Source organism: Pelodiscus sinensis, chromosome 6, assembly GCF_052426305.1.
Source record: "Pelodiscus sinensis isolate ZL-2025 chromosome 6, ASM5242630v1, whole genome shotgun sequence".
NCBI classification, from domain to species: Eukaryota; Metazoa; Chordata; order Testudines; family Trionychidae; genus Pelodiscus; species Pelodiscus sinensis.
The window spans coordinates 51,085,867-51,374,224 of NC_143057.1; the positions used below are offsets into that span (position 1 = coordinate 51,085,867).

The 288,358-nt window shown below is 40.2% G+C and overlaps 1 protein-coding gene and 1 long non-coding RNA gene across 2 annotated transcripts; one reads left to right on the forward strand and one right to left on the reverse strand.

Moving 5' to 3' along the window:
- Nucleotides 1-1,181: 1,181 nt before the first annotated feature.
- ADAMTS19 (ADAM metallopeptidase with thrombospondin type 1 motif 19) lies at nucleotides 1,182-223,739 on the reverse strand. Its single transcript, XM_014577964.3, has 23 exons — nucleotides 222,674-223,739; nucleotides 220,874-221,481; nucleotides 169,645-169,810; nucleotides 166,092-166,264; nucleotides 163,966-164,049; nucleotides 161,637-161,794; nucleotides 139,239-139,282; nucleotides 106,947-107,052; nucleotides 80,340-80,480; nucleotides 78,667-78,817; nucleotides 68,681-68,782; nucleotides 64,413-64,543; nucleotides 62,047-62,216; nucleotides 56,307-56,434; nucleotides 53,493-53,613; nucleotides 50,899-50,979; nucleotides 42,349-42,506; nucleotides 40,948-41,101; nucleotides 31,954-32,089; nucleotides 28,562-28,766; nucleotides 25,750-25,902; nucleotides 6,909-7,086; nucleotides 1,182-2,411 (listed from the first exon to the last, which is right to left on the reverse strand). Exons 1-23 carry the CDS (start codon nucleotides 222,756-222,758, stop codon nucleotides 2,260-2,262), a joined length of 3,585 nt encoding a protein of 1,194 aa, XP_014433450.3. The 5' UTR covers nucleotides 222,759-223,739; the 3' UTR covers nucleotides 1,182-2,259.
- Nucleotides 223,740-265,341: 41,602 nt separating this feature from the next.
- Nucleotides 265,342-267,824, forward strand: LOC142829864 (uncharacterized). Its single transcript, XR_012904741.2, has 3 exons — nucleotides 265,342-266,089; nucleotides 266,189-266,289; nucleotides 267,397-267,824. It is a non-coding gene; the product is annotated as an uncharacterized LOC142829864 (long non-coding RNA).
- The last annotated feature ends 20,534 nt before the right edge of the window (nucleotides 267,825-288,358 follow it).

A 288,358-nucleotide genomic window follows, 5' to 3' on the forward strand; every position in this document is an offset into this window, starting at 1 on the left:
GAGTAAATTCTGTTGTGACTATCTAGTGGTAGAAGATTACAACTGCCTCACTGTGTACACCTGGAAGTTGCTTCCAGCTATCAGTCAGATTTCTGAGGTATAGCAGTGTTGTTTAAGGCAACAGCACAGTTTGAAATAATCGTATCTGGGCTCACAAATCCAGCACATTCTTTTAAAAAAACCTTCAACCTGTTTTTTAAAATAAAATGGTAAAAGGATCTGTATTTTTTTATTTAAACAGAAGAATTTAAATAAAATGCATCAACAAAATATACATTACTTGTTTTTAAATTCATTCAGAGAAGAAAATACAAAGCATGACCACTATGTGAACACATAAGGACTTCCAAGGTGAAGACTGCACATATATCAAGTATTACAGCCACTGAAGAAATGAAAGCTGAAACTGAAGTTTCAGCTAAGCTTAGATTATAACCCTTGATTTCACTCATATTTAGAAAATATTTTCATTTGCCTCTGAAATTTTCCATCCTTGGGGTACGTCTAGACTATATGGCTCCGTCAACGGAGCGATGTAGATGAGGCAGGACGACAAGGGAAATAAAGCAGCAATTTAAATAATCGCCGTTTCATTTAAATAAAAATGGCCACCGCGCTGTGCTGATCAGCTGTTTGTCGGCACAGCGCGGTAGTCTAGACGGGGGTCTGCCGACCCCAGAGCCCTTTGTCGGCAGATCCTGTAAGTGACAAACAGCTGATCGGCACAGCGCAGTGGCCATTTTGATTTAAATGAAGTGGCGATTATTTAAATCGCAGCTTCATTTCCCTTTGTCGTCCTGCCTCATCTACATGGCTCCGTCGATGGAGCCATGTAGTCTAGACACACCCTTGGTGTCAGCCCAAAGGTAATTTTTTTTATGCATCCCTGACTGCCTACGAACAGCAGCTTCAACCACTCCCATGGCCAAAACATTCCTCCTACAGCTAGTTTGCAATGGGGTTTTCAGGAGACAGCCTGTAGCTGTCTTCCTCTCCCTTGAACTGTGGGACTTCTCCCCATCAAGTCTATGGGTTTTAGAGTCCCTTTATGTTGTTCAGTCCCAATTACTTGCAGTATACAGGCAGGGATGGGGATGATGACATAAGCTCTTCTCTCTCCCTCTGTCTGAAACAAGCCCAGCAATATTTCAGATGTACAAAACAGCAAAAATAGAAATAAAGAGGTTTTATTTTTTTATTGAAAATGTAAAAGTCATGTGAATCATGTACAATATTTTCTCATAAGGAAAATGTTAGCTGTTTTGCAATGTTTCACAAAACTGTAAAACATTTTTTGTATAAAGACTTTCATAAAACAAGGATGAAACTAAAACAGTATCACAAACCTATCTTTTAAGTCCTCAGTGGAAAAGGTTTAACAGATTATGCATACAAGTGTCAGGAGCAAGGACTCTTGCATTTGTAGAACTGAAAAGAGGGCAGACAAAGGCATAAAGAGGCATGGGTCTTTTGTTGAAAACATTTAAAATCAAGTGACATGTTAAAACAGTACAGACATGTGGTTTCATAGGATGGAACAAATTCTAGAACTTGTGTTTCTCTAAACTACCTCAAACAGTGCAACAGTGATTCAGTGTAAATCTCTACAGTGTTTCATTGATTCAATACTTGTGTTCAAGTATGTGTTCATGAGCACAATCGAAATCTCTACTTTGCTATTTTGATTTTTTTGTTTATCATAGGTTATATGCTACAGTAGATTCTCTCCTACAGTATGTCTCTAACTCAAAGAGAAACTGCTTTCACAATACATTCTGTAATAGCCTGTTCAACAATGTTAGCTTAGTCACCTCAACATCTGTTGCAAAATAAACAAGGTCATTCTGACTCTGAATGCCAAAAAATTAAAATAAAAAAAATTGGCTTTATTTCCAAACACAGCAAACCTATTCAGCTAAATTAAAATAAATTCAAGATAACACAATGGGGTTTTTTTCGCAACAGAGAGATGACCCTATTGCAAATAAACATTTAAAATACTATTTTTAAAAAAAATTCTGATACCTGTATATGTATCCAAAATTGTTCATATAAAAATTATGAAAACCTCAGAAGATAAAACATGAAGGATTTGTAACCAAAACAATAAAGCATGTCTGGCAGGCAAAAAATAAATTAATTTGATTAAATTATATGTAATCTGATAATATTTGGTCTGAAGAAGCGCGTGTGTGTGTATGTGTGTGTGTATAAATAATGAGATTGCAAAGAGCTGAGAGCCAGCCAGCCTGCCAGAGGTCAACTCTTTTGTTGCATTTTTTGCGCATAAAAGTCCCTGCATGTCTCACAGCAACGTTGATACCACCTCATGTCCTGACAGAGGTTCTTCTCTCGTATCACTCTGCAGTATACAGGCCACTGGTCTCCCAGACACTTGAATGTTAAAGCAGCTGTGAAACAACATACAAAAAGCACAGCTATTCATCTATACACACAAATAGTTCATTGTATAACTAAGCCAGAGTATAATGTTCCTTCATTTTATTATTACCTATTACTAAATTTGCTAGTACAGAATCAAGTAGCAGAGGTGTCCTTAAGATATCTAAGGGCTTCTGACACAAGTGACTCCCTGCTAGTGACTCCATTGTGTTGGGAACCAAGAGCTAGATTGAGTAAAAGAAGCTACAGGGGTCACTGATATGGAAGTGGCCAGCAGGCATGGAAAGAGAACACTGGGACACATCAGAGGAAGGCAGAAATGAGGAAAGGAAGCTCCAAGGGCATGGAAGCTCTGTCAATGGGAAAGGATGGGTGAGGTGAAGCTAGTTTACTTTTCAACACAAGGAAAAATATCCTAATGTGGTGACACGCTTCCAATATTTTAACAGATAGAATTTTTGAGGACCAGCTAAGTAGACTCCACAGTTTCCCTGGGACAGATGCCACACACTTACAGGGTGGCACAATTTCAAGCTAACAATTGCAAAAGCATAAACAAATACCTTTTATCTAGAAAAATTGATACTGCAATACATTAGTAATGACTATCGGTGGGGCGAGGGGGGGGGGAAGAGAGAGAGAGATTTCAGGAATAACACATTATACTTGTCTATACATATCATAATTACTGCAATCTCCTTCTCTGTGGCTTGGAAAACTGCAACCTTGCCCTCTCAGCTCCACTCTAAATGGTGTTGCTAAGATTATCTTCCCGCTTATCGCTGAGCATACCATCCTCTTTGAGTCCCCGCTTCTCTACTGTGTCAAACCCAAGCTTCTCTTCCTTATGTTTAGGACCCTTCATGACTTAGCCCCACCTTACCACAATGTATTAATGACTCTGACTACCGCCTTCAGTCTGCCAATGTTCCCACCATTCAAAACCCTTCTACTTCAAAAACTTTTGCACTTACTCCCTTATGGCTGTTTATGCACATCCCATCAATATAATATCTAAAAAGCTGCTAGCCCATTTGCCTTAAAAACCCCCTCCTTGAGACTCCATGATGTCTTTACAACTCTATCAGCAGATAATGATCAGGCAGGCAGTGAGCTCTAAGTAGTACTTACCATACAAAACATGCTCAAAGCACCGTTGCCTCACCCACCCTTACTCCTTGCTCGTTTGTTCTGTCCACCTGTTCTGTCCAGCATGTTGTAACTAAGACTGTAAGCTTCATGGGGCACAATCTGACCTTTCACTTCCCATCTATATAATGCCTCACATAATGAGACCCTGATCCCTAATTGGGGTCTATAGTAAGATGGCCAGTTACTGCGCATCCCTCAAGGACAGGGGCCACTTTGCAGGCCCTCCCATTCCTCAGGGACTCTTTAGAGTCCAGGCTGCAGACTGACCACAGAAGCCTATACAGCAATGAAACAGACCCACAGCCTGCAGCTGGCATGGCCGAGGTGCCTGGCATGGGCCAGCTGTGGCTTTTTCATTGTTGTGTAGACATTCGCACAGAGCTCTCCCTTTGTCCCTGTCTGCTCCACCTTTCTGCCTGGAGCTCTGGGCCAGACTTCATTTTGTTAGCCACACCTGCAGCTTCATGCTGATATTTTCAAAGAATTCCCTGATCCAACCCAGAAGTACCTCTTTAGTGATGAGGGTCAGCTAGCCTCAGCCCTCCAACCCTTAAGGGGCAAGCCACTCTCTTACAGGGCCTCCAAGCACTATTAAAATACAAATATATAATACATATAATCAAATGTGCAAATAATATTAGAACAGAAAAATAATTTGGTATTAGAGATGGATTAGATATTCCTGGAGGTGACAAGGTTAGGCTCAGATGAGATAAGAGCTGTGCAACTCACATTCCCCTGCAGGCGTGGGGGAGAACAGAAACTAAAACAGATGTCAAAAGACGTATCTGAAGAAGCATCAGTGTATATACTGCCTGGTAAAAATATATCTGGAATCCCAAATGGCAGGTCTACATAAGGCAAGCATTATTGCCTCTATGTGTCTGGGGGAATTGGCTCTGACACCTATTAGATAAGGTTGACTTTGAGGTTGCGAGCATCAGAGCTATCCCTTATCTCCTCAGATAACTCAGCTTTAGAGGCCTCACTCCCTCCCGTTGGTCCTTCAAATACATTACATTCATTTTAAATTTTAAATCAACATGAAATTTCTACATTGTGTATTTATGTAAGCAGAACTTTGTGGCTTGTCTCAGAATTGAGACAGGGAAATGCCTCTGTCTCACTGAGTGGACAATGTTTTCTGATGCTGGCAGGTTTCCAACCTTTTTTATACGGTGGATCGGCAAACCCATTCACAAGCTTTTGGTGAATGGATAATATTTTATTTGCATATTTGCATATTCATTTATTGCAAATAAAATGTTCCTGGTCTCCCAAAAGCCCCAGCCCACAGATCCGCCGCAAATAGCCAGCTTCAGTTCCAGCAGTTGCCATGCGGCAGGTTGTTCATGGCAGCTCTGGGGGCCGGAGCTGCAGGGCCAGCCCATAACATTTTGTACCTGAGGCAGGGAGCTCAAATGACCCCTCGCTGCACCAGCAGCAGACACAATTTTCTACACTCTGGGTCCTAGTGGCGCCCCCCGCCTTCCCCCCCCCACACACATACACAGTCTGGCACCTGAGGCGGACGCCTCAGTTCACCTCATGGTGAGGCCAGCCCTACGGAGCTGGGGTACGCTCCAACTCCCTGAGCCCACCCAGCGCCAGCCACCCATTCCAAACACATCAGCTCCAGATCCCTGACTCTTAGAGCCCTCCACCACCAGACCCCCCCATGCTAGCCTCCTGTTTCCAGATGCCCATTGCACCCAATCCCCAGAACCTTTCCCAGTGCCAGCCCCCAGTCCTCAATTTTAGCCCCTTTCCCAGAGTCTCCCAGTGCTAGCTCCCCACCCTGGATACCGCAGTGCCCCCTAGTGTCAGCCTCCCCCACCTCTTAGATTCCCCTCACCTCCAGAGCCTCCCCAGCACTAGGCCTGTCGCCGGTGCCCTCAGTGCCTGCCCCACTCTCACCTAGCCCTGCGCTACCTCCCAACTGCCAGCTGAGCAGTGCTGCCCATGTTGCAACTTCTCCAAGGCTTCCGTGTTGAGCTCTGCGCGGCCCTCCCACCATGCAGCAAACTGCTCTTCCATGTCTGGGAGGAGACCTTGCCCCTACCCGGCACTGGTTGGTTGACAGGAGGGGCAGGACATGCCTCTCCCAACAGGTGCAGTGAGAGGGGAGACTTTGGGTAGTACACCCGGGCCCTGGCCTCCGGAGCCACCGCAGCCCAGCAGCTAGCAGTTCTCGGCCTCGCGTGGTTGTTGGGAACCCCTGAGTTGGGCAATTGTCGGGCAAACAAAGACAGATAAAAGATGAAGGACAGCTTTGCCCTTATGAAATATTATATAAGCAGGTCTTTAATCCACAGCTGTCATCTTAGTCATCAAGCAAGCTGAGTCAGTGGCAACAATATGATTTAAGGGTTCCAATTTCAAAGGGGAATTCCCTTCATTAGCTCAAAGGGAGGATTACAGAAAGGCTGAAACATTAGATTTGCTTTCCATGAAGGAATAATTTATTTGACAGGAGGGTTTACTCTAACAAGAGCTCTTAAAAAAATCTTCTGGAAAGTGTGTACTGGCCTATTGCAAATCTTTGAATATATCCCAAAGATGTTCAAAGCTCAGACTGATATTCTGAGGAGTTGATAGTAAGAACCTCATTAAAACTCCATTAGGGATTTTACTTGGAGGATAACTGGTAGGGTTAACAGATCTCTCTCTACACCAGTAGAAGAATTTATTCCATACTTTCTAATAGGAAACAGAATTGAGAAACTTTCAAAAGGTCCCAGTGAGTTTGTTTCAGACCCCTTTATGTTGAAGACTTAATCTCTGCTGCCCAATATAATCAGGGGCAGACCTAGTGATCTGCATAAAAGACTGGCAAAAAGAACCATTTGTACAAACTCCTTAAAACAGTGTTCTTGGTCTTTTAAGGACCATGAGACTGTTGTTTGGAAAACTTTAGTAAATTAAACTTTATATATTTTCTCAACCCTAGAAAAATATGTGGTGCAATTAATCAGAAAAAATAGTTTGTTTTAAGCACATTTCTAACACCAATAAAAATGTATTTACATGTTGATGTTGAGTAACAATAGTAGGATGGAATTCCATACCACATCCCATTTATGGACACCTAAATGTTTTCCAAACATTTATGAATTAAGCTTCATAAACCCACTACAAAGTATTTTATCTGCTATTTATATACAGGGAAAGCTACAGAGGTATTAAAAACTAACATGCCTAAAGTGACAAATCATTTTACAGGAGATATAAGGATGTGATCTATATCTCCTAAATCCCAGCCGTGGTATTTTTAATCACAGGATCCTTGTTTTACTTCATAAGGAAAGACATACAAAGATAACTTTTGCACTGTCAATTGTTTTTCTGCTTACCTAACCTGGGCGATGTGATTGTGTTTACATTAATTTTCTCATTGCAGGGTTGAAGATGGCAAGGTCTGTATGCTGCAGGCTTTTCTGAAGAAAAACATTCATTGCCATGCCTTCCTGTGATCTTGTGCATGCACTGAATTACTCGGGACTGCATTCCTTTGCCACAGGTAATGGAACACTGCAACAGAAAGAAGAAAGGCATGTTTCAGTATTCTGTATTTTTTCTGTAAAAATTTGGAGTGAAATCCTGACCTAAATCAATGGAAGTTTTGGTATCAGAGGAGGGTGGGATTTCAGGCAGAGTCATAGTTTCATGAATTAAAATTTAATACAAGCAAACTAGAAAATATGATTACATCTAATACTTACAGCAGCATTTCTCAATCTACGGATTATACTCCCCCCCCCCAATCAAAAGGATATGAAATCTTGCCAGGGTGGGATATTGGTTCCATCTACCTGTTATAGTCAGGAACACACACATCCTGAAGCACCACCAGTGAAAAAAGCAAAGCAAAGGAAGCCTCTCAACTCCAAGGCCCGCTCTTCCATCCTTATTTTTGAATTTACCCTCAGGCAACAGAACAGTGATGAGTGGAGCAACAGAATATGCTCAGAGAGATTAAAGAAAGGGAAAAGCAGAGGACGGAGCGACTGCCACATTCCCAATCCCACTGCTAAATTCGTCCTCTCACTGAGAAGAGGAGATGCTGATTCTTTTTAAGTCTCTTTTCTGGTTTCTCTTCGTGTTTTCTTCAAGCACTGAGATTAAAATGCTTCTTCTTAGCTCCTGCAAGAGTCTAGGCACCTCGCAAATCTTTTTATTTTGTCCCACACCCAAGGGATTCATGCAAGGGGAAAGGGTAGAGAGAAACAGAGAAAAGGAGAGAGAAAGAGAGATGAGAGGAGATTCTGTGGGAAGATGCTCAGGAAAAAGGAAGACTCAGAAGCAAAGGAGAGACCTAGAATAGCATGAACAAGAAAATAATCTTGGAAAACGATCCCTCAGTCTCAGAGGCCTTTGGGGAAAAGCCCATTCTCCCAACCTGAGACACATTCTTTCCAGTAACCATGCTACACAACCACATCATAAACATCCAGGAACCCAGCTCTGCAATCAGCCGTGGTACCAGCTCTACCCACATATCTATACAAGCAAATTTATTACTGGAGCCAAAAACATAAACTATCAAATCAGAGGATCATTCAACTGCACATCCAGCAATTCGATCTACGCCATCAAATGCCAGCAATGCCCCACTGCTATTGATTCTTTCCAAGAATCTGGGACAGTCCGTATGGGAAAGAATCAACGGACACAAATCAGATATACATAAAGGGAACATACAGAAACCTGTTGGAGAGCACTTCAATCTACCCAATCACTCTTTAAAAGATCATCAGTAGCTGTCTTATCACAAACTAATTCTACAAGTCAAATACACAGAGAGGTGTTGGAATTCCTATTCATCCACAAGTTCAATTCTCATGCTAATGGCCTCAATAGAAATGAGGGATGGCTCGGACATTAGCAACCTAACATTCAATGAAGGTGCAAACAGCTCTTTATCTGTGTAAATTTCTCGCTATTACTATCCTTTGATCCTTATCTGCTTCTTTCAAATGTTTATAGATTGTAAGTTCTGCCTACTTTTTGTTTTTCCCTTTGATATTTTCATACCCTCTGCTCCTTGTTTCCCACCTCTCCCTCCTCTTTTTTTCCTCCTTCCCCTGTCTCCCTTTTCCACTATTTATTTTGGGTCTGCACATCCTAAATGTAAAACTCCGGTCATCTGAAGAAGTGGGCTGTGACCACAAAAGCTCATGATACCATATGTTTTGTTAGTCTATAAAGTGCTACCAGACCATTTTGTTAAATTTATCCTGTAGAGACTAACTCAGCTACCCCCGGAAGCTTAAGAAAATAATGAAAATGGGAAATCACAATAAATAAAATTAAAAAAAAGATATAAAAGAGTAAAGCAATCATCACCAGTGCTCTGCATGAAGGTAATTTCATGTTAGCAAAAGAAACTATATTTTAAGATTGTACAGTTACTTTGTTATAGTTATAGTTGGTAAATTGGTTATCGTTATAGAGTTTAAGATCAGAAAGGACCACCAGATGTCCTACCCTGGCCTGTATATTTGAAGTCAGCAACCAATTAAACAACAACTCTTATTGGGCCTGGGCAACGGTTGAAGATAGGAAACACAACCACAGCAAAGAGGGTCTGAACAGTAGTTCTCTCTGGGATGTGCACCAGAAGTATGTAATACATTGGGTGTAATTAAAAGCAAGAATAGATGATTCCTAGCACAGATAGGCAGCAGACAGACATTATTCAGCATGGTGCACTGTGATTATTATGACCCCAAACCTGAACACATCCTTTAGCTAAGTGCTGGCCAGATTAAGTAAAAATTATGTAATACAGCACAGATTTTTCAGGTTGATAAGCTGTGGAAATGTTGATTTGCCATCTCATCAATGTCCCTAATTGATTGTGTTCAGTTGAGTTAGACTGACATTATATTAGTGTAGACCCCTTTCTATAGTTGAGAAGAAATATTGTGCCAACTGGCAGTGGAGTTGGGGAACTTTCTCAAAACACTTCTTTTAGGCCAGGTTCACACTAGCCCTGGAAGGCCAGCTTAAGGTGCGTAACTCCAGCTATGTAGAGTATGTAGCTGGAGTCACCTTACCTTAAGCTGAGCTTGTTGGCATCCACACAGCAGGAGGCCAATAGGAGCAAACACTTCTGTTGACTTCCTTTATTCTTTGCAACTGTGAGGAGTACAAGCGCTGACTAGAGCTGCCCTCAGCATTCAATTTACAGGTCTAAATAGAACCTGCTAAATTGAATGCCAGCACGTTGATCTCCACTGTGGCAAGTGTAGAAGTGCCCCCAATCTCCAGAGAAAGTGCAGAGAAAACCATTCAGGCTTTAGAATCCATAGCAGCTAAACAATAATATAGGTGTAATCTTAACAAAATGACAAGATGCATCAAATGTATTATATTACACAATCAAACTTGCACAAAGAACTGACTGTGCAGTCAGAACCTAATCAGTCTTGCCATCTTACTGTTGTCAAGGTGTGTGGTGTCAGAAAAAACAGTATAGTAACAGTAGCTTTCTCTTTCCATAAAAATGATTGTGACATAAAATCCTAAAGGATGAACCAGGACAGTATCTCACAGAGGCACATGAAATCTAATACAAACTTGTGAAACACACCCTTCCTCCTTTGTTAACTTTGTACTCACAGAATCTCATGAGACATACTTACATTAAATATCCTGTCGCATATGTGCCATTGTTTTAAGTGTAATTTTTCTGAAAAACAATGATACAGCATTGACATTTGTCCCTCTCTGCTAGAGCTAGATCCTGAAGCTTTATTAAATGTATTGTAAGAGAAAAGCACTTGATACGTTTCTCTTGCACACTGATGCAAGGGGCTCTGGCATTTGGGGCTTATACAGATAAAAAATGAACATGACTTGTGCAACATTTTTATTTAAATTTTAATTTCTTGAACAAGATACTGTACGTTTTGGATACCTTGTTTAACATGCCCTGAAACGTATCTTCTAACTAGAGTTTAGCTATTGATCCCTATGTTAATAATGACTAAAAGTCCTTGTGATTTTATATTTGATAAAATGTCAATCAACTTCAAGATTTAAGTCTTTAAAAGTTTGCCAGCCATCAGAGGAAGGGTTTCTCTTTCATGCATGTTAGTGGAACAAGAAGTAAGATGTTTGGGATGGCAGAACAAAAAAACCCCAACCAAACTTTGTCTCAGTTTTATAAGAATGCTTATTTTCAAAATCGTGATTTAGAAAACTTTGTGTTCAAATACTTTGCATTTGTCTTAAAAGGTGCAACAAGAAAGATGTTGACTGTGGTATCTCTCTGAACACAGAGTAGAAGCCCAGGGCCCATCAAAATCTCTGAGTTGTGAATCTATATTACAAACAGTGACCCTTGGTATTCGCTAATTCTTCCAGTTTCTTCTCCCAATCTAATGCAAAACTGAGCCCTCAATAAGCTAGGGGCTCAGCTAGACCTCACCTTTCATATCACATTTCCCTTGTATACATTGATCATTAATAATCTGCATTTACGTAGTGTTATCTATCCCAGGAGACCAACAGACCTTACAAAAAATAAATTTTAGCCACACATTACCCTTGTAAAATAACTAAATATTACCATTGCATTTTATAGATGAGGAAACCGAGGCATAAAGGGATTAAAAATTATTTGTCTAAAGTGACCTCTCCCTCGTCGCTGATCCCACAATCTGCCCACCTGGTATTGACCTGTCCCATCACCAGTGGTCCCCCTGTTGAAGAAGTTCCTGACTGTGCACAGACAATCTCTATGCAGCAAACCAATATCGCGGAGGCCTCTGTGAGAGCTTTTTGTGCAACTGCAGCACAACACAGATGATGATGCACATTATCAATTAATGCCCACTGACTAGGTTCAGCTGTGGTGTAGAAGAACTACATCATGTCACTGAATCATCACTTGGCTAGATGATGATGCACACACTAAATAATAAATCAGAGAGGTTCAAACTGATGCAAGTGCAACCCCATAGATGTGCAATTATCAATTTTAGGCAGCAATTCAGGTGTCTTATTAAAATTGTATGGTATTTTTCTGTATTTAAAAATATAAAATGATCTTCAAATTACAGCATAATATAGTTTCCTACTTATGACTATCAATATCTTCCAGGCTAATATATTTGGCAATAAGAAAATCTATGCAATCAAAATCACTAATGAAAAATAATTAACATAATTATACATAAAACAGCCCTACTACCACCAATTCCTGAGTAAAGTATTGAGGCTCAACAGGTGTCTTTTGTAGATCCTAATTTAATTTCAACCTACTCTTCATTACTATGTACTGGGGAATACTCACTTATGGGGTTTTTTCCCCAAAAAAAGAATGGAATACTGCACACACTACAGTTCATTTTTCTGGTGTTCTAGTTATTTCTGACTTCTAACTGTTCAGGTGACCTACATTTTGAGGCCATGTAGCTGATTAGCAAAAATTCCCATAGGACAACTGTGTTTGTCAGTTTAGACTAAATGTTCTAATATTCAGCCAGAGGGTTTTTTTATGTGGCTGTTAATCTGGCAATTTTGGACACAGTCCTAAAGGTCCTGTAAAACTGTTCAAGCTGCAAGTCGTGTAAAACATTCCTGTTAAAGCCTCTACAAAAAAATCCTGGATAAATATAATTAAAAGCTATATTTAAAGGTTTTTTCTACATGAAAACTACATATTCTATATGAATACTGGCCTACCTTTGAACTTCTTTTAAACATAATTTCAGGGACTGAAATCTAGCCGTTAAATATAACAATCCTTACACTTGGCATGAACAAGGATTACCCGAGATTCCTTCTTTCTGTTCCCTGCCAAAGATATATATTTTTGGAGAGAATACATATTCCCATGGCCAACAGCTGAGAAAGGTGCTGTAATGCCTTAGTGGTTTCCAGCTGGCTTCAGTGAAAAATAGGAATTCCTAAATTAAGGGGAAAATTGTAACTGGCAGTCAGTAATGGTCAAAATGTGTATCTCGGCCAAAATAATAGCAATCATTGTAGGATCTGATAAAATCTACAATAAGAAGCGCCAATCTGTGACAATGTTAACAGAATTAACTTGGACAATTTGTCTTCAAGAATAAATAGATTGCTCAAAAAGGCGTTTTACAAGTCTAAGTAACATTCAAAGTGGAGAGAGATGTTCTTATAAGGAAACTCAATGATGAGTTCTACTGGAAATTACTAGCACAGCATTCCTAATCATTTATGTATAGGTTTGTCAGTTCCAGCATTCAAGCAGTTTCAATCTTTTAATAAAGTGAGTGTGAAACAAGCATATTTGGTAACAGTGCTCATAAGATTTGAATGGTTTGAAATATTTTTGTTTACTTTGCATTATTAATACAGTTTAGTTTTGAGAGCTGGTATTAGATCATGCAGTGTACTTGTTTGTATAAATGGTTTTGTTTAAATAAGGTTAACAATATGCACAAAAGTTGTTCATCAAGCTAGCCAGATTTTGCTGTTTATGTCCCAAAACTAGATCTGCTTTATTTGTACAGACATTTGTGTATCAATTAATCACAAGAAAGGAGGAAGAATGGATCCAAATAAATGACTCAGAGTTCCTTCATGCCTCAACTGAAGGAATATCTTTGCCACAATCAGTTATAACACACCCATCACCTGAAGATGTCAAACACTTACATTAAGTTTAGCTCAGAAAACCCTTTTTTGTCCCCCTTCCTATTTTTAACCATTTTTATGTGGATATTTTCTTGTTTCCCTTCCCTTTCCGGTATCCCTTTTCACTGTTTCCTGTTTTTCTTTAGTACAAGATGACTGCTTCAGAGAATTGTTTTCTTTACTGTAGCCAGACTTTGGGCTCCATCTTATATTAGCAAATTATGCTATAAATGTAGCCTATCATGGAATAACCCTCAGCCTCTGTTTTTGAGAGACTGAACCTGGGCCCCATTCGTGTTAGTATTCCCATGGAGAAAAGCTGTCATAGTTGTTTGTGGATAAAAAGTTGACCTTTAAAACAGACAAGCACTATTCCATTAAGGGCTTTAAATATTAGGAGCAGTACTTGGAACTGTCTTTGGTACCAAGTAGAGACCCAGTGGAGAGTATGACATGTTTGTTAAGTGTTTCTTGCTCAAGAGCCATGCTGCAGTATTCTGCATAAACCAAAGCTACAGTGTAACTTTATTCAGTCCGAAACAGAGTGAATTACAACAAAGGGGGGAAATAAACAAACAAAAATCCCCATAGAAGTGAATCAGCTCTTACAGTGGCTAGCCTATTCATAAGCACAGCAGTAGCAGTGACAATAGCAGGTATTCAAGCAGATGATGATGCACTAACAGTTACTACTATATGCAACTGACTTGCTGCCTTTAAAAAGCCTTTCAAACGCCTTTTAAACCCCTTCTGTCAGGAGACAGAACCTCATGAGATTCAGAGAATGCTTTTGGCCCTGATGTTTCCCAAGATGATGGCAGATGATGACACAGATTCCTTCCACCTAACTTTTGAGAAAGTAGCAACAGCATCACAATGGCCCCCAGAGCACTGGGCTAGCTGTCCTTCTGAGGGGGGAAGGTCAAGCAGCATACCAAGGTCTTGGTGAAATAGCTGCCAAAGACTATAAACTGATGAAGTTGTATTGGATTGATTAGGCATAACCTACCATCAGCAATTCTAGAATGAGAGGTATTAGCCCAAGACCAGCCCTCAAATGGTTCCCAGAGGCTGAAGGGCTTCTGCTGGTGCTGATTAAAGCTGGAAAATTGGATGAGAACTCATGCTGTGGAACTGTTAATACTCAAGCAACTCCTACTGGCAGGTTGAGATTAGATCTGAAGTCACCAACTGGAAAAGCTGTCAGAAGCTACATGCTTCATGGATGACTACTTGACAGTCAAGTTGCTGAGGACCTAATGAAGAGGAATCATAGACCATTCTGAACAGCAAGAAGTAGAAATGCACATTCAGCGACAGAAGGAAATTAGGATAGGTGAGTTCCAAAAAGGCATAAGCACATGTCTGGGCATCAAAAAGAACCCACTGTCTGTGACTCTCTTAAGGTCTTCTCAGATAACAAAAGGATACCCCCAAACATGCAACAGGACCTTTGACACCCACCTGCCGAGGCACAGGACCACCCTAAATCTTCACAGAAAGGGTATATCCACACTAGCTCATTAGTTCGAGCTAGATGGGTAATGAGGGCAAGCGGAGTTGCAAATGAAGCCCGGGATTTAAATATCCCGGGCTCCATTTGCATGTTCCCGGGCACTGCCATTTTTAAATCCCCCTTAGTCCGAACTCCGTACCCGCAGCTACATGCGGCATGGACTAGGTAGTTCGAATTAAAAATCCTGATTTGAACTACCGTTACTCCTCATTCCACAAGGTGTAATGGTAGTTCGAATTAGGATCTTTAATTCGAACTACCTAGTCCGTGCCGCGTGTAGCCACGGTCACGGAGTTTGGACTAAGGGGGATTTAAAAATGGTGGCGCCCGGGAACATGCAAATGAAGCCCGAGATATTTAAATCCCGGGCTTCATTTGCAACTCCACTTGCCTTCATTACCCTACCTAGCTCGAACTTACAAGCTAGTGTAGCTGTAACCAAAGATATCAACCAAAGCAGTGGGCGGTAACATGGTGAGTGCTTTTGCTCATATACATAAGCAGAAAATGGGGCGTGGAGAAGGGGCCCAGGAAAACAGTTCTAGCCAGTCAACGACAAGGAAACTCTGGCCCTTGTAGACTCTTGTTGCATTCAGACGTTCATCTGAGAACTAGGGAAAACAGAGTGACTACTTACAACAAGAGAAATGTGCATACAGTGCATCCACAGCTACTTTAGCCACTGTCCATGCATCACAGTTTAACACTGATGTGTGGTACAAGAGCCCCATGTGCCCATTCCTCCAGACCTATCTTTTCTGGTAATACCAGGATGAGATTCACTGTGCTTTTCTGAGTTTCTTTTCAAGGACCCTAAGCAATTTTTCTATGGACAAGAAATCTTGGCAGGAGAAGTATATATAAAGAAAGGACAAGACATGAAGGAAACCATTGCAGCCATAGGTAGAGCAGATCACTCAGACCCAGGAACTAGCCAATCAGAGAAGAGGACAAATTCAACACAAGATTAGTTAGAGACCCCCTTTGCAATAGTAAGGGTATGTCTACACTACAGAGTTCTGTCGGAAACACTACAGCTGTTTTTCCGACAAACTTTGAGGAACGTCCACATTGCAATTGCGTTCTTTTGCAAGAAAATGGAAAGAAAAGGGGGGATTTTCCAGCACTGGTAAACCTCATTCTATAAGGAAGAAGCCTTCTTGCAAAAGAGCTCTTTCAGAAAAAGGCGTGTGTGGACGGGGAAGAGGGAATTATTTCAGAAGAAGAGGAAAGAGGTAAAAGCACAGGTGCCTTGGTGGCCACTCCATCCATAGCAATCACACCTTACATGCAAGAGAGTGTCCATTCAGTCTGGATGCTCTCTTTCAAAAAAGCAGACTGCTTTTTCAATGCACTTTTGCAGTATGGACGCTCTCTTTCGGAAGAAGTTATTTCGGAAGATCTCTTCCAAAAGAAGCTTTCTCCAAAAGAAGCCTGTAGTCTAGATGTAGCCTAAAATCCTAAAATGCTGAGTAAAATCTTCAGATGCTAAGTCTTTTCAGATGTTTGATTAGAACAAAAACTGACCAGACCTTGGGTTGTGTACTTGAGCAGATGGCTGTGATTAATAGTGAGGAAGTAGACCCCCAGGGATTATGACACTATCCACATGTTGCCTTCAGGTCACATCTTTTATGCTAGGCAGATTAAGACCAGCAAATGAAGGAGGTGCAAACAGAATGCCTGGTGCTCACGGTATACCGCTGCAAACTCTGTTACTTGGCACATGCTATACCTTGTAAAGGTCATTGGAAGAGGGGGGAATATAGCCATGTAGCTAAAATTTATTTCAGTGCTTGTATAAGACTATAATAATAAGCCATATGCAATGTAATGTGCCTCAGTATACCCTGCCAGCCATCAGTGTGAATGAATGAATGCATATGCTTTTTACTTTGTAGTCCCAATAAATGCCTTTTTCCCTAAAAAGATCCTGAGGTCCAGAATTCTGGCACTTTTTTTTAGCTCAGTATCCACAAAGAGAAAAAAGATTTCTGTGACTTCTTCCCTCAATACCAACTGATGGCTTACAAAGGTACCCTGGGGCTCTGCCAGACATGCCTCAGCACTGCTGTTGCTAATTAGACTGGGAGCTTGAGGTTTCAAGGGAGCAACAATTTGCTGTCAGACTGCCAGAGGAACCAGCATTAGGCTGTCTCTGAGATCGTTAAAGCCTCCAGAGTACTAGGGAAAATGATGGGGACAAAAGCCCTAAGGACCAAGGGCTTTATTTTGGTCTTATATGTTTATAGCCTGCATTTTTGTTGATTTAATTTAGACCACCACTGCCTGGGCCAAGGACTGACCCAGGTTATTCAAACTCAGACTTTGTCCAAGGTAGTATTCTTGGTGTCTGAAAAATACCCTCTTTTGCCTCACAAACTAGTATCTGCCAAAGTTCTGAGGAACACAGTATAATGAATGAATACAATGGTTATTTAAATTACAGAACTGAATCATTCAACATACTATGTATTAACCAAATTAAATACACCTCATTCTGAGAGATACTTTGTGTGATGGAAAAATATAGACCCTAGCTGTTGACAACATTTAACTGATAATTTGTATTGGAAGAAATCCTTTGGCTCACTGGGATTATTAACTAGATCTCTGATGCTAATACAGCACTAAAACAAAAACTATCATATTCCAAAAAAATGACAGTCCAATAAATAACTATCAGGACATCTGTACAGAATACATTAAGTTCATTGGATGTTTCTCTAACATATTCATCTTAAGATAAATCTTAAAGATAAATTGTAATAAATATCTTCACATGCATATCCACTAAAGAGTAGAGTTTCTGCTGCTTCTTCTACACTGGGATCATACAGGCATTTCTACTGAGATCAGTAACAAAGTCTAATCACAACTATCAAAGTCAATTTTAAAAAGTGACAAACTATCGTAGAGAAAACATAAGACAGACTACATAGGATAATTTCAAGATATAGTTAAATACAGTATGTGGATCTAGCAGATTGGAAGGGACAGTTGAAAATGTGTAAAATGGCCCTGTAATAAAAAAAAATTATATATATGATGATAAGGTCTGATATATGCTATTTACATGTTGAAATAAAGATACATTTTTAAACCTCTACAGAACATTTTTATAATTTCTAAATTACTATTCAGTATCTTACTTTACTGGAAGCAAATAAATAATCCAGTTTCATCATGTATTCTCAATTCTGCCCCTATTCTTTGCGTGATCTCATCATGCATTGACATTGCTTCAGTTGTCATCTTTATACTGATGACAGTACCCTTTTTACTCCTGCCCTGTTTACCCAGATGCTACTTTGTATTTCATCTGTCTCCCTTACATGACCAAAGTGAACTCATAGTTAGTTGCAAAGATCATTCTTGTTATCTGTTCTGACCAAGTCACCCCTTCAAATTTCTCCATTCGCTATCTCTTTTGCATTACATCAATTTCAAGTACCTCTTGTAACCTTTGTACTCTTCTGCCTCTTTGTACTTATCTGCTCTCCTTCCTTTTTGGATTGCCCTGCCTCTTCTGTTCAATGAGTATGTTTGTTTTTACCACCTACTTGCCCACTTCTCCCATGGCTATCTATGCACCTTCTTTAATGCTGTCCCCACACACATGGAATGCCCTTCTCAAACTGATTTATAGTCAGTGTCCTGTCATCCTTCAAATCACTTTGATGCCCCCTTTGATGAAGCCTAAAAGAAAGAACAGGAAGAGTCAGAGTCAACTGCACTTACGGGTTTTTTCACTACTTTTAAAAACGATATGAAATATATGCAAAGGGTATATATATATATATATATGATTGACTGCTCCTCTTCCACTCTTAGTACGTCACTTGCCATCTTAGATTATAAACCCCTCAGTACAGAGACCATGTCTTCCTGTGTGTTTGTACAGTTTGGAGCACAATGGGCTTCCCATCCAGGCTGGAACCTTGGTACTTTTTCACCACAAAAATGCATGAGAATAAAACCCATTCTCTGTACAGACACAACAGTTTTGACAGAGCAATGGCCAATTGCTATTTTTGGATACTACTTTGTCATTCCCATTGTCATTTCACTGAGAAGACTTCTACAGTTTGGATCTCTCTGTAGGCACCCTTTGGACCTGACCAGTCCCAAAAGAGGGAATTTGACAAACCAGAGGAGGTCCCCTGCTACCTGTTCCCCAGAGCACCTTCCCAGCCACCACCACCCCGCAAGGCTGCTGCAGCCCCAGCAGCCTGGACTGTTCCAGTCCCAGCCCCACTATTGGGGCTGCCGCATCCCTGGCCCCAATACCAGGGCTGCTGTGTCTCCGGCCCCAGCCCCGCTACCGAGGCTGCTGCGACTGCCACATCTCCAGTCCTGGTCCCACTACTGGGGCTGTCACGGCTCCCGTTACTCCAGCCCTAGCCCCGCTATTGGGGCTGCTGTGACTCTGTCCTTGATACTAGGGCTGCCATGGCCCCTGTTATACTACTGGGGCTCTGTTACTAGTCCCAGTCCCAGCCTCGCAGGCTCCGATCTGCCAGCCCTCTTGCCAATGGGGCTCCTAGCTAAGACTCCCTGGTCCAGGACCACCGGTGGTCCTGCTGGACCACGGATGTTGCAAGATGAGGGAGTCCTGGTTTTGGGAGGTCCAACCTGTAGTGATAGTAGAAAACTACATGGCAACCCCCTGCGTTAGTTTACTAAGAGGGGACTATTAAAATATTTCACTTATTTGTAATTCTATGCACATATAACATGAAACTGGCAAACACTTTTAAAATCCTATCTAGTTTACACTTTTAACAACCTATATATATATATATATATTGCAATCCGACATGACACTATGTTTGTCCCAGGCATAAATTAACAAAGAAGAAAGCTTTGTCTAAAACAAATTAGGCTAATGTTACAGGATAAGTTGAAAATGAGCAAACAACTCCCACTTTCATTTGATTATATGGATAATTTGTGACTTATTTGCTTATTCATCATTTCTGAAAACAAAGACATACCTCATTTGTTGGCAACAAAGCTGTGTGATTCAGTTAACTTAAAAGTTATTAAAGTGATGCAAGGGCTATTTTGACTTCTATTATTTCACAAGAGTCACATAATATCTTTCTTCATAAATCTAGTAACAATGTCATATTTTGATATGTGGCCAGTACTGTTCTGTTCCCAGAATTTAAAAGAGCTAATAATTCTGGATTAGGAACGAAATAACTAAACAGGGCTAATCATTTTCTCAGTACAACTAATCTCTTAAATAATATTAAAAGCTTTGTATATTTTAATTGGAGGAAACTAAATTATTTGCATCTATCTGATATGGAAGCACTCTGCATAGTTTAAAGGTTCAATTGCTAGGGTTTTTGAACAGGTGACAAAAGCAAAGAAATTCTTTCATTCTTCCCCCTCTGTGGCAAAAACTGTTTCACAAACCAAGTATGAAGGTCATAGATGTCAAGTCTGTGTGGTTTTTGACTGTACAAAGGTTTAAAAATTAAAAGACAATTGGACAAATCTGGCCCAATTTACAAGGCTGTAGAAGATGTAGTATCCCTACATTGCTGTGTAAACTGATTGCATGATGGGAGTGGGGCCAGAGATGTCAGCCTTGATTGCCTACTTGTCTGCTTCTTATGGGAGCAGGAGGTTCGTGCATACCCCTCTAAGAAGGCTTTACTGATCCTAATCATCTCTCTCCTTCCAGTTCAGTCCATGGGGGTTGCAGTACAAGTCTACCTGGGCCAGTGTAGCAGGGAGATACGGCAATTCCTGGTTTCTTCAATTTTATTCTAGATACTGGGGAGATCACCTGGTGATTCATTTCCCTCAGGGAAGGCATGGAACAAAGAGACTATCTGTGGTTCAATGAGCCCTATAAATTTTGCACTACTGACAAAAATGTTTTGGACCTCTCAACTGGGTTATTCTATCTGCTCAGTCTTTCCTCAGCCAGTTCTTAGCTGAGATTGAATTTGTTCTCACTTGGATTTCCAGAAGGCACTACGCATACACTGTAATACATATCTGTTGAAACAGACTGAATCATGGACTTCTTATGGGGGGAAGTGGTTGCAGCTGCATGACTACATAAAACTCAAATGCAGTTTGTGAGAGCTTGACCATGAATTCCTTTTTTCCTTTCTTCTTTCTGATAGCTTTTGAGAAAACCACCATCCTTCCTCTTTGTCCAACACAACCATTCTATTTCCCAATGTTGTTGCTTTTTCCTCATCAATATTACTAGATCCATTTTTTTCTCTCCATTCCTATAATGAAATCTCCAGTTTATACCCTCATCATATCCCTTTTTTATTATCATCGCAGTACCCTGTCTATTCTTTCAAACCACTGCCGCAACATTCATCTTCCTTGCCCATTGGTTTGATCACAGAATTCCCTTTGATTGCCTCCACTGGATTCTATAGACTATTGTAACAAACTTAAGTTTCTTGTCACTACTTTCAAAACTCTACAAAACTTTATCCCTCTCTATTTATCCTCTCTTGTCAAACTTGTTCTTCCTCTCTGCAAGCCATCCTCTCATCAGCTTCCTACACAGTCAGTCTTTCATGCAGCTCAAAAATGTGAGTTTTTTCCTTTAAACTGACACATAATTCACTCTTATTACAAAGGTGGGTACACAGCTCAAAATGATGTTAGCTGTTAAAACAGCACTGTACTGAGCAACTTTGCTAATTGTTAGAGTATGTCTAGATTGCAGCTAGGAGATGTAATTCCCAGCATGGCTAGATAAGACTTCTGCTAGTTCTCTTCAAATTAGCATGCTAGAAATAGCAGTTGTGGCATGAGGTGGCTCAGGCTTGCCACCTGAATCCAAGCCCAGCTGATTTCCTGAGTCTTGACCTTGGATAGAATCATATAGGAAGCAATGTCCACACTGCTATTTTTAGTGCACTAGCTAGAGGAGACCTAGTAAGGTGAGCTTGTCTGCCTGTGTTGGCAATCAGACATCCCAGTTGCAATGTTAACATAACCTAAGAACTGTTATGAAAGTAAATTCAGCATAAACTCTAGATTATACTGGAGACCTTTAAATCCAAAAGTCAGAATTTTAGTATAACTGTTGTGTTCACAGACCTTAGTGGAGTAGTTCGTTTTGCCCAGTTGCTCCTTTATCTTGTTGGTGTTATTGTTAAAATGATGAAAACAGTAATAATGATTTGATCTTTGTGTGTTCTTCTAAATTTAATTAAATTTCATCACCACATATAATCATCATCATCTTAAGTAAAACCCCCAGTTCAATTAAAAAATTATGCTTTAGGAGTTCAAGAGGAGCAGCAAAAGCCAGTAAGGATCCTCCTCTTTCAGTGTGTGAGAAGTGTAATTTAAATTTCTCTAGCCAAGTCTTGGCATAAACTGGGGGAGAATTTGGCTCTGCTCAAAGGAATAGCTTTCTGTGAATGTCAAGAATGATCCTAAAGAGCAAAAACAGCGAACACAAGGGGCTACACTGAATCCTCTGATTCAGAAACTAACAACAGTGAGCAAAGATTAATGTTTATCTGAGCTTTCCATTTGTTTCCTTCTTTGCAGACACATTAATATGCATGCCATGACTTCATGTTGCTATGTATTCTAGCAATGGAACAGTACAACAATAGGAAAAAATTAGGAAATCCAAGTCTTATTTTAAACTGATTTCTCTGGAGAGACATTAAAATCAGGACCTATATGCTAAATAATATACTTCAGATCATATTGGGAGTTCCATTAAAACAACACTAAATGGATGCTAGATAAAACATGGATTACGTGAAACTGATTTGAACATTAACAAATGCTGTGGTAAAGATATCTTAGAACAATCTGGGAGGCTCAACTTACTTATGGGCATTTTGGTAGTGTAAATAAATGAAACGTGTTTAAGATGAGATGCCCAAGCAGTGGGGGAAAGGGTGTATAAGGGTGCATATACACTGCACCTTTATTTTGGAAAAAAGGCCATTATTCCGGAAAAACAATACTAACATTCACACAGCAATTGTGTTATTTTGAAAGAAAATAGAAATAACGGACGCCTTTTCCTAATGTTGGTAAACCTCATTGCATGAGGAATAACTCCTCTCCTGAAAAAGCTTTGTCAGAAGAGGGTGAGTATGGATGTGGAACAGGGAGTTTTGTGGAAAAAAGAGGCCTGTAGGAAATTCTACAGGTGCCCTGCAGGCCACATGGTCCACACTCATTAGGATTCTATAGTTCCTGTTCCCCACAGCCTCCAGCCACAGCACAGCTAACAGTGTGTGACATCTGGCCACCATATTCAATCCCCAGGCCCCCCAAGAGCCCAGGAAGCACACAACGGATTCCCAGGAGCCTGTTAGGGGCTGCAAGATATGTGCTGTCCTGATCTGGGGCGAAGATCCTGGCCCTCATTGAGGTGTCAAGCAAGGAGGATAACCTTCAGGATTTCCACTCCAGATGGCACAGTGCCAACATATATAGCCAGATAGCCGATAGCCTGGCCACCAAGGGCCCAGACCCAGACCCAGGAGCGGGTCCGGTGCGAAGTTAAAGAGCTCCGGCAGGCATACGCCAGAGTGAGGGAGCACAGCTCATGCTCTGAAGCAGAACCCCACTCCTGCTCCTATTTTGAAGACCTGCACTGCATCCAGGGGGTCGTTGCAGACCCTTACCCACCCCTGGTGTTGGCTTCGGGACTCTCCAATGCATCCACATCATTTTTGTAGTGGGGGGCCCAGAACTGGACACAATACTCCAGATGTGGCCTCACCAGAGCCGAATAAAGGGGAATAATCACATCTTTGGATCTGCTGGAAATGCTCCTCCTAATGCAACCTAATATGCCATTAGTCTACATGGGCACACATTTGACTCATATCCAGCTTCTCATCCACTGTAATCCCCAGGTCCTTTTCTGCAAAACTACTACTTAGCTGGTTGGTCCCCAGCCTGTAACAATGCTTGGGATTCTTCTGTCCCAAATGAAAGACTGCACTTGTCCTTGTTGAACCTCATCAGATTTCTTGTGGCCCAATCCTCCAATTTGTCTAAGTCACTCTGGACCCTATCTCTGCCCTCGAGTCTATCTACCTCTCCCCCTAGCTTAGTGTCATCTGCAAACTTGCTGAGGTTGCAATCCTCATCTAGGTCATTAATAAAGATATCGAACAAAACTGGTCCTAGAACTGAACCTTGGAGCACTCCACTAGAAACTGACCACCATCCTGACATCGAGCTGTTTATCACTACCCTCTGGGCCCAACCTTCTAGTCAGCTTTCTAGCCATCTTGCTGTCCATTTATCCAGTCCACATTCCCTTAACTTGCTGGCAGGAATATTGTGGGAGACGGTATCAAAAGCCTTGCTAAAGTCAAGGTATATCACATCCACTGACTTTCCCACAGAGCCAGTTACCTCATCATAGAAGCTAATCAGATTGGTTAGGCATAACTTGCCCTTTGTGAATCCATGCTGACTATTCCTAATCACTATCCCCTCTTCCAAGTGCCTCAAAATGGATTCCTTAAGGATCCCTTCCATGATTTTTCCAGGGACGGAGGTAAGACTGACCGGCCTATAGTTCCCTGGATCATCCTTCTTTCCTTTTTTGAAGATGGGCACTACATATGCCCTTTTCCAATCATCCGGGATCTCTCCCGATCTCCATGATTTTTCAAAGATAATGGCCAAAAGCTTCTCAATGACATTTGCCAACTCTCTCAGTACCCTCGGATGAATTAAGTCCGGACCCATGGATTTGTGTACATTTAGCTTTTCTAAATAATTCCTAACCTGTTCTTTACCCACCAAGGACTGTCCATCTTCATCCCATCTTGCGTCACTTAGCGCATTGGTCTGGGAGCTGACCTTGTCCGTGAAGACAGAGGCAAAGAAAGCATTGAGTACTTCAGCTTTTCCCACATCATCTGTTACTAGGTTACCTCCTTCATCCAGTAGGGGCCCCACACCCTCTCTGATCACCTTCTTGCTAACATGCCTGTAGAAACCTTTCTTGTTATCCTTCACATCCTTTGCCAGTCGCAATTCCATTTGCGCTTTCGTCTTCCTGATAACCCGCCAGCATTCTTGAGTTATACACTTATACCAATCCCTGGTCATTTGTTCATGTTTCCACTTTTTGTAAGCTCCCTTTTTGTGCTTAAGTTCACAAGAATTTCCCCTGTAAGCCAATCCGGTCTCCTACCATGTCTGCTTCTCTTGCTACACACTGGAATGGTTTCTTTCTGTGCCTTCAATAAGACTTCTTTAAAATACTGCCAGCTGTCCTGGACTCCTTTCCCCTTCATGTTAGCATCCCAGGGGATTCTGCCTATCAGGTCTCTGAGGGAGTCAAAGTCTACTTTTCTGAAGTTCAAGGTGTTTATTTTACTACTCTCTTTTCTTCCCTTGATCAGGATCTTGAAATCTACCATCTCATGATCACTGCTTCCGAGGTTGTCACCCACCTCAACTTCCCCTGTTAGTTCCTCCCTGTTTGTGAGCAGAAGGTCAAGCTGCACACGGCCCGATAGCATCAGCAGGCTGACAAGTCAGGCGGTGGCAAGAAAATATTAATAGATCCTCAGGAAAACTGAATATACAAAGGGCACAAACTAGAGGGAACTACTGCTTTGCTTGGAAGTGTCTCGACAGAACAAAGATAGGAAATTTCAGAAATTTTTATACTTTTTTCCTTTTCTGGTGTCTTTGCACATACTGCTTCACTTTTCTTATATTTGTGGCTCATCTTGTTGAAAACAAAGTATTTCCTATCGGCATTACCAACTTCTGTTGATCTGAGCTAAAGCAATATTGTACAATTACACTTGTGCTACCTGATACAGGCTACTTATTTTACAATTTTCACTTGAACCTACAAATGCCTAGTATAGCTACTTTCTACTTAAAGTCTACTCTTTTGTCACAATTTGACTATATTGATCCATTTTATTTGTAGCTGATTGTTTCTTGATTTGGGATATTGCTGCATCTTTGATAAAACATTCCAGTAAATCCTGTTGGGAAAATATATAGTTTTTGTTCTGCTATATGGCATTAGTGTCATATCCAACCTTAGACCAGTCTCCCATTCTCCAGACATAGCATGTGGAATAGTCCTCACAATCTTCTACTTCTTTAGGTTTTGTGGACAAAACACACTTCTTTCGGGGATTAGTGCACCTCACAGTCCGATGTCGTACTCCTTTGCCACATTTCACAGAGCACTGTTGGATATAGAAAGATGTAATTTACATTTGTATAAGGTACACAAAAAAATGCTGATATTAACTCTAGTGATCTCTGAAGCCTCTAGTTTCCATTATCTAACTTTCTGGTAAAGAATGTTAGACTAAGCAAAGCTTGCAATGATACCAAGTACTACATGGGTGAATGTAACTGCTGCTATTTCACATAAGAAATAAATACCCTTTATCTCTGGAATATAATTGTTTCCTTCCTTCCTCTATCCAACTGGTACCAAAAAAGGAATACCAGAAGACTGATATTTATATTTATATGAGCATTTATTTATATGAACATCTGATTCTTTCAAGGCAGAAGATGTTCAGAGTGTAGTGAATGACATGGGAGTGTCTATCTTGAATTATCAATTAATATTTTGGGATCACCAATGACCATATATTGGACTAACAAACTCAAAGAATTCCTAACTTTCAGTCACTAATTATTTTGGTGTTGGAACAGTTAAACTGTGAATCATCATCTTTTTTTTTTTTTTTTTGTAACAGAGAAAAATGTGCTTTTTCTTGCTTTTCTCTACTTCAAAATTGTTTTCCTGAAACTCAAAAATTCACTTTCAGGCAGACAGCAAGCCTAAAAATTCCATCCTGATAAGTGAGTTTTAGAAAATTATGATTAGTTGACTATAAAAAATTGTCAACGTTATAGTCACATTTTTAGGCAACCTTAACTCGAAGGGTATGTCTACAGTGCCACCCTAGTTCGAACTAAGGTGGCTAATGTAGTCATTTGAACTTGCAAATTAAGCCCAGGATTTAAATATCCCGGGCTTTATTTGTATGTTCCCAGGCGCCGCCATTTTTAAATGCCTCGTAGTTCGAACTCCCTGCCCGTGGCTACACGCGTCACGGAGTAGGTAGTTTGAATTAAAGCTCCTAATTCGAACTACTGTTATTCCTCATTCCACAAAGATTAATGGTAGGCTATATCCACACAGCAGTGTTATTTCGGAATAACGAACGTTATTCCAAAATAATATAGTCCGTGTCTACACAACATGCAGTTATTTTGACATAATGTTGATATAATGTTGAACTGGAGGACTTCTTACTTCAACTCCTGTAACCCTCATTTTACGAGGAGAAAGGGAAGTCAGCGGAAGAATTCTCTAACTCAGACTGCCTGCTATGCACCAAAAGCCGAAATAAGCTATTTTGACTTAAGCTACAAAATTCACATAGCTCAAGTTGCATAGCTCATTCGGCTTTAGCCCTGCTGGGTAGACACGCCCTTAGATATACATAAAACAAAACAAGTAGCTAAATAGGAAACAACATGAAATAAAACAGCTCCGCAGTAATTCTAAATACTTTTCACAAGTGTAAGACAATACTCCTTGTGTGGTGCTGGCAGCCGTGGGGAACTCACTGCAGCTGCCAGGAGCCATGGGGAACTCACTATGGCTCCTGATAGCTACAGGGAGCTCACCACATCTTCTGGGAGCTGACCGGAACACTGAGCTCCTGACAGTTGTGGTGAGTTACCCGCAGCTCCGGTCAGCCTCAGGGAACTCACTCCGGCGGAGAAGGAGCCATGGTGAGTTCCCTGTGGCTCCTGCCATCTTCCTAGTTTGGGAGGACAGGAGACAGGTGTGCAGAACCACGAAAAGTGATTCCATGAATCACAAGGGTCTCCTGTATATGCAGATTTAGTTTGGTTCAGTGGCTCTCAGCACCCCACTATAAAAAAATCTTCTAGCGTCCTTGCCACCCACGCACCAGATCACTAGCTCTCACACCTTCACCTCTTTTACCACCTCATTTGCCAGATCTCCTTCTTGTTCTTACATCTCTGAAAACAGGCATATCTGCCACCTCCTTGCAAACACAGGATGGCTACCACCTCACTTCCCCAGCCTCAGATTTCCCTCTTGTGGGCCTGTGGAGCTGTTCCAGAGGTGGAGGCTGAGGTTTACAACTAGGCCTGTGTCTATACTCAGGCTACATCTATACTGCAGGCTTTTTGCGCAAGAACAAGTGTTCTTGCGCAAAAACTTGCAGAGTGTCTACACTGCTCGCACGTTCTTGCGCAAGTAATTTACAGTACAGTGTTGGAAAACAGGGCTTCTTCCAGAAGAGTTAGTCCTCTCTCCACGAGGAATAAGCCCTCTTGAGCAAGAGCTGCTCCACAAGAAGGCAGTGTAGACAGGCAACATGAATTTCTTGCGCAAGAAAGCCCAATGGCTAAAATGGCCATCAGAGCTTTCTTGCACATGAGAGCGTCCACACTGCCATGGATGCTCTTGCACAAAAACACATATCTTGTGCAAAAGCACATGGCAGTGTGGACACGCTCTTGTGGAATACCTTTTGCACAAGAACTCTTGCGCAAAACAGTTCTTGAACAAGAAGCCTGCAGTATAGGTGTAGCCTCAGAGTCTGGAGCTACTATCAGTTTGCACCACAGGCCGAATGGAAACAACTTCTGAACACATGAAGCACTCAGCATTGCCCTACACTTTAAATGGAGGGGCTAAATCTTGGTGCGTAAAACACATTTTACCTGTAAAAGTTATAGATAACATTTTCTAGAGATTTTGTTGGAAACCATATAATAGGTATGGGAAGCTCTAAGTGTTAAGAAAGAAACAACAGTAAATAGCAACTAATGCATACACTGCACCTCAGACCATACTCCAGCTTCCCACACAGTCATACAGTCCTGGCCTTCACAGCGCTGGGCAGAAGCAGGTTTTGGCCCAAGGCAATCTCTTTCCCTAGCTCTTATCAAGGTTCCATTTCTGAGCTGCTGCGTACAAGCCACTTGTCTATTCTGGGTTCCTTTTCCACATGTCCTTGAACAAGGAGTCCATTCGGTCATCATCCATCTACAAAAAAACATAAGTAATGGAATAATAGATATCAAGGATGGAAAAGACTGATTAGGTCATCTTGTCCTTTTCCCTGTCAACAGGATTGTTCCCTAAAGTATATTTTGTGTGCTCTGTCTATTTTAAATAACTCTTGATATGACTATCACATTTAGATGGTGATAAATTCAACTCAACTCAGTGAACTTTTAAAAATGTATTCTTACATTTTGGTTAAAATTTTCTTTCCAATCCCACCAATTATATCTAATTATTCAGAGTCCTTTATATAACAAAAGCTTTTCCCCTCTCCTTCCCTTATCATTCTAATAAAAATATAATTGAATGTAATGGATGAAAAGCAGGAAGTTTACTTACCAGTAACTGTTGTTCTCTGAATATTTCCCCTTGCAGATCCACACTATAGAAACCATATTCCCTGCCACACAAACCATGGAACCCTTTGAAAACAGTGAACTGTTAGAGGTGTATGTGTGTGCACAATTGTGCCTCAGACTCACTATTTCGGTGCTGAGGGTATACAAGTCCCTTCCCTTATGTGTCCATCTCTAATGCCAGATACACAGTTTAAATTTCTGAACGGGAGCAAGAAAGGTTCAATGTGGATCTGAAGAGATAACATATTTGGAGAGCAATAGTTGCTAGTAAGTAACTTTTCCAGAATGTTCCAGTGCTCAGGATGATTTCTGTGCCTCCCTCAAAAGTCAAAGCTTGCCAGAGAGTTTTGCCCTTTGAAGCAAATTGCAGGTGGATCCCAGGTGTCTGAAACTGACAGTATTTAGAAAATCAAAGCTTAGAGAGGATATTCCAAAACAACAAGTAAGTCCTGTAGCACCTTCGAGACTAACAACAAATATATATATAGTAACTTGTGCTTTCATGGGCAAAACCCACTTCCTCAATAGACATTCCAGCTTTCTGTTATGCTAACTGTGAGCAAACATCACATTTAAAGATTTTAATTTGTTTTCCTTTATAATTAGTTCCAAAGGCTCGATGTCCCTATTACAAGCTTGTTTTGAGAGACATATAAATAGGCATTTTTAAAAATTTGGCAGGTGTCAATAAAAAATAACTAGTAATGCCAGGTAATGTTTAGAGAATTTCCTAAACACATGGGAATGAAATTCCACCATCAGTGAAAGAATGTTTGTTTTTTAATTTTTTAAATACAAAATGTTTGGCCACTTTGAATTCAGGTCTATGAGATTCTAGATTGTGCCAGATGGCACCACCTTCTAGATTGTGCCAGATGGCACCACCAGCTTCCCTAGGACTGGCAATGGCATTAGCTAAAGGTAGGATGGTGGGAAGAGTCCAAGTGGCTTAATGGCTAGTGCTATGTCTACACTACGGGGTTCTTCTGGGATACCAGAGGTATCCCAGAAAAGCCCCACTGCATCCAGGGAATGTGTCTGTTCTTCCGGGTTTGTTTGTTTGTTTGTTTGTTTGTTTGTTTGTTTGTTTGTTTGTTTGTTTGTTTGTGCGGAAGAGCAGATGTACTCTTTTGGAAGCCCTGTCTGCCTCCTCCCACGAGGAAGAAGGGCTCTTCTGAAAGAGGAGGTATTTCCAGAATTTGGCTCAGTGTAGACATGCCGAATTTGGGAAAAGCTTCTTCCAAAAAAACTATCAGAGCATGATTTGCGTACCTTTTTCCAATACATCACTGTAGTGTAGACATAGCCTAAGGCATCAACCTCTGGAGCCTGGGATTATGGGCTGGAGTCCTACCTGTGCCTTTGCTTTCCCCTTCCCACCCTGGGCAGCAATCTCTAGCTTCCCCAGGGTTGGAGACGGCATCACCTGAAGGTAGGGATGTGAGTCACCAGTGTCCCCATGACTGGAGCTGGTATCAGCTGAAGGTAGGTATTGTGGTTACAGCTTTATATTCTATTTAAATTTTGTGACACCTCTGCTGCTTGTAAAAACAGTACAACACGTACAAATAATTATAATTGATAGGATATCTGAAAATTAGCAGATTTCTCCCATTACTATCCCTCCGCCACTACTGGGCCATTTTTTAAAACACGTTTTAAACCTGAAATAAAAACAATCCCTCTATAAAGGTGAAATTCTCCAGCCTATGTCATGCAGGAGATGATCATACTGGTGCCTTCTGATGTTACATGTATATTTTTTTACTTCATTGTTCTAAGAAAACTGATGGGCTTTTTTTTTTTTTTTTTTTTTTTTACAATTTGTATGCAAGTTTCTTTAAAATATTTTACTAGTAACTTAATTTATTTTCCTCTGTCCTTTGTCTAATTTAAAAACACCATTCCCCTTATGTCCATATAATTTTGACCCTGGTCTTGCCAATTTGATACATACAAAATGCCGATTGATGTTAATAGGAATTTTGCCTCTGTAAGGACTATGCCACTCCTCAGTATTAATTACCCACAATCATGTAAGTCTGGTAACACCACTGATTGAATCTGATTATAAAATACCACCTGATACCTTTCCATCTGAATTTCCCTTCTCTGTTGAAACATAGCAACCACTCCTATCTGCACGCTTGCTGTAAGTCCAGAGTACTTAACAGTACTGCATCAAGAACTCAGAAAAAGAATGGTACTCTCTGAAGTTTAACAAAAGCAGTTTTTCAGACAGAATGCTTACTGTAGTCACTTGGTGTGGTGGCTGTAGAACTACACATTTCCCATAGAAAATCCCCACCATGCACAAGAAATGAGCCACCTATTACACTCAGAGTGGCCACCTACATCTGCTATGTGTCCAGCCAGCTCTGCTGACTGGTGAAAAGGTAAGGGCATGACTCTACCTCCTCCACAACAACTTAGCCAACTGGAGCATTTATAGACAGTAGAACCTGTGCTCAGAATGCAGGAGCTAAAGTTGTGGTCAACTGGGGTTCAAATTTAGGAAAAATGGCTAATTGTGCCTTTTCTACCTCTTACACACAGAGTATTAATCAACAGACATGGATCATGTTCATGCTTCAAGGGAATTAGGAAATCAATAAAAGAAAAATAGAAAAAAATGAAGTATTTACTTCCTAGTTTAACAAATGTTTAGCATGAGCTAGTAAGGACTATGATGCCAATTAAACAAAACTATTAAGCGCATGCTCAACTTTAACCATATGCTTAAATGCATTCCCAGATTTCCACCACTTAACATTAATTCAAATTTAGTTTAATTGAATCACTATCACCTTGTCTGGCACGGTTGTTCATTGCACTTTCGGACCTGTGGCTCAGGCTTTGTTAAATATTTGCATTTCTTATTGTCCACAATACTGATATTCTTATTCATAATCTTTGTGCAAGATACTGTTGTCTTTCTTTCTCCTAATAAAACATAAAGCAAACATACATGGAAAAATGGGAAATATCCAATTTTGTTAAAAAAAAGCTATGTCGAGTCACAGGTAACTCTGATAAAACTAACATCTTTATGTGTCATGTGGGTGAAAGAAGTGAAATAAAATATAGTAAGCTATTCTCAGTTAGTTTTCTATAAATATGTACATTATACAAGTTTTAGTTTCACATGTGAAAATGTACAGACCATTGACTAGAAAAGTAAATATTTTATGAAAAAAAACCCATAAACTGAATTCATCCCACGGCTTTGAAAAATGTAGCATGCCAGTTCTACATTTTAGAATGCCAATTATGGAAACCAACAATATCAGAAATAATTAAAGGTGGAGGAATCTGGTTGGCTATGAAGGAAGTAGTGATTAATTTCACAGAAAAAAATGTTAACTATAGAGACATTTGCATAAATCAAATGTATTTTATATGCACCTACACACCAATGCATTCTTTTCCACCCAGACATGTACCTGTACCTCTACCACAGCTACTGTATTCCACAATCTTATCTTTGAACCTATGTGAGGCCAATCTTCCCAACCACTTTACAGCCTTCCCTACACACTAAACAAGCACACCAGACATTCACAACTAATGGTATAGGGAGCAAGTAAATTTACTGATTTTAACGCAGGTGGGGACTGTTGCGATAGTCCAGCATGATCTCCTGCATAACATACACACAACAGAATTTCACCTACTGATTCCTGGAATGAGCCCAATAGCTTGCCATGAAAGAAGAACATATATTTTGCAAAGCTATCTAGACCTCAATTGAAGACACTAGATAATGGAGAATTTACTGCATCCCTTGTTAATCTTTTCCAATGGTGAGGTACAGCTAATTTGAAGCTGATTTAAATTAGCACTTTTATAATCTGGTAAAAGGGTTCCAGCAGGAGGAAGGCAGAGGTAAGGCTGTGGTGTATAGCAGTGACAAAGAATGTGCCTCTAGAAGCAGGAATAAAGGGTGTGCATAAATATTTTTGTTATACATAATTTGTGTGTAGCCACCTTAAGTGATTTACATTTTTCTGTGTGTCCATGTATGTGTATATACATGCATATACACTTGTGTGTACATAAATAAATCAAATTTGAATGTGATTATCTTAATTATTTTACAGTTTTTTAAAATGTATGTGTGTCCAAATATGTGGGTATGCACATGTACACACGCACAAAATATATATATATATATATATATATTTTGCAAAATAGATTGTTACACACACTACATATCTAAATATATATGCACAAGAATTTATTGAATGTTGCTTGGGTCCTTAATGCAAAGAAGTTTTGTTTTCCTTCATTTGAATCATTGCTCAGGGGTGGAGCTGGGATGAAGAGTTCAGTGTGTAGGCTGCCTTGAGGGAAGAGGATAACCTCAGACCTCCCCCACTACAGCAGTTGGGGCCAGGTGAGAAGTGCCTGCCTATGACCAGGAGAGGGGTGCATGTTCCCCAGCTGGGGTACAGAAAGACACACACACACACACACACACACACACACACACACACACACACACACACACACACACACACACACACACACACACACACACACACACACACACACACAGACAAACTCTCTGAAATATACAGTAGATAGCTGTCCCTTACTCCACCTCTGCCTCTGCTGACTCAATGGGGTTATAGCTCTCCTGGTCCCCATCTCTGGCCCCTTGTTGCCTCTCTGTGGGCAGTGTGCAGTACAACTGTCCCTCCTGCCAGACTCCTCCATTTCCATTTTATAAGAAACAACCAAATTCCAGGTATATCCCATTATTCTGGCACAACCAAGCCCTAACCGTGCTTTCATTTATGGTAAGAGGAAGCTGCATACCAAATTTGATGGTCCTAGCACTTACCGTTTAGGAGAATTTCTTGAACAAATGGCTCACAGATGGATGGATGGACAGACAGACAGAAAGACACACATTTCTAAAGTATACAGTAAGATAAAACCACACATGTTCTTTGATATTTGTTTTCTATTATACATTTTATACAGTATTTAAATAAATACGATAATAAACTGTTTATTTCTGTTAATTAAAATTTTGACAACAGCTTAAACTCAAATCTTTCCACATCACGTAGTGTGTAACATTTTAAATTATGTCATTTCTATATATGACAACAGACAATCAATAGCACAGTTGCAATGAATGTTTCTTTTGTCAAAAATAAATAATCAGGAGACTGTAATTTACATCATTTGCATTAAAATATCATAAAAAGAAGAATTTTAGGTTACCTAAACTAATTTAAATACTGTCACAAGCTTCTTCCAATTACAACATAAAAAGATGATAAACAGACATTATAATGAAACACTTTGCTAAATGTTTATCCGAGTTGTCATGTAGAATGAATGACAAGGATTAATGTTACATTTGAGCTTTTCTTCGAAAATGAGAAACATTAGAATTGGTACACTTATGAGAGTGCATGATAAATGGAAATACTGGAATAATAATAAAAGTACAGCAGGAAGTCATTACAAGTGTTAATATCTAAAATGAATCTGAGGAGTGGCACTAATTAGAAATGGAGATGCTGCTTATAGCAAGTACAGAATGCTTACAGAGGAGAATTTTCTTACCAAACCACAAACATACATATCCATGGAAACCGGTCTGTAGAGAATTAAGGATTGTTCACAAAGTCAAAGTAGTTGGGACAGTGAGTTCTTTAGACTAGTATGATGAATAAATGGTATGTTTCCAGATTCTACTATTTGAGTCAATATGAGAAGCACAGTAATTATCAAGATTAGGATTAGACAGATGTGACCATTTCAGGAAAGTAGTGGAAACTTGTAAGCATCAAATAAAGGAGTGGGTGGGCAGGGGATATTCATAACAGGAGTCTATGGATATATCAAGAAGATAAATATGAAGGTTGAAGATTAATTCCTTTTGCTGGTACATGGCGGCATAATTAGGAGTTACAAAATTAAATGTTTAAAAGGAAATTTGGATTGTATATTAAAATAACCATCTGACAATATTTCTGTTGGTGACAGAGAGAAGCTGTAAAGCCATATGGAACTCTTCTACAGATCTGGGGAAATTATCCCAGCATAACAGTAAAATGCAAGGTGGAAAAGATTGTTTAACATAATAAGTTAGCGCACATTATAAGAGATCACTGAAGGTAGAGTGGCCCAATAACATCTCTGCAGTCACAGGACAAAAAAGGGCATTAAAGCGTTACGAATTTTGTAATCTACTATATATTTGAAAGCGTTTGTCTGTCTGTTCATCCGTCTGTCTGTTCAAGAACTCCTTCTAAGCAGTCCACGAGGAGTAACAGTAGTTCGAACCAGGAAGCCTAGTTCGAACTACCTAGTTCATGCCGGGTGTAGCCGCGCGGCACGGGGTTCGAACCAGCTGGGATTTAAAAATGGCGGCGCCCGGCTTATGCAAATGAAGCCTGGGAAATTCAAATCCCGGGCTTCATTTGCAATTGCGGTATGCCTACATTACCCTCCTATTTCGAAATAGGAGGGTAGTGTAGACATACCCTCTGAGATAAGGGAAAACACTGGGTAAATCTACTAATTCATAAATCCAATGTCTCTGTTCAGTCCAATATTTTTAGTGTCTAGCACAGTTGTGAATTTAAGCTCCCAGGATCATCTTTTGAAAGTGCAGGTTTCCTTTGAGGATGAGAACTGATAAGTCAGATACAGAGTGAAAAGTGTGCAGAGAGCTATCCAAGTGAAATGAATTGTCAAGGAGATATACCATGTGGTATACATACTTTGGTAATGGATGCCTTAGTAGCTAAGGGTATGTCTACACTGCCACCCTAGTTCGAACTAGGGGGCTAATGTAGTCATTCGAAGTTGCAAATGAAGCCCGGGATTTAAATATCCCGGGCTTCATTTGCATCTCACCAGGCGCCGCCATTTTTAAATGTCCGCTAGTGCGGACTCCGTGCTGCGCGGCTACACGCGACATGGACTAGGTAGTTCGGACTAGGCTTCCTAGTCCGAACTACTGTTACTCCTCGTGAAACGGGGAAGCCTAGTCCGAACTACCTAGTCCATGTCGCGTGTAGCCGCGCAGCACGGAGTCCGCACTAGCAGACATTTAAAAATGGCGGTGCCCGGCTTTATGCAAATGAAGCCCGGGAAATTCAAATCCCAGGCTTCATTTGCAACTCTGGTTGCCTACATTACCACCCTAGTTCGAACTAGGGTGGTAGTGTAGACATTCCCGTATAGAGTCACAGTCAATGTAGTGTGGATACCACCTGTTACTGACTTTCAGGAGCCATCCTGGAATGTGCAACATTGACACTACAATTGATACAGGTGTTCTTTGTGAGGATGTGCACCATGGACGCAAGGAGGCAAGTATGCAGACATACAAGTGATTTAACAGCTGTGGTGGATGTATGCTGATGTAAAATAGATTAACATAATTTTGTAGTGTAGTTATGGCCTTACGGTATAATTTTTAAAAGTGCTCAAGGCAGAAGTGTCTTACATTTTTAGGAGACTAAGTCTACTAAAAGTCAATGGAACTTAGGCTCCTTCGGTTTAAATTCACAAGAGAATTTAGGTGCCTAAACCCAAAACTTAGGCACCTAATTCTGGATTTAAAAACCAACGTCCCAATTTTAGGCTCCACTATGATTATCACAACTGCATCTGAACCCTATAGGCACATGTGACAGGGAGTCACTGCCCCGCACTCGGGACCCCCCAGCCTCTGGGCTGCTCGCGACATGGGCAGCCGAATACCAGCGCTGTGCCAACTGCTTGCTCGCTGCCGAGCAGGCTCACTGCAGCCAAACGCCTTCTGGCACAACAGCAAGAGAGAGGGAGGAGGAGGTACCTAGACGGTGTGTGCTGATGTCAGGGACAGACACACGCCAGGAGATGGGGGTAGGGACACATCGCAGAAGGACTGACATCAGAGGAGGCAACAAGGGGTGGCGGGAGATTTAAAGCAGGGAGGACAAGCACCAGGAGGGGAGAGGTAAGAGGAACCAAGAGGGAGAAAGGAGCTGGACTACTGAACTGGGAGGAGGGAAGGGACGAGAGCTGTGGAGAGTCTAGACAGGGAGAGGGGAAAGAAACCCTGCCCAACTCCCCCCCGCAGCAGTAATTACGCTCCGGTGTTGGGGAAACCAGAGACGCCACACCGGTGAACCCACAGGGTGGGGAAAGGAAGCAGCCCAGGGTAGGGCAACGGATAGAAGCCTGAGGGCTGACGTGTTGCGGTGAGAAGCCCCGTCATCCAGACAGGACTACAACTAGGTCCCTGTCCTTAGGGCCCTAGGCTGGGGCCCATGAGTGAGGGCGAGCCAGGGCCCCCATTTCCCCACTGTAACCAGAGAAAATAACTGGATGGCCGGTCTCTGAACTGTTGTTTCCGGCAGCGGAGAGAGAACTGAGTGCTGCTAACTGAGCCAAAGACTGGTAAAAAGACTCAAGGGACACTGGTCTGGGGTGAGGTGGAGGGACGTGAGTGGCTAGACAAAAAGGGGATTAATAAATTGGCCAGGACCCACCTGGCCACAGCACACAAACTCATTCTGTGCCTAAGTTTCTGAAGTAAAAAGTTTCCTTGGAGCTTGTGTTCTGTTTAACCTCCAGCATGATATACAAAGCAGGGAAGATAGGCATTTTCCCATCTAACTTGCATGCAAAACCCAATAAGGTAGGTGTACTTTCCAGCATGGTACTATTGTTCAACTTCTGAGGAGTGAGCAATTTTTACAGATTTTCAATTTTCTTCCATATTTGTAATTGGTTTTAACTCACATTTTTATGACCATTGGAAATGTACATCTCTCAGTTTATTAACATTGTGTCAGAGTTTTCCTATCTGCTGATACAACTTTTTGTTTCATGCTTTGACATTTGCAGGACTGATGCCAACTCTTGCCTAAGCTGCAGGCATTAGTTAAGACTCATAAACTCATAGCTGACCAGAACAAGCTACCTATATCTTAGTTTTACTCAAACAGATATTAGTCTTATAAGACTCTATAAAATGCTAGTATTAATCTCACCTATATATCTCTCACAATATAAGGTCATAAATAAGTGTTCACTTTGTAACTGTAAACCACCTCAGGCAGGAGAGAAACATTACAAAGTGTGAAATACTAGTTAGCGGCAGGAGGTGTTATCTCCTGCTCAACAAAACAAGGTCCATAAAAACCACACAAATCATTGTGGAACATCAGAGATGTCCTCCCCTTCTGCCCCCATCCCTTGTTTTCTCCCAAAGACCCATGAATAGGAAACATTGATGTAAACTTGTCCCATCATCTTGAACTCAAAGGAATAAAAATCCCTGACAAGAAGAAACTGCATATTTTATTGCTGTTTGGAATCTGTAGGGAAAAAGACTCTAAACTGAAGCCAGAGATCCCCAGGATTTGCCTGAAAGACACTTTGAATAGACATCTCAACATTTCTGTCACTCTTAGGATTTAGATCAAGGGAGGGGAACCTAATGCCTGGCTTGCCAGGATCTTGCCCTCACGGCTTGGTGCTCCTTCCCAGCACTGGGGAGCCTACACACTGGCACTCCAGCCCCCTTCTCCCCACCCTTGCTGCCCTCTGCAGAGCTGGAGTTCACAAAATCTACTAGCCTGGGCCTCCAAGAAAAATGTGGGGAGTATCTTTCGCCTTCTCAGCTGGGGGCCTCATTAGTGAGGGTTTGGGTTTTTTCCCCCTCATTTGTGTGTGGTCCCCAATTGATTTTTCTGTGGGTCAGTGGCTCCCAACCCAAAAAAGTTTCCCCACCCCAGTTTAGATGGTAACGCATTTGTGTGTGTGTATGTTTATTTGCTTTAATGTGTAAATAACTCTTATTCCTTTTTCTTAGTTAATAAACCTTTCAGTAGTTTATTACAGGATTGGCTACAGGCATTGTCTTTGATATAGGATCTAGGGTACCAAATGATCTTGGGTAAGCGACTGGTAGGGTGACCAGACATCCTAATTTTATAGGGACAATCCTGATAGTCACAGCTTTGTTTTATATAGACACCTATTCTCCCCCACCTTCCATACTAATTTTTCATACTTACTATCTGGTCACCTTAGTGATTGGTCTCTTGGGACTGGAAGCAAACTGATGTGGTGTCATTTTTGGTGTACGTGATTAATACCACTAAGTCCAGTTTTTCTGAATGACAAGATAGACTGGAAAGTCGAAGAGAGTTGTCCATGACTCCATGGTAAAACAATTAAAGTGATCTAAGAGCAGGCCCGCCAACAGGGGGGAGCAAAGAAGCAATTGCCTTTGGGCCCAGCGATACAAAAGGGCTTGGAGCTCCCAGCCACTGGCGTCACTGCTGGGGCAGTAATGGTGGACACAGTCTAGGGCCAGAGCACTGCGTGGCACACACTGGGCAGCACTATGGACTGGCTGGGGGAGGCACAACACTCTCTGTGTGGCACTGAGGACTGCCTAGCCCCAGCCCTGCCCCTTCTGAGGCCCCGTCCCTTCTGGGATTGTGGAGCAGAGTGCCTCCTCTTTACCCAGGGCCTGCTGAGGCTGTTAGCTCAGTTGTCTAAGAGTTCACATTTCTTACAGGCTTCATCATCATCAACAACAACCCTGGGCTCAATGCACATTGGTGTCTGATGCCTCCCTCACTATTTCCTTCCATCCTTCCCTATCCAGTGCGGAGGGGCTTAGTTTCTGCAGACTAGCTCCGCACCAATCTACTATATCACCTACCCATTCTCTGTGGGGTCTGCCTATCCTATTTGGACCATCCATTATGCCGAATACCAAAGTCTTAACTTTTCGCTCATTGTTCATTCTGCAGAGATGCCTGAGTAGCTGTAAATTCCATTGTAAACCTTCTGCAGTAGGTTCTCTTTCGGCTGTATCTTCCTATATAATTCCTTGTTGGTGACCTTCTGCATCCATCCTATTCTCAGGATCTCTCTATAACAACTCCTCTTGAATGCCAATATCCTTCTCTTCGATTCTATCATTATCACCCATGTTCCACATCCATACAACATGCTGCTAAATACACACATTTTCAAGATGCTCAGCTTCGTTCCTAAGCTAATCGCTTTACTTTTCCAGATCTTATCCATTGCCTTCAAACTCACTCTTGCTTTCACTATTCTAGTTGCTATATTCCTTCTTACAGTCTAGATCATATGTCATGTTGCTCCTCAAATACGTGAACTTCTCTTCATTCTCTATTTTGATCCCATCTACACTGATCTTCCTTGGAGAAATCTAACTATAGAACATACCACCAGTTTGCGTGGTCTGACCTATTGTTGACTGTCTGCCCTGAAGTACACACTAATGGCTGTGAGCCACTTTTGACTGTGTGGCACCAGTAATTTTAGATTGTTATCAAGACAAACTACTAATTATATAGATTGGATTGGAAATTTTGGGTGCAGATTTTTTTCAGAATTACTTAGGATGCTTTAAATATATTTTTTCTGATAAATTATGTTCACTGATTCTGAATATTTAGTAACCGAATAAAGCATACATGTGTGCCTTGTGCACATGATTACTTTTAAATAATTTTGTACTGAATTAATTTTGTTTAACCATATATCCTCTCCCCTCTGTCCTTTATGACTATTTAGTTAAGTGTAAACTTTTATAATAAAGATTATCATTATTGTTTTTAGAAAACTGAGAAGCAAGGAGATGAAAAATATTCATTTTCACCTTTCCATGAGTGCTCTACTCTCTCTGTATATATATACACAGTATTATTAAACTCTCTTAAAACTAACATTTAACTGAACAAATAGTAATCCAAGAATATACAATATATATTATAGCTGTAAAAATAATTTACCTCCTCCGCATACAGCATCGCAGTCCTCCCAACCTGAGTGTGTCCACATAAAAAGAGGTTCGGGGGCTTTTGAGCTCTGATTCTCAGGAAGAGGGTCCAGTGGAATAGTGTATTCATAATGCAGACCGTAATTCTGATCATGAAAAAGCAGCACCTGCAACATACGCAGAATGGAGATTCATTTCTGACAAACATTGCTGAAGTCAAATTATGAACCAAGGAGGCAACTGCTCATGTGCACTTTCTTTGCTGGTACAGATCTGCATTTGGTCTTAGAGGAACCCATCATAGTCTGCTTGAGTATAAATTTTATGCTGCTGTAATCTATAGAAAGGGAAGGACAGGGTATTTAAGCAGAATAAATAAAGGGATATGCACAACACTCAGTAGGATATGACCAAAAATTCAGGCTGACTTTCTCAGATTAGAATTTTCAGTAAGAAGGGGTCATTGGATAGTTTAGAAACTGATCATTTTAAAGCAAATGTACTGTTAACTCACTATTCAATGTATTGCCACTTAAAAACCATAACATTTTTTTCTCCAAATGTGTTTAATTTTTACTATAAGGATTTTCACTAACAGCGCTGCAACGGACGAAGACACAATACGGTCAATATGAAGTTATTACTACTTACAAACCATTAAAATTTGGCCTAAATCCTTTCTCAAAAAGGAAGATGTGTCTTAGTTAATCTAGAGATGTGTTCATGTTTATGATTCCAGGAAAACTTTAGTATGTTATCTGCAATAGTAATAAAGAAAGAATCTATAGCAGAAGTATAATGTAGCTTATTCTGGATCATTGAATGAAGGTGATTTTTAGAAATTTGCCTCACAAATTTGTATTTCATGGTCACAGACAAACATTTTGAAAACTTCTGTCCCACTAGAATGGTGAGTAGATGTGATCAAATAAGATCTGATTCTAGCTAACTGTGTGGTAAAAGATGAATTTACAACTTCAGGATTCTTATGAAAGATTACTAGATGATGTTACTTTAGAAGACAGTGAGGTTATAAGGTTTATATTTTATTTTTGGAGGGAGATAATTCCTCAGATTCTTTAATCTGGAGGATTTTAAAATGTTCATTATTGTCCCATAATCACCCTGAGAATCACAAAACTCTCTCTTCTAGTTCTATCACCATTACTATAAACGTCACATCTCTTTCATTTCAGTAGGTGATTGCCACAACCCACTGCTTCTCTAATGTGAAGTCTCCTTTAATGTTTGCCATACAAAATAATTCATCTCCATTATGGCTTCTAGCTATTCCAGATTAGGAGAAATGGCCATGCTATTTTGATTTCTAAAAAATTCCAGGAACATAAAATACCAACCTCACCACCATGATTTATTATATAAAACAGGAAAAACTTAATCTATATTATCATACCAAAAGATGTAAAGGTGATGTTGTGGGACCTTTGGCAGAGATTTTCTCCCAGAGACCTCTCCGAACATAATGGACAGTAGTCCCAGCAATATTGAATGTTCCTGAATGTTCTATCTTCCAGTCACTATTAATGGACTGTTTTCCAGCATCTCGAAGAGCTATGGAAATATTAGAAAAGGATATGAAAGAACTTTAAAGTAATAACACAGGGTTGGGGGCTTGTGGTATCTTCATATTGTGCTCTCAGTATAATTTTACAAGTTGGTGGAATCACCGGATCTAATTCACGAAGCTATTGGTCATTCACAACCTGCATAAATAAACTTCAACAACTGCACATTCTAGATTCATTTTCTGGCAAGAAAACATGACAAAAAACATGTGTCTACCATTACTTGGATTCTTCTAAAGTTAGGACAGCTTTATTGGCCTGATTACAAGGACTGAAGGCCTGTAGCACGATTCAGTAATTTGATGAAAACACAGGCTAGTATGGTCTATTCAAGTTCTTTGCCCCCAATAAGGTAATTTTCATGAACAGACAGGACCTAAGGAATAAGGGAGACAAATGGAATGCTTCAGTGCTTTCAAATCCTTTGCATTAACTAGTAGACTGTATTGTTTACTAACTGAAAATGTGGAAATACTGCAGTTGTCCCAGACAAGCTAAATTTATGCACTATATTTCTGAGGTTTTTTAAAATGACTCCTATAAACAGACATAATTTGATGTTTTAAGTTAGGAATAAAATTTTAGGGAGAGTTCTTTCCCCCTTTCAGCCTAATTATACCAAATGAGATACATTTCAAGGACCCAGGTTTAAATGATTTTGCATCATTTTTGATACATGAATTCAGTATTATTTTCCTCCAGCGAAGAGTCTGAAATTCATGAAAGAATCAGGCTCTTGAACAGTCATGTGAAGTAAAGTATACTCAAAGTATTCTTGTAGGTAAGAAGTTCTACACATTCCCCATTGAAATTGGATGTTTGGCTTCAGAATTATGTGAAAGAACCTCAACAAGCTTAGTTTGTACCCAGCATTTCTTTTAGAGTTGTACATTAATATGAATCATTCCTGATGATCAACTTTTCTCCTATTTATATTTATACTGTTATGTTATGTTTCTATGGGAAACAATGGCAATAGGACTATCGACTGGCAGGAATTCAATTGCATTATCCACCAATAATGTGTGCCACTACAGCATTGTACAGTAAATAGCAAAACTATAAAATCCACTAATGCTGTAAAATATTCCTGAACTAAAAATATCCAGTGATTTTTATAAGTTTCAAAAATTGGCCTTTTAGGTTTAACAATTCAACAATTTAAAGTTTATTAAGTTCCATTTAGTAGTTGACAGTAAGAGCCAAATCCTTTCCCCGGATCACAACCGAAGTAAGTGGGCTATAAACTGGGGAGGTCTGCAAGGTCTGAGAAAGTAAACTGGAATGGAATTCCTCTCCCTGATCAAAAACGGAGTTTCTATGCAGCCATATGACTGTAACAGGCTCTTCAGATTTAGTACCCAATCCACCCTAGAAGAGAGGGGGTTTGACTGCTGTTCTAAATAAATAAATAAATAATCAATCAATCTAGTAACATAAATGTAAATCCACCTGGCGTACCCCGTCCCTTCTCCAAAACATTCTATGTAAGGCACATGAGGTGGGCAGAGGGTACAAAACCCTGAATAGACTTCCCTTGAAAAAGAACCATGCTGCTTCTTTTTGCATTCTTGTCACATTTTGTGGGCCCATACTTGAGCTGCAGAATTTGACTGAAAGGAAGGAATTCCTGTGATTAAAGCTTAAGACTAAGCATCAGAAGATCTAGGTTCTATTCTAATGTAACAATGTAAGTATTATTTCTATTTAAACATACTTTACCAACCCCATTTTTCAATTTTTCATTATCCAACAACGGGACATACAAAGATGTTAAAAGTAATATATTCTGTACTCTGCTAATGGTAAATAATGAATGTCACAATTTAATTGATAAATATCTTTGTGTGAAGTAATTTATGATATTATATTACTTTTATAGAGAGATATTATAAGTTGAATGATCCAAAATTCCTATAATCTCACAAATAATTGACGGTGAACTTTGATGATATGTCTCTGTAGGAAATTCTCCTGTTAGCGGCTTCAACTTTATTTCAAATTTATTTCAAGCCACTGTTTTGAACATAAGGAAATCAAAGAAGAATGGTTATCAAGACCACACAACCTCTTTGTAATATTTTGATTAGGTATTTGGCAGAATGCACAGTGTCAAAAAGAGAATCTCTCTTTCCCAAATGAAGAATTGTAAAAACATATTAACCGTGCTCACAAAATCACATATTCTAATAATAAAATATTTATTAAAAAACTGTGCAGGGTAGTAGTTGTAAGTGCCTGAGAAATATTTCCAATAAGATGTGGAATTAAAGTATAATAAAGAGTAAATAATATAATATGGAAGTAATGATATTTAATAGGAATGGTGCAGAAAACAAAAACGACAGTTCATATTGATCATCCAGTTTTCCTAAAACTGGAGGGAATATGCTTCTGTTTTCCCCTTTTAAAATACAAATAAAGAATTTAGATATTTGTGATTCAATATTTATTAATGTCTGTTTTGGTATAAATGATGTGATTCCAAATATATATCCTGAATTGTGTGTGAGTATTATATACATTCATCTGTGTGAAGAACAAGCCTTGGGGAGGGCTTTTCTGTTTTTTTAAGCAATAACAACAAGAGCACTGGGCATTTCCTTAGGATTTCTGATGGATAGGAAGGAGATGATGGCATGTCAGGCAGTTAACTTCAACAAGTCATTAATCACCAGGAAACGACCTATGCCAAGGTCATAAAGGTTACTGTAAAATGAAACCGAGGATGACAGGTGTTGGAATTTTTGTGGCTGATATAACTTTAACTAACTTATATACAGGGGAGCTAACAGACTTGCTGGGTCCCTGGGCAAAGAGGGAGGGATACTCCTGAAAGGGTCGTGGGCCTCAGACAGAAGGGGTGGGGTCTCGGGTGGAAGAGGAGGGGTAGAGCCCGCCAGACCTCAGCACTACTTGCAGCATGCCACACAGTGCACTTCCTTGCCCCATGGCAGCTCTGAGAGTTGCTCCGAGTCCATCATGTAGCACTGTGGTGGTAATTCAAAGGGCCTGGTCTCTGGCCACTGCTGCCTCTTTTGAATCACCAGGCCCCAGGATAACTTCCCTCCTTCTCCCCTTCCCGCCATGCACTGGCAGGCCTGCTTATATAAAACAGTCTACGTGTATTCTCTCTCAACAGTTTCTGCAGATAATAAGGTTAAAGAATTAAGCAACTCCTCTTAATTTCAGTAAATTCCACTCATAGCCTAAATTACTTCAGCCCAAAAATTGGCCTACACATCAATTCAAGAGACCATCACTATTCAGCAAAGCATATGCTTACATCTAATTGAATCAGTAGGACTAAAGCATGTGATTAAGTTAAATATATACTCAAATGCGTTGTGTTCATTTTTTTTAATTGTATCCTTTGGTATATATGGCTGTGACTATTTTCTTCCACTATTTGATCTGAGGAAGTGGGTCTGGCCCACGAAAGCTCATCATCTAATAAACCATCTTGTTAGTCTTTAAAGTGCTACATTGTCCTGCATTTTGCTTCAGCTACACCAGACTAACACGGCTACATTTCTATCACTAATCAAACTAAGTGATTAGACAACAAAATGGCAAATGAAATTTAATGTTGATAAATGTAAAATAATGCACATTGGAAAAAATAATTCCAACTATACATACAATATGATGGGGACTAATTTGGGTACAACTACTCAAGAGAGAGATCTTGGAGTCATTGTGGATAATTCTCTGAAAACATCCACTCAGTGTGCAGCAGCAGTCAAAAAAGCAAATAAAATGTTAGGAATCATTTAAAAAGGGATAAAGAATTAGACAGAGAATATCTTATTGCCTCTATATAAAACCACAGTATGACCACATCTTGAATACTGCACACAGATGTGGTCACCTCATCTCAAAAAAAGATAGACTGGCATTGTAAAAGGTTCAGAAAAGGGTAACAAAAATGATTAGGGGTTTGGAATGGGTCCCATATGAAGAGAGATTAAAAAGTCTTGGTTTCAACTATAGTTTCAACTAACTTGCCAGGTACTGACGTTAGATTTACCAGTGCGTAATTGCCAGGATCACCTCTAGAGCCCTTTTTAAATATTGGCGTCACATTAGCTATCTCCCAGTCTTTAGAATTTAGAAAAAAAGGAGACTAAGGGGCGGTATAATAGAGGTCTGTAAAATCATGACAGGTGTGGAAAAAGTGAATAAGGAAAAGTTATTTACTTATTCCCACAATGTAAGAACTAGGGGTCACCAAATGAAATTAATAGGTAGCAGGTTTAAAACAAACAAAAGGAGTTTTTCTTCACTTAGGGCACAGTCAACCTCTGGAACTCCTTGCCAGAGGATGTGGTGAAGGCTAGGACTTTAACAGGGTTCAAAAAAGAGCTAGATAGATTTGTGGAGGTTAGGTCCATCAATGGCTGTTAGCCAGGATGGGTAGGAATGGTGTCTCTAGCCTCTGTTTGTGTGGAAATGGGTGGCAGGGGAGGGATCACATGAGGATTACCTGTTGCGTTCCCTCCCTCCCTCTGGGGCATCTGGTATTGGCCACTGTCAGCAGGTAGGATACTGTGCTTGCTAGACCATTGGTCTGACCCAGTATGGCTGTTCTTATGTTCTTATATTAAAGAACATATTATTATTTTGTACTGACATAAAATTAACTCCAATGTTTACCATATTATATGAACCTTTAAGCATGGAGAAGTGGGAGGGATTTAAACAATTAAGCAAAACTGTACACATTCTTGTTGATAAAGACCAGATCCTTTACTGATGTAAACTGACTTCAGGTGAGATACATTTAAACAAGTTAAGGATTTAGCCCATAAGATTTAAAAGCATTGTCAGAGATGATCCTTAAAACTGTGTGTGCTTTCACAGGCTACATACAAGGACCATATGACAGATTTTTTTTCCCCCAGGAAGCATATTCCATAATCGAAACCACGTGTAGCACAATTATGTCTTATACGCCTCAAAATGTAACTAGTAATTAGAAATGTGTGTAGCAATAAATTCTCAGGACTCCAAAAGGTTAACGTCTTTGAAAGACGTTGACTCTGTATCTGAGAAGTCACAAGTAATCCACTTCTGTGCTACAAAATAAAATAACCATATATTTTTCCTTCTAACATCTGTTTAGCAGGATATCAGAAGGTAAGAAGATTATAGTCAGACTATAAAAAAAAACAATTCTTCAGTTATATTCCATTATCCATTCTTATTACATTATTACAGCAATGTCGTTATATAACAATATCACAGAAATGAAATTTTTACTGTAAAAGTCTAATATACTCTTTATGAAAACATGCTGTAAACAGCCTTTTTACCTCCAATTAATGAGTTTTTTAAACAAAAGATAAGTGTAATACCAGTCAGTTAAATTTGAAAATTGAGGAAAGGACTAAGTACAGCATTTGTGCACAACAATTCAGCCAATACATGAAACACTGAACTTCTAACTTGTTCTTGTGGTATAGATTGTAAAGAAGAGAAAATTAATCAAATCTTATGGAAACAGTTTAACATGATGAGAAATAATACATATGTAAACCTACTCAGATAGAAATCTCAAATTCCTTCTTGAATACTGCATTTTAGTTTTAAATTAGTTGGATTTCAGTTTTGCAGGAAATGTTATATTTAGGGCTGACAAGCTAGCATATGGATCTTTAGCAGGTAACAAAGATTCTGTAACTTTTCTAAGTCTGTGTAGAACCTAGTTTTATCTTGACCTGTGGCTTGGAAGTGGATGTGTTTGCAGCTAGAGTGCATGCCTGTCTACAGTATCTATGAACTCAAAATTAGAGGCTATTTTCTGAAAAATTGGACCTGAATATGTAAAGTTGACACACTTTGTTGTTAGGGCCAGAAATTAAGAGACTAAAGCATTCAACATTGTAAAAATAGCACAAAGAAACTTATAAAACTAAAAAACAGAAACACAAGAGAATAGTTAATTTTTATTGGATTTGTGATAGGGAATGCAGAGTACAGACAAGGAGACAACAATGTGCATTAAAACTGCCATTTTTTAGTCATCAAGTTTTCTGCAAAATGATCTTTTTGAGCTGAATGTTTTCATGCTTGGTCTCAATCTTTGGAATTCTATTTCATTCTGTCAAGCTCTTAAACTGCTCTCATCACAGTTGAAAACAAGGAACTTAAGGAAAGTTAAAAGGAAATTCCTCAATTGAGAAAGAACATGATTTTCACTTGAACAATATTGTTCAAAACTTTTTCCTGCTCCTCAGTAATTAAAAATAGGTGAAATGCTTTTCACATAAAACATTAGCTGGACCTCAATGAGGCTGAGTTGTTTTGTTACATTCTTAAAAAAAAGCAGAAGTAACATGTCAAATGATTAAGAACTAGCAACAAACCATGATAAGGAATTCAGTTCCAAAGACTTGTATCATGTCTAAGGAGCCCCTTCTGATACTTTGTGACATTATGTAGTAACATGTAAAAGTTATATACTTCCTGTTGAACTTAACTAAAGTATTGGTTAGAGGCGCTGGAGTACTTCTTGCAAAAGAGTTTGATTCCTCTAAGTCAAGTGGAAGCATAGAGTTCACTTTCAAGCCCCAATTATTCTGTTTTGGACCAGGGTATCTCAGGAGGGTATGGCCCAGATTTTTACAGCTATTTAGGTGATTCTAGACTCAGTGAGCATATGGGCTGCTCGATACTAAAAAGTTACATCAACCCAGCTACACAGCTCAGGGGTCGCCCTAAGCAATGTAGCCATGCCTATCTCGATCCTGGTGTAGACAGCACTATGTAAATGGGATGCTTCTGTCAATGAATCTACTCCCTTTCAGGGAGGTAAATATTCTATGGAGAGGAAAGAAGCCCTCCTATCATGGTAGCATTTTAAGTGCAGACATAGCCTAAATTCCATCTACTGTCAATAACATTTTTGCACCTAAATACCTACATCCTTTTTGAAAATGATATTTATGCTTCTGAGTCAGTTTGCATTGCATTGTCAATACCTTAATAAATATGGGCCTATGTCCCTATTCCCTATTTGTACATAGGGTGCGAACTTCCACTTCCCACAAGAAAATGTTGGCAGAGAAAACAGTTCCAGAGGGGATAGGTGGATACAATTGTACCGGAGTCCTGACCATTAAAGCTGAAAACTTCTGTGATTTTCACTTAGCTTTGGGCATAGGGGAAAGGTCAAAGAGCAAGGGAGCAAGGGGAATTTTTCTTTGGGTGTTGCAATCAATAGCAGGCTTTTGAGGTAGGGAAGCAGCAAGGAGTGTTGTAATTGCTTCTTGTCCCTGCTTGCTTAGCTGTAATAGTTTCTGGAGCTTCTGCTTAGCTGTTACTCCTCCAGCCTGAGCAACTTAAGAGGGTTAGTGCAGAATTTTGCCCAAGGAATTCAAAATGCAGAAAGACTAGAATGGAAAATATAACATTCTTACAATAATCATACCTCTTTGGTATTGCACAGGTGTTTCTTTTAATTGCTAATTAGAAATGAATAGATATATACTTTAATGTAAATATAGCAATAAAGGCTAGCTAAACAGTGTTGTAATTTTTTATCTTAAATCTGAACAGCATCCTTGTCCCTAATTATTAGTGTGTGCTATCATAAGCTTACACAAGATTAGATAAATTAGACGATGAAGCTGAATGGTTCATATAAAATACACACTGAGAAAGTAAATACACTCTAGTTGGAAAAGAAACATCCATTCCTGCACAGATATTACTAAATATCTAAGGTATTTTTGGTTTGCAACTTGCATTATTTAAAATAAATAAATAAATATTACTCTTTCATGGACAAAAACACGTGAAAATTTACCACTAAAACTGAAGTTATCAGTTTGAGATTCTGTTGTATGAGCAGACATAATTTCACACAAAAAAAGTCATCAGTGCATTTATACAATAATGAACCTTTAAGATACCTTAACAGAGCAGGAGCAGCTATAACGATAACTTAAAATCAAACCTTTGAACTCAGGAGCTGCTATTATTAAGATTTATTATTTTAATTTTGTTTTATTTTCCATGAAAATAGTGAGATTAATCATTTAAAACCTTTCCTTTTAAAAGGTTCATTATGCTGATACAAAGATCAAACCAGGGACTTTTCATTTTATTGCACTATTCATTCTTACTGGTTCTGTTTCTCGGTTTAAATTAAACACAAAACAGAACAGCAACAATTGTAATTTTTTCAGGAATCTATTAAAAAGCATACACACAATTGTCATTTCCCTGAGGCAAAGCTCCTTTAAAGTGTCTTTCCACAGAATTCGCTTTCTTTTCAAATCCTGTTTGCTTCATTTCTACCATACTAGTCATGCATACCAGCAATATGGTATTTTTTTGCTGTGGGTACAAACAGGAAATGAAATTAACTATACCTAAGTAGCTGTGAGCTGGTTTTTCTTCCACGACTTTGATTCTTCTTGCTCCTGCAGGTATCACCAAAGCTTCCACATAGCCTAAGCATGAGATCAAATGTCATGAGTCAAATACAAAACTATGAAACAGCAGATTTTGCATTTTTTGTTTTTAATCTATTCTATTTTTATTTTTAATCTAATATTACATTGCATTTCCAGTAAGCCCTGTCATAAACAGCCTTTACAAGATAAACTTTCACTCTGAAAGTGCAAAAATAAGGTAATGTAAAGGGTATGTTCCACAGTCATTGCAAATGACTGCCATGAGAGATGCCCATATACAGCCAAAATATCAAAGCTGCTGAGTTCTCATTGATTTCATTGGCCAGCAAGTTATTACTTTTGCATGAGCCTTATTTTAAAGTGAGTATTTTCCTACATTGTCTGGGAATTATGGATACTCTACATCTCATGGAATCAGGCTCATAAATAAGGAGAAAATATATTCCTTTGTGTGTTTAAATGGCACTCCCAAATGAATAAAAATACTTCAATGATAAATTGCACAATGCTTATTTTCTCTCCATGACATGAGATAAGGAGATGGGTCAGCTAGGTTTCTTGACAGTCCCATTAACAGTTCTGAAACATTGAAAACACAATGTGTACATACAATTATCTGTGTTTATGTGTACAATGATGTACAGCCAACTGAACATGACATAATAAAATAGCTATTCCTTCAAGAAGTTATGGGGGGCAGAAACCACACAGATGAAGATGGCTCAAGACAAACTGAGGGCTCTATCATTATGGGATCCTGAAGCCCATGATAGAATTCCAACGTTATATGGCATGTATAATTTTCATGTTCCACTTTTAAAAAAATAATAAAACATACATAGAATGTGCATTCAGGGTCTCTTTTCTTCCTTAACCACACTCAATAACCATACTTATTCCAACATAATTTGAGCTTTCAGTTGTACTTATCAATAACTTTGTAAACTTTTAAGCTATTTTTTCAGTTAATAAGAAATTTGGGTTTGTTAAAATGTTGCCAAATCAGCTGCTTTAATTTTATAAAATGGTTAAAAAGCAGTGTAGAAAACTAGTTATAAGTGCAAAGCTATATCCAATCAAAAATTGTATTTATGAACCCAGACTTTAAAAACTCCTAGACAAACTTCATAGAATGGATAGTAACATGTGACCTATAAATGTAGTTGCAACATGAAATTATATTACTGAGTAGTTGACATGAAACTAGTATTATATTTTTAAAAAATCCTTAAAACTTCATTAAAATTTCTCTGAACAATTTAAATTCCAGGTTCTGAAGTCAGAAACTATCTCCACCATATAGCCATGCTTAAAAGTTGATTAGTACCACTCCATTGCATTACCTATAATCCTGCAATATATCTGGATATTTATTTCTGTTATAAAAGGTATGTTGACAGATTTTGACTGATATGATCAGTCACCTTTTCTGTAGCTTTGTAGATTCAAACTTTGATCTATAACTGAAACTTAGCCTCTCTTTTTTTAGATGTTCCTAGTTTTCAGACTTCTTTGAGTTTCAGTTTCCCCAGAGCTACATTACCTTCAGCATCAGAAAGTGCTAAATTCAAACAGCTGAAGGCTGTGTCCAATTGTCTTTTCTAAAGTACTACTTAGTTTAGTCTGGACTGCACTGAAGTCCTTTGATTTTTTTTCAAACATATACTGTCTGGTTTTCATTATCCTATCTTGTGCTAAATGATCTATTCATTATCTTGAAATTTTGCAAATTTCTTTAGAAGGTTCAGAAATCATAACTAAACACATACATTTCACAGCTGAAATAATGGTTTATTAAATGGGTTCAGATAATAGATTATTCTAAATGTGTTTGCTTCAGATGCAGCAAAACAATCTTATGGCTTTAAGGCCCCAATTCTCCAAAAAACTTATGTGCATAAGGAATACCATTCACTTCAATCGGAAGAGTAACACGAGAGTAAAATCAGGGCTTTAGCTGCAAAAATACTTCAAAAATGTAATTCAGATTTATTATATTATTAATAATAATTTTATACTCATTCTATGACATTGTATAAGAAATTTTCTTTGAATATTTTTCCTTAATATTCTTTATTTCCTCTGGTTTAAAGACCTTGATGTGGATGATGTAATCTGTGTAAGCATTTATTCTCAAGAACAGTAAACAAATGCAGGTACTGTGTGTAAAAAATCTGAAGTAGTATTTACTAAATATTTGTTTCAATCTGTCAAAAACAGCTTCTTTTATGAAAGAGTGTGCTTGATACTGAGGGAATACATTATTTTATACAGCTGAAGCCAATACAAATCAGATAATTCTTGCTCTATTATAAATTAATAAATACATAACAGAGCATCATTTTACAAATTTCTTCATTAGAAAATGTTCATGTCAATTCTCTGCTCAGATCTCAACTATTGCAAATCATCATCAAACAACTATCAGTTATTGTCTTCCTCACCTCTCTGAATGTAGGCAACTAACTGTTAAAGAAAAATGAAGCATTTGACACCCCTTTTCATCAAAACAATTCATGTTTTGTTACATAAAATATAACCATATATACCTGCTCCTCTGGTATGGTTAAAATCGCCTTTAATAACTTTGCATGATTTTCCATTACCATTGCAGACACCACAATGATCCTCGCGTGCCAGAGATCCTAATATTCCATCACAGCCAAATTTCTGTGGAGAAAAATAAAAGTATCCTTGTAAATAAGGGTTGGATTGTGCATTTTAGACCGGTGCATAACTGTCCCAACACAGGGAAAACATCACAAGGTATCACTTGCCTTCCCCTTTGGAAACGTAGAATCAGCGATTAGGGGTAAAGAGACCTCAGGAGATCATCTAGTCCAATCCCCTGCTAAAAGCAGGATCAACCCCCACTAAATCATCCCAACTTGGCCTTTGTCAAGCCTGGTCTTAAAAAACTCTCAGCATAGAGATTCCACCACCTCCTTAGGTAATCCATTCCAGTTCTTCACCACCCTACTAGTTTTCCTTAACATCCAGTTTAGACTTCCCCCACTGCAACTTGAAACCACTGCTTCTTTTTCTGTCATCTACTACTATTGAGAACAGCCTAGCTCCATTGTTTTTGGAATCCCTTTCAGGTAGTCGAAAGATGCTATCAAATCCCACCTCATTTGGAAGGTACAAGCAGCTTATTAACAAGCCCTAGCCCCACTTATGTGGCTGGCCAGTTCTGTTGGCTCATGTATATAGGTGGAGCCATGTCCCAGCCCCCTCCTTGTCCTTTTGTGGCACTGTGCCCTTTCCCTTTTGTGGCACTGTGCACTCCTGAAAGTGCTAGGGACAGCACAATCTCTATGTTTACCTGATCACAGGATTAGTAGCTTTATGTGGCACTTACATTGACTGCAAATGAGGAAGCTTCTTTGGGTTCCTCTTTATATACCACCCATATAAGGGCCAGGTGCAATCTGATGCCAAATCATTTACTGTGCTAGTTTACTGCATTAGAAGAAATATGAGTGCCTGGAACTTGTTTTATATACTTGGAAATTTAACCCTTACTGATGTTTTATTGAAGGTTTATCAACACAAATATTTAGCTTAAACCAAGAAACATTTATGCTAGCACTTCACAAATTAATCTGCTATGCTTTTTTCGATTCATAAATTCCATTGCTAATGTGATAACAAAAACCAGATTTCACTGAATAATGGAAGTAGTTCTTACACAAAGAGACTAGAAATTCTCGTGTAATCAGAATTAGCTGTACAAGTACACTTGCCCAAGGAAACCAACAAAACTTCCATGCATTCTCCTAAATCTTCGAGGCAAAATCAGAAAAACTAGAAAATAAAATAATTCCATAAAAAGAGAAATGACTGTGAAGTAAAAATCTGTTCATGTTCAAGCACATGGGGACTGTTGCTGCATTTCTCCATTATACTAGGGATGTTAAGAAGTGTGTAATCTAGTAACCACGTAGCCAAAAAATATTGTATCGGTTACATTGTTAGCCACTGCGGCTCTGCATTGAAAGGAGTCAGTGGGCAGGCGGGCAGGCTCAGCCCTGGTTCGTGCCAGGTCCTGGCAGCTACCCCCGACGTGGCTCTGCATTGGAAGGAGATTTGGAGCAGGCGAGCAGGCATGCTCCTAAGCTCCTTTTAATGCAGAGCCATAGTGGGGGTAGTTGCCAGACTGAGCTTGCTTGCCTGCCCGCTCCCGAGCTCCTGTGAATGCAGAGCCGCAGCGGGGGTAGCTGCCAAACCCGGCACAAGCCAGGACTGAGCCAGCCTGCCAGATAGCCCACTAAAAAATGTATTCGTAGAGCTACAGCGGGGGGCGGGAGGGTAGGGGCTGCATGTATCCAGTAACATTAACCAATAAACATCCACTTTAATCACTTAACCGGATAGATACATTATGACATTCCTACATTATATTTATTTTAAATTAAAGAGAGAAAAGTAACATTAAGATTTTCAGATGGGAGTCCCATGCTTATTTCCCCTACCACATTGTCTAGACTAAGATGACACAGGCATATTTAAAGTATATACATTAAAATAATTTGAATTAGCATATCAGCTGGTAAAGATGAAATCTACACAATAAAATATAACTTGCCCCATTTACAAGAGGGTTTTATAATGTGCTGAATAAAAACTTTCTCTAATACTTCAAAAAAAATCTTTGTTACCTTACCTAGGTATAGCCTGATATGACATAAAGTTTAAAGGATGCCTATGCAAAGATCTTATCCATTGCAGTAAAGACAATGACTGAGTTGTGTAGGGCTATCCACAGATTGTATTTTCAATAATTAATTAGAAAGGAGTAAAAAAGAAACCCATGAGACTTGAAAGAAGTGCATAGGATGAAGGGACATCAAATGAGACAAAAAAGAGCAGTTAGAGAGATACAAACTTCCATGTACAAATTGAAACTTGAAGGCAACTTAAGGCATATAGTTTTAGCAGCATGCATAGAGTTAGTAGTATTAAGCTTCCATTATACATGATCAATGCCCCTGGGTTTATCGTGAGCTATAGTTCTGAATTTCTGGAGGTTAAGGCTGAATTAAATACTCATGCACACTCGCCATCAGCGTTTCCCATGCTTCTGAAAGATGTGTTCCTCTTCAGGAAAATAAAGTCAATCATCCATTGCCTCATCCTCATTCAGTGTTTTTAATCATTTGAATTCTGTACTGCCTTACCCTAACCCCAGCCAGTCCTTCAGGTGCTACTTCACATAATGTAATAAATGAATTTAAAATATTACATTTTATATGTAGATAAAATTTGTGACCCACCTCTTGACATTACTTTTGCAATATTCTACCAGTATTAGCACACATGCACGGTATATTAAAAGTTGTCTCTGAAAAAATGATTTTTACCTGGCATCTACCATTTGCACAGATATCTAACCCATGCTGACCACAAGAAGTCCCATCCATCACCTTTTCCGATAGAAGAATTGGCTGATCCGTTCCAACAGGGGAACAATATAATGCACAAGGCTTTTCTATAACAGAAATTGGTGAAAAATATACCAATTAGTGAAACTGATTAAATAAACATAAAATTCTTCCAAACCAATGCTTTTGGTGGGGACATCCAGATTTCTACATTACATTATTCAACATGAATTATGTCTAAAGCTTATTTCATTTTACTTAAGGCAAATTAATAAAAGATACTGAATCATCTACAGCTCTTTTTCCTGTTAGAAAATAATAGTATTAAAAACTTCACCCTACACAATATTCATGTGATGCTCACTGCTACAATTAGAAGAATATGAACATTTTAGCTGTCTACTATCTTGGTTGTCACTTCATCTCCAAAAGAGGGAGTATTTGATAGCAGCCTCATTCTACTACCATCACTCATTTGGTTGAAAAAAAAAAAACTTAGTGCATTCTGGATTTTTTTAATTATGCAGGTCAGAAAACCATTTATTTTAAAGAAAGGGCAATAGTTCCAAAAGAACCAAGAACACATGCATTTACAAAGAAACAAAAACACTTTCCTTCTGTCAGAAAAAGCCAGGAGCTTACTGCTTTTACATTTACTTTATGAATTTCATTGCATGAATAATTATGGAAATTGGTTAATTCTAAAAAGCTAAAACATGATCTTACCAAAAGGCTGCTTTTCACAAACACAGGAGCTTTACAAATAATGCAGTTCACGCTATTGTTGCCAAAGCAATCAAAGATAAAGAGATTTTAAAACTTGTCACTGGTGAAATGGAACACAGAATTAAACAACATGATCATAATTTTGGTTACAATTAGCTTCTCAATTTTACTCCCAAACTCATTGCAGATATTTTTTACAAATATAATTACAAGTCTGGCAGGGGTCTGGGTCTGCCCTTGGTTGGGAGCTGCCCCCTGTGGCCCTGGAACAGGCCTGCCACAGCTCCTTTATTTTCATGCACACCTGCTCCTGGCTTCACATGTTGCCTTTGGTGGCCAGGCTGGCAGCCATCTGTCTGTAGATGGCCACGTTCCTCTGTCTAGAGCAGAGATCATGGATGTCAGAGGATTCCCCCCAAATCTCAATCAGGTCCATGATCTCCGCACTGGACCAGGAACGCACCCGCCTTTTCCGGCCCCTGGCAGGCTCCTGGGAGCTTACAGACTGCTCCTGGGGAGTGGTGCAGGGCTGGCTGGCACTGGCTGCCTCTCTCATACTGAGGCAACTGGGTCAGGGACAGAGACTACTGGCTCTGGGCTAGCAAGCCTGGAGCCAGTACAGGCACAGTGGCCAAACAGACTCTATCCCTTTAAGGGCTCCGGGGAGGGTGGGGATGGAGAGGAGTTTTCCTGGTTGTAGCCAGAGAGGCCACCAGGGCACCCTGGGAATGGCTGGAGGCCCCCTATTTTGAAATAAGTGTCTATACAGAACTTATCTCGAAATAGCAATTTCGAAATTAGTGTTATTCCTCATGGAATGAGGTTTACCAATTTCAAAATAAGCCCTCTGCTATTTTGAATTAATTTGTAAATAGCAGTGGGCTTGTGTAGACTCTAGTGAAGTTATTTCAAAATAACTTTGCTTTGTAGACATACCCTAAGTGAGGTACCAATCAGCAGAAATGTAGCAGAATAAAACCCTTTTATATATGTTAATTTTATAAAACAATACTTTCAACGTCATGGGAGGCAGGAGTTGCAGAGACTACTGCAGCCCTGAAGCTTCATGGCAGATGAAGCCGCAAAGGTTAAGAGAATGTGGCTCTGGCAGTTCCACTGAGGCAATGAATTCCAGAACCAAAGAGGCTCCACTGAATAATATCTATCCTTGGTACTTACATGGTGCTCATTAAAGATTGTGAGACTCTCACACTCAGATACTACAGAAACGTGTTGATTCTCACTACACTCTGTAAAGTAGGGCTATTATCTCCATTTTATACATGGAGATCTGTGGCAGAGCGAGACTCAGTGGCTTGTTGAGGTCACACAGTAAGGGTAAGGGTACGTCTAGACTACCGCGTTTTGTCGACGGAAGTTTTGTTGACAGATACTGTCGACAAAACTTCCGTCGACAAAGAGCGTCCAGACACATTGAGTTCTGTCGACAAAGCAAGCTGCTTTGTCGACAGAACTCCGTAGTCTGGATGCAATGTTACAGGCAATAACACCTTCTGTCGACAGAGTTCTGTCGACAGAAGGTGTTATGCCTCGTAAAATGAGGTTTACCAGCGTCGACAAAACTGCTGAGTTCTGTTGACATTATGTTGACAGAACTCAGCGGTAGTGTAGACGCTGGTATAGTTTTGTCGACAAAAGTCCACTTTTGTCGACAAAACTAGGTAGTCTAGACACACCCTAAGTCTAGACTACATGACTCCGTCAACGAAGCTATGTAGATGAGGTTTCTAGACATAGGGAATGAAGCAGCGATTTAAATAATTGCTGCTTCGTTTACATAAAAATGGCTGTCGCGCTGTCCCGATCAGTTATTTGGCGGCACAGCGCGGTAGTCTGGACGTTCCGCAGCTGACAGGGAAGCCCTTGTCAATCGCCCCGTTATGCCTCGCGGAATAAGGTTTACCGGGGTGGTCGACAACGGCTTCACTTGTCGAATGCCGCCAAACAGCTTATTAGCACAGCGCGGCAGCCATTTTGATGTAAATGAGGCAGCGATTATTTAAATCGTTGCTTCATTTCCCTTTTTTGAGAACACTAACTTACATAGCTCCATCTACAGAGCCATATAGTTTAGACGTACCCCAAGATTGTGGCAGAGGTGGAAATTGAATTCACATCTCCAAACATTTAAATTTAGGATTACCAGCAAGTGTGACCCCAGTGAACATTATCTGCTGTGATGGGACAATTAAAGATAAGCCACATGGAATGTTACAGATCAAGAGCCAATTCCATGAATTATATTTAGATGATCAAATAACAACTTTCCACTTACTGAAACGTGTACCATACTTATATTTAAAGATTAAACTGCCATCCAGTCACAGTGGGTGGCTGGTTGGACAGGAGTGGCAGAGACTCCCTTTTGTTGCCCAGGTGGAATGCCCCTCCCTCAATCTGTGGCCTCAGCCAGCGTGGCTACATTCAGCTATACTGTGCTTCTATTAACTAGTGGATCACATATAAATGTTAATTTCTTTGATTCCTCTAGTAAATATATAAAAATCTTTCTAAAATAATCTGTGGTTCATCTAGTAAGAAACACTGGTAATGGAAGTAAACTTAAATTACATTTGAAGATTCAGTGTTTAATTAAAACTGATATTACTGAGCATCTTGCCGATAGTGGCACTCATTCAGATATTTCTTTGTGTGGAGGATGGATTTTTAGTCCCTCCTCCTGGTAGAGACCTCATTCTCATCCATGCTTGTTCTCCCCAACACTCTGCATCTCGCTCATCCAGAGGTTTGCCTTATCTCTTACTTCCACAGTGCATACGCTTGTATTGCCAGGACTCAAGTCCTCGGGGGACTCCCCTGCACTCCGCAATACAGGAGAACCTTCTCGTGTGTCAAGCTGCATTCCAGAACCAATACCATTTGGCCCAGCTGCCCCATGGTCTGGATGGATTCAAGCCACATTTGAGTGGAGTTGTAATCATATATGCTAGTCTCCACTACCTCTGATTAAAATTTGCTATTCTTCTGTTTGCACAGAAAAGCTGCTGGGTCAGATTTCAGTGGCACTGCAACCACTCAGCTTGAATGATGCTCCAGACTGCTCCAGAAACAGCTGTACTGATTTACTACAGGGCTACTGGTTAAAAAAGATTAGGCCATACCTCCAGCTGTGCAGCCTATAGAACTTTGGGCAACTATGAAAACTAGGGGAGGGCATTCACTTCTTCCTCTGGTCCCCAACTGGCACGACTGCAGATGACGAGTTGACAGGATTTGTGACCCCACCAGCAAGGTCAATTTTGACTTTGAAATGACCAGTATCATAACTGCCACTGGGAGAGGGTGTACCAGGATTTCCCAGCCTCCGCTGCAGATATTGCTGCTCTGATATCAGGGTTGAGTACCAACAAGACTTAGTCTTCCAGTGGCTCGAGGCTGCAGCCAATCAGCAACTACCAAGTTAGTTATGACGCATCAACTGCTTCTTCTAAGGGGGATGCTGAAACAGATTAGGAGCTCCTCAGTGCTAAGCCAAAGCCTTGGACATGGGCCTACCTATCAGACTGTATCTTCAGTTAAGCAGTCTGACAAACTGATTATTTTTCTTGTGAGGTTTAAAGGCCCAAATAGATAAATTTTGAGTTCAACCTCACCTAACTGGCAAAGGGCTACCAAAAGGTTCACTGCATGAGATGCTTTGCTCTTGGCAAGCTTTAACAGTCACCTTTGAACAAACAATTAATCAGAATGACTTTGAATGTGTGACCTCAGAACTTCAGTACTTAGAAAATCAAACAGGCTATTAACCTACAGGTGCATGATTCTTTCTGACATGGATGAAGGCTGTTAATATGAATGATTCTGACATTTTCTTTTAAGGGTGCATTATAAATTGCAATAAAGCATTTCTAAGCATTGCATTAGTAAGTCATATCTTTGGCTGTATCAACAGTTGAATATTTTTAAAATGGTTTTGTAACTTAATTCCTCAAGTTACTTACTTTGAAGAAAATACAATATGATAACATTGAAAGGAAATTCAGTAGTAATAATAGCTATCATCCACACTCCTCACTCAGGGTATGTCTACACTCGACCCCTCATTCGAACTAAGGAGGCAAATGAAGCATACTGAAGTTGCTAATGAAGCGCGGGATTTAAATATTCAGCGCTTGATTAGCATATTTGCGGCCAGTTGTCATTTTAAAAAGCCAGTAGCCCGAATTAACTTGCCGCGTGTAGACGCAGTAGTCTGATCCAAAACTCATCCCTTGAATTAACTGTTACTCCTCATTGCACGAGCCACAGGGAAAGTGCAAGCTCTTTAAATGGCAGTTGAAAGAGCTCCCATGGCTCCGTCTCCCAGGCAACGTGCTAAGGGGCGAGGCCTGGAACAACCTTGCAGGCCAGATCGAAGCCCTAGGTTGGTTGGATTTGGCCTGCTGAGTGTCTTTTGTCCACCCTTGGATTAACCAGTTACCACTAAGCATCGCCAGTTACCTGTTTACATCCCTAATAAGAAACTCACCCAGATTCAAAATATGCATTAAATATGGGATTCTGCCAAATCCATATTGGGTATGGATATCTAAAGTTTATACATGCTAAAGCTTCTCCATTTCTCTAAGATCAATACCAGCTACTGTATCTTCACTCTCTCTTCAATGCATGTTTAACTATGGCATGCAAGTTTTATCATCTTGGTGATGTTCCTCAATAAATGTGTGCTTTTGAAAATCTACATACTATTTCTTTTTGCATTTGCTCTATTGATGTTTAATTTTATGGCAGATGGGAAGGTCAAATTCAATATAAAGATGAGACAAGAGACAAAAACCTCTAGACATACATAAAACTGCCATCACTATGGTAGATGAGCAATAAAATTAAAAGATTCAATATGCAACTTACGTTAAAGCTTCAACCTGATGAATTATAATCATCTTTTTTTACACTGCTTTCTAAATGGACATAGTATAAGTATACTAAAAGTACTATAGTTTACTTTTACCTTCATCTATAACAGCTTGCCACGGGAATATATGCTTCTGATATGAAGGTCTGACAGCAAAAGCCTGGCACTGCCAGTCCCTGAATGTAGGCATTCCAGCAGGACAAGAAGGATTCTCACAAATTTTGTATTGTACTCTGGGTCCATGACAATCTCCTTCAGGACCTGGCCTAGAGAAGATGGAACAGCCATGTCTTTTATTTGTTAATGACATTTTTGCCAAACTCTTAAAACACTTCATTCAGTCTATATAAAAAGCTGTTTTAACAAAGAGACCTCTTTTGATGAAGTATATTGTTTACCTTAAAACACATTAAAAATCACCAGCTACAAAACCAAACTTAAAATACTATATGGCTTCTCTTTTTCATCAATCTCTTAAGAAAGATTCACAAATTCCATTTTTTCATTTATACCTGGGAACAGATGAAAGAGAAGTTCAGCACAGGTTTTCAAGACTGGTTATTATAGCCATCCAGTTGCTTTTTTCAATATACTTTAGGTGATTTTTTTTTTTTAGCTCTGACTAAAGCAAAGCTGAACTAAATCATCAATGAATGGGCACAACACGTGCAAGTACTTCAAATTTATAACTTTCTGTAATTTGCTAGTGCACTGTTACAGTTTTGCAGTTCAATTCCCCTTCTCCACAACTGCAAAAACTGGAGAGCATGGAAATATTGGGAACTCTTACCTGGAAAATTAGTGAAAATGAAATTAAGACATCGCTACATACTGGAAATGGTTTATAGGCATCTTATAATACAGCTAGAAGTGATATTCACATGGGAGGATGCTAGGGAAGACATGCACACAGCAAAAAAGGCTTTTCAGTCAGAACATCTTGCTCAGTACTCCCATTTCCATGTTTTCCTCATCTTCCTTTTTACAAATTCCTCTGTTCATTTTTCTCACTATCCTTTCTGACCTCTTTTTTAAATTTTGTCTCTGGTATGTTTCTCTCTTTTTTCCCCATCTTCTTTCTTCTTCCCAATTATGTTCCCCCTTCCTGTATAGCTACTCCCCTCCCAACTTTCTCTCTTTTTTCCTGCAAAGGAAAAAATGGGATCGAGCAACTGAGGGGGGATAGTATTTTTTAAACCATCTACAGTAAACTTCTGATAATCTGGCACCTTTAGGACCCAGGGGGTGCCGGATTATCAGATATGCCGGACTATCAGAAGGGGGGGGGCTATGAGGGGTCTGGAGTGTGGTGGGGGATGCCACCCCAGAGCCCTCATAGCCCCCCCTTCCGATAGTCCGGCTCTGCCCCAGGCATCCCCGATTCAGCTGCTGCTGGTCAGTTTCAGGAGCAGCTGAATCCGGGACGCCTGCGGCAGAGCAGCTGGGGTGCTGCCGGGTTGGTCCTGTAGCGCTGCTCCTCAGGGCTGCAGGATCAACCTGGCAGCACCCCCGCTGCTCTGCCCCAGGTGTCCCTGAGTCAGCCGCTGCTGAAACTGATCAGCGGCTGACTCCGGGAAGCCCGGGGCAGAGCTGCTCTGCCCTGGGCTTCCCGGAATCAGCTGCTGGTCAGTTTCAGCAGCGGCTGAATAGGGACACCTAGGGCGCAGCTGGGGTGCTGCCAGTTGGTCCCGCAGCCCCGAGGGGCAGCGCTACAGGACAAACCCGGCAGCACCCCAGCTGCTCTGCCCCTGGCTTCCTCGATTCAGCTGCTGGTCAGTTACAGCAGCGACCGAATCGGGGAAGCCAGGCGCAGAACAGCTCCAATTGTCCGGCTGCTAAGCACTTCCGAGTTCCCGATGGTGCTGGACCATCAGGAGTGCCGGAGCATTGGATGCCGGACTAATGGAGTTTTACTGTATTTAGAGTTCTCAGGTGAAATCCTGGCTCCAATGAAGTCAGTGGTTAAGCACTCCTTGCCTTCAATGTGTCAAATTTTGTTTGTTTGTTTTTGTTTAGACCTATTTAACTTAAGTGTTTGTAAAAAATATTTAGAGGAGAGACCTCTGTGAAAAGTTTAACCATCAGTCCACTTGAGGGTAAGGTAATTCCCATTCCATTGCTCATCTCCTTCAACAACTCCTCCAGCAAAAAAATTGTTTAAAAAACAAATAAATAAAATTAAATTGTAAGCTATGTCCTTGTAGAAACAGTTGAAACTATGAACAAATGACAAGATTACATGAATAATTTCCTACTGTTTCCTAGCAAGACCAATCATGTAACCCATTTTTTAAAAAAGAATGTTGAACTTCCCAATCCCTACAAATCTCCTGTATTCAGTATTTATAGGGAAAGAAAAATTGTATACATGTAGCACAGCTGCATATGGACCAGGCTTTACTGCAATTAAACCCTACTGAGAAATACCAAAGAACAAAAAAAGAAAACTGAACTCTTTTTACCCAGTGCATTTGCGCTGTCGACTGCTGATTCCAGTGTTGCAAGTTCTGCTGCAAGTGCTCCACGGGCTCCATTCCCCTTCCAAATTTTCAGGAAAAGATGCCCTACTGGTACATTCTCCAGCCTTACACCACTATGACAAAAGTCAACTATCACGTGAATAAGTCAATGCACATCCAAAATAACTCATTGCTCTCTACTTGTAGTACAGTATAAGCAGGGCTCACTGAACACACTCTTAAAACCACCAAATCAAAGAAAATGTTGGGTATTTAGGTCCTGTTCCAGTTCTCCTTAAAATTAATAGAATTTTTCCATCAATATCCTTGGTGGTTTCACTTGGACCTTGTTGTATAAAGCACACCATTCTGGACTTTTTTATTTCTCTACTATTCAACTGCTCCAAAAAAACACTGAAGTGAGGAGGATGAAAGTAAATGCAGCTGAAAGATAATGTCTATATCAATATAAGATAGAGTTCTGGACTTCATGTGTACATTCACATTTATCTCTGGCATTTATAATGAAAACTCTATGTAATGTAGCACACAAATTTTAATGTAAATGGCACTTTATTAATAATGCCCTTCCGAGCTTTCAGAATATTTTGGATGAAATCCTTGCTTTATTAAAGTAAATAGAAGTTTGCCATTTCACCCATTGTATTTCTATATGTATTTATCATTTGCCAGAACAGGACAACTACAATTCTCTTTCATTTATCTACTTTGTAATATGCTGTATAACAATAAATCATCTGTTAGATTTAGCTTTCAATTTAAGTTTTCTAAGTGGTGTTCACATGCCATGGTGATAAGCACAGTGCAAGTGTGTGTGTGTGTGTGTGCGCGTGTGTGTGTGCGCACACACACAATTTTATAGTGTAGATAAATGGAATATATCTCCAACATACACACTAAAAATACATCACATACTCATTTGTAATGTGCCTATAACAATGGCACTAGGGCACCAATGGCAAAACTAAAATTCAAAGCAAAAATTTTCAGAAACAGAGGACTTTGTGGCTGGTAAGCCCTCCTCTGTCCCCTGCCTCTTCTCCTCCCTCTCCCCCTCCACCAAAAACAGGCTGGTTAGCCCTCCTCTGTCCCCTGCCTCTTCCCTCCCTCCCCCCTCCATCTCCCAGAAGCAGAGGGGCAGGAAAGAAGGGCTAGAGCTGAGAGTTCAGTTGGGCCCTAGCCACTGAAGGAGCTAGACACCTTCCATGAGCTCCCAAGGTGAGAGGCTAGCATGCACCTCCAGGAAGCGGAGGACAGGCCAGGACCACTGATGATTCTAGACTCAGAGCAACTGCAAGCCCTGATGGAGGCTTCGTTCCACAACCTGATCCAGTACAAGCTGGTTCCAAGCCAAGCTTGCCCAAAGGGTGAATTGGAAAGTAACCCAGGAGTAGGCAGCCCTGGTCTAGCTGAAGCAAAGTCAGTGAACTGAGTCAGCGTGTTGCAGTCAGGATTCCTGGTGGCAGCTGGGGCTGTCACTGTTATGGTCCTGGGCTGGGATGCAGTAGAGGGCAGTATCCCCATTTCAGGGCAGAATGCCTGTGTATGTCGTCTCTCCGCCAGAGCTAGGAGACCTAACTGCTGCCTACCCTGAACAGTTTACTGCCCATTCTGAACTAGGATCTGGCCATATGGAGTGCTTGTTCAGCCTAAACATTGAGTTAACACTGAGAGCACCAGACAGAAAGGCTGTTTGCACTCAGTGTCCTTGCTCAGTGCTACCACAGCACCCAGCATCTCAGAGGAACAATTTCTGGGAATGTCTTGCTCAGTGCCTGAATCCTGCTCAGTACCCAGGATTTAGCTGCAAAATGCTAACAAATCTCTCCTAAGTACATGAGATGTGTGATTTTTAGAGGTTCATAGGTTGGCCAAATTTGAGACTATTTTGATGAGGATGGCAATAGCATATACAGTAAAACTCCAATAGTCCAGCATCCAATTGTACGGCACTCCCAATAGTCTGGCATCAAAATGGCAAGAGCCTAGTGAGTGAGCTTCAGCAAAAACAAGTCACAACACAGCAGCAGCAGCTGCTGAACCAAACAAAAAGGGTAAAAAAGGGTTAAAAAAATAAAACATTACAGTATACTGTATCCAGTATGTACAATAAAAAGGGTTAAAACACTTTATATATAGTATATACTGGATACAGTATATATATATAACCAATTTATAGTACCTCCTGATAGTCCAGCATATCTGATAATCCGGCACCACCTAGGTCCCAAAGGTTCCAGATTATCGGAAGTCTACTGTACTTGGCACTAGTGAACATGCCCCGCCCCACCGACAAATTTAAACTCTATGCTTCTAAGAACAGAGGCACTACCATGTCTCAATGAAATGGTTTTAACAAATACAAAACAATGCATTTTCTGAATTTTGTTCTCAGAACAGGCTAAGACATTTTTGATGAAATTTTCCAAAAATATTAGATTGGCAAGGTTATAAGCAACAGAAAACAAGGACTGAAAATGGAAATGGTCAGGTAGCTTTCCCTGCACCATTTATAATGCAGCCTTAAGGTTCTCTTCTCTCAATGAATGATGGATTTATACATATTTCTCTCTCTCAGAAAAAAATGCTACCTTTATTTAGTAAGAAATAGCAGTTGTTTTAAAATATTAACTAGGCTACACAAGCATAGTTTAGCAGTATCATTAGGGTGACACAATTTCATTATTCTGAGGGAACAAAAATAAACAATGACTTGTTCCTAGTGTACATCAGTGATATTATTTGAATACTTTATCTTATTCTGTTTATGGTTTTGTTTAGTTTTCAGATGATGAAAACTGTCCTTGGCTCAATGTTTTATGATTCAGAGAGCAAATTATCCCCAAGGGAGACTGCACAGGGGCTGGCAGTGTAATACCATGAGAATAGCAAGATATATGAATGTTTCTGTGCTGTTTATTACTTTTTTCTAAAAAGAGGGTTGGCTTACGCACTTGACCTCCATTTATTGTGATAGCACACATTTGGCAGAGACCCTTCTAAGTATAAAAGCTGTTGATGGACATTTAACAGAAGTCTCGCTTGAAGTGACCATTTCATTTCTTTATTGAGCAATTCTTTAGGAAATCTGCCATTCTTTCAGGTGCAGTGACACTTCAAAACATCTTTGAAATAAATCTTATTAATAGTAATTTGGATATAGTAATTCTGGTTCTTTGCATGGGATTAATTCTAGTAAATAGCATTTGTGTGTGTTTAAAATCCCAGCAGAGATGTTCATATCTCTGAATATTCATATTTCTGCTTAGAGATAAATTTCAGAAACAATGCACCAATAATATTCCACTTAAAAAAAAAATTTAAAAAAAACCAGAATTAGTTTTAAACAAAAATAGTTAAAATGTGCAAAAATACTTTGATTTGGTTAAGTTAGAGATTTTTTACTCTTCACAGGGACAGATACCTTTTACCCATGTGCCAGCGTGCTGCTGATTTACACAAATAACTATTTCATTAGGAAAATGTATATGTGTACTCTCTCTACCCCAAAAATATTCACATCATATATAGAAAAACTGTATTTTTAGATGTTAATCAGAATAAACAGTAATGGTAATGAACTCTTTCAAACTTCTATTAATCTCCTTTTGAAAGCTATTGCATCTTTAGTAATATTATACAGGAATTTTAATTTATGTGCAAATAGTAAATGGGGGTGGATGGATGATCAGCTCTATTTATTTGAAAGCCTTAGACAATTATGCTCTCTAAAAATTATTCACTGTTGCATTTTATGTTTTCTCTTTATGTTAAAAGTAAATGACACTCAATTATCTATTGCCAAAGTATTGTTTAGATGTTAAGTTTGCTAATTTATATTAAAATATTCAGTAATGAACCTACAGTTATTATATAGTTTGTAAAAAACACTGAACAGAATAGTGATATTAGATTTTTTTCTATAGTGAAATTTCTTTATAGAGTAATGTTGATATATTTATATTGTGAACTACTGTGAGAACCCAATAAAGACATGCTAAAACTATCAAGTATATTTGTGTATACAGTGATAATCCAGTCCCCACTGGATACTATCGTAATGTTATATTAATAAGATTTATTCCCAGAAATAACTAATTATATATTTCCTAAAAATTGCAGATTAAAATGTTTCATTGTGCATTTAAAAGTAATGTGTGTGCAATTTTGCAGAGGCACTTTCCAAAATTTAATCACAATTAATTACTGCATTACTTCAATTAGTTACAATATGAAAATCAGTATAATACCTTTCCAGTGTCACAGTCTGTTCCATCCATTGGTGGATCCAGTTTAGTTTTGCACTCCTTCTCACCTTCTACCTTACACCACAACCCAGTACAAATAACATGCTGTAAAACAAACATACATAGCTAAGGGCAAAGGACTTAACTGACTGTAAATATGTACCGTAATCCATAATTTCAACAGGATGTTGATGATTTGAAGGTGCTAAAGTATCTACAGAGTAAAATATATGTAAAAGTACCCTGTGGATACAGTTTTCATATGGGTTTCATACAGTTTTCACTCCCCTTGGGCATGGACACAGTAGAAAAAATTCAGTTGTGCTGCTGAATTGGAGGATGGATTCCAGCAGTCTGTGTACAGGGTCACAATCATTAAGCGTTGCCAAACTGACACAGGTAGGGTTTGCCACTATACTGATCAACTGACTTAGAGCTAGCTGTAGGTGGTGTGCTACAGCCACAATCTGAAATGAGGACTCTGTTTCCATCTACTAGTGCACAGTTCAGCTACTTGAACTGGGGCAAAAAACAGGTGAGAATAGGTGGCTTAGTGAAATACTTCTTTCTCCACAAATCTCAAGAGTTTCCTAGGATTTAAGAGACCTAGCAGTCTATTCCATTATTGTTTTACCACTCTTTCATGCATGGAAAGGAAAGAAAACTAGTACTATCATTAGAAATCAAAAGCATCTTAGAAACCAGTGAAATGATAGGTTCGTATACACGCACACGCACACGCACACACACTTTTGAATTGTGTTCACGAGGGGGCTTGGAGAATGAAGTATAATAGACTTTACTTAAAAGGGTAAAACTGAAAAGCTAAATGAAAATTGAAATATTAGTGCACCAAAATACCACCTCAATAGGATATGTAGGATAATCAAGTTAGTTAGCAGATTTAAACAGTTTATCCTGATATTGTAAAAATCATCTAATACTTCCTAGTTTGAATCATTTTAAAACACTACAGAATCTCCAACAAACCAGAATGATCCAGGAAATGTTCACAGATGAAAATAAAAAAAGAATTTTTAGATTAAGTAAAATTTATTTTCCTACTGAATGCCCAACACAGTCTGATCATTAGGGAATTCAACCTCATAAATGTTAACATCAATTTTAATTTGAGCTTTACAGCTCATCCTTAAATCAAATATGAATTCTCTAACACTGTTGAGAGAGAAGTGAGTTTTCAAAATGAAAATGAATACAGGCAGTCCCCAGGTTACGTACAAGATAGGGACTGTAGGTTTGTTCTTAAGTTGAATATGTATGTAAGTCAGAACTGGCATCCAGATTCAGCCGCTGCTGAAACTGACCAGCGGCTGACTACAGGAAGCCCGAGAGAGTTGCTCTGCCCCGGGCTTCCTGGAATCAGCCGCTGATCAGTTTCAACAGGCTGAATCTGGACGCCAGTTCTTACATACAGATTCAACTTAAGAACCTCAGGCGTCCCCAAGTCAGCTGCTGCTGAAACTGATCAGCAGAGCAACTCTGCCTCGGGCTTCCAGTAGTCAGCGCTGGTCAGTTTCAGCAGCGGCTGACTTAGGGACGCCTGGGGCAGAGCAGCTGGGGTGCTGCTGGGTTGAAACTGACCAGCAGTGGCTGAAACTGACCAGCAGTGGCTGAATCAGGACGCCTGGGGCAGAGCAGCTGGGGTGCTGCCAGGTTGGTCCAGTAGCACCCAGAGCAGCGCTACGGGACCAACTGGCAGCGCCCCAGCTGCTCTACCACAGGTGTCCGGAGAAAAACCTGGTCTGCTGGGGTGGGGGGCGCACTAGCTGCGCGCTCCCCCCCCCCCCCAGCAGACCAGGGAGACGCAGGCGGCGGACCGAGACACACCGCGGTCCCACCGCCCGGGTCCTCCGCGGCTTTGCTCTGCGTCTCCCTGGTCTGCTGGTCTCCAGCAGACCAGGGAGACACGGAGCAAAGACGCGGAGCACGCGGGCAGCGGGACAGACGCGGCGCGTCTGGGCTGTCCTGCTGCCCGAGTGATCCGCGGCTTTGCTCTGCATCTCCCTAGTCTGCTGGGGGGGCTACCCCCCCAGCAGACCAGGGAGACGCGGAGCAGCTTTTCTCGCCCCAGAGGACACGGGCGGCGGGACCGCAGTGCATCTGGGGTCCCGCCGCTCCCGTCCTCCGGGGCGAGAAAAGCCCCGTTCGTAACTGCGGATCCAACATAAGTCGGATCCGCGTAACTCGGGGACTGACTGTATTTGTAAAACTTCTGCTATTGCTCAAATCATATAGAAAACATTTCTTCAGACACTATTAGCTCCCTGATGACTTCCTCAAATGTTCCTTGTTCTTTCCTTTCCAATAGCTCCTGCTTCATGATGTACTTCCATTTCTTCATAGTCCTCTCTGCCTTGGAAACAACATAACACTAAATTGAATCTGACATTCACATACAATAGATATCAAATAAGATGACACTGCAAACTATAATGGAATTTCATTAAGGGGTCATAGCATTTTAGATGTTGTGGATGAAAAGAACTGTTGGTACTTCAATCCACCTTCTAGTTTCAGGACAGGACAGTTTTTATTTTTCCCTGAAAGGAAGTTTAGCCATGAACATTGCTGCCAATTGTAATCCTCAGTCACTCCTGGAAGACTTCTATTTGTCCCTACCGACAAATTACAATGACATTTTATCCTTAATAGAGAGGAATCAAGTTCAGAATCGTGACTGTCCCCTCCTTCCTTTTTACCCCTACTTTGTCTCCCATCCCTGTTACCTGGAAGCCAGATGGAAGCAAAGAGGGCCACCTGGGACTGGATCACTGTCTGTAGGTTATTGCTAGTGCAGTCTGATACCCAAAAAATATGGACAGTGCAAGGGCAGGAAAGACCAGGAGAGACAGAGGATTGAAAGAATCCAAGGCTGCTAAAAAAGATGTTTTATCTGCCTTAAATTCTTTATTATGATTGCAAAATTGAATAATTGCAAAACTGAATAATTGGTCTTTGAAATGATGCATGAAAAATATGTTTTTGTTACTGAAATAAAATGGTACCCTGAAAACATTTCATTGTAAAGAAATTATAATTTGATAAATGTTTGTATCTGGGCCAGGGCATAAGGGTCCCTGAAAATGTCAATGTGTATCTAATATGTAAATATCAGTAATACCACATTACAAAATGAAGAGAGTTATTTTAGTAGTCAGAGAATTGCATGAAAACAAAGGTAAGGATGACAATGAACCAAATTCATTCCTGCTGTATTGCCGATGGAGTTACACCTAGGAAGAAACTGACCTAATAAAGCATCATATGTTTGTAAATACCTTATAAAAACCCTAAAAGAATGTTAGAGCTGATACTAGCCTAATTAGACATCACAGTGTAATTTGTTTTATGGCTTAAGGTCCAGAGAGAAAAATGTTTAATTTATAAAACTAAGTTTTAAGCAAAATTAAAGCTCATAACTGTAAAGGAAGCATTAAAGTTAGGAACAAGCCTACTCTGCCAATTCCTGAAAACTATGCCAACAGGTCTTCTACTATTGTACAGTTATGCTATGTCTGAACTACATTCTTCTTTTGTAAGAGGAATGTAAATGAGGCCAATCGAAAATTCAAATGAAGCACTGATTTACAAATCTCATGCTTCATTTGCATAATCGCATGAGCGTGCTTTTTTGAAAAAGGTTTTTTGAAAAAGAAACTGAAGTCTAGATGGGGTTCTTTAAAAAACAACTCTTTTTTGAAAGAACCCATACTCCTAATTTTTTCAGAAATATGGGTTCATTCGAAAAAGGGTGTTTTTTCGAATGAAGCCCTTCGGGTATGTCTACACTGCATCCCTAGTTCGAACTAGGGATGCAAATGGAGACAATCGAAGTAGTTAATGAAGCGGGGATTTAAATATCCCGCGCTCCATTAACATGATCTCGCCGGCGCGCTAGTTCGAATCACAGCTGATTCGAACCAGGAAGTGCGCGCCGGGACGCGTTAGTTCGGACTAAAGCCCTTAGTCCGAACTAATGTTACTCCTCATTTTTTGGTTGGTGACCACTGACCTAATTTATCCTAAGAAACTATGGAAACAATTTACATGGCCATTGCACCTAAAATCACTTATCTTCTAGGTTCACTCCCATCATTTTTACAAAAGGTAAACAAATTACTAAGCACATTTATATTAGAGGCAAAGAGTACACACACAAAAAGTGTAATGTAGGCTAAGTGACAAATAGGATACATTAAGAATACTCTGATATTTAACTTCACCTTTGGGCCTTCATCAAAGGCCTTATGAACTGACTAACCTAAGAATATGCAGACCTCTGACAATGGCTAATATTGACAGAAGACCTATAAATTGACTCCTCTGCCCATTATATTTCACTAAAGATGACATGTGATCTGTTATTAAAAGCACATGGAGGGCTCCATCAGTTCTATGTCTGCTATCAGCTTACAAAACCAGTCATCACACACTTCTTTAGAAATTGGCCCAGTTTTAAAATCAAACCAATTCTTTCTTATTCTCAGAGCTCAACAAACCGCAGCGAGATCTACTCGCCAGCCCCACACATGCACCAGACATGCGTGCAGTGCCGGTGAATGGGGCGAACGGGGTGACCGGCTGAAATCTACTTGCCATGGGCGAGTAGAAACAGTGATTTGTCAAGCCCTGCTTATTCTTACCAACTTATTATGTAGATAGAGTATTGGCGGCTTGGGCAGCCACACTGGAAAAACATTTGGTGTCTTATGCAGACTTATCTAAATTAGAAAATCAAAGTTTTATTAAAATGCACAAACCCACAATTATATGATGGCATTATAAATATTTTAATAGATCTGAATACAAAAAATACATTGATCATTCTGAATTTAACAAATAAGTACTAATAAAAGTTGGTAATGCTACATCTGCTAATGTACAAACACCTCTATTAAGAGGAAACAGATAATTTAGGATCTTTTCAAATGATGACAAATGTTAGTGTAATATTGACTCAGATTACACAGAGAACTAATATCACAAAGAAGAGAAAAGTAATAAAGGATTTGTAGATGCACATATGAGATCTTCTGTATGAAATATTTTATATACAAGCCCAAGGCCATATAAAATATACACTACACCAAAAAAAGCAACTGATTTTTTAAAATTGATCTGAAGTCTGTTAATATCTTCTGGAAGAATGCATCTAATCTAAAGTCTATAGCATGGTTACACAAGATCCGTTCAATCCATAAAGAATTAGGTGTGACATTAAAAAAGTGTACATATCATGCTTGTTTTACAATACAGTATTTAGTATTCTCATTAGATAGTTTGCAGGTGCTAGAGAAGCTATTTAACTACTTCAGATGGCTTGCTAGCAGCAGTGCAAATAATTAGCTACATTTATGTTATTCCCTGCTGTAGTTTATGTTTTCCCAACATCATTATATATTTTGTTAGAAATTTATAAGTATCTTTTAATTTAGTTTTAATACCTAAACTGTGGATTTGGCTATATTTGCTTTTGGTGTTTGCATATAACAAATATAAAGAAAGCATTCAGCACAACACATAAAATGAAACTCTTTCACAATAATTTGCTTTAGATTCTCAGATGACAGAGTTTCCTTGGTTAAATATCCTTTGGTTGGATATTTCCTGCTGACATTTGCTTTCATGTACATAAATTGAAAGAACAATCAGGATTAAAATTTTACACTGGAAAGTTTCTATGTCACCATCTGTCAGATCCTCTTTCCTAACCCTTCAGGACATATGCTGTACTCTGCATAAAACAGAAAGGTTTACTCATCTTTGCAGTTGTACTTTTATTACTGAATTAATGCAGTCAGAATTTTTTAAACAAAAATCCAAGGCTTTTCTGACTTTTAAAGATTTTTATGGTGCGGAGGCAGAGATAATGAAAAACAGCAGAACATTTTCACTGGGAACTTTAAGACCTGTCAGTTAAATTGACTGAATGTGAGACTAAAAGAAAACTGGAGCTCAGCGACAAAACTGTAGTGACATACAGACAAGAGTACTGCACCTTGCATCAGAATTTCAGTCTTCCACGGTGAAACTTTCTCCTTTCCCCAGCTTGGACAGTTAAGTTTACAGTTATGATTACAAAGTTTAGTTTTGATACAGTATGTTCCCTCTCTGGTACACTGCTATCAAAAGAAGCTACAGATATTTGGACGAAGAGTGGGAAATACAATTTATCTGAAGATATGAATACTGGTAACACAGTTTTTATAAACTATATATTAATTTACTACAGGTACCTAAAGGGTGCAATCATACACAACAATGTATAACAGAAAAGCTGTGCCAAACTAAACAGATTTTCCCTTCCAAAAGGACTTATGAAATATCCATTCTGATGGTAAAAGCTTCTATATTACAAATGAACAACTTAACAATTACAGAAACAGTGTGGCAGGGGTCACTGTGGCTGGAACACATCACAGAACAATTGGCTTTTCCAGAGATTTTTGAAAAAAAAGTGAGAGATAATTGTGTAAGTCAAGTGGAATGCCATTCCAATCTTACAAACAGATGAGAAGAAGGAAAAAAGGTGGCATGCAAGAAAGACAAAAAGAGCAGTTAATAGCAATACTTGCACTAAGTGAGGATGGGATAACAGTAGTGGTGGAGATAAGGACAGTTATGTAATAGTTCCGTAATATTTTTTCTTTTTTCATCATGATCTTTGTGTCTGATTTTCTTTAAAAATTGTCATGCTATACAACCACACTATTCATTTTCTATAAAAGATCACAGCTGTGTTATGACAAGAATTTTTTTAGTAAAGTTGACTAGATAGCATTCACATCCTGGACTTTAATCTTCAAAGACAATATTTTGCAGTTCTGCAATTGTACTCAATTATCAAGTTGTACTCGTGAGCCATTATCTTGCTTTCTGTTATTCAAAAGAATGGCAGGAACTAATTTATTCTTATACAAAATAAGAGTGGGCATAAAAGCAAACTTGGCACTTTTACAAGATAATCACAGTGACACAGTATAAATCTTACTCTGAAAGATGCACAGACACTTTGTTCTTGAAAGGCTTTAGGCTACTTTTCTTAGACTAAATAAATTACTACCTTCAACTTGAAGTATGTTCACAGGGTTAAAAAAAACCCTTAAATGTAAAGATTAAGTAACATTCAAGAAACAGGAATGTGGGCCAAATCAGTAGCTTCCAGAAATAACTCTGCAGGATAGGTGTTGTTAGTACTCTGCTGTAGCAAGTATTATATACAAGCAAGACCTGGCATGAGGAAGTACTTGGAATCTCTTCCTTATTACACTGGATTATCGGAGAGATCACATTCTGGAAATGTGGAGATGAGGAAGGAGTGGCTGATAGCTCTAATGTTATCATATGATGTGATTACAGATAGTCTTTCAAGTTCTTCTTAATCAAATGTATGGGCAGTAACATATTAGAAGAAATGTATTGTGCATGTGTGATGTTTACAACTATCTAGTACAAGGTGCATTTGTGAAAACTGGAGACAACACCCAAATCCTACTTGCTGTTTCAGGATGCCAAAACAACTTATTAATAAGGCTCCATGGCTGTCCCGGAAGTCAAAGATTCTGTGACTTTCTGCAATTTCCATGACTTCTGCAGGGGCTATTGTGGGGCCAGCTGCTACAGTGGCCTTGGTGCCAGCCACTCCAGCCTCTACTTGGACAGCTCTGTGCAGCTGGCCCCTAGAGCCATCAGAGCAGCAATCCCCAAGGTGGCCAGAGTAGTGGCTGCTCTGGAACTGTGGCTGGCCTTGCCCCTCTCCCCCCAGCACGAGCAGCCCTCTCAAGATTTAGCTGGGGTATTTGTAGTATAAGTCATGAATAGGTCATGGGGTATGATTTTGTGTTTATTGCATGTGACCCGTCCATGACTTATTAAAAATACTCATGACTAAATCATAGCCTTCCTTATGTGCAATTCTTTTGAGCAGTTGCTCTTATCTCTAGTAATATTTATTCACTGCCTGACAGAACAGATATATTAACCATAGGGTTGTTAAACTTGACTTTATTATTTCATGAAGGTAAAACCCTAGAACAGAAGAAACATGGGACATTCAAAACTAAATATTAGAAATCTATAGAGGACAAGACCAAGAAAGTAATGACCCTATACTCGAGTATACTCAAGAGTATAGTCAGATTAACTTCAGGATCATAGGCGTGTGCAGGGGGTGTGCTCAGGCACACCCTAATGTAAAAAGAAAAGTGGCTTTGCATTTTAATTTAATTGCATAATAAACTTTTTAAGTAAAGTTTAGTTGTTAATTTAAAAAAAATTAAGTTTAGTTAAGTTTTAGTTTCTTTAGTTAGTTTGATGAATAAAAATAATGTCCTTTTTGATTGAGTACAGTAATTCCTCATTTAACACTATAGATATGTTTCAGAAAATAATCACGTTAAGTGAAAACGTGTTATGTGGGGTCAATTTTCCCATTGAAAATAATGGAAAAGGTGGGGGTTGCATTTCAAGCGGTGGTGTCTTTTGGGACTGGGACATAAGGTTGGGGGAGAAAGGGGACTGGGTTACAGCAGGGAGGGGAGGTGTTTGGCTCTGGGGAAGGGAAGGAGAGGAGAGGGAAGGGGGATTGGGTAGGGAGTATGCCCCTGTGACAGGTCTACTGGGACCCACACTGCGTCTGGTAAGGGGAGGTCTCCAGGGAATGGCGCGGCAAGTGGCGAACCCTCCACCGCTTTGCAACCGCCAGTGATGGGCTGGCTGGGGAAACCCAGCCGCTGGCCTGCGGGGGCAGAGGAGAGGGGGCAAGGCGTCCGGCGAGGGGGAGTCAGCGGGGAATGGCACTGCGAGCAGCGAACCCTCCACCGCTTTGTAGAGAGGCAGGGGAAGCCCCGCGCAGCCGCCGGCAATGGGCCTGCTGGGGAAATCGTGTTATTCTGGTGATGGTCGTTTAATTCAAAAAACATTCCCTAAAAAAAAAATCATGCTATTGTGAAAACGTGTTAAGCGGGCACGTGTTAAATGAAGAATTACTGTATTCAATAAAAGTTCACCTTTAAAAAAATTCCCTGGGTGCACACCCTAATAAAATGTGCTGCCACGCCTATGATCAGGATAATAACGACCATTACTGCAAATAGCAGACAAAAGTATAGGACATCCTGACAGACAGCTTTGAAAAGCATCTTAGAGAGTACATGCAACCTGCAGATGATTAACCAGGCATCTAATTCGACATGGTTTCATTAGGACAACATTCCTGATTTACTTACCCATAATAGGAGCATAGGGAAATTAGAAGAGTGTTGTACAAAGGTAATATGCAACTGCACATACATATACTTAACAGTCTGGTCCATAAACTGTAGTTTAATGATAGATAATATGAGTTTTTGCACTGGCTAAGAAAAAACGTGGGAAAGTAAAACATTTCTTCCCAGCCCTCTCAGAAAAGAGTGACTAGAGTAAGGCTCACAGAAGACCATGATAAACTACAACTTTAACTACTTCCATGGATGGGCGGGTGGGTGCTGCTTCACCTTCTCCAAGTAAAGGAGAGCTTTCCCTGCACCAACATGGACATAAGTAGCTCCTCTTCTCTTTCAGCCACCTGGAGAGAGAGGGGTAGGAATAGGGCAGTGTCCCCATACGGACCTGGTATGAAGCTGCCATATCAAGTAACACTCTGGCTCTCTAGACCTTAAAGGGTGACACACATTTTCCAAGAAACCAGAAAATGGCCCCCATCATTTAATGTGCTGTGAAGTTATTTACTTCAGAGGGTCCATGACTTCACTAGATGTATTTTTTCTATTTTTATACTGAAACCAGCACTCTAATGGTGTACATTAAAGCTCCAATCCAGCACTGCTGTATCAGGGCCTAAATAAAACATGCCCATGTAAACTTTGACATGGAAAATGTAAAACACTGGTTAGAAATTGGTAATTCTCTCTTTCATGCTGTCACTGAAAAAAATAACTCTCTGTTCTAAAGTAAATAACAATCCTTACCTGCATTTCTTGACAAAATGAAGCCATTGGTCCAAACAGAATCTGACACTGTTCATCTGCAGTGTACGTCATTCCTGGCAGTTTGGAGGGAATAATCACAGAATTGAGGCTTTGGGGATTTGTCTGGAGCAAACAGTTACTGGCCTTTGACCTGCCAATATGAAGAGATTTATAAAATGTTGAATAATATTAATAAAAGTTGGTTATTCTGTTGACATAGAACATATGCAATTGTTATAAAGAAGAATTAACAGATCTTAAGGGGAATGTTTAAAGCAGCATTTTGCTGATGTTTATACCAGTTAATTTAACAGTTCTCTCTTTTGTTGTATATTTACAGAAAAATAAAACAGAGTATGGATTACAGGCAGCTATAAGGATTTCAGGAAAATACTTAAAGCGCTGTTAGTGTAAATATTACATAATGTAATTGTTTAAAAATGAGATGACTTTTAATAAATATTTAAAGAGCTTACATTTTTTCTCAGATTTTAAATTTCAGTGTTTTTCAAGTATCAAGATTTCAGCTAGCATTCACTTTTCACCCAAAAGTAAAGAAAAAACAGAGATGAAAATACATGGACCTCCATTAGATCTGATATCTAAATGAACACATCTACACATTGTCCTTGAATCTCAATCATTCATTCCAGTGACAGGTCAATATAGACTTTTAAGGACTGCTCAGTTGTAAGTACAAACTGAACCTCTCAAGTCTGGCATCCTTAGGACCTTATGGGTGCCGAATTTGCCAAACCATGTGAGGTTAATATTGTAGTTAGTGGGTCTCTTTTTATTTTACCGAGGTGAATAAATGGAACAATGCTTGCAATGCTCTTCAGTAATGTATGACTGTACTGATACACTCTTTATAAGTCTACACATAGTCAAGGCTTATCAGTTCTTTTCATAACAAACTGTTAATGTTGTTACACAATTTTACTGTATTGGTACAAGGATATAAGTAAATAAAGCATAAAAAACATGTTTATACTTAGCAGTATTATCAACACTTCCACTCTTGCTGAGAAGAGATTTAGGGGATAATTTAGAACTAAATAACAGCACAGAACACTGAGAGCCAGCACTGGCATCTTTAAACAAACTTTACAGGATAGCTGCAAATTTGACCACACCCACAATAAGTGGACATACAGGTAAAATCATGACAAACCATGGATGCTGATGTTCAACCTACAGTAAATTGCCACTAGGCATAACAATCTGTTCAAGAGGGCTATTCTTGAGGATTATTCTCTATATAATGCACAACTGTCTTATGTTGGTATGATTCTATGTATCAGTCTCAATTAAAGAACTCAAAGTATTTCTATTAAAATAAAATTCTTTCCCCATGCTGTTTGTTACTGAATGATAACACAGGACATGATAATATCTGTAATATGTTATATGCAAAATAGATATCAATATAGATGTCAGTTTGAATACACAATCTTCCTAATATTTATTTTATGCAATATCTTTATTAATTTTTTTGATTAAGAAGGTGACTTTTTGGTTGTTAATATGCAGCTATTATCAACAATATTTCCTTTTTAACCTCATACAGAAGATGGTAAAGTAAAGTGTACAAAGGATTTGGCATATCTGAAAATTAGAGCAACTAAAGTAAAAGAATTTTTTTAAGCAAGTCCATTTCTAGACTGAATTACCTGAGGAATCTTTCTAGATCTTCCCTGCTGCACCGGGACCAAGAAACGTCACCAAGATTCTGTCCTTTAATCCATTCTCCAGACATGATATGGAGACCATCTGCACAGGATGGGTGGTCATTGTCATGATTTATTCCCATGCTGAATTTTGAAGGTATTGAAAAATAAAAATTTATTTTAAGAAAAACAGCATAATAAAGATTTTTTTAAAATGGTTAAGAACATAAGAATGGCCATACTGGGTCAAACCAATAGTCCATCTCGCTAAGTATCCTGTCTTCCAACAGCGGACAATGCCAGGTACTTCAGAGGAAATGAACAGAACAGGCAATATCTGAAAGAACCATCCTCTGTCATTCATTCCTCATTGCTGGTAGTTGGAAGGATAATGACACCTAGAGCATGAGGCTGCATCCCAGGCCATCCTGGCAAGTAGTCATTGAGGAACTTATCCTCCATAAAAATGCCTAATTCTTTTTTGAACCCATTTATACTTTTGGCCTCCAGAACAAACTGTATTTCTCCAACAACGAATGAGAAGACCATCATGAGCTTACATAACAAAGCCAGTGAATCAGTGTTCTAAATTGAACTTGTTTTCATTACACTTTAGTTTGTTTACTGTTGGCCACTTGCATTTAGCTAACTAATAAGTGAGATATAGTGTTAAAATATTCAGAGCAGAAGTTTATTGTAGACTTACAATTTTTACAAATTTTTGGTGGCAGTAACTTTTATTTCAAATAGCAGCAATGGAAGGTCTCAAGGGAGCTACGTCCAAAAGACACAGCATCCATACTGAAAAATGTGGTGAATGCTCCCCCAGGACACTGTCATGCAGAAGTCACAAAATTCTGCTAGAAAATCTACTTCTGTCTGACACTTTGAAAGTGCTAAGTTGTTGCTTTTGAAGATTCACTGCCACTTAGAAAAAGACCAAAAAATCCTGTTAGATCGTAGGCAGCTGTCTGGGGGAATTTTTTAAGTGAAAAAGGTGCGTTAAAGCTTTCAAAAGTAGCTATTTAGATACTCACAGAGTTTCTATGAAAAAGTTAATAACCAGCTACTTTTGACTATTTATTGTCACTATAAGGATACTTTTCAGAGCAATGTATACAGAGTGGCAGTCGGAATTTTGACACTTCTTCAGGACTTAAGATAGTCTTGTACTTTGCACTATCACAAAGCAACACTTTTTAAGTGATTCACTGCACACAAGCACTATTCTATACTTTGGCCCTTACACTTAAAGTGTTTATTCATTTAAGTTGGCTATATTGGTCATTTCTGACAAAATGTCCTTGTTTTCAACCAAAAAATTAATGCTTATGTAACTGCCACCAGGAGGATTCAAATGTGGGACCTCTGAAGCTTAGTATAGAAGCCTCTACAGCTTAAGCTATAATGCCAACTGCCTCTCAGCTTAGGTTATAGAGCTTCCTTGTTCTTATCTCCCACTGTAAGTAGTGTAAGTGCCAGTATATTGACCAGTGAACCACACTAGGTGTGTGGGTTACACTTACAGAAAGTGTCAAGGCAATTTTTCTTTCATGAATACGAGTATTAATATGTACTGATGTCATATGCCTTCCTACATCTCACCATGTAGGTTTCACGTTGACATTAAAATTTAAACAAAACAAAACAAAAACACCATGCAACCTTGCCAACTTTCTCTCCTGACCATCCTCTGCCTCACACAAAACTGTTTAGTCAAATATCAGGAACTCTAGGTCAATAGCTACCCCGTGTCTTTTAAACGTGCCCATTATTTCAAAATATTGTTTAAAATAATGGGTGTGCTGTTTTGGCATTCCTGTAACCCTTATTCCACGAGGGTTAAGGGATGTGTTGCAAGAGTATGTTATTTTGAAATTTGGCACCAAACTTCAAAATTAGCTATTTCGAAATACAATCGAAATAATATAGTGGAAATAATGCTTCTAAAATCATGAGAGATTATTTCTGAGAAAATTTCTGGACTGTGGTACAGGCAGTCCCCGACTTACGCGGATCCGACTTACGTCGGATCCGCAGTAACGAACACGGACTGCGGGACCGTGCGGTCCCGCCGCCCGTGTACTCCCGGGCAAGAAAAGCTGCTCCACGTCTCCCTGGTCTGCAGACCAGGAAGACGCGGCGCAAAGGGGGCGCCTGGGCTGCCCCCCTGCCGGCTTCCCCCTCGGCTTTGCGAAGTCAGCGCTGTAGTCAGCGCTGGTCAGTTTCAGCAGTGGCTGAATCAGGACGCCTGGGGCAGAGCAGCTGGGGTGCTGCTGGGTTGCTCCAGTAGCGCCGGATCGGCGCTACTGGAGCAACCCAGCAGCACCCCAGGTGCTCTGCCCCAGGCGTCCCCAAGTCAGCTGCTGCTGAAACTGACCAGCGCTGACTACAGGAAGCCCGAGGCAGAGTTACTCTGCCCCGGGCTTCCTGGAATCAGCCGCTGATCAGTTTCAGCAGCAGCTGACTTGGGGACGCTTGGGGTTCTTAAGTTGATTCTGTATGTTAGTCGGAACTGGCAGTCAGTTTCAGCAGCGGCTGAATTTGGACACCAGTTCCGACTTACATACAGATTCAACTTAAGAACAAACCTATAGTCCCTATCTTGTACTTAACCCGGGGACTGCCTGTATATAAGTACAGAACATGAAACAGACTTCAAAAAAGTGCATGTAGTTTCATTTTTATGCCAGCAATATGTGGATGACAACATGAATGTTCATGACGGATATATTGGATTGTACAATGTAGCCATGAAAGTAATCATGTTAGCAACTAAAGATACATTATACCATCTAAATATGAGGATCCACAACTGTCATAGACAATGTTATGATGATTCCATTAACATGGCAGGCTTAGTAACAGATCTAAATAGAACATTTCAACAAGTGGAACCACAAGCTACTCATTGCTATGGGCATGCTTTGAATTTTGAATGCCTGGATGCTATTAAGAATAATGCTATCCTAAGAGTTACTCTTGAAATTATTTACAAAAAAAAAAAATCACAAAATTAATTTTAAAAACTCATCTAAATTAAATGTTGCATTTTAAGAAATAAAATATGAAATACTAGATTATTTGCCTGGCATTGCTTGGGTCCTTAACTCAATTAATTTTTGTTTTTTTGGAAAATAAAATGAAAATGTACGTGCTTCATGGAAATCATTGTTCTGGAGTGGGACTGTGGATGAAGGATTCAGTATGCAGGCTGCCCAGAAAAGAAAGGACTACCCCCCACTCTCTCTCCACAACAGCTTGAGGCTAGGTGAGAAGTAACTCTTCATGGCCACTGCAGCTCAGGCAGGCACAGCCAGGGGAGGAGTGCAATGCTGGGACCAAATCCACTGAAAAAATTTAATGTTGATATACAGAATGCCTAAACTTCCAAGAAAGAGAAAATTTTCATAGAAAAAGCAAATAGGAACAGAAGAAGCTAGGTACCCAAATGCAATAAAGGAATTTTATAAGTACATCTACTTCTAAGTAATTGATTTTACAATGCCAGGTGTTCAATTTAGGTTTGAATAGAAAGGTTACAAAATTATTAAAAATCTTGAAACTCTCACAGGAACTCCAAATGTAACAGAAGAGTTCAAGACATGCTTGTTATGCATGATTTTGATGGCCATCATAATTGACTGATTAGTCGGCTTCATCTGCTGCAAGCCATCTGTCAGCTTACAGAAAGATCACTGAAATAGTTTGTTTCTCTCAGCCAAGATGAATGTGCACTGTTTTTCCCCCCAAAGTAGTAGAGTTGTTGAAAATGATTTTAGTGGTACCAGCAACCAATGCTATAAGCAAGCATTGTTTAAGTGTGCTACGATGTATTAAAATATGGCTTTGAGCCACAATGAGACAGTGCCAGTTCAAGTGCTGTATGCTTTTACATGCACAAAAGGACAAAACTGATGACTTACAGCTTACAGATGTTGCAGAAGAATTCATGTAAAGAAACCCAGGGTGAAGATCATTGTTTGGAACTTTTTCAGATTTGTAAGTCATTCTTTTTGTTCATGCTTAAAAAAATAGTGCCTTAATGAGCAGTTTTGTACCATGACTAAATTTCTCCATATTTAATAAACTGAGATAAACGAGCTTCTGTCCTCAACTTTGTGTTTTCTTTATTAATGCAATACTTATTTTTGGGGTCAGTACTACAGTTCCCCTTCTCTAAGCCCCCAAATTGTCTCTGCCCATGACAGATGACTTGCTTCAGCTGCAGGAGCTACGCTAGTTCAAGAATGATTCTCTCGCCTCTGCACTGCAACTCACTGGCTAGAATCCAAAGTACTCAAAAGCTATACTTCACCTCCTGCTAAGACCATTTTCCTTTCCATCTGTTGGAGAACTTTTTAAAAATCTTCCTAGACACTTCAAGGCCATATTTAATTATAACTTCTTCAAGAGTCCATCTACATTCTGATTTCATTGGTACAAATTCTACCGTTGAGCCAAAACTTATATAACAAACCTTGGCAAAATGTATTTAGATTCAGATTTGAAAATTCCAGTTTTTACTCTTTTGCTCATCTAGTGAATATAATATGTTATTAGACTATCCATTAAAGGTATGAAGGTCAAATATAAGAAAAAAAATCAGATATACATCAAATTTAGGCAGGTGATATTAAAAGAAAAGAAAAACAAGGGAAACAAACAATTTTAAAATATTAATCAAAACAAAGTTCTGTCCCTTTATTCCCCTTAGCACATATATCATAACAAATATCCTGATATGATTTCCCATATAAAGCAAGTAGGATAGGACAAAACTGTATACTGTAGGAAGACTAACGGAGAGACCACAGAAGGCCTCATACTGCCTTACATTTTGCTGAATGTTCAGGGAAAGGATTATGACTACAAAGAGCAAAAATCAAAATTTCTACATTGTGGGAATTTTTGACATTTCAAAATTTATTTGTGCTCCATATATGAACAAAAACAACTTAAAATAGTAAGTCTAAAAAAATCCAGTTTCAAAATTTTGTATTGGAAACTATCATTTCAAAATGTATTTCTGTTTAGAAACATATTTTTTATTTTAAATATTTTCTATTATTTATACTGGGTTTTGTGACATGTCAGTAGTCATTATTACTTCTACAACATAATATATTCAAATAAGTAAAATATTCTATTTTTAGAATATATTATTTTTCTATTTTATTTTTAAATCATTATGGGTAAACCATTACTGAATGCAGATTGAATACTTATTTTCTTGATCAAAATGCTTTCAGTTTTTGCTATAACGAAAAGTTTAATACTTTGATAGTTTGATCGAGAAAATAAGTGCTCATGATAGAAAGGGCTTGCGTGTTGTGTGGTGGCGGGAGTTTTCAGAGGGGAAAAAAAGGCCCCTGGTGGCTAGAGGAGGTCTGGACAGAGAAAAAAGGCCCTTGGGTGGCCTGCGGAGAATTGGAGAAAGGACCATGACAGCTAGGACTCCCTACCCTGATCCTTTCCTCACCCCCCAAAACCTCACTCTCACATCTCTCTAGTCCCAGCCTCCTGCTCTCTCCTTCCCACATCACCAAGGCCCTGCCTTGACTCCTGAACCACTAGCCCTCTGCCCTGAAGGACCCAGGTAATGTTCAGTCTGCTAGTAGTAATATATCGAGAACTCTCTATAAAAGTAAATATATCACCTTTTAAAGCTTACAATTATTTCTGTAATATAAAAATTAATACACGCAGGAGTTATTTAACAAAGAGAAGATTAAGGATGAGTTGATGATCTACTATAGATTTGAAATAATTTGTGCATCTGTCTGTGTGTCTGTTGGTCCTTCTGTGAGTCCATTTGTTTAAGAACCCTTCCAAAATGCTAAGAGCTAGGAGCAGCAAATTTGGTGTGCAGCTTTTTCCTATCATAACTTAAAGCAAGTTAAGCTTTTGGTTATACCAGGAAGATAGGATGTGCTTGGAATTTGGTTGTTTCTCATAAAATGGAAAGAGAGGGTATCTGGTAAGAGGGACAGTTATACTGTAGAATGATCACTTTTTCTGTATAATTTATAGATATTATCATCAGCTAATTATGACAAACTTTTAACACAATATTCTTTGCTATCTTGAAAGTATCCATTTTTCTTTGTACTTTGCAAAATTATCTCATTTTCAACTATTCATTAAATTTGGATCAAAATATCTGTTTTTAAATTCATAGCAGGAATCTTATGTGTACTAACTTTTCAAGCACTTCCCACCTTCCATCAAGTTTGCTGCTATACCATTCTAAATCTACATGAAATCTCAACTGAAATAACACTTTACCTAGAATCTGGTACACTACTGAAATTTAAATTTATATTTTGTGGACCACCCTGGATACAGGACTCTATAAGCATCCTATCTATTATTGGAGAGGTATACCATACAGAATAGCAACTTTTATCAATATATGGATTCTATGTAAAATTCTCTTTTATGGAGAAATGTGGTTCATGCTAATTACATTCATACCAACAACATTATATATCAGTGAAATTAACATGCTGGCAAAGACAATGTGATGTAGTTCCAGTTTTCCTACTTCTGTTTACCTTTCCTTCCACTGAAAAGGGAAAATGTTCTTTCTACACTGTATTGACATTATGGCAAAGTCCAAAGCATCAGCAATGAAGAATATCATAATCCAATCAGATCCTTTCCCACAGATACTTTAATGCACTTCCAAAGTCCTCAGCAATGTAATGAAGGAAGAACACAAATTTCAAACTAGCCATTTGAAAAGCTAGCCCTACAGGAAGATACTGTACAACATAATTATTAATAAATGTAAGCTACTATAGAGTATGAGAGAACTCAGCAGTATTCACTAGTACTTTGAAAAGTTGACTAATATCTTTTCATCAGTTCTTAATGCATATTTGTATTCATTCCATGCATGGCATGCTCAACATTCTATCCATTGAACAAGTGAAGAATAAGCAGGTTAGAGATTGGTAGCACAAATTACATGGTAGAAATGTATCTATAGTTTAAACAGAGGAACTCCTGTGTGGAAGAACTTTTATATTATGGAAATAACAGTAAGCTTTAAAAGGTAATATATTTACCTTTATAAAGAGTTTTATATTGGGACAATACAATAGGCATTGCTTCACTTTGTGGACCTGACACCGTAGAAGTTAAGTATTACAGTACTCACTTTTGCCCCCCTCTTCTGTTTCAAGCAAACGAGGCATTGCAAAAGCACACACCTGCCATACATTCCTTATCATCATCAATGTAGTCTCTAGGGTTCTCAAATGTTAACTGGTTAACCTGTAAGCATACCAATTCCACTTCACTGGTGGGAGCTGGAAGAGCTCCCCAACTGCCATGAGCAGGAGGCTGTACCAGTCCCATAGGGGGCCCATCATGGACAGGGGCTGCTTTGGTAATCTGGAGCAGCCCTTGTCCATGGCAGGCCTGGGTGCATCACAGGCCTGAGTTGCTCTGGTCATCCAAAACAGCCTGTCTGTGGCAGACCCTGGTACACTGCAGCCACAGGCTGTTGCAGGTGACTGAAGCAGCCCCTGCCTGTGAGGCACATGGGCCCACCATGGACAGGGCTGAGCTGGAGCTGCCCCTGCCTGTGATGGGGGCTAAAGAGGAAGGGTGTGTTAGCCCAGCAGGGCTGAAGTCTCCCCCACCCTCACCCCTTTAATTGGTTAATCATCACATTTAACCAATTAAATGGGATTTTCATTCCTAGTAGTTTGTGGTCTGCTATAGAAAGGAAGTTGCTGCACACACCCTTCCCTCAATATATATACAGGCAGTCCCCCGAGTTATGCGGATCCGACTTACATCGGATCCGCAGTTACGAACGGCGCTTTTCTCGCCCTGGAGGATGGGAGCAGCGGGACGCCCAGATGTGCCGCGGTCTGCCGCCCCCGTCCTCCGGGGTGAGAAAAGCTGCTCCCCATCTCCCTGGTCTGCAGGGAGACGGGGAGCAAAGCTTTGGAGCACGCCCGCAGTGGGACAGCCCGGGCGCACTTGAGCTGTCCCCCTGCGGGCCTGCTCCGCGGCTTTGCTCCCCGTCTCCTGACCAGCAAACCAGGGAGATGGGGAGCAAAGCCTCGGAGCACGCCCGCAGTGGGACAGCCGCGGCGTGCCTGGACTGTCCCGCTGCCCGCGTGCTCTGCGGCTTTGGTCCGCGTCTCCCAGGTCAGCAGACCGGGGAGATGGAGCAAAGCCGTGGAGGACTTGGGCGGTCCCGTCTCCCTGGTCTGCTGGGGGTGGGGGGTGCAGCTAATGCCCTCCCTACAGCAGACCAGGCTTTTCTTGCCTACCCCTGGGGTAGAGCAGCTGGGGGCTGCCGGGTTGGTCCCGCAGCGCCACTCCGGACCAACTTGGCAGCACCCCAGCTGCTCTGCCTCAGGCATCCTGATTCAGCCGCTGCTGGTCAGTTTCAGCAGCGGCTGAATCAGGATGCCTGGGGCAGAGCAGCTGGGGTGCTGCTGGGTTGCTCCAGTAGCGCCGAGTAACCGTGCTACTGGAGCAACCCAGCAGCACCCCAGCTGCTCTGCCCCAGGCATCCCCAAGTCAGCCGCTGCTGAAACTGACCAGCGGCTGACTACAGGAAGCCCGAGGCAGAGTTGCTCTGCCCCAGGCTTCCTGGAATCAGCCGCTGATCAGTTTCAGCAGCAGCTGACTTGGGGACGCCTGGGTTTCTTAAGTTGAATCTGTATGTAAGTCAGAACTGGCGTCCAGATTCAGCCGCAGTTGAAACTGATCAGTTTCAGCAGCGGCTGACGCCAGTTCTGACTTACATACAGATTCAACTTAAGAACAAACCTACAGTTCCTATCTTGTACGTAACCCGGGGACTGCCTGTAACAAATATGCATATAAAGTGAACACAGACTGGGAATGGAGAAAACTTAACTCACCATCTCTTCCACCATTTCATGTAATGCAATACAAAATGTGGAGACTCATTGGCATATCGCCTTTTACCAAGGGATAAAGTAATGGAAGAATATACATATTATACAGTTTCAGAGGGTAGCCGTGTTAGTCTGTAAAAAAAAAAAAACACAACTAATAGTCCTGCAGAACTTTAGAGACTAACAAAAAATGTGGATGGTATCATGAGCTTTCGTGAGCACAACCCAAGTGGCTTACAAAAGCTCATGATACCTGCTGCACTTTTGTTAGTCTCTAAGGTGCTGCAAGACTATTTGTTGTTTTTTAAGTTTTTTCATATTATACAGAGCATGCTTACACTTTTCATTGTAATGATCATGAAAAGGAAAGAGCATAATGTTCAATTTGAGGAAATATCTCAGTGCATGGTATTTAGTAAGAGACACGCTATAATGGACATGAGTGAGAGACAACTGCACTTTTTCACGTAGCCTACATCTACACTGCCCTCTCCTGCACAAGAAAATATGCAAATGAAGCAAAGCAGTGATGGCTCCTTTTTGCACAAAAACCCCCTCTTGCATAAGAGTCGTTCTTCCTGAGAAAAAAAGAGGCTCATTTCACCGCTTTGTCTCATTTTAATTTTTTTTGCACAAGAGAGCAGTGTAGATGTAGCCAAAACAGAAAACCACTTCAGAAATTGTGTCTGTGCGTAGTACTGTTCTGGGGCTTAACACTTGTATTTTTACCTAATTTATCATGCTGGGCAAATTGCCCCTTGTATTCATGAGCCCCTCATTCCCTCTTTTTGGAACCACTGATTCTTGTGTGAGAGCAAAACAATCTTGCATTTATGTTTTGTGGTGGGAAGATAAGGCAGTTTGGGGAAAGGAATCAAACATCTCACTAGTCTAATGTGCTATATTTAACAAAAAAATCTTGCTGCACTTTTAGGAAAAGTGCATCATATGTGCATGGAACTGATCAAATTGTGCTGTAAGAAAAGAAGCTTTCTTATTCTGAATGGGATATAAAAATGCTTAATCCATCCTGGCTAAGAGAATATATACACGTCACATATTGCATGAAAATAGGACATGTCCCATGGAAAACATTTTGTAACTGAAACATTAGCAATACTTCAACTCACTTTATTCAGCTAACATACATTTATATAATCTCATTTAAATGCATTTTGACAAAGAGCCTTAGTCAAATAAACTTGCCACTAACATTATGCATGGTTGTCAAGTCAACTGAAAAATATTTTTATCTTATAAAACCTCTCAAACTTGTTTAAAAGCTACTGCCAGAAAATTTTTGTGATGTCATGCAGAAAACTGGAGCACACTATGGGAGACTAAGGATGACCCATATTGATATCTAACATGAAATAGGAATTAGAATTTTTTTTACCTAAATTTCTGTGTACTCAGAACGGTGATCCAGTTGATATAGTCTTGGACTTCAAAAAAGCATTTGACAAGGTCCCTCACCAAAGGCTCCTAAGCAAAGAAAGCTGTCTTGGGTAAAAGGGAGGTCCTCTCATGGATCAATAATGGGTTGAAAGTAGGGATGTCAGCGGAGAAGCTATTAACTGGTTAACCAATAAGCGACTGATTATTGGTTAACGATCTCAGTTAAGCGCAACAAACTCTCCTTCTCCACCCAGTGCTGTGCATTTAAAACTCGGAATGGCAGGTTGGCTCAGTCCCAGCCCAGGTCCAAGTTTTAAATGGAGAGCATGCAGGGGAGCCACCTTGAACCCTGCGTGAGGAGCTGGTTTTAAAACAGAAGCATGCAGTGGGATGCTGCACCAGTCTCTGATACAGAGGCAGCAGTGTGGTGTGACAGAGGGCTCCCTCAGAGTAGGCTTGGGAGCCAGAAGCACACTGAGTGCTGGCTGGCCCTGGGTGGGGGAGAAGCACCAAGCAATCATGTAACCATTAAGAATTTTAGTGGTTAAATGATTACTGAAATGAACGATTTCTAACATTCCTAGTTGAAAGTTAGGAAACAAAGGGTAGGGATATATGGTCAATTTCCACAGTGGAGAGAGGTAAATAGTGCATTCGCCCAACCAGGGCTGTCCTTACCAATATGCAGACTATATAGCTGCATAATGCACCCAAAGGTTTGAGGTACCAGTCGGTCTCAATGTCTCCCCAACGGCCTCTTCCTATCCCTATTCTGTGTCTCTGCTTCCTACAGAGAGGATCTAGTTAAATTAACATGAAAAAGGCCTGCCAGGCCTATTAGCAGAATGCTGAACCTATAAAAGAGCCATTCACAGGCAATGAAGCCATTTTAAGAGGCATTTGACAACCCCAAGTATATACCGTCGGTTTCTGAATTTACTGTGCTAATCTACAGGACCTCGCTTTTAAAATTTGCTACAACATATTTCATTAGTGTGTTGCTGAAGATTATAAAATTACACCTTAAAAAAATCATCATCCCATGCCCCCCTAGATTGGGCACAGGGGCACCAGTTTAATAGTACTGCACAAGAATCTAAAAATCCTAAGGATGTCCCTGCCCCCAGGGAGCTATACTGGACCAATGCTGTTCAACATATTCATAAATTATCTGGGAATAGGCGTAAACAGTGAGGTGGCAAAGTTTGCAGACAATAAAACAATATTTAAGACAGTTAAGTCCAATGCTGATTCTCAAGAATTACAAAGGGATCTCACAAAACAGAGCAATGAGGCAACAAAATGCTAGATGAAATTCAGTGTTGAAAAATGCAAAGTAATGCACATCAGCAAACACAAGCCTAACAACATACAAAATAACGCAGCTTAATTACCTGGTACCCTCAAGAAAGAGATCTTGAGTCATCATGCACAATTCTGTGAAAACCTCCTCTCAATACACAGCAGCAGTCAAAAAAGCTTACAGGATGGTAGGAACCATTTAGGAAAGGGATAGATAAACATAAAATATCATAATGCCACTATATAAATCCACACCTTAAATACTAGCTGCAGTTCTGATCACCCTAACTCACGAAAAAGGAAATATTAAAATAGGAAAACTACAGAAGAGCACAACTAAAATTATTAGGACTATGGAACAGCTTTCATTTGAGGAGAGATTAAAAAGACTGGGACTATTCAGCTTGGAAAAGTGATAACTAAAGAGAGATCTGATAAATAGCTATAAAAATTTGAATAATGTGGAGAAAGTGAATAGGAAAATGATATTTAATCCTTTAGGGTATGTCTACACTCATTCCAGGAGGTGTAACAGTTAATTCGAACTAAGGACTTAGTTTGAATTGCCATTTCACTGCTGCGTGTAGCTGCAGGCAGTTACTTCGGACTAGTGGAATTTAAAAATGGCGACCAGACGGGAACATGCAAATAAAACTGAGGATATTTAAATCCTGGGCTTCATTTGCAACTTTGAATGCCTACATTAGCCTCCCTAGTTCGAATTAGGGGGCTAGTGTAGACATACCCTTATATAACACAAGAACTAAAAATCACCTAATTAATAGGCAGCAGATTTAATACAAACATAAACTAATACTTCTTCACATAACACAGCAGTAGAACTCAATACCAAGGGATGTTATGAAGGCCAAAAATATAACTAGGTTTAAAAAAGAATTAGCTAACTTCATGGAGGGTAGCTCTATCAATGGCTAGATGGTCAAGGAAGCACCCCATACTCTAGGGATGTTAGATATCATGTAATTGAATAATTGTGTAACCGCATCAAATTTTAGTGGTTACATGACTATTCAATAGTCCCCAGGAGCGGGGTCAGCCACTACTGTGCTTCCACTCCTACACCTGGGGAGACCCCTGCCAACACATGCCACTGCCTCTGTACCTGCAGGGTGTAGGCAGGAGCTGGTCCACGAGGGGAGCCAGTTTAAAAAACAGCTCCCGCCTGCTGCCCTGTGCTGCTGCCTCTAATACAGAGGCAGTGGCACAGGGGTTGCAGCAGCCTCCGTCCACAGGGGGCTTGAGCTCCCCAGGGACAGAGGCTGCAACGGCATCCCACGGAGCTGCCTCAGTCCGTGGCGAGACTGCACCTGCCAGGAACAGAGGCTGCTATGTAGCAGCCTCCTCGTCTCCTCCTCATGATAGAGGCAGCAGCTCTGATAAAGGCAGCAGCGCAGGGGGAGGAGGGGAACAGACAGAGCCAGTGCTCCTGGGGAGCCAGCTTTTAATCCAGCTCCCCATGACCACTGGCTCCTACCTAACCCACCCGCCTCTGTGGGAGCCAGAATGTGCAGAATCAACTTAAAAGCTGGCTCCCCATGCATATTGGTTGCACCTGAACTCTACTCCTTGCTGGTGCCTCTCATAGAGAGGCAGCAGCGCAGCAGATGCAAGCAGCTCCATGAGAGCCGATACGCACGGGAAGCTGGCTTGAAAGTGAACCAGTTCCCACCCGCCCCACTCACCTTCTGCACTGCTGCCTCTCTATCAGAGGCACCAGTAAAGGGGATGGGAGTTGGGGGCAGGCTGCTCCATAGGATCAGGTGCTTGTGGGGCACCGCCTCCCTATGGGCACTGGTTCCTACCTCTCCCCACCCCTTGCTACCTCTGACACAGAGGCAGCAAGGGTAGTTGACAGGATTAACCCAGGCTTGTGTAGTAGACTACATGTTGACATCCCTACTATGCTCTGGATTTCCCTACTACTCTGAATCCCAGAAACTGGGACTGAAAGATAGGGCAGATCACTTGATAATTGATCTGTTCTATTCATTCCTTCTGAAGCATCTGGCTCTGGCCACTGTCAGATGACAGAATATTGGGCTAGATGATCTGGCCTAGCATGTCCATTTTTATACTCTTGTGGAAAAAAAACACCATCTGAGGCTTTTATTATTTTATTATAGTCATGCATTGCAAAATGACATTTCTTTCACATCTGAACAAATGACAACCACTTTATTTTGCCATACGAGTTAAATGAGGCTATTCAGACACCTTCTGGAAAAAATTAAGTTCACACTGAAAAGATGTTATTTGATATTTATCCTCTACAGGAGCTCAACATTTCCCACAGACATGGTACATTCATTGCAGCAAACTCGCTCAGTGACACCACACTATTACACTTGAAAACTCTTGTGTATTTTTTATTATTCATTACTTGTATGCCACCATAGAAGCACATTGCGTTTACAAATTAAAGATCAAGGACCGGATTATTTTCTCATAACAAAGTAAATCACACATGAATGGGTTTGACCAATGTTAAACTGGTATAAGTAAGATTAAAATGAGGCCAAGAATCCAAGTTCTGAAGAGTTTACAATCTAAAGATGAGATTCTGCAAACACCTAACTCAGTACATATGCTTATTTGCACATATAATAGGATCAGGCGGGACTGGGTCAAGACCCACCACACCTCCCCCAGGCAGCCCTCAGTGCTGCACAGAGCTCACTTTAAAGTGCTCTGGCAGCGATATAAAGGGCCCAGACCCCAGTTGCTGCCACAGTCCTGGGCAGTTGATCCCTTTGTCCTCTCTATTAGTAGGCCTCCAAATATTTTTTAACCTTTCAAGAATTTGAGGCCTGTATCTAGAATAATTGTTCTAAAATACTTAATGCACTAGCCAATCAGGAAATACAACTAAGGTTGCCAGATGGTTTCAACAAAAATACCGGACACACTTGACATTACATCACAATCTATATTACATCTTATTTAGAAAATACCGGACATTGATATTTTCTCATTTATATTTTCTCAATTTGTTTCCCGAACAGAAAGCTCAAATACTGGACTGTCAGGTTCAAAACCAGACACCTAGCAACCCTAATTACAACCATAATTAATAGAGTTTTAAGACAAGGAGAACAGAGAAATACAGTACCTAATCATGGGCACATAGACTATACATCAGACTTTCTGGTAACATATTAATTTCATTGTGCAGAATTTGTGAATTCTTGATAAAAATGTAACTTCAACAAGAGCAATTTGTTATTTTTATATATGATTTTTAGGGGGAAAGGGTGCATTAATAATGAAAATATGGGTTATTAAGGAACAAATTGTACCCACATATTGAAATAACCACATAATGGATATTTTATAATCAGGCTCAAATACTGGAGGATACGTGGAAGAGGAGGTGGTCTCTCAACCTGATGGTTCCCAGGGTCCCATTTGAAGACAATCTCTCAGGGAGGATTAGCAGCTCTTAATTGCTTTTCTGCCTCCTGTCACTCCTTTAGGAGCTGAGTTACTTTTGACTAAGCTTCATGTTCCTCTAGAAGCACCATCAGCCCCTCTGACTGCAATGCAAATACTGAATGATGCTTCAAGAATTAACTTAGGAGCAGACCTCAAAGAACTCAACTAAGGAGCAAATGGACTAAACTTGAACTATTTTATTATTAAAATTTGAAGGAAAAATAAAAAATGCCAAAAGTTACAAAGATATTCTCTCTGTTACTCAGAGGTGAAAGTAAGTGGGTGCACCCTGGTGTGCAGCTCCAGCAAGAGCTGGCTGAGCTGTGGCAAAAGCCAGCAGGGAGCTATTTAAAGAGATGGCTGGGACCCAGGTTGCAATAGGACAGTACCTTTAAGAAATTTTAAGTTACAGGTTGAAACTCTCTTAACCAGGATTCTCTGGTCCAGCAACATCCATGGTCTGGCACGGATGTTGCAAGACCAGAGAGTCCCGGTGGAGGTCCAGCAGTAAGGATCCTTGCAGGGCTGTCAGGGCAGTGGGCTGCCCACAGAGAGCTGACAGCAGGGCTGGGAGCCCCAGTGTGCGCGTGGCTACCCACGCACATGCACAACTGCTCAGAAAGCCCCAGGAAACACTGTGTATGGCTGCCTGGAGCGCCAGCACCAGGCTGCTCGACGGAGCCACGGCAGGAATGGCTGCCCAACAGGTTGGCAGGGCAGCAAGGCCAGCAGGAGGTGGGGAGCCAGTTGGGAAGCCAGTGGCAGGGGTCCAAAAAATGACCTCCTCTGGTCCAGGAAAATTCCTCTTCTGGGACCAGTGAGGTCCTGAGCGTGCTGGACCAGGGAGGTCCAACCTGCACTTTCACTGCTGCTGTTACTATTGTGCAATGTTGGCTATTGGGATGAGCCACATAGTGTCAATAGTCACAGGACAATCTACCAACTGCCTAGGAGGGATAACCAAACCATAAAAGGCAGACTGCCAGCAAGGGCGCCATTTTGAGCATGGGGGGAGGAAGGAGAGAGCCGCAGCCCTGCGCTCCAGTAGCCGGCTAGCTTTTCATCCTGTTCCCCGATGCTAAGGGAGTGAAGGGAAAGTGCTTACATTCTGTGCATGCACTCACTCCCTTAGCATCCAGGAAACGGGGTGAAAGCTAGTCAAATCCCGGAGAGCACAGTTGCCGCTCCCCCTATGCACTCGAAATGACGCCCTTGATAACCCGGGGACCTGTGGACATTTTTCTGAGCAGTCAGTAACCCACTTCCACCCCTAAACTCTAAAACAGTATCTTGTGATTTCTGCAAAACAACTTTTCTTAATTTCTTCCACCATTTTTTCCATATGAGATGTTGGATGCAGGGAGGGCACAAGTGATGGGAAATTAAGAGCACCCAATTTGCTTTCTCTTTCCACTGTTACATAACATTCTCCCACCCAACTGTCATTTTCATTGATGTGGTTGTTACACTAAAATGTACATGATATTTGTTGCATTGCTTGGTGATGCTTAGTGTAAGAAACTTGTCTATCCTGTGCTCAGTTCCTCTTGTGCCTTTGGTTTGCATATGTATTATGTCATACATGTAAATATGAAAACAGAATGTGGCATTGGGGAGGAGTAAAAGCTACTCTTGCTCACATTCCTCTCTCTCCTACAGCAGGGGCCAAAGAAGAAGGTAATCTGTGATTCCTGTAAACCAAGGATGTTTCAGGTTCAAGCTGTGCATCAGTGTTCATTTCAGAGATGGAGATTTTACACAGGAAATATGGGAAAAAGAAAGGAATAAATGTTGTCATAGGAAAACCCCAAAGAGCCAAATCTATGTGGAGAAGGGAAATACCTTACTATAATTTCTCCCAACAAAAGACCCGCAAGAAAAATTAAGAAAACTTTATAATGTGATCCTTTATCCTCCCAATTCCTCCCAAGTGTAACTCGATGGATTATACAGTTTGGCCCTGGACTCAAGCATATACAGGTCATACAAATAGTTAAAAGCTTTGATATGATCATTTTATTTCACTTAATAAAATGAAACAAATAGATGGCCTCTTGCTGGATTTTTAAATTAAAAGTATTTAGTACAGGGCAAGTGGGCAGAAACAACAAGGAAGAGACTAAAGCCAAATCCTGAAAACTACAGTATTTCAAGATAAACAATTGTGTTTAAAGTTTATGTACTCTGTTCTATGCCAAGAATAACTGCTGAACTATACCATATGATTAAATGAAAAAATTATGTAATTAGGAAAAGAAAACTTTCAGCCATCAGATATATAATGAATTGCCAAAAAGAAGTCTGACTCTGTTTATTAATGAAAAACACTGACATTATTTTACACAACTTTTTGTTAACTTTCTCACAGTTATCCAAGTGTTTCTAAATATCTACTAAAGTTGTGCATTATATAAAGTAATTGGATACTTTGTTTTCAGGACTCTGTTCCATAGTGATATTAATTAAAGAACTGTTTTATAGTTGCATTGCTCAAACGCAGGATGGAAAATGGAAAATTTTACCTATTTAGTTAATTTTTTAAATTTCAAATTATATAATGATTTTACATATTTCAAATTGCTAAAGAAATCATGACAAAGTTTTTCTGAGGAGTAGGGAAATTTGGATGCATGAAGCCTGCCAAGATTGGATTCTTTACTCTGGCTAGTTTTTATACTATAACCCTTTCAGAGCTATTTCTCCCTCTTTCAGTGTATATCTCCATTAGCCCAAAATATTCTTAGATATATAAGATCCTTGCTGAAAGCTTTCCTGGTGATACAACTTGAACCAAACAAATTAGTTTTTGTGATTTTGAAAATTTTAACAGAGGCATTCAACTTTCAACTTGTAGCCAAAGAGAAAGTAAAAATGAAAACCTCATAATAAACTGGATCCATCTCTAATATCACTATTTTTAAATATATCTCTTGAAAACCTTTCCAGAATCATTTGAATGTTTCATATTATATACTGATTTTGCCTGGCAAAACAACTATCAGCTGAGATAGCCCCATGATTTTGAAACTCTATCACACACTTTTGACCCAAATCAATTGATCTGTAACGTACACAGCAAATCCCATTTTTAAAAATAAGTGTAAGAAGCAAACTGAGGTGAGCAGGGTGAATGATGAGGTCTTAAAATGGGATATTTTGCTCCTTTTTTTGGGGTGGGGAGAAAACTGACTGCTGATTGCTTTTGCAGATTGACCATTGTTTTGCCATTGTTTTTATTTTATTATTATGAAGGAGATGGCTTTTTTATATCTTGTCAGGGAGCCTAGATCTGGGAATAAATTTCTTGTAATTAACCTAAATAATTTTTTTTAAATAAAAGAACAAATTTTGCACAGCTGCCTTAGCGTTTAACTCCATTCTCATTTTGATATCTTAATTTAGGAATATCTGTTGAAATCAATGGAGCTACCCTAATGTAAAACCTGTCTGTGTTCAAAGTCAGGCCCTATGTAATAAATAAAAGGAAAATTTTCTATGCTGCTCATGGTTGTGTTTTTTTGTTTGTTTGTTTGTTTGTTTGTTTGGTCAATTCAACATAATAACCATTTAATAAAAAAGTAAGTGACCTATGGTTCTTTCTTTGTTATGAGGAGTTGATTCTAATCTGTTCTCTTACTTACAAGTGGATAATCTTAATAGATTGAATAATGTTTCCTATAAAAATAGAAGCTTCTAGCTACTGTACAAAAAAGAGTTGTGTGTGCCAAAAAAAAAATAAAAGCATGTGGTATGTGATGACTGACCTCAAAACTGACCCACAACACTGCAAACCTGAAGACAGCACAAAAGAATATTTACTGCTAATAGTATTGTTATAGATGTATGTGTGCAAGCTATTTTCTTAACATTTTGTTCTGTAGTTAGCATGAAAATGCTCCTAAAAAATCACATCTTCCATAGTATGGCAATATTTTTCAAACTTTAGGAAATATAGCAAAGTTTCAAATCTACATTCAGGAACCTAAACAGAAGTATCTTGGTTTCCAGAGGTGCTGAGTGACCCCAGCTCCCATAGAAATCACGAAAAATAGCAAGAACTCAGCATCTTTGAAATCAGGCCACTTCTATGTTGGTACCTTAATATGGACTCAGAAAGTGAGCTTTAGGCATCTGAGAGTGCGTCTACACAGCAGGGCATAACTCAAAATAAGCTATGCAAATTAAGTTATATCAATTGCATAGCTTATTTTGAAATAACTTATTTCGAAATTGGGAGCGTCTACACAGCACTTATTTTGAAATAGAGCACTCTTCCTCTGACTACTCTTACTCGTCATACAATGAGGGTTACAGGAGTCGGACGGAGTAAGAAGTCCTTCACCTTGACAGTATTTTGACATTATTTCAAAATAATAGCCTGCTTTGTAGACGCAGACTAAGTTATTTCAAAATAACTAGCGTTATTTCAAAATAATGTTGCTGCGTAGACATACCCTTAGTTTGAAAACTTTTGACTTTGTGACGTAATAGTGGTGCTAGTACAAATGAATTTTAGTTTGAGACACATATAAAAGTACAGTGAACTACTAAGGAAATGAGAATTGAAAGCAGCGCAAGAAACTGAAATACATGATTCCTCATTAGACCTCAGAAAGATAAGCACGGATTCTTAATATTTTAATCCTAAAATGGATTTCTTACTAAAATGCTTTAAAATGGATTTTTGTGCTAAAAAGCATAAAGAAAGTTATCACTAAGTAAAATTAATAACTGGGACCAAAAGGTGCTCTTATGATCTGTGCATGAAGGGGGTGCTCTGTTAGACGATCTCTCAATCCTCACAGGAAAATGAATGTGTGGGTCCACCACTTCCACAGAAGTATTGCTCTAATCCCACTACGCTTCTTGGAGGGCTATGTGGGGATAAGACAGAGGTAGAGAGCTGATCAGTCAGGGCCAGAATCCTCACATTATGCCCTCCTGCAACCAGGTACATAATAGTTCCCAGGCAGCTTCCTCCTTGCTGAGGAATTCACAGCCAGTGGAGTGCTGCAGTTACTACAGGCAGTCCCCGGGTTACGTACAAGATAGGGACTGTAGGTTTGTTCTTAAGTTGAATCTGTATGTAAGTCGGAACTGGCGTCCAGATTCAGACGCTGCTGAAACTGACCGCCAGTTCTGACTTACATACAGAATCAACTTAAGAACCCCAGGCATCCCCAAGTCAGCTGCTGCTGAAACTGATCAGCAGCTGATTCCAGGAAGCCCGGGACAGAGCAACTCTGCCTGGGGCTTCCTGTAGTCAGCGCTGGTCAGTTTCAGCAGAAGCTGATTTGGGGACGCCTGGGGCAGAGCAGCTGGGGTGCTGCTGGGTTGCTCCAGTAGCGCCGCTCCTGGGTGCTACTGGACCAACCTAGCAGCACCCCATCTGCTCTGCCCCAGGCGTCCTGATTCAGCCGCTGCTGAAACTGACCAGCAGCGGCTGAATCAGGACCTGGGGCAGAGCAGCTGGGGTGCTGCCGGGTTGGTCCAGTAGTGCCCAGAGCGGGCGCTGCAGGACCAATCGGCAGCGCCCCAGCTGCTCTGCCCCAGAGTCCAAAACAAAAGTCTGGTCTGCTGGGGGGGGGGGGGAGGGGAGCACACTAGCTGCGCCCCCCCCCCCCCAGCAGACCAGGGACACGGGGAGCAGAGCCTCTGAGGCTTTGCTCTGGCAAAGCCTCAGAGGGAGGGACCCCGCCGTGGCTGCCGCTTCAGTCCGGGAGCCTGTGGTCTGCTGGGGACGGTCCCCAGCAGACCACAGGCACCCAGATTGAAGCGGCAGCAGCGGCGGTTCCCCGCGCCTCTGAGGCTTTGCTCTGGCAAAGCCTCAGAAGCGCGGGAACCCGCCCGGTGCCCCTGGTCTGCTGGAGACGGTCTCCAGCAGACCAGGGGCACCGGAGCAGCTTACGAACGGGGCTTTCTCGCCCCAACTTCCGGGGCGAGAAAGCCCCGTTCGTAAGTGCGGATCCGACATAAGTCGGATCCGCGTAAGTCGGAGACTGCCTGTACTCAATTTTCTGTGCCCCTATATAAGTATTATTGTAACACATATCTAACTCTATTGTATATCGTTTTATGGAGACAACTATTTCAACATATTGATACAAAATGTTTAATTTGGTTAAGTAATCTATATTTTGTGATCAGTTTTTAAATGTTAAAAACAAGGTTGGGTATATTTACAGTAGCATTCAGTAGGGAGGACGGAGCAAGAGAAAGCTCTTTTAAGAATTAGCTTCTCAGCTATAGAGATACTGAATGTTACCCAGTACATACTTTCAATGCAATTTAAATTGCTCCCAAATGGTGCTAAGTGTTATTATATATTATTTATTTATATTCTAAGCTTTTCAGCTTAAGGATTGTCTCTGACTACATACCTGTACAGAGTCTAGAACAAGGAGGCACCAATCTTAGTTACATCCTCTAGGCCAGGGGTGGGTAATAATTTTTGCTGGGAGGCCACTCCAAGATTCTGGAAAGTGGTCGAAAGCTGCACTCTTTCATGATATTAATGGAGATACAGAGTCTGGAATGTACGTTGGAAGGGAGTTGGGATGAAGCAGGTGATTGTGACCAAGGACAGGAGACTGGAGTGCAGGGGTTTGGGATGTGACCTGGGGTAGCAGGGTATTGTGATCTGGGGCAGGAGACTGGAGTGCCAGATCAGAGAGGGGGTATAGATGTCAGAGGAGGATCAGTTGGGGTACGTTGAGTGGGAGGGAGGCGTGGAGAGTTGGGTCAGGAAAAAACTGGGGTGCCAGAAGCAGGCTGTGGCCAAGAGACTTACTTGCCAGCTGCCAAACAAGCCTGCCTGCCTGCAGACTTAAAATGTTTCCCAGCCAGCCAGCCTGCCTGCCTGGCGATCTGCTTCATGAATAACTGAACTCAGGAGAGGGAACATGATTCTTCTTAGCTGCCTGTTATTCTAACAAGCAGCTCCCATTGGCTGGTTTCTGCCAGAAACCCAATGGGAATGTGCTAGGGGCAGGGCAGCTCCTAAAGCTTCCCCCTCCCCTCCAGTTTTAAAACAGAAACGGAGCCCTGCAGCTGCATTTCTGTACGGAGTGCGGGGCAAGCTGGGGAGCCTTCCTGGAGTTCCCTGCTGCCTCTGTAGGCCAGATCTGGTGGCTTGGCGGGCTGGATCCAGTCCACGGGCTGTATTTTCCCTAGGCCTGCTCTATGCATACTGTAACAAATAAATAAATAAATGATTTCAACTCTAGGATTCCTTCAAACTATTATTAAAAAGCAATAAGTAAAATGGAAAAACATAGCCCAAGTTCTAGGTAAGAGAATGGGGTGGGAGGAAGCTATGAAACAGAAGTACAAAAATTAAGTTCTACAAACATAGTAACAGAATATTTTACCCCCAGTATCAAGATTAAGCCCTTGATCGTGCCAAGCAGTGGCAATGTCTTGAGCCTTATTGGCCAACAAACATGGAACTCCTGTTGGCTACTAATTTACTGATCAACTTAAGTAACTTATATAAAGCTGCAGTTAGATTTACCCAAAAGGAAAACAGAAGCTGAAAAGCCATAATCTCATTTCAATAATAATGTAACTAATTGAGTAGGGAAGACTGAAACTGGTAAAACCTAAATCAGCAATTCAAAACATGAATGAAAGAAGAAAATCCATGTTGATCCCATTAATCTCGTATTTCACTGTATCTTATACTAGAAGCAAGAGCATGAATAAGAGGTTGTGGTTCCCACAGGCGGAAACATGCATTACTGAGTCAAAGCATTTGCAGAGAAACTGTAATATAGTGAAATGCCTCAATAATTGAGTTTCACCAAAGATAACCATAAACCATCTGTGAAATGGACTGTCTGGTACTTCTATGTGGCATTTGTTCCTAAAGAATTCTCCAGTGATTCAGATCTGAATTTATTTCTACAGGAAACAACCAGTTTTTTAATTTGAAAAACTGTTTACAAAAATCACCTTACAATACATTAGAATGCTAAAGCCATTTATAATAATATTTTATTCACAGATCACTGTTTCTGAAACGCATTGAGCTTTGTAAGCATTGAATTTGGTTCCCTCCTCTTGTCTAAAGAGCTGCAGCAAAACTGCACAATACGTTAAAAATATTTTTTTATCATGCTATAAAGAAGTGTTATTATTAATAGAATAAAAGATATATATATTTCAATTTGTAATTTAGACATCAAACATATGTATTCCATGATATGACATAAAATTAGACAAATTTGAATAGAACAAACTATGCTGGCTGGTTATGCATCTTTGCCCTTTTCCTTCTCTGTTGCTCTGCTGCCAGACTCACTCAGGGTTTTCACAATGTACCTCTCTGCTTCTGCTACCCATTTATCCATCTCGGTTCTTATCATCATAGTGTCTGAACATGTGGTATCCTTTCCTCCCTCATTCCTTTCCATTTCTCTTTTCTCCATTATTTCTTTTTCTCATTCTCCACACACTGGGGCTGTGTCTAGACTGGCAAGTTTTTCCACAAAATCATCTGCTTTTATGGAAAAACTTGCCAGCTGTCTACACTGGCTGCTTGAACACTGATGGTCTCATGTAAGATCATCAGTGTTCTTGCGGAAATACTGTGCTGCTCCCATTCGGGCAAAAGTCCTCTTGCGCAAATCATTTGCGCAATAGGGCCAGTGTAAACAGCACAGTATGTTTTCCGCAAAAAAGCCCCAATTGCGAAAATGGCTATCGGGGCTTTTTTGCAGAAAAGCGCGTCTAGATTGGCCACAGATGCTTTTCCGCAAAAGCACTTTTTGCGGAAAAGCGTCCGTGGCCAATCTAGATGCACTTTTCTGAAAATGCTTTTAACGGAAAACTTTTCAGTTAAAAGCATTTCCAGAAAATCATGCCAGTGTAGACGTAGCCTTTATGCTTTAATCTCCCTCCAAACAGTCTTTACCTCCACCTCTACTCCAACCCCATAAAAAAAAAAACCCTTATACAGGTATTGTCATTGTTCAATAGAATGATGTTCAGAATGTATCCATAGGAACTGTGGAAGCAGCATGCAGAAACTTACATGGAAGGCACAAAAATAATGTTAATGACAAAAAAGAACAATATATTTAACCATGACTCCAGCGGCATAAGAACATTAATATGGATTTACAATTACACAGAGCAGATTATGAGCATTCTGGTTAGGTAACTGAGAAAACACTCTTAAATGCACCACAGCTCTGCACAGTTATATTATATGCAGACCAACTTGTAAGCTCCTAAGTCAAACAGAAATCCATTTCAAAGTACAGAAAATACAATTAAGGAGTTTGATGTGCAAAACAATCCAAAAAAAATTAAACTATTATTTTCAATCACATAAGTCACTTCAATTCCAGTTCTGAAAGTATTTCCTGTGTGCTGCATATGCTCTTTGAACAATGCTACTCATAAGAGCTCATAAAGCCTATTTATTTACACATTTTATATCAGTGGATTGTTTTCATTGTCATCTACAAACAGGTGTTAGATTCTTTGGTTTGGCTTACATTTCATTGTGTTTTCTCCCAGAATTCCTTTCTACAACCAGCAGATATTCAAATGTAATTTAAAAGGAAATGTTTATTTTATATTGTTTTTAAAGCTTAAGAAATATAGCACCCTTAAATTATTTCTGTGGCAGGGCTTCACCTGGAATAGACTAAGGATGTTAAGTATTGGGTAATTCACTAAGGGTATGTCAAGACTGCAAGCCTCTTTCGAAAGATACTTTCGAAAGAGCCTCTTTCGAAAGAGAGCGTCTAGACTGCACGTTGAACTTTCAAAAAAGCGGCTTGCTTTTTCGAAAGAAAGCATCCAGTGAGTCTGGATGCTCTCTTTCGAAGAAGCCCTATTTACATTGAAGAACGCCTTCTTTCGAAAGAGGAACTTTCGAAAGAAGGCGTTCTTCCTCGTGAAATGAGGTTTACCGCCATCGAAAGAAAAGCCGCGTTCTTTCGATTTAATTTCGAAAGAATGCGGCTTGAGTCTGGACTCAGGGGAAGTTTTTTCGGAAAAAGGCTACTTTTCCCGAAAAAACCCCTGAGTCTGGACACAGCCTAACTGAACAGTCGATGCTACACTTCAAAGGCGAAAGCGCTGAAGCCTGGGGTCAGCTGAGGACTCCCACGCTGACCCCGGGCTCTGGGTGGCATTGCCGCTTTGAAATGCCATGAGGAGCCCGACACCAGGGGAGTCCCCAGTTGATCCCGGGCTCCACACAGTGCTGCCACTTTGAAATGTCGTGAGGAGTCTGATGAAGGGCTCCCCACAGCATTTAAAGCGGCAGCGCCACATGGAGCAGCCGACCTAGGGCTTCGTGCAGCGCTGCTGCTTTGAAGTACCCCTCTCTTACCATCCCCTCACTACCTCTATTGGATAGAGGCAGCAAGATGGGAGGAAGCAACTGGTCAACTATCCTGTCGACGGTCCGATAAGCATTTGCTTATCAGATAGTCGACCAGTCCGTCACATTCCTAGAATGGACCTTCCTCTCTATCCTCCATGATTGCACAGACATTTTTCATTTGTAATTCACTGAGATATTATCCTTAAAACCAAAATCTCATTTAGTATTGGCTTTCTTCTTCAGTATTTGGTACTCCAGTTCTCTAGACAGTATGGTTAAAATGTTCAAAAGTGGCTCCCAAGTTAAGATGCACATCTTGAGATATTCAATTTTCAGAGGTGCTGACAGTTCCAACTGAAGTCAATGGAAGAAGCGAGAGCTCACATAGAGATGTATAATGTGGAGCCACCAGAAATGATGATTACTGAAGCCGTTTTTTAAAACATTGACCTAATTGATAAACTTCTATAAAATATTGCGGGTGAATACAGGAGATCCTCCCCCAGTAAAATTTACGTTTGTAAAGTACTGACTTGTTTATTCCTTTTTGAAGGCTGAAGAGATCAGCAGTGGATTCCAGGTCTGATGTCCAATTTGTTTTGGCAGCATCATGCTTTTTTGTATTAAGTTCATTCCATGATACTCCCTACTCCCCTTCTAGCCAATAAGAACATCTGGTTTTGAAAAATGTACATCTTCACCTTAAGCAAAAATTCTGTGTTTCTGGGGTGGGATTGAGTGTTCTGATTACCATTATCATTTAATGGGAACTATTTTGAGACTGGCAAACTTGATAACATCTCATTCAACTTATGATTTCATTACATGTTCTGGTAATATTAGAGCTTCATTTGTTGCACAGTGCAACAATCCTAAAAGTAAGACACCTGTTTTTTCCCTAAATTAAATTAGATCTTCCAAATGTTCTAATGGATTGTAGCAAGACTAATTAACCATTCAAGGAATTAATTGTTTTCTTGACTAATGTGCTATAATTACGAATTGTGTCAATTTTTGCAACAAAAAAAGATGCATTTCCTTACATTTATCACAAGCGATATCCTTCCTTAATTAACAAACAAGAACACGCATATACAATCAAAGCTCCTATGTTAAATAATAAAGGATAAACTCCTTATGGAAATTAAAATTAAATTTAAAATTTGGAATAATATATGCCAAGGAAAGTTAGTGATCTTTTTTTTTTTTCTTTCATGTACTTACTTGTGACCCATCTCATGGGCAATGGTAAATGCGAGATTCAGACCATTGTCCTCTGCAATAATACATTTTCGTTTTTCACTGCACATCCCACTCAAATATGCTATACCTAGGAAACATAACCACCACACCAAGATTAATCATTATAAGTATTATTAATACTTACATTATGGCCCAGGATTGAGGCTCTATTTTGCTGGTGCTAAATTAACAGATATGGATGTTTACAAACTAATAACGACAGTATACAATTAGTGAATTTAGCATCAATAGGATAGAAGAGAAAAGAGAAGATCAGGAGAGCAACAATATCACTCATTTCCACAATATATCGTGTATACAAACATTTTTCCCAAACAATATTATGTATTTAAATAAAGTATGCTATAGTACAATTTGAACAGAATATTGTTAAGAAATAGAAATCTAATAGTTAAATTGCTAGAAATACTTGGAACTGATTCGTAACTAGCCTTCTAAATTTACATCTCACATAATGAAGTCCAAATATTTAATGTGTCAATCTGCAAATTAAAAGGCCCTATCAACACTGGGAATTTTATGCAATACCCCCCATTGCTGCTGTGACTAGGTTTGGACAATACAGTGGTAAAATAGTCTGGGGACTAGCCTATACTAGCATTCCCATTATTATCAGCACCAATGGAGCAATACTAGAAAAAATGTAAGAGAATTACCTACATTCTCAGTGTAGATACAGCAAAAAAGGCAACTGTGTTACATTATGAAATGTTATTTTAAATTGGGAAAGCCCTCTGTATGAGCTTTGTTTTCACAAGAAAGTGAGATGTCCCTAAAGATTTTCCACAACATGCCTTCCTTATGCCCCCACTAAGCATAAATACATTGTGTTGACCTAAAAGTCAGAGAAAGCTTTCAACTCTTCTCTGTCTGGTGAAGTCTGGATGTGACAGATGTAGCTGGTGGTTGAAGTGTTTGGGGCTCCCAGACTTTCCTGCTAGTGGGCAGAGCAACAAAGCAAATGAGAAATGGGAAAGACGTGCCTTAACCAGCTCCTTTCCTCTAAAATGATGATATTCCTTATATAGCTTTAATACTGTCCTCTACCACCGCTTGATTGCTATTGCTACTAGTTCCCCATAGTATTCTACTGGCTGTTAGAGGTAAATCTTTTGATAGGTTCCATATCTATGGCAAAAAAATAAACTATAACCAGTAGTATTCATAACAAACAACAAATCTCAATATACATAACTGAGACTTCTTTGTACACATGGCTCTTGTAAGTGCATTGATTACTGCTAATCTTTTAGTCTAACACTTGGAATGTGAAGCCTGCATTCCATTTACATTAAATTATTTTATTATTCTAGATATAGCCAAAAGCATCATATACAATTAATGTTTTATTCCTTATTCAAGTTGACCATATACACAAAAACTGTATCAAACACTAGCTACTGAATGTAAACCAGCCAACTACTACCCAACAACTAGTTTCATGTCTTGTCCATGGTTATAAATTTCATGTGTAAGGAAAAAAAACTGGCTTTGGTAAGCAGCTGCTCTTGTTTAACTATCACGGAGTTAGGTAAAAAAGAATTTCTATACACACACACACACACACACACACACACACATACTGCAGTTTCCTGTGGCTTATTAACACAGCTGGAATTGCTCCAAGGTTAAATCCACTAGAAATACCCTCCCTCCCTAAAAGCCCTGAACAATAGCTCTTTTGTTATGATTAAAGTATCCCCGCTGAACCCTATGGGCTTTCCACACAACTTCAGATTAACACACTTTATACTTAAAACAGTCTTTGTTTGAACTCAATGATAGCATCTCGTACAATTTTAAAAACAACCCACCTCCATGTCTAAGAAAAAGCCTAAAAGACACATTGACAGTTGTATATCTCAGAACAAGAAACAGTAGCAAACTGATGCATGTTTGATAGTAGATGTTAAAATTCTCTTACCTCTTGATGATAAAAGAGACTTTATTTAGGATAATTAAATACAGAATTACTAAATCCAGTAGAGCCTCACTAATTTGCACTACAGCAATATGAAATATCACATTTTGTGAATTAATAAGTACCAATGAAAAGGATTGTTTCAGAAAAATTAATATTGTTTTCATTTTATTTTGTCAACTATTTATATGGTTAATGATATTTCATATGATAGCAGTAAATATACTAGCTTATATATCAGTGCAAATAATGTATGTCCCCAGTTCAGAATCTTCTAGTGTATCTTTTAGGCTATGTCAAAACGACAAGTTTTCTTGGCAAAATGTATGCTAATGAGGGACTAATTTGCATGAGTCGCTATCTCATTTGCATATTTTCTGCCAATTCATTTTTGAGCAAAAACAAGCAGTGTGGACATTTTCTTTTTCCTCAAAAACCCCTTTTTCCACAAGATCCTTATGCCCCAAAAGAGGAGGTATACCGATCTTGCGAAAAAAGGAGTTTTTGCACAAAAAGAAAACATCCACACTGCTTTTTTTTGTGCAAAAAATGGATTGGCAGAAAATATGCAAATGAGATAGCATTAGCATATTTTTTTGCCGAGAAAACTCGTAGTGGAGACGTAGCTTGAGAGGCAAACATCTCTATTATTTTGCAAGTGTTATAAAAGCATGCAGACTAGCTTTTCTAGGTAAACTATCAAAAAACTATTGACTGTTCCTTGGCCAGTTACTAGGGGTATGTCTACACTACCCTCCTAGTTCGAACTAGGAGGGTAATGTAGGCATACCGCACTTGCAAATGAAGCCTGGGATTTGAATTTCCCGGGCTTCATTTGCATAAGCGGGGAGCCGCCATTTTTAAAACCCCGCTGGTTTCACGAGGAGTAACGGTAGTTTGAACTAGGAAGCCTAGTTTGAACTACCTAGTTCGTGCCCCGTGTAGCCGCGCTGCACGGGGTTCGAACCAGCGGGGTTTTAAAAATGGCGGCTCCCCGCTTATGCAAATGAAGCCCGGGAAATTCAAATCCCGGGCTTCATTTGCAAGTGCGATATGCCTACATTACCCTCCTAGTTCGAACTAGCGGGGTAGTGTAGACATACCCTAGTAGACATGTGCCCAAATCATGAAATAATGATAATAAGTATCACTGCACACAGTTTCCATGAACAGACTAAGGCTTTAATTAGATAGAGAATGAAGCATCCTCAGTACCAGAGATCCAGCCACAATATTGATAAAGTGCAGAAGAAAACATACTGCTCCCATGTTCAATGTATAATTCAAAGCCTTGGTAATTTTTAATCATCTTTTAATGTTCCTGTTCTCACGCAATACAAAAAATTGTTTACCTGAAGTTTAGGTTGAAAAATTCCGCACATGTTTCAGGAGGACAAAATCCCTAAGGTCATGTCTACACTAGAGATAAGATGGAAGCAGCCGCAGCTGCTCTTCGGAGATTTGAATTAGCAGGTCTAATGAAGAAACACTAATTTGAACTGAGAGTGCACTCCATCGATGCTGGTAGACAAGGAGTAAGGGAAGTTGAAGGAAGAGCATACTCCCTTTGACTTCCTGCAGCATGGACGGTGCCAAAATTCAAGTTAAGATACTTCAACTTCAGCTAGATGAAGTTGCATATCATAATTCGAACTTATCCCCTAGTGTAGACCAGAGGTGACAGAAGGAAATGTCACTCACCCTGTGCAGTAACTGTAGTTCTTTGAGATGCGTGCTGCTATGGACACTGCTAGATAGAAATACTGACTGAGGGCTCAAAAGGCACATATACATCTGAAGTACATGTATGGGGTGCACCTACGGGGGCTCCACTTGAGATATGTATGTGCCCATTGAACTCTCAGTCAGAGATTTCCAGCTGGCAGTGTCCATTTGGTTCGCACATACACCACATGCCTCCTCGTAGCAGTCACTGAGGTCATGTATGGGTGCATAGGAAAACTGCCCTCAGTTCATTCTGTTCTGTTATCCTCTAGGAAACAAATGAAGCAGACAGAAAGGAGAATGGATAGTCAGGCACTCAGGCTATGTCTACACTGCAAGTTTTTTGTGCCAGAATCGCCGTTCTTGATCAAACACTTGCAGAGCGTCTACACTGAACGCGCATTCTTGCACAAGTAAATTTAAAGTAAAGCATCAGAACAGAGGGTTTCTTGCGCAAGAGCTCTTGCACAAGAAGGCAGTGTGGATGGACAACAGGAGTTTCTTGTGCAAAAAACCCCTATGGCTAAAAAGGCCATCAGAACTTTCTAGTCCACACTGCCATGAATGCTCTTGCGCAAAAGTACATCTCTTGCACAAAAGCACATGGCAGTGTGGACACGCTCTTGTGCAAGACCTTTTGCGCAAAAACTCTTGCGCAAAACAGTTCTTGCGTAAGAAACCTGCAGTGTAGACGTAGCCTCAGAGACACACATCTCAAAGAACTACAGTAACCACACTCCACGAGTAACATTTCCTTCTTCTGTGAATAGCGTCCTTATGGGAGTTCCGCTTCAGCTGACTTCTATGCAGTATCCCTTGAGGTAGCAGGGAACTTTGGAACAGGGTTCAGAACTGAAGCTAGTACTACAGAGGCACGTGCACTCTCATAATTATTAGAAATATAACCGGATATCCATTTCAAAGTCATTGAGTGGAAATAAGATCCCCTTAGCTCTATCTGCAAAGTATGTGGAGTGTCCAGGCCAATGTTTCCTAAATGGTGTTCCACGGAACTCTAGAGTTCTGCAAAGTGAAAATAAGGGTTCCGTGAGAAAATTCCAATATAATGCATATTAGTTTTTGAGCTTTATTTTTTGTACACATTAAATGTGATTTTTGTTTTTAAATATGTGCAATTAAACTAAATGTGGTTCTCATGACCTTATTTAGCATTTATTTATTATTATCTTTACTTATTTGTGGTCTACTTTTTCAGCTCCATATATAAGACTGTAATTATGGGTTCCACAAAATTCTTTCGAATTAAAAAGTGTTCCATGGCCAAATAAAATTAGGAAACACTGCTCTAGGCAATCCCCTAATCTTCTTACTCCTATCTAGGTAAAAGGTTAAGGCCTTCTCACATCCAGATATGGAAATAGGATTTTTTTCCTGAGAAGTGTGGGGGGAAAAATGATAGACGGTGTGACATTTGATTAAAATGTGGCCATGTAAATCACTGTTGTTACCACTGTTATGTAATCACAAATGTGGACAAAGTGTGCCAACTAAGGTGTCTGTGGAAAAGTTATGGTTTGCTGAATCTGACTGTCATATATATATGAATGCATCCTTTTTATATCTTAAGTTATGAATATTTATTGTGTACCAGTATTTCAAATGTGTTTGCTCGTGTGGTCTTATCCATAGGATAATTTGCATCCAGTCTGGCCAGCACACTGTGAATGGAGTATTCAACTCGATGGCTCATCAATGAACAAAATGGACCCCAAAAGAAACCTATACACACAGATGGATTGCATATGAATGTTCTAACTAAAATATGGGTAATGGCCTCTGCTATGACTCGGTGAAGCATTCGTGGACATGTGACTAAATCATGTGATCCTAATTTCCATCTTGTTATCTATGTTTTTCCACAGACTGAACTGAGGGCTTTGTTTGAAACAATGGGCTACCTTCCATAAGGAAGAAGTTATAAAAGGACCCAGGAACATCGTTATTTGACCTTTTTCCAGCTCTGATCTCTGGACTAAGAACTTACACTAATGGGAGCATTCTAGCCAAGGGAATGAGGACCTTCTAATGTTTTTGTACCAACCAGAGATTTAACAAGCCATCCGTTTATGCCATCACTGCTTCAAACATAATCCAAGAACTTTGCAATGATAGTATGTATTTGATTCCTTTAACCAATTTTAACTCTCACTACTTTTTTTTAAATAAATAAATTTTAGATATTCAGTACCAAAGGATTGGCAACAGTGTTATAAACAATCACTGATCAGTAAGTGTCTGGGTGTTGCATCCAGGACTAGAATACCTGAGGAGACTGCATTTCTGACTTCTTGTTAGCCAAATGGTGAGACAGAAGTTTTATTTTGTTCCTGGTTGGGTATATTTTATAGACTAACCATCAGTTTTGGAGTGTTAGCTCTGTTTCTCAGCAGCTTGTCCTGAAATTGGTATTCTCAGTTGTGACCCACTGAGGCATGGTCACATTTGACATCATTTTTGCAGGATACATGGAACTAAGTTGATTGATCTTGGGCTTAGAACATCATGCTATGCAAAATTTGAAATTTGATACTGTGAGATTTGGAGATTAAACAATAACTAAAATGAGTAAGCAACAATCATACAGAGTCTTGGCAGAAACACTTGGGAAGATTTATGCTTATGAAAGGAATTACTCTTTAACAGGATATCACCTGTCCCAGATGCAGCTGCTACAGAAGAAGCAATCAAACTCCAAGGCCTGCAAGAGAACTGTGTCAAGAACATGAACAAAGAAATGGAAGAGATTCATCCATTGTTCTGGACATTGCTGCCTCCAGCAAGAATCTATTCTCCTTTCTGTCATCCTAGATTACCTGTTGGATGTACAGACATCCAGATTATCCATCAGTTTGGTCAAGGTAGCAAACTGGCAAAGACCTTTCATCCCTTGGGTGACAGAATCTCCATTTTTGCTCCCCCAGTATCACACAGGTCTGTCAGGAAACTAGCTAATCTGTTTACCCACATCAGATACCCCACCCTATCTTGGAACCTCAACCTAGTTCTCAACCACTTCAGAAGATCTCCATTTAAACTAGGGATGTAAGCGACTAGCTGAGTAGTCAATTACCTGATAAGCCTAGACTTATCGGGTAATTGAGTCACTGCTCAACTAGTCACTTCTCTCCCCCCTCCCCCTTGCTCCCTGTATTAGGGGCAGCAAGGGGCGGGGGAGAAAGAGCCAGTGCTGGGAGGAGCTGGCTTAAAAGCCAGTCTCCCCCACCGCTGCAACACCGTCTCTGCAAGGGAGCAGGGGAGATAGAGGTGCAGCCTCTGGGGGACTGGCCGCAAGCTGGGACTCAGCTGTCCTGGCTCACGCTTGGTCCCAGATGCTGCACCTGTGCTTTTTAAATGTAGTAAGAGCTGCCTTGCTCTTACTACATTTAAAAGGCAGAACTGCAGTGGGGTTAGCTACCAGGGCCAGGGACTGACCAAGTCTGCCGATCCAAGTTTTAAATGTAGAGCATGTGGGTGGGAGAGTTGGTGCAGTTAATCTGTATATCAATCAATAAACAATTGCTTATCGGTTAACCAGTGAACGGGTAGTTGGTGGACATCCCTACACTCTAGATGGACTCAGATTCCAATGAGGGCAGGGGCAGTAGAGAAGAAACTGAGGAACAACTCATTCACACACCTCTATATAACCCCAGTGTCTGCCACAAGGAAGCACTGGGTGCATGAATGGTCAGTTTTAGTTAGAAATCTACAACACAGGGGCTCAAGAGGCAAATGAACACCTGAAGTGGAGCACCCATATGAATATTACTCATAGAAAAATACAGTGTTCATGAAACAAAATCCTAAAATGTGTGAAAATATTCAAACAGTAAAATCACTGAGAAAATGTCCACTTTATTCCTGTGGTGATGCCATGAGAATAGCTAAAAACTCAAAGGAAACTTTATCTATCCTTTATATAGACCTCTTTCTACTAAAAATTTTTGAAACACAGGAATTGCCATACTGGATTAGATCAGTGATCCATCTAGCTCAACACACTGCTCTTGCAGTGACTAGAATCAAGATGCTTCAGAAAAAAGATGCAAAACACCACACAGTAGACAGCTAGGCCCCATGCCAACAAAGCACTTATGTATGTGCTTAACTTTGAACACGTGGTCAAGACCCTCTGACTTCATTGCGATTATTCACATGTTAAAAGTAAAGTACATGCTTAAGTGCTTTGTTGGATCAAAGCCCTATAGAATTCAAAAACAAGAACTACATTCAGACATGGTGAAGGTTGAGAATCTGCGTAGGTAACATAAGGTAAAAAACAGATACAGCAATACCAAGCAAGAAATTCAGAGTTAAAGTTATACCTAAATGAAACGTATTAAGTGACGTGCTGTTAAGGTACCCAATCAATCATTAATCCTGCTTTGTAATGAGACCATATAATCAAAATTAAAGAATTTTATAGTGTTGTTTTTCACAGGTTAAATTCAACTGATTTTTAAAGACACAGAGGATCTTGGTCCCTGCAATGGTATCTCTACTAGTGACAGATATGTCAGGATGCTTCATGGTGACATTCTTTGTTAATTCCCAGGATGTGGGGGAACCAGTCTTGACAAGTTGGCTATCAGTACTTTAACAATCCTACTACTGAATATAACAAGGATTTTCCACCACAAATGATGTTCTTCAGCAGTTAGCTGATAATATGCTTCAAGAAACATACTGCACCAAAGGTTCGCAATTACATATTGGTATTATCAGGTTGTAGCTTCCAATTATCACAAACAGTTCAGAATTTGCATTTATGTGATACTTAAATGACTAATCTTCAAATATCTGGGCAATCTGAGGAAGATCACCTGGCATGTCATCTGGGCAATCTAACAAGATCTGGGCAATCTAACAAGATCACCTGGCATGTCATATTTGTAACTGGTGTAAATCTGATGAACATTTACTACCCTCTTCTGAAAAGTGGACATACCCTCTGCTCACTCTTCTTCCATATCCTGCAGTGGTATGTACTGACTTTCATGCCCTGATATGAACATCTCCATCCCACTATTTCTCCTAATGGTAAAATGCTCTTTGACCATACAAGTGCTGCCAATCTATCCTACCTTTATGATCCAAAGAAGTCTCATACTTTCCACTCAGTCCTTTAGGATACTAAATCATCACCAGATCTTGTTTTCGTTTCTGTAAAATGTTTCAGTTTTTCCTCTCAGCATACATGTGGAAATTCCCACATTTCTAGCTGTAGTTGTGCTAGGGAAAGCAGTCGTGATAAGAAACCCAAACAAGAAATGGAAATTTCAGCATGTCTATTGGGACTATTTCAGAAAAGAATCTGACAAACACCTTTATACTCAGGGACTACGTCTAAACTGGCATGATTTTCCGGAAATGCTTTTAACGGAAAAGTTTTCTGTTAAAAGCATTTTCGGAAAAGCGCGTCTAGATTGGCAGGACGCTTTTCCGGAAAAGCACTTTTTGCGGAAAAGCATCCGTGGCCAATATGTGGCCATTTTTGCAATTGGGGCTTTTTTGCGGAAAACAGTACTGTACTGTCTACACTGGCCCTTTTGCGCAAAAGTCCTTCGGAAAAAGACTTTTGCCCGAACGGGAGCAGCATAGTATTTCCAGAAAATCACTGATGATCTTACATGAGATCGTCAGTGCTTTTCCGGAAATTCAAGTGGCCAGTGTAGACAGCTGGCAAGCTTTTCCAGAAAAGCGGCTGATTTTCTGGAAAAACCTGCCAGTCTAGACATAGCCAGGAAGTCATGACACATGGCTGATGATATGGATGCTGCTTTCAAGTTCTTCTGTGAGACTTTCAGAGCAGCTAGAAAGCTGATTCCAAATGCTTTTGGTAGGGCATCTTTACCCTGCTGAGTTGATGTTTGTAACAACCTCTTTGGGGGAAAAAAAGACAGCAGGCTTAGCCTGAAAGGACAAAATAAACCATTAATGTGTTAAAAGAAACTGCTAATATGGAACATTTTAGTATTAAGAAACAAGAAAAGTGTCACTAATGTGATGAAAGTCTGGACTTCATGTACTCAGGTCATAGGAGTTTGGTGCCTTCTTCATTTCTTTTAGGCAGAGGAGATCCCAGAATCCCCTACACATGTCACAGTGCATGCTGGCGTGGCCAACAACACACTAGGAATCACAGAGATCATGATCTGCAGGAATTGTCTTCAATCAGAAAAATGTGGTCTGTCACCTCAGCCAACTCTTACTGCAGCCATTCAATAGGGAGGAACTGCAATTAGTGATTTCTTTCTCAAAACCTTACAAAGCTCCTGGACTTGACAATTTCCATGGGGAGTTCCAGCATCACGAGCTCATCCTATTGCAACTTTCTATTAAGACTCTGTAATACTCGTCTGGAATGCTGTATGATTCCAAAGGTCCAGTGAAGGTCACATGTAGCAGTACTCCTTAAGCTAGAACCAGGATGGACTTGAAGAACTAACACACACTTGTTCTGATTAGCATCACATTTACACTGCTCAAAAAACGTATACTTAAATGACTATTGTCTTTAATTGACTCACAGTTATATCATTACCAGGCAGGGCTCCTACCAGGCCACAGTGCTAAAGATCAAGTGATTAGATTGACATCCCTTATCACAGATAATTTTGAAACAGAATAGAAGGTCAGCACTGTGTGTATTGATTTATCATTGGTATATGATGCAGTTTGGAACTATGGATTAGTCCTACAATTTTATTTTATTATTCCACAAAAGAAATTTGTAGAGTTTATTATTCAGATGATTTCTAAAGAACAGTGATCATCAACTGTGATGATAATTTAAGCTGTTCCCACCATTATTGTGCCTGTGAAATACTACTGCATGGAAGCGTAAGGTCAAGCTGGACTGAACAACCAACTTTTCCTTATACATCATAACTGAAGCAATGCAATCTCCAATCTCCACTCTTTTGGTCCTGGCATTGCTCCCCCAGTGATTAACTGAGAAGGCAGGCTCTTGCCACATTATTGCACATAGCTAACTATCATCACAGCTTACTTCACAACTGTGTCTTAAAGATACATATATCTGCATACACTGTACAAAAAGAATGGTTCTATGCATGAAGTCCAAAGTAAGGGGTAAAATATTGTATTTAACTTTTCAGAGGCAGCAGTGTGGGTGCCAGGTGGGAGTTGGTCCACGAGGGGAGCTGGTTTTTAACCTGGCCACTGGTTTGTGGGTGGCAAATGGAGGTCTGTAAGGTCTGAACATAGAGCAAGGAACACAGGACCTTCACAGGGTAATAATGTGGTTCATCATTACATGTAGCTGAAAATTATCCTTCTTGATCTACATTAAAAACCAATATATTTTATTCAGTTTTTAGACAGTACTAGAAAAAACTCATGTTGAGATCTTCACAATCAAAGCTTTCCCCTTCTATATTATAAAAGGACCCTCCAACAGTTTCTGGCACATATATGCATGAAGTAACATGATGAATATGATTTGCTAATTGGAAAAGGAGACATTTAACTCTTAGGCTGGAAAAGCAGAATAGAGTTTTCCATAGTAAGGTTGCAGCATTGTCAGTTGGACAGCTAGCTGTTACAGGATCCAAGCTGAGCCTTAGCCATTTCAGAATGACCCTCATAAAAAGTAAAAAAATCAAACAGCTTGTTCTTGATCACGTTTCTCAATGACACACTGGACTGTCATAGACAATACTCTGTTTCCTTCTGTTTAAGATGCCCTGAGGTAAAAGTTTGTGCCCATTTCCTTAAAGTAACAATTCCACTGAATAAAAAACCAGAACATTTGTGATCATGTTCGGCTTTTGTTTACCACAGCTAATTTTTGGAGCAACAGTGAAGGAGTCCTGGGGGCTGTGGCTGGGTAAGTTCCATTCGGCTCAAACATCAGACAAGCAGGAATGGTGATGATGATGAACACCATTGTACTTTTAGCAACCTCGGCTGCAATTACTTGGAAAACTCAGGACTGTTTTCTGTTCACTGTAACTTGTTCTTCCATTAGATTTTCTTTACAGCTGGGTAACATGCTGGTGTGTTGCTCTGAATTCTTCAGGTTATTCTTTGTCCCTTTCCCACCATGCCGTTTCTTTGGCTACATCTTTCCAGGAAGAAGGGTGTATGGAGAAACACATTTGTGTGAATTATCCATTTCAAGTCCTGATGACATCCAACCATATGGCACTCCTCTCTCATCTTCCTGAAATTTGCCATAGCACTAACAGAAGACAGAAACTCTTCTTTATAGACTTCGTTTTAAGCTTCTTTCACAATGTACATTTTCATCTTTCCAATAAAAATGATTTAGAAAAACTAGAATACCAAATCAAATGGAAAAAGATGTACTATGTTGAATGTAAAACTGAAGTTTCATAGTGATGTGTAAAATGCAAAATTTTCTTTATTATAATTTTGATCATATGAATACAGCGATAGAAGGTATTTATTTGCTTGATTCAAAATGGAGCATTACCATAATTGTTTGCTGTGATGTGATGCCAACATTTTAATAAGTTGCTTCCCCAAAAACAGAGTCAGCAGTAGATATGATATTCCCTAGATAAAACAGTATTCCTTCCCCCACCAACAAAAAGGAAATATTTTGTTCCATATTTCTTTTCCAGTCTTCTGGAATCTCTCCTGACTTCCATGATTTTTCAAAGATGATAGCTAAAGGCTCAGATACTTCATCTATCAGCTCCTTGAGCATTCTAGGATGCATTTCATCAGGCCTTGGTGACTTGCAGATATGTAACTTTTCTAAGTAATTGTAAATGTGTTCTTTATTTTAACTTCTATACCATTTCCACTAGCATTCATTATGGGTACGTCTACACTACAACGTTAATTCGAACTAACTTAGTTCGAATTAGTTAATTCGAACTAAGCTAATTCGAACTAACGGATCCAGACTAAAAAACTAGTTTGAATTAGCGTTTTGCTAATTCAAACTATCATGTCCACATTAAGTGGACCCTGAACCGGGGTTAAGGATGGCCGGAAGCAGTGCTGGCAGGGCATCAGAGGAGGACTTAGAGCGTGGAGATGCTGTGTCAGGCTAGCCGAGGGCTGTGCTTAAAGGGTCCCGACCCCCACCCCGGACAGACAGTTCTCAGGGGTGCCCCGCTTGCAAAGAAGTCCTGGCTTGGAGTGCCCTGAGTGCCCACACTGGGCACATCACACCACTCGGCCATCAGCCCGGCTGCTCTTGCCGCAGGCTGCCATCTGGGGAGAAGGGGCAATTGGGGGGGCTGCAGGAGAGCTTCCACCCCCAGAAGCCCACAGAGCCAGCCCAGTCCTCCCCATCGGGGGCTCGTGCCCCATTTCTCCCTCACCTCCTTCCACTTACCCTTCCCTAGCCCCTCTTCTTGATGTACAAAATAAAGGACAATTGTGTTCAAAAATGGAATCTGTCTTTATTGAACAAACCTGGGGGAGACTGGGAAAAGGAGGTGGGAGAGGGGAAGAGAGAGGCTGGGAGAGGGGAGGGCAACTAAAATGATCAGGGGTTGAGAACAGGTTTCATATGAAGAGAGGCTAAAGACACTGGGACTTTTCAGCTTAGAAAAGAGGAGACGGAGGGGGGCAGGATAGAGGTCTCTAAAAGCAGGAGATGGGTGGAGAGGGTGCATACAGAAAAGTTCTTCATTAGTTCCCATAAAGAAGGACTAGAGGACACCAAAGGAAAGCAATGGGTAGCAGGCTTCAAACTAGTAACAGAAAGTTCTTCTTCACAAAGCAAAGAGTCAACCTGTGGAACTCCTTGCTGCAGGAGGCTGTGAAGGCTACAACTAGAACAGAGTTTAAAGGGAAGTGAGATCAAGTCATGGAGGTTGGGTCCATGGAGTGGTATTAGCCAGGGGGTAGGAGTGGTGTCCCTGCCCAAGGTTTGTGGAAGGCTGGAGAGGGATGGCACGAGACAAATGGCTTGGTCACTTTCTTCGGTCCATCCCCTCAAGGGTCCCTAGGGTTGGCCGCTGTCGGCAGACAGGCTACTGAGCTAGATGGACCTTTGGTCTGACCCAGTACGGCCATTGTAAGCTCAGGGCTCAGGGTCGGGGGTCTCAGTGGACCACCTTGATTTTCATGCACACCTGCTCCTGGGTGGCCAGGCTGGCAGCTCTCCTGCCCTAGCTGGCCACTTTCCTGTGCCTAGTGCGGAGGTCATGGACGAGGTCCACAATGTCCGCACTAGCCCAGGCGGGTGCCTGCCTCTTGCAGTCCTGGGCAAGCTCCCGGGAGCCATCAGCCTGGTCCCGGGAAGAGGGGGAGGGCTGGGGGGCATTGGGTGGGTGGATCGATCCATGCAAGGTGCAGGGTCTGCTGGCTGGGTGCTGGCAGGCTTGCACCTGGCACGGGCACCGTAGCCAGCCCGTGCCCCTTTAAGGGGTCCGGGGCCGGGAGGCGGGCAGTAGAGTTTCCCTGGTGTTGGCCAGAGTGGCCACCAGGGAAACCTGGGGAGGGCTAGCCTCCCACTAGTTCGAATTAAGGGTCTACACAGCCCTTAATTCGAACTAGTAAGTTCGAACTAGCCTTAATCCTCGTGGAATGAGGATTACCTAGTTCGAACTAAGCGCTCCGTTAGTTCGAATTAAATTTGAACTAACGGAGCGCTAGTGTAGCGCCTATGAAAGTTAGTTCGAACTAACATCCGTTAGTTCGAAATAACTTTGTAGTGTAGACATACCCTATGTTAGGCATCCCATCACCATCCATCTTCTTGACCAAAACTGAAACAAAGAAGTCATTAAGCACCTCTGCCTTTTCCAAGTTTCCTGTTATTGTTTCTCCCTCTTCACTGAGCAATGGGTCTACCCTCTCATTGGTCTTCCTCTTGCTCTTAATATACTTGTAGAACATCTTCTTGTTACCCTCTATGCCTCTAGCTAGATTTAGTTCTTTTTGTGCCTTTGCCTTTCTAATCTTGCCCCTGCATATCTGTGTTATTTGCTTATATTTATCCTTTGTAATTGACGTAGTTTCCACTTTTTATATGACTCCTTTTTTATTTTTAGATCATGTAAAATCTCTCGGTTGATCCAAGGTGGTTTCCTTCCATACTTTTTATCTTTCGTACGCAGTGTAATAGTTTGCTTTTGGGCCCTTAATAATATCTATTTAAAAAACTGCCAACTCTCTTCAGCTGGTTTTCCTCCTAGTCTTGCTTCCCTTGGTACCTTACCTACCAGCTTTGCACATGAGGTACAAGGGCAATGGAAATTGGAGAGGCCCAGGAGAACCGAAGAGCTGAATTGCTGGTCAGAGAGAAGGAGTGGACTTCGTTAGTCGCAAAAATAATGATGGGGAAAATGGACTTGGGATGAAAAAAAGTACATAGCTGAACTTTTCTGAGGGTATGTCTACACTGCAGAGTTTTCTCGGGAGAACAGCACTTATGTCCACATTGCAATTGTGTTCTTTCGAAAAAAATTTGAAAGAACAGAGGGGTTTTTCCGACATTGGTAATTCTTTTTCTACGAGGAAGAAGCCTTTTTCTGAAAGAGCTCTTTCAGAAAAAGGCGTGTGTGGATGGAGAAGAGGGAGTTCTTTCAAAAGAAGAGGAAAGAGGAAAAAGCACAGGTGACCTGGTGGCCACTTCGTCCACAGTAATCACAGTTTAAATGCGAGATAGTGTCCACACTGAATGGACGCTATCTTTCAAAAAAGCAGATTGCTTTTTTGATGTGCGTTTGCTGTGTTGACACTGTCTTTCAGAAGAAGGTTTTTGGGAAGATCTCTTCCAGAAAAGCTTCTTCCGAAAGAAGCCTGCAGTCTAGACATAGCCAGAGGCAGAGTCTAAGTTTGAACACGGACATGCCAAGTCATATCACATCATCCCCTGAGACTCTCCCATATTTGGCAGTGTCCTCATCCCTGCCCTCATTTATAATGAGAAAGAAACTCCTCACCCCAATAACCTTAACTCTGCTCTGTTTGACACCATGAAAAGAAAAGGAAAAATATCTGTCTAAAATCTAATCTAGTTGTAGCCATGTAGTCTTATGCAATGTAATATGCCTCAGTGTACCTTGACAACCATCTTTTCTGATTAGCAGAAAGGAATAGTCTATTGCTGTTGGTAAAGATGCATTAACTAGGCTGTTTGTGTTTGTTATTAATGTTAAAGCAGCAACAGATCAAAAGGATCTATTTGTTACTATTGTCAGTCTTTTACAGTTAGGATTGTTTAATTTGAGAGTGAAGGAATGTATTATGGAAGAATTTATAATAGCAATAGTTACTTTGATCTTAGAATATTTTGTACTTGATCTATTTTTACAAAAGCATCTATGTAATCCTTGCTTGCATGAAGCGACTATGTAATTTTTGTTTGTGTGAATGAAGAATAAGGAATGTGTGTTAAAAGATAAATGTGAAGGCCATCACTGGACCAGATGTTCCAGGGAGAAGCCAAGGTCAGAAGTACAGATGCCAGGAGGCTGCTGTATACTACTGAAATGTGGATGAAGGGCAGATTGATCACTCTAAAAAATAAGGCAAGCATCTATCAATTGGAACAAGATAACTTGTTATTCTCATATCAAAGCTAAGAAAACAAGCATTCACCAACAGTGATTGATTACAGCATGCTGGTGCAAAACTTACTCATCCCAATGAAGGAAAACTGTAATAAAATGGGGCTGCTTGCCATGGTTTTTGGGTTCTGTCTTGCCAAGATTCTGGAGCATCAGTTTGAACCAACAGAGCCCTGCTCCTCCCTGGCCATTCTAACTGGCCATTAGGTTGATGCAAGCAACAGATTGGTACCTATATTATCAACAGGATGATGTGTGTGTGTATGAGAGAGAAAGACAGTGAATGAATGCATATGCTTTTTACGTTTCATTTTCAATAAACATTTTCCCCTAAAAAGATCTCATGTACTTCTAATAAGTACATCATTTTTTGGTGGTACCATGTGCTGCTGTTTTTTAAAAAACCAATAGAAAAGTGGTAAAAGGAGAATATACTGCATTTTGGGGAATTGCAGTGATCAATCCTTAAAGTGTGCACATCCCCGGCTGTAGAAGCCCAGGTAAAGATAGGAGGAGAATTAGATTTCTTGCTCCTCTGTCTTTTCCAGAAAGACAAGCAACATATAATTTTCCAGACCAGCTAGAGTAGTCTGTGTAGCAATTTTTTGAACTTTGCAAGCACTGCAGCAGCTACACACACAATATGACAAAGAAAACAATAAGATACATAAGCATAGGCTGAGTCGTAAGTCAGTTATTTTTGCCAAAACAGGCAAGTGAAAGATTAATTTACCAAGCAAACTAAAGTAGGGTTGCAGTAAAATACAATTTGAATACCTGTGTGAAGGGTGTGGTCACACGGTCACAGAAGTCCCCTTGGGCCACTAATCATCACCTCTTGTGGGGCTCCCCACCACACTGTCCTACTGCGTCAAATCCTCTGGTCTCCCCCAGACAAGGCACAGAGTTGGGATTACTGCCCTCCCTGCAGAGCAATGCAGACACTGAACCACTTCTGCTCTGGAAGGTCGTTGTTCTAAGAGCTCAGCACCCAGGATATCGACTCCCAAGTGGAACCAAAAATCCACCCAAAAATCCATCTTTCCCTGTGTAAAAGTTTTACACAGGGAAAGCTCATTGATTAGCTCCCTTTATTAATGAGAGATGCACAGTGGTTGCTCTCCCCTGGTAACAGTTATTTACACTGAGTCTAATACAAGTGTTTATATCAAGTACAAAAAAGTGGATTTAAGTGGTTGCAAGTGAACATACATAGACCAAAGTTACTAAATTAAAATGAATAGAAAATGCATAGCTAGTTCTAATTCACCAAGAAACTTGTTACATGCAATTTCTTACCCTAAACAGCTTCAGGCATAACCTTCAAGTCAGAAGCTCTTTTACTCTGACAATGGTCTCCAGACCTCTTTAAAGTTCTTTGTATGTTTTCAGGGTGAGCCAGGCAGTCTCTAAGGCCAGCTGAAGATAAAGGGATGATAGCTTCCTAGTGCTTAAATAGAATTTCCCTCTGGGTGGGGCTCTTTTGTTTGGCATCCCATGGAAAAATGCCAGATTCAAAGTTGATTCCAGTACCAGGTGGCATGGTCACATGTCTTTCTAGAACAACCACCTTCTGCGCTTACAGGACACACAAGGCAGTTTACAAGTCATTAAGTTGATCACCAAGCCATTAGGCTTCCAGGGCACCAGTAATAGCTCTCATTAGCACATTTAATACTATAAACAGATTCACACTTCGTATTTCTAACTTCACATACAAGAATCATACATGCACAAAAATATGATATCCATATGCAGCAAATTATAACTGTAATATTGATATGTCCTGTTTTGCATAAAGCATTTTAAAGTTATGTATGTTCATATTCACAATCTAATTCTCATAAGGTATGGGGAGCCATCACCAAACTAAAGTAGGGTTTGCAGTAAAATATAATCTGAATACCGGCTAACACAATTTAATTTTAGGAAGGAGCTGACTTTTTCCTAATACTTATTTACTGCATTGCAGTTGCATACGTTACTGATACTACAACACAGTTTAAATAGCAAATAAGTTTGCTACTTATGCACTATTTTAAAACTTTTGTTTAAAAATCATATACAGAGGGCTTTAGAGGATTTACAAACATTTTGTAATGTCTGGAACACATCCAAGTATTGAGGTTTTGGTCACAAAAACCTCCTCAGGTATTCTGACGGCCTTCTGTAGGCCAAGCAAGCATCGAGCACATTGCATAGAAGACTAAGTTTCAAATACTGTCTTTAGACTTTGTAGAGAGGAAAATATAGTGGATATACTTAAAAATTCTATTAGTTTTACAGATTCTGCTTGCTTATTCCATATCTTTTTTGTTTACAAATCTACCCTATAACAGAAAGTTGACTTAATCTATTCTTAAGTCGAGTTACCGTCTGTGTGTGTGGCAGGGGGAGGAATCAACAGGAGAAACTCTCCCTTCGATTTCTCTTTCTCTTCTCATCCGGGGTACAGTAACTGAGTCAACAGGACAGCGATCTGTGGTTGATTTGGCAGGTCTTAACTAGACCCAACAAATCAACCACCGGTGGATCAATCTAAGAGTGTCAATCCCAGCTGTAGTGTAGATGTAGTCTTCATGTTACATTCCAGACAGGATACAGAACTGTTTTCCATCATCCACTCCTGTTCAAAACTACATTCATTATTGGGACATTCAGATGGTTTATCTGCCCACAGGTATACCCTCCTACTGCTTGCTAGGGGGCCGTAGGACTACTGCTTGAGGTAGTCTGTACAGCCTGCCTGTTTCCTTGTCTTGGTTTTCCTGGTGAGGAAACTTGGGGGGGGCCTCAGGATCCCTCATTCAGGATCAGGCCTATGTCATCTGGGATTTACGATGGGGCATAGCCTGGACCCCTGAAACACTCGTCCTTTGGGCCAGGATCCAAGCCATATCACCACTGAACGTCACAAGTATGTTCTCTTTCAACCTGAATCACCCCATTTGCCTCAGCTAGCTTTTCGCACATTGCGAAAGCAGTTTCAGCAGCCAGATAATTGTCCATAAGTTGGACTGCATAAGCTCTGGCCATAGCTAGCAGAATATCTGAATACCGTATACTTATCCTCAACTGGGAATATCTGGATGAACTGCTCTATCTAGAGTTCAGCAACCCTGACTCCTATCCGAATCTCTGACTTCAACCACTGACAGAACAAATCCATCAATTTCTGGGCCCCTATATAGGCCAGGCACCCCGAGGGTATTTCTTTTCATGAAACAGCTATCAAAAGCTCTCCTTTGTGATGTCAAGGTAGTCAAATACAGATGCTGTCACCTGCTTGTACTCTTGCACTGCTGCTGCATCCACCCTCAGTATTTAGGCACACTGGCCTAGTCAGATAAAGCATTAAAAAGACGTCCCACTGCTCAGCTGGTCATTGAGCTGCCAGTGACACTAGCTTGAACATTAAAAGGAAACTCTCCAGGTCATCCTCCAATCCTTCACACATCTCCATTGCACGGCCACAGTTCAGGCCTACTGCCATTGAGGTGGGTGAAACTCCAGGACTCTGAGGTTGTATCAGAGCTGTTATTTGTTCGACCAACACTTGCTGAAATTTCACCTCACAGTCCCAGGTCAGCTTGGTTGCTAAGCAACCATCTGCTGCAGGAGCTGGAATTGCTGGTTCTCAGTTACCCACTTTAGAAGACGTTCCAGATCTGTGTTATCACCACGCTATCAACTCATATGTCCAGGTCTGAGTGTTCAACTGCCTGAGTCATTCAAGCCTCCCCCTTCTGCAGGGGTGGAAAGATCATGACTACAATATTTCACACACATTGTCACTGGGTTCTTTCTTTAGAGCTCTCCTATGTCCTGGGCCAAGTCACTCTTCTCACTCACACCTCTGCTCTAAGGTGTCTAGGTATTCCACCATGCCAGCCAGGCCAGTCATAAGAAGTTCAGTCCTCTGGCTTAGCCCTTTTCAGGATTGTCAATGAACACCAAAAAAAAATAACACAAACAAATTGTCCCATGGGTATGCCAAAGGCCCTGTTAAGCGGTGGCCTTAAAAAGGCTCACAAGCTAATATGGAGAAATAGTCAAAAGATGGATCAGCATTGAGTCCATCTTTCCTTCAGAGAAGGACCCCGAGGCAGCAATCATCCAAGGAGCTCTTTTCAGTTAGCCACAGTGGGGTTTTTGAATGAAAAATGATATTCCAGTATAGACCCTTCTATAAAAATGTACTTTTAATAGACAAATCAATACCCTTCAAAGCAAGTTACATTTTAAAAGGTTTGAAATAAGAATTCAAAGGTTTGAAATATGTGTCCTAAAATCAAGACAAGGATTTGTTTCCACAATTAAGTAAAATACAGACTGATCATTGCATTTATTTTTCAGCCTTGTCTTCTGGATTTCTTTACATTCTTGGGCTCAGAGAGATACCAATAGTCACTTCATGGTCCTTAAAGTTGAATTATAAGCAAAATATAGAATCAAAGGAAATTAGGACTGGAAGAGACCTCAAGAGGTCATCCAATTCATCCTCCTGCACTAAGGCAGGATTAACTGTATGTGGACTGAAATCTGAAGTCATAAAATATTATGATAGAAAAGAAAAATTACTATAGCGTGTATTTTTACTATGTGGTTTAAATAGTGCAGCCAATATATACAATTTTACTGGGAGTATCATAATACTTGGTGCAATTCTTGAATTGTCCTGCAGTTATATGAGCAAGTCAACTGGCATTTTAAAAATTAGCAAGTTTCTACCACTCATGGTTATAGAGAAAAAGCTGAAAAATACAAGCTACTCAAAACCCAGAAGAAAAATCAAGAAGATCCTCACATTTGGGGTTTTTTTTAGTTTCATGAATGGGGGGAATTGTCTCAGTATTATTTAAAAAGTAGTGAGCAAAACTGCACAGGACTCAATTACTGTCTCAATGCAGTGAGACGGGAGTGAAGGGGCTACTTGCAGCTCTCCAATTCTATGCTGCCAGGTAAGATAAATCTGCAGTTTTAACTTTAACTTCAGATGAAAAACCTTCTACCAGGAGAAAATCAGGCATAGTGAAGTTATGTACATTTCTATCCTAGTTCATTCTTTGCCTCCCTTCCCTGCTTACACTGGATAGCAGTAAAGAAAGTAAGAATGGCACCCAGAGGAGCTTGCATAGGAGACAGCAAAACAGAGATTCTTCTACATGATCCCCTCTGGGTGTTCCCCAATTGAAGCAATGAAATATGCATGCAGTGAACCAAATAATCTGTCTGCAGCTCTGATTCTCTGGAACATAAGCATCTACCTAATATACGATGTAAGGTGATAGAAACACATCACTATCCCCATCATCCAGTTATAGTTATCTATAAAGGGCGAGACAGATCTTTGCAGCTCACACCAGCCCATGAATGAAATAAGTTATTTTTAAATGTTCTAACTGCTCATGAATATTAGAAAATTGTCATTAGAACCATTAATTACAAAATTAAGTGACATGAATTACAATTTAAGATTATCCTTGACATAAATTTAAAGAATTCAGCTGGAAAAAATATGAGAAATATCCTGATTAACATATGAATCAAGAATTGTTGCTAACCATACAGGGTAATCACATCTCAAAAGCATAATGAAAAGATAATTAAAAACTAAAAATATCATGGTAATAACTAGAAATTAACATTGGCATTTTGTATACTGGTAAAATATACTATATGCTGTGTTACTTTACTTATGACCTACGGGGCATCAAATTCCCTTTGACACTAAACGTATTTCCCAGCATACACTTTTATCTTTTATCTTTTTTCCACTACATGTATTTTCAGTAGCACAAATATTTTTTAATCTGAAATAGAAAGTATAGAATTAAAAAATAAGATTAGAAATGATACATTGTTTACAACACTGCTGTAATATAGACCACGTATGCACAGTAATTTATTTAAATGAATAGAAATTCTAATGGATTAGTACCTTGCAATTACATTTTATGCTTTTCTCCACAAAGCAAATATGTTCAGTCCTGAATCACAGCCAAATTTTTATAGCTTTATTCCACTGTCTGACTACAGTAGGACCTTTGTCTGAGTAAGAAATGCAAGATGTGACTCTAATGCCAAATACACTAAATAATACTAACTATTCTCCTACATTTTTTAAGGAAAAGCTTTTCAGAACACAGAAGTTTGAAAACCAAATTCTATGTCAAGATTCCACAAACAGTTTTAACTCCTTCCCTGAATATCCTCCCACTATTTCAAACGCGATAATTTACCTAGACATGTAGGAGTACAAATTGTATAAATATATCTATCATTGTTTTACAATGTTGCATGTACATTCTTCCAACAGCGGAAAGGTTATATAAGTTTTAGAGTGTAGTATCTAAGGTAGGAAGCTAATAAGGGAGGTATAGTAAGGAACTGAAGGGAAACTACATAAACGATTAAGGCCCAGATTCAGCAAAACACAAGTATATCCTTACATCACACTGATGTCAGTGGGATTTAAGAAAGTGTTATCAGGGCTTCAGTGAAGTAGAAATGGCTCAAAAACATTAGAATTTTAATATATAGAAAGAGTGAAAAAACATGATATAGGTGGTTCTGTATGAAAGTTTATGACCAAATAAATCTGTTAGGGTATGTCTACACTAGGAAATTATTTCAAAGTAACTTATTTTGAAATAATAACTCCCGAAATAACAATTCTAAAATAAGTTTATTCCCCAAGGAAATCAGAAATTATAATTTCAAAATAACCAGCCACTTATTTCAAAGTAATGGGATTGGTAGTGTGGACACTCTGCTTGTTATTTTGAAATAACTCCCTAGTGTAGACCAGGGCTTAGTCTTTAAGGTGCCACAGGACTTCTCATTGATTTTTCAGATACAGACTAACACAACTGCCACTCTGAGACTTGCAAAAATGTAGGCATTTGAAATGAAGGATGTGTTTGATGGCATGTGTGTGTGTAGGATGTGGTCGGTAGTTCTGCATATTATGATGCATAAGTGTCATGTACCCCGGAAACATAGAAATGGTATGATGGTAACTATTATAAGAGCTGGGCGTAAAGGGGTTGCTGGTGGACTTACAAAGTCAGATTCAAGGTGTGTGAAACCATGATTTATTAGATTTATTTTAAGATGTCTACAGCTTCTAAATAAATAGATACCTGATATAGTGTTACATTCTTAATCCAATCTTAATTACTATTTCTAGGAATTTTCATGCTTTATATAGAATTGTTAAAGGATATCTGGCATCCTGGCTATGCAGAAATATGTACTTAATTTCTGGGATTATTTCCTAGATGACAGCTACGTTAATTAACTTGGTCTCTCATTTTTTAGAGTTATGCCAAAATTGCACCAAAAGGATACATGTGGACATAACATTTTTCATGATTTCAAATACTATAATTTACCTAGACATGTAGGAGTACAAATCGTACTCCTGCCAATTTTATGAACTTCATATAGAGCTTGTAGACTTTTAAGAGGTTCTAAAGTCTGTTATAAATAACATTAAACTTTGCAGCCCTTTACAAAAATGCTCAGAAGCTCTAACCTGAGAGATATCCAAAATAAATTTATATTAATATACTAAACCATTTTTGCATTTTTTTTCTTCCAAATAAGTTATAAGACGCTAAGATTTTCCTTATGTTGAACTTTTTCAGACTTTTATATTCCTGACCAATCTGAATTTTCAGAAAAAAATCTCAAATAGCAATATGGTCCCCCAAAAAAAGTGAGGAAGGAAGGAATTTTATTTTTTTAGATGAATAAATCAATATCAAAACTAGTTTTATAGCGAAAAGCAAGACAAAATCTCAGCTACAAAATTGGTTCAGGGCTCCAAAATATATTAAGTGAGAGAGATTGTGGTCAGTGTTACACACTATACAATTCAGATATTTGGGTGAAACACTGCAGCAACTGAGGCCAGATTATGGCCCAATATGCTGTAACCCAACTCTTTGGTGTGATCTACAGCACAGTATGAAAGCATGCTCCTAATAAAGCATGGATGAAATCATTAAATCACTGAAGATTTTGCCAATAACTTCAAAGGGGTAAAGATTTTACCCTTCAAATTCAATAATACAGAACAGATTTTTATAACACAATCTCCAAAAATGTGGACTAATCAAAATTAAAGTATATTTCCTTTGCACTATAATATTAACTACCCTCTCAGATCACTACACCAAAAACCAAAGGGTTGCCATGTTTAAGGGACTACCATAAAATCTCAAGTATAATGCGCACCTATGTATCGTGCGCACCCTGACTTTAGACTCTTAAAATCATGAAAAAACCAAACTCCTATGTATAATGCGCACCCATTATACAGGAGAATGGCAGGGAAGGAATGGGAAGGAAACCTGCCCCCTGCCCAGATGCCCGCACACCGAGCTCGAGCCTGACGGGTCCGTTCCCCCTCCCCGCCCAGTTCGCTCCTGCCGAGGGTGAATTTAAAACTTAAAAAAAAAAACCTCCTATGGACAATGTGCACCCTGACTTTGATGATTAAAAAAAACAGGAAAAAAGTCTGCATTATACTCGTGATTTTACGGTATGTACATCCATCAGAAAGGGGGAAAGGTTAAAACAAACTGACACTGCTTTTCCTCCAAGAAAGGACAACCCAGGTTTTTAAGGGCACTAACTAATCTGATGGTTCATGATATCATCAGCCCAATTTCTGTTTTAAATGTACTTCAATTTGGATCTAATTAAGGTTCTACCCTGCAGCCTTCCTGACATGTAACTCCCACAGACATCAACCAGAGTACCTCCTACTGTGTAATTTGTGTAAGTCAAACTTGCTTTAACTTATTAAAATAATTTTATGTTAAACTTATTTTTATAAGCATGTTAAAGGATTAATATTCTACCACATGAAAATCCTTCCTAGGGTCAATATAGGTACAGTAGAGTCCCGATTATCCAACCTAAATGGGACCGACAGGTGGCCAGATTACCGAAAATGTCGGATGATAGGGACTCTACTGTAGCTGGCACCGCTTGGTCCCCATCCCTGCCTGGCCCTGGCCCCTTCCCTCCCTGCAGCTCCCGGGCGCCCGGCCCCGCTCGCTGCCCCGTGGCTCTCCTGGAGCCGCTGATGCCGCTCCTGCCGGTGCCGCTTTGTTCCCGGGAGCTGCAGGGTCGGATAAAGTGGAATGTCGGACGACCGAAGGTCAGATAATCCAGACTTTAATGTATAGCTCACACAACATTAAACAATACATCTTAGAAAAAGTTGCAACGGAAAGAAATTTGTAAAAACCACAGACTCTTTTTGTTGAACATGGTTGTTAGTTATTCAGTCACTAAATATCAGTATTACAAAGACCATCCGAAAGACAAACAAATAGTAGGAACTATTAAAAAATATCAACTAAAACTTTTTAGCATTTAGGAAAAACATATTTTGTATTCATGTGTGCTGTCATTTGAAAAATATTTTCTTATGCAGATGAAATCGTGCACCCACTGTCCCTGGCCTGAGCTCTAGCTTCACACTCCCAATAGCTGGGAACCTGCTGCTGGCTGCTTCTGGGGTGCAGCGTCATCTGCCCCAGTCCTGAAACCACCCCCCAAGCCAGAGCCCCCTCCACCCTCCAAAGCTCTCATCCTCAGCCCCACTCCATACTCTAGTCCAGGGGTGTCCAAACTTTTTTCAAAGAGGGCCAGATTTGATGAAGTGAACATGCGTGAGGGCCGACCATTTTGCCTGACATTCTTTGAACCATTAAAATTAAATGCAAATTAACTATTTTATGCAAAGTTTATTGCAAACGGCATACTTTTTACTTTTAACAAATTAAAAGAACATATTAGACTCTGAACCCAAAACAAGTATTGACCTGACTGTAAAAGCTCTTGCAATGTCATATAATATAATAAAACTAGGAAAAACTAAATTTGTACAGCAATGAAATGTTATTTTGCAGGAACACCTATTTAATTTCCTCCTTTGCAGGTAAGTACGAGATCTCTGCACAAACACTCCTGTGAGATCCATAAAACATTGGAATGTCTGTCTGTCTATCTGTCTTAAAGAATGAGGAAAGCTACATTTGTCATTCTGATTATGGGTACGTCTACACTGCACACTTATTTCAAAATAAGCTATTCCAGAATAGTTATTCCGAAATAGCTTATTTCGAAATAGCACATCTACATAATAGGAAAACTGGAATCTAGTCTATGGATACCAAGAAAAGTATTGATCTTTTTCTGATGTCCTTCAGTTAAATAGCTTGCAAAACTAACAACAAATGTTTTGAGTAAACTAAAACTGGAAATGCTTATTTTTGTCTTCCCCTGTACTGCAATCAGTGCCACAGGGACATTTTTCTAGCTGCTATCAATCTTCTAGAAATAGTAACTGCAAATGCAAGATTTTATGTAGCACATGTGGTGTACACCTGTGGACTTCTGAGGTGGTATAACATAGGATATAACCTGAAAAATCAGGCAACACAGTGCATAATACAATAATAAAATTCAGGTGCATAGCAACTAATGTTTGAAAAGTTCCATCTTCATTGAAGACTTAGAAAAAATATTACCTCCAAGGACTACAATAGATAATTTCTATAAAATGGCATTCATAAAACAACAACCTACAAACAGTATGTGAAACTCCTTCTGCACGATCACTCCCTTCAGTTCCCCTGGATCAGTGGTTTCCTCCAAATTTACAGAAGTGCAGAATATTTTTCTTTAAAATTAGCAACTAGCTTGTTAATTCAACCTGTGTAAAAGTAACACAAATTTTAAATGACAACCACAGGAGAATTGTTTTGCTGATTTTAACCTTCATTTGGACCACTCTAACAAAAAATTAAGATGTATAAGGTGAAAATTAGCTTCCCTGTGGATAATTTTAAAATCTAAGAGATGGGCTATTATTTAAATGTAATAATGCACACATTTTTGTTTTATGAGCAGTATTAGTATAAAGTCTGTCTGTACTATAGTTATTTTCATATTTTTTCATCCAATTAATTGATCATAAAATATATTTTGCTCCATGAATGTTGATGTGCATATTTTTTGTAGAAACAGACACCTAAAAGCAGTGGACAGAAAAATAAATCTTCCTAAAAAGCTCATCCTGCTTACACAACTCAATAATAGTAGCTGTCTCTTTGGGACAGGAAAAGTGAAGAAAGACTGTGAAAAGGAAATATGCCCTCTAACCAACCCTTTTATGAGCTTGAGAGGTGTCTATGTTCCCCTGCTTTCTCTCCAGGGAGCCCAGGAGAAAGAAAGAGACCCTGAGGCTAGTAGGAAGACTCAAGTAGCAAAAGGGGAAGGAATTTGCGTACACACTCTCCCCTCAGCAAGCCGAGAAAAGAATAGTACAAGACAGGGGAAACAGACAAAAAGCTCTCCATGGGGCCCAACCATACAAGCAAGGAACAGCCAGACCAGGAAAGGGAAGGAACAACTCCTTCCACCAACTCCTTTGTGGATAGGAGGTAGATTCATTTTTCAGAAGAACGAGTTGGTAATATTATTTTAAAATGGACACAACTCAAAAAAATAATTTATATCTGAAAATGTTGAACTGACTATTGTTACAAATAGCCCTTATCAGAAAAGAAGGGAACAAGGAAAAAAAGAAAAAATGGGTTCTCTCTCTGCCTCCCTCCTGTGTCCTGGAGTACCTGTTAGCATAGTATGCAAGTATATTTTCAGTTTGCATACTTTTGCCCCCAAAATCATATTAGCTTAAAAATAGAGAGATGATTTAAATAATAAATTTGAGGATCTTTCTATTTGCCTTCTGGCTTCTGAACCTTTAGGATATACACTTGGATCATGTTTCCAAGCTTTCCTCTGCAACCATAAGGGGTAGAAACTTTTTTAAATGAAGACAAGCTTCTCAAACAATCTCTTGATTCCAACAGCTGTGGCTTTAGGAAAGACATCAAATATTGCAAGACTCATGATAAAACCCTGAGAGCTGGCAACACTGAAATCAACACAGGATCTAACTCTGTTGTTTTATAGGAAAGTGAACTCAGGAAGGAAGTAATTGGAATTGCTATGGATTTTCACATCATATGATCAGAATAAGGCCCAAAGCCTCTACTAGCTACAATAAAATTTTCCAAGCTCTTATAGCTCTAGGACAATGCTTCATAAATATTTAAAAATCACATTCTAAAATGCAAAATATTGCAGGACATTTAATTACCTTCAATGTCTTAGAAACAAAATCTCTTTTTACATTTTAATTCACTTTTCAAAACTATAAAATAAAAATCATTAATGTGGTTTTGGTTAACTGCCAAGTTGCCCAAAAGAAATCAAGTTACTCTCTCCCTTCCTTCCTTCCTTTCTTCTTTCCTTCCTTCCCTCCATCTCAGACTTCAACCTGCACAAATATCCTAAAATGATGTCTCTATACCTATAGAACTGAATTTTCTCCATGTGCATATATATATTTTCATCTGGAGATCTGTGTCACATTTAGGGCATCCATACCACCGTATCGGGATCATTTGTCCCTGAATGGGAAGCCTAATTAAATCTTCCAAGGACTGACAATAAATTTTGTGTAAGTACTTTTTTGGGGTTAAGGGGAATTAGTAAATAGAGCTTTTGGCTGGTGCTCACTTTACATTGTAAAATTATCTATAAAAAAGTAACTATAAAAAATCCTAAGACACAATGAATAAAATACCGAAAGAAGCAGCACTGAACATAAAACCTTGTGTAAAACAAGATAGGAGCCTCTTAGAACTTTCTTTCCTTGCCATACAAATATACTCAATCCTAGACTGCATAACACAATTTCGGCATGTATCCATCTAGTTAAAATATGTACTCATATCAAACCCGAAAAAGTGAAGTTATGGGATTGAATGAATAAACACTAAATCCAACAACTGTCTGTCTAGTGCCCATCAATGGAAAGAATTATAGTCTGACATGACAATATCAATCAGCTAACACTACCTATCCTTTAATAATCCTCCTTGAAGATTCCTCTCTTATGTTCTCAATTTTGTTTTTTGGGTATCATGCTGAAAACCATAATCTGTAAGAACCATGTAGGTTGAATAACATGGATGGTTACATTAATATTTCACAGTGAGCTGCCTTATCTGTCTCATTACCACACAAGATAAAAATATGTATACTGATGTGTCCATATTTTTGTAATCTTTGGAAAACTGGGAATCCTTCAGTTGATATTACATTTGCATTTTTCATTGACTTCCTTTGGTGAATGCTGTAATTTATAGCGTGATAAGCATGCCTGGAATGAACCATCTCTTTCTGTCTATAAACATGTTATGTGAAGATTTATTATAAGACCAAACATCTCTTGCTTACCTTCTATCGAACTTTGGTTCACTGTCTAATCTAAACCTAAAATCAGCTTTGTGGTTTACTGAACCATATAAAAGGAAATAAAAAATGCTAAATTAAGACATTCATGCACTTAAAGAGTTCCCTCTGGCCCCAAGATTTACATCTAGCTCTTTAATCCTCAAAACATTTCTGTAAAGATATTGCTCCTAGCCAGGCAGAGATTTAGTACACTGTAGAGGCAATAGTCCGAACCTCCAAAAGAAGGGCACAACTTTATAATTAGTCTTTGGTGTTGTTACGAAGGCTAATTAATGGTTTATCACTGATTTTAGCAAATAAATCTGTTCTTCTAAATAGACGCTATGTCCCACAGTACTCTCTATTGTGCATGGGGAAAATAATAGGTTTTGTTTTACAGAAAAATAGTATTTCAGATCATAGGGAAACATCATATCCTGAGTCACTTCTTTGGGGTACTAAGAATTCATTTGGCACATGACAACAGTTGGAACTATAGGAGATGGACCACCCTGCCTTCCATACTTTGAGGATAACAACATCCACTTTTTGAAAACTTTCTCCCTTTCCCAACTAGGAGAACAACAGTCTCAGAAATGGCTGAAGATTATATTCAGTAAACTGTGACCTCAACTCCCTATTGATTTTCAAATTCTGAAATTGAGGCTATGATGCTCCATAAAGTCCTAATCCCAGAAGGAAATCAAAGGAGCCACTGCCCATGAGCTAGATCCCCAGAGCAAAATCTCTCCAGAGCTTCTTTCCCTCAGCCTATATCCTCCACAATGGTATTAGTGTCATGTCTGGGCAAAACGCTTGAGCTGCTAAATGTCTCCTTGTTTCCTACCTTCCCTACTGCAAGGAGATTACCAATCTCTCAGGATTCCATGTTAAACTATTCTAAAAACTATGTCACCAATATAACTTCACAATATAACTTAACTCCACCCCCTAGAAAGTTGAGCAGTCTTGCCACTCATGGTATTCAGCATACCACTAGTTCATTAATACTGCCAATCAGGCAGACCACATACCACCCAATATGAATTATAAAAGAAGAAATAACATAAGAAACATCAGAGATGTCAACTGGTCGGTCACCTCCTACAGCACCAATTCAGAGGAATCTTTACACTAATCAACTCTACATCAGTAAACAACAAACTTTTAACCGTTCCTGTATTTATCACCAATGAATTGTCTTGCTTAGTATACATCACAGGTCCTTGCAGGTCCACTAGCTCATCTTGTTTGCTGACCTACTGTGTAGGCCACAAACTCAGGCCCAGAGGCACAAATCTGGAGATAAAACATACATTCTATTCTCTACAGAACTCGAAGGTAAATCTTAATTAGAAAATATGGTTTGAATGCACATGGAATGAAAGCACAAGACTCTTCTAAATATCTTATTAATCTACAAACCTCTAGATACCAAAAGCTTCCCAAATAAGATGACAGAAATGCAGGTAAAATGGTCATTAAATTCAGAACGCTTGTCATCTTGATAGATTTCAATAAGCATGCAAACTATGCCTCAGGAGAAACAGCATTAAGCTTCCCTTCCCATCTGAACCCTCCACCTAAAATTTGTCATGAGTAGTCTCCAGACCCAACTGACTGCTGGTATTCTGGACCCAGATCCCAAGCCTGAATGTAGATAGAAAAAATGTAAGAATTTCTTGATAGGATAACTTTCTCCTCATGTGAAAAATATCTATCCCCCTCACCCCCCAACACACACACACACACACACGCTTCCAAAAAAAAAAACGTAAGAAGGCAAGAAGAAACTGCCACCAAGGCAAGAAGAAACTGCCACCATGAATCAGTTCTTGCAAACTTCCAAAAACATGCCAAAAAATGTCACTGAACTAAGAGGCCAACAAGCGGAAGAAATAGTGAGCCCTATCAGTCTGTGACAACTGAGATAGATACTCCAGCACTGAAGAATGCCCCATCCAATTGAATACCAGCACTGAATGCCCCATCCAATTCTGTCACACACAACACTATAAACAGGCCAGGAATATATTGTCTTCTGAGTCTGACTCAGTCTCCAACCTGGTGATTTCTGAACTGAGGACACTGTATATAGTGGGTGCCATAGAACTGGGTATACGACACCTAAAGTAGTCACATTTTTTAAATGTATGCCTTATTGAAAGTACAGGGACTATGACAAGTACCACATTATGTTACAGGTAGTGCACTAAGTGCCCATTTTTAACTGAACCTTGCAAAAAATATCTTACATGTTATTTGCCATATTTTTGTGTGCTTCTAAAAGCCTACACTATTACAATATGTGGTATCTAAGGTATAATATTTTATAAGAAAAGATATATTCTAAACAAAAAGAAATTAGCTATATTTTAAATAAACTATGAGCATCTCTTTTAGTTTAATATTCTTAATTAAAATGTACTCTAAACATTGTAAAAAAATGTTATAATGCCAAGTACAGTAAAATTGGCTTGAAAAATCTGTTAGAATGAAAAGATTGGAAAGCCAAATATTTTCACTTTCTTACATTGTTTTGTTAATAACAGGCACAAATTCATACCGTTTATTATAGCAATTTTGAACTATTTTTGCATTAACTAGTTTTAAATGTTCAGCCGCTGATGCTGATGCATTCAATCAACATTACATATTTATTTATACAACACTGACTTTATAAAATTCTATATACATATACATACTTTGTTTTTACATTTATTTACTTACCAACAGTATCACATGGTTCATCTTTATGTACGCAGAAATCCTTCCTAGAATTGGGTAAGATGGAGGGAAAAAAGACAATTTTTAAGCAAGCCATGCTGCTGGATCAGTAATGACTATGTGATCCATTTGCACATATTTTGTACAGCTCAGTGACTAACTATAAGGCTTCATTATCTCAACAAGGAGTATAGTGAAGCAAATGCTGGGATTAACAAGAACACTTTAATATTAGTTTATCCACAGAGCAGATTTAAACCTAGTCAGGTGACAAAAAGGTACCTCACATTTAAAGTACATAGGTCTAACTGTTCGTTGTTTCACAATTTTTTGATCTCTTGAAATGCAAATGTCAGTGGAGTCAGCTTTACCAAACTCCAATTATCTTAATTTTCCTTTTATTTTAAGGGGCAAAAATCAGTAATGCTTGATATTACAACTCAAAGAAACATTTGTTGAAAACATAATTTGTACTTGTAAGAGAATAAAATTGCTAGAATGAAGCATAATCTGGACATATGTTAGAAAAGATTCTCCTACCATGTATCTTGTTCTAAAATAATAGAAAGCTTGCAGTTTCAGTCTTGTGTAGCTTCCCTATGATAAGTGGCTACTGTATATCCAGTTAATACTACATGTATCTTATCTAGGATTGCCAGATGGTTTCAACAAAAATACCGGACACACTTGACATTACATCACAATCTACATTACATCTCATTTAGAAAATACCGGACATTTATATTTTCTCATTTATATTTTCACAGTTTATTTCTCTGAACAGAAATCTCAAATACTATACTGTCTGGTTCAAAACCGGACACCTGGCAACCCTATAAATATCTGTGTTTATTTGTGCCAGTCAGACAAGCTTTTTACTCCCATGCTGATAACATCTCCTAGGAACTTGACATTATCACTATTATTTTACTTGTTCTTAAAGGCAATGGCTAGTAAAATGGAAAAATATATTTAATAGCGAGTTTGGCATCTTATTAGTAAGAAAACTGGTTGTTACACGCAGGTTGATGAAATGGGTGTTTTTAAAGCTAACTGATGCCATCCTATTGTTTTTAAAGGGAATTTAGGGAATGGGAAACATTTCAAAATGAAATGCAAGTGCTAAATGAGGTGTGAAATAAAGAGAAATAATATTTTTATACTTGAATGAAATCCTACAGATTTGTACTTACTGTAGACATACATTTCTATATAGACAAACACATGTACATACTCAAAGTTGTGTGTGTTATATCCTGGGTGATACACCACTATACTTTTGAATGGACTGTTTAAACCATAAATGCCTCGTAGTATTTTAATATTCATTATATGTAGGCATATATTGCCAATAGGAATTGAATAACATTTGAACTACTCAATAAACATTTCTGCGTAGTGTATGTGCAACATTTCTGTTTCCAACTGCAATTCAGGCTACTAAATAGTTTCTGTGAATAAGGCCTTTGCGTCTGTACATTTGTAAAATCTATGCATTTATTCATATGAGCTGATTAATCAATAATTGTTATAGTAATCCTTTTGATAATCTATTGATATTCAGAAATCCAGAAAAATGGCAGTCATATGACCCTAACAGCTTAATGCAGATAATCCATTTGGCAAATAGAATTCTTTTCTACTATCACCTCCCATTGAAGCTAAATCTTTTCCTGATGATCTGATGATTGCTAGTGTATGCAAGAGCATTTTTGGTATTTGGGATAGAAGAGGAAGACAGCAGAGGTACATCATGTTTACAAATGCCACTAAAGTAAATGTAACAGTGATTGGGTTAGTAAAAAAAAATTTCAAACAAATGAGCACTCTAAAATAAAATATTTTGTAGCATCTGTGAAGCCCATTCTCACATAGGTTATTTGGATGCAAGAGCAGTTTCAAGAGAGTAACTGCACAAACTGGTGAATTTCAGACATTTGATCAAGGCAACACCCGTAGGGAGAGAGAGAGCAGAAAATGAAGACCAATGCCTTTTAATTATCCATACACTTTCTGCTGGATGATTTAGGAACAGAAAAGCAAGACAACTGAAAAGGAAAACACCAAGGAATACAGGCCCCAGCATAACGTGGTGATAAAACTCAAGGAACCCTCACCCCGTGAGATGAGCATTGGGCTTGTAGCCAAAAATGTTGAAGGGGAAACTAAACAGATGCAAAGGATTCTTTTATTTTGCCTAACCTGCAATAGATCATATTCATGCACTGGGTTGTAACATAATTCTTTGTTTTATGCTATATCACACAAGGGACCTACTGCACTGTTAAGCAACATGGCAAAACCATACAAAATATGGTACCTGTGGTCAAGGTTGTGTGCATATGTATCTCCAGTCTGTGGCCCTAAATGCCTATTCCCCTGCTGCCATTTCCACCCCTCTTCAACTATTATTATTGATTGATGTTGAAAGCAGGAAAAAAAGGGTGATCAGACCCCGAATGTAACAGACAATTACAAAAAATATATTTACCAATGTCTGAGAGCCTTTTGTTTTTTGTATAAATTTGTTTTTCACATATGAACAAGGATTCTTTTCCCTTTATGACTGTGATATGCATCCCCAAATTTCACTATGGGAATTTGGGGAAATAGTTCTGTTGGGACTTGGCAATACAGAAGTGCATTAAATAGCTCTTAGGTATTAACCTTGAAAAACATAATACGTCCTTTAATTTTCAAGAATATGGATGCATTACATTTGAGAATAGACCACTTGGTAAAGTTTCATGCTGCCCTATACCTATAAATGACTCATTCAGCAGTTGTATTCTGATTCCTGTAGGATACTATTACAAAGAATCTATCTGTGTTCTTCAATTATGTGTTGTCATCATTGAAACATGTTTACTTGTACAGAATATGTAAGGGTGTGTTTTTTTCATTTTTTACATGTCAGCATGCTCAAAAAAACCAACCAAACAAGAGGTAACACAGTATCATATGGTACAAAGAAATCATACAAAATGCATTAGGAGGCCCAGAGAAAGTACAATCACTGATATTATTTTCTTGTTTTGCTTTCACTATCCTTCCTTAGATATAATACATCAAAGGGCTAGTGTCTGCATACATGAGATGTGTACACAAGGTTTTTGGGACATACTATAAATAAATGAACAACAAAATGCTCATGTTGTTAAGGGGTATAAGAAAGGCATTAGGTGCAAAAATTACTCTAATAACATTGAGCAAAATGATAATTGATCATATTTATTAAACAGCAAGTCTATTTTTAAAATCCACATAAAAATAAGAGTTGTCACATTAAAAAACACTTGGCGACATTATTGAAATGCTGCTTATTTAATATTAAGCTTTGTTCCACAGTTATCTAAGTAAAGAAGTCACCTCATGTGAAGATGATCTCTAAGACTCTATCCTCGAGCAACATCATGTCCCAAGGAAGGGGAGATGTAACGTGCAAATTTTGTCTTTTAAAAAATCTGTTTTTATAAAATTTAAACATCACCCCTTAATTCTTCAACTCACTCCCACTTGATTTCATGTCTGTTAATGATGATATATTTCTCCCTAATTGAAAAAGAAATCCAACATTTGAAGACTGGAAACTACACTGAAGTCCCACTCAAGTCTCTTCTCCCATCAACACTAAACACGCAACTTCCATTTATGTGAATGATGATTTAACATGTATATTGAGAGAGAAGAATAGACCCTTGTTCAAGCGGGAGTACACTGGAACTAACTTCTCTGAGATGTATGACAGATTTTCAAGTTTAAATAAGGTGGCTAATAGAAGAAAAGAAGTTTAAGCAGGAGCAGACAACTACTAGTCCGTCATTCTAATAAATTATATTTGTAACTTTCAGAGATGGGCAAACTAGCCTAGTGAGTGGGCCGCAGAAGTGGCCCTCTTTCATCTCAGTGGGGCCTAAGATTGTCATAACCAAGATGGTCTCCTGGCATAGGGTAGTTTTGCTAACCACGCTTCATCATATCAACAACCATGGGCTCAGAACCCGTTGGTGTCCGATGCCTCTCTCACTATTTCCTTCAATCTTTCCCTGTCCAGTGCGGAGTGGCTGTCATTTTAAAATGTATTTAACTTTTGTGCTATAAGCAGACTTGTTTACAAATGTTTACATTCAAACTGGCCAACAATTTCCTAGCAAAGTTTACACACACAAAAATCTTAATCCGTCGACTAAATCTTCAGAATAGAATAAAATTTCGAAATCATTTTCAGTTTTACTAATTTGTTACTTTTTAAGCTATGCAAAACTGTGAAAATGTATACTGAGTTGGGCTCTTTATGAAAGGAAACCTAACTGCACAAGTGATTTCTTTTGTGCATGTTAATTCCAGGTATTAGTAACTGTGGGTATGTCTACACTACAAAGTTAATTCGAACTAACAGACGTTAGATCGAATTAACTTTGATAGGCGCTAAACAGGCAAACCGCTAGTTCGAACTTAATTCGAACTAGTGGAGCACTTAATTCAAACTAGGTAAACCTCATTTTATGAGGACTAACGCCTAGTTCAAATTAAGTAGTTCGAATTAAGGGCTGTGTAGCCACTTAATTCGAACTAGTGGGAGGCTAGCCCTCCCCAGCTTGCCCTGGTGGCCACTCTGGGCACCACCAGGGAAACTCGTCTGCCCCCCTCCCGGCCCCGGAGCCCTTAAAGGGGCACAGTCTGGCTACGGTGCCCGTGCCAGGTGCAAGCCTGCCAGCACCCAGCCAGCAGACCCTGCACCTGACACTGCACGAGCCAGCCACCCGCTGCCTCCCAGCCCTCCGCCTCTTCCCAGGACCAGGTTGGTGGCTCCCGGGAGCCTGCCTGGGGCCGCAAGAGGTGGGCGTCCGCCTGGCCTAGTGCAGACATCGTGGACCTCATCGAGGTTTGGGGGGAAGCCTCCAACGTCCACGACCTCTGCACTAGGCACAGGAAAGTGGCCGTCTAGGACAGGATAGCTGCCAGCCTGGCCACCCAGGAGCAGGTTTGCATGAAAATCAAGGTGGTCCAGTGAGACCCCCCCGACCCTGAGTCCTGAGCTTAGAACATAAAAACATAAGAATGGCCGTACTGGGTCAGACCAAAGGTCCATCTAGCCCAGTAGCCTGTCTGCCGATAGCGGCCAACACTAGGTACCCTGGAGGGGATGGACCAAAGACAATGACCAAGCCATTTGTCTCGTGCCATCCATCTCCAGCCTTCCACAAACAGAGGCCAGGGACACCATTTCTACCCCCGGCTAATACCACTCCATGGACCCAACCTCCATGAATTTATCTAACTTCTCTTTAAACTCTGTTCTAGTTCTAGCCTTCACAGCCTCCTGTGGCAAGGAATTCCACAGGTTGACTATTTGCTTTGTAAAGAAGAACTTTCTGTTATTAGTTTGAAGCCTGCTACCCATTCATTTCATTTGGTGTCCTCTAGTCCTTCTATTATGGGAACTCATGAAGAACTTTTCTTTATGCACCCTCTCCACACCACTCATGCTTTTATAGACCTCTATCATATCCCCCCTCAGTCTCCTCTTTTCTAAGCTGAAAAGTCCCATTCTCTTTAGCCTCTCTTCATATGGGACCTGTTCCAAACCCCTGATGATTTTAGTTGCCCTTTTCTGAACCTTTTCCAAGGCCAAAATATCTTTTCTTGGGTGAGGAGATGACATCTGTACACAGTACTGAAGATATGGCGTACCATAGTTTGATACTTCCCCTCCTCCTTCTTCCCCTGGCTTCCCCCTTCCAGCTCCCTCCTCCCAGGTTTCCTCCTACCCTCTCCCACCCTCTCTCTTCCCCTCTCCCACCTCCTTTTCCCAGTCTCCCCAAGTTTTGTTCAATAAAGAGAGTTTCTATTTTTGAACACACGTTTCCTTTATTTTGTACATCAGGAAGGGGGCTAGGGAGGGGTAAGTGGAAGGAGGTGAGGGAGGAATTGGGTACGAGCCCCCGATGGGGAGGACTGGGGTGGCTCTGCAGGCTCCTCAGGGTGGAAGCTCTCCTGCAGCCCCCCCGATTGACACCCCCCCCCCCCCCCGGATGGCAGCCTGCGGCAAGTGCAGCCGGGCTGATGGCCGAGCGCTGTGATGTGCCGAGTGCGGGCATTCAGGGCCCTCCAAGCCAGGACTGCTTTGCTGTCCCTCATCGAGTTAGACAAGCGAACGGGGAACCCTGAGAACTGTCTGTCTGGGGTGGGGGTCAGGTCCCTTTAAGCACAGCCCTCGGCTAGCCTGAGACAGCAGCTCCATGCTCTAAGTCCTAATCTGATGCCCTGCCGGCACTGCTTCTGACCATCCTTAACCTCGGTTCAGGGTCCACTCAATGTGGACATGCTAGTTCGAATTAGCAAAATGCTAATTTGAACTAGATTTTAGGTCTAGATGCACTAGTTCGAATTAGCTTAGTTCAAATTAACTAATTTGAATTAAGTTAGTTCGAATTAGTGCTGTAGTGTAGACTTACCCTCTGAGACAACTGCCCAAGTAACATGTTTTCACAAGTCATGTGAGTCTTATTCGCTACAGCTAAAATTAATAGACCCTCTCATGGCAAATATTTTCATTATATTAACAAATGCCACTATTTTTTATCTTTGTGGATGACTCCTGACAAGGTTTCAAACATTCTTTCCCTCTATATTTAGGCAATGAAACCTTTTGAAAAGCATCCCAAACACAGGCTGTTTGGCCACATGACACTTTCTAAATATACTGTCCACTTCACTTATTTTAATGTGAACTAAAGGTCCATTCTGGAGGATATCAATTGCATTGGGATTAACAAATAGAAATGTCTCATTTACTGTGGGCTGGAAGAATTTAAACAATAGATTTAAGCAACAGAACATTGAATTAATTACATAATTAGCTTTTTTGCCAATTGAGCTCCATTTCAGAAAGTAAGTATTTGGTAATATTCCAAAGTATGCTATTGGGTATAGATGGAAACAGCCTATCTTAATTGATCAGGACATCTCACTGGAGATAAATCTAGCTATTTTAAATGACTAGAATACCCTTGAAGCTAGGGTATTGCTAGCAATTATTACACTTCCATCTTCAAATTAAAGGATGTCTTCTAAATTCCATAAATTATTCTGTTAAAAACAATTATCAATATACAAAATCAAATAGCCTATATTAAAGGGATTAAACTGATTAATTGATACATCTCAAAAAGTAAATATAAACGTGCAATTATCGTCCTAGAGTCAAGAATCTAATTGGGGTCCCATAGTGATCTATTGCTGGCCCGCTGTTATTCAATATCTTTAGCCACCATCTACATTAGGTTGCACCTGAAGTACCCAGGATCAGAGAATTTTTCATAGCAGTGTCTGTTTGGTCCACACATCTGTCCCTCACTCACTCCCTTGTGTTCTGTACTGAGAATACTAAAAAATGTCAGATCACTGCCATTTTAGTTCTTTCTCTACCACTTAAGGGAATTGAAGCAGCACGGAAGGAGGATGAACTACACATAGGAACACCATATCACAAAAATCTGAGGTTACTACAAGGTGGGTAACCTTTCCTCCATCTTGAAATGTTTCTCACAGGTGTAGTACACTTGAGTATTGTCCCTCTGAAAGAAGTAGATAAACAGAATCCTATGCCACAGGTGAATGTAAGACTGCCATTCAGAGAGGAATCTCAAGCAGGTGCTTTCACCAATGAATAACTTCTTATGAAGCTGTGGACATAGTCTCAAATGGCTGTTCTGCAGATGTCTATAATAGATAAGTTTTTGAGAAAAGCCTCCTGTTTGGACCCTTGTTGAATATGCTCCTACACTGTCTTCAGGAGGAACATTGTTCAGGCTGTAGCAGAGCAGCATGCATCCTGAGATCCATTGTGTCAGCCTCTTTGCAGAAATGGCTTCTCCTTTTATCCTTTCCACAAAAGAGACAAAGAGTCTATGAGTCTTCTGAATGATTCCATCTTCCATGATTCAGACTGACATATTTTGAGAGGGGAAGGTGTCCTTAGTCAGATGCTGTCCCTGCACACATGGACTCTCATGGGAACTCCTTTAAAGTCCAAACCCCTTTAACTGCTTTATCCTTCTCAAGAATGACCTGCAGATGGACAGGGTATGGATTTCCTAGGGTTGCCAGATGGTTTCAACAAGAATACTGGACACACTTGACATTACATCACAATCTACACTACATCTTATTTAGAAAATACCAGACATCTATATTTTCTCAATTTGTTTTCCAAACAGAAAGCTCAAATACTGGACTGTCCCGTTCAAAACCGGATACCTGGCAACCCTAAGTACAAACAGGCATGACGGTCTGTTACTAGGAAAGATTTCAGGAAGTTGACCATTCTTCAAGCCAGGGATTCCTGGTATGCTCTCCCTGCCTACCAATAGAAAAACCAGGTTTGTACCAGAATCATTCCCTACTTAAGGGAGGAGATCCCCAAATTTAGGGAACCATGCTCCAACAATTTTCCTGACTAGACTAAAACAACTCAGGATAACTTTTGTAAATAATTATTTACAGGAAAACTGAAGCTCCATCTTAGACCATTATCGGTAAGAAAAAATGGCAGCTGTTCAGCAGCCACATTTATACTGTCAGTGCAGAGCATGAAGAGAACATGGATCATGTGGATCAAGAGAACAGGGACCAAATGGACACCACTAGGAAACAGTTCTCTTGTCCTAGTATTTGGGGCACATGCACCACCTGAAGTGCACTACACAAGGGACAATCACTCAAAGAAGAAATATAAAATCACTGTAGGTAAAAACATGCAGATGACACAAAAGTTGGTGGAATGGTAAATAATAATGAGAACAAATCAAATATATAGACCTATCTAAATCACATTGTAAGATGGATTCTTTTGAACAACAGACAGATAGTAACTGTGGATTCCCTGGGTGTGAGGAAGTGAGGAGTTTTGGGAGTTCAAAGGGGGGGCCGCATGCAGAGGGAGCACTCAGTTCCCAGATGTTACTGGTTTAATGTGACAAGGGGGAAGGAGTTTGTAGTTTCAGAGAACAGCCCAGAACTGGAGTCCCGGCAACTGGTGCCCTGGTGACCCCAGCCCTGTTCAGAGGACACAACCAGTTCCGGACAGATGACAGACAATGGGCTGCAGAGTGGAGACCCCGGCGACTGAGCCATCTGGTCCCAGAGAGGGTGGACATTGGATGGAAAAGAGAAGAGGTGGAAAATAGAGGTTCTCAGGTGACCTGGTTACCTGAAAAGAAGACAATGGGCAGGGGAAAGGCTGTTTCTGGGGATATTGGCAGCCCTACTGGGAGACTGGGGGCTGTTTTTGGGACAGAGAGCAGAGCAGGCAGCACTCAGCTAGCTGCAGGGGAGACTGACGTGCAGGGCTGAGGGCCAAGGCCTACATGCCTGAGAAATCCTTTGCTGTGTTCAAAGCTCAATAAACCCTTCTGTTTTGTGCTGGCTGAAAGTTGCTGTGGTCTGGAGAACAGGGTTGCACTATTCGTGGACCCCCCTGAAGGGGCTCACGGCAGAGGCAGGCATGCTGAAGGCCCTGAGAGGCACCACTGTGAAAAAGCAGACCCCACCCCAGGTGTGAGTAGACACCCCAAGAGCGGGTCGCCGCACTGGAGTGGACTCCCTGAAAAAGGGATGTCTCACTGCCGCTGGAGTAGAGTGGGCTCCCCAAGAAGAGTCTGGCACACTGGAGGGGGAGGTGGCACCCGGGGGTTGAGGGGCCAAGTGTGGGCACGACCTGTGAGCCATGACACTGGGCTTTCCTTTGTCCTGCCTTTAATTCCATCTTCCAGGCCAGTTTATAATGCCCCTTAAAAAGCCACTGTACCTGGAGCTCTTTGAGGGCAGCCCCACTGTGGGACTTAATTAAAATTGTGGACCTTGTTGAACCAATGTGAGTTTTCTTTAATGTGATAAGTGTACATCAGACTGTTTTAACAAGAGGGACCTTAAAGCAATTTCTCTCTTAATTCCTAACCTCTCCTTATAATAAAACCCCACTTTCATCTATTTTTAAATCCTTTTTTCAACAAATTTATTCTCTCTTCTTTCCTTCTATGGCACCTTATATTAAATATGCAATTGTTTCATTGTTGTAAGACTACCGCTAGGACAATAAAACCAGACAAAAATCATGCACTGAAATCGGATTATTCTAAATTAAAAGTAATTAATCCACTTGATAGCATGTCTATAGTAACCATTACTACCTACTTTGCCAATATAGAGTATAAAAGTGTGGTAGAAAAGTCTGGTTTATGGTTTCATAAAAGAACCTTTATTTTGAAGAAAAACTAAATTGATTGATTGTTAAGTCAAAGAATCTAGGAAGCATAAAAAGTGAGGCATACCCATGTCTATGAAATATATAAAACTATTAAAAAACTCTTCCAGGCAATCAGTTGCTCAGTGTTTATTTTTAAGTCCTTTTGTGTCACAGAACACATGGAATTCATTGATGTGGGAAGGGCATTGTGTCCCCATTTCAAAACTGCTCCATTTTAATACTATCGAAAGGGCCAATTTTTAAAAGTCTGCTACAGAAAGGATCAAATTAGCTAAATTACTTGATTTCTACTTAAAGTACATAGAGTAAACAATTGGTATTCATCTGTGTAAACACTTTTTATCTCAGTAAAGCAAGTGTGCTATCCAAGATTGTTTGTAAGTTATAACAAGGGAGCCTGTTCTGTGTTTGTAAACCAGAATGAAACTCTTTGAACTAACAAAACATACAAGTGCAGCCACACATGGGGTTAGCAATGCCATAAACCTTGATGATGTGCAGAGGGAGTCTGGATTAGTAAAACATTCCCACAGTCAGCAAGTCATATTAGTATGTCTATTCACAGTTAACATCACCCTGAAATGGGAAATTAGGGTCATCCCACTAATAATACTAGTAGAATGGAACTCAGAAGATCTAGGGTCTATTTCCTGGCTTGGACACAAACCTGTTTTATCACTCCATGGAAGTTTCTTTGCCACTCTGTGCCTCTATTTCCCCAAAGGTATAATGATATTTACGCATCGACATAAAACACTTTGTAATTCACAGGTAAAAAGTGGTATGAACTAAGCAAACTCTTATTAAAAAGAAACTCAGGACTAAAGCAGGAATATCTGACAGAAGCATTTTACAATTTAGAAATATAACAGAAACCAATTCACCCACCAAAGAAATGCAGTCAGGTCTGGGGTGAACACAGATGCTGTGGACAATAGAACTAGAAGAGCCTGTTTGTCCCTGTCCCTGTCTTCGGCTGAAGCTGCTAGCAGCGATGGCAGCTTTTGCTGCCATCAACATGAATGAGTCCAAGGCCTAGAGATGAGGCTGATATTAAGGGGAAAATTGGGTCCTGTGAAAGTTTTATGTCTCAAAGTAACTTTGATTGTGTGTCTTGGGCAAAGGAGTGGGAACTGAGCACCCATTTCTCCCCTGTTCCTACTGGAGACACTAATACTGTTGATTGCATCCAAGACCATGGAAGGAAGAGAGCCAGTCGGGGCCACTGGGGCTGTCCAACATATTCTTTTGTTAGCTACCACATAGCTGCTCTTTGCTCTTCAGCCCTGCTTTCTAATTTCTAGGCCCTGTGCTTCCCTACATATCTTTTTCTGGCAACTCTCTATGCCCCCCTATTCATTCTGCCCCATTATTTGCACCTTCCCCTCATCACCTAGTCCAGGTACAGGCAAGAAATAGTCCCTGGGCCGGATCCAGCCAGCCAAGCCTTTTGATCCGGTCTGCGTCTGCTTGTGCAGCAGGCAACAGTGCCGATAAAAGCAGCTAGCTGCTCTGTGTTGGTCTCTATGCTGTGGGGAGATGGGAGGGAAGGAGAAGCTTCAGCATGCTGCCCCACCCCACACCCAGCACAATCTCTCAGTTCCTACTGGTCAGAAACCTTCTGGACCCTGCACCCCACGTCCCTGCCCCAGGGAACAACCAAACTCTCTGTACTCTCCTCCCTCCTACCCTAGATCACAACTTCACCCCAGACCTTCCATCCCCACCTACAATCCTCCCCTAGGCCAGAATCCTCTCTTGCAGCCATACCTCCTACCAGACCCTGCACCCCAATCTTCTGCCCCAGATCACGGTTCCTTCTAAGGCACACGCCTGTGCGGTTATGCACCAAGGATTTGCCTCCTGCCCACCTCTCAACAGAACCGCGCAGTGGTCCTGGCCCTAGTTTTAGCCCTTCCCCAGGGCTGGAGCTGGGTGGCAGTGGTGGTGACCCTGGCTGGGGCTAGAACCAAAGCAGCTGCAGGGTGGAAGGTGAAGCCAAAAAACACCGGTCATTCTTGCTGGTTGGTGGAAAGATAATTAGATTGATTACTGCCAAAATTAGTGGAAGGAAGGTAGCTGCATATAAATGGCTGTGTTTTCCACTTTAATGATAAGCGTTTTCTTTCTCCAGATAAGGATTTCCCCTTTTTGTGCATGCTCTCAGAGAAGAGAAGCTAACCATGGAGGCTATGTTTACTCTTCCCAAGTTTCTGGGTGAGCCTCAAGCCAATTTCTTTGTTTGTCAAGAAGGATGCTAGATACATAAAACCTGATCATTTCTGCTAATATTAACCCCTCGGCAGAAGCACAACATATATGTTACTGGATGCAAGAAGAACTTGTTTTGGAACTTCGCTGCAAAAATCAGGTTATGTGTTAGCCCAATAAAAATATTACTTTTAACTGGTTTCAGTAAAATTGAAGTATTTGAAGACTTCATTTTGCAATTGTACTGTCTGGACAATGGCTAGACAATTACTACAAAAAGTTTTATCTGTATTTATCTTCATAATAAAAAATAACCGGGACAAATATAATAATTAAAAAAATTGTGGACCACACCCTCATTTGCTGAAAATCAGCAAAAGTTCATTTAAGTCAATGAATACACATCTATTTATCCCAGATATGTTCAGATCTTAGCTTTTTGTATAGTGCTCAACCAAGTAATTAGAAATTGACTATTATCATCCAGATTTCAAATTACACTGTAACAACAGGAAAAAACTATGATTCTGTAATGAGTTCTAAGACAACAATAAGAACTAGGAGTGTATAGGGTGTAGAAGGTGTTAGACAAATAAAGTACACTGGTATTTAGAGTCAGCCATAATAATAAGGATGCATGGTGAAAGTTCTGATTTAACAGCTCTTTTTATTCTTTGTGACCGGGAAAGGGCTGTTTTAGTACTCTTTCTTCCATAACATTATTTATACATATATGAATATGACATTTGTTAGTAATTGGTGGGTGCAACGGTGGCACACATCTGAACAAGCGCACACAACCTCAATATTGGTGCAAAAGACAAAACTCACTCCGCTCATGGATGGAAAACCTTAGAGGGAACACTGCTCCAGATCAATTGGATTCTGAACTGCTGGGATAATTCTAAAGAGATTTTTTACAAGCCAGCAAATATAACATCACTGATAAGATGCTGACCTATGAACACTGAAAATTATTGATATACAGGCAGTCCTCGGGTTACGCGGATCCGACTTACATTGGATCCGTACTTACAAATGGGGTTTTTCTCGCCCCGGAGGACGTGGGCGGCGGGACCGCCCAGATGCGCCGTGGTCCCGCCGCCCATGTCCTCTGGGGTGAGAAAAGCTGCTCCACATCTCCCTGGTCTGCTGGGGGGAGGGGCCCCAGCAGACCAGGGAGATGCAGAGCAAAGCCGCTGAGGACCCGGGCGGCAGGACCGCGGCACATCTCGGTCCCGCTGCCCGCGTCTCCCTGGTCTGCTGGGTGGGGGGGGGCGCGCAGCTCGTGCACCCTCTCCCCCCCCCCCCCCCAGCAGACCAGGCTTTTCTCGCGGACGCCTGGGGCAGAGCAGCTGGGGTGCTGCCGGTTGGTTCCACAGCGCCGCTCCTCGGTCAGTTTCAGCAGCGCCTGACTTGGGGACGCCTGGGGCAGAGCAGCTGGGGTGCTGCTGGGTTGGTCCAGTAGCGCCGCTCCTCGGCGCTACTGGACCAACCCAGCAGCACCCCAGCTGCTCTGCCCCAGGCATCCTAATTCAGCCGCTGCTGAAACTGACCGAGGAGCGGCGCTGCGGGACCAACCGGCAGCGCCCCAGCTGTACTGTCCCAGGCATCCAGATTCAGCCGCTGTTGAAACTGATCAGCGGCTGAATCCAGGAAGCCCAGGGCAGAGAAACTCTGCCTCGGGCTTCCTGTAGTCAGCCGCTGGTCAGTTTCAGCAGCGGCTGAATCTGGACGCCAGTTCCAACTTACGTACAAATTCAACTTTAGAACAATCCTACAGTCCCTATCTTGTACGTAACCCGGGGACTGTCTGTATATAGGATTCTTTAATGATTCAATAACTTTCTTTTCTGTTATTAATAAATCTTTAGTTACGTTACTAAGGACTGGCAGTGTGATATTTTGGTAAGATCTGAAATCTCTATGACCCATTGATCTTTATGTGACTGATCCTTTGGGATCGGTAGAACTTTATGGTGAACAGAGTTTTCAGTAACACACCACTATATTAGATCATTTTGTCTAGATGGGAACCAAGGGTGGGAACGCCTAAAGGGGTTGTACCAGGCTTCTTGTTAACCAGTTAACCAGTGAAGGCCTTTAGTTACTGGCTCAGTGAATCTAATTATAGAATAAAACACCAGAGTTGGGGATTGTCTCCTGTATTTCTTGCAGTCTGCCCTAATGTGAGCAGAGAAACCTCACACCAATGAGAAATGGGGTTAAAGAGAGCCCATGGTCACTGGTAGTCCTGTTCTACTGTATCTATAGCCACTGCCAGTCCTGGAGGGAAAAGAGAAGGAGAAAACGCACTCCGTTTAGGCCTGGTAGACTGGACTGGAAGATAATCTGACTCAACATGAAGTCATTTTAAAAACTGAAAAAAAATTCTACTAGAGAAGGAAAATGGATACAAAGTAAGGGGAAAAGAGTAAAAATAGAATCAAATGATCATAATAATGACATCGGCAAAAAATGCAAATCTGAGGAAGGAAAAACTAATGTTGTATTGTAAAATCCCTAGCCAAAGAGATAAGATTAGGTGACATTAGCCCTGTAGAAGTAGCTGACTGAATTTAAAAAAATAGCATTAAGGGATATAGTAAGAACCAGAAAGCTGGGAGACAGGAATTTTTTAGTTCAATGTGAGGACAAATACCAAGCTGATCAGCTTCTAAAAGCTAAAAAGTCTCAGAGGGCTGTCCATGTTAGTTTGTAACTTTAAAAACAATAAGTATTCCTGTGGCACTTTAGAAAATAACAAAAATATATAGTATCATAAGCCATCTGATGAAGTGGGTCTTACCCATAAAAGCTTATGATTCTACATATTTTTGTTAGACTGAGGACACGTCTACACAGCAGAGCAAAAGCCAAAAGAAGCTACACAACCTGAGCTACATCAATTGCATAGCTTAAGTCAAAATAGCTTATTTCAGTTTTTGGTGCTGTCTACACAGCAGGAAGTCTGAATTAGAGCACTCTTCCTCCAACTTCCCTCACTACTTCTACAATCAGGGTTACAGGAGGTAGGCAGATCCTTGATGCATGCCCACACAGGCATACACCTTAGAGGGAACCGTGATCTGGAGCAGAGGATTGGGGTGCAAGATCTGGTAGGAGGTATGGGTACAAAGGTATGTCTACACTGCCACCCTAGTTTGAACTAGGGTGGCTAATGTAGGCATTTGAACTTGCAAATGAAGTTGGGATTTAAATATCCTGGACTTCATTTGCATGTTCCCGAGCAGGGGCCATTTTTAAATGCCCGTAGTTCGAACTACCTGCCCGTGGCTACACGTGGCATGGACTAGGTAGTTCAAATTAAAGCTCCTAATTCGAACAACTGTTAAACCTCCTTGCAGGAGGAATAACAGTAGTTCGATTTAGGAGCTTTAATTCGAACTATCATGTCCGTGCCGCATGTAGCTGCGAGCAGGTAGTTCGAACTACGGGCATTTAAAAATGGCGCCCGCCTAGGAACATGCAAATGAAGTCCAGGATATTTAAATCTCGGGCTTCATTTGCAAGTTCGAATGCCTACATTAGCCACCCTAGTTCGAACTAGGGTGGCAGTGTAGACATAACCCAAAAGAGGATTCTGGTCTACGGGAGGAGTGCAGGTTGGGATAGAAGGTCTGGGGGTGAGTTGTGATCTAGTCCTCCAGCTCAACATTATTTCAACGTTATGTAAATAATTGCTTGTACTGTAGATGCGGACATTGTTATTTTAGAAGAACGCCAGTTATTCCAAAATAACACTGCTGTGTAGACATAGCCTAAGGTGCCACAGGACTACTCATTGTTTCCAAAAGCTTAGGAAAGCTAAAATAAGTTGACAGCTAAATATCTGACTGAAATGCACACAGCTTGACAGAGAATTTCAGTGGCAATGTAACAAAGTAGCCAAACATTGGATACTTAACTACCTCAAAACGAGAAACTCATTTCTATGGTGTAATAAGAAGTGAAATGTAACAGTTAAAGAAAGGGAAAAAGCCTATAAATAGCTAAACAGTACAATGAATAGTGAAGATGTAATAAGAGAAGTAAGATTGTAGCCAAAAAAACAAAACAAAACCATAATATAAAGAATTAGAGAATTGGAGGAAGTACTGCAAGTGGATAATTAAATGCACTGTCATCAAAAATATACAGGCAAATTTGAAAAACAAATTTTATTGAAATTTAAGAGCAACTGCATCCAAAGTCTCATTGAGTTTGGCAAATAGTTAACAGTTCTATTAATGAGGAAGCAGAAGTTTTTGACATTCAAGGTGAAATTTTCCATTGGATTAAAAAATAATTCAATGATGAGAAGAGATTTTATGTAGTTAAAGTAACAATGATGGTACTATACTGAATTAATGGTGTAGTATTCAGAAACTTTTAAAAGCTATTGATAGGTGTAAAAAAATCATCCTGAGGTAAAGATAATATATGTAGCATAATATTTAAACATTGGCCTAAAAGAAGTTTGAGAGGCCTCTTGGAATGATATAACGTTATAGAGAGGAGGAGTGATATAATTAGGATGCAAAGATGCAGTAATAACTCTTAACACAAAAGCCAGCCATACTGTTGACAAAATTGGATGCCTGTAAACCAATTGGCCTTATGTCCTGAGTAAAATTACAGAGAAAACATTGAAAAGTGTTAAATATGTATGTCAAATACATTCAGCTGTGCCAAAAACAAAAACAAAAAACAATAACCCAGGAAGAGTAGAGATGACAGATCCACTAATTCTCAGTTTTAGCATACAATATAAAAGCATATCATGACAGTCAAACTAGTAGCAATTATCCTAGAATTAAATTAGATCTGGGTACATCTGGCGCTAGTACAGACATGGAGCATTAGCTTGGATTCTAATGCCTACTGGAATAACAGGAACTGAAACGGAAAACAAACCAACTAAACATTAGTGATGTCAGCAGATAACCAGTTAACTGGCAAGCGGGTGATCCTTACCAGTTACCCAGCAGCGTAGCTGAGCTGAAGTAGGCCTCCCACCCCAAAGTGGTGCAATATACTGGGCCTAGCCCAACTAGAACAGTCCCTGCCCATGGTGGAGGACTGCTCCAGCCCACTCCAGGCCCACTGCACCATGGGCAGAGGGGTACTCCAGGCTGGCCAGAGCCACGCCGTGGACAGGGGGCCACTCCAGCTCAGCTGGGTGGGCGGCATTCCAGCCCATTCATGCCCACTATACCACACAGGGGCAGGGAATCATTCCAACTCAGCCAGGGTATAGCAGTTCCCCACCTGCCCCAATTTCCCTGTGTAAGCGGTTAACCGGTTAAACGTAACGTTTAACCAGTTAACTGATTAAATGGTATTTTACATCTCTGCTAAACATGCTGTAAGAAATGGAAGGCTTGACACAGAAATATCACTGAATAAACAGGAATTCAAAAGCCTACTGCAAAAACATTTAAAAAGAGGAATGACAACAAATTTGGATTAATAAAAGAAGGAGTTTTTTAGATTGTGCCCTACAGTTGAGGATGGAGGCACATAAGAGGGCCAAAATAGGAATAGCAAAATGCATTTGTTTAAAGCACTAACTGGACATCATGTTTTAAACAAAACTCTTTTTTTGAATAAGTAGACACAAGACTATGTGCACTCTGTAAGGTGAAACAAACTGATCACTTTTTATGGGCTTTGAAAAAGAAAAGGAAAAAGCTCTCTGATGAATTCAAAGACTTCTGATAAATTACATTATGTTGTTTAGTAAAAATATCACATGAATAGGGGTACTATTAAAAAGGCATTGTTACATTACCTGAAAGACAAAGGGCAGAGTGAAAAAATATAAACTGCTAAGTACTGAGGAATTTTTGTTGGCGGCAGCTATAGAGCATTCAGTCAAGTCTGCTTCATAAAAATGAGAAAGCAAAGAAAAAGGGAAAAAGTTCAGGGCTGACTGGTGAAGAGGCTGGTGGTCTCTCTACTTGAGGGGAGTTTCACCACAAACCTGACAGCCAGGACAACTGTGGGGGAACAAGTAATGCATCTCTGACTAAGAGAAACTGTTGAGGTAATTGGGAGCACCGAGCAGTGAGTGAACTTCACTATTTGACTTTAAGGACATCACAGGATTGGGCCTGTTCCTGAGCCCCAGACAGACCAGAAATAGTAGCAGAATGTTGCAAAAGGTGGACGAGGGGCACCACAAGATAGTTTGTATTATTGGGGCCATGCCCCAAATTGAAGGGATAAAGATAGGAAGGAGCCCAAGGCAGAATTCTGCTAGTGCTGGTTTCCAAAGAGCCACTGGGACCCAGTGGAAAGGGAGGGCCCTAAGGTTGCCAGGTTTGGTTGGGCATATTCCTGAAGGTTTCATCACATGACAAAATCTTGAATTAAAAATTAACTTCTTAATTCCTGAAGAGAATCCTGGAGGGCCCGTGTCCACCTACCACACCTGTTAAGATCTGAGGCTCAGAAAGATCCCTGGCCTAAGGTTAGGAATAAGGCACCTCTGCCACCCTAGCAAAGAAGCAAGGGGCTGGAAGTCAGGTGCACTAACCACTAGGCTCCCTGGCCATCCAAGCACACTATCATAGGGGAATAGTAGTATGTTTAATGTTTATATTAGACTTCAACCTGACCAACTAGCACATACTAAAATATACCTTGCCTTATCTCCACCGGTTTTAGAAAATATACGCTAGAATGTGCTAGCTAACCCCTTTAAAAACATTTTTCTTATTCTAGCCAAGACAAACCTCAAGTGTTATTCTCCATTTAAGAGGAAATGGAAGTACAGGGGAGTTAAGGTCCATATTTTCAAAGGTATTTCAGTTCTGAGCAATCAAGATAGGTGCCTAGTGAGATTTTCAGAGATGCCCAAGCACTTAAGTCCTACTGAAATCAATTTGCTATCCATAAAAATGTCCAATTCCACTTTGAATCTAGCTAAGTTCTTTGCCTCAGGGACTTCACATGGCAATGAATTCCAGTCTGTCTATATGTGGAGTGGGAAAAAAATCCTTTTATTGGTTTTGCATTTGCCATTTCTTAAATTAATTGTATTATGAAACAGGAAGAACAGAGGCTCCCAACCAATCTGCTATATATTATTCATCATTATATGTACTGTTCTCCCTGGCGTCCAAGGATAGGACAAGAAGCAATGAGCTTAAACTGCAGCAAGGGAGGTTTAGGCTGGACATTAGGAAAAAATTCGTAACTGTCAGGGTGGTTAAACACTGGCATAAGTTGCCAAGGCAGGTTGTGGAATCTCCATCTCTGGAGATATTTAAGAGCAGGTTAGACAGACATCTATCAGGGATGGTCTAGACAGTACTGGGTCCTGCCGTGAGGGTGCGGGACTGGACTCAATGACCTCTCCAGATCCCTTACAGTTCTAGTGTTCTATGATTCTATGATTGTGTCTCCACACCTTTCTAAGATAAACAATTATAAACTTTTCCGTGTCTCGTAATGAGAGTTTTTCCAACTCCCCCCCATTATCTGTCACCATTCACTGAACCCCTGTTATTCTGCAATATTTCTCTTCAAATGAGGCAGCACCATTGATTTATATCATGGCATTATGACATTTTCTGCTTTATTTTCTATCCTATTCCTAATATAATGTAACACTTTGTTTGCTTTTTGCTGTTTTTTTTTGGCTGCAAATGCACATTGCGCAAGTCTTTATTGAGCAGTTCACAATGATACCCAGTTCCCTTGTCACACCCCAATGGCCCCCTCCCTCAAGGGGTCCCCCTGGGGAGGCAGGTCAGCATTGTATATTGCTAACGCTGTTGCAAGCATCGCAGGACATTTTGGGAAGGGTCAAAGGTGTGAGTGTGGAATTAATGAAGGATTCCTTTGCAGGTCACAAGAGGCCGGGGGGGAGGGGAAAGATGAAGAGAGCAGAAAATGGGTAAACTCCACTCCTGCTATGCCCGAAGATAAGACGCTGGCTCTAGCCAGCTCAAGGCCACAGCACACATCTGACTCTCGGCTGCCGGCCAAGAAAGAGGGGGGCCTGGAATCCACCAACCAGCCATGAAAAAGACAAATTCAACTGAACAGACCTGCAGAGCCAGCCCATAACACACAAGGCAGGTGAAGGCCAGCACGGAGAAAAATAAAGAGAACAATAGAGTCTAGCTGGTGTGTTTTGGGAAAGTCAAGGAAACCACAGAAAGCTGGTTTGGACTGGCACAAAGCGCACCAGGAACAGAGGTCGCAGAATGGAACACCTCCAAAGGAGCCCAGGACTTAAAACCCTCCTGAGAGCTGGAGCAATTCAGAGAGATCACAGTGGACTCTGGACGACCTGTGTGCACAGGACCAAACTCCCATCCACCCTTCCCCTCCTCTTCTTACTGTCACACCCAGGTCTGGCCAGCCTTGGGTAGTGTGTGTGTGAGTATGAAAGTGGGTTAGGGCTCAGGGCACTAACGCTTTCTTCCTTCCTCTGAGTGACTTGGGAAGCACCCATCACTCTCCGCTGTTATTTTATTATTTTATCAACAAATCTTTAAAATTTAGGCACTTGGTGTATTCCGTCATCTCCTCCCTTAACAATCCTGTGGCTTCAGCCTGATCACCTGATGCCTCAGGGTATGTCTACACTTGCCCCCTAGTTCGGACTAGGGAGGCAAATGAAGTATACCGAAGTTGCTAATGAAGCATGGGATTTAAATATCCCATGCTTGATTAGCATATTCGCGGCCGGTCGCCATTTTAAAATGCCAATAGCTCGAATTAATTCACCGCGTGTAGATGCGGTACTCCTCACGCTGAGGAGTAACAGTTAATTCGAGGGAAGGGTTTTGGATCGGACTACCGCGTCTACACGCGGCGAGTTAATTCAGGCTACCGGCATTTTAAAATGGTGACTGGCCATGAATATGCTAATCAAAGCATGGGATATTTAAATCCCATGCTTCATTAGCAATTTCGGTATGCTTCATTTGCCTTCCTAGTCCAAACTAGGGGGCAAGTGTAGACATACCCTGAGGCACATTGGTATCAGAAATCTGTCTCACCCTCTCCTGAATTTATATGATATAATTATATTAATTTTATATTTAGTAAATTTAGCACCTTGGACTGTGTATGAATAGTTTACTTTTCTCCTCCAAAATACTTAACTTTGTACTTATTGACACTGAAGTTCTCCACAGTCCTCTCTTTTGTCTTGATTAACCTAAATAATTTTTTCATAACTTCCAAATTTTTCTATCTCGCTGTTCAACCTTTTCCAGGTCAATAATATATTTATTAAACAACCAGACCCAAACCTTGAGGTACTCCTCAAAAGATATATTTTTTTTCTATTGTGAATTGACAGTTTTATCCAACTCTATTCTGAAAAATCTAAATAATGCCAATTGGTTATTTAAATATTTTAAAAATGCTAGTATATTACCAAAAAAAAAAAACAACAACAAAAATCGCACACTGGTTAGATTTTATCATTCCAGGTGTTTAATTTTTAATGATCACTTTGACCAATTTTCCAGATTCAAGAGGTAAAAAGTACTGCTCTGTTATTTAGCTCCCCCCTAAGTACATGTATTACCCTCCAAGCCTCTGGAACAGTAGCTGTTTTAAATGAGAGATTGCATATTTTTGTTAGCCACTTAGTCACTTCATACTGAAACTCCTTCAAAACTCCTGGATATATAACGTCTGGGCTTGTTGACAAACTGTTTTTTATATCATCAGTTTGTTCCAACCCCTCTTCTTCTCACAACTTGATCTCTAAAAATACCTTATTTTAATTACCATAAAAGAGCAGAAGAGAAGTCTGTAGTCACATTTCTTTTCAAAGTTAACGCTATAGCCAAATTGTGTCACTTCACAAGACAACTGAACTTCTCTAGCTCTGCAGTCCTGCCACCAAGATGTGGCTATTTTTAAGAGACTGTTTTAGAAAATGTTACCTTGTGATGAGTATAGCTGCATCTACTGATGACATGTCTTCTCCCCAGCTTGTTGACATTTCTAAATGTATATCATTCTTCTTGCCAAACTCCTCATGTTGCCACTTACAGAAACTCTCCAGCATTTTTTCCCCATGGTGTCCAATATACATATCTGCCTGAAAATGGAAATGCTTGTTTTATGATATGAAAACATAAACCACAATATATAATTTTCTCATCTTAATTAACAGTATGCAAGTTATGAGATAACAAAGCTGAGCACAATTTTTACCCAAATATCAGAATTTCCTATGAATGCCTCACCCCACAGTTGGAATTGCCAGGTGACTGGTTTTCAACTGGAATGTCTGGTCAAAAAGAGACCCTGCTGGCTCCAATCAGCACTGCTGAATGGATTATTCAAAGTCTATAGTGAGATGTCCCTATGACTCCTAGGCACTACTCCTGCCTCAGGCACCAGCTCCACAGCTCCCATTGGCTTGGAATCACAGCCAATGGGAGCTGCAGGGAAGGGGAGAAGCAGTGTGCACCATGCAGAGTCACTGCCTTGCCATGCCTTTATCTAGAGCCAAAAGACATGTCGCCAGGGAGCTCTCCTCTCCCCGAAGTAAGTGCTATTCGGATCCAACTCCCCACAGCCCCCCCACACCTCAATCCCCTGTCGCAGCTCTGAACTCCTTCCCATACCTACACTCCCTCCCAGAGCCCACACCCTGCACCCACACACACACTCCAGCACCCTACCCCAACACTGAGCCCCCTCCCATGCCCAAACTCCCTCCTAGATGTCCCTTCTACATCCTAAACCTCTCATTTCTGGTCCCTCCCTGTAACCTGCCTGCCCCCGCCCAGTAAAAATGAGACTGTAAGTGAGGGTGGGTGAGAGTGAGCAACAGAAAGAGGGGGGATGGAGTGAGTGGGGGATCTCAGAAAAGGGGCAGGGTAGAGGCAGGCCTCAGGGCAGGAGGTGAGACAAGAATGTTCAGCTCTGAGTGACTAGAAAATTGGCAGCCCTACCAGTTAGTCCTAATTACTCATGTGACACTGTTATGACAGATTTGTCTGCCATTAATTATTAATATATATAGTTGTCTAGACATGAATATATTTCTGATTCCTTGTTTTTCACTTTAATTAATTTTTTTCCTGTAGTATATACAAGGTATAACATAAAAAAGAAAAATGTTCTCCAATAATTTTAGAAATATAATCACATGCTTTGCTTCAGTTAATAAAAATATTCTATTTTATATCATAAAATATACATGACACAATTGTTTTAACTTCAAGAACAGAAGCCATCCTCATTTGATTTTAATTAAATCAATGCTGGTGAAAATTATGCCCTCAGATACATACAGTGGAACTTGTCACCCAAATTCTTCTCCCCATATGTGCTGATCTTCCGTTGATATAAGCTGGAGTTCATTGCATCTAGAGAGAGCACTGATGCCAAGATCCAGTGTTTGGATTTGAGAGGTCTTTTTTTTCCTGCTGAGAGGATTACTGTATATCCAAACAAGAAATGCTTCTTTAGCTACTAGAATAAGTATAATTTAATGTCTTTAAATGTCTAAATTAAGATGTGTATAAGATTCCATATTTTATTTTTATGACCTCAAACTGAAATATGAAAAGCTCTCAGAGACTTTGTAAAATAACAAAAAGTCTATATATTACTGCTCTAAAATATGATAAGGGAACCATAGGTCACTTCAGAACGTACTACAGTATGTGGCTCATTTCTTTAACAAGGGAATAGGATTTAAAAGATGAGTTCTAAAATAATTTATGAATAACATGAAAGATTGGTGCTACACTTTTGTTGATATGACTGACCTATATAAAATTTTACAACTGTAAGCTTTAAAGCTAAAAGGATTTTGCTTTCACAGTGAGATTTCCACATGCAAAGGGGGAAAAAAACCCAGCTGATAATGGACTGAATTTGTAAATAACAGTGAATTCCAAAAAAGTTTTATTGGACTAAGAAAAAAATAATTTATAATTTTTAGGTTACTTGAAGAAAGCCATACAGTTCTTAATTATGAAATGTACTAGGTATAAGAATTGTCTGTCACAAGGTGCATGTATAGAACCTAGTCCTATGAACTTTCAATTTTGTTTACAACCTCTCACCACTACAAATAAATGTTAATAATACAAATAATTATGAATGGGCAGAAGGTAATGAAGAAAAATTATCCGGGTGTTATAAGTGATGAATATTTTATGTCTTAATGACTCAGCAAGCAGCATGTCCCTACCCTTCTAGTCATTCTAAAATGTCTTGTCACAGAATAAGACATATGCAGTACTTTCTTACTGGAGTCTCATGCAGCAGAACAAGCTTAGTCACACGGAGAGTCACTTGCATTCCAAGGCTCTTATGCTGGAAAAGGTTAAAAACCTGTAACAAAAACAAAAGAAAAAAACAAACATGAGTGCTTCCACTGGACACAGAGTACGATACAGCCTTAAAAAAACCCCAAATCTCAGAATTTAAGTATCTCTAGTTTTGTAGAACTTTGAATTGACATTTGACTTTTCTACACATTAAATACAGCACAATACTTAGATATTACCATTTTTGAGGTGGGGAGAAGAGGACAAAGATAAAAGTTTATTCAGTGTTTGGTCCAAGTTTCCTAGAAGGGCTCTATCTTTTTTTCCAGATGACCTTGAAAGAGCTTTAAAAACTAAAGTCCGTTTATTCAAACACTTACACATGTACGTAATGTTACGCCATGAGTCCTGCTGAAATAAATGAGGGACCAAGGCTCAGGCCCACCAATAAGAGCGAGGGGAAACTAAGGCTATGTCTAGACTACGGGGAAGAATCGAAAGAGGATATTCAAATTCTGTGGGAATTTGCATATCTTCTTCCAATCTCACTTTTGAAAGCAGAGCTTTCAAAAGTGAAAGTAATCTAGACGCGTTTTTTGGGGCAACCCCCTCCCCTTTTCAAAAAGCCGTGTAAATCTCATATTTTGAGGAAAAGCGGATTTTTGAAAAAGGGGGGGTGCCAAAAAAACGCGTCTATATTACTTTCACGTTTGAAAGCTCTGCTTTTGAAAGTGAGATAGGAAGAAGAAATACAAATTCCTGCAGAATTTGCATATCCTCTTTCGAATTTTCCCTGTAGTCTAGACAAGCCCAAAGAGGGCAACTGCCCCAGGGCCCAGCAATTTGAAAAGGCTACTACTGTAGCAGCAGCAGCACCCAGAGCCTCAGACCCTTTATATCGCCATGGGAGCCACATGCAGCATGCTTGGAGTAACTGCAAGGATTGAGGGGGGAAGATGTGGCATACTCCAGGTGGTGTTGAAGGCTAGTTGCCCCCACCCCACCCCCTGCCCCTTCTGCCCAAGGTCTCTGCCCCTTCCAGGAGCGCAGAGCTGCCCCTCCCCCAATCTTGGCTAGGGGCCCAGTGTAGCTTTCAGCTCCTCAGCTGATGCTAACATTGGACAGCAGACAGCACAAAGCAATAAGTCAGGGGAAAACAGAGTAGTTGTGATCAAGAATTGGTTTGTTTGGTTTGGAAAAGGGAAGACTTAGAGGGGTCATGATAGCAGCTTTTAAGTACCTAAAAGGGTGTTACAAGGAAGAAGGTGAAAAAAATATTCTCCTTAATCTTTCACGATAGGACAAGAATCAATGGGTTTAAATCGCAAGGGAGATTTACGTTGGTCATTAGGAAAATATCTTAACTGAGAGCGTGGTTAAGCACCAAAATAGATTGCATAGGGAAGTTGTGGGATCTCCATCATTGGAGATATTTAAGAGCAGGCTAAATAAACATCAATCAGAGATTATCTAGATGGTGCCTGGTCCTGCCATGAGGGCAGAGACAGGACCTGATGATCTCTCTAGGTCCCTTCCAGGTCTAGTATTCTTTGATTTTAAGTTTTTACCCACTCTTCATTTCATGATCCTTTACTTCTGTGATTTTTCCCTTACATACTACAGTTATTAATTTTCACTGCCTTGTGAATCAGATAAGTATATTGCATTCACATTCCTTGCTAAGAGAAAACATAACTTTGTCGGACACGGTAATATTGCTTCTCCTCCAGCCATCAAGAGTATCGAATAATCCTTCAAATGAGAAGAGTCACCCCTTCATAAGGAATCCAGATCAAACTTTTGTCCTAAGCATTCATCCTGAATAGATTTCAAATGACATTATGGGGCTCTAATCAAACAATCAGGCTGCTCAACTCCCACTTCTTTAGCTTCCTTATTGAAGGTACAAGAAATGTATGCAGAATCATAGCTTCTGTGCTGCTGAACATTCATGGTACATTCTGATAGCCTGTTGAATTTTACAGAATGACCACTCACATTTAATTATCCCTATTGAGCAAGTGCAACAAGTTAATTCCATCAGTCTCCCATGCATGCATTTTTCATTCTGACAAAATACCCAGATAAGATCTAAGCAGTTCCTACCATATTTAAGATGGTTAAAATAAATCTCCTAGCAGCATCTGCTCCATGATATGAAACCATAGCTGGATCAGCAACCACTACAGTTTCTATATTGTACTCCTGAGGTAATTTATAGGAGTATCTTTTTTTTCTTCCTCTTCCTCCTAGTTTTTGATTCCTGGATTTTCTTTTATCTGTAACATAAAAATATTGCTACATGAATTCATCCTTTAATGTAGAAGTTTTATGTTAGTGTCACTGAAGTGATATTTTTAGGATTTGCTGGAAAAATAACTATACATAATATGTCGTTGCCAAGACATCTCTGAGTGGAGTGATAAATACAGGTACAGGATCACCATAAAACTTGGATTTTACAAACACCAGTTTTATGAACAACCCATTCTTCCCAAGAAGGTGAGGAAAAAAAAAATCACATAATGACGATGTTGATGAAATACAAAGACACATCCCTTCATACTCCGATGCCTTTTATACACTCAAAATCACTTTCTATTGTTTTGTGGGTCAAGAAGAAAGACGTGCACTATTGACATTCAATTTAATGAACCTCTCAATGCCCAGTTAGTAAAATAGGGGTTCCACTGTACTTGCATTTAAAATACAATGTAACAAGTAAAACTGGACAAATACTAATTCATGTCATAGTATGGCACAAATATAGGCTCACTGAAGTTACATAAATATCACCCTGAAAACACAGGAAAACCCGCAGTCCACATGCTTCTCTTTCCCCTCTCCTCTGAGCACACAGAAAGAAAAATCTGATTGAACACATTCACACCCCAAAGGAAAAAGAGCATGTTGTACACATGGACCAATTCATTAGTAAAGATCAAGGGACAAACTCTGGTATGAAAGAAATGGTCTGAATATCATACATACTGAAGAACTTAATTTAAATGCTTTCCTCTGTTTTACAAAAAAGACTAAAAAACAGGACTTTAATGTAAAAGTTGTTGTAATTATATACAAATTAAATAACGCACACAAGATGTCTTGAGTAAATGAGTTTATAAGCACACAATAAAATCCAAATTGAAAATGTATTAACATCATGAATGCATAGTTCTTGTTTATCTAAAGCTGCTCCTTCAACAATACAATAAAATTCCCACTACAGTTTAGTCCAGGGCTCTCAACTTCACAGTCCATGGGCCATCTCTGGGCTGGAGCATATTTTCAATTTGGCCCAGGAGATACAGTGACCTGGGGGGGAGTAACTGAATCCGTCCCCTCAAATCCCACCTCTTTCTGCCACCGCCCCACCCTCTTCTGCTATGTCTTCCTGGCTCCTCAGCTGAAAGCAAAGCATAGCAGAGTGAGTACACCCACCAATAGTGCTCTGCTTTCCAGCAGCTCCCGCCACCGCTGTGAGGAGTGCAGCGGGGCTCAACCACTGCTGCTGCCCCATGCCAGGCTCCCCTGGTGATCCCTGAGATCCCTTGCCAGAGCAAGGGTGCAATGGGGAGAGATGGCAGGGCAGTGGCAGGGAGGGGAGGAGTTTGGGTTCAGACACATACCCCAGGGATGCCAGGTCTACCAGGCTGGACTGCAAATATGTTCCAGCGTGTACATGGCCTGCAGGTTTAGGCTATTATAAAAAAAGGTATTTGTATTTATTTCCACAGATAGGTGCCAGGTATTTATACAATAATTAGCAATGCTCATTTTAAATGCGACTGAAACAACGTAATAAAATGCAAATGCTATCTATGACTCGTATTGGACATTTATCTGCTTTTGCTCCCATTTAAGTCAAGTAAAAAAAACCTCTCAGACCTCATTGTATGGGCTTGGGCCCTATATTTGAAAGAGAATTTATGCTGCAGATTGCAACAATTCTTTTGAGATGGTTGAGTCAATCAGAGATTTGAGCAAAATGTTTCATAAATAATCTCATTCTATACAGTATATTCTTGTATTCCATTTTATTAATTACAGAATGCTTTCCAAAACTTAAGAGAAACTTTTCACAAAAGTACTAAAATAATAATCTTAGGTTTAACGACGTCAAGAAATATAACTCATGTAGAAGTAAAAAAAATACAACGTTATCTGTACAGATATATTTATGAAAGATAATGATTTGTAGATGACTCCTCATAAGAGACAGTCATAAAATCATAGAATCATATGGTTGTAAGAGACCTTAGGAAGTCATCAATTTCATCTCTCTGCTAAAAGCAGGACCAATCCCAACTAAGTCATCCCAGCCAGGGATTTGTCAAGCTGGGACTTAAAAATCTTTAGGGGTGGAGAGGATCTGTCAGTAATGAACCCACTGTCTTTATATGGTGTCAGTAATGAATGAGAAGGAAACAGCAGTGATTTTGAAGGTCACTCCCGGTTTTGTAATTGAAAGCAAGGTCCAAGGGATAACCCAGAGAAGCATAGGGAGCACCAGCACAGAGACTTCTGCATGTATTTTGGTGAGCACAATGGCAGCTTGACTAGCTTAAGTAAGGGAGTGAGGGTGGGGAGCCTACAATTGATGTGTAGTAGAAGTGGAAACAATTCAAACAGAGATTTAAATTATATTTAGCAGCGATAGGGGCAGAGGAGAAAAATGAAGTGAAATCATCTGGATTTTTTGCATGTTGTTGGGGAGGAAACACTGGATATTTATAACAACTTTTAAGTTTGAAGAAGGTGAAAGCATGAAATTAAATACAATACTGACTACATTCAAGGAATACTGCATGCCAAAAAGGAATTGATAAAGAACAAATTTTACATGCATGCAAAAAAACTGATGATGCCATAGAGCAACATGTCACAGAATTAAGAAAACTCAGTAAAATCTGTAACTTTGGTAACCTGATAACATCTCTACTCAAAGCTAGAATCATTCGTGGCATTGAAGACAATGTGGTAAGAGAGACACATTGAAAAGCTCTCCAAATATGCAGGGCAGGTGAAACTGTGAAAACACAAGCCAAAGAACTGAATGGACCAGAATGGATTATCAACATAGTAAGTACTAAAGAATAGGTCACATTAGAAAGTAGAACCACTCACTATGAAAATCACTTGATGGGGGGAAACATTGATACAATACATTGGTGGAATAAATGCCTGGGAGAGAGGAGAGTTATTTGAGTTAAGTGGACACAAGAACAAATGGATATAAACTGGACATCAACAAGTTTAGTTTTTAAATTAGACAAAGATTTATAACCATCAGAGAATGAAGTTCTGGAACAGCCTTCAATGGGGAGCAGTGGGTCAAAAACTGTAACTAGTTTTAAGATTCAGTTTGATCATTTTCAGGAGATTGCCTACAATAGCATGATCTGCAAATGCTAGCAGCAAATAGCCAGTAGTCAGTATTGGGGCACTATATGGGGAGGGCTCTGAGTTACTACAGATAATTGTTTCCCAGGTATCTGGCTGGTGGGTCTTGCTCACATGCTCAGGATCCAAGTGATTACCATATTTGGGATCGGGAAGGAATGTCTGTGTGGGTCTCATTGGCAGTGTCTGTAATGTGTAATCTTTAAAAATATGCCTGATTTAAAATTCAATCTGTTCAGTGAGATTGTTATATTACCTGTAACAACACCACAGTAATGATTATGAGGAGTTAGCTTTTCAGTAACTTTCTCCTCTATGGATCTTTTTCGTCTGTACACCTTGTGTGCATGACCTGTCACAGCCAAGGTGTGATTGAGTGGCTCAATAAATATGAAGTCCTCATTAATCTGTATAAACCCCATCTGTAAAGGAAAAAAAGAGGGACATATAAGGTATGTAATTTAAAGAAACCACACACACACACACACACACACACACACACACACACACACACACACACACACACACACACACACACACACCCTCCTCCCGGAAAAAAAACTGTATTTAAAAAAACATCATGTTCAGAATCCTAGTAGCAAGAATTGATCTTTCCATTTCCTTATCCTCAGTTAATTTACCTCAACTAAATCTGTGTGGGTTGGTGGCTATAAGCCAGTAGCAGATGCATGGTGAAAGATCTGGAATGTTAAAGGCTTACTTTGGGAAATCTAAGGATTATTAAATATGTACATCATATACTGCAAAAATCTATAGCCTTGTTTTATAACCTATCATGCTGTCATACTTTCTGATAACCAGTTTTTAATAATAAAATAATTCATATATAAAGATTAATAGGAAGTCTGATGCACCGTTAGCAACTGTGAGGAACCACAACAGATCTGAAATTCTTGAGGCACCTTTTGTAGATTTAAAAATTTAAAAAAATCTTCAAAAATAATTCTTGCTTGGTTAAAAACAAAGAAATGTTATCTGAGTTACAGCTTATTTACCCATATGTGTGCTCACACTGAAATGAGATCTTGATTGAGGTCACAAAAAAACTGCAAGAACTGTTATTCTTATAACAAAATACAGGACTATCTAGCACTTTAAAGACTAACAAGATGGTTTATTAGATGATGAGCTTTCGTGGGCCAGACCCACTTCCTCAGATCAAATAGTGGAAGAAAATAGTCACAACCATATATACCAAAGGATACAATTAAAAAAAACGAACACATATGAAAAAGACAAATCACATTTCAGAACAGAAAGGTGATGGGGAGGTGGGGAGGGAAGGAAGGTAAATGTCTGTGAGTTAATGATATTAGAGGTGGGGAAAGGTATATGTCTGTGAGCTAATGGTATTAGAGGTGATAATTGGGGAAGCTATCTTTGTAATGGGTAAGGTAGTTGGTATCTTTGTTGAGTCCCCCGCAGTGAGTGTCAAATTTTAGCATGAATGACAGTTCAGAGGATTCCCTTTCAAGTGCAGATTTGAAAGTCTTCTGGAGTAGGATGCAGGTAATTAGGTTGTTGAGAACAGTGTCCTTTCTGGTTGAAATGGCAAGAAACTGTTTTTTCTTTGTGATCCTGTCTAATATCTGTTTTGTGGGCATTGATCCTTTGGCGAAGTGTCTGAGACGTTTGTCCAATGTACATAGCAGACGGACACTTTCGGCACATGATAGCATAAATTATATTTCTGGATGCGCAGGAATATGTATTCCTGATCTTATAACTCACTTGGTTATTCTTTGTTATTCTTATAATTACTAATTTCTATGGTTCAACTCAAAATTGTTCAGTTTGCCAAAAAATACTGGTTTCTATAAGAATAACAAGATACATATAGAATATATAGAAGAACAATGGTTTTTTTACAATAAAATACCATCAACAAAACTGTCAGGTAATTTCTAATTCCAGAGATCTTAAAATGTATAAATCTATGAAACGTTGTTACTAAAAAGCCCACCAAAATGGCAGACGTGGCTCAAATAAGGAGAGTTTTTCTCCGTGTTTGCATGTATTTTTTCATTTTCTGAGGACCAGTGCTGAATGGGCACAATAATTTAATCCTTACTATCCTATAGTGTCTTTAAGATAGCTGAATTTATTTGGTTAGCTTTGATTCTGGTTTGTTGGGGGGGGGTTCTTTTTTGTTTCTTTTATTTTCAGGTTGATTTATATTACTTGGGAATTGGTTAAATATTAAGTATTTAGGAGGTAAGCAAAATACTTCAATATACTTTAAGTGCAACTGCCAGGTGGTGCTTTTCTATATTCTGTTATTTTTGCTAATAGACCAAATAGAACAAAATTGGTATATTTATATTGAGAATTATGTTTTTTTAAATAACTAGTGGTCATTTTCTCCTGATATCTGTGGATTCAGATTTGAATTTTTAAACTTTTTTAAATACAGTGTCTGTGAAAGGTTCTGAACAGGCTTGGATATAGAATTTCTCTTTTTTCAGAACAGGTACAGAATACAACAGTAGCTGTGCAGCCTTCTCCACATCCTTCAGCCAATGTGCCTCAGCCCAGACCTGAAGGAATTGTCCCTAAGACTGAGCAAATAGCTCATCCATGCTCATTCAGTCTGTGGCCTCTTTGCTGAGATGTCAACTTAATTGTGGCATTTGTCATGTGGTGACCTGTGTACTTAGGGGCTGACTGAGTATCAACTCATTTCACATTAATTTTGACCACTACTTACTTAGACTGCATGTTAACCTAGTGGTAAAGGTCTCTGAATGCTATTCCCCAGCCCTGGGTCATTCAAATAGGGAATTGCAAATTCAGGATAAAATTTAACAAAGTAATAGTATTAGTCATACATATTCACCTGGATAATTCCCAACTGAATTGGGATGGCCAAATATTCAATCTGTTCATTCTTGCTGCTCTTGAAAATAGCATAATTCATTCTAAAGCAGCTACTCTGCCTGACTGGCAGTCTACTATTCCTCCATCTCCTGACCACATAGAGGAGGAGATGAAAAGACATATATGGTAACCAAGCTCCCCATTCTTTGGTTTCACTGGGAAGGGAGAGAAGAACATCTCCCACCATTGCCTTGAACCTCACAGAACTCAAGCAGAGTCAACAAATAACCTTACATCTCAGTTCCAGGCCAGCTTCCTAATGCATTAATTGCATAGCTTAAGTTGAAATAGCTTATTTTGGCTTTTGGAGCAGCCTACACAGCAGGAAGTCCAAGAAGGAAGACTCTTCTTCTGACTTCCCTTACTCTTCATAAAACGAGAGTTACAGGAGTCCGAGTAAGAAGTCCTCCAGCATGAGATTATTTCAACATTATGTCAAAATAACTACTTGCTATGTAGACGTGGACTATGTTATTTCGGAATAACATTAGTTATTCCAAAATAACACTGTTGTGTAGACATAGCCTAAATGCAACAATGGCTTAGCTAGGTAGGCAACATAATTCAGTCCTTGAGTTTGACCCAGCAATTGGGTGTTATATATAGTGCTTGCAAGATGGCAACTGGCCTTTAACCAACTCAAGTAATAAAATATGTATGTCATAAAAATACACTGTTCGGGGATCAGCAAGACCAAGGTGGTTAAGACAAAGAAGCAACATAAGTCAACCCTTGTAACTGAGTACATGGGATCTGCTTCAGCTCCAACTGAATACACTGCAAAGCCTCCACTCTCATTAAAATCAGTAGAAACATACCACTAAGGTGCATGTAACTTTCCATGCATAGATAGCAGTCTAACGTAATTGCTGTACAGGAGCATGCCTCTATTTTCATATGACTTTTAAAGTATTTTTTTTTCCAAATGCAGAAAAGCATCTCACTAAAGACTATGTGAAAGACTACCTCATTGATAGTATTTGGTGAGTGTTTATTCATCAGGTCTTACTCCTGCCTCTTAATTGCTCCTACAGATGCACAATAAGGATGCAGATGTAGTGGTGATAACATCTACTCCATACCAGATAGCTGCATCTGCTGAATATGCACAGACACCCTGGTGATAAGCATAACATTAAATGCACAAAAAGTGTGCACACTCTAAGTGGTACAAATATATACCCAGCATGTTCCATGGTGCGAAAATCTAACAAAAATGTAAGTTTTCTATTGCAAATCTCCATATCCCAATTTATAAAGTTTTATAAATGTCATAAAAGAAAAACTTGTAAAACCTCTAGTCCTGAAATTGGACTCTCCCTGTGTTCCAATGCCCATTAAAATAACCTTGCCCAGAGTTCACTGTTCTTTCCCTATAAATAATGACATATTCCATGTTTCTATTTGATGAGGAACTTAATTCTTCTATCATTTACATCTGTATATATTTGAAGTAACTATTGTCAGTACATTAAGGTAAAGAGAGAAGAATGTGCCTGTTCACATTACTAGAAGCAACTGCCTTTCCCTGGTATATGACCCTGTATACAAGTCTGGCTTGATCTAAATTTGGCTCTTTAAGATCCTACATGCAACTCTAAGGCTTTGTCTACACTATGAAGTTTTGTAGCCAAAAACTGCCCTTTTGGCAACACAGCAGTAAGTGTGTATGTAGTCAATGTGACTTTTGTAAGAAAACACCTTCTTCCCTCATGTTTTGGTGACAAAAAACTTCCACCCCTACGAGAAACATTTTCCCCCTTCACTTTATTGTGAACAAAGAACCAGTACAGACACTGCTGGTTGAGCAGTTGGTTGGTGTTTGTTTGTTTTTGACACAACTGACCTCCACCAGTATCCCACAATGCCGGCTTTGAGTGCTCTGCTCAGTGTTTTGATCTCTGTTGCCCTGCAAGCATGTGCCCCTCCCCTTTCAAAGCTCAGGGAAGTATGTGACAGCTGAGTGTTCTACTCCATTTAGAGAACAAACAAAGAACAAATCATTGGAATGCTCCTGTTCTGCCCTGCACTACGAACACAGTGGCAGGAGACTGCTGCTACAGGGGAAGGGGAACAGGCTGCTATGCTGCTTTGACATACCTCACCAAGGGGTCCAGGGCTCCCAGCTGCTGCCACTGCTGCTGCTATGGTAGTGGCGGTACCTGGAGCCCCAGAGTTATGCAGTGCACTCGGGGCAGCTCTAAGGACTTGGGGGTGGCATGGCACACTATATTCTAGATATCATGAAGGGCTGCCTGGCTGCCTTCACTCCACCACTTTCACCTGAGGCACTACCACTTCCAGGAGCATATAGCCACCTTCCCTTCCCTACCTTCTCTGGGGCCCAGCATGACTGTCACACATTTGGCTGCTCATATTTGTCAATGATGGTGTCTCCTACGTGGACGTGCTTTGTCAACAGTGGGAGCAAGTGTGAACATCTTTTGCAGTTTTTATATGGTTGATTTTTGCATATTGACATTTGTTTTGTCAACAAAACTTTGTAGTGTAGACATACCCTAAGGCTTTGTCTACACTGGCAACAGAGCTACAAAACCTTTGTCATTCACCCCTTACCGCAAACGATTAAAGTTTTGCCACACATGTGCTCATGCAAACAGTGTTTTGTCCACAGGAGTGTTCTCCTGCTGACAAAGCAAATGCTGCTTGTGGGGGGTAGAAGTTTTTTGTCGACAAAAGTGCTGAGAAATAGCATTTACACTGCCCAATTTGTGGCAACGTGGCCACATCACTAAAAGCTGCGTAATATAGACAAAGCATAAGTCTTTTCTTCAGTCTTTGACTTTTTCTGTTCAAAGTTAAGAGCAACCCAAGTTCTGGCAAAGGAGCACTCAGACACAAATGAAGAAGCCTGGAGAGCATTTAGTGACCACAATCCATCACATATACAGATGCAATCCGCACAGATTTAACTCCTTGTGAGAGGGTAGGGGAATAGAGGAAACACCAGCAGACTTTCTACCACAATCAGGGAAGGAAGCAGAAACTAGGGACAAGAGAATATCCACAAGCACACATTACATCCTGAAAAAGGCAGAAGAGAAAGAAGAAACATTCCCATCCTAGCATCCAGGATTAGAGCTGAGTTCAGAGACAAAGCTTCAAAAAAGGAAGTCCAAAAGTACCATACAGACTAGTGATGGCATGATGTCCTGATTTTGTATTCTAATGTTTGCATTGTAAAGATCCACTGACACAGTGATGCTGTATTGTGAGAAACACAGAAATGTCACAGGCACAGGCATCATAATGCAATGTCAGGGAATCACGCCTGGCTTACTGTATAGCTTCCTATGATGCTATTTAATGATGAAGTAATTCTTCAGTTCATCAAAGATTAATATTACTGAGCTAAACTTCAGTGTTAGCTGATCATGGCTGTGTAGTAACTATTGGAATGAAATAACATAATAAAATGTATCTGAGAATGAGCTGCCTCAGTCACCAAATAATCATTTTAAAAAACCTATCAATAAGCAGAGGTTTCTTTTCTTATGACATATGTTTCAAAGATTTTAAAATAATACCAAGCACACTGCTTGGGCAAAATATGCATTTATGCACACATGAGGAATGGAATTAAATAACATATATTTTCCAGCTGCTAACTGATATCATCACCAGCATATTAGCACATGACTGCATCTGTTGTTTGTCATAAATATATCTTCGCCAAATGTGAGATGCAGAATTCACATCCAAAATTTACCAGTACTTATGTGAAAGTTACAATAATGCGTTCTCTCTCATTTAATAGCTTTTGTCTGCTATTCATCCATTGCTATGTGTATTTCATAGACATTGCAGTCCTGATTAAAAAATGAACATAATGTGTCCATCTTGTGTCCAGCTCTTCTGCAGAAGGAGGATACATAGCAGCTCTGCAGATTCTGCATCCCTTCCAATGCTTCTATGAATGATACAGATTAGCCAATGTAGGACTGTATCCTCTCTCACCCTTGCACCAGCACATAACCGAAGCTGTTATTTGGGCCTATCCTAGTTTATGCAATCAGGCTGTAGACACAACTTTTCCTTAACGGTGGAGCACTCCAAGAATTTGGTAAGTGGTCTAGGGCTGCACTCTTCCATGATATTAATGGAGAAGGTGCAGGGTCTGGGATGGAGTCTGGGTGCAGAAGGGAGCTTGGAGTAAGGGGATGGGGTGCAGGAGTGAGTTTGGGTGAAGGAAGGGGTTGTAACCTAGGTCAGTGGACTGGGGTGCACAAAGGGGTGCAGGATTCAGGAGGGGTTATGGGTGCAGGAGAGGATTCTGACTTGGAGGAGCAATGTAAGAGAGGATGCAGAGTCTGGATAGGAGTCTGGGAGGAGGTTGTGTCCTGGGGCAGAAGTGCAGGAGGGGGTACAGGGATCTGAGTTCTGACTGGGGATAGGGGATTGGAGTGCACAGTCTGAGAGAGGGTTGTGACCTGGAGGAGCAGTGGGGGAGGTGTAGGGTCTGGCAGGGAGTATGGGAGCAAGAGCAGAGGTGCATAGGTTTTGGATTACATGAGGTTGGGGGGCAGGAGGACGGACAGAGGGTGGACGGAAGGAAGGGCTGAGGTGCCAGAGGCAGACTCTGGATAGGAGGTGCTTATTTTCTGCCATGCTGCCTGTTCTGCAAATAGGCAACTCCCATTGGCCCATAATCAGCCAATGGGAGCTCCAACATTATGCTGGGGGGGGGGGACAGGGACAGCATGCAAAGTCTCTCCCCTGCTTCCCTGGGCACCAGAATTCAGAAAGCTGCTCTAAGCAGCATCTAGGGACAGGACAGGCAGGGAGCCAGGCTGAGGCTCCTGCTGTGCCCACAAGCCAGATTCAACTGCTTGAGGGGCCATATTTTGTCCGCCCCTGGTCTACAAATTTTAAAATTAAAAAATATTAAAATATATAGCACAAATAATTTTTTTCCATTACTCATTAACTTTAAACAGAATTTTGCATTCAGAAACTTTGTGGTATTTACAAAATCTTGCAAAATATTAAGATGATTTATCGTTTTGTTTGTCTGACTACAAAGACAAAATTATTTATTTACAAGTCAATGCAGTACTCCAAAGAAGATACTGCAAGATAACTAATATTATTAAAAACTAATCTGTATTTCAAAGATTCAAGATTACATTCATATATTGAATTCAAATAAAAATTAACTGGAATATAAAAATAAATATCTTAAACTCTAAAGGGAACTTTGGAACTTTTAACAGGACAAGAATAAGAAACATCAAAATGTGTCAATAATGTATAAGGACTAGTTCTCTGTTCTTGTTATTGATATATACGATAACCATCTTTTTACCAGTTATCTTTATTTTTGAAGGCTGAAGACATGATTCAGAAAAAACAATAAGAAACATCTGTCACTGACTGAGTTTCCATGTTGACATGTGTATTATTTACTGTGTTTCTTATCTTCAGTTTTCTGTCTACCTGCTGATTTTTTTAATTCAGTGCATCAGAAAAAAAAACAATGTTTACATCTCCCTTTCTATTTGCCAGAGTGACAAGTGCTTTTTCACATAATGCAATCTTTATTTTTCTTGTATAGAACAAGCAAATCATGCAGTGGGCATTTTAATTCCATACATATTCTGCCTTAACAAACAAGCAGAATATTCAACATCATGTAGAGTTAAAAGCACACTTTCAAAATCTGCTCAAAAAATTAGATTCTGTAAAAACAATGTTTTCAAAACCTAAAATGAACTGGAATATTTACCTGAATTTTTAAATTTCTGTATTCCTCTGTAATTTTAGCAAACCCACGTTTCACAGCATCATCATGCTATAGCAGATTTCAAAATTGACCTTCATTGCCTACTTTAATCAAAGCAAGTGAACTCAGGCCATACATTCCTATGTTCAATAGACAATATTGATATTAGCAATCAACTTATTAATGAAAGACTAGAATACAGAAGTATACAGAATAGTCAGATGCATACCAACGTCTTGGTTCATTTCAGTAAGCAGTGCACATGATTTCATATGGTGTAGCCAGTTGTGGAAAAAAATGGCCCAAACTGAAACTGGAAAGTGACCCGTGAATCACTTCCAGGAAAAGAGATGATCCAAGGGGCAACAAGGTGGTAAAAAAGTGAATGGGAGACAGGACATCAAAGGGTTCACATATAGGCATTAACTTGATCTCCCTTAAATTTCCATTCCCCCATTCTCTCCCACTTATGTTACTGACACAACATCCTTCTGCCTCTTCCTCCTCTTCATTCTCTTGTCCTGGGGATTCTAGAGGGACTAGTCACCAGCAGCCACAGCACTAAGGGTATGTCTAGACCACAGATTAAATGTGTAAAGCATGCCTGACCACACTACATACTGTGGCTGATAACAGTAGTGAAAATGTGGCAGCACTGACTTCAGAGCAGGTTAGTCTCCCCATAATAAACCTACTGGGGAGAAAGACTCAAACCACTACCCTGCACCAGGTTCTATGCCAGTACGTCTTCACTACTATTGTTACCTGTGCTAACTAGTTTAAAGCTAGCATGGGTATGCCAACCCCCGCTACAATCACACTTTGATTTGTAGGGTACCCTGCAAATAGTTGATCAGAACATTCATGATGGCTGGATGGGGAAACTAAGTGGGAAAAGCAGCTCCATACTTATAACATTACAGTGGGCAGGACAGAGACTGTAGCTGCAGCTACAACAAACACACAGACTATTTCTGTATTCTTATTTTCAAGACTGCCAGTAAAAAAAGCAATACAGGAGTCTGAAGCCCTACCCAAAAAGGGTGTGTCTAGACTACAGGGTTTTTTCAAAAAAAGTGGCCTTTTTTCGAAAAAACTTCTCCTGTGTCGAGACTGCTGCTGCTTTCTTTTGAAATTAAATCGAAAGAACGCAGCAGGTTTTTCAACCACGGTAAACCTTATTTTACGAGGAAGAACGCCTTTTTTCGAAAGTGCTCTTTTGAAAAAAGGTGCTCTTGAGTGCAAACAGGGATTCTTCAAAAGAGAGCATCCAGTCTGCCTGGGTGCTCTCTTTCGAAAAAGCGGAACGCTTTTTCGAAAGAAGTGATTGCAGTCTGGACTCTCTCTTTCGAAAGAGGCTTTTTCAAAAGATACTTTCGAAAAAGCCTCTTTCGAAAGAGGCTTGTAGTCTAGACGTAGCCACAATGTCCAAGCCCCACTGTGTGAGGCATGTGCGACAATAAATATGACTAGAATTAGAAGTGAAACTAGCTGGACTTCTTTCACTGTTCTAATTAGGCAAAGAGTAAATAAATATCACAGAGATTATTAAAGTATTAACAAAACAAATAAGAACACCTGTTCCTTTAAAAACCAAAGGGTTTATAAACAAGCAGCTTCCCTTTACATGTAGTGAAAATACTCCAGCCCCTTTCGCTTGAATTTTTGGCTGCTAACATCCTTAAATGCACTGGTCTTATGGCCCCTTCACCAGATGTGCTTCAGACATGAGTAGCACCTTATCTTTAAAAAGATTCCAGCCAACTCCAGTACATTAGCTACAGGCCACAGTGTTCTTTAGCAATGGGCCAAATTGGAACTCTAAGAAGCCCATACATCTGTAGTTCTGGGAATGACTCAGTGTTGTTAGATCTTTACTAGTGATCTCACAATTGACAAAAATGTTGCCAGCCTCCTACATATCCCCCGAGAGCTGCTGCAAATTTAATTCACCATGGAAACCAGATACTGAAGCAACCTACTGGATGGTCACAACTGACTGACTAGGATGTGCAACGCCTCTTCATTTTTGTTCAAAATTTTCAGACATTCAATTAAAGGTCAAACTGAATGTTGCAGTACAGTTACTTTTTCCATGTCATTCCAAAGAATACTCTACATGCTACAGTAGACTGTCCCTTTGGTATATGCAGTTCTTAATGTACTGTCCACCCTGCTATCAATCTACAATCTGTCCTTTCCATCATGAGACCCATGATTATTATTCCTGCCCCCAAAGACATACTTTGTTGATGTGGTAGGAAAACAACCCAAAGAAACACCCTTTCTAGTCCTAATCCAGTGGTTCCCAAACTTCTTCTTTTATGCTCCCCATTGCCATAATCTGTGCACCCCTTCTCCCCAGAGGACATGGTTAGGAGCTGCGGTCATGGCTGGGAGTGGAGCCCAGGCCGGAAGTCAGAGGCTGGGGGCAGTTCTGAGGCTGAGTGGATCCACAGCAGTGGTCAGGGCTGAGGAGCTATGGCTAGTTGCAGAGCCATGGCCAGGGCAGGCCAGAGGTATAGCTGGGGCTGAAGGAAGACTGGGGGCAGAGCAGGCTGGGTGTTACTCCCTCCCCACCCAGCTACACCCCACTTTCAGGGGCACAGGCCACAGTTTGGGGACTACTGCTTTATTCTATGTGGTGGTACACTTCTAATTGTGAAGAAAAGCAATACACACTGATTTGTTTAAAACTACTTCTCTCTCTCACACACACACACACAGCATTTTTTATGTCTGATACAGATGTGAATACTCAACATGACAGTTCACACCAAAAAGAGCCATGACAGCGAGGATGTTGATATTATTCTTCATTTATGAATTATGCCAAGTAAAATAAAAAAATCCAGCCATACACAGCTTTTAAAACCAGATGAGATCAAACACATTCAGACTAACAAAATCCTTTTTGAGTAACAGCTAGTACCTTAATTTAGATTTTGGGTGATACTATAATGTACACATCCCTAGACAGACTCAAGACCCAAACCAGTATCCTAAGTATATCCATGCATTAAACTGAAACGTTTATCAAGTACTGTACTAAACAAGAAAGAAAGAGAAAAAACGTAAGGGAGGTTATTACTGTGGGATGATGGTGTTGTCACTGATCAAATTTACTAAAAAAAAATCATCTTCTACATATGACAAAGATACATCCTATGATAGTACTCAAAGAGGTCTGCCAGTCAGAGAGCCTGCATGCACATATCTAGCCATTATATATAGGCATTCCAAAACAGCAGCATCAAATTAGGATGACCTGCAGTGTGTACGTTTTAAGTGAAGAAAATAATGCACTATGCATCCTCCATACTTCCTTTTCAAATTAATAATTGTCATAGGTGCTACACACAGAAACACAAACACATCGAGCAAGCATTTAAGTTGTTAAAGTTGGTGACCTTTTCCTTAGATTGCTCAACTCTGTAGTTCCATATTCTGAGCTGGATTTTCATAGTTGCTGAGTAGCTAGCACTCCCCCTGATTTTAGCTGGAGTTGCGCGCACTTAGCAAAGCTGCAAGCATTTGGTTGGGCAACATTATAGGAGGAGGGAAAGGTAGATGGACCACATAAATTAACCACATTGGGCTCAAACGGACACAAACAGCAGGAAAGAAGTCACGTCCCCTGACAAAGAAAAGATAACCACAGGATCTAGTATATATACTGCTACCTAACACTATGTAAAGACGATACCATACTTGTATTTTGTGCATTTTATTTCATTTAAGAGGAGAGGTCTGGTCCCAAAAGGCTTAAAAATACACTGGCGGGGACAGTAAATGTTTTGCCCTTTGTCAGTAAGCTAAATAGTTCTGTACACTGTTTTTACTACATAAAGAGACAACCCAGAGAGAGTTGGTGAACACAACTTTACTTGCCCAAACTAACAAAGAACTCGGAGCAAGGACAATAGATTACTTTTGTCATCTTTAATTTTAGAGGGGCATTGTCAACTTGAAATCCAGCTGATTTAAAAAAAGAAAGTAAAAATAATTCCAGGTAGTAAATCTGCCTGATTACTTCTGATGTGGGTTTGCCATCAATTTTTCTTATTTTTCAAATGCTCTGTTCTCCCTCTTCATTGCCGTGTGAAAAGCCCACACAAGCAGGGTAATAATGAAATAACTGACTCTACAAGGGAAGGGAAGAACTCACACCACACAAAGTACCAAATGCACAAATTAAAAACACAGCAAAAACTATAGATACATGTCTCTCTAATCTTCATTTATGTAATCTTCAGTGATACTTGTTACAAAAAGTTGGTAAAAATAATTCAGACAAAAATGTGATTTCTCAATTCAGAGTGTTAGTTTTAAAATGAAATCTTCATTTACTATGAGTAGCAATTGGAAACCCAAAAAGCCCATTGAAAACAGTGGAAAAGCTCGTCATATTTTCAAATGAACTTTAGTTAAGGCCTCACCTGATAATCTCTTTTCACAAATGTGATGTTTACAACTATCTAGTACAAGGTGCATTTGTGAAAACTGGAGACAACACCCAAATCCTACTTGCTGTTTCAGGATGCCAGAACAACTTATTAATAAGGCTCCATGGCTGTCCCGGAAGTCAAAGATTCTGTGACTTTCTGCAATTTCCATGACTTCTGCAGTGGCTATTGTGGGGCCAGCTGCTACAGTGGCCTTGGTGCCAGCCACTCCAGCCTCTACTTGGACAGCTCTGTGCAGCTGGCCCCTGGGGCCATCAGAACAGCAATCCCCAAGGTGGCCAGAGTAGTGGCTGCTCTGGAACTGTGGCTGGCCTTGCCCCTCTCCCCCCAGCACGAGCAGCCCTCTCAAGATTTAGTTGGGGTATTTGTAGTATAAGTCATGAATAGGTCATGGGGTATGATTTTGTGTTTATTGCATGTGACCCATCCATGACTTACTAAAAATACTCATGACTAAATCATAGCCTTCCTTATAGACTCAGACTTTAAGGTCAGAAGGGACCATTATGATCATCTAGTCTGACCCCCTGCACAGTGCAGGCCACAAAATCTCACCCACCCCTCCTAGAATAATCCTCTCACCTACATCTCAGATATTGAAGCCTTCAAATACTTTGAAGACCCCAAGATGCAGAGAATCCTCTAGCTGTGATCTGTACCCCATGCTACAGAGGAAGGCGAAAAACCTCCAGGGCCTCTGCCAATCTGCCAACCTTATTTGCATTAAAGAATTTGATACTGACTTGCAGACAATACTGTGGAATCATTTGCATCTTTTTATCATGATGTCCACTAGGTGAACGAATATACTGTTTTCAGGGAAGTAATTTCATTGGAAATTACTGCACACTGAAACTTGGCCTTCAAATTTAAACTCTGAAAGAATTCAGTAAGTTAGATAAGCTAATCTTCAGGTGCTGAACAGTCAAAAACTGTAATTATCTTCTTTAATCCACTTTAACTAATACAGGCAGTCCCCGAGTTACGCGGATCCGACTTATGTCGGACCCGCAGTTACGAACGGGGCACTTCCTCTCCCTGGTCTCTAGCAGACCAGGGAGAGGAAGCAGAGCGGCAGAATGGGCGTCTGGGCTGTCAGCTGGCCGCGTGCTCCGCTCTGCTCCCCCCCGCCCCCTGGTCTGCAGAGCAGAGCGGCGGAACGGGCGGCCGGCTGACAGCCCAGACGCGTTTGGGCTGTCAGCTTGCCTCCCGTTCCGCCGCTCTACTCTGCTCTGCTCTGCAGACCAGGGGGAGGGGGAGCAGAGCAGAGCAGAGCAGAGCAAAGCCGCGGAGCCCGAGGGCAGCAGGATAGCCACGGCGCATCTGGGCTGTCCCGCTGCCCCCGTGCTCCGAGGCTTTGCTCCGGACGCCTGTGGTACAGCAGCTGGGGCGCTGCCGGTTGGTCCTGTAGCGCCGCTCTGGGCGCCACTGGACCAACCCAGCAGCACCCCAGCTGCTCTGCCCCAGGTGTCCCCAAGTCAGCAGCTGCTGAAAATGACCAGTGGCTGACTACAGGAAGCCCCTGCTCCGGGCTTCCTGGAATCAGTTTCAGCAGCAGCTGACTTGGGGATGCCTGGGGTTCTTAAGTTGAATCTGTATGTAAGTCAGAACTGGCGTCCAGATTCAGCCACTGTTGAAACTGATCAGTTTCAGCAGCGGCTGAATCTGGATGCCAGTTCCGACTTACATACAGATTCAACTTAAGAACAAACCTACAGTCCCTATCTTGTACGTAACCCGGGGACTGCCTGTACACCTTACATTTAGGATGCTAAGCAAAGTGGGCAAGAGATTGTGGGATTTCTTTTTTTGTTTGTTTCCAAAATGGCAAATGTTTTGCACCTTTTGGTGTCAAAAACACGTTTATAAATTAATTCCAATGATAGAGTTATGACATCAATACACAATTTTGTATTTTCTTTTTATATAAGATAAATACAAAAAAAATCCTAAAATGGTGATATTTGGTCTAACAACTGAGCAAATTAACAGAAAAAATAGAAAATTCCTGCTTTGAGCAGAATCCTAAATAGGATATCAGTAAGCATCTTTAACTGGAAGCTGGCAGCTCTGCGTGCAGCCAGTAGTAGTCCTGTGTGGAAGCAGCCCTGGAAGCATCAGCAGCGGCTCCTGGCAGCGGTTCTGTTGTCTCCATGCAAGGCTGCCGGATTGGAACAGTTCCCCCGCCCACACACATTTAATCAGTTAACCGCTTAAATTTACTTTCTAACTGGTTAACTATTTAAATGGGATTTTACATCTCCAATCCTATGGCTTTACATTGCAATAACTCTCAGAGTCATAACTGTAGAACTGGATGCTTCAGTAGAACATAAACCATTTTGCCTGTGTATCATAGGGTGTGTCTAGACTACATGGCTCCGTCAACGGAGCCATGTAGTCTAGACACACCCATACTGTAAGCCTAATATACTGACTTTTTTTCTTTACTGAATTTTCTTGCTTTAGAGAATTTTGAGATCTCATTTTATATTAACCTACTTAAAACTACAGTGATCATTTGTATCTCCTCAACTTTGATTGGAAGGGCTAACTTAACTGAAGAGTTCCAAAACGATTCATCAGTCAAAATGTATACTTGCCAATTCTCTATTTTCTCCGTCCTTCAAAAAATAGCTGAAACATATCATACTGTGACCTACTTCCAATTACTCCAAAAGCTAAAACTTCAAAGCTACATTTATATACACACACACACACATTTGTGCATGCATATAGATGTGTGTATGTATCAATTAATGACAGATTTAATTCAACAAGACTTAACTTAGTCAAATCCTACTTTCCTTGCTGAAGTTCCTGGGAATTACACTTGGATGATGTGTACAAACTCCAGACTTTACTATGTACTTCTTTACATTCTTACTATACTCTTTGTTCTCTTTATCATGCATTATTTCATTATTCTCCACTTTAAAAGTATTTAATAGCTCTACTTTCCTACCAGGTATATATATGCTTAGGGTTGCCAGGTGTCCGGTTTTGAACCAGACAATCCAGTATTTGAGCTTTCTGTTTGGGAAACAAATTGAGAAAATATGAATGTCCAGTATTTTCTAACTAAGATGTAATGTAGATTGTGATGTAATGTCAAGTGTGTCCGATATTTTTGTTGAAACCATCTGGTAACCCTATATATCCCTATATATGCTAGGTCCTTACTAGGCAAAATGCACAGCAGAATAAGGAACATCAGTCTGTTAAGAGATAGCCAAACTTTTCCTTCAACTTGCTGCTTCAGTATTACAGTTGTGTCAGACTCCTGACCATAGGTCAGATTCAACCCACTTGCTGTATTTATGTACCCTGACTAGCATACTCAGATGTTGCAGAAGCTAAGGTTTAGGGAAGAGGAGTTACAAAATAATTACTGTAATTCCTGAGTAGAAACGATGCAGTACACCAGTCTCTTAAGCGTTTGGTAATGTGCTTAGTGTACCATTTCCTTGTTCAGAAGCAAGTACTGTATTGTTGGTGCTCCCTGAACTGAACTCTTCAGGGAATAACCAGTAGAGCACCCCCAAAACACCCACATAATTCAAGGAGAAAAAATATTTCTTAACTAGGTCTACCAAAAAACAAAAGTTGCAAGTATCATAGGCACGACTAGTAGCTTCCTACTATGGGTCCCATTAGGCCGCTACCAGCAACAGAGAGGGTCTCAGCCCTGCTCTTAAGGCTATTTGCTATTAGGCCTTCCCCTCCACAGCCACAACTGCCACCACCTTCTGCTTCTGATCACATGCCATTTTAAGCTCCTCCTGATCCCAGTTCCTTGAGGCCTCTGAGAACTTCTGTTTCTTGTGCTGGAGGGAGTATGGAGCCCTCCACTGGCTAGATGTTGCACTTCCAGCAACACTGGGTTACACCTCAGTGTCCTGAAACAGCCCAAGGTTCATTATAATCTGGTATTTGTACATTTGTTCCACTGCAAATTTACTTTTCATACAGATTCTTTTAAAAAAAATCACTTATTCTTTTAAAGCAGCTTCATTGTATAACATATATTTGGGTTGGTGCATACAAGATGTTATTCTTTTCACAGGTCTATTCCTTTAACAGTTTATTTTTTTAAGTGGGTTCTTCTACAGTTTTTTGCCAATAATTACACAGAGGTATAGTTTAATTTTGCTGTAACAAAATCAATTATGTCAAAACACTGGAAGAAACCCAACATATAAAACCCCAAAGCTCATCTTGAACCCTTTCAAGCCCTGATAATCATATACCAAAAGAAAGCACAATTTAACAGTACAGTATATGAAGCTGATTTCAAAATTAGTACTGCAATGATCATCAATTTTAAAAAAAATGCTACAGGGTAGTAATTAAGATGTTTGGTGTTCAGCCAAACATCATAGTTAATAAGTTGACTTTTTCTCGGACACTGTGGAAACATTTATAGACAACCCCAAGCAATGTCTCATCCAGTAGAAGACAGGATAGATTTATACACTGTTCTTTTTCTCCTGAGATGTGAGTTTGAATCTGTTCCAGTCCGTGACTACTAAACAAATGTTAATGATGACTCAGTATTAAAAAGGATATGAGTGCCAGTTTCAAAATCTTCAACAAGAGATATTGTAAAGCTGGCAGTATGCTCTCTCAGTGATCGTGTTGTTCCTGTTATACAGACCTATGTTCCTAAAAAGCAGATGGCAAACAAATAAACAGTGTCTTCAGATGTATATATCATATCTCTTCTTTCTCATATGAAGATTACCTAATAAGCATGCAGTATAGGTACTAAGGATCCATGGATTAAATCCAAATTTCTCTAACTGTTTGGACCCACCAAGTGTTGCTGCTGAGGCCGGACCATCCCAGGAATGCAGTGTAATCTACTGATCAGATTGAAGGTCCAGATAAAGGGAGTCAGGAAGACCCTTGAAGTCTCAGATCCCTACTAACAGCTGGTTGAATACACAGTTAACTGTGTGACAGTCACATGTTACATGATCCTATTTTAGTTCAGGCAAACCTAGCCCTAAAATGTAGTTTAAAAAACCCCAAAATATAGTTGTCAATAGGAAACAAGTATGCGTGGACTTTTTTAAAAACAAAATATTGACCATGTATTTGCAACTGCATATATTTTGATAAATGACATGGGGAAAGTCTTACTTAAACATGGTAATTGGAAAACAGATCTAGCAACATATTAGTGATATTTGCAGATGACATGAAACAGGGCAGTGTTATAAACCCCAGAAGAACATTAAGGAGGACTAAAGAGCAGGAAATGAAATGAAATGGAGAGGAGAAGCCAAAACACTCAGTGGAAGAAGATATTTGGAAAGGAGCTTAATACGGATCATAGATAACAAATTAGATATGCATCTACAATGAGATATTGCAGAAAAAACAATAGTGCTATTTTCGGGATGTGTTGTGATTCTTCTGAGACCTTTTTGACTCAATTTATATAGAACAGTTCTGGGAGAACACTTTATTCAGTTCTCTTGAATCCAAGACATCAGTTCAACTCAAGATACATCACTGAGGTTTCTTTATTGGCATAAAATCGAACTACACTTGACCTGATCAGGCTCAAGCATAGTGGGTGGATATAGGGTATATCACACACCCAAAGTACAAAATCATTAATCAATTTTTATACAAATTCTAAAACAAAGTAATGCATGCACCTTTTACTCTACATTGTATCATGCAGTTTATGGTTGGTTCATTAATTTCTGTAGCTAATCCCCATCTAGATCATGGCATGCTGCATTATGTACTGGGCCATAGCTACAAATTATCATGCATTGCTGACTATCATACTAGCTACATTTTTACATATTTACAATGCTACTTTAAATTCATAGTTTGTTCACTGGCTTGTGTCCTTGCTCAAACAGACTACTTAGATGCACATACAAAAGTATCCTATTTAAAAACCAGGGTGACAAAGTCCCTCTTTATACAGCTTTGATGGACCACAACTGATGTTAAAATTGGCACTCTGTAACTAGAAACAAGAAGCAGGCGGTCAGAAATCAGAGAAAAAGCAACAAGTACTAATAAGATATAGCAATTGTCTAATGAAAAATATTCAAATAAATATGAACAAATAAAGGGGATATAAAAATATCAACAAATATTTGAGCACTAAAGAAAATAATTATTTATAGTGTTCTTTGAGAATATGTCAGAATGGGATGCCAGTGCAAACTGGAACATTTATAGAAGAAAACATGAAAACTTGAGATCTACTAAACTGTAGTCTCCTAAATGAAGTATGTCAAATATTACTTCCCAAGTATTTAAAACTGAACTGGAAAGAATAATTAACACGATGCTGTAGCAAATAATCCTACATGAGCAGTGGAATAAACTACTACATATTAGGGTTTTTCATCATAATTTCTATTATCCTAAGCTATTATTGTAACCTCCCCTTTATCTCGTGATAATATTTGGTTTTTTACTTTTTTACAGCTTGTCCTCCTCATTTCACAATAAATACTTCTTACAATTTCATTCTCAGAGAAATCATTTCCTCTTCTAATAGCCGCGGAAGAACACCTCTGTAACAAAAGGCTGTTGTTTTGAGTTAATATAATCTCCAACTTGACATCACAGATCCTAGACCATGAGCATACTCTCCTGAAATAGAGTATATGACTGAGAATGTACTGCATTCTAGTCTTACTTTGTCAATGACCCCCCTGTATAAATTTGAGCAAAATTATGTATGTTCACATTTTCAGTAGCATTCTCTAACACTAGATGCTTAGAGGAGCACTCAAAATCTGAGATACTCAAAATTAGTGGCTGCTTTTGAACATGTTGACCTAAGCCTCTCTCTATCTCAGTTTCTATTTCTGTGAAATGGATATAATAATATTATCTGTTTCATGGATACAACATAACTGCAAAACGTTATAAGGCAGTGTCTTTAGCAGATGGGGATTACAGGTTTTTTTTTTTCCAGTATATACTGTTTACTTGGACATTCAGAAAGCCTTTAACAAGGTCCCTCACAGGCTCTTTATCAAAGTAAGCAGTCATGGGATTAGACAGAAGATCCTCCAGAAGATCCTCTAAAAATAGAGGAAAAATGCTCAGTTTTCACAATGGAGAGGGGTAAAAGCAGGGTCCTGCGATGATCTGTACTGAGACCAATCCTATTCAACATATTTATAAATTATCTGAAAAAAGAAGGCTGCAAAGGTTGCAGATGACACAAAATTACTCAAGTAGTTAACCTAATAAAATTGGGTGACTGGGTAACAATAGCATATGAAATTCAATATTGATAAGTGCAAAGTAATGCACAATGGAAAACATCCCAACTATAAATAACAAAAGGATGGGGTCTATAATGACCATTCAAGAAAGAGATCTTGGAGTCACTATGGATAATTCTTTTAAAAACGTTCACTCAATTTCCAGCGACAGTCAAAAAAGCTAACAGAATGTTAGGAACTATTAAGAAAGAGATAGATAAGACAGAAAATAGCATAATGCCACTATATAAATTGATTATAAACCCACACTTTAAATACTGAATGCAGTTCTTGTCACCCTATTCCCTCTCACTTCCCTCCAAAAAAGTATGAATTGGAAAAGGTACAGAGAAGGACAACAAAAATGATTAAGTGAAGAAACAACTTCCATATGAGGAGAGATTAAAAGTCTGGGATTGTTCAGATAGGAAAACAGAAAACGAAGGGGGAGGGTGTGCCAGAGGTCAGGGAGTCACCTGACAAAATTAACAGGCAGCAGGTTTAAAACAAACAATAGACTAAGCACTTTGCACAACACACTTTTGGAATTCATTGCCAAGGAATGTCATGAAGGCCAAAACTATAATGGGGTTTAAAAAAGACTTAGATTGGTTCATGGAGCATAGGTCCATTAATGGCTGTTAGCTAAGACCCAGCTCAAGCAACCTCATGCTCTTGGGTGTTCCTAAGCCTCTGATTGTCAGATGCTAGGACTTGTGAGGAATTAATTACCTCAAACCCTGGTTCATGTGTCCCCAGGCCACAATCACCACCCAACTGTACTACTGAGTAACCAGAGAAGGGCTTTGCAGAGGGGCCCACACCTTAAACTCCTGATTAGGGGAACTATTCAGCCTCCTACTGCCAAACTGGCTTAGGAACGCCATATAAACAAGGAAATAATAGAAATTTGATGGGCTGCTACTATGGACGCTCCTTCTTACCTGACTCCTGAGCCCTCTATTCCTGCCTGCTCCCAGTTCCTATTTTTCTATCCCAGACTCCTGCCTAGTCTCAGTTTTTGTTGTCTCTGCTCCTAAACCTCACCCCTGACAGTATCTGCAGCTCTGACCCTGTGCCTAGCTTCTGATCTTGCATTTGACTCCAACCTTCAGCCTCCCCCAGTCTCCCTTTAGCTGAATATTCCCCCCAACCCATACAGAAAAGGTACAGAATCACCAGGCAGGTGAAAGGAGCTGTTTGGGGGAATATTCCCCCTCCCACAACTGTGCCTGCTGGAGCTGCAGCAGAGATGGAGAGGCGTTTGTTACCTGACCCCAAGTTGCTGCGGTGAGAGAGGGCTGAGGTTGTCCTCTCTCCCCGGGGCAGCCTGCATATTGAAACTCTCATCCCCAGCCCTACCCCAACCGATGATTTAAATGAAGTAAAACAAAACTGATTTGAGTTAAGGACCCAAGCAATGCCAGGTAAATCTTCTAGTGATGTAATATTTTGTGCTAGTTATGTGATATGTAAATGTAAACTCTAAGTTTTTTTATTGAAGCCAGTTGAAAATAATCACTGAAAGCCAATATTTAAACCAATTGGCTAATAATATAAATTTTCTTTGGATTGCTGTGCAAATATTAGCATGTCTGTATCTCCATAAACACTGGGGGGATAGCTGTTGTAAAACCACTCTACAGATTTCATCATAGAATAATCCTATGGATAGCCCACTGGTGGACAGCTTAAAGCAATTTCCAGGCAAACTCACCAAACATTTTCCTTTTACCTATGGCATCAAGGGGATTAGCAATGGACTATACGCCTGGATCCAATGCCTTTTCAAGGCAAAGGGTCATTCCATTCATTTCAATGGATATAAGACCAGAGTCATAGAGTACTTCACATGTTGGTCATATGTTTAAATCCAGACTAGGCCAGCAGCAATTTAATGTTACCATCAGAAAGGGTTAACTCAGTTCACTTTCCAGTGTACAAGTCAATAAGCCTAAATCCACCTACACAACTGACATTAGTTTACAATTTTGGTGATGGTCTCAACAGAGGGGCCAAAGACTTAACTGGTATGGAGTCTTGAACTAGTCATTCACACTAGAGGTGGCCCTACTTAATCGAGCCTGAGTACACTATAGAAGCAATATTAAGAAACTTCCATGGACACTCATCAGATTGTGCTTGTTCTATGAACAGAAGATGTGATTCTTTCTCTCAAATATATATCTTTTTAGGCCTCTTTCCAGCACTAAATACACACAAAATAGCCACTGCACTATTTCTTAGGAAAGACAAAAGTGAACATTTTCAAACTTGGATGCCTAACATCAGATACTGTACTTAAATCCATAGTTTAGCCCCTAAATGGACAGGTTCATTTTTTACTCAATAATCATATAATATGCTTCCTTGGTCTTTGTTTCAAAGACACTAAATTTAGGCCAGCTGCAGTTCAGCACTATTGTTATGGTGAGAGACTAGCCACATTATCAGTGAGGTTAGTAAAGATTAGAAGCAGCTTTTTTTATTTTGGAATGTTATGTGGAGTTAAGAAATAAGGTTATGGTCATGGAAGAATCATTTTATGAATACGTCCTATTAAATTACTGTAGTAACCCTCAAACATCAACATGTACAGTGGCCAATATATGTTCACTAAAGCAAGTTTCAATGTATTATCTCCCTTTACCTAACATCTAACAGACATACCCTGAAACTGACTTCAGAACAAAACTGTACTATTAAAATGTACATAAATGAAAATGCACAGTACTATGCAGCACACTATACTCAGTTATACAGCAATACTCTCTTCTCACCATTTATGCAGCAGTATTACAATGTCAATATGAAAAATCCTTCAATTAGCTGCATGAACTCCAGCTATGAAAAGACAATCTGCAGCTGTACACCAGTACTGACTCCACATCAAACATCAGATCCAATTCAAGATTCCAGTCCTCACATTCAAAGTGCTCAATGGTCTAGGGCTGAACTCCTCATCTCCCTCCACCCAACTTCAAAACTGCTGCCTATGAGTGTGATTCCTTTAGCACTGTAAGTGGAAATCAGGAACTGCAAATGTGATTTAACTCATCTTTTGCCTTCATTAGAAGACAATGCAGGATTATGGAGTTTAGACAAGCCTTTCCATAACAGAAGCCTGACAACTGGCCAACTATGTGGATAACCCAATATGACTATGTGGATAACCCCAAGTTTTCAAAAAATCATAAATTAAACCCCAAAGGCTGGCTTAAAATTCATTAGATTTAAAGCAGGTAACAGATTTTATATCTGCTTCTCATAGCTGTTGTTCTTTGAGATGTGTTGCTCATGTCCATTCCAATAGGTGTCTGCATGCGCTGCGTACATGATTGTCGGAAGATTTTTCCTCTAATGTACCTGTCATTTGGTTGGCTAGGGAGCCCTCTAGAGCAGCACTTTCATGGCAGCATAGTTAGGCCCCTGTTGACCCACCACCTACTCAGTTCCTTCTTGCCAGAATACTCAAAGAGGAGGCGGGCAGGATTTGGAATGAATAGTTAGGAGAGGTAGATAACTGGGTTTTCTTCTTCGAGTGCTTCCTCATGTCCATTTCAATAATGTGACTCCTGAACAGTGTACTTGGAGGAGGGGTTAGAGTTCACATGATTGCTGAATTCAGTGCTGCCTTACAAAAGTGAGCAACACTCCTTATCTGTTGAGTGATGGGATAGTGAGACATGAAGGTATGAATGGATGACCACATTGCAGACTCCATGACATACGCAGGGCAGGAGATTCCAGGGTCACTTATAGAGAGCTGTGGGCAATTACCTTACCTTCTTCTAGAACTGTGGTGAACTCTGAATGGGAGTCCACAGGCAACCACTCCTGAAACTTGGACTGCATCTGTGACCCACGAGTTGTAAGCATACCTAATGGCTGAATACTGCATGTTGCTTGGTGATGCAAAGCTGGGGCCTTCTGGCCAAATAAACCTTATGACTGAAGAGGTCCAGTGTCTTTGACCTTTGGAGTGGGCTCCAGGTGCCCCTACCTCACCTTTTGGTTGGCAGCCTCCACCACCAATGTCCAAGGTTGGCAAGTGGGTGAATAGGTACACATATCCCATGTGTGGGACAAAAGTATCAGCATTTTACCCTCTTTGCTGTTGGTGGGATAGAGGCCAGGGTCTGCCAGAGCACTTGGGTGATATTTACTATTGTCTTTATAAGGGATAGGGCCATTCTAACGGGACCTCTGGAGCCAAAATATTGACCATTGCATCTGAGTCTTCCGTGACTGCCACAGCCTGCTTGTGGAGGTTCTGCAGGACATGGCAAAGGAGGTTCTGGTGGGCGCTGTTGTCCATTGCAAGCAGGGAGGTGGTCATCTCTGCCCCCATCACATTAGATGAGGGTGATACCCATGGTTGGAGTGGGTCTTCCTGCCCTTCAGCTTCCCTGGTGTGCCTCCCACAACATTGTATCCCCTTGCCTCTGGGATGGCACATCATTTGTAATCACCTGCAAGTGAGAATGCTCTGGGTCTGCTTCCCTAGAAGTGGCATGCACCCCTCCATCTCGGGAGACTGACTTATCCCTACCTCTGCTTTGCCCAAGGAACTGAGGCCTGGAGCCCAGTCCTGGTGCCCAGTCCTTATGCCTGATGGTAGACTCATTAGGTGTGTCTAGACTACATGGCTCCGTTGACGGAGCCATGTAAACTAGTTTACCCGACATAGTCAATAAAGCGGGGATTTAAATAATGCCTCGTGAAATGTGAAACGAGGTTTACAGGAGCAGTCGACAAAGGTTTCCTTTCTCGACTGATCCGCGTCTAGACTGCCACGCTGTGCCAGATCAGCTGATTGTCGGCACAGTGCGGCAGCCATTTTTATTTTAATGAAGCGGGGATTATTTAAATCCCCGCTTCATTGACTATGTCAGGTAAACTAGTTTACATGACTCCATCGACAGAGCCATGAAGTCTAGACACACACATAGGGTCTATACAGGCCATTGCATCACCCTCTGACAATGTGGAGGCCATGATATTCGTGGCAGTGGTTGGGGTGCAGTACTTCTGAAATGGTGCACAATAACTCACGATTGTGGCTTCCTCTGATGACGCATGGGAGGCAGTGTCACTATTGGTGTTTCCATCGGTGCCATGGCAGAGGCTAACCACAGTGCAATGGTACACAGTGCCAGTACATCTGATGCTGTCATAGGTGCCTCAGTAGACTGCAGTGTGGGGCACAGATACGCTCCCCGTAGCGCTTTCGCCTTTGAAGTGCCCTTACTGACTAATTGAATAGTTGATGTAAATCGCATCAACTGTTCAATTAGCAAAATAATTGAAATTATACTAACATTATAATTATAATTATACTAATTATCCCTACTAACAACTAAGAACTGTTTACAAAAACTTTGGAAGCAAGACTACTAGGTAGCTGCTTACAGTAAGCAAAGCTGAGCTGCTCCAAAATCCATCACTGGCGGTAAGAAGGAACTGAGTGGGCAGATGTTCGGCAGGCACCTTTATCACAATGAAGGTGCCATTTCAGGGGGCCAGCCCAATGGGTACTGCTAGAGAAAAAACCTTCTTCAAAATTGTACACACCCATTAGAATAGAGATGATGCTGGAGAAGGATAATTGTATTTGCTTTCTGGTATTTGAGGCTTTGAGGCTTATATTTTCAACCTTTTCTCAGCAACCATGAAAGCTAGAAGCTTACTTTAACAAAACCAATTCTCATATAATCACAGGACTCCAAAACTGACAAACATCAAATATTTGTGATTCGCCCAATAAAATTTGTAAGAGCTGGCAAAAAAGATCTTAAATCTTTCAGTTTGGCACATAAATATTACAGTGATAGTGGTAGACGGAGCTCAAGCATTGTCTTGAGGGGAACAAGAGGAAGCAACTGCCATATCATAGTTCTTATACCTAAACACACACAAAAGCTTCCTGCTTCTACTTGACATGTCTTTTCCTGTTCCCCAGACAATGCTTATATAAATACCTTCTTGCTCCTTAAGATCTGCCATATTACCACCTCCTCCTCTGCTATTCCTGTTTCCCCAGCAAGCCATACAGTCCCCTTAAAGAAGAAAGCCTAAATGTCCTGTGGACAAGGCGAGAAGCTGAAAGACAGCAAGAGAACATCTACTTATATCAAGTGTATTTTTAAATGTGCACATTTATGTATTCAGCAAAAAGTTAGTTTATGCAGTCATTTGCACTCCCATATAATTGTATTACACATAGGGCTCTGAATTTTGATCAGGGCATTAAAAGGAATTTCAGAGTTGAGCAATAATTTTCAGAAGCTAAAAGGGAAAAATCTCTAAATGATTCAATTTTATTTTTGCAGAATTTAGATTCTAAACAAGTCCCCTTGTTAACCCCACAGAGCTCAACATAAACAGTAGTTCCTGATCTTGTATCCAAAACTCTTTTAAGAACCCTTCTTTTCTTTTTCTTCAATAGCTGCAAAAACTGCACTGGAATACTTGTGCTCAAGTAACCACAGGTGACTAAACCAGAGCAATAAAATAAAATACATTTTAAAAGAGGCCAACCTGCAAATGAAAAGACATCTATACACGACAAAGCAAAATATACAGCCCTTAGTTTGTAAAATTTCAAATCAGGAATGAGCATATAATCCAGTTTTTAACACTGACCTAGTTTGTCATTTTTCCTCCCATGTTGTCATAACTTGAATGATGCTTAATGCCAACAATCATTTTCAATCATTTGATTTTGCTCCATGAAGTACATGCTATATGTCATCCAATGTTAACACCTGCCATTGATATAATTTTTACATTAATTTGCTTCACCCATCCCACGCGCATCCATCGCTCCAGAACAAACATCACAGCTGTCCTAAATTTAGCCACAATTCCTTACAACCCGTTCCCATAAAACTAAATGGAAAATATTTACAATAGAGTGATTTACTGAAATCTCAGACATAATGGATCTTCTGTAATTATTAATATCATGTAAGAAAGAATGCAGCTCCTATGCATGAACAAACATTCCCAGTTCTATAAAAAACTGCACCTTCCCCTCCAAATAAAACCTCCAACTACAGAGCTTGTAAGGATGTGTTCCTTCAGAACATCATACTGTAACCTGAGTACCTTGTACTGCTAGAGGTTAGGCTAGGGCACAAACTGTTCAGAGTGTGGCACAGGCTGCTGCAGCTAATGAAACAGCTATTGCTTTTTGCATGTGCCTAGATTTATTTCCACAAGACATTACTGTGCTCTTCTAAACAGACAAAATTTAACAATGTAGAAAGAACAATCTGATCTAATTAAAACCGGTAGTGGGCCTACTCTGGATGAGGGAATAAGTGGAACAGCTGTGGAGGAGGACCCGCACCTTGGCATGCCACAGATGCACTAACTACACCACTGCAAAACAGACCAGAACATGGACCATGGGAACTGATTCAAGGATCTAAATCCTTCAAATAATAAATACAAATGAGCTGCTTGCTCCTAGTGTTCCAACCCATACTCTGCAAGAGTAGCCATGGAGAGCAGCCATGAACTTCCCATCATTGCAGGGAATGGATTTAAGTCTTACAATCCCTATGAAACCCCCACTCACAGCCTGATGCTTGGGTTTTTTGCTGGGTGAGAGGTTGAATTTCACCCAAAGGCTTTGTTGATTTATAGAACACTTGTGTCACTCTACATGAAACTGACAGTTTTGTGCAAATCTGTGTCTTATAGAAATTATAAACTTTGGGCAACAGTCAGTCAAAGCTGGAGTCAGAAAAGAAATTATCCCTATATATTAGTGGTCCCCAACCTATAGAGGCTTCTGGGCGCCTGGGGGCGGGGCCACTCACGCGCTGGGCACCCGGGGCGTGGGGCCACGCATGCGCTGGGTGCCCGGGGGACCACATTGGGGACCACTGCTATATATCATATAATTCGAATCTAAACAAATAGTTCATATCAACTATGCTTTATCCACATGTTATCAATAATATATAACTAAACCCACATTTCTTTTAAAATATCAAAAACAGATATAAAACTTTCATTTCTAGCATCTCATCTTTCATACAAGCCCACCTTTATCTTAACACTTTTTGGCAAACTGCATATTCTGTTGCATGACATTTCTAATTAGTAATCTCTCCTACACTTATCTCTAAGGCTTTGTCTAGACTACAGGGTTATTATGGGATAATGGAGATATCCCGGAAAAACCCCACCGTGTCCAAGGAACGCGTTTAAGCTGGCTCCCCCCCCCCAGCACTCCCTCTTCATCTCCCCGCCACATTGCTGCCTCTTTCTGATAGAGGGAGCAAGGACAGGGGAAGTGACTAGTTCACTAGTTGATTAATTGCTTACTTCCCTATTGGGAGATGGGGGGGAAATCCTGTTTCTTAAGGAGGCAACTGATATTTTGAGAAACTTTGCAATGGATGAATTGCATTTTTTAGCTTTCATGTTGCACAGAATACAAGGAGTGTTGTTACACAAATTAATTCTCTCATGACTTACGTCTTAGTTGTAAACTGATATTAAATGGTTTCTGCAAAGTGTATGAATACCCATCTTAACTCTCATGCTTCCACCGACAAGCATTACAGGAAACTCCACTTTTTCTGGGCTCTTTTCAGAACTGGAGTCTTGGAGAAAATTTGGGTGAAGGAGACAGTTGTGACCTAGGGTAGGGGACTGGAGTGCAGGGGTTTGGGATGTGACCTAGAGTAGGAGGGGATTGTGATCTGGGGCAGGAGATTGGGGAGACAGATCTGGGAGGGGTTATAGGTGTAAGAGGGGTACAGAGGGTTTGGGTACGTTGAGTGGGGAGGCAGTGAGTTGAGGCAGGAAAGGGCTGGGGTGCCAGAAGCAGGCTGTGGCCAAGAGACTTACTTGCCAGCTGCCAAACTAGTCTGCCTGCCTGCCATGTGCTTCATGAATAACTGAGCCAGGAGAGGGGGCCTTGTTATTCTTAGCTGCCTGTTATTCCAACAAGCAGCTCGCAGTGGCAGGTTTTTGACAGAAACCGGCCAATGGGAATGTGCTGGGGGCAGAACAGCTCCTAAAACTTTCTCCCTCCCCTCCAGTTTTAACACAGAAACAGGGCTGTGGGGAACCCTGCCTGAGGCTCTACACTGCCTCTGTGGGCCAGAAGCAGTGGCTTGGTGGGCTGGATCCAGCCCATGGGCCGTATTTTGTCCAGGCCTGCTCTATTCCATTATCTATACCAGTGATTAAAATACTCAACAGAATCTCACCCAGAACTGATCCCTGGAAGACCCCACTTAATATGCCCCTTCAACTTGATTGTGAACCACTAGCCAGGAATGATTTTCCAACCAGTTATGCATCCATGTTATAGCAGCTCCAGCTAGCTTGCATTTCCCTAGTTTGTTTATGAGAAGGTCACACAAGATCGAAACCTTAATAAAATCAAAATATATCACATCTACCTAACAGCTGTGGTGAGTTCCCCACAGCTCCCAGCTCCAGGGTGAGTTCAGGAGCCATGGGGAGCTCACTAAAGAGCCTGTGAGCTCCACCTCCCAGTATTTGCGAATTTCACCATTTGCAGTGGTACCAGGATTTACAGGAATCCACTGTGAATGGCAAGGATTTCCTGTAAATAGTTAAATAATTACATGCAATTCACACCACTCTGAAAGCTATTCTTTCATGCTGTTGATTTCAGCAAACATTACTACACCAGTTCCCAAACTGAAAGGCGTCTTCACAGTCATAGGGCAGTATTGACTATATTTTAAAATGATGAGTCATGACATTGGCTTAAATATGATGAGCTTTTAAAAATAAGCAATTTCTGGTTTTAGCCTCAGGCTTTTGGGTTCATATTTTTAAGTTTCTCTCTGCAATCATGATGGCTAGAATCTTACTTCTTTTTAAATGGAAGCTGTAAGTCTTATTAAATACCATGAATCCAGGGGCTGGGGCTTTAAAAAAACCCTAAATATTGCCAACTCTCAGAAAAATAATGAGTTGGCAATATACACAGTACACCACTATAATTCAGTGGATTCCTGACTCATTCACTATAGCATATACCACCTGCATAATAAATGAGGTCCTAGATAACAAAACAAGTTTTAGAGAAATTGGTCCGTAAGCATATAAGTATAATTTCACTAAGCTCAACAGATTTACACCCAGGATGGATTTGGTTCTCTCTCTCACTTTTCAAAGAATTCTTCTGCAACACTATATGGCCTAGGGCTTGGATTTTGTTTGTTTTGTTTCAGATTTGAAATAATGGCATTAACTATTTTTTGTGGCAACGTCCTACTCAAATTCTCACTTCTTTATTCTGCAAAATGGATTTAATAATTTTATAAATATCCATGCATTAAGGATGTAGGTTTTGTAAGACTTTGTATGCTTTGTAATACTTTTCTTAATAACATTTTAAAAAATAGAGCATGTTTTTGAAGAAAAAATATTTTAATTACAAACTCATTAGTATATCTTTCCGAGGCCAGATTACTTTTTGGAAAACATCAAAGCAATTGTCAATGGGGCCTAGGAATCACCACTCAGATCTGGTTTAAACAAACAAATAAACAAGTATAGTAAATATAAAGAAATTTGCAGAATTTGTGTGATTATATGATCTACTGAAGTTTAGAAGGGAGACAAAGGAATATATAATGCATAGTTGAGTTTATGTAATCATTTTCCCATCTTGGCCCACTAATGCACAGCTCATAGCAAAACATTTAACAGAGATGAGTATAGTTCAGAACATTTTGATCTAAATCAAATTTGCTAAACTTTGCATCTCTATTTAATTCAACAGAAGCTATGCCATCTAGCTTCTATAAAATACATTCCCTATCACTGTTTCTCATCAAGGTACAGAACAATGTGTTTTTCTACATTTGAAAATGAGCATTTGAATAACAGCTTATACTACTATACCACTTCAGTACCAGAGCCCAAGAAACAAAACAAAAACAACAAAAAAAGTTCACGTTCTTTCAATATTATTTAGACCCTTCTTGTTGCATTTTTGTTCCTGTCTGAAAAGCCAAAATTTTAATCATCACCTGTCCGATGGTTACAAAAAGGCCATCTAGATTCTCTCTTTCATGACAGTTCAGATACTGTACTATACAATGGCATTTGATTTTAGACAGTGTTTTGATTATACATATATGCCAGTTTCAGGCCGTACAAGATCTTCTATTTAGGTTTCTTATTTCTCTGTCTTCCCTGTTTCAGTATGTAATCTTTGTGCATACAGAAAATGGCACGTGAAACTGGTCAAACATAACTTTTGTTGCAGCTATTTGACCATTTGGATATTCTTGCAGGAGCACCACTGTGAAGTCCATTGGTTCCTGTATTTTACAGAAGGCACAGAACATCAATTCTCTGTCTAACCATATAATCTTCATAGTTTTGCTCACGGTTTTTCTGTGAGGAAGCTCAATTCCCAAACAGATTTAGTGGGTCTGCTTTCTCTTTTTATTTGATATTTCCATTGATGTCTTACCTAGACTATTTCTATTGATGACAAAACGGATCATCTGTTTAAAGATGGTTAACACACAAATAAATTATAAGTTAAAGTAAACAAAGCAAAGCTCTGTGAACCCATGACCTCTTAGTAAGGGATCCAATTCCCACCCTCTCCTACACCTCCCAGCAATGTTTTTACTTGTTTAACAAAATTACACTGAGGCTAGCACTAGCAAAACCATGTGAGAATGTGATAGGATAGTTTAGTTTACCCTTTTAAGTGACACAGCCTCCAGAGAATTCTGTGGTTTCCCACCCCAATTTAGTCATTATAGGCTTTATAAAGAAGAAGGGATCTTAGGGATTTGTTTGCTGTTTGATTTTGCTATCTTTCTTGATTGTTCTAGGACTTTCTAAGAGCAGAGCTCCCAGAAGAGGAGATGTGAGTGCTCCCTTTCCTTCAAGGTCCTAGGGATATTCACATTTATATTATAGTCCCACTTCTGCCCTGTCAACCATGTGCACATGTATGTCAAATGGGACATGAATTGTATGGAGTTTCTCTTTCCCCTTCTGTCTAGGGTTGCCAGATGGTCTCCCAAAAATACCAAACACACAATCTAAAAATGTGTTAAGAAAAAAAAAACCACCCACACCAAACACACATCCTGTGTGGCTACTACCAAGAGCCACCAAGATGGGAACAAAGGGGGAGGCAGCAGAGCCTGCTCTGCAAAGCAGCCACCTGCTACACAAAGCAGAGAGAGGCAGACCCCGGGGCAACACAATGGCAGGGCGGGGAGGACGGGGTAGGGGTGGCGACCATGAGTAGGAAGTTGACTCCTCCATAGCCAGGTCTTTGGATGTCCCAGTGGGAAGAAGCAGAAATTCCACCCCAGTCAGAATTGGCTGAGAGTCCATGGAAGGCATCTAAATGCAACTACAAAGCACCTGCGGGCTTCTCTCCTGGACTATGGTGCCACAATGCACTTGAACAGCACTCAGGAGCAGGGACAGGGCTTCTCCTCCTCCCCAAGGCATCACTCCTCCTCAGATGCAATCAGCTGAGGGCTCCCAGTGCTGATTGTGCCCTGCCTCCCAGTCAATCCCCCCACCTCCACCCAGCTTCTGCATGCAACCACAGGCTCCCAGCTTGGAGGCGGGCCACGATCAGCACTGCGAGCCTGTGGTTGTATGTAGAAGCCGGGCAGGAGGAGTGGCTGGGAGTCCCAGCCATGACCCCCGCCCACGCCAGGCTTTTGCACGCGACCACAGGCTCCCAGCGCTGATCACAGTCCCGCCTCCCTTCTACTCCTCCCGCCCCCACCAGGCTTCCGTCAGACTCCCAGCCGGAAAAACTGAAAATACTGGACATTGCACATGTCTGGTATTTTCTGAATTTTTTTACTGGGCAGAAGGTGCAAAAACCGAACTGACTGGTAGAACACCAGACACCTAACAACCATACTTCTGTCTCTAAATTGTTGCAGAATTCCATCTTCTTACCCTTCCCCAGAGCAGTAAATAACACCCTATAAAATGCACGTGTCTATGAGGGGTTCAATAGATAACTAAAGAGGGCAGTATAACTTCAACAAAGAAAAACAAAAAAAGATTTTGAAGACAGCTAGACAAAAGCTCAAAAAGAAATAGCAAAATGTTTTTAAGTACAGTAGAAGCAGGAAACCTGCTAAAAAACCAGTGGGTTCCCTAGATGATCGAGATATAAAAGGAGCAATCAAGGACGATAAAGCCATTGCGGAGAAACTAAATGATTTCTTTGCTTCAGTCTTCACGGCTGAGGATGTTAGGGAGATTCCCAAATTTGCACCGTCCTTTGAGGGTGATGAATCTGAGGAGCTGTCCTGGATTGAAGTGTCATTAGAGGAGGTTTTGGAACAAATAGAAAAACTTAATGTTAACAAATCACCAGCACCAGATGGCATTCATCCAACGGTTCTAAGAGAACTCAAATGGGAAATTGCTGAGCTATTATCTGTGGTTTGTAATCTGTCCCTTAAATCGGCTTCCGTACCTAATGATTGGAAGATAGCTAACATGACACCAATATTTTAAAAGGGCTCTAGAGGCGATCCTGGCAATTACAGACCGGTAAGTCTAACTTCAGTACCGAGCAAATTAGTAGAAACAATAGTAAAGAATAAAATTGTCAGGCATGTAGAAAACATAATTTGTTGGACAAAAGTCAACATGGTTTCTGTAAAGGGAAATCATGTCTTACTAATCTTTTAGTTCTTTGAAGGGGTTAACAAACATGCAGACAAGAGGAATCCAGTAGATATAGTATACTTAGATTTTCAGAAAGCCCTTGACAAGGTCCCTCACCAAAGGCTCTTGTGTAAATTACATTGTCATGGGATAAGAGGGAAGATCTTTTCTTGGATTAAGAACTGGGTAAAAGACAGGAAACAAAGGGTAGGAAGAAATGGTAAATTTTCAGAATGGAGGGGGGTAACTAGTGGTGTCCCCCAAGGGTCAGTCCTAGAACCAATCCTGTTCAACTTATTCATAAATGATCTGGAGAAAGGGGTAAGCAGCGAGATGGTAAAGTTTGCGGATGATACCAAACTGTTTAAGATAGTCAAGACAGAAGCAGACTGTGAAGAACTTCAAAAAGATCTCACCGAACTGAGTGAGTGGGCAACAAAATGGCAAATGAAATTTAATGCGGATAAGTGTAAAGTAATGCACATTGGAAAAAATAACCCCAACTATACGTACAGTATGATGGGGACTAATTTGGCTACAACAAATCAGGAAAGAGATCTTGGAGTTATCTTGGATAGTTCTCTGAAAATTTCCACATAGTGTGCAGTGGTGCTCAAAAAGGCAAACAGGACATTAGGAATTATTAAGAAAGGGATAGAAAATAAGACACAGACTATCTTGTATAAAACGATGGTACGCCCACATCTTGAATACTGTGTACAGATGTGGTCTCCTCACCTCAAAAAAGATATTTTGGCCTTAGAAAGGGTGCAGAAAAGGGCAACTAAAATGATTAGGGGTTTGGAACAGGTCCTATATGAAGAGAGGTTAAAGCAACTGGGACTTTTCAGTAGAAAAGAGGAGACTGAGGGGGGATATGATAGAGGTCTATAAAATCATGAGTGGTGTGGAGAGGGTGAATAAAGAAAAGTTATTTATTAGTTCCCATAATAGAAGAACTAGAGGACACCAAATGAAGTTAATGGGTAGCAGGTTTAAAACTAATAAAAGAAAGTTCTTCACACAGCGCATAGTCAACCTGCAGAACTCCTTGCCAGAGGAGGCTGTGAAGGCTAGGACTATAACAGAATTCAAAGAGAAGCTAGATAAATTCATGGAGGTTAGGTCTATAAAAGGCTATTAGCCAGGGGATAGAAATGGTGTCCCTGGCCTCTGTTTGTCAGAGGCTGGAGAAGGATGGCAGGAGACAAATCGCTTGATCATTGTCTTTGGTCTACCCCCTCTGGGACAACTGGTGCTGGCCGGTTACTGGGCTAAATGGACCTTTGGTCTGACCCAGTACCGCCATTCTTATGTTTTATGTTCTTAAGGTTGGGAAAAGAAGCTGTTTTCCAATTACATGAAAATAGTTTAGGTTTTCAACCCATTTATCAGTCTTATTAATGCAGACTCTACCTCACCCTTAGAGGGAAGTCAATTTGATCTAGAAAAAGTCTGCTTAAACAGTCAGCTACTCCCAGACTGTTGCTGCTATTAAGCACTGCTACAGCTGATTCAAATAATCATAGTAATCAATAACAAAGAACTAAGTTCTGTACTCCATGATTTAAAGGTCTGAAGTACTGACCCTGGGGCCCACTTCAAGTAGGAGAGCAGACGGCATGTGAGTTCATTTTAAGGAAGCAAGACAATATGAGAACAGGCTCAGGACTGAATCCCTAGAATCTGGCTGAATATATGATTTTAGAAAAATTGTCATTCATGCTTATTTGATTAGTAAATATTTTATTTGAGCAATTTAATTCACCTTGTTCTGCGACATCAGTTTATAAAATGCAAGCAGTCAAGATGGCTGGATACAAAATAACTGTACAGTGTTCAGTGTTCCTGTATTCTCGGCCCTAGATAAGTTTACATACCCAATTTAAAATTGGGAAAAGATCATAACAATCTAAGTCATAAATATTTCAGATTGATTCTATATTTCTCCCACATAGTAATTATAAATCACAATACCCATCATAAAATATGCAAAACGTATTATAAGTAAAAATCTAATGTATACAACTTCCCTTTTTAGTCATAATAAAATAACAGATAGGAATTCTATAATTTAATATAAGTACATGTATTTTTTTCTGAACAAGTTTCTTGAAATAACTGTGGAGTGTAGACTCATCCATAAGGTTCTCGGAAGCTGGTAGCCTTACTCCTATATTTAAATTTATCCTATATTTTGAAGAGTTTGTTTGTTGATTTGTTTGTACAAAATAAAGTCATCCTTCATGAATACCGACAGATACCAAATTTTGCATAAACAATCCTATCATTTAAATTAGCTGAATGCACTACTTTTTACACTGTAGCATGATGTGTGAAAGGTTTAAATAATTATTTTTTGTTTTTATTGAAAACAAAGTCATGACTATTATGATTAGAGTTCATAAAAAATATTTGCTAACAAAATTAAAATTGAGCCACCTATTCAACTGTCATTTTAGTGCAAAGAAAAATTTTACTGTTAAACATCACAAAATAATTCCAATTAGTTACAGAGAGAGTAATGGAAGCTTTACTAGTTTCTAATTCAAATTGACTATCTGTGGTAATTATTCAATAAAATGAATAATGTTCAAAATTGAAATCCTATAAATTTAAAACTGTTCTTTTACTTCCTTTTTGCAAGCACATTAATACAAAATTCTATTATATATATTTAGTTTCTTGAACTTTCCTATAAGTGTATTCTATCTAAAATGACTCTACCTGGTCACCAACAGTTAGGCTAGTGCCCCCTAAATGAATATGAAACAGCTGGAGTTATCTATGGCTACTTGCACATAAAACTTCTGTTCAGGGTTTGAAATGCTATAGATTTATAGGGCAATGAGGGTTGAGAAAGGACTACAAGTCCACCTACCCTTCTTCTAGTAAGAGTTAATTTATTTAGATGCTGTTGAAAACTTTGGAAAAACTCCCATTTATTTCAAAAGAAAATTGGATCAGGCCTTTAATTTCCAAAAAAATGTTTCAATATTCATTAAAATTACTGTACATTTTCTTTTCTGCAACTTTGATTAAAATATGGATCCTTGTGGATTACTTTTGAGTTTCTCTACAATAAGTCAATCAAATAGTATTTGCCTCCTACTGGTATGGAACTTCCTGCATCTTTGTAGAGGCACCCAGTTGATGGAAAGGTTTCAAAGACAGGCTGCAGCACATTCCCACTCTCTCTCTCAGTATGTTTGCTTCTGACAGCACAAATATATCTCATCCCCTATCTGTAGCCTTGGAAGGATAAGGCAAGCCAACCTTTACTCACCTAATCTGTTTCTCTTGGGAGGGAAAGAGGGAATAAACAAAATCAATAAACATTTAAATATCAGAAATTATATTCCAATTTCCACTAATGTTCAATCCTAGAATGGTACCTAAATATGTTGCCACTACACAAATGAAAATTAGATACACTCCTTTTTGACAGTTGGAAAGGAGCTTGTGCTGGGGTGTCAGAGCAGGGACCGACCATGCTAAAAGCTGCAATGCAGCTCCTTCTGGGTGCTTCCCAAGCATACATTGACTTTGGTGGTAGTGGAAGATGGGTTTAACAGCAAACAAGTATCAGTTTCTTTGCACTAAATCCATACATGTCTCTTCTCAAGCATGCATGATTTAACTTTAATAAGTAAACCACCATAACTTGATTTATAATAACAATTCAAATAAAACTTGTCTTCAGGAGTGTTCAGTTCATTTTTTCCATTTCAAATACAGAGTCAAAACTGAAGCAAAAAAAGTAAACATGATTCAATAAGAGCCTTATTCTTCCACCCATTAGTTGTGTAACCTTCAAATGTGTAGTCCCATTAGATACGACTACACTTACTCCCTAGTTCGAGCTAGGAATGCAAATGTAGCCGACCGAAATTGCTAATGAAACGGGGATTTAAATATTCCACGCTTCATTAGCATAATATTGCCTGCACGTTATTCTGCTCAACAGCTGATTCGAACCAGGAAGTGCACTCCGGGAAGCGTTAATTCGAATCAAACACCTTGGTTCGAACTAACATTACTCCTCAAAAAACTCGTCCTGGAGCGCACTTTCTGGTTCAAATCAGCTGTTGAGCAGAATAACGCGTAGGCGAGATTATGCTAATGAAGTGCGGGATACTTAAATCCCCGCATCATTAGCAATTTCGGTTGGCTACATTTGATCCCTAGCTCGAACTAGAGAGTAAGTGTAGCCGTACCCATAGAGAGTAATAAGAATGCTTATGTGAATAACTACAATTTGGGATAAGAGATGAATAGTTTAGCCTTAAGTATACAAATCAAAACACCTTGACTGTGTCTAGACTGGCCAGTTTTTCCAGAAAATCTGCCGCTTTTCCGGAAAAACTTGCCAGCTATCTACACTGGCCACTTGAATTTCTGCAAAAGCACTGACTTCCTACTGTAAGAAATCAGTGCTTTTTGCGGAAATACTATGCTGCTCCTGTTCGGGCAAAAGTCCCTTTTGTGCAAAAGGGCCAGTGTAGACAGCTCAGATTTGTTTTCCGCAAATAAGCCCCAATTGCGAAAATGGCAATCAGGGCTTTTTTGCGCAAAAGCGCGTCTAGATTGGCCACAGACGCTTTTCCGCAAAAAGTGTTTTTGCGGAAAAGCGTCCATGCCAATCTAGACGCTCTGTTCCGAAAATGCTTTTAACGGAAAACTTTTATGTTAAAAGCATTTCCGGAAAATCATGCCAGTCTAGACGTAGCCCTTCAGTATAATCTTCCCTTAATATGAGTGCTGTTTCCCACAACACACTTACGGAAAACCCTATTTACAATACAAAGCAATCTAAATCTTCTCAACTTTTTTAAAGTAAACAGACAATGAATACAGCTACAACCACTGATTAGGTAAACTGTTAGGTTCTACAGAGGACATTGACACTACTTCAGGTCCTGGATAGCCCAAATATTTTTCAGTTCTTTTGGGGTTTTCACTCTGATTAAAAACTATCCCTCAAGACATGTTTCCTTAATAGGATATGCCCAATGAAGTTAGCCTCTTTCAGTCTGAATTTGATCTGCAAGGCCTCTAATTCAATTTCCATTAAAAGACTCCCACTGACAACATTTCGCATTTTTTCAGCACAGTTTACATATTTTGGGGGGGTGAAGTGGTACTGGAAAGTGCAAGTGTTGGTTTTAGAGTGGGTGACAAGGTAACATTTTAAATGCCAACATTGAAAGGGACAAAGAACATTTCAAAAGTTGTATGGAGGATCTTTAATAAATGTGGGCTAGGTAGCTAAACTGCTCTCACATTATTAAGGGCTCAATCTGACTCCACCTGGAGTCAAGGGTTACAGTTTACAGAAGGGCCTAGGTGAATGACTTTCAATGGGAGTTAGATGCCTACCTGGCAAAATCCCAGTAAATTATTGTCTCCATCTTTAGGAATCTAAATATCTAGGACCATAGTCACATAGAAATCTAAGGGTATGTCTACACTAGTGTTATTTCAAAATATCTTATTTCAAGATATAGTTATTTTGAAATAGCTTATTTTGAAATAACATGTCTACACACAAAATACATTTTGAAATAGTATTTTGCTATTTCGAAATAGCACGTCCACACTGAATGGACTCTGAATTGCATTTAAGGCCGCCCAGAACCAGTTCCAGCAGGGCACCAGGTCAGGACTTATTGTGTGTGGATGCTGCCTGAGGCTATCTGAAGACTGTGCTTAAAGGGACTCCTCCCCACCCCCACCCCCACCCCCACCCCGGACAGCCAGTTCTCAGGTTTCCCTGCTTGCTTGTCTACCTCGATGAAGGAGAGCAAAGCATTTTGTCTCTGCATGCTCTGGTTGCCCTCACTCAGGACACCACACCACTCTGCAACATGGAGCCAGAGCTGCCCCTGGGCTCTCTGGTGCGTCTCTTGGACATGTTGCTGTGAGCCTGGCTGCACTTTCTGCTGGCTGCCATCCGGGAGGTCCATCAGGGGGCTATCAGTATCCAGGAGGCCCTGTGGGAGAGCTTCCACCCTGAGGAGCACTAAGAGCCTCCCTGGTCTGCCCCACTGGGGGCTTGTGCCTCATTCCTCCCTCACGTCCTTCCACTTACCCCTCCCTAAACCCCCTTCCTGATGTCATATAAAATACATGTATTTTCATGAACACAAACTCTCTTTAACTAACAAAACAGGGAGGGGGGATGAAACTGTTGAGACTGGGGAAAGGAGGCAGGAGAGAAGTTGAGAAAGAGAGTGGGAGAGGGGAGGGGGGGAGGAGGGAGCTGGAAGGAGAAGAAGGGGGAGGAGAAACTCAGGGCTCAGGGTTGGGGTTCTCGCCGGACCAACTTGATTTTCATGCAAACCTGCTCCTGGGTTCGCATGTGGCCATTGGTGACCAGGCTGGCAGCTATCCTGCCATAGACAGCCACTTTCCTCCATCTAGTGCGGAGATCATGGGCATTGGGGGCATCTCCCCTAAACCTGAATAATGTCCATGATCTCCACCCTGGATCAGGAAGGCACCCACCTTCTCTGGACCCTGACAGGCTCCTGGGAGCTGGCAGACTGCTCCTGGGGAGTAGTGGAGGGCTGGCTGCCAGTGGCTTGCTGGCTCATGTTCTGGGGCCACTGGATCACTGGCTCTGGGCTGGCAGGCTTGGAGCTGGCACAGTCACTGTAGCCAGAGTCTGCCTCTTTAAGGGCTCTGGGGAGGAAGGGCGGGAGAGAAGTGTGCTTGGTTGAAGTTGGAGTGGCCACCAGAGCACCCTGGGAAGGCTGGAGGCCCCATATTTAGAAATAAGTGTCTACACAGCACTTATTTCAAAATAACTATTTCGAATTTGGCGTTAATCCTCGTAGAATGAGGTTTACCAAATTCGAAATAAGCTCTCCACTTTGGTTGTGGTTTGGCTGTGTAGATGCTAGGAAAGTTATTTCGATATAACGGCTGTTATTTCAAAATAACTTTGCTGTGTAGACATACCCTAAGTATGCTTGAAGGCCTTAGAACTTAGATTTCTATGTGCCTAGATCAACTCTGCAAATAAAATTCAGGTCCCTAAGGCACATAGACACTTTTACAAATGTTATTCATTGCTTTTTTCATACTTCCTATGACAATCCAGCATCTTTTCTAAATATTTATTTCACATCTAGAAATCTGAAATTAAGTAACTTCAAAAATATTGTATAAACTGTCTAGATATTGTATGTATTAGCGAGGAAAACAGCTAAACCAGCATGAAAAAACATGCTGTTAAAAGGCCACTTTATAGGCTGACAATTGCTTATGAAACTTATAGGACATGTGCTGAAGTATTTGCTGATGATGCACTGTAATATGGTGTCCAAATCTCCCCAATGGGTTTGAAAGGGTTAAAGAATAATACTGGGCCCAGATATCTGTGCCCTCCAGTCCTGGCAGCATGCTCCAACTGGAGAAGAAGCTTACAAAGGGAGCAACTCAGCTCAACAGGGAAGATGAAGTTGAGAACTATGCTGAAGGTTTCTCAATAAGGGTGCCAAAGAAGCCTCCCTGTGAGGAATAGGAGCTTGTGCTCAGCCTCGTTGGGACTGAAGGTTTAGTCGTCTTTCCATTTGCTGTCTTGTACTGGACTTGGAGCTAAGGGCACAACAGATAGTAGGTAGTGACCGATGTAGGGTAATTCCAAGGGCAACCCAAGATGCCAAATCCTGTTTGGCTCTTATAGGGCGCTGGGTAGGAACCTAGCGAAGTGAGAGGAGTCGGCTCCTCCTACCAATTGCCCCTGCTGCAAGAGAAGCATATGCCTCATTCCCATCCCACTAACCTCTCTGATAATGAGAGGGCAAGGACACTGAGTGCTCATCTAGACTACGCTAGAGTGTTTAAAGAGAAATTTGCAAAGTGAAAGTAGTTTAAACGTGGCTGTGACAGGGCGACCCCCCCCCCCCCGTCCCCTAGGCGCCGCCGAGCAGCCACTGCTCGGCATCTGTGGGGGGCCGTACCAGGAATGCGCGGCGTGCACACAAGCCGCGCTGGGGCTGGAAACGCCGGCAGCCCCGCCGGCGCACGGCCGCAACGCGGCAGGCGGGGAGGGGTTAGGGCGGGCGGAGTTTCCCCGCCTTGAGGGACGCGGCAGGCAGCCAACCCGGGGCCAGGTGGGCGTTACTAGGAACGCCCAGCCGATGACGGGGGAGGGGAGGCAGAAGCCCGGCAGGAAGTTTAAAAAGGTAACCCCTTCCGCCCAGAGGGGGAGAGAGGGCAGGCGCTAGCGGGAGGTGGAGGGAGGTCTGGGAGAGGGGGGGAGTCGGCGGACCTCCCCGGAGCACAGATCCGGCCGCCACCCAGGCTACCTAGCCCAGCCCCGTCGCTGAAGTGTGGGGGCGTACAGGACCGACAGGCTGTCGGACAAACTAAAGGTGACTGACCCCCGGGGGGGCACCGAGGGCAGGAAAGGAAGCAGCCCAGGGCAGAGCTCGCTCGAGCTGGCGGGCTGACGAGTTACAGCAGGAGCCCCGTCAGCCGGACTGGAGCCAGGCAGTTCTGCGTCCTTAGGGCCCTGGGCTGGGGCCCATGAGTGAGGGCGGGCCCGGGCCCCCCTTCCCCCCCCCCGCAGCTGCGGGGGAATTATATTGGCAACCGGGCAGCAGCAAGGCGCCCGAGCACGTAGCCGGGAGCCGAATCCCCGCAGCCGAGCGGGGCAACAAGATACTGTGAGGCGCCGTGCCGCCCCGGGGACGACCCCGAGTACTCCGGGGACAGACGGGTGCGGGCCCACTGGTACAGTGGCTTTTTCAGCAAACCCATGCCCCTTTGTCGAAAAACCACTCTTCCTCAAAAAATGATGCTTACATGGCTTTTCGACAAGGGGGGGTGTCACCGAAAAAGCTGCGTCTAAACTGCTTTCACTTTCAAAAGCTCCACTTTTGAAAGTGAGATTGGAAGAAGATATGCAAATTCCCACGGATTTACATCTCCTCTTTCGACATTCTAGCATAATCTAGATGAGCCCTGAAAGACACTGAAAACAAAGTGAAACCAAGTCAATACATGAGTGAGGAATTCAATTGAAAAGTTGCACCAGTATAAGTGGGAGGTATTTGCAGCTGTCTACTGGGCATTAGGGATGTTAAATTTTGATTAGTTGGCTATTCAAATTGTCAATGCAAATTGCATCAACTATTGGATTAGTCAATGAGGGCACCTACACCTTTGAAGTGCGGCAACAGCTCCACTTTCAGCGAAAGCACTGAAGGGAGCATGGAGCCTGCAGGGGACTCAAGCAGTCCCCCGCAACCCCTGTGCTCCTCATAGCATTTCAAAGCAGCAGCACCACATGGAGACCAGAGTTAGCTGGGGACTCTGAGTCTCCAGCTGACCCTGGGCTCCATGCAGCGCTGCCTCTTTGAAACGCCATGGGTGCTAAGTGCTGCCCAGGCCAGCTAGGGACTGAACCCACTCGGCGTTTCAAAGCGGCAGCACTACATGGAGCCCAGGGTCTGGTCTCAGGCTCCAGATGGCGATGCCACTTTTAAGCACCTTCTCTTCCCCCCTCCCTCCTTGCTGCCTCTTTCTTACAGAGACAGAAAAGGAGCAGAAACAACTAGTAAACTAGTGTGTTGACTATCTGATAAGCAAATGCAAATATTCAACTAGTTGTTCACATCCCTACTAGGTGTGCTACCCACTAAAGAACCTGACCCTCTGAGAATCCTGTTGCATGTGTATGCATACCCAACTCAGAATGTGACTAAAATAAAAGCCAACAATAACAAAGCATCCAAACATCCCAATAGGTTGTGGACAGTGAAGAGGAACCCTAGATTTTTGTACTCTCTGTATTCCTCAAACTTACTGAAACAGTGAAACTTCAGAATGGAGACTGGTCTGTTCTCCTTCTCCCAAATACCTGCTGCTCAGTGCAGCAGGAAGTTAAAACACGGAGTAAAAGAAACAGTGGTGAAACAAAGATAGGATACTTCCCAGTCCCTTTCCAGTTAGTCATCTTACTTGCAAGCTCCTCCCTCTCCCTGCCAAATAAATAAATCCGAAACAGAAAAAAAACCCAATCAGCACCAAGGGCAGGAAGAAGACCTGAACATAGGAATAGCCATTCAGGGTCAGACCAGAGGTCCATCTAGTCCAGTACCCTGTCTGCCAATGCTAGATGTCCACAGGGAATGAACACAACAGGTAATCATCATGTGATCCAATCCCTCTCCTGTCATCCATTTCCAGACACCATTCCTACCCTTTGATAGCCATTGATGGACCTAACCAACATGAATTTAACTAGCTCTTTTTTTAACCCCGTTAAAGTCCTAATCGTCACAACATCCTCTGGCAAAGAGTTCTACAGATTGAATGTGTGCACCATGAAGAAAAACTTCCTTTTGTTTGTTTTAAACCTGCAACCTATTAATTTCAATTGGTGACCCCTGGTTGTTATATTATGGGAACAAGTAAATAATTTTTCCTTAGTCACTTTTTCCACACCTGTCATGATTTTATAGACATCTATTATATCCCCTCTTAGTCTCCTTTTTTCTAAGATGAAAAGTCCAAGTCTTTTTAATATCTCTTCATATGGGACCCGTTCCAAACCCCTAATCATTTTTGTTGCCCTTCTCTGAACATTTTCCAATGCCAATATATCTTTTTTTGAGATGAGGTGACCACATCTTTGTGCAGTATTCAAGATGTGGTTGTACCGTGGATTTATAGAGGCAATAAGATATTCTCTGTCTTATTCTCTATCCCTTTTTTAATGATTCCTAACATTATATTTCCTTTTTTACTGTCGCAGCAACCTGAGTGGATGTTTTCAGAAAACTATCCACAATGACTCCAAGATCTCTCTCTTGAGTAGTTGTAGCTAAATTAGTCCCCATTATATTGTATGTATAGTTGGGATTATTTTTTCCAATGTGCATTACTTTACATTTATCAACATTAAATTTAACTTGCCAATTTGCTGCCCAATCACTTAGTTTAGCGAGATCTTTTTGAAGCTCTTCACAGTCTGCTTTGGTCTTAGCTATCTTGAGCAGTTTAGTATCATCTGCAAATTTTGCCACCTCACTGTTTACCCCATTCTCCAGACCATTTATAAATAAATTGAATAGGACTGGTGGCAGGACAGACCCTTGGTGGATCCCACTAGTTATCTCTCTCCATTCTGAAAATTTACCATTTATTCCTACCCTTTGTTTCGTGTCTTTTAACCAGTTATCAATCCATGAAAGGACCTTCCCTCTTATCCCATGACAACTTACTTTACTTAAGAGCCTTTGGTGAGGGACCTTGTCAAAGGCTTTCTGGAAATCTAAGTACACTATATCCACTGGATCCTCCTTGTTCACATGTCTATTGACCTCCTCCTCAAAGAACTCTAGTAGATTATTAAGGCACAATTTCCCTTTACAGGAACCAGGTTGACTTTCCCAACAAATTATGTTCACCCATGTGTCTGACAATTTTATTCTTTCCTATTGTTTCAACTAATTTGCCCAGTACTGACCTAGATTTATTAATGTGCCATCTTCTCCCAAATGCTATAGGAAGTTAATGTTTCTTCAAGCAACCAACATTATGCACTGACTGTTCCTCTTAAGGTTCGTGGAGATGGATTTAAAGTCAATGTGGTCCTCAGGATGTCATAATTAATAAGAGATATGTAAATGTAAATAATACTAACACTTTGCACTTATTCAATAACTTGAACTCAAGCATAAGGTATACATTAAGACATACAACACTATAGAAAATAGTGATAGAAATGTAGCCGTGTTAGTCTGGGGTAGCTGAAGCAAAATGCAGGACAATGTAGCACTTTAAAGACTAACAAGATGGTTTATTAGATGATGAGCTTTCGTGGGCCAGATCCACTTCCTCACTATTTGATCTGAGGAAGTGGGTCTGGCCCACGAAAGCTCATCATCTAATAAACCATCTTGTTAGTCTTTAAAGTGCTACATTGTCCTGCATTTTGCTGTAGAAAATAGGTAACCCCAACTCTACCGAGTACAAGTTAGTCTCCCAATTTAGACCAATACCTCTTCAAAGGAAAATTCAATATTGTATGACTTTTCCTAATAAAACATTTACCAACTTTCATGGATTTCCCCTAGCTAAACTGTCACAGTGCCCAAAATGCCGAATTTATACAAACACACACAAAGTGATGTTTCAGACATTTGCTATATTTGGATTTTAAAATTAAACATATTCAGAGTAAAGAATTAAGTGTTATTGCTCTTATTCAAGATAACCTAAATTTCACTGAGATTATCCAATAATAATGATCAGATCTATTTCTATTCTCAGACATGGCCTTCCTAACTCACGAAACATGCCCAGTACAGAGATGCCTGGGAGCCAGGCTGGCCAAGAGGAGGTAATGGGATGGAAGTTCTTGGGTGAAGATCAATCTTGTTTCTGAGGAAGAATGGAGGTTAAATCCAAGAAGAGAATAAATGGGTGGGAGGGTGAGCTATGTCATGTAGGGGAATCCAGCCTGTACGCATCATGGTCTTTGTGCATACAATTGGGATTTCCAAAGTGCTGTACTTGGTATGCCAACCAGTGGTATCCACAGCCATATTCTCACATTATGCACAGAGAATATGACTGGCTGGGGCTGTTCTGCATAGAGGTCAGAGCAAAAGGGACAGTTTGCTCCAAACCCCCAATTTGTGAGAACACCATAACTGAGTAGCATTACAACCTACCTAACTGGGTCTTAACACCACTCACTGAATTTTGGCCCACCAGCCTTACATCACCCTGGTCAAGGTGTCCAGGTCAAACTTGAAAGGTGCCATACTCAGTTAAGGTGACAGTGATCTAATTGTGCATACCCATGTGAAAAATTTCTGGGGTCTCCCTGTGCCAGATTTCACAGTGCTCAGAATCCAAATGCAAAACCCATTTCTTCAACTTAACTTTTTCTCATTAGCCCATCAGATACGTACACAGTCAATTTGATCTACTTAAATGTATAAATAATTATTTAAACATTTCTATTAGCATTGCAACTTTTTTTCCTACAGGAATAATGAAAGTTTGCGTAATAAATTTAGTTTTGTTACGCTAATTTCCTGGCAGCTAATTAGATTAAAAAGATACAGTAGACTATGTAAGTAAGGAAGACAGGTAGTTTAGAAAGAAAACAGGAAAAAAGCTAATATATTTGGGGTTTTTTTTTGAAAGTGTAATAGAAGAATGTCTCAGATAGCTAATTAGTCTAAAGTTACATTTCAATCCTGAGCACATTCACTGCATAGAATACAATCAGAAAATAATGAAAAGATTATAGTACTATAATAACCAGTCAACATTGTTTTATGGAAAACAGGTCTAGGAAAACAAGTGGGACTAGAAGGCAGTGCAGCTGCCCCACAGAGCCGGAAGCCTGGCCATGGGGCTGCCTGGCGGTGGGGCCAGGAACCCAGAAGTGAGGCTGTTGCCTGGCAGCCCCGCTGCTGCCTGCAGAGCTGCTGGGCAAGTCTGGGAGGCAGCGGGGCTGTCAACTGAGGTTGAAGTCCAAGAGGAGTCGTCTCCCAGTGGTGCATCTGGACCCCAACGGGGGGGAGCTGCCTCGCAGGGCTGGGAGACCAGCAGTGGGGCTGTGCATGCTGTGGTGGGGCTGCCAACATGGGGTCAGGAGCCTCGCATGTGGTGGGGCTAGCAGCAGGAGGAAGCTGGCAGAGAGGCTGGCAGCCATGCCATGGTTGGCGGGATCCGGTGACTGGGGGCCCCAGAAATTACCTTCCCTGGTCTGACAAAATCCCTCTTCTAGGACCAGTTAGGTCCCAAGGGTGCTGGACAAGAAGATCCAACTTGTAGTAGGATATGCATTCTAGCAACTTTCATTCAAAATACACAAGGGTTTTATAGGGAGAATATATACACCCATATCAAAAACGAAGCAACTTCAGGTTACATTGTCTCCAATATTGGTTTACACCAAACCAAAAATAAAAAAAAAAATACAGAATGCATTATAACTGAAATAGCTTTGTAAAAAAATACTTTGTAAACTTTCACTATATTTTACATGCTAAAACAGAAAGTGTAGTTTGAAATATCTTAACTATTTTTGGTGGGGAAAGCATAAAATTGCAATCATTATAGTGCAAATGAAAAGATTCTTGGAAAATTTACATGTGTAATAGGGACAAGCAACAATTGAACAGAGAGACACATTTTTAAGCCAACTTTGTTATTACCACATGCAAATTTTAAGGATGAGCCTGATTTAGTAACAGTTACAGGAGGAATACCTGCTTACTTGCGTAGTCTCATTGCAAACCATGAGGCTACTTAAGTAAGGATAACTCAACTTGAATAAATTTTTCAAGATCACATACTATCTTACTGAAGACCTAAAAAAAAGATTTACAATTCACAGCATTTATCTGAACAAAATACATTATCTGAATACATGTATGCTTAGTCTATGCATATATTCAAAGGTAAACTAAAAAGTCCTGTGAAAAGTCCTGTTAGTATGAACTCTATTGGTCCTAAATCAAATGCATTGTCAGAGTAGGCTGTAGTACTGATAGCTTTCAGGCCATTGACTTTGAAAATGTTCCTCCTCAATTAATTCCGCTACCGTACTTTGGAAAATATGACAGAATATCAATAATTAGATTCTGACCACTTAGAGCTATGTGAAACTTGGCAGTTTTACTCTGAAGAATGCATGCAACTGTTATATTTGGTATCAATCCAAATAAATTCTCCCATCAGTTTCAGTTTTGTGTTTAAACAAATCTAAACAGGAAAAGTAAAATGCAGTCAAGTTCCTTACATTTTGCATGGTTTTAGAACATGACAGTGCAAAAGTGCTAATTTTGTAAGAAAGGTTGGCAAACCTCAGAGAATCTATTATGGGCCTGGTAGATGGGCAATTTTGGAATGAAACCCGATGAGTTTTACAGAGCTATGCTAGCGTTGCATGGATTAACACCCATCAAGCCACAAAAACTGGACATTCATGGTTTGGATATTGCTGACTCTCTTCATCAGCATCTCTGGCTTTATTCCACATTTCATAAAGTGCTGCAGGCATGTACATTTATGATGCTCTATAAAGACCCTATAATGAGAATAATAAATGGGTTTGTTTTAAATCCTGCCAGGATTTTACATCATCCCAGCTGCCTGAAGTCCCTCCATCCTCCCCTAGGTATCCTGAAATTCTAGTTCATCAGAAGCACCACTGTTGCTGTCAGTGGGCCTGATCTCACACTTATAAATTAGGAGGTCACTGAATTTACATCATATAAATATAGTTTCACTCAGAGGAAAATCAGGTCTAATGTCTCTAATGTGAAACAATGGTTTGATTGTGCTCACATTTCCACTGCAAACATATTATGTATTTTTATGGAAGGAAAGACGAGGGTGGTGCATTTCTAGCAATTCCAGGTATGGGGATGAGGACAAAGGGGAATAGGACAAAGCAAAGACGAAGAGGAATGAGGACGGAATATCTATATAAATATAAGGATTCAGAAGAGGATGGGATTAAAGATGTGGAAGAACAGGAAGGGGTAAAGGAGACCAGTGATGGGATTGGGAAAGAAGAGTGTTTGAAAATCGGATAATGATGAAAAGTAGGAGGATTACAAAAGTCACTGAGGGAAGGAGGATGGGTGAACAAGAGGATAAGTGTGGAAACAGATTGAGGAACAGGCTGTGATTAATGAGGGGGTTGAGTAGAGAAGGAGAAAGAAGAGCACAAGGAGAAGGATAAGACTAGGAGAAGAAAGAATGGGATTGGGAAGTAGAACAGAGAGATGGGATGTAGCAGGACAACATCATAGAATCATCAAATACTAGAACGGGAAAGGACCTCAAAAGGTCATCAAGTCCAGTCCCCTGCCCTCACAGCAGGACCAAGCACCATCTAGATCAGGGATGGGCAATAATGTTCACAGAGGTCCCACTTAATGAAATTTGGTACATGGTCATGGGCCTGCTCGCCCCTCAGCAGGGATCGAGTCTGGGGCAGAAGTGGAGCGGCAGGGCACTAGCCTCCCTTCTGCTCCCCTGAGTTGTGTGGGCCAGAGGCTTTCAATAAAAAAACAGCAAAAGGCTCACAGCGCCTAGCCCTGTCGTTACCATGTTGTCTGGCAGCTGCCTAGGATTGCTACATCTATTAAAAAAGCTTGTGGCTCTGGCTCCTGCCAAGGTAGCACTGCAACTGTGAGCCATTTAAATAAGATCCTGAACCACTGCCTAGAAATTCAGTGGCATGGGCAGCAGGCTATTAAGAGAAAGTGGTCAGATGCAATCTGCAGGGTGGATCAAAGTGTTAAGTGGGCCAAATCCAGCCCTCAGGCCATATCTTGTGCAGGCTTTATCTAGATCATCCCTGATGAGGTCTGTCTAACATGCTCTTAAATATCTCCACTGATGGAGATTCCACAACCCCCCTAAGTAATTTATTCCAGTGTCTGACCACCCTGACAGTCAGGAAGTTTTTCCTAATGTCCAACCTAAACCTCTGTTGCTGTAATTTAAGCCCTTTGCTTCTTGTCCTATCATCAGAGGTCAAGGAGAACAATTTTTCTCCCTCTTCCTTGTAACACCCTTTAAGATATTTGAAAACTACTATCATATCACCTCTCAGTCTTTTCTTTTCTAAACTAAACAAACCCAGTTCTCACAGTCTTTCCTCATAGGTCATGTTTTCTAGACCTTTAATCATTTTTGCTGCTCTTCTCTGGACCCTCTCCAATTTCTCCACATCATTCTTGAAATGTGGTGCCCAGAACTGGATACAATACTCCAACGGAGGCCTAATCAGTGCAGAGTAGAGTGGAAGAATTATTTCTTGTGTCTTGCTCACAATACTCCTGTTAATGCATCTCAGAATCATGTTTGCTTTTTTTGCAACACTGCCATCCTGTTGACTCATATATAGCTTGTGGTCCACTATGACCCTTAGATCTCTTTCTGCAGTACTTCTTCCTAGACAGCAGTGTTATTTTGGGATAACGTGTGTTATCCCAAAAGAGCATACTCCGTGTCTTAACAGCACACCCATTATTTTAAAATACATTTGAAATAACAGGAGTCTTATTCCGGCTTCCTGTAAACCTTTTGCACAAGGAGTAAGGAAGATGCCGGAATAGCACTATATTTCAAAATTTGGCACTGCATAGACAGCGCTAAATTTTGAAATAAACTATGCAACTTGCATAGCTGAAACTGTGTAGCTTATTTGGAGCTACATGTGACAGTGGAGACATACCTTGCTTCCCATTCTGCATGGATAGGACTGGATAAAATGGATGGATGGGACTGAGATTAGAATGAGGCTATGGATAAACACAGAATTCAGCAGGATAGAGATAGGATGTGAGAGAAGGCTGTAGGAGAAGGATAGGAATAGGAAGGAGCATGGAACAGTGGTGGGATTGTAATGGAAATTGGGATGTTATTGCCTGCATGCAGGGCCTGCCTTACCAATCCAACGCAGGTACTGAAAGAGGCGAAGGAGCCTGGGTAACGAAGCACAGTGCCACTGTAGTAACAAGCTCTCTCAGGCTGAGAATGGGCGGCACCAAAAAGGTTTTTCCCCTCGCCCCTGAGCCGCTCCTCCACTGCAAAGCCGGGTGCCAAAAAGCGGCTGTCCCTCTTGAGCAACAGGTAGAGCTCCCGGGCAAAGGCTGGGATCCGCAGCAACACTTCATCCCCATCCTCTGACGGTGGTGGTGGTGGTGAAGGGGGTGGCAATAACTGAGAAGCAGCACCAGATCCCTGAGGCTGGGGAGACCAGTGATAGAATTCCTGAGACTCGTATTCATCCTCTGCATCCTCCTCCTCCTCCACTGTTTCCCCAGCTGATTGTGGCTGGCTGTCTACCATGGAAGAGATTGAGCGGACCTCACGGGAGCTGCCTGCCACTTGGCTAGGTGTAGTAGAAGCGCTGGTGCTGTTGCTGTTTCCACAGCTAGGATCAGTACTACAGCTGCCTCCACCACCACTACCTCCAGCAGGCTCCTGCTGGCCTCTGCTCCACAGTGCTGGGAAGATAATCTCCCACTCCTCAGAGTCTCCTGATGAATGCAGACCTGTGGGAAAGCAAGACAAATAACAGTATATAACACAAACCAGTTCTGCACATGCCATAGCATACAACTCATGCCAGTGAACAGACATAATTGCCAATATCCTCTAGCTAGAGCCATCGCTCCTTACCAACAAATGCATCACACAACGCTCCCCTTTTACCCACTATACCACCCCTAAAAAGTTTACTTGCAGTATATTAGTCAGCCACTAGATGTCTCTGTGCTGTTTAGAAGTTCCAGATACCAACTGTGGCCCCTGGTAAACATGGGAGATAAGCTGAAATGGGAATTGTGTGGAAACTATTTTTTGTGTATGTAGTTGTTCTCTTTAATAAACACCTCCAACACAAGACTAAAGCTGGAAAAAATATGGCATTTAGAAAACAAGCGTCAAAAAGTTCTTTGAAAATATTATCAACCAGCTAGCTGTAGAACTGGTCAACAAATTTGCCACTTCAGTTAAACAAATAGGAGAAAAAAAATCATGAACATGTGTGTATGTTTTTCATGAACTCTCTTGAAGATTGTGATTTGATATATCATTACAATACATCATGGTCAAACAAACACATGTGCACCAACTCACATGCAACAATAAAACCTCTATCATTATGACAGAATATTAATGCAGATAGTGATATGTCAATATGATATTTCATTGCATGGAATACTCAACAGATTAACATTTTCATGTGAGTCTGAGGGTACATTACGCATGTTCATATACATTCTAGATATACTTAACCTTGCCTCATTCCAAGGGATGGACTAGATTACTTCTTAAGGTCCCTTCCAGCCCTACATAACCATGATTTATTAATCTCTTTGTGAATATTTTCTATTGTATATAATTATTATTTGTACATACGCACTATGAATAATGTTCTACACAGAATGTGTATACAGAACACACACACTGACTAGAATACACACATAAGTGTTATGTAATACACACATACAATAAACACTGTAATATGTGAGAATCACTCTGTGCCATATCATCATTTATACATGTTACTAGATCCTGCATATAATACTGATTAGTTGCAAAGAAAGTAATGTGTACAGGTTGGCTACAAATAAGAGAGAGAAGTAAGCAGCAAGAACATGCTGGACCACTAATTTTCCTCTCCTTTTAATCCCATGCTATGGAAAGTACAGAAATGAGCGCCAAAGAAAGGGATATTTTTACCTGAAACGATCCCATTTGAGAGGAAAAACAGCTGATAAAAAATGCAGCAAATGTGGCTCAGTCGCATCCCCGTTTTCTTTTCCATCCACTTCACTGTCCCAAACACAGCGAGGCAGCAGCCTAGTCACGCTCTTTATTTATTCCTGTTTATTAGCTGCTGCTGTTGCTGCTGCCTGTCCTGAATGGGTTGTGCCCTGAACGGCCCCAGTTCTTTGTATGGTTGTGGGTTGCAAGTTGCTGCCTCTTCCCAGGGTGTATGTCCGAGTTTGTGGGAGGCAGGAAAGAAGGAGGGGGGGGGAGGAAGAAGTGGAGCAGCTCCCCAGCTCCCTGGTGGATTATCTGATGAGTCTATTTTCTGACTTACAGGAGGCAGCCGGAGGAAAGGGCGATTCAGCGCCCCGCAGAGTGAAACTACCTCAAAGCCAGCAGAGAAGCAGAGGCCAGTTGGAGAGGGAATAGAGCGCCCTGGAAGGGAGAGGGAAGGGCTCACGCAGAAGCAGAGGTGGTGTGCAGAGCACGGAGAAAGAGGAAGAGAGCGTTATCTGCGCACGGAGCTTGGGGCACCCTGCACAGCTGGCTGCGGGCAGCGGCAGGAGGAGGCGGTAGCGGGGGCAAGCGGCAAGGAGGCGCGAGGGGTAGGGGCAATATCCGGAGAAGAGGCGGCAGCATGCGCCCCGGCTCCGGTCACCGCGCTGTGCGACCAGGCGGCTGCGAACTCTGCCCGTGGGGGGCGGCGGATTAAGGGGAAGGGGGGAAATCCCCCAAACTCCTGTAGCTTGCTCCCAATTGGTTGCTCCGGCCAACGCTATTTGCATGCCCCCAAACCAGAGGTACAGCAGGCAGGTATAACCCCGGCCTCCCGCTGCTACTCCAGAGTGAACAGCGCGGGGGGCGGGGGGAGAAGCAGCGTGCTGCTGCCGAGCCAGAGCACAATGTGGCAATCCGAGCGATTTTCCAAACGCCTTTCACTTGGGTTTCAGCGCTAAGGCAAGGAGCGGGCAGATAATGCAATTAGTCACGGGATTCTCCAGGGCTTCCACGCACAGCCGGTGCCTCAGGCAGACCCCCTCCTCCCTGCTGCCCGTCCCACACCCGCAGGACCATGCGTACTCATGTACCCACACATCCTCGCACACCACATTAGAACACAAGAAGCCTACACACACACCCCATAACACCCTCTTACACTTACACACACACACTATAGACACACGCCTTGCATCACACACGTACACACGCGCACCAAGTTGTAAATAAACATAAATAATTATATCCTGTCTAGGAAAACACCACAAGTACACTACACAGAGCGAGTAATACACACGCTAAACATGTACATCGTGTCCTGTACCCATGACCTTATGTGAACACACAGAGGCTACAGGCACACACCTAGTCACACGGAAAAACTCACACCGCCTTCTGTACCTACAACGTAACAAGCCCAAACACATTAGCCTACTCTATACATACATGATAAGCCTTTAAAAGTATCCCTTCTCTCCCTCTGCCCCAAACAACACCTAAAAAGGCCTTTGCTTCACATTCAAGGCATTCTAAAGATTTACCACTTCTGTTTTGTGTAACTTGATTCCAAACACCCTTTTTGCCCCCACTACACAGCTCTCCATGGAAACCCAATACTTCCCACCCCAATCCTTGTCAGCTGGGGAATGATTAAACGAGGAGTCAAGTAATTTATTAAAACAAATATCTAAAATCAGGGTAAGCTGCAAAATCAACAGATAAACACCTCCAAATCTGAGATTGAGTTCTCAGTATAACCTTTGTTGTTTTACCTACTGTTTCTGATGTCAAAGGTGACTACTATGCCTTAAGGGAAGGCAAACTAAACTATATTTGTGGGGACATGCATTTTTCAATAAAGGAAAACTAAAAAGTTGCGGTAATTAGTCCTGAAAGCAATAGAAATGTTAAAACAAAAAGACACACCACAACTTTAGGCTCCAAATAAAAAAACATGTTTAGGCTCCACAGAAGCCAAATGTACCTTGGGGTCTGATCTCTGCTCTGATTGTTCAATAACTAAAGAAAAGCTGCACAAGGGTGTGTATTCTCAACTACCTCCAAACAATATTCTTGATTAGTTGTTTGGCTTTATGGAAAAAATTACCAGAGAGTGATCTTTTGCTGGAAATTAATTGAGCCAACTTTCAAACTAAGCAAAAAAAAAAAAAAAAAATCAGGGAGGGTTGTAAAAACTAGACAGATTTATATTTAACAGCTTTTTAAAAGAATTTTCACAGTCAGTGCAAGCTAGTATTCAGGTGACATTTAAAACTCATTCTTATAGTAAAAATTTGATACTTGAGTAAATATTATTAAAAATTTTATTTTGCAGTAGATTAGTTTGTTAATAGGCCCAATGCTGCAGTCTTTTCGCAGGCAAAATCCTATTTACAGCCAATGACTGTAGAGTATGGACTGTAGAATGTAACCTAAGTTCTCCAAATAATTGCAATTTGAAGTATGAATGAACAAAAATATATAGAAAAGATACTAAAGTGTATCAGAAATAGGGATTTTATATATACATTTTAATACAAAAAGTAAAAGTTTAAAATTCACATCCAATCAACAGTAATCAGAATGCAAGATACAATGTAGTACTTTGTTTGTATTGAACTGGGAATCAATCAATAAATTGTCATAACAATTTTTGGATTTCTGCAATTTAAGTTAGTTCTTTCGGACCAAATCCTTTTTGCCTTACTCATGTGTGTAAACCCCTCCCCCCCCATAAGACTACAGATGTGAGTAAAATAAGCAGAATTTGACCCCTTGAGCACAAGCTGCAGGAGGTAGAGGGTTTGTGAGAGAGCTACTGTGAGAGGTTTTAATAATATAACCATCACAAAAAAATGGAAAAGGAGCATTTCAAGCATTCAAATATTCAAAGGCATATTCTACAAATAGAAAAACATAGCTGAAGTATATATCTTTGGCTCATTTTGTGTTTTATGTTTTATTGTTTTAATAGTTAAAATAAAAATATTGGGAAAGCTCTCTATATTTAACCTTGGGGAAAATTCACTATAAAACAGGACTCCTACTGGTATTCATTAGTTTTAACAAAGAGTCTGGTCATAGGTTAATATCGGTTGACATTGTTGTTGTCCACCACATGTTAACTGTTGTCACTGTAAAACTAGTAAAGGGAAGTCTATATGAAAAAGAACAAGAACTGAGAGAGCAAAACAATGGTTTCCTACTGTGATTTTTTTTTTTTTTTTTTTTTGGTAGAGAGATTGAGACTGTATCTACATATATATTGTAGAAGAGTTTTTTAAAAATTCACAAGTCCACCAAAACTCTATTTGCAATACAAGTTCTGTGTTATATACCAGTGTTTTTCAACCAGCGGTACGCGTACCCTAAGGGGTACTAGAGAGAAGTCTGGCAGGTACATCAACACAACTGAAATTTGAAGAAAACTGAGTTTTTGTTTTAAGTTTTATGGCGCTTTATTATTTTTGTACTTTTTACACCCAAAAATGTCATCGCCTGCCCAGCTACGATTCAGTTGTTTAAACAAATGTGTTACAATGATAGAAAAAAATGTTGTGTGTCTGAAAACTTTAGGTAGTGGGGTACTTATAATTTTTTTAAAGGGGTACTTTGTTAAAAAAAGGTTGAAAAACACTGTTATATACCAGAGCATGAGTATGTCTAGACTATAGGGTTTTGTCAACAAAAGTGGACTTTTGTCGACAAAACTATACCCGCGTCTACACTACCACCGAGTTCTGTCAACAGTAAATCAAGAGAACGTGGCAGTTTTGTCAACGGCGGTAAATCTCATTCTATGAGAAATAATGCCTTCTGTCAACAAAAGGCACTATTGCATCCACACTGTGCTTTTTCAAAAGAGAGCGTCTAGACTCTCTGTCAAAAAAATGGCTTGCTTTGTCGTCAGAACTGGCTGTAGTCTAGACGCTCTTTCTCAACAGAGACTTTGTCAACAGTATCTGTCAACAAAGCCTCTGTCGAAAAAAGCCTGTAGTCTAGACGTACCCCATGGTATGTTTACTTTTGAAACTCTTCATATTGTTGGATTTAATTTATCATGTGGCTGTAAAATGAAAAGAAATACTAGATTTATTTAAAGAAATGACTACGAAATTTGATAAATTAAATATTGTTCCTATAGTATTTGTTTAAAAAATAATAAATAAATATTTTTTTCATTGTCTACTTAATCCCTGCATGAAAATTAAATCAAATAGAAATGGAATGTTAGAATAATTATTGTTGTAATATTTAGTACATGTATAGCAAAAATATCAATTTTCTCACTTATTAAAGATGCTTAGTTTTGCCCTCTCAAATCTTGAGATTCTTCTTCTTCGAGAACAGCTTAATGCTGTAGTTTCTAATTGCCACTAACAGAATCAGCAGTTTGGCATATAATATCACAGAATTGCACTGAATTTACAGAGATTAATTAAATAAAAACCATGGGCCAAATCATACCCTTTCATAGAAAAATTTGCAAGGGGTAGGAGAAAAGAGGAAAGGAGGCCCTTAAAGATATATAAAAAAATTACATAGGCCAGTTCCTTAACTGGTGTAAATCAGGATATATCTACACTGCATCACTATTTTGAAATAATTAGAGCTATTCCGAAATAACTTAGTCTGCATCTACACAGCAGGCAGTTATTTTGAAATAGGGTCAAAATACCATCAAGCTAGAGGACTTCTTACTCTGACTCCTCATCATACAAGAAATAAGGGAAGTCGGAGGAAGAGTGCTCTATTTTGAAATAAGTGCAGAGTGAACACTCCCTATTTCGAAATAAGCTATGCAATTGACATAACTCAATTTGCATAGCTTATTTCGGCGTAAGCCCTGAAGTGTAGATGTACCCTCTGTGTAGCTTCATTGATTTCAATGAAACTTTGGCAACCTATTCCAGCTGTGGGACCTTTTATATTCTTTTAATTTAGTATTTATTCTCAAAAATTTGGATGTTGGAATTAAGGTACTTTGGACTGTCTTTGTGTTTATAGTCACCCATTTTCTGAGGCATTATCTGTTGGGGCTAAAGGGCAAGATGATGTTCCTCACAGTCTAAGTAGGGACTGAGAATTTTTAACCTCATTGTTCTTCCGAGATCAACTTTGGGACATCCCATGGATCTCAGGGCACCTGCAGACAACTGACGCATTCCTCTGTCCTGGCCTTCCATTGGCTCATGCTAGCAATGACTTTCTAGTTCTAGCTGAATCATTTGTTACCTTATAGAACATCTTCTTCCCTAAGCCCAAAAATAATAGGTAAATACAATATAGTCATTTATCAAAGGGTATGTCAACACAGCAAGGATATTTCAAAATAACAGCTGTTATTTCAAAATAACTTTATTAGTGTCTACACAGCCAAACAGCTATTTCAAAATTAGTAGTGGAGCGCTTATTTCGAATTTAGTAAACCTCATTCCATGAGGAATAACACCAAATTCAAAATAGCTATTTCGAAATAAGTGCTGTGTAGACACTTATTTCAAAATATGGGGCCTCCAGCCTTCCCAGGGTGCTCTGGTGGCCACTCCAGCCTCAACCAAGAACACTTGTCTCCCTCCCCTCTCCCTGGAGCCCTTAAAGAGGTTGACTCTGGCCACAGTGCCAGTGCCAGCTCCAAGCCTGCCAACCCAGAGCCAGCAGTGACTGCCCCTGACCCAGAGGCCCCAAAACATAAGCCAGCAAGCCACTGGCAGCCAGCTCTCCAATGCTCCCGAGGAGCAGCCTGCCAGCTCCTAGGAGCCTGCCAGGGCCCAGAGAAGGCGGGTGCCTTCCTAGTCCAGGGTGGAGATCATGGACATTATTCAGGTTTAGGAGAGATGCCACCAATGTCCATGATCTCTGCACTAGATGGAGGAAAGTGGCTGTCTATGGCAGGATAGCTGCCAGCCTGGCCACCAATGGCCACATGCGAACCCAGGAGCAGGTTTGCATGACAATCAAGTTGGTCCAGCAAGACTCCCAACCCTGAGCTTCTCCTCCCACTTCTTCTCCTTGCTTCCCCTTTCCAGCTCCCTCCTCCCAGGTTTTTCCCTCCCCTCTCCCACTCTCTCTCTTCTTCTCTCCTGCCTCCTTTCCCCAGTCTCAACAGAGTTTCATCCCCTCCTCCCAGTTTTGTTAAATAAAGAGAGTTTGTGTTCATGAAAATACATGTATTTTATTTGACATCAGGAAGGGAGGTTAGGGAGGGGTAAGTGGAAGGATGTGAGGGAGGAATGAGGCACAAGCCCCCGTGGGGCAGACCAGAGAGGCTCTTAGTACTCCTCAGGATGGAAGCTCTCCCACAGGGCTTCCTGGATACTGACAGCCCCTCAATGGACCTCCCGGATGGCAGCCTGCAGAAAGTGCAGCCAGGCTCACAACAATGCATCCAAGAGAAGCACCAGAGTGCCCAGGGGCCGCTCTGGATCCATGTTTCAGAGTGCTGTGGTGTCCTGAGTGAGGGCAACCAGAGCATGCAGAGAAAAAATGCTTTGCTGTCCCTCATCGGGGTAGACAAGCAAGCAGGGAAACCTGAGAACTTGCTGTGCGGGGAGGGGGTCTTTTTAAGCACAGGCCTCAGATAGCCTCAGGCAGCAGCCACACAAAGTAACTCCTGACCCGATGCCCTGCCAGACCTGGTTCCAGCCGGCCTTAAATGAGATTCAGTGTCCACTCAGTGTGGACGTACTATTTCAAAATAGCAAAAAGCTATTTCAAAATGCATTTTGTGTGTAGACGCATTATTTTGAAATAAGATATTTCAAAATAACTATTTCTAAATAAGATATTTTGAAATAACGCTGTAGTGTAGAAGTACCCAAAAAGTGTTAAGTTTGATATAGTGTAAAGCAGTGTTTCTCAACCAGTGGTACGAGAACCCTTAGGGGTACTCGAGAGATGTTTGGTGGGGTATGTCAACACAACTGAAATTTGGAGAAAACTGAATTTTTGTTTTAAGTTTTACAGCGCTTTATTATTTTTTTACTTTTTACACCCACAAATTTAATTGCCCACCCACCTACAATTAAGTTGTTTAAACAAATGTGTTGCAATGGTAGAAAAAATCGTATGTGTCTGAAAACTGTAGGTACTGGGGTTACTAATAATTTTTTTTTGAAAAAGGGATATTTTATTAAAAAAAGAAACACTGGTGTAAAGTATGCAGCTGATGTTTTAATTGTATATATTTGCATTCTCAACCATTGACTTTTCTCTTGGCTTATTTTATTTCTGTAACTATGACTGTACACATCATGTAGAACTTATGTTTGTAACGAGGAATTTGATTCTCACAAGTGCAATCCATTTCTACAAGATGCCTTAAACAATGTTTTAAGTTGTTTATAAAAATCTTCAAGCCTTTCTACAGTGGTTGAGTTGTTAATTATTGGAGTGTATGTTTCATAAGTCTCTGACTGATGAAACTCTTGAGGATTACTGAGCTTTTGGATACATTTGTTTCAAATTTCTACAATTTAATGAAATATACTAGATAAATAGAAGAAACTATGCTGGTTTGAATGGTGCTTACTACATTAACACCACATATCATATGACTATTCAGATTAGAAACAGAACACATGTCTTCCTGTTTCTGGAGAGCATTGCAAATGTTATCTCAATATAAATAAACTTCTGTGCATAATGCAGGTTGAACTATACTTTTTTTTAAGTAAATGTTAATGGAAATACAATTTATAATTTTTTTAAAAGCATGAAGAAAGTCAAAGTTTTCCCATTTTGGAGAAAACTGTGCTTACTGCCTGTTAACTCACCAACACTGAATCTTTATTCTGTAATTCTATACCATTATTTACCTCTTAAATAAACCTTTTCAATAAGTTATGTATTTAAGATCACTTCAAAAGACTTTTTAGTGAAACTTACTTTAGAGCAAATCTCACAGTCATATCTAAATTCAGTAGTACACTCATGATAACCAGTGGAGTAGGATAGAAGTGTCAAACTACTGTGAACTTAATACTGCATGTTTACAGAGTTAGCACTTCTGGTTTAAATTGCCAGCATTGTAAATATTCACATTTAAGCTCACAGTAGTTTCATGCTTATATGATACTCCAAAGATTCGCATGGCTGTATTACTAAATTATGGAAGAAGAGTGAGATTTGGTCTTAGTAAGGTATAATCATTAACTTGTGAGTTATTTTCCTAAATCATGCTGTGGATTTATTCTAGATCTTTGTGGGAGGTAGATGTAAATAAAAATACACTTCCAATGCACAATTTATATAACTTGTTGGCTGAGTACAGTAATCATAATCACTTATATTCTTTTCGTATTTATTCTTAGAAATGTGGATGTTAAAATTAAGATACTTTAGACTCCCCTCACACAATTTAATAAAAAGAAATAATCACAGTGAAAGAAATCAATGCATAAGGTGCCAATGGTAGCCCATAATTAAAGGCAGTAAGGTATCTCCACAAACATCATTCCTTGTAAGATGCAAAGTATCCCACAAAGAGGCACTTACTCCATGTTTCTGATAGAGATTTTCCCCCATACAGAACTAGCATCCTTCTAATATCAGACATCATGGTCTTCCATAATAATCAACTCTTGTCATTTAATACGCAAGTCACAAAGAACAGCAACTCATTTGAAATACCAAGGAACCCCTACAAAGAACATTTGTACAATACATTTGAGAAACCCCAGGTCTCTAAAAAAAAAAAAAATCCACTATTTTGAGAAGTGGTTTTCAATTTGAAATAGAGGCCTTCATCTTGAATACCTTATTCATTTTAAGAGAATCCTTTGCAACAAAAATTTCTCCTATGAGATGCCAACGTTCCCTCCCTAAAGCTCAGCACTCTCTAAAATTTCTACTCCCTGTATGCGCATGTTTTCATGCTTCACCTGATAACAAACACAACAGGGGTGTGTCTAGACTACATGCCTCCCTCGATGGAGGCATGTAGATTAGACAGATAGGCAAAGGGAAATGAAGCCATGATTTAAATAATCGCGGCTTCATTTAAATTTACATGGCTGCCGTGCTGAGCCGACAAACAGCTAATCAGCTGTTTGTCGGCTCAGCGCGCTAGTCTGGACGCTCCGCGCCGACCTGAAAGCCTTTTATCGACATCCCCCTTATGCCTCATAGGATGAGGTTTACAGGGGATGTCGATAAAAGGCTTTCATGTCGGCAGGGGAACGTCCAGACTAGCGTGTTGAGCCGACAAACAGCTGATCAGCTGTTTGTCGGCTCAGCGCGGCAGCCATGTAAATTTAAATGAAGCCGTGATTATTTAAATCGCGGCTTCATTTCCCTTTTCCAAAAAAACAAATCTACATGGCTCAGTCAACAGAGCCATGTAGTTTAGACGTACCCCAGGTGACTGATGCTGGAAGAACAGGTGCCAGCTCTTGCCAGAGCTATAACTGTCAGCTAAGCACTGATGAAATCATAACTGGAAACTAAACCAACTAAATCAGCTTACCTGTATGTTAGTATTCTTCAAGATACATGTTAGACTGTGAAAATGCTTGTACATTGCATTAATCTTTGTTATGATCTGTACCATACTGTATGGTGAGATGTAAGGATTTTTTGTTTGATTGGTTTTGGGGGAGAGGGGGTTTGTTGTTGTTTTGTGTTTTGCTTTGCAACTTTATAAATGCCTATTCTGAAATTTATCAATGCCTTATGATCCCAGGTAGGAAGAGTAGTTCCCCTGCCCATCAAGGTGCATGATCAAAACTAAGTGGGCCGTTGTGAACTATCACAATGCTAAGACATGTCCACGAAAGTATTACATGAAGGAAGCCCATCCCATCAGCTTGAATTCTGGAAGAATATAAAGTTAGCTGATACCTCTTTTCTATTTGGACTCTTGTGGGGCTGAAACTATGCAACAAAAGCAGAGATCTTCCCAGAGTCAATTCAATGTTGACAAGTGACTACAACTCTGTATAGTTTTAAAACTAGATTGTAAGTTGTGTATCTATGTTTCCTACTTTAATTCATAAATAACTCTTGCTCCTTTTTCTTAGTTAATAAACTTTTAGTATATTTACTATAGGACTGGTTACAAGTGTTTTTGTTTTTTTGCTGTGATATCTAAGGTACAGACTGACGTGGAGTTAAGTGACTAGTCTTTTAGAACTGGGACAGCCTGAATGTTGTGTGATTGCTGGTGCAAATTAGTTTTTCAACTTGTAGTGTGCAGACTGCTGAAGGACTGCAGACTCAGATTTCCACACCTCCATTTTAATTTTTTTTAGGGATCCACAAGTGAAAAAAAGGTTGAAAACCACCAGTCCAAGGGTCCATTAAAGCTTTATCTGCACTACACAGTTTTTGACCCTACAAGTCAGACAGTGTAAACACTGTCAGCACTTTTGCCAACAAAAAGCTTCCTTCCACTAAGAGGAAGGTTTGCAAAGCACTGTTTACGCTAGTACTTGTACAGGCAAAGCACCTGAGCACAACAAAAGCTTTGTTGCTCAATTGCCAGTGTAGATGAAGCCTAAGTCTAGCTTGTCTGTGTGTAGCCAAATAGATAGGAGTGCCCAAATGGACTGTCTGTGACTACATGTTAAGACTGTTCTAGTGCTTCAACCCCGTAACCAATGTGAACTGATGTGATGTAATTATAGACCACAGCACTGGTTGGGGTGTCTGCCTTGTTTTGTAACAGTCTGCCCTGGGGTTAGTGCTCATGGTCATTAACTGCCCCACAGAGCGTAACACTCACCCAGCAGGGCCGACAGCCACTGTGGGCCATGAGGCCAGGTGTGGAAGAGGCGGCTCCATGCCTTCGGTGCTTCAGGCAGAAGGGTGAGGGCTGAGAATATTCATGCCTCCCCTTCCCTCAGCCCTTACAATCATGCGGAGCAGCACTTTGGTAGCAATTCAGAGGGGCAGGGAGCTCTGGTCATTGCTGCAGTAGCAGCAGTGGCCTTGGGGCAATTGTTCCCTTTATCCTCCTCAGTGAGCCTTACTCACGTTGGGGTCTCATCAAGAACCTGAGCTTCCTTTCAAGTTCAGATAATTTAAGTTTAAGGAAAAAAGTTTTCAACTTTAGCAATATAAAAAACAATACCCTGGTGGATTACTTCTCTTGAACAGTAAGGAGGGAGAGGACTTTGAATTAATATTTGAGAATGTTAAAAAAACAAATAAACAAAACCCACCAAGACACTGTATTATTTCTGAGAATGGAAAAGAAAACACAAAGGTAATTAAAAACATTCTACAAACTCAGGAAACTTTTTTACTAGATAATACTTATAACAAATTATTGTTGATAGAAAAAATATAGTTGGTTTGTCAAAAAGGGTGCTAAGGAAACGGAGGTACAGAATACAGAACACAAGGAGGACTTTGACCAGGACTGCAAACACATGGGACTGAATTTAAAAAATGCATGATATCATAGAATCATAGAATCATAGAACTGGAAGAGACCTCAGAAGGTCATCAAGTCCAGCCCCCTGCTCTAGGCAGGACCAATTCCAACTAAATCAACCCGGCCAGGGCTTTGTCAAGCCGAGACTTAAACACCTCTAGGGATGGAGACTCCACTACTTCCCTAGGTAACCCATTCCAGTGCTTCACCACCCTCCTAGTGAAATAGTTTTTCCTAATATCCAACCTGGACCTCTCCCACCACAACTTGAGACCATTGCTCCTTGTTCTGCCATCTGTCACTACTGAGAACAGCCTCTCTCCATCCTCTTTGGAACCTCCCTTCAGGAAGTTGAAGGCTGCTATCAAATCCCCCCTCACTCTTCGCTTCTGCAGACTAAACAGACCCAAGTCCCTCAGCCTCTCCTCATAAGTCATATGCTCCAGCCCCCTAATCATTTTGGTTGCCCTCCGCTGGACCCTCTCCAATGCGTCCACATCCTTTTTGTAGTGGGGGGCCCCAGAACTGGACACAATACTCCAGATGCGGCCTCATCAAAGCCGAATAAAGGGAATGATGACATCTCTGGATCTGCTGGCAATGCTCCTCTTAATGCAACCTAATATGCCATTAGCCTTCTCGGCTACAAGGGCACACTGTTGACTCATATCTAGCTTCTCATCCACTGTAACCCCCAGGTCCTTTTCTGCAGAACTACTACTTAACCGGTTGGTCCCCAGCTTGTAACTATGCTTGGGATTCTTCCGTCCCAAGTGCAGGACTCTACACTTGTCCTTGTTGAACCTCATCAGATTTCTTGTGGCCCAATCCTCCAATTTGTCTAAGTCATTCTGTACCCTATCTGTGCCCTTAAGCGTATCTACCTTTCCCCCCAGCTTAGTGTCATCCGCAAACTTGCTGAGGGTGCAATCCATCCCCTCATCCAGATCATTAATAAAGATATTGAACAAAACCGGTCCTAGAACCGAACCTTGGGGCACTCCGCTCGAAACCGACCGCCATCCTGACATTGAGCCATTGATCACTACCCGCTGGGCCCGGCCTTCTAGCCATCTTTCTATCCATCTTACCGTCCATTTATCCAATCCACAATCCCTTAACTTGCTGGCAAGAATATTGTGGGAGACCATATCAAAAGCCTTGCTAAAGTCAAGGTAGATAACATCCACTGACTTCCCCATGTCCACCGAGCCAGTTACCTCATCATAGAAGCTAACCAGATTGGTCAGGCACGACTTGCCCTTCGTGAATCCATGCTGACTATTCCTAATCACTTTCCTCTCATCCAAGTGCCTCAATATGGATTCCGTAAGGATCCCTTCCATGATTTTTCCAGGAACCGAGGTAAGACTGACAGGCCTATAGTTCCCTGGATCATCCTTCTTCCCTTTTTTGAAGATGGGCACTACATTTGCCTTTTTCCAGTCATCCAGGATTTCTCCCGATCTCCATGACTTTTCAAAGATAATAGCCAAAGGCTCCACAATGACATTTGCCAACTCCCTCATTACCCTCGGATGCACTAAGTCCGGACCCATGGATTTATGTACGTTTAGCTTTTCTAAATAGTTCCTAACCTGTTCTTTACCCACCAAAGGCTGTCCATCTTCATCCCATCTTGCATCACTTGGCGCAGAAGTCCAGGAGCCGACCTTGTCCGTGAATACAGAGGCAAAGAAAGCATTGAGTACTTCAGCTTTCCCCACATCATCTGTCACTAGGTTACCTCCTTCATCCATTAGGGGCCGCACACCCTCTCTGATCACCTTCTTCTTGTTAACATGCCTGTAGAAACCTTTCTTATTATCCTTCACATCCTTAGCCAGTCGCAATTCTATTTGCGCTTTCGCCTTCCTGATAACCCCCTGGCATTCTCGAGCTATACCTTTAAACTCCTCCCTGGTCATTTGTCCAAGTTTCCACTCTTTGTAAGCTTCCTTTTTGTGCTTAAGTTCACCAAGGATTTCCCCTGTAAGCCAGTCCGGTCTCCTACCATGTTTGCCTCTCTTGCTACGCATCGGGATGGTTTCTTTCTGTGCCTTCAATAAGGCTTCTTTAAAATACTGCCAGCTCTCCTGGACTCCTTTCCCCTTCATGTTAACATCCCAGGGGATTCTGCCCATCAGATCTCTGAGGGAGTCAAAATCTGCTTTTTTGAAGTCCAAGGTGTGTATTTTACTACTCTCTTTTCTTCCTTTGGTCAGGATCCTGAAATCTACCATCTCATGATCACTGCTTCCCAGGTTGTCACCCACCTCCACTTCCCCTATTAGTTCCTCCCTGTTTGTGAGCAGAAGGTCAAGCTGCGCACAGCCCCTGGTCGGATCCTTCAGCACCTGTGTCAAGAAGTTATCCCCAACATTCTCCAAAAACTTCCTGGATTACCTGTGTACTGCCGTATAGGTTTCCCAGCAGATGTCAGGGTGATTAACGTCCCCAACGAGAACCAGGGCCTGCGATCTGGAAGCTTCGCTCAGTTGTCCGAAGAAAGCCTCATCTACCTCATCCACCTGATTCGGTGGCCTGTAGCAAACACCAACCACAACATCAATGCTGTTGTTTGCTCCTTTAAACTTAACCCATAGACTCTCAACAGGTTTTTCTCCCTCTTTATACTGGAGTTCAGAGCAATCGTAGTGCTCTCTTACATATAGTGCAACTCCTCCTCCTTTTCTCCCCTGCCTGTTGTTCCTGAACAGTCTATACCCTTCCATGACAGCGCTCCAGTCATGCGAGTCATCCCACCAAGTCTCTGTTATCCCAATTAAATCATATTTCTTGGTCTGGGCCAGGGCCTCCAGTTCTTCCTGTTTGTTGCCCAGACTTCTCGCATTAGTGTACAAACACTTCAGGTAACCAGTTGATCGTCCTATCTTCTCCATTCGAAACATGGGTCCTCCTTTCTTGCCCCTTCCTCTCTGCATTTCTTCCCGGTATCCCTCAGGGTTTTGGTCACCATCCCCCGACGAACCTAGTTTAAAGCCCTCCTCACTCTCTTTGCAAGCCTGCCCGCGAAGATGCTCCTTCCTCTCTTCGTTAGGTGGATCCCATCTCTTCCTAGCAATCCTTGCGCCCGGAACAGAGTCCCATGGTTGAAGAAACCAAAGCCCTCTCTGCGACACCATCTGCGCAACCACGCATTTACGTCCTCAATTCGACGATCCCTGCCCAGTCCTTTCCCTTCAACAGGGAGGATGGAGGAGAATACCACTTGCACTCCAAATTCTTGGATCCTTCTTCCTAATGCTACATAATCAGCAGTAACACGCTCAAGATCATTCTTGGTCGTATCATTAGCTCCCACGTGGAGAAGCAGGAAGGGGTAGCAATCCGAAGGTTTGATCAGCTTGGTAAGCCTCTCAATGACATCCTGAATGCGAGCTCCCGGTAAGCAGCACACCTCTCGAGAGTCCAGGTCCAGACGGCAGAGGGATGGCTCAGTCCCTCTTAGAAGGGAGTCCCCGACCACCACCACCCGTCGTTTCCTTTTGGGCGTGGTGGCCATGGAACCCCCATCCGTAGGACTACGCATCCCATGCCTTCCAGTAGATGGTGTTCCCTTCTGGTTTCTTCCTTGTGAGGTCCCTTCCAGAGCTTTCAGCACTGCAGAGCCTGTGGAGAGAGCTTGAAAGCGATTGCTTACCTCTATAGCATCGGGGGATTCCCGTGCTGGCCTTTTTCCCCTTCTAGAAGTTACATGCTGCCAGTTCTCTTCTTGGTCACGTACTGCCCTCTCTGGCTCTTCTGCCTGCCGTGCTTGAAGGATTAAATGCTGCCTTCTATCGAGGAAGTCTTCATCCTCTCTGATCAAGCATGGGGTCAACACTTGGGCCTCCAGTCCTCTGATTTTTTCTTCCAAAATGTCGACCAGCTTGCACTTGGTGCAGATGAAATCCGTTCTTTCTTCCGGGAGGAAGACAAACATGGCACACGCTGTGCAGGTAACAACAGCAGACCCATCACCAACCATCGCTGCTGTCCTGGAAAAGGGATTTAAAAACAAAGGCAAGAGAACCTCCCGCCCTTCCCTCTCCCCTTCCGAACTCCCTCTCAAAACTACCTGTTAGCAATCACCTGTTCGCAAGCTCCTTGGTCCCTGAAACAACTGACAAAAATAATAGATTAACCCTGGACACTATGTAGATTTATACTGTATGTAAACTACTGGTTTAGAGATTAAAAATAGTATGTTCAATGGTTAATTCCACAGACGTACCCATTACACTATGCAACAGCTGTAAACATGGTACTTTCACAGGAAAATCACTAGACTTAGTGTGTAAAGAGATCATTAAAAGTGTGGACACAGGAATGTTGCACAGAGTAAAAAATCTGAAAGGGAATATCTGAATCTTAAAGAAGAATTGTTTTACTAAACAGTGAGTAATATTTATTGTTTTATAGGTATTTTGGTAACTATTTTATTTGGGTGCAATCTTCAGTACACCTCAATCAACACCACTATTTTATTATTACTTTTTAGCTTAATACTATCAATTTACAAATACATAAAGAGAAGAAAAATAGAACCATAAGGGACACCAAATTCATGGGGAACCATTAAAGAAGATACTTGTGAAGGGCTCAGGAAATTAAGGGGGGGGGGAGAGAATAGCACAGTCATGGAAGATAAGAGAAAGAGAGGAGGAGACAGTGATCAAGAACATCAAGAAAGATTATTTATATCTCATTTCTTTGTGTGGTTAAATGAAAAACATTACAAATAAATCTTTTAAAATCAGTTATATTCTTTGTAGTCTTAGACCAAATATAAATACAATGGCTGAATGAAGGTAATGATTTGTGAACCTTTCCTCTACCAAATGGCATTAGTTCAAAAACATTTCAGAACCCACAATGCTTAATGAAATTACATTAATTAATCTGCAAGTGATTTTTCATTTAAATTATATTGTGGATATCCTGTTTGTGCTTTCCTTCTGCCATGGCAGAGAAGAATTTCATTATACTTTGATGAAAAAAGCCCAGACATTATAGACATGATTTATATTTTTCTATCTAAGGGATTTATTCATAAGAAATGTTATGTGGAAACCTGCAGAACACGCTGCCTTGCTCTTTCAGCCTCTGTAACTGGGAAACCCATCAAGACCACATGAGTTGTCAAAGCATACAGTATGTAATATACTGTATGAGTACTGTCCACAGATACTTGCTTTGAAGGCAAGCCAATGGTAAACGGTGCCACCAGGAGACCAGCTAAAATATAGAGGAATCAGAATGACAGAACATAAAACACGGGTTCTGTAATAAGAGGCAAACAGCCAAGGGCACATGACTAAATTGCTTCTAAGCTACTCTCCAGTGCCCTTTTCACTTGAGGTAATACAACAAAACAAAACAAAAACTTCATACACAGACACAACTCCTCCATATATGAGGCTTTCTATGAGATGTTGTAAGCTTTGCTCTGAATACCTGCCCCCAGGTTATGTGGGAATAAATAAGAATAAAGCACAGAAGGTAGATTATCTTGCATTTAATTGAAGTCAGACAAAGGAAAGAAGCAGATTGACAGGTTGTGCTACAATCATTGTGATCCAAAGCCAGGAAGTGTCAGTTATCAGAGTGCTGACAGGCTTTCATTGTACTGAATTAATTCATTAATATTTTCAAAGCACTTTGAAGATGAAAGGTGAAGTGTTATATAATAGCTAAGTATAATCATCATTACCTAAAACTTATGTTTTTTCCTTCAAGGAAAATAAGCTGCAGAAGTGTTTTCAATCAACTGCTAAGAAGAATCAACATGTGTGCTTTCTTTGCTATACCTTTAATATAGGTCTTCACACTTGCTTAAGACCATATTAAGCTATTATTTTTGTTACCTTTTCCAATCTTTCCTAGATACATGGGAATCAGAAATGAGATTCATTACATACACACACGGCTTTCTCCAGATGTTTTTCTAGTACAGCAAAATTTTGTCAGACTTCATTTACAAAACAATGGACATAAACTAGTGTCTGCTTTTGCTTCTTTTTCAACTAGAATGAGAGTGGTTGGACCAGCTGATTTTTATCTCCACCACATATACATGGGGGGAAGGAGGGGGGAACCATAAGGTCAAAGAAAGGCTACTATGTGATTAAAATTAGGAAAATAAATCTGATTTTTCCAAACTGAATGTCTGGTGCACAAGGTCACCAGGTACAACACTGTATAAAGTTGAAGGGAGACAGACCTGCAAAGAAATTATACATGTGAAACAGGAAAATCCTGACCGCTTTTAACTCATTTCTTTACCTATGCTACGGTAAGAAATATACAGAAGAAACTGTACGTCTATGTAGAGAAGTTACTGATATTCCATAAAAATGGAAGAATACCACTTTATGTTCAAGGAACTGAGGTATTTCTGTTTACACACAAAAATGTGAACACTACATTGAGACATCTCAATCAAACTTCATTGTGAAACAGAGAGAAAAAGAGACTACATGTCCAAGATAATAATTTTAAAAACAATTTGTAGGAAAGGAAATAACTCCACTGAAGAAACTTTTAGCAATGTCCCAAATTAAATTAAATTAGCTGTTTTCATAATTAGCATCACTCAAAATCTTCCCCAACTTGACAAGAAAGCATCTAAAAGAAAGGGTTTTCAGAGAAAGGTAGATTTAGGATACGTCTACACAGCAGGCAGTTATTTCAAAATAATATTGAAATACTATCAAGCTGGAGGACTTCTTACTCCTACTGTTGTAATCCTCATTGTATGAGGAATAAGGGAAGTCAGAGGAAGAGTGCTGTATTTTGAAATAAGTGTTGTGTAGACACTCCTGATATTGAAATAAGCTATTTTGAAATAATAAGTTATGCAATTGACGTAGCTCAATTTGCATAGCTTAGAGTTAAGCCCTTCTGTGTAGATGCACCCTTAGAGTCCTGAGACAAAAAATCCATGTGGAATTGTGAGTAAATAACAGCTGCAGTGTCAGACTCTGTATGTCCACTGGAAACAACTTGATTTAGGTTTGGGAAGCTCAAATGCCATTAAATGAACAATCCAAAAATATTTTAGAACTGACAGAGATAATACCACTGTTACTCTGAAATAAAGTCTTAGACCATAAAATAGATGAAGTACTATGAATTGCCAGAAAATCATCATCAATGATGTAAACTTCTTCTAAAAATTTTTAAAAAAATTAATTACCCATATATGAAAGGTACTTGCTTTCACTGGGGCCAAAGTCCACACCTAGTCTGAAATTATGAGTGCAAAACAAAAAAATACAAAAAATTGCGATAGGATTTTCAAAAGTATCTAAAGAAATAGAGCACATATCTCTTCAAATGTAAATAGGCTTGCTATTAAATGTCTTAGATGTTTTTGAAAATCCCACTTTTAAAAAAAGCTAATTCCCCCTACATTCTCATTACTAATTAGGGGTATGTCTATACTACAATGTTAGTTCGAACTAACATTCATAGGCGCTACACTAGCGCTCCGCTAGTTCGAATTTGAATCGAACTAGCGGAGCGCTTAGTTCGAACTAGGAAAACCTCATTTTACGAGGATTAAGCCTAATTCGAATTTACTAGTTCGAATTAAGGGCTGTGTAGCCCCTTAATTCGAACTAGTGGGAGGCTAGCCCTCCCCAAGTTTCCCTGGTGGCCACTCTGGCCAACACCAGGGAAACTCTATTGCTCCCCTCCCGGCCCCGGACCCCTTAAAGGGCCACGGGCTGGCTACGGTGCCTGTGCCAGGTGCAAGCCTGCCAGCACCCAGCCAGCAGACCCTGCACCTGGCACGGCACAGAGCCACCCACCCGATGTCCCCCAGCCCACCCCCTCTTCCCGGGACCAGGCTGGCGGCTCCCGGGAGCTTGCCCGGGACCGCAAGAGGCGGGCACCTTCCTGGGCTAGTGCGGACATCATGGACCTCGTCCACAATCTCCGCACTAGGCACAGGAAAGTGGCCGACTAGGGCAGGAGAGCTGCCAGCCTGGCCACCCAGGAGCAGGTGTGCATGATAATCAAGGGGGTCCACTGAGACCCCCGACCCTGAGCTTACAATGGCCGTCCTGGGTCAGACCAAAGGTCCATCTAGCCCAGTAGCCTGTCTGCCGACAGCGGCCAACCCTAGGGACCCTGGAGGGGATGGACCGAAGACAGTGACCAAGCCATTTGTCTCGTGCCATCCCTCTCCAGTCTTCCACAAACTTTGGGCAGGGACACCACTCCTACCCCCTGGCTAAGACTACTCCATGGACCCAACCTCCATGACTTGATCTCACTTCCCTTTCAACTCTGTTCTAGTTGTAGCCTTCACAGCCTCCTGCAGCAAGGAGTTCCACAGGTTAACTATTTGCTTTGTGAAGAAGAACAACTTTCTCTTACTAGTTTGAAGCCTGCTACCCATTCCTTTCCTTTGGTGTCCTCTAGTCCTTCTTTAGGGGAACTCATGAAGAACTTTTCTGAATGCACCCTCTCCACCCAATCCCTGCTTTTAGAGACCTCTATCCTGTCCCCCCTCCATCTCCTCTTTTCTAAGCTGAACAGTCCCAGTCTCTGTAGCCTTTCTTCATCTGGGACCTGTTCCCAACCCCTGATCATGTTAGTTGCCCTCCCCTCTCCCAGCCTTTCTCTTCCCCTCTCTCACCTCCTTTTCCCAGTCTCCCCCAGTTTTGTTCAATAAAGACAGAGTCAATGTTGGAAGAAACGTTATCTTTATTTTGTACATCAGGAAGGGGGGCTAGGGAGGGGTAAGTGGAAGGAGGTGAGGGAGGAAAGGGGTATGAGCCCCGATGGGGAGGACTGGGCTGGCTCTGCAGGCTTCTGGGGGTGGAAGCTCTCCTGCAGCCCCCCAATTGCTCCCTCTCCCTAGAAGGCAGCCTGCGGCAAGTGCAGCCGGGCTGATGGCCGAGTGGTGTGATGTGCCCAGTGTGGGCACTCCGGGCACTCCAAGCCAGGACTGGTTTTGAAGCAGGGCACCCCTGAGAACTGTCTGTCCGGGGTGGGGGTCGGGTCCCTTTAAGCGCAGCCCTCGGCTAGCCTGAGACAGCATCTCCACGCTCTAAGTCCTCCTCTGATGCCCTGCCGGCACTGCTTCCGGCCATCCTTAAGCCCTGTTCAGGGTCCACTCAATGTGGACATGCTAGTTCGAATTAGCAAAACACTAATTCAAACTAGTTTTTAGTTCTAGATGCGTTAGTTCGAATTAGCTTAGTTCGAATTAACTAATTCGAACTAAGTTAGTTCGAATTAACGCTGTAGTGTAGACATACCCTAGTTTTCATTAAACTTAACAAAAACCTCTCTTATGGATGAAAGATTTCAATGAAAACTATGTCATGTTGTGAAGGTATGAAAGTGGGTTTGGAGTTTAACAATTAGTTCTTTGAAATGTAGATTTCTTATTCTCATTAGGAGATCATTATTGCCAATTTTGCCAAAAGTACACCACTGGATAAAACTTTTAAACAGTTCTTTTATAACTTCCTTGTGAAAGTGTCTTTGTTTAAGCTTTGCTCGTACAAACATTTACACCCATGGTTATCTTTACATAAGTAGCCCCAAGGACCTGAATCAGTGGCTTAAATTGAGAAAGGCATTGTGTCTCAACCAATGCCTTGAATCATCCAGCTTCCATTATTTTAAGTACATTATGGCCAATGGAGTCATATCGGGCTTTACAGAGAAATACTTAGACCAAATTGTCCCCTGGGAAGGCTTTTCATAGCACATATTCTGTGAGTTCCTATTTTCAGAGTTTCCTTCTGATCATTCAGATGGTAGAGATAATTAGCATCACTTAGGTCTTATCCCCGGAAATGGCAATTCTGCCAAAGGACATAGCTATCCACATTGAGGCCTTGCATCTTCAGTGTTCCCTGACCCTTGATTCCTTTCATGGCCTTTCTTCCTGCAGTGACTCCCCATGCCCACCTGCATGGTAGAACCAACCCAAGTCAATGCAGATCCAAGGGGATGAATATATTTTCTGCTGATCCACAGACTGAAAGGCAGGACAATGCTATAGAAAGATGCTTAGCCTTGTCCATTTCTGTCCCACCCAAGAATAATCTCTTTGCATTGCATCAACAGAGGGGGCATCCAAGAGTTGGGGAGAGTGGAAAAAATATGTCACAGAACCGAACTTCTCTCTAGCTCACCCTTCTGCTTGCATCTTTTGCTTTGGACTCTCCTCTGGTTCCGGAACAGAGCAGGGGCATTTTACTCTTACTAGTAAGCATTAGTGCAGGACCTGTGAGGTCTCACATCTGCAGAGATGAATAAAGCACCTCAGTTATGCATGTCACACTGTACAAACTAGCTCTAATCCTTAACTAACTTTGTTTGCTACGCAACTCAGGTTCTATAAATAAGAAATCTTACTGTGTTTATGGCCTGTTGTGTCATTATTATGAATCAACACAATAAGATTTCTTATTTATAGAACCTGAGTTGCGTAGCAAACAAAGTTTGCCATGTTTTGGCATGGACTCTCTTTCTTTATTCTACAAGAAGTAAGTAAATGCATCAATTATTAGAATGGGTAATGGCTAATGATAATGTTGCTTTTCTCAGAAATTGTGTTTGGCACATGTACACCAATGCCAGAGCAATTCCCTTTCACATAAGTTATTTTTAATTGCACAATACAATTTTATTAAAAATCCTACTTGCCCTTACTTACACTTTTCCCTTCCTATATCAGATTTATCCATCAGTCCAAGTCATGGTATTTAACTAGTTCTATAGTGCAAGGATTAAATGCAAGGATACTGCATAAGCATGCAGTATAAATACCAAATTAGAGACAAGAGATAAAATTGTCCTATTCATTTCAGAGTCCTTCAGATGAAGAATCTTTATGCTTAGCTAGCATTGAACATGTCCCTGACACTGAGGAGTACCTGGACACAGGAATCCAAAAATGGTTAAGTTATTGTCTGAACAAAGAAATACCCTCATTCTATCTGCTTTGTTGTTCTGCCTTATTAACTTTACCCTTGTTAAAATATTTCAATATACTTGTTTCATTTTCTACTACATACTCTACAACAGAAGAGTGCTTTGGGAACTCTAGACAATCTCCTAAAAAACACTCTAAATAGAAACAGATTATATGAGTTTCTCTACATTTCCAATACTCTGTAACAAAAAAATAACAAGAATTTGACACAAAGTCTACAGATACTCTACCAGCCTCCCACACCTCCTTCTGGGGTATGGAGAAAAGATAGGCTTTGCAGAAGGACTTGAAGTAAGGTTAAAAAAACTATTTTTATATTAAGAAGGTAAAGTGTTTTTCAAATACAGGGTCCTCACAAATAATACCTCAACATCAGCCTCCTGACCCCAGTCTTTTTACCATGGGGCTCCAGATCATGTGCCTCCTATAACTGCAAGTGAGGCAGTATTTCATTGGTACAAGGCAGGTTTTTAAGATAGGCCACTTAGACCTGGAATCTACCTGAAATTTATCTATCACCTTAAATTCAACTCCAAGCAGCCAATAGAAACCACAGAGCTCAAGTTTAATACAGTAGCAGAAAGAAACATATACGTGAGGATCAGTACGACATATAATGCATAGTAGCTATTAATGATTTTTCACAGCTGGAATGTTTTAAGAATGCATCACTGAAATTATTTATTTTCCAGTTGGCATATTCACATGATGTAAATCAAAGTCATATTCCTTTCCAGCCTCACTTATCCCAAGTTCCCTTTTGCTCTTATATCCAAGAAACTTACATATTCCTATATAGTAAGAGAGGGTCATGTAATAGATTTTCTTGCTTAATATCAGCCCTGGTAGAATTTTGCAATTTTACTGTGTCTCCAAATACATCAAATTGCAGAATTCCCCAGGACTTAACTTACAAAAAAGCAGAGGAAGGACCATCAAAAAAGGGCAGCAATTGATGACAGGAATTTAGGTGGAATTTGGCCAAATAAATGAGTTTTTCTTACTGTCCCTCCTGACCTATGAAATGGCCATCTTAAAAGTGGAAAAAGTAGAAAATGGCCACATATGTAAGTTCTTCCTCTTGTTCTCCCTGGTGGCCTATGAAATAATCATTAACAGGGCCAATGTCCATTTTTTAAAGTATTTACCAAGATATTTATTGGTAGACCCAAATGTCTCCTCTATACAGAATTGGGACAACTCAATAGAAAAAAAAATCAAGATTGGGTTATTTCTCTGGATAGTTATAAAAAACTATGGGATTCTTTCAAGGACTCTCTGGCAAATTACTCACTAGTCTGAGAGCTACTCCAAGTGCAGTGGCCTGTTTGGAGATTTTTAGGGTCCAGAATTCCTCCCACCTTCTCATCAGTCAATCATTCTCCCCTAAGGTAATGTTAAAGGCAAAATATATGTGAAATGTTTTTTAAATGAACAAAATTCATCTTATTTCCATCCTTTAAATTTTATTCTGATCCCCTAACTTCCTTGATAGTTTAATCTGTTTAACAAAAACAAATTTCACTGTCATTTTAAGACAAATAAATATGTAAAATATTCAACACATAATGGACCATATGTGGATATTAAAGATGCCTTGGCACTTTTCTAAGCACAGGGCTTCCTCTAAGCCTTCATCAAAAATACCCTCTTTGTTACTGTTAATTTTGCAATATATGAGTTGTCCCTAGATTATAGCCTGCCCCAAAGGCAGTTGCATTTCACAGATATTGTACATATACAGTTTATGCTGGGCTTTGGAACTTTTCAGAATAAAACCAACCAAAGCTGAAATGTTAATAGTGTTCCTCTTTACTTTTTTACTTTTTTGCTATTTTTTTCCTATTTGAATAGAATACCACATTTTATTTTGACTGAGATGTGTTTTATCTATAAAACAAGAAGATAAAATGCCTATCTACTGAAACGGATGAGCCCTAATTAAATAATTGTGTACCAATTCATAAACAAGAATAAAGGAATAGATTTAATAGAAATTTAAACTACTTTGAACTTAATTAAAATGGCTAGGGATTAGAATCAGGTTTTCATGGTGAGAATGGGATTATTTAAGGACTTCAAGCATTTTGAAAATGCTTTAAAAATGAATGGGGTCTTTCACTAGGTCTATTCATTTTTTTAAAATGAGGCCCAAACCAAACTTTAAAGGAAAACTGAACCCATTTTGCCTTGTGCAGCAATCTGTAAGCTTGAAAGGTACAATAAGAAACACTTCTAACGATGAATAAACTGTCGAGAATTACCTGTCTTTTTAAGCAAGATTGCTACCTCTGTTGGGGCCATAGTAAAGCCAATTGCAAATTTAAAAATGCCTTCAGACAAAGTTCATATTTTATTCAAGGTAAAAAGCTTTTTTTTTTTATCTTTCAGATTTGGGGTGAGAAAAATGTACCTTCTATATATTTTACAGCTCACTGTTACACCACCTCTGCTGCATAACATAACATATAGTTTGGGATGTTGAAGAAGCAGACTCTTAAATCTTTGTATTATGATAAAAATATGGGGAAAGTATACTTGTGACCACTCTGGAGGACAAACTGGATAAGTGAACTGGAATCTAAAACCCTGATGGGGGAGCTCTACAGCTATGTATTTACTGTCACAAACAAGTGAACCCTGTAATAATCATGCAACTTACCCATGGAAATATTGAGATACACAAGAACGAAGTGGAAAGGGTATACAGGTAATTGCAACTCAAAACAAATGCAACAACTAAGTTATCAATGCTTAGTTAAACCGCTACTTTTTGTTGGGGATGTTATTTTTTTTGTTTGTTTATTTTTTACTTATATTGTAGATCCAGTTATGTTAGAACTACAGCAGATTTGCTACTGTCTAAAATTATAGCTTGCTTTTAAAATGGAAAATACCATTCCAGAATATTAATAACAGCATGGAAAATAAATAAGAGTTATGAAAAAGAGCAGAAAATAAATAAAATAAATCAAAATAGAATATATTTTTAAATAGAGGTTGGAGCAAAAATGCTTGATCCTGCAGCCCTAATTCAGGCAAAATGTCCATTGATTTTTACATCCTGATTAGGCAAAGTGCTTAAGCCTTGACACCATTGGGCTTATTTGTTTGATGAAAAGTAATCGTGAGTTGAAGGGCTTCTCTAGATCATGGCCATATATTTCAAGGAAAATTGCCCCAGCTCTCTTGGGCAACTGCTTCCTGATTAGTTAGTCTGCTTCCTGTCTGATTAGTTACTTTGACTACTTGCTGGAATACTGCATGAACTAGGGTTGAGAGACATGGCACTTGATGAAGCATGTAAATGTTAAATGTGTATGTTTTGAGGTGGGGGAAGAGAGACTAGGGGTTTCTTTATTAATGCTTTTATCAGGTCACATTTTTATTGTCAAATTATTCAGGGACAGATTATTCCACCCTTCTCACACTGAGTAGGACCTGTCATAGATTAAGGTACAAGGTGAGTAATCAAGGTAAAATCTTGCCACTGGTAGATATTTACTATATACTTCAATTTCAAATTTAAGGCATTTAACAAAGGATTAGACTGAGAATGAATTAGATACATTAGAAATAAGATAGTGAATAGCTCCAGAGTAAGGCTCCATGCCACGAATAAAATGCTTTGTGGCAGTTAAAAATAAAGGACACTGATGAAAAGTCTTCCCCTTCAGGACATAAATCTGCAAATTTTTATTTAAAACTTAATACTTTATTTTGAAAGTTATTTGTTGTTAAGAAAAGTCATACAAAATGTCAGAGAAACCAGCTAAAACAATGGCCTCTTGAAGTCTGAGCATCTTAACAGATGGTTCCTATTAAACTTCCCTAGCTTTTTTCAAATAGGATCTCTTTTATGTCTAATACAAGGTTTGATTTTTGTTTTTGTTTATTTTGAAAAAATACCTACAGCATTTTTAATGTATAATATAAGAACAAAAATATGTAAAAAATCTGACAGAAACATTTCTGGAAGCTTAAACTTCAATCCTATTTTCAGCTGCCTATTCAGGTCACATTTCCATTTACTTACTGCTACTGTCCAAACTGATGAACAATTCTCTTCAACAGCAGGCATGTTCAGAAGTGCTCAGATCTTCCTCCTGCTCTTCTTCATCAAAATGGAGCAAACATGTTTAAAAATAAAACAGCGATGTTATTCTACAAATATTTAGAAATCAAACTGGTGCACCTAGTACGGTAGCCCTTATGAAAATGTGTAGGCACAGGATTTGGTCCTGATTCCAGACAAGTGATCCAATACCACCATATAACTTCTGGAGGCATGAATGCTGATTATACAAGATACTACACAACTTTATATCACATTGTGCCATACAAATGTATTTCAGAATAACATATAGAACTAAACAATACAAGAAATTATAGCTTATCTACAATACTATGTAAGTCATTCAAAAGAACAACAGCATGCGCATATGGAGGAGGTAAACAGCAAAATCCAAGCCAAAAATGTTGGTATTAGTATATATTAGGATACTGTTGTCTTTAAACGGTTCATAAAGACAGCTCTGTATATTCACTCTGTTCCAACCAATACCAAAGAAGTCTGAATTTGATTAAAAAAATTATATTTACAATATTAGTTTTCCATATACTGTTGAGAGCATCGAGCTCTTTCCCCCAATGAATTATGTCCTGAATATACTTCACATACTAGTTAGAATAAACTGCATATGATCCTCCCATAAGGTGTACTCAATAGCCTGTTCTCTGCCTATTTATAATTTTTCACAGCTTTCAGATCAGCACTTCACACATTATGAGGATTTGTGTTTCTCTTTGAGGTATTTTTAGATCCTCAAGCCAATGAGCTTTGTGGAGCAGAAAAACTTATCTCTGGCAAATTATTTTTCTGTGACAAATTATTTTTTATTAATTATTATTATTTAATAAGTAATCAATGGACAATTCAGTGCAAGCCACATAGTTCTCTTAAAATTATTCTTAATTTGGAGAACTCTGTTCTACACAGAAGTGTCTACATCTAACAGTAAAAGCAAAGGAAAAAAAGGACAACAGTGAGAATATTATTTTGAAACCTTTCTTGGCACCAGTCTCATCAGAAAAGCCAGGCATAGAACCCTGTCACTGTATGAGGCAATCATCCTGCAACCTGACAATTCAAAAGAGCCTGGGGCTCCCAGCCATTGCTATCACTACTGTGGCACAGTGCAGGTGGCCCTAAGGGTTTGCAGGTGTGGGGGGAGGTGAAGAAGGGACTGGCACAGTCCAGGTGATGCCAAGGGCTGGCTACCCCCAGCTCTGCCCCTTCTGCCAGAGGCTTCTTACCTTCCAGAAGCATGGACCTCCCCCCCCCCCTCCCCCCACACACACCTTTCCCACGGGCCCATTGCAGGGAAAGTCCTGCCCAGCACCTCAAGTTCTAGGAGTTAGAATCCTCAGTCACTTTGGAGTCTCCAGCTGAAGTTGATGTACAAGAGGTGGTTTTATTCACTGTCTTCCTTTGCAAACAAACTGATGAGGGATCTGCAGATGGGACTGCACGTGAGGCGGGCAGGGCTGCATGATTTTGCCACAGCCTGCTTTCTTCACGCATGCTTCTTTTGGACTTTTTCCATGCTCCTTTTCTTAATAACTTTAATGGCAGATCAACAGGTATGCTGCCATCCTGATGAGTCAGCAGCAGCAGCTTCCCAGACGTTTGGGTCAAGTTGTCCAACTTCGAGAGTTTTCTTATATTGTTTTCTATGGCTTCTTATTATACTTACTCCCATTTTAGGGAGTCACATATCATCCATTACATACAAGGGGACCAGCCCATTGAAGCTCTGCCTGTGTCATTGGGAATTCAATATTAGCCATACAGCATCAGTATAGGACTTCAAAGTCAGACAGGATACCAAACATTGAGGTTACAAATAAGATGCAGACAGTACATACGAATACATTATAGCTGCTTCAAGTGGCTGAAATAGTATCCATGTTTCACACTCATAAAGAATACTTAATACAACTACATGAATAGACATAATCTTGGTGTGAAGTCAAATGCCTTTCACTTTCGACAGCAGTGACAAAGCTTACCCTAGGCAAAAATAGCTTTAGAAATGTGCTATTGTGATTTCACTGTCAGTCATGGCATTATTTGCTAACATACTGCCAAGACAGCAAAACTTTTCTATCACATTAAGAAGTGCATCATCAAATGCAATTTCATGAGAAGAATGATTTTTCTTGGAGCAGGCTGGGAAAGCATTTTAGTTTTCTTGAGGCTAATAGAGAGTCCAAAGCACTTTGCTGATCCAGAAAAGCAGTTGATTAGATGCTGCATGCCTTTGATTGTAAACATCCAGCATGGAAAATTTCAGGCCAAACAGTTAGGCTGTGTCTACATTGGCGTGATCTTGCGCCAAAGCGGCCGCTTTTGCGCAAAAACATGCTGCCTGTCTACACTGGCGGGGAGTTCTTGCGCAAGAACACTGACGTTCTAATGTATGAAATCAGTGCTTCTTGCACAAGAACTATGATGCTCCCTCTCAGGAATAAGCCCTCTTGAGCAAACTGTTCTTGCACAAGAGGCCAGTGTAGACAGGCAACATGAATTTCTTGTGCAAGAAAGCCTTATGGTTAAAATGGCCATCAGAGCTTTCTTGCGCAAGAGAGCATCTACCCTGGCAAGGATGCTCTTGTGCAAAAGCACATCTCTTGCGCAAAGGCACATGCCAGTGTAGACGCGCTCTTCTGAAAGAGTTTTTGCACAAGAACTCTTCTGCAAAAGAGTTCTTGTGCAAAATCACGCCAGTGTAGACATAGCTAGAGGAGTCTTTTTGCTAGTGCAGTGGAAGCTGGAATCCTTTGTCAGTCCAGGTGGTGGCTAAAGAGTTGAAATCACTGGTTTGGCTGGGAGCCAGACCCATTGCAGCCAGCAAAGCGGCAGCAGCCAGCAGAGTAGCTGGTGGGAATCACTGGCTGGTGGCGTGGCATGGCGGCACGCGAGGAGCAGCGACCAGCGGCGAGGAGTGCCAGCAGGCGAGGAGCGGTGACCAGCGGCGTGGTGTGGCTGGTAGGAGTGGCTTGGAGCAGTGGCAGGCGAGGAGCGGTGACCAGCAGTGCAGCGTGGCTGGTAGAAGCAGCGGCAGGCGACCAGCAGCGCGTTCGGTGGCATGGAATGAGACAGTTGGTGGAGCATGGCAGAGTGGCTCATAAGGTGCCTCCTATCTATCCTCCCACCCCCATTTCTACCCAGGTTGGGAGGTGAACTTTTGGACTCTGGGTGGCACGGACCAGGGACAGAGACTTTTGGGGTGTCAGACTTTGGGACTTCGGGTGATTCTTGGCTGGGGGGGAGGGGCTTAGCTCATGGTTGGGTTATGATCTCTGTTTGTGGTATTTTCCCAAGTTAAAGCCGTATGACTTCTCTCTCTGTTTCATTAAATGTTTCTTTCCTACACTCAAACTCTGTGCTTGCGAGTGGGGAAGCATTTCCTTTCAGAGGCACCCAGAGGTGTGTGAATTTCCCAGGTTACTGGGTGGGGGCTCGAGCCGGTTCTGTGTGAGAGGGACCCCAAGATATTGAACCTGGCCCTGGTTGGTGCCAGGCCTACCTGGCAGAGGGGTTACAACAGCATGACACTGTATTACAAAAGGAGTGCTGCTGAGCAATCACAATATAAATCAGTGCAACAACCTTGGGTAGAGAACAGGGATATAAACGATCATTTCAAAAGTTAAGCAGTTAAACATTAAGGCTGTGTCTACACTGGGCCACTTATTCTGGAAAATCAGCCGCTTTTCCGGAATAAGCTGCGAGCTGTCTACACTGGCCCTTGAATTTCCGGAAAAGCAACGACGCTCTACTGTACAAAATCAGCCGCTATTCCGGAAAAGCTACGCTGCTCCCGCACGGGCATAAGTCCTTATTCCGGAACACTGTTCCGGAAAAGGGCCAGTGTAGACAGCCCAGTAGTCTTTTCCGGAAAAAAGCCCCGATCGTGAAAATGACGATCGGGGCTCTTTTCCAGAAAAGCGCGTCTACATTGGCCACAGATGCTTTTCCGGAAAAAGGGCTTTTCCGGAAAAGCAGCCTGCCAATGTAAACGCTCTTTTTCCGGAAATACTTATAACGAAAACTATTCTGTTTTAAGCATTTCCGGAAATTCATGCCAGTGTAGACACAGCCTAAGTTGGGTCGGAACAGTCCTCTACCCATGGGCCAGTGGGCAGCTAGGCCACCAGTTAACCAGTTACTAGTAAGCATCACCCAGTAATGATTATCGGGTGTCGCTTCTCAGGTAACTGGTTACCCCTTGCATCCCCTAGGAGCAAAATTATACATTGTGACCATAAAAAGCAGAAGAAAGGAGGATTCAAAAGAGAAAGTGAAAGAAAACAATATCAAAATCAAAACCCTTACACTCATCATGAGGGCTTGTTAAGAATATTATCATGGAAGGAATGCATAAATACATAACTTGAACAGAAAAAAGGGAATCCGGCCCTAATGAAGACAACAGAGGAAAATACAAGTTTGAATTAGGAACACTAAGGAGGAATTTTAAAAGCAAATTGCCAAAGTTATGAAAAACAAACATTCTTTTAAAAAAAGACTGTCAGAAGCTGGAAACCAGAGGCTAAATTTGTAAATTATATTGTGTTCTATCACTTTCACTAAAAAAATTTGAAATGTGTGCTAATATTCATGGTAGACAAAAACTTAAAATCATATAGCCAGTCATAGTTGTGCATTTTTCCCCAAAATTCAGTGAATAGGATATCAAGCCCCAGATGATCCTGTACAGAAAGAGTAGATAGTCCGTGAATGACCAGATCAAAGTATGAAAACCAGAATGTAGGAATCCAAATCAGCAAACAAAATAGGCTTACTGATGAGAGGAAATCCAATGGTAAAAATGAATAAAGATGTATTAGTTACCTCATCACATGACACAAGAGCCTGGGGTCACCCAATGAAATTAACCCGCAACAGATTTAAAACAATCATAAGGAAGTATGTCATCATATGCAGAGACAATCTGTGGAATTCATTGCCAGGGGATGTTGTGAAGGCCAAAAGTACAACTGGGCTACGTCTAGACTGGCATGATTTTCCGCAAATGCTTTTAACGGAAAAGTTTTCCATTAAAAGCATTTTCGGAACAGAGCGCCTAGATTGGCACGGATGCTTTTCCGCAAAAGCACTTTTTGCAGAAAAGCGCCTGTGGCCAATCTAGACGCGGTTTTCCGCAAAAAAACCCTGATCGCCATTTTCGCGATTGGGGCTTTTTTGCGGAAAACAAATCTCAGCTGTCTACACTGGCCCTTTTGCGCAAAAGTTTTGCGCAAAAGGGACCTTTGCCCAAATGGGAGCAGCATAGTATTTCTGCAAAAAGCACTGATTTCTTACAGTAAGAAGTCAGTGCTTTTGCGGAAATTCAAGCGGCCAGTGTAGACAGCTGGAAAGTTTTTCCGGAAAAACTGGCCAGTCTAGACACAGCCCTGGGTTCAAAAAAGAAGAATTAGATAAATTCATGGAGGATAGGTGCATTAATGGATATTAGCCAAAATTATCAGGGATGTATTTCCATGTTTTGATTATCCTTAAAACACTGACAGCTGAAGCAACTGAGTCTGGATCACTAAGTGCCCTGTTCTATCTACTCACTCCCTCAGAAGCATGTGACACTGGCCACCATCGGAAACAGAATACTGGGCTAGCTGGAGCACTGGTCGAACCCAGAATGTCCAGTCTTAAATTCTTATAGGATTGAAATTAAGAATATTCCGTTTGTACTTAGGATCATCTTAATAGGGTTGCCAATTTCGTTGGACATATTCCCTGTGGTTTCATCATATTATCTTCTAATTAAAGATTAATCTTTATTTCCTGGAGACTCCAGGACAATCCTGGAGGGTTGGTAACCCTGTATCTTATATGGTTATTTCCCCTTAGCTACTGATATATATTTTACCTTGCCATCACCTTTTCTTGACTTCACTTCAAGAAGTTTTTGTCTGAAAATGTCATTCAGTTCAGTCACTATTGCCAAAAGCCAACCCTACCCCTCAATAAGGTACTGAACAGAAAGGGGTGATTTCTTGACCAATTTTATTATAGTTCTCTCAGGCTTCTCAGAGTTCAATAGAACCTTAAACTCCAAGTAACACTCATAGGTCATGATCCCTGGCGATGTAAACCCACCAGTTTCAGTTTGCACACAGCCCCTATTTAGAATTAGTTCAGTAACCTAAATACACTAACAATATCAGGGAAGTCCAACATCTGCAATACCCATGAAAACTCCTTTCAACACCTATATACCCAAAAGAAGCAACTTTTAACCTTTCATTATTATTTTTTAAAATCCTGCTCACTTTAATAAAAAATGAAGTTATTTCTCCTCAGAGAAAGACCTTTATTCAAATTTCCCTTACTGAAGTGGATCTGCTTTACATAAAAATATCCCTAGTGTATTAATTTCTATCTTGACTGTAATTAATAATGACAGTTATCACATTTAGGTGACTTGAGATGCCATTGGTATATTTAAAATAATCAGTTTTCAGTGAAACAGTACCCATGCAAACCCTGAAATGTCAGTAGTGAATTTAATGTATTTGTTAGTGTTCCGATAAGAGCTGCAGTAAGAACTATGCATTTTCTAAAAGAGTCAGTACTGAGGATTCCGGCTGTGGATACCAGGAACAATCCAGCTATACAGTTTAATAATATAGAAGTGGGTTTGTGGGAAATGCCCTTTTTGCACATTTGCTCAATTACTATAACAAATTATTGGATTTCTGCCACAAAAGGCACAGTGCACTCAAAGTCCAGGTTGTTCTAAAGTAAGTAAAGTCTAACATTTGAAGTCTGCCCTAGGTAGTGCTCAGAATAAAATGACAGAGATTAGGAACAGCTGAAAATCGTTCTCAGATTATTCTTTTTTCCTCCCAACTGCATTTACTTTTAAATCAGCCCTTTAATCTTAGAATGGGTGGTGGGACAGTTGAATTAGGGAGGATCAATCAACAGGCAAACAAGAAAGATTGAGATTCTGAGGCACCCACTAATTGCAAGTAAACTCATCTGTGAGAGAACAAGCTAGGCTTACATAAATCGGAGAGACTGGCACCAGAAGCAGGCTGAAGGGGGAAGCCTGGCTGTCACTTTTTCTGAGGGAAGGAGGGGGGTAGGAATGGTTTGTATCACAAAGGATTCTATACATTAAGTTCAAAATTTTGCATGTATTGTAGTGCTAAGTCTTCTTTGAAAGACTGAGGTCACTGACCTTGTTGCTAAAAGGTGTGTATGTATGTGACTACAAGGCAAGTGACTTTGTCAGTGAAGTCAATACAATTGTAATAGGTAAGCCATCAAGCATTCTAGAAATGTATCAAAGTCCTGGATAATGTGACCTGTATTTATTACAATAATATTAACCTTAATAGTTAGCAGTTGTTGCTAACAACATGACAAAGTTAAACTTATAACCAACAATCACCTGAGGGTCTTTGTCACTGGCAGCTAAGGCACAGCTTATGTTGAACTATAGTCAACTTAATCCTTGTAAAATTTAGTCAATACTGAACAATTCCAATGATTTTAATGCAACTTATTTACTACACATGTTTCTGCTGTTATAATAATGGCAAAGCTGGAAAGTTTTCAAATGTACATAAAAATGTCTACAATTTTATTTTATTGATTGCAGAGGGTTTACATTATTTTAACCATGTGCAAAAAGATGCCACAGTGGAATAATCATACAAAAGCTGTGTTTATTATATGGACAAATTAAGTTATATTTTCCAAGAAAGAATGGCATTCACTCTGGATATATAGAGTGATCTCAGGGTAATGATTAATATCTATGGAGATTAGCCATAAGTGAAGGTCCCAGGCTCAGCCTAAAAGTTAAAGCTGACCAGGTTCAACATTGCCTTTTGTAAGAAAGCATTTTTATTTAAGTACAAGTAGCCTATTCTGTACCTACAAGCAGTTGTGCCCCCAAATGCATGTAGATAACAATTCAGAACTAAATCCCATGAGCTCCTGTAACATCAACACTTTCATTGATGGCTGATTATATCCATTGAAATTAATGAAGAGATTTCTGTGATTTCAATGTTCAGGATTGGGCCCAAAGATGCAGAATACCATACAAGTCCACTTCTATACCATTTAGGCCAGTGAGAGTTTTGCCAAAGTTTTGTCAATCCCTGCAATGGAAGTAAGATTGGGACAGTCATGTGCCTCCATATTTTGTCAATAGTCTCAGGCACATCTTTCTACATGGTACAAACATTAATAGTCTATGTAGAAGTGTGGCACAGAATCCATTTCTAAGTACACGTGTACACAGTCATCCAAGCTATCTCCCCTGAATCCTAGATCTCACATGGAAATGTATCTTCCCTAAGAACATTGTGATGGCGCACGTACAGTGCAGCCTCTCTGAAGATAAGGAAATTAAAACAGCACTGCACACTTCCACCTCAAATATTTGCTTCTGGTTGTGGGATTTCTGGGAGACAGAGTGGTGCCCACCAGAACATACTCCTTAGGATATATTAAGAAAAAAGTCAGAGATGTATTAGCTTGCATACTATCATGGTAAACAGCATCAACTAGCTACGGTTGTAAAACTCTTCCTATTAGAAAGAGTCACATATCTTGACAGAGTTACTAGGATCACATATTCAGAACTTTATAATAAAAGTATTGACTTCTGGGCTGAAATTTCCATCTTTCTTTGTTTCTTTATTTGGTGAACAACTGAGCACCATCCATTTACTTATAGAAGAGAGAAAGACGTGCATATTCCTCACTATAATATTAATATTAGAACAGGAACAGACATAAACTGAATAAGTCCTGCACCATGCTGAACAGAGGAAACAAAGCCTGAATTAGTCTCCAAATTCATTCCCTTCTTGGGATTTGGCTTCATTTATAATGCAATAACACAACATAAATCTAAACTTAACTTTTTCCCTTTGACAATCATGATTCAGCAGTAATTCCTCTGAATTTTATTGCAGAGTTATAGCTATTGAAGCCAATGTCTCTACAGAACTCTTCATTGCTACACAGAAACGTAGAATGTGCCAGCATATTATAGATTCCAATTATGTTTTTAAATAGAAAACTTGGGAGTTGATCCCATAGCTACTCCATCTATAGAATTCATCTGCATGGTTTACCTATTGGAAGCTTTTCTGACTTATGGTTGATGATACTAGTAAAGTTCTGAAGCCAAAAGCAGGAGACAAAGGTGCAGTAGCTGAGTTCTTCAGATATCAAAAGCTATTGATGTTATTGTGCTATTTATGACTTTTTCTAAAATTAAAAAAAATCTCAAATCTTACTGAGTGATAAATAAAAAGTAATTTTATTCATGGGTATCCCACATTTCAGCATTAATATTCCCCCAGATCAAATAATAAGTTATTCATATTCAGATTATAACTAAACAAATCATTAACCACATGCTTCGCAGTTGCAATACAATTTCAGGTCAATGTAAGGAATGACATATGTGATATTTGTAGCTTTGTCAGATGCTGAAGAAATGCAGAGGACAGCAACAGGACTTTTACATTATCTTCATCAATCTAGCTAAAGCACTTGACACTGTCAGCGGACCTAGACTTCGGCAACTATTGTGTCAGTTTGGTTGTCCAGAAAAAACCCACCAACATTCTGATGCTATTTCTTAGCAGAATTCTCAGAGGAGTCTCTGTAGATATTTTTCTGCCTTACCCATTTCCTGTCACTTGTGGTATTGAGCAGTTTTATGTTAACTGGTCTACTCCTATTCAATCTCTTCTACACTGCAATGTTTGGTGGCACTACCAGAGACCCAAATGCTGGCATCAGGATAAGTTTCCAATCCTCTGGAAAATTATTCAAGTTGAACAGGCAGTGATCTTCCATGAGTGTCTTTAAGGCAATTGTTTATGAGCTGCTGCATGCAGATGGTTATGAGTAAGAGGCACATACTCAAGAAAAGATATAATTGATTATGGACACGCTCACTAAATCTGTTGAAAGGTATGGGCTGACAATCACTCTGAAAAAGACAGAAGTCATGTATCAACTTGCGCCTGGGAACGTTCCATGGCACTAACAATCACCACCAGCAACACACAGCTGAATGCTGTTATAGACTTCTGCTCTTTTGGCAGCACATTGTCAAATGATGCTACTATAGAGGAGAAGCTGACAAGCTGCGTCAACAAAGCCAGTTCATCATTTGGCAGGCAGATTTTGATACCATCAACAGCATTAAGCTTCAAACCAAGCTTAGACTCTACTAAGTGGTTTTGTGCTGTTTAATTTGTTATAAAGATGCAACCTCTGGACCTGCTACAGGTATCACATCATGATCCTAGGTAAGTGCCCTTTATGGCATGTGCATGCCCCACACTGCATCAAACGGCAGGATTCTGTTACCAGTAATGAAGATTTGAAATTCAGCCACTCCACAGGGACTGAAGCCTCAGGGATGTGAAGCTTATCATGAATTGAGGACGGAGGACACAAGAATGCCAAGGCAGTTGCTGTATGGTGAACTGAAAGTTGGTAACTGCATATGAGGCATCCAGAAGAAACACTTCAAGGACATACTGAAACATAACAAAGTAGAATAACATTAATGTTGACAGCTGGGAATCGTCAGCAACAGATGGATCATGCTGGCGAGCAAGAGTCAATAATGGGGTTACTCAATTTAGTCACTGGATGGATCTTGGAGCAGAGAGGCTGAGTTATAAACAGCACCAGATTCAGCAAGCACAGATTATAACCCCTTCCTTGATATCAAGCTAGACATACAATCAATGAAGAAAGAACTACCACTCCTTCATTGGCTACAGTCATTTTCAAAAGATAACTACAGTCGTATTCAAAAGATGCAATACCATCATCATCATCACATTCGGTCATGAAGGTCAATAGGTAGTGACATAGCTATTATAATTCTTTTTAGCCTACAAATCTGAAAAATTAATTTAGTTTTAAATACACATTCAAACATGAATGGCTTTTTAAATCAATTTGCAAATGTGATTTGTGTAATTTTGTACTTTAATCAAATTTTATAGATGTCTATAGAACATGTGAAATCATTAGGTTTACAAGTCTGGAAATCTGAATGAATTCACCAGCACTTCCATATTTTGCAGGGTGGGGGAATTATTGTCTTTAAACTTAACTTCTAAAGTTTGTGAATGTAGTCAACAAATCTTTCTTGCCCGTTTTTCTTGTTTCTCAAGTGAAATGGAACTGATAAACTGAAATAGATACTTGCAGAGAGCAATAAGATAGTAATGAGGTTATCTGTGCATGTACCTCATCTTATCCAAACAAAGCACTCCATTAGTCAGCCTTGAGTAGAAGATAAAAGTAAAATGGCAAGGAGACACAGCAGACAAGAATAGTCTAATAAAAAAGTTCATCAAGAAGGATCAGGCAGTTGCTTTCCAAACCAACACCCTTCTGCAGTTTGGACACAGACACTAATGGAGAAACTCTAAATTAACTGCAAATATCTAAAACTGTGTAGGCTGAAGTACAGCTCACAGTGCTCATCAGAGCCAAGATGAGCAGAGGCTCCCAGAAATATTAAATTATTTTTTTCGGGTCCTAAAAGATTTTAAGTTACAAAGGTTTTTCTTAGAAGCTAGTGAGCTCTTCAAAAGGGAGAAATCTGTGATTCCCACTGGCAACTAATAACAGCAATGGAATAGATGTGTGTTTTCATTGGGATTTATACCATTTGCTCTAGAGTTTATATTATTGGCTTGTACAAAGGAAAGAAATAGTAGCTTGAACTCATAATATGTTGGGCAAAATATCAAGAAGATTAGGCCACATGTTAGAGCAAACTCTGATGGAAAACATACATTCACTGCAAAGAAATAGTTATGGCAGAAATCTAAGAAATCTTACTTCAAAACAGTGTCTGCCTTATATCGATCTATCTCTCACTATCATTTTCTTAGCAGGATGGGAGCTTTAACAGAAAGGTCTGAACAAACTTCCTTTAAAAGGTTTGTAGAGGCAAAAAAGAAAGGGAAAAAAAGAATGGTGGGAGTAAATGTAATCTAGTAATAATAATAATACAACAACTGATTTTCTAATAATAAAGAATATTTTATCATCACTATTTCATAAAATAATTGGGGGCCAAAACATTAACCAAATGATGGCTATTAAAGAAGACAATCAAAAATAAAAAAATGGGGGAAAATGTAAAGATACTGACCTCATTTGAGATTCAATTTAGTAATAATTAGGATCCATCACAGGCTTGTCCAGTTACATTGAGAATTAGGAAAAGGCTCCCACTCTCTGGTGCCTGGGAAAGGCTGACCATATCATTAGGCAGGGTGCATCCCTCACATTTACTGCAGAATTGCTCCCTACTCTTGGCAAATAGGCAGGAGAACTCCAAAAACATCAGTAGAGTTCTGGCCTATTTGTTAAAGAAAAAATGGTGGCTACCCACTGATTGTGCAGCTCCAGAACTGTCTATTTCCTCTGGGTTTGTCCATCTGCCTCATCTTCCCCTTTTGTATAGCTTTTCTGGCTATAACTCTTAGTACGTTGGGTGGGGGAGGTTTGAGCATGGTGAGTAAACCAGTTGAAGATGCAGAATATACTCTCCACGTTTGCTGAGCCAGTTTGACCACTTGATCCAGAGCACAAGTTCCTTGCTCACCCACACAAGCACTGCTTAACCCTGTACAATGTCAGCCTTTTAAAGGTATTTCTGCTCAACAGAATCCTAGGTCTTGTTTCTGACTATGACTCAAAGAATGTAAAGAGAAAAGGTAAGATTCTCCTAATGACTAACAGTTTTCAATGTATGAATTTTGGATTTTGCTTGCTCATTTAACTCCTACTACTCTAGTTAGTAGCAAATACTGAAAATATGACACTTGCATGGGCATGTTCAGCCTTTTTCCTGTTGTGTATTTTATTATAGAGCCACCACTAGTGAGTCTATAGCTCAGACAGCATTGATATTTTCACTGTAAGCAGGATTGAACACTCTCTGTTGCACAATTTACTGACTGAATTCAATGTCCAATTTTGGCAGAAGAACTCTTCACAGGTCAAATGATTCCTATGTTACTATCAGTTTAATAGTCACTATTTTTTTCCAGAGGATACATTTTAAAAATTGTTTTCTTGTATGATATTCCAGTCCTCCTCCATACTGGCAATACATCCCAAATGTGTGGCATCCACAAATTTATTAGCTCACTCCCTCTTTTTTTGCCAAGTCATTAATGTAAATGTTAAATAAGATTGGTCCCAAGACCAGTTCCTGAAGAACTCCACTAGCAACTTTCCTCCAGGATGACAGTTCACCTTTCCCATTGTAGTCTCCTTGTTAACCAGTTCCTTAGTCACCTTTCAATTCTTGTATTAATCCCTTGTCTTCTCAAATTTAACTAATAATTTTCTACATGGAAATGTATCAGATGCTGCACTGAAATCCAGGTAGATCAACTGCATTTCCTTTTTCTTTAAAATAAAATTGGTTATCTTTTCTAAAGGAAGAGATCAGGTTGATGTGGCACCTTTTGTAGTACCTGGTTGTAATTTAATATTACCATTTACCTCTATATCCTTAACTATTTTCTCTTTCAAAATTTGTTCCAAGACCTTGCATATCAAGGTCAAACTAATGGAACAGAGTTTCTTGGATGACTTTTTCCCTTTCTTAAAAATAGGTACTATATCAGCAATTCTTCAGTCATAAGGTATGACTCCCAAATTTATGGATACATTAAAAGTCATTGCTATTGGGCTTGCAAATCATGTGCCAGTTCCTTTAATATTCTTGGATAGGGATTATGCAGGTCCCTCTCTTTTGTCCCATTAAGAATATTGAGTTTGATTTTAACCTTGAATGTGATCATTTCTACTTCAATATCCCCATTTCTATCAGCCACCTTGCTGCTACACCTAAAAGTTCCTCCTTTACTCTTTAAACCAAGACAAAGTATTCATTTGGGTGTTGCCTCCTGCCTAGATTCTTTAAAGATCCTTTCCCATCTTCAGTGTTTAACAATCCCACTTGCTTCTTTTGACTGAAATGACTAAAGAACTTTTTGTTATTGGTTTTATTTGCCTTTGCAAGGTCCTACCCTGCTTGGCTTTTGGTAGGTCTCACTTTTCCCCTAATCAGTCTGACCTCCAAGCAAAGGTGTGATTAGGACTTCATAAGGTCCAGCCATCTACTCAGCTCAATCATGCTGCCACCACTCTAGAGGTGATGTGATGGAGGTCATGCCGGTTCATGTACACCCCCAGCAACCAGTGTTGGCAAAGAGCAGCATGGGCAAGGCCAGAGCCTTTTCTGGCCACTGGGACACTGCCCACTGAAGCACAGCAGCTGCCTGGGAGAGTGACTGGCTGGGCAGGGGGTTGCCCCCACCGGGAATCAGTCAAGCGAGCCAGAGCTCCTCTCCTCCTGTCCCCAGAAGCCGAGCCTGGGCAGGAAGCAGGCTGCCACTACCATCCCTATCCAGCAAGTCTCTCTCCCGTGTAACTGGCTATGCAGTGACTCCCAACAGTGACTGGGAGTGGCTCCATTCCACTCCCCACCAAGGCCCAGCTGCCAGGGAGAGCAGCCTAACATGCCAGCAGGGAGCCACATATCAGAAGAACAGAACCCCTCCCTTCCAGCAGGCAACACAGGGCAGGAAGAGACATTGGTTAATCCACAGTATATGCCACCAACACACCCACTTGACTAAGGTAACAATAAGAGTATGAAAAAAATTGCCCAAAAAAGGACAAAGAAAATCAGCATTAATGCTGTATTAGGTTATCTGGAACGACATGGAGTTTTTAAACAAACTGAAGTATGTCCAAAAATAACAGTGCACCCTATCATACAAAATCATCACCTTGCCAGTTTATTAAGTAAGGATGTGGTAGCTACTAAGGAATGCAATTCCAACCAGCACTAATGTACTGTGTTCCCAGGCTAAGGACAAAATATTTCTTTATCTAAGATTGTGTAACTTAGAAAAGTGTCTATTGTTGGACTTCAAAGTAGTTTTGGATATTTATCTGAACAAAACTTCAGGTGCTTATCTTAAATTATCTGAAATAGTTGAGTGTACAAAGTATGTTGCACACCTCACAAAAATGGTTCTTTCAGTATTTTCAGTACTTCCAGTTTCCAGTCAAGATGGATCCAAATCAAAATCCTGGATCTGAACATCTATGAACTTTGGATATGGATTTGGTTCAAATTCTAATTTTTTGGCTTAGGCCCATCTTGAGTTTCCAGCCAAGTCAGAAGACTGCATAGGTCAGTGGTCCTGCTTCTGAAAAAAAGATGAAAGGGTATGCACAAATGGTGACAAGAGAAGAGGGAAGGAGTGCAAACTTATTGTTATTCCTGTTACAGGAGGACCTCTTGGCCAGAACTAGAGCTGGTTGAAAATTCTTGGTTCTACATAGTTTGACACTTGTGTTTACCTGAACTGCTGCAGTATCTCAGAGGAATTGTAAGTTAGGTGCTTCATACCCTCAACCTGCTCTTCAGCTGTGTCCCATAATACACCATGGTTGCATGACTCCCAACAACAAGGGAAAGATGGGTGCATCAAAGAGATAATCCAGCCAGGGTCCAGTCCACAGAAGAGAATTGGAGCACAAGTCAAGTGAATTACAACTCCACTAATGAGGCATCACAGCAGCTCAAGCAAACACAAATCGATGTCAAACTGATGCAAAATAACTCTACCTGAAATATTTCATTTTGACTTCTCCAAATGAAGATTTTGACAAAATACAAAAGGTTTGCATAAACTGTATTTTCAATTGAAAAGCCATTTAGATAGAAAATTCCAGACTAGAGCTAGTCCCAAACAAGACTGGATTTTGCAATTGCTCTGTCTCAGACTCTCAGTACTAATGCCTGTTCATTCTGCTTCGCTACGCCACTCTCTTACAACATGTAATCAGGCAAAGCTTCCTGTAATAGGAAGGGAATTTTTGACTAACTGCTGCGTAAGGACTCTAGGATTGAGCTGTTAGAACATAGATATGTGTATTTTAAAAAAAATCTCAAAGGTTTGGTTCAAATTGAGCTCAAGATTTTAGGCAAAGATTCAGGTCAGTTTGCTCATCTATATCTCACAGAACTCTGGCCCAAATACTTTAAAGGTGGCATGAAGTCAGCAACTGTTACTCATACCTTCACTGCTTTTATCAATTAAAGACAATTGGCTCAAATCTGCCACTCACTCCCACTGTAGTCATTAGCTGCACAATATTAGAGTAAATTTAGCTGTTGTAATAGAGTGGAATTGGCAACAATAAGCCAAATTCAGTTTTGATATTGAGTAACCCTCTGGACTTGAGCCAACTATCACCCCTGTTGTGTCTATAACAGCCATTATTTTCCTTTAAATACATGTTAATACATTTGTCTCTATAGCAATAATTCTACAGGTTGACCCTCTCTAGTCCAGCAATCTATGGCCCAGCAACATCCTTGATTTGTCAGCTGGCTCTCCACTTATCATGGATATGGCCAAATTTTCCAGTCCCATCAAGTTTGTTTAGAGTCACCAATCCTGGCTCAGTGTTCTGTGCTGTTATTTAGTTCTCATTTCCTCTAAGTATCTTCTAAGAGCCCAATAAGCAGCTGAGGTGTTGGTAATGCTGCTAGGCAATATTGACTACCTGTGATTTGGCAAATTCTTTGGTTCAGCACTGTTCAGCTTCCAAGGGTTCAATCAGTAATATGTGAAATAGCGCTGGTCTCTTTATAATATACTGGTCAAACAAGTAACTATTCACTGATATTTAAACCCCACACAAAGAAACTCTTAGAACTCACTGAAGCGCAAATTTTTGAATCTAAAATTTTAAAACTTTATTTTACTAATTGATTGTGAGTCTTATTCCATTAGGTGATGCAAGTGCTTTAGTAGAAGCAAACCCATGTTAAAGGGGCATGACACCACATGTGCTTCTCCTGTATCCCGCAGGACTTGGAAACTGAACACCAGAACAGAACAGCAGGTAGGAGGCATGAATTACTATCCAAAAACACATCGACACTACAGTACAATACCAATACTGTCACACTTAACTCTTTGTAACTATCTGCTCCATTGAAAGGTCACTAGCTCCTTGTGATAATAGAGGGCCTCTGACCAATGGAGCCCTTCCAAGGAGGCAAGATGCACAGATATGACCCAAGAGATTTGCATCCATAAAAAGTAAGTATTATAAATTCTCGAACCCATGACAATATCTCTACTCTCTTGCTACGTCACAAGGATATTCATGGGAAGGGAGAATTGATCTGAGTAAAAATTCAGGAAGATAACTAAGTTCTTTGAAAAGACAGATTTTAATGGGACCCAGATTTCTGTTCTCTCACTTGGACAGATTAGAAGGAATAATAAAAACCATATACAGTATTCAACGACAACATTCGTGATTGTCAAGACACTACTGTATTATTCTATGGGGAAACACCAGCACATTAAGGGTTATTCAGTGGTTGTTATTCAAATGCTACTTGTGGAACCAGTTATTGGTGAGTTTCACACTTACATAATAAAGAGGCAGAACCTCAGCTTTATATGAAGAATTCAGGACAACCTCGCTTCTCAAAATTACAACACAGAATGTAGAGTCAATTTGAGAATTTACAAATAAATCCATTCATTTATTAATGAAAAATTAATTTTAATGAGTCTTTCTGAAAGTTAGCATGTTTGTGATGAATGAACTCAATATAGGTGGCTTTAAAAAATCTCAAAATTGATAGCTAAAATTATAACTGGTCACAATTTTCAAAAAATTCAAAATTCAATCAAAAAGTGGGGGAGGGGTCAAAAAACTTCAATTTTTCCATCAGCTCTTGTTAAAATTCCCTAAAATCTTGAAGTCTCCATTTGAAGAAATTAAGATAAGTTATTAATGAGTACTGTGTACTGTGTTTAAATATTATGAATTTTACACAGGTCCAAGTCAATAACTCAACTCATTCTTAAGTTAAGTTAGTGTTCTTTTTTTAAAAAAAAAAAAAAATCCAAACATGCTAAGTTTTCAAACACACAAATCAAACACCCTGTCAATCTTAACTGTGCTATATAATAAATACCTGTATCAAGACAGAATTAAGGTTGTCACAGTGTCTTAAGTTTCCATAGTTTAATGTATTTGGAGTTCTTTTGTCTTACCTTAATTCTGAATTTTCTGGATTTCTAATGATTGATTTTAGGAAAATTACAAAATTCATGTGATATTTTACATCCTTAAGTTACTGATACATAGTCTTAACCTTAGCTCAAGGTTTTTCTCTCTCTGCTCCCTAGGACTAAACAAACATCATAGTTAAGCCTTGACAGGGGAGAGGATGGAATACAGAGGCATACCGTGTCAACTAATTACATCTGGAAGCATAAATTATGGTATGAATCAAAATTATGTTCAAATATGCTGGATTTTTATCGGAGCAAGTCTTATTATTGCTATGTAATCTTCCAGAGAAGGTCCAGAGAAGAGCAACAAGAATGATTAAAGGTCTAGAGAACATGACCTGTGAAGGAAGACTGAAAGAATTAGGCTTGTTTAGTTTGGAAAGGAGACTACTGAGGGGGGACATGATAGCGGTTTTCATGAATTTAAAAGGGTGTCCATAAGGAGGAGGGAGAAAAATTGTTCTCCTTGGACTCTGAGGATAGGACAAGAAGCAATGGGCTCAAACTGCAGCAAGGGAGGCTTAGGCTGGACATTAGAAAAAACTTCCTAACTGTCAAGGTGGTTAAACACTGGAATAAGTTGCCTAGGCAGGTTGTGGAATCCCCATCTCTGGAGATATTTAAGAGCAGGTTAGACAGACATCTGTCAGGGATGATCTAGACAGTACTGGGTCCTGCTGTGAGGATCTCTCGAGGTCCCTTCCAGTTCTAGTGTTCTATGATTCTGGCCCAAACCTGCTCTGCTCCTGGAGCAACATGGCTGGAAGCCAGGCTCAGGGAATGCAGTGAGCTGGGAATGGGTCACTGCATTTCCCAACGCTATGGTGAGTGTTAAGTGGTCAACCACTGCTGCCATTACCAGGCTCCCTGGTAATCCCCCACGTTGTATTGCTCGAGAGAGGGGGCATTGAGGAAGAGATGGGATGGAGCAGGGACAGGAAAAGGCAGGACAGGGGCAGAACAGAGGTGGGTTTTGGGGTTGGTGTAGGGGCAGGGCAAGGACTGAAACAGAGGAAGGGTTGTCCCAGACCCTGCACCCTTCTAAGGATGGCCTCTTACAACAGCATCGCAGTGCAAGGAGAAGCTCAGGTAGGTGGCCCAGTTCCAGATAGCACCGTAGGAAAGCAAATTACACCTATGTCTCACATAAAGATATAAGTTATGCAGTCTTCAACAGGCCTTCTACATTAGGATTTTATGATATATACACACATAATGCAATCTCCAGGAAAGATTACAAACATTTATTTCTAGTATATTTCTAATCCTACCATTGAACTCTGTGTCCAGCTTTCTGAGTTCTGATCAAGAGGGATTGAGCTGCAAAGGAAATGTTATAAAGCCAAATTGTGTTCAGCGTGAGATGTGCCAAAGACAGATGTGACCACCATGAGTCAGGGTGACCGTGCCATATTCAAAAAGGAGATAAAGAATAAAAGTACTGACTTTGTTATTAAAACTGTCAACCCTAATGTATTTGAGGGGTGCCCTCCAGATACTCAGGACTTTTATTCTAATTATAAAAAAAAAAAAATCCCTCGGTGGATCTTTTTCTTCATACCTCTAATGCGCATCTGTCATTAGCTAAGTCTCTGAAATATTCCAGACATGACCTTGTCCCTGTTTTTTGTTTCTGCTCCTCTCCATTACTTTTCTACTGACTACTTTCTTATAAAACGTAATATTTTGCACCTCACAGAAAAGCCTGGGTATTTCATAAGCAGAGTTATCTGGACTGTAGCATCCTTAATATGTTAGATTAGACTTTGCAATGCAGACATTTAAGTTAAATTATATCAGAGTTTATACTCCAAGTTTAAATATATCCTTCAGTTAGCCTTATTCTTAGAATCTGTTATAAAAATATTCACAAACAATGGAACTATAGGGTACAGAAAGTAGCCTCAAAACTGCAATTATTTTCTTCTTCAGCTAGTAATTCAACAAAAGAGAAAACAACTCATACCTTATAAATACATTAATTATAAAAATCAGAGCAGATTTTACCAGGAAAAAAAACACTTATTTTGGATGGGGATCTCTCACCCTTGACAACATTACTACTATTTAACAAGAGATCAATGTGTGTGAGGTATCTAATGGCATATGTCCTGAAGAATTCCTACTCTGGTTCCTCTGTGATCCATGAATGAATTTAATTCACAGATCAGAAGGAATGAGGGAGAGAAGGAAATTGCAGTAATTGTCCTAATTAAGCTAGTAACTGTGTGCTCTAAATTATTTGAAATTCTGATTCAATGTCACTATTAGGCTTAAGAGCCAACACCACACAGGTTATTGTTGTACAGTTCACATTTCTTTTACAGCAGCTTTCAGAGTGTCTAAAGAACAGTCTATTAGTTCATTTTTGTTGCCTTATTATTTCTCTCATTTGATCATGCACATTATGAACAGAGATGGCAATTCACTCAACAGGGAGGGGAATGAAAAAGCTTGTAATGACTTGCTAAAGAAAAAAACTCTTCCCAAGAAAAATACTCCAATAGGTAAATATTTTCTCTCCCCCCACCACTGCCACCACATACACTTTCTATAAAGCATTGTCTACAAGATATTTAAAACAATACATTCAGGGATTAATAATAGATTCATTTTATAAACTCAGTGTTAAATATTTCAAATATTATTTCTAAAAATCATAAATTGTTTACCTGTTCAAGGTCTACTACTTGTATGTTTGAGGAACAAAATATGTGCAATAAACAAACAATTCAGTTTGTAGCTATAGAAACTTTCAAATTGCCTCTGTTGCTGCCTATTATAAGTATTTTCTTGAAAGTTTATTTAAAGTTGTAAATAATAAATAGCAAACATAATACTAGAATTACCAGGTTCTAGAGAGACATACATTTAAACAAAATTCTAATAATCAAACCACACAAGCAAATTTTAGTTTAAGTCCATCTTCCAAGAATGTCAAGAAAAACGATTGAAATGTTAAATGTTTTGTTTGCATTATTCTGTGCCATTTTGACATTTAATTAACAAACTAAAGGTATATAATAGGATAGCTACAGTACCATAAAAAGCTTTGCACACAGTCAGCCAAGCTTTGTAGAAAAAGAAAAGTGAGATTTAAAGTGACTCCATCGCTAGGAGGGAGGATAAATAAAGTCTCAGATGGATGGTGTGATAAATAATGAACACAAATTATGGACAGACAGAGAAGAAGCCAAGACAGTTGGAGCCAAGTTAGTAGGTAGATATAAATTCAAAACAGTACTGTGAAATAAGTCCATGAAACATTTTGAAAGCCAGTGGACCATTTTGAGGTGGATTTGAAGGCTGATATAGTAGAAAGCCAGGAACAATTCTGAAGATGAATCTGATATGGTCATATTTACTAGACAGAGAAAGTCTGGACACAATATTTCTGGACCCCCTGAAGTTTAGATAATAAAGATTTATGAAGACTATAAAAGAGGGAACCACAATAGTCAAGATAAGAAGTGATTAATACATGACTAAGGATTTCAGTAGAAAAAAGGTCAATATAAGGGCAAATTCTGACAATGTTCTATAGGTGAAAGAAGGCAAGCTTACAGACAAAGGAACATGGAAAGATCAAGATCAGGGCCAAAGATTATTTTAAAAATTACTTTAAAATCTGAATAAAGAAAACTGAACACTAAGTCTTACACCTTGTGACTATATTTTTCCAAGTCAGCGTTCTTAGAAAACACGTTATGGGCAACATGTAGTGCAGAGTACAGCAGAAGAATGAGCAACATGTTATGACTTTGTTCAGCAGAATAACTGCACCGCAAGTGATGTTTTGGCTGCTCTTGCACACCTTATATAGGCAACATTCACATTAAAATAAGTGGGAGTTTTGATGGAGTAATGCCACTTTATCTGACTGTTTATTCTAGGCAAGGAATTAAAAAAAATCCTCTCTCTATATATATTTTCAGCTGCCTTGTCAGAACACTGTGTCTCAGAGACCAGTGTGAGCAGCATCCTGTTAGTGCTGCTCCATAAATTAGCTAGCAGCAGTACATCTAGTCTACAGGAGCTCTCACGTGACACTCAGGCTGTGTCTACATTGGCCCCTATTCCGTAATAGGGATGCAATTCCTATTATGGAATTGCATTCCTACTTGAAAGTAGGAATAAGAGATCCTCCGGAAAAGAGCTTATTTTCCGGAGGATTGCGTCCAGACTGGCGCTTTTCTCCGGCTTATCTACAAGCCGGAAAAAAGCAGCAGCCATATTAATGCAAATGCTGCGGGGGATATTTAAATCCCCCACGGATTTGCCTATTCCAAAGTGCTACATTTGCATCCCTATTACGGAATAGGGGCCAATGTAGACACAGCCTCAGCGTCTTTGCTAGTCTTAAAATTTAGTCCCTAACTCAAGTTTCCTCCATAGCAATATGAGGCCACTATGTCACCTAAATCACATTTACATTTTCTTTAGCTAGTAGAATCAAATGTTTGAATGCCATGTAGTGTTCTGATCTACAATTTAACAAAAATATTCCAAGTAGTTTTAGCAACATTTAGGCCCAATTATCCTCTAAGATCTCTCTCTGAAATTTGGACAGAGAAGACAATCATGATTTACTAACATTGGAATGAAACACAGCATATTTCCAATTCTAATGACTAACTATCTTCTATTTAAGCCCACGCCCACTTAGTCCAGATAGTCCTCAAATAACAACAATAACAAGGTTGCATAATCTTCACTGAGTACTGGAGCATCTTTGCTGACTGCAAGTAAAGCTAAATTATCAAGAAAAATGTGACAAACTGAGACTCATCCTACTTTTGTTGGCATCAGTGGCAAACACTCCATTAAAATTAGTGCAGAAAAGTTCAGCTGACCCAGAGTAGCTAAATTAGAAATTCACACAGATAATACCAAGGAATCTGAATAGAGGAAGTTTATTTTGCCAAACGAAAAGGTATCATTTAAAAAAAAAACTAAATATAGTAATCACACAGTAAACAAACTTCAGAATTATTTTTGTATTTTTGTAGACAAATAAAACTTATATATCATTTCACATATAGCACTTTATAAATGTTAACTTCAATAGGAAGTTTGCCTGTACAAAAGTTCTACAATTTATCTAAACATAAACCTAAGAATTTACTCTACTGTATTCAGCTTCACTCCGGCAAACACAAGCAAGTAAATTTAAAGATGTACCATTGTGTAAGGATACTTACTTGCTTAAGTGTTTGCAGGAGCAGGTCCATAGATTCTGAGATCTTTGGACCATGGAATGTGCCTTTTTCTATATAGACAGCACTTAAAACATAGTGGATTCTACCATACTACTACTAGAAAAACAGAGAGTAATACTAGAAAAGTTAAGAGGTTTTCTGTAGTTTTCCATGTTCTCATCTTTAATCACACAATCTATCTGTCATTATTTGGATCCGATGAGGTTTCTGGACATCAAAAGTCTACATTTCTAAAAGTGATGGTTCAGAGCCAGATTCACCACAATTCCATCCAACCTCTGTGCTGCAGAAGCCAGTGCAAGCCACACTAGTTTGGACTTGTTTGAGATTCCAAGGTGTAGAAGTCGGATAGAGTTTTATTGAAGCTGGCCCTTAACTGAAGACTCTTGAATGTTCAAGCATGCCAACAGTAAGACATCACATACTAAGTCTCCCATTTTATTTTCAGCTCACAATTTCTTATTTTAAATTAAATAATGAATGATTTTATGTTAAGGAAACAAACTTTGTTAGCAGAATACATAACTACCACACCATAGCTCAATTCCACACACTTTTTTTTTTGGCTTTGCCTTTGAAAGAGCAATATTGACCCAACATATCAGTTCTTATATAAACCACGATGAGGCTTCTGAGAATCAGTGGTTTGTTTTAACAAGAGACTATTTTAATTGGCAGTATAATTCAAGTATTACGTTAAATGAGATATGCCTTTGACACCAAATCCTACCCCCCATGGTACTGTCAATCTCATACTTAAAATGAGGGAAAATCTAAAAGGTATCATGCTACATTAATGCCTTTGTTCACTGCCAGCCACACTATCATTCCTGCCCTTGTACCAGTTGCAGCTAACAGTGTTCAGATAATGGGATGTGTGTTTCAGAAGGTCACAGTGACATATGCTGTATCTTCACATTCTTTAAACTGCTATCCCTTGCGCTAACCAGCAGTCTTTGGCATATCCACTACCTTCTCTTTTACAATATGCTGATGACAGCAGCAACTCAAGCAAACTTCACTATCACTAAACACAAGCACATGCACACTTTACATAGCATGCCTTGCAATAGTCTCTTCTCAATGGTCCAGTGGCCTAATAACTTCAACTCCAAAGTGGCCTCGTACTAGAATTATAGCATGGAGACTCTTGAGGTCTTTTGCCATTTGCTGCTCAAATCCCAGACAGTTATCCTCTAACTTTACTGAACTGAAAGGACTTTGCATCTTATAATATCAGGCCCTCTCACTGTTTAAAAATCAAGCTTAATAAAGACGGGTGATTAAACTCACAAGAAATTTTTATATAAACAAATTCCCTCGCTACCTGAGCAGAAGTCTCCAGTACAAGAATGGATTAAATTGTAGTTTATAAACAGAGAAAACAGCCAATTAAATAAAACAAAAAAGAGTTAGCCTGATTGAAGCTCTCTTTCTCCCCCACCCCTGGTCCCCACTACTATTTTAACCATTTTACAATCTGACCTGCAGCTTTATATGCTATATGATAAGCTTGATAACAAGTTTAAGCTCTTTCCAGTCCTTTTTGGCTCACGATCATAGAAAAACTCCTGGAGAGGGCAGGGGGAGGAAGGGGGACTGTCAGAGATTAAAATGACCACTTTAGAGATACTTTGAGCAAAACCATGTCAAGAGCCAAGATCCAGAGACTACTGAAAAGAACTGTAATGTAAAAAATTGGGTGATCGTCTTTTGCCTAATTTTAATTAAAACAGCTGTTTCCTATGAAATGGAGTTGCAGTTTTGTTTACACAGGATTCTTTGAAGTTTTCTCCTTCGGGCGCTCTATATTTTAATCTTAGTTCAGATTCAGTTTTGTTCATTAACAAACCATCAACAAACTACTGTGTTTGAATTCTAACTTAAACAGGCCACTTTACTGGGTTGCAAAGTCAGTGCAAGCATCATTAAAATGGCAAACAGTCTCATTCATAGCCTAAGAGATTGAATTATGCAGTGAAAAAAGAGTTTTTGTGGCTTTCTCTGCTTACTTTCAAATATATTGTTGAGTGAATTTTCATAAAAAAAACACCAATGGAAATGTAGCTTTTACTGAAAACAGCCAAACATTGATATACCATAGATTTCCTCCTTTATCATGGCTACTTTGAGTTCAGGGATGTTTATATGAGGGTGTAAGTTAGTTTAATTGCCAGTGTTATATATTACAGAGCTTTTTTCTGTAAGTACCACTTCTCTAACTTCACATTCAAATTAACTTTGATATGTATTGTTTGCATGTGTCATCTATCTCCTCCTAGCAAAGGATGAATATCAACTATGCTGGAGTCCATGCTGCTATCATTAGAGCTGTCAATTTTATTTGATACTGATGTTATTGATTCACCTGCTGACTACAGTAAGCCTGAATGAAGGCATTCTGGAGTGACACTGATATTTCTTTCCCCCCCCCCCCCCATAGGATAGATTTGGGTAGAATCATAGAATCACAGAATAATAGGACTGGAAGGGATCTCGAGAGGTCATCGAGTCCAGCCCCCCGCCCTCAAGGCAGGACGAAGCTCCGTCTACACCATCCCTGACAGATGTCTATCTAACCTGTTCTTAAATATCTCCAGAGAGGGAGATTCCACCACCTCCCTTGGCAATTTATTCCAATATTTGACCATCCTGACAGTTAGGAATTTTTTCCTAATGTCCAATCTGAACTTCCCTTGCTGCACTTTAAGCCCATTACTCCTTGTCCTGTCCTCAGAAACCAAGAGGAACAAATTTTCTCCTTCCTGCTTGTGACACCCTTTTAGATATTTGAAAACCGCTATCATGTCCCCCCTTAATCTTCTTTTTTCCAAACTAAACAAGCCCAGTTCATGAAGCCTGGCTTCATAGGTCACGTTCTCTAGACCTTTAATCATTCTTGTCGCTCTTCTCTGTACCTTTTCCAATTTCTCCACATATTTCTTGAAATGTGGCGCCCAGAACTGGACACAGTACTCCAGCTGAGTCCTAACTGGTGCAGAGTAGAGCGGCAGAATGACTTCACGAGTTTTGCTTACAACACACCTGTTGATACAGCCTAGAATCATATTTGCTTTTTTTGCAGCAGCGTCACACTGTTGACTCATATTCAACTTGTCGTCCACTATGACCCCTAGATCCCTTTCCGCCATGCTCCTTCCTAGACAGTCGCTTCCCATCTTGTATGTATGGAACTGATTGTTCCTTCCTAAGTGGAGTACTTTGCATTTCTCTTTATTAAACTTCATCCTGTTTACCTCAGACCATTTCTCTAACTTGCTAAGGTCATTTTGAATTATGTCCCTATCCTCCAAAGAAGTTGCAAACCCACCCAGTTTGGTAATATCTGCAAACTTAATAAGCATACTCTCTATCCCAATATCTACATCATTGATGAAGATATTGAACAGTACGGGTCCCAAAACAGACCCTTGCGGAACTCTACTTGTTATCCCTTTCCAGCAGGATTTAGCACCGTTAACAACAACTCTCTGACTACGGTTATCCAGCCAATTATGCACCCACCTTATCGTGGCCCTATCTAAGTTATATTTGCCTAGTTTATCAATAAGAATATCATGCGAGACCGTATCAAATGCCTTACTAAAGTCTAGGTATATGACATCCACCGCTTCTCCCTTATCCACAAGGCTCGTTATCCTATCAAAGAAAGCTATCAGATTAGTTTGGCATGACTTGTTCTTCACAAACCCATGCTGGCTATTCCCTATCACTTTATTACCTTCCAAGTGTTTGCATATGATTTCCTTAATTACCTGCTCCATTATCTTCCCTGGGACAGACGTTAAACTGACCGGTCTGTAGTTTCCTGGGTTGTTCTTATTCCCCTTTTTATAGATGGGCACAATATTTGCCCTTTTCCAGTCTTCTGGAATCTCCCCCGTCTGCCATGATTTTTCAAAGATCATAGCTAAAGGCTCAGATACCTCCTCTATCAGCTCCTTGAGTATCCTGGGATGCATTTCATCAGAACCTGGTGACTTGCTGACATCTAACTTTCCTAAGTGATTTTTAACTTGTTCTTTGTGTATCCTATCTTCTAAATTTACCCTCTCTCTGCTTGTATTCACTACGTTAGGCACACCTCCAGACTTCTCGGTGAAGACCAAAACAAAGAAGTCATTGAGCATCTCCGCCATTTCCAAGTTTCCTGTTACTGCTTCTTCCTCCTCACTGAGCAGTGGGCCTACCCTGTCCTTGGTCTTCCTCTCGCTTCTAATGTATTTATAAAAGGTCTTCTTGTTTCCCTTTATGCCTGTAGCTAGTTTAATCTCATTTTGTGCCTTTGCCTTTCTAATCTTGCCCCTGCATTCCCGTGTTGCTTGCCTATATTCATCCTTTGTTATTTGTCCTAGTTTCCATTTTTTATAGGACTCCTTTTTTATTTTTTGCGTTGTATGTGTGAATTTGGAATTGGGTCTGCATAATAGAATAAGAGTGAAATAGAATGTGGAGCACCCTTTCAGAAGAGAGTGTGTTTGTGTCTGTTCAAAGGGAATTACACAAGCACAAATCTTAATTTTTTATTATATTTTTCCATCTGCCTCACATGGTGACCAGAATCAAAAATCAGATTTTGAAAAACTCAAACAGCAACACCTACTAGTTTGCTTCTTTGATACTTTAGAGAGCTATTTTTATGTAACTAACACCACATGTCCTGGTTTGAACCTTAGTGTTACCATTCCAGCATTCTCCGGCTCTAATGGTGAGGACATACTAAATCATCTTATGTTTCTCCGATTTATTCCCCCTTCCCCTTTTTAGTCTTTATGATCAGGTTTCAAGGTCTTTATAGAGTTCCATTTCTACTCTCTTATTCCTGTTAAATTCAAAAGTTAGAGGCTGATTCAAATAAAAAAAGAAAACATGTCTATTTTGGGGGTGTCATCAGTGAGGAAATTATATTCTCCATGGTTTTTGCAGCCATCCTACTGTATTGAAACCAGAAACATTTTATAGTATATGGCCCTTAAGATCATTTCCTTTGTTTATATTCTTTGTAAATTTAAAACATTTTTGCTAAAAACAGATTTAATCATGAAAGTTAAAAGCTTTTCCATCTTGTAGGTCAAATCTAATCTATTCCTGCTGCCAGTTCAGTATTATCCCTAAAGCATATTTTCTAGTACTTCATCACTCCTAAAAAGTACACTCTTTAAATTGGATTTCAGTAACAAATTGCACTTCAATAACAGTTTCAAAGTGCCTCCCACTACATCATGAGGCAGAGATTACTACTAGAAGTGAGAAAAAGTTCTGTAACATAGGCTGTACTAATTTCACTTTATAATCAATTTACTTTGACAGCATTTGTGCTTCAGCTGTATTCGCTTTCTTAATTTATTAGAGGAAGAAATGCAACTAGCTAGAATGTTTATGGACATCAATGGCAAGTAGCTGTCAAAGAATATCACTAAAAATAAATAAACTGCCCACACTCTCATAAGAAGCCTAATTATAAGAATTAGACTGATCCCATTAACAGACTGCAACTTATTATATGACTTAAATAGCAACCTTCAGATTTTCTAATTCAAATTTTGAACATAAAAAAAGCAACAAACTGCTTTCAAATGAGCAACAAACCAGGAAGTATTTACCTGAATTATTTACATGTATAATGAAATATTAAACGTAATTATATGTTTTGAGGAAAATACACGAAAAGGACAAAAATAACAAATTATTTATCAGAAATTGTTTTCCCAGATCTTATTGCTACTTCAATTTAAAGAGAAGTAAACTGACAGTTAAACTTTAACAGTTCTAAAATATATTTTTAAAATGTTTCTGCTTTTTCCCGATACTTTTTTTATGATGATTGGTAACAGCCTAATTGCCAAATATAAAACATTTATTTGCATGTAATATGATTGAGTCCTCATTTTTTTTTCTTCAAAAGAATTAAGGCCCTGAGGTTTTAATATTAGGCTTAATATAATGGCAATGATTATACAAGATTTATGATGGATGGAAAGAATGTATTAGCAAACAGTTAAATCCTATGCATCAAACAACATTTAAAATAGAAGGCAGTCATTAAACAGGCCATGATCTTTGGAAGAGAGGGTCACTTGATAATGGAATAAGGACTGTGGACATGATGAGTCAAATGGTTTCCCTTGATATTGCATGGTAGTTTCCAAGAAGGGCCCAAAATAAGGCAATGTGTGTGAGGTACCTACGTTTATCCCTCTCAGCAAAATGAGCTGTGAGCTGGAAACAATAACTGAAAGAAGCAGTTACAAATCAAATTGGGTTAAACTAGAGTTGTATATTTTGTGGTAGTTTAGATGAGTTTGTCCTAATAAATCTGTGTTTGTCAAAATGTAGTGCAAGCATCAGTGGAATATTGCACCATATACGCTTCATTTGCTTAGACAGGTACCACCAGTAGGTGGTAGTGCTTCTCTGAGTCAGGGCATGTCTACACAGCAGGGCAAAAGTTGAATTAAGCTATGCAACTTCAGGTACGTCAATTGCGTAGCTGAAGTAGAAATAGCTTAATTCGGCTTTTGGCGTTGTCTACATAGTAGGAAGTCGAAGGAAGAACATTCTTCCTCTGACTTCCCTGCTCCTCATGTAATGAGAGTTACAGAAGTTGGAGTAAGAAGTCTGTTACTTTGAAATAATTTTGAAATAATGGGCTTGCTGTGTAGATGCACACTGTTATTTTGAAATAACATGAGTTATTTTGAAATAAGCGTGCAGTGTAGCCATAGCCTGAGAGAGAGGTAAAATGCTCCAGAATTGTATTGATATGTTCAACATTTCAGTAAGTCTATGTCATAGCTGACATTGGTTTCTCCAAGATCACCCTGGTCCATCTGCTTTTAAGGACCTGGTTCTCTATTATTCTTCATTTGCTTTGCAGACCTTTGCTTAATTGCTTTGCAATTTGCTATATACTTCAAAGAGAGATCAATATAGTGATACCACTATGTTTACAGTTAAAACCACAAACAATAGCGACCAGTATGTCTATAAAGGTTGTCTCTGGGTCATTTATCCTGCAAGCTTCTTAACCCTTTCTGGCCATGTGTCACAGCTTGGATTTCTTTTGCTTTGCACACCCACTATTTGTTTTTTATTTCTTGGTCTTTCCTTGAACTGATGGAAAGAGCTCTGTTTCTGAATGGATGATGGGTGGTTTTGCCAGTTACAGAAAGCTTTTCTCTTCTGGTCCAAAAGGGCTATGGTCTCAAAGTTGTTGTCCTCAAACTGGTCCTGATGGCAGGAAGTAGCAAGGCAGATGGATTCCTCACAGAACTAAAGGATGGATCTGATTTAGGGCTTCCTGGTCTTCTTCAACATGTGTTATTTCCAGATATGCACATGCTCAGTTTTCCACTGAGAAGTGTTTGGAAGTTCTCTTGGTGCTCTGAGGATTGAAGTTTTTAGAAGTTGTATTGTCAACTATATGATTTGGATTGCTTCCTATGTTTTGGTGCAATCCTGATAGACATAACTGCATCAGGCAGTGGTCAAGTCCAGCAACTGTGAATTGTTCTCAAGAAATGGGTGATTCTGACATCTGTTAGATTCTGTTTTCTCAACACTGGTATAGAGTAGGAGTTGTCGTTTTGAACAGGGTGTTGCCAATTAGATTTGTATTTGTTGCTTTGTCCAAAGATCGTGTTTTTGATCACAAGGTTGTGCTCTGCTCATGTGCTAAGTAGAAGGATATCATGGAATTAATCTTTCCCATTCCTTCCTTCCCAATTATGTTACTCCATATATTAGAATCCCAAACAACTCTTGTGTTAAAGGCCCCTAAGAGACTTATCTTATCTGTGTGTGTTTTTTTTTAAATAGATAACAGAATTGTATCAAGGTCATGTAGGGTGTGTCTAGACTACATCCCTCTGTCAACAGAGGGATGTAAATGAAGCATTTTGAAAGTGCAAATGAAGCTGGTATTTAAATACCCCACGCTTTGTTTGCATAATCATGTAATGGCGCTCTTTTGAAAAAGCACTATTTCAAAATTGAAACCGCAGTCTAGATGTGGTTCTTTCGAAAATGGGGTGCTTTTTCGAAAGATCCTGTAAACCTCAAAAAATGATATTTAAATCCCGGCTTCATTTGCACTTTTGAAGTGCTTCATTTACATCCCTCTGCCAACAGAGGGATATAGTCCAGACACACCCACAGACAGATTATTTCTGTTCTTCATCAGGGTCACATATACACTGTAATGGTGCAAGTGAATTATTGGTGCATATACACTGTAATGGTAGCCCGTGAATTATTGGCCAATTGGATGTGGAGGGTCATAAGGCATTCGGTGAGGCCAACAGGGAGCACAGTCAAGTGGGTGGCTAGAAGGTTTGTGATTGCAAAGTCAATGCTGTGTTTTTGCTGGATGCTTTCAGAACAATGCATAACCACCCAAGTGGCCTTAATCTGCACATTTTGTCTCACTGAGAACTATGATGTCGATGTTATACCTCAAGAGTTCTCAGGTGACAAATGCTGTTCTGCATTTGGGCCTTTCCAAGTTGCAAGAAATATTTTTTGTGACTGCTTTAGGAGAGATCTCTCACGACATGATTATTGTAGAATCAAATGAAATAAAAATATTAAATGAATCAACATGTTCCATAGAATCGCTATGGATAGAAATTCCATGCTCCAATAATAAGAAATTAGCAGTAGGGATATATTACCGACCACCTGACCAGGACAGCGATACTGACATTGAAATGCTGAGGGAGATTAGAGAGGCTACCAAAATAGAGAACTCTATAATAATGGGAGATTTTAATTACCCCCATATTGACTGGATACATGTCACCTCAGGAAGAGAAGCGGAGATAAAATTTCTCAATGGCTTAAATGACTGCTTCTTGGAGCAGCTGGTGCAGGAACCCACAAGGGAAGAGGCAATTCTCGATTTAGTCCTAAGTGGAGTGCAGGATCAGGTCCAGGAAATAACCGTTACAGGACCGCTTGGGAATAGTGACCATAATATAATAACATTCAACATTCCTGTGGTGGGAAGAACACCTCAGCAGTCCAGCACCCTGGCATTTAATTTCAAAAAGGGGAATTACACAAAAATGAGGAGGTTAGTTAAACAGAAATTAAAAGGCACACTGACTAGAGCCACGAGGAGTCCTGTGGCACCTTATAGACTAACTGAAGTGTAGGAGCATAAGCTTTCGTGGGCAAAGACCCACTTCGTCAGATGCATGACGAAGCCAAATCCCTGAAAGCTGCATGGAAACTTTTTAAAGACACCATAATAGAGGCCCAACTTAAATGTATACCCCAAATTAAAAAACATAGCAAGAGACCTAAAACAGTGTCACCGTGGCTTAACCACCGTGTAAAAGAAGCAGTGAGGGACAAAAAGGTATCTTTTAAGAAGTGGAAGTCCAATCCTAGTGAGATAAATAGAAAGGAACATAAACACTGTCAAATCAAGTGTAAAAATGTAATAAGAAAAGCAAAAAAAAAAAAAAAAGATTTTGAGGAACAGCTAGCCAAAAACTCAAAAAGAAATAACAAAATGTTTTTTAAGTACATTAGAAGCAGGAAGCCTGCTAAAAAACTTGTGGGTCCCCTAGATGATCAAGCTATAAAAGGAGCAATCAAGGACGATAAAGCCATTGCAGAGAAACTAAATGATTTCTTTGCTTCAGTCTTCACAGCTGAGGACGTTGGGGAGATTCCCGAATCTGCACCGTCCTTTGTGGGTGGTGAATCTGAGGAACTGTCCCGGATTGAAGTGTCATTAGAGGAGGTTTTGGAACAAATAGAAAAACTTAATGTTAACAAATCTCTGAGACCAGATGGCATTCATCCAAGGGTTCTAAAAGAACTCAAATGGGAAATTGCTGAGCTATTATCTGTAGTTTGTAACCTATCCTTTAAAACCGCTTCCGTACCTAATGACTAGAAGGTAGCCAACGTGACACCAATATTTTAAAAGGGCTCTAGAGGCGATCCTGGCAATTACAGACCGGTAAGTCTAACTTCAGTACTGGGCAAATTAGTCGAAACAATAGTAAAGAATAAAATTGTGAAGCATGTAGAAGAACATAATTTGTTCGATGAAAGTCAACATGTTTTCTGTAAAGGGAAATCCTGTCTTACTAATCTATTAGAGGCTCTTGTGTAAATTACATGGCCATGGGATAAGAGGAAAGGTCCTTTCTTGGATTGAGAACTGGTTAAAAGACAGGAAACAAAGGTTAGGAATAAATGGTAAATTTTCAGATTGGAGAGGGGTAACTAGTGGTGTCCCCCAAGGGTCAGTCCTGGGACCAATCCTTTTCAACTTATTCATAAATGATCTGGAGAAAGGGGTAAGCGGTGAGGTAGTAAAGTTTGCAGATGATACCAAACTGTTTAGGATAGTCAAGACAGAAGCACACTGTGAGGGACTCCAAGATGATCTCACCAAACTCAGTGATTGGGCAACAAAATGGCAAATGAAATGTAATGTGGATAAGTGTAAAGTAATGCACATTGGGAAAAATAACCCCAACTATACGTACAGTATGATGGGGGCTAATTTGGCTACGACAAATCAGGAAAGGGATCTTGGAGTTATCGTGGACAGTTCTCTGAAAACTTCCACGCAGTGTGCAGTGGTGGTCAAAAAGGCAGATAGGATGCTAGGAATTATTAGGAAAGGGATAGAAAATAAGACACAGAATATCTTACTGCCCCTGTATAAAACTATGGTATGCACTCATCTTGAATACTGTGTACAGATGTGGTCTCCTCACCTCAAAAAAGATATTTTGGCCTTGGAAAGGGTTCAGAAAAGGGCAATTAAAATGATTAGGGGTTTGGAACGGGTCCCATATGAGGAGAGGTTAAAGCGACTGGGACTTTTCAGTTTAGAAAAAAGGAGACTGAGGGGGGATATGATAGAGGTCTATAAAATCATGAGTGGTGTGGAGAGGGCCGATAAAGAAAAGTTATTTATTAGTTCCCTAAATAGAAGAACTAGAGGTCACCAAATGAAATTAATGGGTAGCAGGTTTAAAACGAATAAAAGAAAGTTCTTCTTCACACAGCGTGTAGTCAACCTGTGGAACTCCTTGCCAGAGGAGGCTGTGAAGGCTAGGACTATAATAGAGTTTAAAGAGAAGCTAGATAATTTCATGGAGGTTAGGTCCATAAAAGGCTATTAGCCAGGGGATAAAATGGTGTCCTTGGCCTCTGTTTGTCAGAGGCTGGAGAGAGATGGCAGGAGACAAATCGCTTGATCATTGTCTTCGGTCCACCCTCTCTGGGGCACCTGGTGTTGGCCACTGTCGGTAGACAGGATACTGGGCTAGAAGGACCTTTGGTCTGACCCAGTACGGCCGTTCTTATGTTCTTATCCAGTCAGGTATGACTTCGGGCACCTTTGTAGCTGCATTCCCATATGGGTTGAGCATAGGGGTTCCTAAAAAGACCCACTCAATAATGACCACTGTTGCTGAAAATGCCCTCCATCCCAGTCCAGGGGCTCGTGCTGACCATTTTGCAGTCATCACCTGCCTGTGAGTCTGAGGCTAAGGACTCTTGGTGATCAATTCCCCTGTCCCCATCATCATAGGCCTTTCCTGGACAGAGACAGGGAAAAGGTTTTTCCTGTGAGAGAAGCCTGTGCACGAGTAGTTTAATGTAGGGGAATCGTTGTGTATCAGCAGCCAAACAAATCTTGTCAAAAGAGGCGCCTACAACTGATGGCAAGTAAATCCAATATGGTCCTGCTTCATCCACCTGCACTGGGTTGTGTTGAGCTGCACAAAAATAGTAAAAGTTACAGGAACCACATATCACACTCACAGAATTGTGTGTTCTATATGAGACACATTTTCCTCAAAATGTTGGGCTTTCTTAGAGGCTTTTTTAATTGAGTCTCCATCTTCATCTCTCAGTCTATAAACATGTGTGCCTTAATTACCTTAAGTCCAACTGTACAGGGTTCAGAAGGAAGGATTTTTTGCCAGGGACAAAATGTTCCAAAATAGCTTTTCTATACATAAAAACAACTGTGAACTCTGAAATCTCAAGAACGTACAGTATTGGGTGAAGAGTTCTGAAGAAGAAATGGCCCATTTCCAGTGGTGTTTAGCTCCAATTTCTAGATTGGCTAGGATATAAGTTAATATAGTCTAAGTCTCTCACTGTAGCAGAACACAGTATTATCTATTCTGAATCCAGTATAATCCTGGGGTAAAATTCTACATTTGAATGAAAAGAAAAACATTTTTAGCATGCTGATTTTTTTTTATATAAATACCATTTCAATCTATGGGGAAGCTTTGGATTTTAGAACTAGAGTTGAGTGACACTTTATTTAAGGAGAAAAATCACATTTATTTTCATTAATTCTTCCTTTTAACTAATTATAGAACTGGTCAATATTTTTCTAATGTTACAATTTCAATGTAAGTTTGAATTCCAGAACTGGAAAATAAAAATGAGTTAAACATGAATAGTATTTCCTTTTTTTTTTTTTTTCAAACTGGCTTTAGTAAGATGTTCTAGTTAGATGGATTAGTAAGCAGAATGCAGGTCTGGTGATCAAAGGTTGTCATGATCAGAAGTAGTGCTGACCACCACCCAGTGACTAAAGGGTTAACTCAGGTACCTAGCAAAGGTGTCGGCTGGGGGAGGGGGAAAGGAAGGGTCTGGCAGTCAGCCAATAAAAATGCAGGTAAGAATTTCAAACTGAAAAAGAGGCATTTTTCTCTCTCTATTCTTTAGTTGAGATCAGAGCAGTTTATCCCAGGTATTGAGGGAGATGCTTTCTCTCTCCAAGAACAGACTTCTTGAAATGTGTAAGTAGGGAAATGCTTAGATAGTCCGTCAGGGTTTATTGTTTTCCTTGTTTGGGGGTTTGGAAATCAGTTCTGAGCTGGCTAATTGTTTTTCTCTTTTGTAACTAAGAATTACAGCCCAGAGACTTTCCCTGAATATATATCTTACCATAAGAGAGGGCAAGTTGCCATTAATTGTGTGTTATTCAGCACATTACAAGACAAAAATGGAGACCCTGTCATCAAACTATTACATTTCCAGGGCCCTTCCCCTGCAACAAGGGGCATTAGTGCAGCCCCTACATCCCATTTGACTTGTTTGGATGTGCCACTGCAAAACAGACATATGTGGAACCCAACTTGTTATGCCCTTCCAAAATGATTGTGAATCATTAATAAGTACTCTCTGAGAATGGTTATCCAACCAGTTATGCACCCACCTTATAGTAACCCCATCTAGGTTATATTTCCCTAGCTGATTGAGAAGAAAGTCATGCGAGACCACATCAAATGCCTTACCAACATCTAGTCATACTATGTTGACCACTTCTCCCTTATCCACAAGGCTTGATATCCTATCAAAGAAAGCTATCAGACTGGTTTGATATGATTTGTTCTTTACAAATCCATGATGGCTGTTACCTACCACCTTAATATCTTCTAGATGTTTGCAGATTAATTCCTTAATTACCTGCTCCATTATCTTCCCTGCCACAGAAGTTTAACTGAATGGTCTGTAGTTTCCTGGGTTGTTCTTATTCCCTTTAATAGATGGGTACTATATTTGCCCTTTTCCAGCCTTCTGGAATCTCTCCTGACTTCCATGATTTTTCAAAGATGATAGCTAGAAGCTCAGATACCTCCTCTATCAGCTCCTGGAGTATTCTACAATGCATTTTATCAGGCCCTACCATTCTAGTCCTAACACTTTAACTAGCTTGTAAATCCAGACCTTGTCAATATTTATATGACAGACAATACTAAAGTCAGGATGAGTTTTTCAGCTGATCCAGAATTGGAAGGAAAAAACAAAGAATGAGGTCTGATATAACTAGTTGTTATACTTACTACCTCTGCGGTCAAAATGAGAAACTATTCTCTGGTCAGTGTATCATCTTTGCCTCATGCTTTCTATGGGGAAGGAGAGAAAGCAGCATTTCACCAGGTTAATAACTTGCCATCTTGCCAGGTAAGGAAGAGAATGCAAACATTATGAAGAAACTGTCTAACTTAAAACAAAATGACATGAAGCATGACGGTCGTCGCCTTTTCAACAATTCCCACACAAAATTACAACAGTAGGAAAAAGATTATGAGGATTGTTGCCACGTGGTGGATTATCTGTTCCTTGAAATCCTAAAATAAATGAATTATACTTTTCATAGCATTTGGGGCATTTTTTAAGAGTAGCAGACACCACCAGCTCTGCCAAATGCGTCAGGCAGATGTGGCTGGAGAACCTACCTGAAGTGCCAGCTGGATTTGTACTAGCATTCTTGGAGAGAATGAAGACACGAATGGCTGCTTTGAATTTAATATATGTTATTTCCTGACTGCTGGCACTACTTAAGGGACACATTTGCTGTCCATTCTGTTGTGCCCTCTGAAAGTCTTATTTTTTCCCCTGATTTTTTTAAATATGGACTACAAAACAAAACCAAAATAATAAATTGTTGCTTTAACATTTGGCTCCAATCACCTAGCTCCTAACCAAAGACAGACAGCATCCACAGTAAATAGTAAAGACAAATGGTTAACACATTTTAAGATACATTTTTGGCAATGAAAGAAATTTGTGAAATAGTTTCTGATTTTTTTTAAAAAAAAAAACCTGCTTAAAAAGAACTACCATTGCAAAGATTATTGACAGCTCACATAGAAATCACACTATTAAAGGCCATATGACAAACAACATAGATTACCAAGAAAAAGAGAAATAAAAACAAAACTGAAGGGTTTATACACAGCAACAGTGAGCTTGGCTTTTCTATTATTGATCAAGTGGTGTGTGCCACCACCCTGTAGCACATTAGGAAGAAAGGAGTTTGCTGCTGCCAAAGTGTATTGAAACTACTGGCACGAAGAATGTGGTGTCTTTTTATGTGGAATCGGCGCATTCGACTCTGAGGATCCAGGGCTTGCAATGGGGCCATTTTACAAATTGTCTGTTTCCTAATAGACTAATTGTATTACTGTATATAGCTTTAATAATTTCTACCAATGTTAATTGGCCACCAAAAGGTGAATTTCTCACTCCGAGTATTTTTTACAAAAAGAAAAATGTACCTACTGGTATTTTTGACATCTCAAACGGTCCACAGGTTAACATTAAAAAATACTTTTACTAGAAGTGAATTGTGGCTTTAAGGAAATGGTGAGGGTGCCATTTTCAATTCAGTGCTCAAACTGGGTAGAGGACAACCAATACAATTCTACTGTCTTAAAAACAAAAAATAATGTATTTCCCACCATCCAAAAATACATCCCAACTTTTTCTTTATCTTATCCTCTCATTTCTGAAATCAGCACTTACTTCTACCATTTTTAATTACAAGTTTTCTGTAATTAGTCAACTTGGCTGAAAAATGAGGTGATTTGTGAGTAGATCTGCCCAATTTATTAATCTGCATGAATCATTTGCAAACAGTTCTGGTTTCTGAAAGTGTAGGGAACAATTCTCAGTCATTTATTTCATATTCTCTATTTGTTCTTCATGTCAGAGAACCTAAATCAATAGTTGAAGTTGTTTAGAAAAGTGGGTTTTCAAATATTTTTCTCATAATCCAAGTTGAAGAAAATTGTTGATGCCCACAATTCAACATAACTTGACTAAAGCATGGCCTTGAGGATGGGGCTGAGGATGAGAGCTCCAGCTTTGATGGCAGGTCTGAGCTGTGGCAGGAGGGGCTTACCTCGAGCGGTTCCCTGTCAGTGGTGCAGCAGTGCAGGCTTCCAGCAGCAGCAGGTTCTGGCTAATGTGGAGCTAGCATGTGAAGCTGGTGCTCAGGGCAGGAGCAGTGCACAGAGCCTTGTGTGTTCTTCCTCCCACCCCCTGCAGCCCTC

Bases quoted from the DNA above. Each gene is read 5' to 3' on its own strand.
- ADAMTS19 (XM_014577964.3), bottom strand. From the start codon at position 222,758: ATGGAAAAGAAAACGGGGATGCGACTGAGCCACATTTGCTGCATTTTT. The intron at 169,811-220,873 runs GTAAGGCAGGCC...TTTCCTTTACAG, and splicing joins TCAGTACCTGCGTTGGATTG to ATGGGGTTTATACAGATTAA. The intron at 25,903-28,561 runs GTGCAGTGTATG...TATATCCAACAG, and splicing joins AAGCTGGAGTATGGTCTGAG to TGCTCTGTGAAATGTGGCAA.